This window comes from Stenella coeruleoalba (genome assembly GCF_951394435.1).
Source record: "Stenella coeruleoalba genome assembly, chromosome: 1".
In the NCBI taxonomy this organism is placed as follows: Eukaryota; Metazoa; Chordata; class Mammalia; order Artiodactyla; family Delphinidae; genus Stenella; species Stenella coeruleoalba.
This window is the reverse complement of record NC_137169.1, coordinates 83,006,161-83,251,569: the sequence shown is the minus strand read 5'-3', so window position 1 is coordinate 83,251,569 and position 245,409 is coordinate 83,006,161. Positions and strand designations below refer to the sequence as shown.

The 245,409-nt window shown below is 43.1% G+C and overlaps 2 protein-coding genes and 2 pseudogenes across 11 annotated transcripts; 3 read left to right on the top strand and 1 right to left on the bottom strand.

Annotated features, from left to right (window-relative positions):
- Positions 1-43,217: 43,217 nt before the first annotated feature.
- On the top strand, positions 43,218-75,171 carry CNN3 (calponin 3). Of its 2 annotated transcripts, none has more exons than XM_079925000.1 (7): positions 43,218-43,475; positions 68,721-68,842; positions 69,050-69,116; positions 69,937-70,074; positions 70,423-70,539; positions 72,589-72,735; positions 74,062-75,171. In XM_079925000.1, the coding sequence occupies exons 1-7, from the start codon at positions 43,473-43,475 to the stop codon at positions 74,401-74,403; spliced, it is 936 nt and encodes a 311-aa protein (XP_079781126.1). In that variant the 5' UTR covers positions 43,218-43,472; the 3' UTR covers positions 74,404-75,171. The 2 variants fall into 2 exon arrangements, with proteins under 2 accessions (XP_079781126.1, XP_079781125.1); XM_079924999.1 differs by lacking the exon at positions 43,218-43,475 and adding an exon at positions 48,061-48,350.
- A 1,089-nt stretch (positions 75,172-76,260) lies between these two features.
- On the bottom strand, positions 76,261-159,740 carry SLC44A3 (solute carrier family 44 member 3). Of its 7 annotated transcripts, none has more exons than XM_079942392.1 (15): positions 159,319-159,740; positions 158,733-158,840; positions 155,227-155,369; positions 152,900-153,036; positions 151,881-151,974; positions 133,661-133,821; positions 131,914-132,003; positions 130,354-130,478; positions 126,151-126,337; positions 115,273-115,438; positions 104,447-104,603; positions 101,919-102,005; positions 80,825-80,962; positions 78,062-78,298; positions 76,261-76,950 (listed from the first exon to the last, which is right to left on the bottom strand). In XM_079942392.1, the coding sequence occupies exons 1-15, from the start codon at positions 159,343-159,345 to the stop codon at positions 76,852-76,854; spliced, it is 1,956 nt and encodes a 651-aa protein (XP_079798518.1). In that variant the 5' UTR covers positions 159,346-159,740; the 3' UTR covers positions 76,261-76,851. The 7 variants fall into 7 exon arrangements, with proteins under 7 accessions (XP_079798518.1, XP_079798519.1, XP_079798516.1 ...); XM_079942393.1 differs by having other exon boundaries at positions 101,919-102,002; XM_079942390.1 differs by lacking the exon at positions 76,261-76,950 and having other exon boundaries at positions 77,760-78,298.
- Positions 159,741-207,466: 47,726 nt separating this feature from the next.
- On the top strand, positions 207,467-209,346 carry LOC307189612 (eukaryotic translation initiation factor 4E type 2-like; annotated as a pseudogene). Its single transcript has one exon. The product of its transcript is annotated as a eukaryotic translation initiation factor 4E type 2-like (transcript).
- A 32,575-nt stretch (positions 209,347-241,921) lies between these two features.
- On the top strand, positions 241,922-242,715 carry LOC307192833 (hypoxanthine-guanine phosphoribosyltransferase-like; annotated as a pseudogene). Its single transcript has one exon. The product of its transcript is annotated as a hypoxanthine-guanine phosphoribosyltransferase-like (transcript).
- Positions 242,716-245,409: the final 2,694 nt, after the last annotated feature.

Below are 245,409 nucleotides of genomic sequence, written 5' to 3'. Positions count from 1 at the left end.
ATGGACTATTTGTGCAGTCATTAAAAATCATATTCTTGGGCTTCCCTGGTGGCGCAGTGGTTGAGAGTCCGCCTGCCGATGCAGGGGACACGGGTTCGTGCCCCGGTCCGGGAAGATCCCACATGCCGTGGAGCGGCTGGGCCCGTGAGCCATGGCCGCTGAGCCTGCGTGTCCGGAGCCTGTGCTCCGCAACGGGAGAGGCCACAACAGTGAGAGGCCCGCGTACCGCCAAAAAAAAAAAAAAAAAAAGTCATATTCTTGAAGAATATTTAATGGTGTAAAAAATGCTTAAAATGCTATATTAAGTAAATTTTTTAAAATGATGCAAATAAGTGTATATTGCGAGCACAGTTTGAAAATCTACGTAAATATATGCAAAGTTTAAAAAGGGCTAAAAACATATAAAAGGTTTAAAATGGCTCTCTCTGAGTTAAGAACTTATGTATGAAGTTTGCTCTATAATTTTAAAAATCTATATTGATTATGTATTACATAATGAAAGAAAATAAGATTTTAAAAAATGACAATTCCTGTGAACCATTCGTTTAGGGAGTAGAAAAAAAGGAAACATAATGTCTTCTAAGAAATATTATACAGCAGTATAACAAATAATAATAGAAATAACTACTTAATAAACATGTGTCTAGGGAATTCCCTAGTGGTCCAGTGGTTAGGACTCTGCACTTTCACTGCCAAGGGCCCGGGTCCAGTCCCTGTTAGGGGAGCTAAGGTCACACAAGACTTGCAGCTCGGCCGTCCCCACCCAGAAAAAAAACACAGTAAACATGTGTCTAATACCGTCTTACATGCAGCTTTCACAGCATCTCACTTGATCCCTGCAAAGACACTGAGAGGAAAGTAGTCTTGGATTCCATTTTTCAAATGATGAAAATGAAGCTCAGAGAGGTTGTGACTCTTCCAAGGCTCCACAGATGGTACATGATCAAGCCAGGTCTGAAATCTTTGGACACTCAGTCACAGTGCAGCATCTGTGAACAGAGGCCCGGTTTGTGGGCAGAGCCAGAAATAGGTTGTACTGACCATGTTCTAACTTCTTCACAGTGAGGTTGAATAAGTATGGCAGCAGATGAAGAGAGCCTCACACCAGTTCATGGGAAGGCCCATGAGGTAGGAATCGGGAGATCTAAGTTCTGGTCTTGCCATTGATTAGGTCTGTGGGCAAATCCTTTGACCTCTCTGGACCCCTATTCATCTAGATCAGCGGTCCCCAACCTTTTAGGCACCAGGGACCAGTTTCCTGGAAAATAATTTTTCCACGGACCAGGGTGGGTGGGTGGGGATGGTTTGGGGATGATTCAAGCACATTACATTTAATGTGCACTTTATTTCTATTATTATTACATTGTAGTATATAATGAAATAATTATACAGCTTACCATAATGCAGAGTGGGAGCCCTGAGCTTGTTTTCCTGCAACTAGATGGTCCCATGTGGGGGTGATGGGAGACAGTGACACCCGAAGTGTGTTGCTTCTGTCCATTCTACTCTGTAATCTTGTTTTGGTTGCTGTCACTGCAGAAAACCCTGCTTCACAAAGATAGGATGTTGGAAATGGAAGCAGGCTTTTCAGTGTTTTCGTGGCAGTCTCAGGATATCCCGCCTTGAACATATGGAGATTTGAAGTTGTCTCAAACATACTTTTAAGGCCACCGTCATTTGCGATCTCAAGCAGTGGATCCTCTTCTAGCACGGACAAAGTCGATTCACCTGACTTATTCACAAATGGATTGCAGGTCCATTCCTTCCCAGTTCAGGGGCCTTTTGCGGTTGGGAAGTAATGCTCAAAGTCTTTTGAAAGCTGAGATAGGTGATCATGCCCCAGCTGGGAGAAAGAAGGCCCTGGCTCAGTTTCTTTCAAAATCTCTGCTAATGTTTGAAACATGTCAAAAATCCCAGTGTTCACTCATCGCCCCCATAATTCCAGTTTGGCTTTGAATGCAGCCACTTTATCCCCCGACTTGAACACAGTTGTCGTTCTCCTTTGAAGTGACAGATTGAGTTCGTTGAGCAGGCTGAATATGTCACACAAGCAAGCAATTTTGTGACCCACTGTGTGTCACTGAAATGTGCTGCCAGTGGTGACTTTTTCTAAAAGAAATCTCTGGAGCGGCTCTCAAAACTCAAAAACTCTGGCCAGTGGTCTACGTTTAGAAAGCCGTCTCACTTCTGTGTATAAGAGAAGATGTGTGTGCTCTGCGTCCATCTCCTCACAGAGCTGCATGAACAGACATGAATTAAGGGCATGTGCTTTAATGTGGTTGATAATTTTAAGCAGATCCTGTAAAACGTTAAATTCAGGTGACATTTTTCGGCTAGCCAGCACTTCCCCATGGATGACACAGTGCGTAGACTCACATTCAGAAGCGACCTCTTCGACCCGAGTAGTGAAACCAGAAAGCCGTCCAGTCGTGGCAGCCGCTCTGTCCTGTGCATATACCGACACAAAATGACCAGTTCAGTTTTCCTGATATGTAATTGTTCAAAGACTTGAATAGTTCTGCAGCTGTGGTGTTGGTTGGCAACAAAAATGCACATAACATATCCTCATGTGCATCTTCCTGAAAAATATATCGAACAAAAACAAACATTGTTGCCTGTTGTCAGCATCAGTAGACTTCCTCTCTAACAGTTGTGCCTCAGTATCCTGTGCCATTTCATCAGTTCATCTAATTATGGTGCTAGCCGAAAGAGGAACACATTCCATCTTTTGAACTGCAGCCTCTCCTAAAAGTTCACGACAGATGTCCTTAGCAGCAGGCAGGATCCACTCTTCACCAATAGTAAAGGGCTTCTTAGCTTTAGCAACGCGGTTAGCCACTAAGAATGATGCTCTCCGTGCAGACACGTTTGATGAAGTGGTGGCCTTCAATAATTGCTTATCTTCTTCGTGTTCACTTTTTTTTCTTTTGAAAAACTCCAAAGGCTTGTCTTTTAATTCAGGGTGCTTGGTCTCAATGTGGCAAAGCAGTTTTGAAGGTTTCATGGCTTCGTTGGATAGCCAATCATCACATATTATACAAAGCGGGCTTGGAGAATGTGAATCACCTGTCGCAATGAACCCGTAATTTAAGTAGGACTCTTGTTTTTTTCTTTTAAATGCAACTTTCTTTCTGTTGGCAGTCTTAGAGTCTTCTGCTCTCATCATTGGGTCTTTCCCCCTTTTCAAAGAAGCTCTCCAGCAACATTTGTTTTTTACTCATTTTGGCTAGGGTTAGCCTGTTGTCTTACCAAAACTGTGACTGAGACAAGTGCACAGTGCAGGAAAGAGGCGCAGACGGAAGTGGTAAATAAAACAATGGGCGGGCCATGTGTGGACTAAAATAAGTGTCGGATTCTGACTTAAAGCCTGCCACCAGATGCAGCTGTACAACTCACTTGCCACTATAAAGTCGGCCACCAGATGCACTTAATTGTCACTTGCCACTCACTGATAGGGTTTTGATATGAGTCTGCAAGCAATTGATTTATTATGGTCTCTGTGCAGTCAATCCTCTCTGCTAATGATAATCTGTATTTGCAGCCACTCCTCAGCGCTAGCATCACCGCCTCAGCTCCCCCTCAGATCCTCAGGCATTAGATCCTCATAGGGAGCGCGCAACCTAGATCCCTCGCGTGCCCATTCTTCCTCCAGTAGTGGTCCGTAGCCCAGGGGTTGGGGACCCCTGATCTAGATACAACACAAATGTAATAGAACTTCCTGGGCCCAGGGACTGTCTTGGAGGTCAGTGACTGCCTTGTCACCTGCCAAAATACCCTAAGTATGATTCCAAAGGCTTTGAATGACAATGTTGATTTCTGCTGAAGATGAAGGGGGAGGAGGGTTGCATCACACATCACCAGCAAAACATCCTTACTGTTTCCTTTAAATACTTCTTTTCTCTGCCAAATTCCCTCTTCCTCTACCAGCCTCTTTTTCTGTTTCCTTTTCCCTTTAAAACACACACACACGCGCACGCACACACACGCACGCACACACACGCACGCACACACACACGCGCGCACACACACACACACCTTTTTGCCCCTTTCTTTCTCGAGCCATCCTCTTCAAGATTTCTCCCTATTCCAAGTGCCTGCGACTTGCCAGGGCTATTCTTGGTGCTGGAGGGTGCGGCAGCAGACTTCATTGATACATTCTGTCCCTTTAGTAGATGGAGTAATCTAACCTGGTCTCAGCTTCTTAAATTTGCATCCAGCCAAAGGCAGCTGGTGGGGGACTAGGGAATATTTAATTACTAATAATTTATTTTAAAGTTAACATATAAAATGAGAAGTAAGCACTTGCTCTCAAAGGACTCCAAGCTCAGTTTTTATTTAAAAGAATTCTGTGATTCAATGAAATTAAATTCCTAATAGTGTCTGATAATTTTAACAAGCATGTTTTAGGTACTCACAGTGCCCCTAACACTTAGCACTTACATTGAACCCTCACAACCATGAGCAATAGGTACTATTATAATTCCCCTTTCCTTGATGAAGAAACTGAGGGACATTTGTTGACTTACCTGAAGTCAATGGGCAGCAGCTTGAGGATTCAGACCCAGATGTGCCTGACTTGAGATGCTGTACTTTTAGCCTCTGTGCTTACTGCACCATCTCGCCCCTTCTCATCGTCTCTTACCCAAAGTGTGGCATCGTTGAGAATATTGATGGGCATTAGAATCTATATGCCTGTTCCATTTTTGCCATGTTTTCTGTCCTAGTCCATTCGAGCGGCTATGAAAAAATATCATAGACTGGGTGGCTTATAGACAACATACACTTATTTCTCACATTCCAGGAGGCTAGGAAGTCCAAAATCAAGGTGCCTGAAGATTTGGTGTCTGGTGTGAGCTATTTCCTGGTTCATAGGCATTCGTGTTCTGGATATAACCTCACGTAGTGGAAGGGACAAGAGAGCTCTCTGGGTCTCTTTTACTAGGGCACTCATCCCATTCACAGGGCTCCAGCCTCATGACCTACTCACCTCTCAAAGGCCTTTTTTGGATGGAAAAAGGTTATTCAGGATGCTGGTTATGGAAGTAATTTGTCTGCTTCTCAACATGCTTCCAAGTCATGGGCTTTAATAAAGCTACTCCAGGCCCCTATATGGAGTCTCTTTTGTCTTTCTCTTTGGTTTCCTCTTTATGTACCCATGTTTCAAATTATTACTACAACTTCCCATATGTTACCATTTTTTTTTGAACGCAGTCTTCTTAGAAGACCGCCTCTCTGGAGATCAATAAGAACCCCTGGAGGAATTCATAAAGAACCAAGATAGGTTTTTATTTCTGTCCTAAAAACAATGGGGTAAGTGGCAACTCATCTTTGGTGGGCTGCCAACACATACTTCTTATCAACATAGACTAGAGCGATCTGGTTTGAGCAACAGAAGTCACTGAATTCTTACAAGCATCAGGGATTTTTGTGGAGATTCTAACTTGATGTTAATCAAGACAATTCCCATTCAGTGTCAGGGATTTTATGGATTTGTTGCTGCTTCTGTTGTCTAACGATAGTTTAGAGGTGAATGTCCACACAAAGTATCAAAGTGTCACCATGTGAGTCCTGGCTTACAGATACTGAATGTGTAGATTTAAGGCAACATGTGTTAAAAGGTGTATTCAAGTTTTGAGAAAGAAACAAGTTAGTACAATGGAAGAATTTCCTTACTTTTCCCTCTACTGTTCCAGAGAGGGGGTATAATGGTCTAAAACCCATATTTGTCTAACCAAACCTGTAAACATTATTTTTTTCATAAGTTTACTGGATAATAAATGGGAATTGATCTACACCATACACAAATTATGCACTAAATATTTTGGAAAACTAAGGATTTAGCTTACCACTGTTACCTATGTAATATATCTGATAATCATACATCCAATATTTTTTAATATTTATTTTATTCATTTTATTTATTTATTAGGTTGCGCCAGGTCTTAGTTGCGGCAGGTGGGCTCCTTAGTTGTGGTATGCGAACTCTTAGTTGCGGCATGCTTGTGGGATCTAGTTCCCTGACCAAGGATCAAACCTGAGACCCTTGCATTGGGAACGTGGAGTACTAACCACTGCGCCACCAGGGAAGTCCCATACATCCAATATTTTTCAATAATTTTTTCTTCAATGACTAAGCCAGGGATCTTTAAACTGGGGTCCATGGAAATGTTTGCAGATTTTGAGATTTATGCATTCTCTGGAAAGAGAGGCCATAGCTTTCTTTAGATTTTCTGTAACGCTTCTGTTACCCCCCCCCCCAAAAAAGGCAACAAAACTTATACGTAAGATTTTGAGGCTTTTTAAGGACTTATTTATTTATTTTAAAATCTTTTCTTCAATTTGAGGCTTGAAGAAACAGACAACCTATCTCCTTTCCCTCTGTGCCTATTCAATCATCCCACTCCTCTGAAAATGAATGGGGGGTGTGTGTGTGTGTAAAGCCTTCTCTGGAGGCAGCAGGATGCAAGAAAGAAGACAGAAAAAAAGAAGAGTAATGGAAAACTTTTAAAGAAAATAATTTTTTTCCAGAAATCTGCCTTGAGTTTTTAAATTTCTCTCCAGAGTCTTTTGGCTATTGGTATCGTTATTTAGTAGTCACTGTGAATTCTTTTGTGGATGACTGTAAATTACTAGATTCTATTTTAGCTAAAGGAGCCGACACAGCAAATTTATGTTCTGTTATAAATTAAGTGATGTGATGACATATGCTTAGTGGTTAGGCCGACATGCAAAATAAATCAGATATAATCATTTGAATATAAGTTTGAGATATAAAATAAACCATTTTGGGGTCAAAACAAAAGACCATAGGAGTAGCGGTTTGCCAAAGCACAAATTCTGCTTGCAGTCAGCAAAAGAAAACTTATTTCCATTGGATATTTTATTTGTCTTCTGTGAGTACCATACAGAGAAGTTAATAGCTCAGATGTGGAAACATGGAATTTAGAGATGGAAGGTTTATAAGTGGACACCTTCACTTTTCTTTTTTTTTAAACAAACAGGTGAGGACATAGGACCAAAGACACTCCAAAACACAGAGCCAGCCAGTCACAAAGTTAGTCCTGTGTCCTAACTCCTAGGCCTACTTTCCACAGCATCTCATCCAAAGAACTAAAGTGAGAACAATTGACTTGACTTAGCATACAATGCCATTAAAGAATATGCAGTAGAAACACAATTACATATCTGGAGCTCAGATAGGAACTCTGGTAGTGAAACCTAAAAAGACACTCCTGCCTATCACTGAATAACTGATAACAAGAACACAACAAAGGGCTAAGCGTGAACTTTGTCATTCTGGTTCTCAGGCCAGAAACCAATTTCTAAAACTGACTTCATTAAAATCAGTTTCTTCATTTAAAGTTATACTGTGGAGGAGATAAAATTAGGGAAGTGAAGGACAGTCACTTTTTAGAGTATAGATTTCTGTGTATTTGAATTTTCTCCCTGATCAGGTAATTATATGTTACTTGCATAATTTAAGTACCAAAAAAAAAAAAAAAAAAGAATTCTCTACCCTGAGGTTTTGCTTCCCAGTGGTCTTCTACGGCTCACACTGGGATATCCCAGAGGGAAGGCATCATTCGTTTTGTCTAGTGAGTCTCACCTCCCTCACAGGGTGTAAGGGTCTGAGCCAGAGCCTGGCTAGCGGTTGCTGCGTGCACGATGTATCAGGCACTCGGCTGGCACCCCGCACACCTCAGCGCATTTACTCTTTGGAGCAACCTCGTGAGAGAGCTGCTACTATCCCTGTTTTCTATGCGAGGAAATTGAACTCAAAGAGGTTGGGAAACTTGCCTAGACTCCCACAGCTCATAGGCAGCAGAACTGAGATTCAAACCTACATAGGTGTGATTCCAAAACTCACTCGAAACACTCTTGGGTGGGATTACACTTTATTCACCTTTGTTTTCCCGACAGGTGCTAGCACATTGCTCGACAGATAGTAGGGACTTGATAAATGCTGTCAAAAAGAATGAACAGGGAATACCCTGGTGGTCCAGTGGTTAGGACTCCACGCTTCTATTGCAGGGGGCACGGGTTTGATCCCTGGTCGGGGAAATAAGATCCCACAAGATGCGTGGTGTAGCCGAAAAAACAAAACAAACAAAAGACCCGAAAGGAATGAACAAATGATAGATTTAAGAATAGGAACTTTAAAAAATGTTACTGTCTACATTTCAGTTATGTTTTGTTCACGTTTTGGGGGGTAAAAACCACCTAAAACTTAGCAACGCAGTAATCGATCAAGTTTCTTTGTCATCTGACAGGCCCTCTAGCAGAGTGGGGTTGGCTTTTTTTCCCCCCTTTGGTCCCGCTAATCAATCAATCAATTAATTAATTTTTGGCTTGATAGGGTTTTTTTTTAATTGAAGTATAGTTGATTTACAATGTTGTGTTAGTTTCACGTGTACAGCAAAGCGATTCCGTTATACATACATGCGTATATATGTGTATATATTCTTTTTCAGGTTCCTTTCCTTTCTAGGTTATTACAAGATATTGAATCTAGTTCCCTGTAGCAGAGAGGTTTAATGCTGAGGTCTGGGGCCAGGCTGCCTGCATTTACCTCGTGTCTCTGCCTTTTCCCCTCACCCTGGGCAAGTTACAGAGCTTCTCTGTGCCTCATTTGTTTCATTTGTAAGGTGGGGGTTATAGTTGTGATTTCTTTAGAGGGTTGTTTTGAAGATGAAGTGAGGTAATAGATGTAAAGCACACTGCAGCACAATAAGCACTCAATGAAAAGTTTTACTAACTCAAATTCATTTCTTCATGGCCCTTGTAAAACCCATGCTACCCTTTTGCAGTCAGGCATTTTCACAAAGTGCTCTGTACCATAGACCCAGGGTTATCTCTGGGTTCTTCTCCCAGAAGTTCCTGAGTGTGGACTGTGTTGACATCCCATTATTAGTATCTCCTGCTGCCTGGGGTGCAGTCAAAGTTTTTCAAACGGCCTTGGGTACCCCCGGGGTTTGCTGCACCTCAGTGCACCTCGGAGCATGATACCGGAACTGAAATGGCAGAAACCGAAAGCAAAATTTTAAAATTCAGCGAAGAAACGGTTGGCTGTTTTTCCCTTTGCTGTGTATTTTTTAAAAAGTGGGGCGGGGGAGTTAAACGGAAAACCTATAAAACCTGTCCATGTTGTATTTCAAGGTTGTTTTGGTTTAATTTTCTAAATATCAGGACAGAGTTTTCACTCCTTTCATTCAGCAGACATCTGTTGAGCGCTTACTGTGGTGTGCCCTGATTCCCCATATACATCTGGTGGCCATCCACCCTGGATTTTCTAGAACAATCCCAATTTTAGATGTCTTTGGCATCTTTTCATGGAAATAAATTAACAAGGCAGGGGGGAAAAAGCCTTTGTCGGATCCGCTGGCCAGAGTTTTGTTTTGTATTTACTTTCAGCTGGGTTTTTGCTTGCCCCAAGCTTAGGAGCTGTCTAGAAACAAAGTCTCCACAAAGCCTGCAGGGCCGCTTGTGCCATAGGACGAGGTACCAGCCTGTATCCTCTGTTTCCCCTTTGGAGGAAGAGACTTAAATATGAAAGGTTTTCATCTGTAATTCTGGTTGTTTCTTTGGGTCTGGCAATACTGGAAACTAACTTTGTATATTTCATATTCTTGTAATGTTTGCTTTTTTCCCTTTTACAGTGAGGTGTATCACTGTGATAAGTAGAAAAGAAAGTTTTTTAAACTATTGACTTGTTGCCACAAATAAAATGGACGTTCTCTTTCTAAGCAACCCAGTACGGTGCACTCCAGGAAGCCAAAAGCTATATACTCTGTGGGGACAGGGACCCTCTGCTGTTCCCACCTTTGTATTCCCACAGAGCAACACTCGATAAATATCTGCAAAGGAATAACAAAGGCCTCTTTAGTGTACCTTGAAACATCTTTACTTTCCCAAATAGGATGACCAAACATTGTAGCTCACCTTAAACATGCCAAAAATTATGTATTATACACGTATGTATATGAAGTCTGGATTTACACACAGACTGTTGTTTACTTGATGAAAGGATTCCCCAGGTCCTATAGAGAGCAAATCTCAGTAGGTTTAAAGTGTAATTTGATTTACTTCATTTTTCCTATGAGATAGCGGAGTAGATGAAAAGAACTTTGGTAAAACGGAAGCCCTGACATTTGAATCCTGCTTCTACCTCTGACCTGTTGTATGTCTTGGGCAAGTTTTTGTTTGTTGACTTTACCTCTCCGTGCCTCAGTTATCTCTTCCGTACAAATGAGAATGCTTGGAGATGTTAAAGGTACCCGTTAAAGCAGCTGGTGCCCTGCCAGGAGCATAGTTATAAACGGTAGCTGCTATTATTGTTGTTGTTTTATTAAAGCTTTTCAGAACATCCAGTGCATGCGTTGAAGTATAATTACAGGGATAACCAGGAGTCCTGAAACACATCGTGGAGGCTCATGCTTAACTGATTTGAAAAAGTAAAGCCTTTCATGCTTAATCCCAGGTGAGTAATATAAATGCTCAGACTCACAGCATTTCATGCTTGGCGTTGTAAGGGTACAGAAGCTTCCTTCACTTCCTTGTTTATGTGGGGGGGGGGGCGGGAATCCCACCCTCCTCCAGGCCCTCCCGGCTGCCCTGCCCTTTTGAGGCTCGGCAGGGGTGAGGGCGGGGCTGGGCAGGGGGGCAGCACGTAAATGCGGGAGCAAGGACTGGTAAGCTGAGATGTTGGAATTGCAGCCTAGCCAGGGGAATTATTAAAGGTTCAATTCAACAAAAATAGCTAAACTTCAATATAAACCTTCAGTCTGATAAATAAACCAAGAGCTGCACCATATGGGGAGGTAGGAAGTCTCCTCCCAATGGCCCCCTCCTCTCTGAGGCATGAAAGACACCGGACGGGCTGACAGGCCTGCACACTGAAGGCCTGGGTATCCCTGCCACGGTGCCAAACAAGGAGGATCTGCTCCAGGTTCATGGTTCCAAGACCCCCTTGAGCTTCAAGAAGTAATGACAGGAAAATAAAAGGAAGAAGAGGGGAGGGAGGCAACGGACGGGTGGCTTCTTGCTCCAGCATCTGGTCTCCAGCAGTCAGGTTGTACAGGCACCAACCAAGCTGAGCCTGTGGGGTGGCCTTGCCTGTTGTCTGGGAGTGCAGTAGCTCTAGTTCTTTGCTAACACCCTTTGCAGGTCAGCAAGTGAACAGACTTTCTCCTCGTGCCACACCTGCCATGATGTCCTTCTAGAATCGAGGAGGGGCCACTGGGAAGTGGATAAGGGGCCATGGGCTGCTGGGCACTCCCACCCCGACCCCACAAAAGAATGGGTCTCCATGTCATGAGTGTGTAATTTCATTACAGTTCAAAGATCAGAGAGATAGAATGGCCTTCAAGGGAGGAGACCCAGAAAACAGGCCCCTTTTTCCAGAACACATGGTTAAAATAGAATAGCCTTATCCTTTACATGTATACACACACACACAAAGTTACCGTACATGGAGATTATATAGTAAGAGTTTACTGAGATGTGTGAGACTACAACTTGTACTTCTTTGAATCCTTTATAATTCCTGATACAGTGCTATAGCCATAGTAGATGCTCAATCAATATTTGTTAAATAAATGAATACATGCCTGTTGAAATAAGGAGCTCTGGGTTGATTAGGGTGGGCTTCAGGGAGAAGATCATTATGCGGCATTGACCAGAATGTTGGGTGTAGTAAACTTTTCAATGTTATGGTCAGAGCTACACAACCTGTAGTGTTGTGTAAACATTAAGAAGCAATACCAATTCCCTTCCAGCTCTTTCTTATAAGATATATGGGGGCAGTGAGACACTTAGCTTTTGAGTGATCTTTTTTTGCTATTGAAGGCAAGGAAGTTATTTCCTGCGATACGGATGTACAGCAATCCTCTTTTCAGTCCTGTTTTTCTCCTCTGCTTACAAGCTTCGTAATAAGAACCATGTCATGAAATCTGCAGTGGTGAACAACAGGGGTTGGGTGATCTCACTTGAAAGACCACGCATCACAAGAATAACACATCACTTAGTTCTGTTGAAGATGGACGCGTAAGGCAGGCTCCTTGGTGATCATCTTCACTGTGCCTGATTCTAGGAAGAGAGACACATTTTGTATTAAAACTCAGGTGACTGTATCTTTTCTGATGCAGACATGATGGCTTACGGTGTAATGATTACAGTGTATTCTCCAATGCTTTGGCAAATAATTTATTATGCCTTTGTAGAAAGTTTGATGTTTTCAGCATATTTTGAAAATAACGCGTCTTCCTCTACCAGAGCAGGAACAGCCTCTGAGTGAAGGCAGGGGCATGAGAAATATGCCATTTCTGCATGGGTGGCTCCCTATTCTCAGCACATCTTGGTGTAAATTCAGGCAATACTGGCTGCTTGTGATGGTTAATTCTGTGTGTCAACTTCGCTGGGCCATGGTGTCCAGATATGGAGTCAAACATTCTGGGTGTTTCTGCGAGGGCATTTTTGGATGAGATTAATATTTAAATTGGTTGCTTCCGTGTAAAGCAGATTGCCCTCTGTGATATGGACGAGCCTCATCTAATCCGTTGAAGCCCTGACTAGAACAAAGATCTGACCTTCCCCAAGCAAGAGTGAAGCCCTGAGCAGATGGTCTTTGGACTTGAACTGCAGCATTGGCTCTTCCTAGGTCTCAGCCTGCTGGCCCACCCAGCAGATTTTGAACTCGCCATCTACCACAATCACATGAGCCAGCTCCTTAAAATAAACCTCTCTGTAAATAGATAGATACACACATCCTACTGATTCTGTTTTTCTGGAGAACCCTGATGAATACAGTGCTATAACAAACAATCCTGCACATTTCAGTGGCTGCACACAGTAGAATTGATGTCTTGCTCAGGGAGCATCCCAATACCAGGGCTCCTTGTCAGGGGCCAGTTTTCCACTATGTGGTGATTCAGAGACCCAGGCTTCTTTCATCCTATGATCCACTTTCCTCCAGGCTTTGAGTCCTCTACGTACAGCCAGCAGAAAGGAAAGTGAGAGTAGAGAAGGCACATCTTTTAACCACCTTGGCCAGATGAGACATACATCATTTCCACTCATTTTCCACTGCTGGACATTAGTCACATGACTCCATCAAGAAGGATGATGGGGTTGAGAAATGTGGTCCTTGACCAGGAAGCTGCTTCCTGACAACAACTCTCTACTATAGAAAAGGAAGCAAGAATTTGGTAGCTACCACAGTCGTCTTCGTGAACACTCATCTTCTTATATGTATTTTTAAGAAGATTTACTACACCTCAACTCTAATTCCTTTTGTGTTTTCTTTGGTGAATTTGTTTCCTTCTGAGATGACACAGAGCCTCTTGTGTCAATTTCCTGAGTGATTGACCTCACATCATTAGACTTTTCACAGATTTAAAATCTCACAGGGAAAGCAAGGTTAAATAACAACAGAAAGCAGAACGTATTACATGTGCAATGAGCAGGATGGAAGGTAAATACAGTGGGTGTTCAGAGGAAGGAAAAACTCTTGGGCTGTTATGTTCAGAGAGAGCATTTATGGAAGATGTGTACTTGAACTGAGACATTAAGTGTGAGTGGGATTTCTTCTTTTTTTTTTGCTGCGATGGGTCTCCGTTGCTGCGTGCGGGTTTTCTCTAGTTGCAGCGAGCAGGGACTACTCTTCGTTGCGGTGCGTGGGCTTCTCATTGTGGTGGCTTCTCTTGTTGTGGAGCACGGGCTCCAGGGGTGCAGGCTTCAGTAGTTGTGGCTTGGGGGCTCTAGCTGAGGCACACGAGCTCAGTAGTTGTGGCACACGGGCTTAGTTGCTCCGCAGCATGTGGGAATCTTCCCAGACCAGGGATTGAACCTGTGTCCCCTGCATTGGCAGGCAGATTCTTAACCACTGCACCACCAGGGAAGTCCCAAATGGGCAGAGGGAATGGGGAGGACATTGCAAAGAGGATGAATAGGAGGCTTGAGTAAGAAAACAGAGACAGAAATGAGAAAGTAATTTTTTGAGGAATAGTCAGAAAAACAATTTGACTAGAGAGAATACCAGGGAGAATATTGACTTTTTCAAAAAAGCAAATTAAATCTGGATTGTGTTTGAATTGAATCAAAGTAGTATATAAATAATGGAGATCCTCAGAATATTTTTGCATACAAACAATAATATTTTAGAAGAACAATGTAGTGGAAGTGTGCAGGATGGCATGGAGAGGAGTGCACAGAAGTAACAGACCAGAATCTTCATGACCCCTGATTGTACAATCTGTGGTTATTTTTTATTAGTCAGAACATTTTTAGTTGCATGTGAAAGAAGTGCAACTTAAACTGGCTTAAGCAAAAAGAGGATTTCTCGGTTTGTGTAAAAGAGAAATCTTGGCTACATCTGTTTTAAGCATGGCTGGAATCCAGGAGCAAAAAGTGTACCATTAGAGTTCAGTCTTCCCATCCCTCATGAGCAACATGGCATTGGCAGCTCCAGCCTCATGTCCTCACGGCTTGGCAAGCCCAGCAGAAAGAGACAGTCTTACTAGACAGTGCCTGTGGGCCGTCCCGGGGCAGATGCTTCTCGTCCAGTTTTCGGACATATGTGCATCCCTGAACCAGTACTATGGCCAGGGTGGGGGACACTCTGGCCAGTGCTGGACCTTGTGCCCCCAGAGTGGGAAGATATGTGTATTTGGGGGAGGATGTAGACAGGCCAACCAGTCCCATCTGAAACATGCAAATGGATCTACCAGGAGAAAGCTTCTATTATCAAAAGGAGAAAAGAGGGGTACACTTCACTACCACCTCTAATTTTTTGCATTAGGTTTCTCCTTTTCCTAAATATGTGTTTCTTAGTTTTTTGTTTTTTCGGTACGCAGACCTCTCACTGTTGTGGCCTCTCCCATTGCGGAGCACAGGCTCCGGACGCGCAGGCCCAGCGGCCATGGCCCATGGGCCCAGCCGCTCCGCGGCATGTGGGATCTTCCCGGACCGGGGCACGAACCCGTGTCCCCCGCATCGGCAGGCGGACTCTCAACCACTGCGCCACCAGGGGAGCCCCCCTAAATATGTTTTAAGTTCCAACTTATACAAACATTTAAGTGCTTCTACATTGGCTGGATTCTGTTTTACTAGTATCTTCCATCTCATCTCTCTATATCACCTATGCTAGTACTGAGCCTATAGTAAATACTCAACTCTCTCTGAATTCTACTCCAGAAATTCTACACTCATCCTTCTATTCACACTCCCCATCCTTACCCCATGACCAATGCCCTCACATTTCTTCCCTGGCCTACTGCAACAAACTCCCTACTGGGCTTTCTACCTCTCATCTCTGGCCTTTCTAATTCATTATGTACAATCTACCAGAGTTATCTTCCTAAAATGCAGGTCAGATTGTGATAGATCTTGACATAGGACGAATTCCATCATCCTTAGTATGGTCATGTGGTCGCTTGTTTCAGGCCCACAAATTCCTCCCATCTCAGCATGTACGCTCCTTTGCAATGTGACTTGGCTGCTTCTGCCGCTGAGAAGTGGAGTCCATCTTTCCGCCTCCTTGAATCTGGGTCGGCCTTGGGATTTGGGTTGACAAATGAAATGCAGCAGATATGACATGAGAGTTCTGAAAATTAGGGCTCACCTGCATGGTAGCTGCTGCTTGTTTGGAGCGTTGCCCTGAGACTGCTATGAGGGAGCCAGTCTAGCCTGACGGAGAACGAGAAGCCAGGTGGGGAAAAGCCGAGGCTCTCTAGCCAGCAACCAGCCCCCGACACCAACTGCCAGACTCGTGAGTGAGGCCACTTGCACCTCCCAGCCGGCTCATTCTCTAGCTCTCTGCAGGCAGCGTAATGAGCCCAGGAGAAACAAAAGAGGATTTCCCAGCCAAACCATGCAATTATGAGAAATAGTAAATCGTTGTTGTTTTAGGCCACTAAGTTTGTGGGCATTGTGGTATGCAGCGGTGGATAACTGAAATAGGTAGAATCACTAGAATTTGTTGGCAGGTGAGGAATAAAATGACTAGAATGACTCCCATTAATTGAGGTTTAAAGAAATAGATAAAGGGTGTAGGTGAGGGTGTAATGAGCATTGGGAGCCTTTGGGGTATTCCAGTGTGTCCAGATGTCCAGCCGTTAGGTGAATACATGGGTCTGGGGCTGCCTGGATTGAATCATCCTTTTCAGTACTTGAGATTGGATTAAGTCACCGAGGAGCATCCAGCAAGTGAGGGGAGGCAGAAGCCAAAGTTCAGAAGAGACAACCTCGGGGAACACGAACTTCTAAGTTTGGGCAGAGGAAAGAAAGCCAGGGGAGGAGATGGAATTTTTTAACACAGTTAAAAAGGGGTAGAATATGTTTATGTACTTTGCTTTTGTTCTTCCTTTTTTTCTGGCTGATCAATGAGGAAAGAAAGAAAAGCAATAGAAGAAATCAAGACTCTACCTGGGATGGTAATGGAAGGGTATCCCAAGGACCTAATCAGTCATTCTCGGGATGCAAACTACCCCTAGAAACACAGCAGGTCAGTGGTGAGACGTTCCCCATTGCATTCCAGGGCACGGGGGAGATGCTCAGCAAAGTGGCATGGCAAACCCTGAGAAAAAATTATTAAACAACCTTGCTGCCTGTGCTCCTCTTTCACCCAAACAGAGATCTGAGGAAAACCCAAACAAATGCAGAGAAATATGGACAAACTAGCCACTTGTCAACATCAGAAGAGGCAAAGATGTGTGCAGAGGCAGCCGCAGGTGGACAGAAATCAAAATCTATAGAACATAGACAACACAGTGAGAAGAGACAAAGATACGTGAACATAGCAAAGGGGCATGTTTCTTGAACTGTGCGACCTCTTCCTCAAGTTCGTATCTCTCTCAGATACAACATCAGTGTCGCTTTATGGATAAGGTCCTGTGGGAAACTCAATTATTCCCTTGTATGTTTCAGGATATGTAAGTATACAATTACATATTTATGCCAGAGTCACAAGCTCCCCATCCAAAACCCACCATAACAGTTTAAATTAACAGAGCTACTGATACTCTTTACAATACGCAGGGTATGTGTGGATGTGTGTGTTTAGTAGTCATATCACATCCCTCAAACAAACTCAGCTATCTTGGATTTAGTCCCCTCGTTTTACAGCTTTTTTGACATTTTTGATAATAAGACTGCAGCACTGTTTGCAACTCTCTACCTCTTAACCAAAGACTCACTTTAACAAGCACATGCTGAGCACCCACTCTCTGAGGTTCTGCAGGGCCCACACAGATGTAGGTAGTAGTGCCCTGGTAAACCAGCACTCCAGAAAAGATGCCCTGATTTATAGCATTTGCCAATTTTTGTAGTTGAAACACTCCCACTGTGGCTGATTTCAAGCCACCGAAGGTCTTACAACTCGTTCACAAAAATCCTGACTATTTAGCTGTCCTGGGACAAACATTTAATAATGAGTTGCAGGACTTCCCTGGCAGTCCAGTGGTTAAGACTCCACACTTGCTTCCACTGCAGAGAGCACGGGTTCAATCCCTGGTCAGGGAACTAAGATCCCACATGCCACGTGGTACAGCTGGAAAAAAAAAAAAAGCAAAAAGAATGAGTTGCCACGTGGAGGAAATCTGAGGTACCCCAGATGACAACCAGTACCAGCCATCAGCTATGTGTGTGAAACCTTGTTGGTCCTTCCAGCCCACCTGACTCTCCAGCCAAAGTGTGCCCAGGTGAGACCAGCACAAGAACCTCCCAGCCAAACCAAAGAAGCATGAGAAATTATGCGTTATTGTTTTAAGCCACTAAGTTTTGAGATGCTTTGTTATACATCAATTGCTACCTAATACACATAAAGTACAGATTGCATGGGAAGGGTCAGTCTATAGAGAAGCAAGAGCCTTTTTTTTAGCCTTCCCATCCCTTTTTTTTCATCCTCAGCCCTATTCACAATTATCTGGGAAGTTTCGATCTCTGCTACACCAATACTTCCTGGACACCTAGTGCTGAACATAAGCATTGGCAGCTCCAATGCTCTAACCCCTTTGAATATGCTGCCAGTCCAATTTTTAATCAGACTAGGGGCTGCACAAAGCAAAGATTCGTATTTACAAACAGTGGTTTTAGGAAAATGTGTTTTACTGAAAATCAGGACTGATAATTCCATGAAGTGAGGGGAATTGGAACCCCCATGAGCAAGGCCACCCAAAGGCAGACAGAACATTTAATAACACCCTCCTCCTCTGTTTTATTGTCTTCTCTGGATACTGACATTTCTTATCTGTCCCACCATCGGTAACGGACTTTGACCAACTGTAACTGATGTGTTAAATATTGACTTGGTACAGTAGCAAGGATCCAGGATCCATTTCTTCCAGGACATTCCACTCCCATAGTGAGTATTTTGGGGGACGGGGTGCCACTGTTTCTGCACACTTTTGCATAGCGGGCTCCTCTAAGGGATCTTCTCCTACTAAAGATTTCCAAAGACAAGGTCTGTCACTTTGGCCTGTGTACTATCATCATGTGTGAAACACTGGTGACTCCAAAGTGTCAGGAACCAGGGATGAAAAAGCATCACCTCAAAAATTCAGTTTTCTAAAGAAAAGCAAGAAAATGACGATCACAAAAGTCAAGATAGGGTTTCCTATAGAAGGGAGTGGGTTAATGATCAGGGAGGGACACAGAGAGAAGGCTTCAGGTAATGCTCCATTTCTTACCTGAGTGCTTGGGTCACATGGCATTTGCTACATAGCAATTTTTTAAAGTATTCACGTAATTATTTTTATTGAAGTATAATTGACTTACAATATTGTGTTAATTTCAGGTGGATAGCAAAGTGATTCAATTTATATATATATGCATTCTTTTTCAGATTCTTTTCCATTGTAGGTTATTACAAGATATTGAATATAATTCCCTGTGCTATAGAGTAGGATCTTGTTTATCTATTTTATATATAGTAGTGTGTATCTGTTAATCCCAAACTCCTAATTTATCCCTCCCCCTCTTCCCCTTCGGTTGGTTTTCTTCTTTTTTTAATTTTTAAAATTTTATTTATTTTTTATACAGCAGGTTCTTATTAGTTATCTGTTTTATGCATATTAGTGTATATATGTCAATCCCAATCTCCCAATTCATCCCATCACCACCCCCGCCCCACTTTCCCCCCTTGGTGTCCATATGTTTGTTCTCTACATCTGTGTTTCTATTTCTGCCTTGCAAACCGGTTCTTCTGTACCATTTTTCTGGATTCCACATATATGCATTAATATACAATATTTGTTTTTCTCTTTCTGACTTACTTCATTCTGTATGACAGTCTCTAGGTCCATCCACGTCTCTACAAATGGCCCAATTTCATTCCTTTTTATGGCTGAGTAATATTCCATTGTATATATATATATACTATATCTTCTTTATCCATTCGTCTATCGATGGGTGTTTAGGTTGCTTCCATGACCTGGCTATTGTAAATAGTGCTACAATGAACATTCGGGTGCATGTGTCTTTTTGAATTATGGTTTTCTCTGGGTATATGCCCAGTAGTGGGATTGCTGGGTCATATGGTAGTTCTATTTTTAGCTTTTTTTTTTTAACGTCCTTATTGGAGTATAATTGCTTTACAGTGTTCTGTTAGTTTCTGCTGTATAACAAAGTGAATCAGCTATATGCATACGTATATCCCTATATCCCCTCCCTCTTGTGCATCCCTCCCACCCTCCTTATCTCATCCCTCTAAGTGGTCACAAAGCACTGAGCTGATCTCCCTGTGCCGTGCAGCCGCTTCCACTAGCTATCTGTTTTACATTTGGTAGTGTATATATGTCAGTGCAACTCTCTCACTTTGTCCCAGCTTACCCTTTCCCCTCCCCGGGTCCTCAAGTCCATTCTCTACATCTGTGTCTTTATTCCTGTCCTGCCCCTAGGTTCATCAGAACCTTTTTTTGTTTGTTTTTTTAGATTCCATATATATGTGTTAGCATATGGTATTTGTTTTTCTAATTCTGACTTACTTCACTCTGTATGACAGACTCTAGGTCCATCCACCTCACTACAGATAACTCAACTTCGTTTCTTTTTATGGCTGAGTAATATTTCATTGTATATATGTGCCACATTTTCTTTATCCATTCATCTGTCGATGGACACCTAGGTTGCTTCCATGTCCTGGCTATTGCAAATAGGGCTGCAATGAACATTGTGGTACATGACTCTTTTTGAATTATGGTTTTTTCAGGCTATATGCCCAGTAGTGGGATTGCTGGGTCATATGGTAGTTCTATTTTTAGTTTTTTAAGGAACCTCCACACTGTTCTCCATAGTGGCTGTATCAATTTACATTCCCACCAACAGTGCAGGAGGGTTCCATTTTCACCACACCCTTTCCAGCATTTATTGTTTGTAGATTTTTTGATGATGACCATTCTGACCGGTATGAGGTGATATCTCATTGTAGTTTTGATTTACATTTCTCTAATGATTAGTGATGTTGAGCATCCTTTCATGTGTTTGTTGGCAATCTGTATATCTTCTTTGGAGAAAAGTCTATTTAGGTCTTCTGCCCATTGTTGGATTGGGTTGTTTGTCTTTTTGATATCGAGCTGCATGAGCTGCTTGTATATTTTAGAAATTAATCCTTTGTCAGTTGCTTCGTTTGCAAATATTTTCTCCCATTCTGAGAGTTGCCTTTTCGTCTTATTTATGGTTTCCTTTGCTGTGCAAAAGCTTTTAAGTTTCATTAGGTCCTATTTGTTTATTTTTGTTTTTATTTCCATTTCTCCAGGAGGTGGGTCAAAAAGTATCTTGCTGTGTTTTATGTCATAGAGTGTTCTGCCTATGTTTTCCTCTAATAGTTCTATAGTGTCTGGCCTTACATTTAGGCCTTTAATCCATTTTGAGTTTATTTTTGTGTATTGTGTTAGGGAGTGTTCTAATTTCATTCTTTTACATGTAGCTGTCCAGTTTTCCCAGCACCACTTATTGAAGAGGCTGTCTTTTCTCCAGTGTATATTCTTGCCTCCTTTATCAAAGATAAGGTGACCATATGTGTGTGGGTTTATCTCTGGGATTTCTATCCTTTTCCATGGATCTATATTTCTGTTTTTGTGCCAGTACCATACTGTCTTGATCACTGTAGTATTTTTAGTTAAGGAACCTCCATACTGTTCTCCATAGTGGCTGTATCAATTTACATTTCCACCAACAGTGCAAGAGAGTTTCCTTTTCTCCACACCTTCTGCAGCATTTGTTGTTTGTAGATTTTCTGATGATGTTCATTCTAACCAGTGTGAGGTGATACCTCATTGTAGTTTTGATTTGCGTTTCTCTAATAATTAGTGATGTTGAGCAGCTTTTCATGTGCTTCTTGGCCATCTGTATGTCTTCTTTGGAGAGATGTCTATTTAGGTCTTCTGCCTATTTTTTGATTGGGTTGTTTGTTCTTTTAATATTGAGCTGCATGAGCTGCTTATATATTTGGAAGATTAACCCTTTGTCCCTTGATTCATTTGCAAATATTTTCTCCCATTCTGAGGTTGTCTTTTCATCTTGTTTATGGTTTCCTTTGCTGTGCAAAAGCTTTGAAGTTTCATTAGGTCCCATTTCTTTATTTTTGTTTTTATTTCCATTACTCTAGGAGGTGGGTCAAAAAAGATCTTGCTGTGATTTATGTCAAAGAGTGTTCTTCCTATGTTTTCCTCTAAGAGTTTTATAGTATCTGGCCTTACATTTAGGTCTTTAATCCATTTTGAGTTTATTTCTGTGTATGGTGTTAGGGAGTGTTCTGATTTCATTCTTTTACATGTAGCTGTCCAGTTTTCCCAGCACCACTTATTGAAGAGACTGCCTTTTCTCCATTGTATATCCTTGCCTCCTTTGTCATAGATTAGTTGACCATAGGTGTGTGGGCTTATCTCTGGGCTTTCTATCTTGTTCCATTGATCTATGTTTCTGTTTTTGTGCCAGTACCATATTGTCTTGATTCCTGTAGCTTTGTAGTATATTCTGAAGTCAAGCAGTCTGATTCCTCCAGCTCCATTTTTTTCCCTCAAAACTGCTTTGGATATTTGGGGTCTTTTGTGTCTCCATACAAATTGTAAGCTTTGTTGTTCTACTTCCATAAAAAATGCCATTGGTAATTTTTTTTTTTTTTTTTTTTTTTGCGGTACGCAGGCCTCTCACTGCTGCGGCCTCCCCTGTCGCAGAGCACAGGCTCCGGACACGCAGGCCCAGCAGCCATGGCACACGAGCCCAGCCGCTCCGCAGCATGTGGGATCCCCCTGGACCGGGGCATGAACCCACGTCCCCTGCATCGGCAGGCGGACACTCAACCACTGTGCCACCAGAGAAGCCAGCCATTCGTAATTTAATAGGGATTGCATTGAATCTGTAGATTGCTTTGGGTAGTGTAGTCATTTTCACATTATTGATTCTTCCAATCCAAGAACATGCTTTATCTCTCCATCTGTTTGTGTCATCTTTGATTACTTTCATCAGGGTCTTATAGTTTTCTGAGTACAAGGTATTCTTGAGTACAAGGTACAAGGTAATCCTAGGTATTTTATTCTTTTTGTTGCAGTGGTGAATGCGATTTTTTCCTTAATTTCCTTAATTTCTCTTTCTGATCTTCTATTGTTAGTGTATAGGAATGCAAGAGATTTCTGTACATTAATTTTGTATCCTGCAACCTTACTACATTCATTGATTAGCTCTAGTAGTTTTCTGGTGGCATCCTTAGGATTCTCTATGTATAGTATCATGTCATCTGCAAACAGTGACAGTTTTACGTCTTCTTTTCCAATTTGTATTCCTTTTATTTCTTTTTCTTCTTTGATTGCTGTGACTAAGACTTCCAAAACTATGTTGAATAATAGTGGTGAGAGTGAATATCCTTGTCTTGCTCCTCACCTTAGAGGAAATGCTTTCAGTTTTTCACCAATGAGAATGATGTTTGCTGTGGGTTTGCCGTGTATGTGGCCTTTGTTTTTGTTTTTGCGGTATGCGGACCTCTCACTATTGTGGCCTCTCCCGTTGCGGAGCACAGGCTCCAGACGTGCAGGCTCAGAGGCCATGGCTCACGGGCCCAGCCGCTCCGCAGCATGCGGGATCCTCCCGGACCGGGGCATGAACCCGCGTCCCCTCCATCGGCAGGCGGACTCTCAACCACTGCGCCACCAGGGAAACCCCAATGTGGCCTTTATTATGTTGAGGTAGGTTCCCTCTATGCCCACTTTCTAGAGACTTTTTATCATAAATGGGTGTTGAATTTTGTCAAAAGCTTTTTCTGCACCTACTGAGATGATCATATGGTGTTTATTCTTCAATTTGTTAATGTGGTGTATCACATTGATTAATTTTCATATATTGAAGAATCCTTGCATCCCTGGGATAAATCCCACTTGATCCTGGTGTATGATCCTTTTAATGTGTTGTTGGATTCTGTTTGCTAGTATTTTGTTGAGGACTTTTGCATCTATATTCATCAGTGATATTGTTCTGTAATTTTCTTTTTTTGTAGTATCTCTGTCTGGTTTTCGTATCAGGGTGATGGTGGACTCGTAGAATGAGTTTGGGAGTGTTCCATGCTCTACAAGTTTTTGGAAGAGTTTGAGAAGGATAGGTGTTAGCTCTTCTTTAAATGTTTGATAGAATTCACCTGTGAAACCATCTGGCCCTGGACTTTTGTTTGTTGGAAGATTTTTAATCACAGTTTTAATTTCATTACTTGTGATTGGTCTGTTCATATTTTCTACTTCTTCCTGGTTCAGTCTTGGAAGGTTATACCTTTCTAAGAATGTGTCCATTTCTTCCAGGTTGTCCATTTTATTGGCATAGAATTTCTTGTAGTAGTCACTCGTGATGCTTTTTATTTCTGTGTTGTCCATTGTAACTTCTACTTTTTCATTTTTAATTTTATTGATTTGAGTCCTCTCCTGCTTTTTCTTGATGAGTCTGGCTAAAGGTTTATCAATTTTGTTTATCTTCTCAAAGAACCAGGTTTTAGTTTTATTGATCTTTGCTATTGATTTCTTTGTTTCTATTTCATTTATTTCTGCTCGGATCTTTATGATTTCTTTCCTTCTACTACCTTTGGGTTTTGTTTGTTCTTATTCCTTTTTCTAGTTCCTTTAGGTGTAAGGTTAGTTTGTTTATTTGAGATTTTTCTTGTTTCTTGAGGTAAGATTGTGCTGCTCTAAACTTCCCTCTTAGAACTGCTTTTGCTGCATCGCATAGGTTTTCGATTGTCGTGTTTTCGTTGTCTTTTGTCTCTATGTAGTTTTTGATTTCCTCTTTGATTTCTTCAGTGATCTCTTGGTTATTTAGTAATGTTTAGACTCCATGTCTTTGTGGTTTTTACTTTTTTTCCCTGTAATTGATTTCTAATCTCATAGCATTGTGGTCGGAAAAGATGCTTGATATGATTTCAATTTTCTTAAATTTACCAAGGCTTGATTTGTGACCCGAAATTGTAATCTGTTTTTTCTGGACGGAATGTCCTATAAATATCAGTTAAATCTTTCTGGTCTATTGTGTCATTTAAAACTTGTGTTTCCTTATTAATTTTCTGTCTGAATGATCTGTCCATTGGTGTAAGTAAGGTGTTAAAGTCCCCCACTATTACTGTGTTACTGTCAATTTCCTCTTTTATAGCTGTTAGCAGTTGCCTTATGTATTGAGGTGCTCCTATGTTGGGTGCATATATATTTATAATTGTTATATCTTCTTCTTGGATTGATCCCTTGATCATTATGTAGTGTCCTTCCTTGTCTCTTGTAACATTCTTTATTTTAAAGTCTATTTTATCTGATATGAGTGTTGCTACTCCAGCTTTCTTCTGATTTCCATTTGCATGGAATATCTTTTTCCATCCCCTCACTTTCAGTCTGTATGTGTCTCTAGGTCTGAAGTGGATCTCTTATAGACAGCATATTTATGGGTCTTGTTTTGTATCAATTCAGCAAGCCTGTGTCTTTTGGTTGGAGCATTTAATCCATTCACGTTTAAGATAATTATCGATATGTATGTTCCTATTACCATTTTCTTAATTGTTATGGGTTTGTGTTTGTAGGTCCTTTTCTTCTCTTGTGTTTCCCACTTAGAGAAGCTCCTTTATCATTTGTTGTAGAGCTGGTTTAGTGGTGCTAAATTGTCTTAGCTTTTGCTTGTCTGTAAAGCTTTTGATTTGTCCATCGAATCTGAATGAGATCCTTGCGAGGTAGAGTAATCTTGGTTGTAGGTTCTTCCGTTTCATCACTTTAAATATATTGTGGTACTCCCTTCTGGCTTGTAGAGTTTCTGCTGAGAAATCAGCTGTTAACCTTATGGGAGTTGCCTTATATGTTATTTGTCATTTTCCCTTGTTGCTTTCAATAATTTTTCTTTTGTCTTTAATTTTTGTCAGTTTGATTACTATGTGTCTCAGCTTGTTTCTCCTTGGGTTTATCCTTCTTGGGACTCTCTGCACTTCCTGGACTTGGGTGGCTATTTCGTTTCCCATGTTAGGGAAGTTTTAGACTATAATCTCTTCAAATATTTTCTCGGGTCCTTTCTCTCTTTCTTCTTGTTCTGGGACCCCTGTAATGTGAATGTTGTTGCATTTAATGTTTTCCCAGAGGTCTCTTAAGCTGTCTTCATTTCTTTTCATTCTGTTTTCTTTATTTTTTTCCTCAGCAGTGAATTCTACCATTCTGTCTTCCAGATTACTTGTCCATTCTTCTGCGTCAGTCATTCTGCTATTGGTTCCTTCTAGTGTATTTTTTATTTCAGTTATTGTATTGTTCATCTCTGTTTGTTTGTTCTTTAATTCTTCTAGGTGTTTGTCCTTTAATTCTTCTAGGCCTTTGTTAAACATTTCTTGCATCTTCTCGATCTTTGCCTCCATCATTTTTCCGAGGTCCTGGATCCTCTTCACTGTCATTATTCTGAATTCTTTTTCTGGAAGGTTGCCCATCTCCACTTCATTTAGTTGTTTTTCTGGGGTTTTATCTTGTTCCTTCATCTGGTACAGAGTCCTCTGCCTTTTCATTTTATCTATCTTTCTGTGAATGTGGTTTTCGTTCCACAGGCTGCAGAATTGTAGTTCTTCTTGCTTCTGCTGCCTGCCCTCTGGTCTTGTTTGTTTTCTATGTCTGTGAGTCTGTTTCTGTTTTGTAAATAATTCATTTGTATCATTTTTTTAAATTCCACATATAAATGTTATCATATGATATTTGTCTTTCTCTGTCTGAATTACTTCACTTAGTATGATCATCTCTGGGTCCATCTGTGTTGCTGCAAATGGCATTATTTTATTCTTTTTTATGGCTGAGTAATATTTCATTATATATATATATATATATATATGTACACGTATATATATATACACCACATCTTCTTTATTCATTCATCTGTCGATGGACACTTAGGTTGCTTCCATGTCTTAAGTGTTACAAATAGTGCTGCTCTGAACATTGGGGTACATGTATCTTTTCAAATTAGAGTTTTCATCTTTTCCACATATATGTCCAAGAGTGGGATTGCTGGGTCATATGGCAATTCTATTTTTAGTTTTTTAAGGAACCTCCATACTGTTCTCTGTAGTGGCTGAACTAATTCACATTCCCACCAACAGTGTAGGAGGGTTCCCTTTTTTCCACACCCTCTCCAGCATTTATTATTTGTAGATGTTTGATGGTGGCCATTTTGACTGGTATGAGGTGATACCTCATTGTAGTTTTGATTTGCATTTCTCTAATAATTAGCGACCCTGAGCATTTTTTCATGAGCCTGTTGGCCATCTGTATGTCTTCTTTGGAGAAACATCCATTTAGGTGTTCTGCCCTTTTTTTTTTTTTTTTTTTTGCGGTACGCGGGCCTCTCACTGCTGTGGACTCTCCCGTTGCGGAGCACAGGCTCCGGACGCGCAGGCTCAGTGGCCATGGCTCACGGGCCCAGCCGCTCCGCGTGTTCTGCCCATTTTTTGACTGTGTTATTTGTTGTTTTGATATTGTTTTGATATGAGCTGTTTGTATATTTTGGAAATTAATCCCTTGTCAGTTGCATTGTTTGCAAATATTTTCTCCCATTCTGCACGTAATTTGTATACTTTTGTGAATGTAGGTTTTATTTTACCATAAAAAAATAATTTAAAAGTAGTGCCTTCTGCATTCTGATTTCTTATCATGTCACCTGGAAGCTTGTTAGAAATGAAGAATCTGGACCCTACCTCAGACCTACTAGACCTACTGAGCCCCAGTGGTTTGTCTGCACATTAAAGATTGAGAAGCACTGTCCAAGCTTAAAAGACCATAAATCACTAGTCCCAAGGTATTGGGAAAGTCACCTTATCCTTGAGTCTTAGTTTCTTATCAGCAAAATGGGCATAATAATATAGATGTGGCCTCCCTTCCAGGCTGCTGTGAGGAGGATGTGTGATGATGAATGTGAAAGTACTTTGAAAAAACAGTAAAGCACCATCTAAAAATTAGGTATTTTTATAACCTTGGGGTAGAGCCCTGAAAGAATCGATTACAAAGAAGCAAACAATGATCATTTCCTCAGTTTCATACTTTCTGGAATCTTTTCAACTCTAATTTCCTGGCAGCCTCACGCTTCTTGGTTCTTCTTCTTCAAACTTGCTTTCCTCCCTGCCCTAGGACCCAGATGCTGGGTCCTCCAGGCCCTTTACAACCTCTCTAGGACAGTTGGCCTCTTTCAAAAGGCACTGGGGTTGCCAACGTGACTTTCTCACAAATCAAATTGTGCTGTATAACAACAGTGTTCTGGCTTCACCTGGGCGGAAGCTGAGCTCCAGAGAAATCTGTGAACAGTGTATAGGCAGGCCTCCAATACACTTTCCATTGCTCATGGCTCTTGTTTTTTAGGGAAAAAAAGCAGAAATCCTGTGGTCTACACGTTGGAAAAACTCAAAAAGTGATGAAAAATACATGCATTATTTTGTAAGATATTAAGTCTTCTAAACTTTGAAAAATACACAGCAATTCACAAAATGTCCAAATGGACAGGTAAGGAAAGTACTTATGCGTGTGGCTGGCCCAGGTTTCTTGCATTGGGCTCCTTCTGCTGAGTTTCAAGAATCAACATGATGTTATTTTTAAGGATGAATTTCATAAACACTAGGCATTCAGTTGTTAAGGTTAATCATTTGTTCATTTAAGTACGTCTTTAAAGGCTGGCCCACACCAGGTTCTGTTCTTGGTTGTCCTTGTGACCTACTAGTACAACATGGAGAGATATAGATGTGTGTGTGTGTGTGTGTGTGTGTGTGTGTGTTTGTGTTTGTGTGTAGGTTTTTCAGTGACCACATTAAAGAAAGAGAAGATATCAAAGGGGTATAGTGAAATTTTTAAGAACTCCCCCCAGAGCACATGTTCTAGAGTCAGACCTTCCTGGCCAATCCTAGTACTACCAGTTATTAGTTGTAAGACTGGGTAAGTTACTTAATTGCACTGGATATAAATGTTTTCATCTGTACAATGGGGACAAAAACATGACCTGCTTTTTAGGTTTACTGTAAAAATTAAATGACTTAAACCATGTGCCTAGTATGTGATAAGGACTCCATAAATGTTAATTACATAACGATCAAAGAGAGGAACTAGACATCAACTTAGGAGAAAAAACTTCAAACTTATTAATGTCATTATCATGCTTATTGATGTTCTTCTGATGATATTTGTGCAGAAAAGAGTTAACATAGCAGGCTCTTTTATTTTCAGACAAATTATGCTCAGAGACTGAGAATGTGTTTGCCAATAATTTATCTAACATAGGTTCACTGTGGGAATTATAATAATTTCACAAGCCGATAACATACAGGATAAGTCTCTTAATAAGCCAGTAAAAAAATAACATAGTCCAAACCAATGATAGATTAATTACAGTATTGTTCCAGGTAAGGGGGGAGAGGAAACGAATAAAGTCCAAATTTAGTTGAGGTGTGCCTTTGCACGAGCTGGTTCAGAATAGTCAGCTTAGCCAGCCAAGAGCTGACTTCCAGCTGCTAGAGAAGTGGAAGTCCCTTGTTGCTAGGGATGCAAGCATTGGTGTTGGCAGGAAAGATGCTCCCCTTCATGAGGCTGCTGCAGTTTTCACCACTGCTGGCAAAGAGTCACCTTGCCGAGGCAGGGGCTAGTGCCCCAAGGTCTTCAGAGAGCTATTAAGATCAGCAAAGGGTAGCCTTGCCCAGACCGAATGGTCTTGGTAAGTCCTCACCAACTCTTGGTGTTTAAGGCTGAAATGTCCCCTAGCCAGAGTGGCTCCTCACGCGTTCTTATCCATAGGCCCCCAGCAGTGCCTGCCGACAGCTGAGCTACTGAGCGCTTAGAGACGACAATAGATGTTTATGACATCAGGACACAGCTTCCTCGATGTAAACAACTTCACTCTTGGATCAAAACTTCAGTCTTAGATCAAAAAAAAAAAAAGTGGGTTTGAAATCATGTGAAACCAATACACAGGCCTAAACTGCTATACACGGAGAGGTCTGCTTGCAAGGTTGGCCCTTGGTTGGTGTCTGGGAACATAGATTTTAAGAAGGTTCCCACCCTTAACTGATAAGACCGGCTTGCTGTGTCCAAACTGTTTATACAAACAACGTGGTTTATGCTCAACCCCCGCTTTCCTTCTGAGAGTCTGGAATTTGGGCTTGTTCTAGGCAGAGGCTGCCTGCGTGCACAATCAAAACCTTGGGCACCGAGTCTCCAAGGAGATCTGGTTGGCGTCTCTCTCACGTGCAGAATTCTTTGCTTAATCAAAGAACCAAGTGTGTCCTTTGGGACTCCATTGGGAGAGGACCCATAGATGCTTGTGCCTGGCTTTCCCCAGACTTCGCCTACCTGCTCTTCCCTTTGCTGACTGTGCTTGGTGTCCTTTCACTGTAATAAGTCAGAGCCATGAGCAGGACGGGATACTGAGTCCTGTGAGTCCCTCTCATAAATCATCAAACTTGGGAGTGGCCTTAGAGACCTCCGGATACAGTGGTAAACTAGTTGCCTCTGAAGGGAAAATATTTTTTTGGAAAATACTGGTACCAGGGCATTATCTAACTTAACGTCAATAAATGAACATATCATTTTCATAAAAAGACTCAGAAACATAGGACTTGAAAAAAATGTTCTTGAAAGAGTAAAGGATAAAAATGCTGCCAAGCAGCGTTCTGTCCTCAGTAACCCCTCTGTAAAATTGTAAAGATATAGGAATCTTTCAGCGCTGTAAAAGTTAACTGCAATGTGTAGAGGAAGGCAGAACATGGCAGTGCCGTAATTGATCATTTTTAAATCTTCACACTTTAAAAGTCCGCCTAGGGGCTTCCCTGGTGGCACAGTGGTTGAGAGTCCGCCTGCCTATGCAGGGTACATGGGTTCGTGCTCCGGTCCGGGAAGATCCCACATGCCGCGGAGCAGCTGGGCCCGTGAGCCATGGCCGCTGAGCCTGCGTGTCCGCAGCCTGTGCTCCGCAACGGGAGAGGCCGCAACAATGAGAGGCCCGCATACCGCAAAAAAAAAAAAAAAAAAAAAGTGCTCCTGCTCCCTTCACACAATTTACCCCCTAAGGGACTTGATTTCATTGTCAGTATAAATTAATTTTGATATTCACTCACAAGTCCTGTGTTTTAAGAGATAAATGTAAATGTATCGTGTTACAGATATTTCTAGACTAACTGCTTCAGCATCAGTTTTGAAATGTATTCATTCAACAAGAATTGATCGAATACCTTCTATGTGCCAGGCAGACATGTAAAATCTTTAGTTTAACTTCCGTCCTGCTGTTTTCATTATGATACCACGGAATGCAGCTTACTGGCCCTGGTTAGGCGAGCCTCTCAAAACCCCTTGCTTTATTTTCTCTTGAAGCTGATCATCAAACCATGTATTTGGGTATGTTGTTGTGCTGGGCTTTGTATCAAATGAATTAGTCAGAAGTATTGTTTTCCATCCTTTTGATGACAGCAGCTTTCCCAGTAAAAAAGCAAATCCTTCGTTTAAAAAAAAAAACAAAAAAACGTTTAATAGCATGGTACTCTTTCCAGCTGGTTAAATTTAGAACACTGAAAAAAAAAGTTTCATAAAAGACTCTTCTCCAAGACTGGGCTGGAGTATTTTCAATTTGAGGGTGAGCTGGATGAGTTTGTATTTAACTCACATATCTACAATCGTTTGTCCCTTCACACGAGGGGCCCAAGCCCTGCTGGTCCTCCCAGTTTGCATAACGGTGGGTGAACGCTGCTCTTGCATTATTGCCGCTGATGACGGCGCCTCCCTCTGAGTGGTGACAGATTTCAGGGAAAGGCCCGTGCCAAAGCTGTTAGTATTTCCACTTCAAGCCTCAAATTGAAACATTCCCGATCCCCTCGGAGGCCCACCCTTTCTGTTCTCTGAAGTAATTTGGAAGCCTACAGTCTGGAACTGGCAAAAATGATGGAGACAGACAGTCAATACATCCAGTTGCAAAAGGAAGCAATACATTAAGTCAAATCAATGTTTGTCTACTGAGCACGGAAGCTGTGGAAAGCCTGAGTCAGGAGTAAGAAAGTAAAATGTTGCATTCATGGAGCATATAATCTGGTTGACTGTCTAAGACAAGGCTTTTCGGTGTCAGGGAACAGAAAGCACCCTTGGGCTGGCTTATGCAAAACCAAGCCTTTATTATAAGTGAGAGAAAGAAAGTTGCTGGGTCTCACTAAGAGCCTGAAACCGAGGACTGAGTGCCAACAGGAACCAGTGTGGCTCTCCTTGTAGGTCTCAAGTCTCTCGCTGCCTCTTTTTCTCTGAGTTTCTATTTCGTGGTAACTCCATGCTGACCAGCTGTGTGAGCTTGAAACCAGCTGAGACTGCTTGTTGTATCTGCGAGGTCATTCCTCCCCTTCCATGGGAATAGCGTTTTAGCTGGACACAAAGCTACCAGCCAAAGGCTATGCTTCCACGCCTCCCTTGCTGCTAGTTGCAGCTGCTGACTAGGCTCTGGCCAAATGTGATACAGACAGGAGTGACGTATGTGTACAACTTCCAGGTTATGCTCTTACATAGAAAGGCGTGAGCTCCTCTCCTCATTTTCCCTCCTCACTGCCTAGGTGTGGCTGAAGATGGCAGATCTGAAGCTATGTCTTCGACCTGGAGATGGAAACTGCCAGTAGAAAGTGGCAGAGACACGAGGTAGAAGGAGGCTGGGTGTCCAACTCCGTGGAGTCATCAGGCTAGCCTTGGACAGCCTAGGTTCAGACACTTTTAGGAAAGAGAAACATGCTTCTATCTTGTTTAAGCTGGTGTTATTTTGGTCTTTATGAAAGAAGCTGGAGCCTGGAACCTAACATATAAACCTGCTTCCTCTGCTTTTCTACATATAAAATGGAAAATGACCACCTCATATCTTCTAAATTTATAAGACCTAAGTTGAAATGACCAACCAAGGATCAAACTCCCAAGCAAGAGAATTGATTGCCCCATCTTGGTTTTCTAGTCAGCTAAACTGAGAGGGGAGAGTTGAAGGATACAGGCCTAGGGGCTGGGCTCACCCTGTGGGTGGGGCGGATTTCAGGGGTCCTCAGAGACGCCCATCTACTTTATTGACCCAGGCTTCCGTACTGAGACTAACCATTCCTAGAGGCATATATGTACTGTTTTAGAAATAAATAATGTGTAATATGTAAACGTAAAGCATATGCATTAAGTGGATTAGTGAGTGAGAAGGAAAGCTCAGAAATTGGAAGGGGAACCAACATCTCTCTCCCAATTAATAAGGTCTCCTGTGGACCTGTCCTCCCACGTGGATCTTCCAAAGCTGCTGGTTCTGCCAAGGAGGAGAATGATCCCAAGTAGAGAAGAAAGACTCTTCAGTGAAGGGTATCCCAGGAGCTGTGTTCTCCTGCTAGACTCTCAAACCAGACAGAGTAACTATGAGGTATGTTTGGTAGGTAGGTGAGAGTTTGGGATGAAAGGAAAGGATGCCACAGTGGAGAGCAGCACTTTGGGTATATGGGTGTGTCACCCCCAGGGACTGAGATAACAGCAAGGAAGAATGAGGCAGGGGATTCTTTGTGTTCATCATCTTCTCTCTTCCCCTATTTTCCCTCTCAGCCAGCAGCCAGCAGCAGGGCGTAATAGTTAAGGGAATGGACTCTGGAGCTCCCCTGAGTAAGCTGGCAGGTCGCCCTCTCTGGGCCACAATTTCTTCACTTTCATCTGTAGAAGGAATACAGTAGCACCCACCTCACAGCATTATGTGAGGACTAAGGGAGGTAATAATATGGGGAAAGTGCTCAGAACAGTGCCTGGCACAAAGTAAGTGCTATGGATGTTAGCTATCATTATTAAGCCCGTAATAATCATTATTATCCTTTCATTAAGCAAATGCTTATTAAGCCCCTGCTTAGCGCTGAGAACAAGAGACCCAGCTGAGTTAAGTAACTTGCCCAAAGTTTCACAACTAAGAATTATTGATGCTGGGTTTAGACCAAGTGGGTTTGGACCAAATGGGCTCTGAGGGGAATTCTTATCAGTTTCGCCCCACATGTTCCCTTTCTTCTTTCTTTTTCTCTCTCTCTGTCTCTTTATTTAAAATACTTATTTATTTACTTATTTGGCTGCACCGGGTCTTTAGTTGTGGTATGCGGGATCTTCGTTGCAATGTGCAGGATCTTTAGTTGCTGCATGCGGGATCTAGTTCCCTGACCAGGGATCGAACCCAGGCCCCCCTGCATTGGGAGTGTGGAGCCTTAACCACTGGACCACCAGGGAAGTCCCTTTTTTCTCTTTCTTTTAATATGGTCATCAAAGATGTAAAAGAATTAATCTCTAAATTAAAGGAGCACACAGTCTAGTGAAAAGAGAGGCTAGACAATTATAATATGCAATAATTTCTATGACAGAGGTTAAAAACTAAAAGTCATAGGAGCCCAGAGGAGGTACTTAACCGGATTAGGGGGAGCCAGGGAGCCTTCCTGAAGAAAATGACTAGTGAGCTTAGGGAGAGAGAGAGAGCAGGTAAAGCAGAAGATGACATGGAAAAAGGCTTTCTGGACACAGATGGTTTACTAAATAACTAAAAGCAAGTCATTGCCTAGAACAAAGAATGTGAAGGTGAAATATATGAGGCTCAGAGAGTGTCCCCCTCCCTACCCCAGTAGTTATCAGTGAGACATTCCACGTGAGGAGGGCTTTGTAAACTCAAAGATGTGTGCATTCATCCTGGAAGCACAGGTGAGTCCCACGAGAGTAGGACAAGACTGGGTGTGCTGCTATCTTGGGGCACGTGTGTTTTTCGTTAAATCAAAGATATAAAAACAAACATCTTGACTTTTCATGAATCAGTTCAAATAGTAAAATCCAAGCAGGGAAAGCCATGACTTGGAAGGCATGTACTGTGTCTTGCACACTGCTGTCTCTCTAGAGTCTAAAACAGAACCTGGCACACAGTAACCACCCAACAGATATTTGTTGAGTGAATAAATGAACTGGATGAAAAGATGTGTGCATTTTAAGAGCACTGTTTGCCAACCTTCAGTTATCCTTTGTGGATTGATGCTGATTAGAACAGTATTTTTGGCTTACATCTGAAGGAGCTGATAAGTTACATATTAATCACTCTTTTGGATGGTTATATACATAACTCAGTAGTCTTCAGGAGGTAACACGGCATTTTTAAACTGAGGTGTATGCAGTATAATTGACTATACTGCAATTTGAACTCATAAATAAGAAGTGGGCACCTGCTTTGCACTCAGAACTCAACTAGGGATAAAACATGACCCCATCCCATGGATGTAAGATGTAATAGATGGGGATAACATGTGAAGAGGATCAGAATATGCCGCCCCCACCAAATATGTTGCTTTGGCATGAGGATTATTTTGAAGTGAAGGCAATTAAGAAACAACAGACACAGGAGGAACCTGCTGCCTTCCCGTTTTCTGACTAAAATCAGGGCATAAGTTTCCCTTTGTGAAGGTGTCACCCCCCTTCCCTCTCCTGTACTAAGAAGAGACCCTTAATCACAAGAGATTCTTATCACTGGAGTTTGCATAGCAAGCCTTACTAAAATAACCCTTATCTGCATTCATTTCCCCCATATACTTACCTTCCCCCAATTTTATGCCACTAGAAGCCAGAACCTCTTTACTTTTGTCATGTCACTCTTCCATATTCATGGCCCTATGTTAAAATGGTATATAAGCGGGCTTCCCTGGTGGCGCAGTGGTTAAGAGTCCGCCTGCCGATGCAGGGGACACAGGTTCGTGCCCCGGTCCGGGAAGATCCCACATGCCGCGGAGCGGCTGGGCCCGTGAGCCATGGCCAGTGAGCCTGCGCGTCCGGAGCCTGTGCTCCGCAACGGGAGAGGCCACAACAGTGAGAGGCCCGCGTACCGCAGAAAAAAAAAAAAAAAGAAATGAAATTGAGTTATTTGTAGTTAGGTGGATGGACCTAGAGTCTGTCATACAGAGTGAAGTAAGTCAGAAAGAGAAAAATAACATATGCCAACACATATATATGGAATCTAAAAAAAAAAAAAAAGGTTCTGAAGAACCTAGGGGCAGGACAGGAATAAAGATGCAGACGTAGAGAATGGACTTGAGGACACGGGGAGGGGGAAGGGTAGGCTGGGACGAAGTGAGAGAGTGGCATGGATTTATATACACTACCAAATGTAAGGTAGATAGCTAGTGGGAAGCAGCAGCATAGCACAGGGAGATCAGCTCCGTGCTTTGTGACCACCTAGAAGGGTGGGATAGGGAGGGTGGGAGGGAGACGTAAGAGGGAGGGGATATGGGGATATATGTATATGTATAGCTGATTCACTTTGTTATAAAGCAGAAACTAACACACCATTGTAAAGCAATTATACTCCAATAAAGATGTTAAAAAAAGAAAGGGTGATCATTATCAGTGCTAACTGTGTGATAATGACTAATGGTGGTTTAACTGATATGCAAAGATAAGAGTATGTGAATAAATGTAAATAACTGAGGGATAGTTTTTAATGAAGTACGTGCAATTTCACCTTGGGAACATATGCTTAAAAATAATAGTATATGATCATTTAAATCTCATGAAACCATTGGAGGAAAAATATCCTTTTTTTCTTGGATAACTTCTGGCAGGACAGTAGTAAAACCGAATAATTCAAAGGCAAATTACAACAGCTGAAATTGATTTTTGTTTTTGGATTTGGAATACAAGAATGCATTGTTTTATTGCACTTCATTTATTGTGCTTTGAAGATACTGCATTTTATATAAATTGATGGTTTGTGGCAACCCTGCATCGAGTAAATCTATGGTACCATTTTTCCAATAACATTTACTCCATGTCTCTGTGTCCCATTTGGGTAATTCTCCCAATATTTCAAACCATTTCGTTATTATTATATTTATGATGGTGATTCTTGATGTTACTGTTGTAATTGTATAACATAAGACACCCATATAAGGCGGTGAACTTAACTGATAAATGTTGTACGTGTTCTGACAGCTCCACTGACCAGCCACTCCCCAACACTCTCCCTTTCCTTGGGCCTCCCTATTCCCTGAAACACAGCAATATTGAAATTAGGCCAATTAATAACCCTGCAATGGCCTCTAAGTGTTCAAGTGAAAGGAAGAGCCCCACATCTTTCTTAAAGATGTGAGACTTTAAATCAGAAGCTGGAAATAATTAAGCTTAGTGAGGAAGGCATGTTGAAAACAGAGAACGGCTGAAAACTAGGCCTCTTGTGCCAGTTAGGCAAGTTGTGAAGGCAAAGGAAAAGTTCTTCAAGAAAATTAAAAGTGCTACTCAAGTGAACACACAAATGATAAGAAAGCGAAACAGGCTTATTGCTGATACATAGAAAGTTTTAGTGGTCTGGATAGAAAGAAAGTTTTAGTGGTCTGGATAGATCAGACCACCCATGACGTTCCCTTAAGCCAAAGGCTAATCCAGAGCAGGCCTTAACTCTCTTCAGTTCCGTGAAGGCTGAGAGAGGTGAGAAGCTGCAGAAGAAAAGCTTAAAGCTAGCAGAGGTTTAAGGAAAGAAGCCATATCCAATAACTTAAAAGTACAAGATGAACCAGCAAGTGCTGATGTCGAAGCTGCAGCAAGTTATCCAGAAGATCTAGCTAAGATCATGAATGAAGGTGCTACACTAAATGACAGGTTTTCAATGCCTGGCTTCAGAGCTTCAAAGGCAGGCTGACTCGGTTAGGGGCTAATGCAGCTGGTGACTTGAAGTTGAAACCAGTGCTCATTTACCAATCCCCAAATCCTAGGGTCCTTAAGAATTAGGCTAAATCTACTCTGCCTGTGCTCTATAAATGGAACAACAAAGCCTGGATGACAGCACATCTGTTTACAACATGGTTTACTGAATATTTTAAGCCCACTGTTGAGAGCTACTGCCCAGAAAAAAAGATTACTTTGGAAATGTTACTGCTCATTGACAATGCACCTGGTCACCAAGAGCTCTGATGGAGATGTAAAATGAGATTAATGTTGTTTTCAAGCCTGCTAACACAGCATTCATTCTGCAGCCCACAGATCAAGGAGTAATTTCAACTTTCAAGTCTTATTATTTAAGAAATACATTTCATAAGTCCATAGCTGCCATCGATAGGGATTCCTCTGCTGGATCTGGGCAAAGTGAATTGAAAACCTTCTGGAGAGGATTCACCATTCTAGATGCCATCAAGACTGTTGTGATTCATGGGAAGCGGTGAAAATATCAACCCTCACAGGAATTTGGGAGAGGTTGATTCCAACCCTCATGGATGCCTTTGAGAGGTTCAAGACTTCAGTGGAGGAAGTAACTGCAGTTGTGGTGGGAATAGCAAGAGAACTAGAATTAGAAGTGGAGCCTGAAGATGTGACTGAATTGATGTAATCTCAAGATAAAACTTGAATGGATAAAGAGTTGCTTCTTATGGATGAGCAAAGAAATTAATTTTTTGAGATGGAATCTACTCCTGGTGAAGCTGCTGTGAAGATTGTTGAAATGAAAGCCAAAGATTTAGAATATCACGTACACTGAGTTGATAAAGCAGCAGCAGGGCTTGAGAGGACTGACTCCCATTTTAAAAGTTCTACTGTGGGTAAAATGCTGTCAAACAGCACTGCCTGCTACAGAGAAACCGTTCATGAAAGGAAGAGTCCATCTGTGTGGCGAACTTCATTGCTTTATGTTAAGGAGCTGTCACGGCCACTTCAATGTTCAGCAATCACCACCCTGATCAGTCAGCAGCCACCAGCATCGAGACAGCATCCTCTACCAGCAAACAGATTACGGTTCGCTGAAGGCTCAGATGATGACCAGCATTTTTCAGCAATAAAGTATTTTTTAATTAAGGTGGGTACATTGTGTTTTTAGACATAATGCTGTTGCACACTTCATAGACTACAGTGCAGTGTAAACATAACTTTTCTATGCACGGGGAAACCAAAAGAATTGTGTGACTTGCTCTATTGCAACATTTGCTTTATTGTGGTGGTCTGGAACTGAACCCACAGTATCTTTGAGGTGTGCCTGTAAGGCCTATAAATCATACCTATACCTGCTTCAAGCTGAAAGTAAAGAGTGCTTCCATCACTTCACAAAGCAGTTTCTCTGAAAACTTTTTGAAACAAAGGCTGAGTGAGGTCAAAATATTGTTAAAATCTGTGATCATGATCCAAGCATTTTAAAATGCAAAATTGGAGAAAGAAATGGAAACTAGTAGAGTAGCCAATTCTAAACACACAAAAAAGAGTGGAAAAATGTTTTCCTGTTATGTTGACTACATTCTACCCTAAGTAATAAGGATTTTACTTGAACAAGCATTATAATATAATAGGTGGTTATTTATCTAGAATGGCTGGGAAATGGGCCCACCTACTTAATTTCATTTTTTGGATGAGTTATCAGATAACTCACTCAAGAATTTCTTTCTTTCTTTTTTTTTTTTTTTTTTTTTTTGTGGTACGCAGGCCTCTCACTGCTGTGGCCTCTCCCGTTGCGGAGCACAGGCTCCAGACGCGCAGGCTCAGCGGCCATGGCTCGCGGGCCCAGCCGCTCCGCGGCATGTGGGATCCTCTAGGACCGGGGCACAAACCCGTGTCCCCTGCATCGGCAGGCAGACTCTCAACCACTGCGCCACCAGGGAAGCCCAAGAATTTCTATTTTTAAGTCACCTCAATACTTCACTTCTCTGGGCTTATTTTAATCTTCCTTTAATTCAGAAAACAAGCACAAAAGAATTTTTAGGGCCTCAGATCACCATTGTTACTCTTTTAAGGCCAAATTCCTCACAGCCTTCAATACCTTGCTTGATCTGGCCCTCTGCCTACCTCTCCCACGTCATCCTTCTCCCTCTTGCTCCAGACCTCCAGCCACTTCTCTCTGTTTCTTGAATCCTCCAGCTCATCTCACCATTCAGATCTCAACTTAAATATCACCTGCTCCCTGACCACCCTCTCGGAAGCTGCACACAGACTCTCTAGCACAATATCGATTTGCTGTCTTCATGACTACAAGAAGTTATCTTCCCTATTGTATTTGCTTGATTAAGGCCTGTGTCATCGTCCCCCCGCCCCCGCCCCCTCCCAGGAGACTGAAAGCTCCTAAAGAAGGATTTTTGTTTTTGAGCAGGTTTTGGGGTGATTTTTATTTTATAAATTTTTTAAAATTTTACTTAAAAAATTTTTTTCTATTCTTTTTCAATTTCTTTTTCCATTGGGACTTCCCTGGCTGCCCAGTGGTTAAGACTCCATGCTTCCAATGCAGGGGGCACGGGTTTGATTCCTGATTGGGGAACTAAGATCCCACAGGCCGCACGACACGGCCTAAATAAATAAATACATAAATAAAAAGAAGGATCTTAACTGTCTCATTTACCATTGTATTTCCTGGGCCTAGAAGAGCCCCCAGTACAGGATGGGCACTCAACAAATAGCTAATGAATGGGGTGAAGGAAAGGTTGATCAAATGGCGTACCTTCAAAAATGCATTCTATAAAATACATTGTTATCAGCTTATTTTTCATTCATTTATTAGATATTTATTGAATAGCTACGGTGTACAAAGTGTGGGAGATACAATGTTGAACAGATTGGTTCCTGCCCTCCTGGAGTTTATAATCTAATGAGAGGTAAAAGAAAAACCAGTTAGTTTAGTTTACTATGTTAATGTTTTTAATACTATTGAATAAAATGCCTCTTTCCCAAATGCCTTCATTGCCAAAAGTAAACATGTTTATTTCAAGAAACAGGTGCTAAGCAACTTTCTGTGGAAATACTCTCCTTTGTTAGAATAGCTGTGTGCTGAAATTCAGACCATTGAGAAAATGATTCCTGCTGCCTCAAAGAGTGAAAAGGAATTGCATTTCAATAGGGAGCTCTGGTCTTTGCATTTCTGAGTGAACAAGTTTACAGAGGAATTAAACTGTATTAGTATTTTGATACCATCTTAAATTATCTAAGCTTTCCGAAAAGCAACAAAGATTGGAATGTGAGTCATTTTGCACTTCAAAATGGTTGCTTAGCTGCGATTCTTGATGTTTACCCTACTCGCTGCAAACCGAAGCTTTTAACTACATCCTTATCAAAATCAAGAACGCAATCATTATAAAGAATCTCAAAAGAAGCAACTGTATTTGATGAAGGTGAAAGGCAATGAGACTCTGAAACTTTATGATCCTCATTCCCTTTGAGAATCGACGAAAGCAGTAGGATCCTCTCCCAGAAAAGTGTCCCTGAGCACATACACAAAAATCACTTGCATAACAGTCTTGCGAAGGTTATGAATCCCTGATTGGGACCTCACTGCTCTTCCTAAACTCTTGCCACAGACTGCCAAGTTCTGGCAGCTGTTGAAGGATTGGTTTGATTTTGAACACCAAACTTCAACAGTCGGCAATTTCTTTGATCCTGAATGACAATAGATAAAATGACTGGGATTTAGCAGTGGCTTCAAGCAGGAATAAGGCAAGAATAAAGGCCAAAGGAGAGAGAAGGGCAGAGGAGACACAGGGAGAAAATGAATGAGGAGTGAATGAATGAGGAGTGAATGAATATGGGAGTGAAGAGAGGAAGGAGAGAGAGAAAGGGAGACAGAGGCAGGAGGTGGGGGATAGGGAGAGGGGGGCAGCCTTCCCGTCCAGACCTCCAGAGGAAGCACTTACTCCCTCAGCTCCTCCTGGCCCCTCTGGTCCATGACCAGTCAATCTGTCCAGCTCTCCCGGGCCCCTTCCATTGGAAGCCTAGGGTTTCTTTGCTCTGCTTCTCTCAGCCCACCTGCCTTATTATTAAGGACCGCTGCACTTCTCTGCTTCTTCCCGCGAGAGATGGGGTTTCTACTCCTGCTGCCTCCATTTCTTTACCAACCCTTCCCTGTCTTACCCAGTTATTTGATTTGTACCGTGGTCTTGGGGCTTCTCATCACGAAGGACCATAGTGAAAAATAAAATGTTTTTTCTTGTCTTCACTTATTTTATATATAGTTACTCACCTTTGCCCTTAAAACTCTCTTCTACCTTGTTTTCTGGGTTCATTTTAGTGACTTTTTTGCACTTCTTCGTGTTTCACTTGCTCCATCTCTCTTTTCCCCTCCAAAACTGAGCAATCCCAGAGTTTAGCTCTCACTTTTCTGTTTTCTTTACACTCCCTCCCTGAGGAAACTATGGATTATAATGATGTAGTATAGTGTGGTAAGAAAAACATGGGGTTCAGAAGCAGAAAAAAACCCTAAATTCTGGTTCTAATATCACTGCTGTGCAACCTTGAACAAGTCACTAACCTCTCTGAGCCTCTGCTTCTTCCATCTGAAAAAAACTGAGGACAATAATATATCTCTAAAATTCTTGTCGTGAAGATTCAATGGGTTAAGATTTGTAAGAAAGTGCTTGTCATAGTCTTTCACTGAGTAAGCATCTTGACCATCGAGTATATGCCAGCCTCAATATAAGATGGTGCAATCAACAATACACAATTTTCTGCCCTAAATCTACTCACAGTCTAGGAAGATCATTGGCATGTAAACAAGTAAATTAAATACACTGTGTCAGGAGCAACAATAGGAATATTTACAAAATATTTAGAAAGGACACACAGGAAAGGGAATAAATACATCTACGGAGGTTTGTGATACAAGGAAGGCTTCTGGGGAAAGGTGATATTGGAGTTGGATTTTGAAGGATAAATGTTAAACAATAGAAGCAGAAAAAATCAGGTCATGTAGAGGCACCTAACTGTGAAACAGCAGGGACTACTCAGGCTGGAAAAGTGTGGAGAGGCCAGAAAATACTGCGGTGATGATAATGGTGATAACACCCAATTATTGACAGATTGCTCTGTGCCAGGCACTGCCATGTAATTAAGCACTTGCACACGTGATTTCTTGCAATCCTCATTACAACAACCCTGTGAGCGGAAGAGCTTGGGGCTTGGCCCTGTGGCCAAATGAAGAGCCACTAGACTTTTAAGTAGGGCGGATACTATGATCATAGTGTATTTAGAAAAGTGATTAAGGCATCAGGGATTTTTTAATCATGGTGAAGTACACATAACATACATTTTATTTATTTATTTATTTTTTGGGGGGTACGCGGGCCTCTCACTGTTGTGGCCTCTCCCGTTGCGGAGCACAGGCTCCGGACGCGCAGGCTCAGCGGCCATGGCTCACGGGCCCAGCCGCTCCGCGGCATGTGGGATCCTCCCGGACCGGGGCACGAACTCCTGTCCCCTGCATCGGCAGGCGGACTCTCAACCACTGCGCCACCAGGGAAGCCCCATTTTAGTCATTTTTAAGTATACTGTTCAGTAGCATTAAGTATATTCACATTGTTGTGCTACCATCACACCATTCATCCACAGAACTCTTCATCTTGTAAAACTGAAACTCTGTACCCATTGAACAAGAACTCATTTCTCCCTCCCCGCAGCCCGTGGCAACCACCATCCTACTTTCTGTCTCTGTGAATTTGACTACTCTAGGTACCTAATATAAGTGGAATCATACAGTATTTTTCCTTTAGTGACTGACTTATTTCATTTAGCATAATGTCCTCAAGGGTTGTCCATGTTGTAGCATGTTTCAGAATTTCTTTTTATTTCTTTTTAAGCTGAGTGATATTCTATTGTATGTATATACCACATTTTGCTTTTCTATTCATCCATCGATAGACACCTGGGTTGCTTTCACCTCTTAACTATTGTGAATAATGCTGCTGTGAACTTGGGTGTACAAATATCTCTTCAAGGTCCTGCTTTCAAGTCTTTTGGGTATATACACAGAAGTGGAATTGCTGGATCATATAGTAATATTCTATTTTTATTTTTATTATTTTTTTGGCCGTGCTGCATGGCTTGCGGGATCTTAGTTCCCCCACCAGGGATTGAACCCGGGCCCTTGGCAGTGAGAGCATGGAGTCCTAACCACTGGATCGCCAGGGAATTCCTAGTAATATTCTTTTTTTTTTTTTTTTTTGAGGAAATCCATGCTGAAAGGCATCAGGTTTGAAGATAAATCTGGAAGAGGAAGCCTGTGGGCAGGATGCCATTCCCTGACTAGAGATGGTAAGAACCTCAACTTCAGGCTATTGGGAATGAAGAGAAGGGAATGTAGGTAAGCAATTGACAAGATCTTGGTGCCTAACTGGCGGGAAGAGAAGGGGATTCTGGATGACTCCCTTACAGGGTATCTCCAGACTTTTTGCCTGAAGTGTATATAAGTTTAGGGACCCCTTTGAGAAAAAGAATTTTTAAAATGAACTAAAAAATTAAGTGCAAGGTTCTGAAAGGGGTCCATGGAAGTGAGGGGGCCCTTCTAATGTACACCTGAGGGAGAAGAGCACGTGCAGATGACATGGGCATCATTTTATCTGGCCTGCCGACATCCTTTTCCTCTGGGGTTATGCATCTCCCCTTTCTCAGCTCCTGTGGTGATGGAGGAGCTGCCTACTCACCTTCCATACCATCTCAGGTCCAGACCTCCCAGTCAGGGCTTTTCTCCCTGTGGCTAAGACATTGCTGTGGAGAGGGGTAGGTGACCCAAAGTAGGTCAGTGAGACTCAGTTCTGGGACTTTTGTTGGAACTCTTGGGAAATGGTTCATTTTTCTATTATGCCTTTTTTTTCTTTTCTTTTCTTTGTGGCTACTGAGAGGTTAGGATGTAAGCCTGAACCTTTTGGTGGTAAATCTGACACCAAAAGGGAAGAGTCAGTGGAAGAGAAGAGGTATATGGGGATACACTGGCTTGTGATACACTTTGATTGAGTCCCTGGGTCCAGTCATGCCTAAAGTTAGAACGACTTCAGCCATTTTTGTCTATGTCACTTTGAGTTAGTCTTCTGTCTGCTCTAACCAAAATATGCAGCTTCTGTATCTGTTCACCAAAAAGAACAATGGTGGGCCCTGCTTGGATCACATGCCTCCTTGGACCCAGTAACTGTGCCTCGGGGGATAGGGCAAACACTTTGACAAGTCGGCCACGTGAAAGCCTCTGGTGGGGAAGGAGGTGGCTCTGAGATTGAGCGACTGACAGTATCCCATGAAGTGAGTGGTGGGTACTCCCGAGATGAAGCCAAAAATTTTTAAAAAGGAGTAGATGCGCCTTACAAAGGGTGATTTTAGATTCTTGAGGGATCTAGGAAGTTGGTTCTTCAGAAATCATCCTAAAGCAAGCCCAGTTTCAAATCCTAATTTTGCTCTCTATTAACCATCTGCTTTTGGCCAGGTTGTGCATCCTTTCTTACTGAGTCAGTTTCTGAGTGTAAAATGGGTATAGATAATATTTACCATTTTAGGATTGTTGTGAGGGATGCCTATAAATGAATGACCATTTTATTTATCATCTAAACAGGGACACTTTTGAGAGCAAAAAGGAACACTGTCAAGGAGCCTTATCAGGACTGCCTGAGACAAAAAATATTAGCAGTACCCCCTTTCACTCTCAAAAGTATCCCTATCTGGGTGCTAAATTGTATGATCTCTCTGCCCATCATGCACCTCTAATATTGTTTAGCACATAGTAGCTGCTGAAAAGTCGCTTAGCCTCCTCTGAGCCTTCTAATAGAACTGACTGTTTCCTACTTATTATACTTCTTTGTAATTCTCTGGCATTGTGTTTCTACAGGGGATATTCTCCAAAATATTTTTTACTATTGTCCTGGTGGGAAGGTACATGACAATACGATCTACAGACTTGTATCTGTGAAAGCACTTTCTTAAAGCTTCCCACCAACTGCTTTTAATTAATGGGCATTTGGAAAGGTAGCATTGACCTCTTTAAGAGCATTTATTTCAATTCAAAGCATTCTGCATATTAAAGACAGCTCCAGTTAAAATACTTGAGATTGTTGGGACATACCCTGGTAGCTATTTTGTAATGTGAAATTTTACTTAAACTCTAACATTTGCTGACACACTTGATTGTTAGACTTTGGTCAGGATTTTCTAAATCTGTCCTGGCAATGATAAGTTAAAGATGTATTCTATAATAGGAAAACACAAAAAATGGAGAAAAGATTGAACAGATACTCCATGAAAAAGATATACACATGAAAAAATAAGCACATGAAAAGATGCCTAACATCATTACTTATTTGAAAAATTAAAATTTAAGCCACAATGAGATACCACCTCACACCTATTAGAGTGGCTAAACTTAAAAATATTGACCATAATAAGTGTTGGTGAAGATGTAGAGAAGCTACAACTCTCATACACTGCTGGTGGGAATGTAAAATAGTACAATTATTTGGGGAAAAGTTGGCAATTTCTTAAAAAGTTAAATGTATAACTTTCATATGATCCAGCCATTCCACTCATAGGTATTTATCCAAGAAAAATGAAAGCATATATCCATAAAAAGACTTGTACATGAATGTTCATAGTTTTATTTGCAATAGCTAAAAATGGGAAGCAACACAAATGTTCATCAACAAGGGGATGGGTATATATATATATATATATATATATATATATATATATAGTGATATATCCTTACAATGGAATACTACTCAGTAGTAAAAAGGTATGAACTACTGATATATGCTACAATGTCAATGAATTTCAAAATAATTTTGCTGAAAGAAGCCATTTAAAATGGACACACTGTATGGTCCCATTTATGTAAAATCCTAGGAAACACAAACTGATATGTAGAGACAGAAAATGTATCCGTGGTTGCTTGACCAGGTTGGGTAGCAAGGAGGAGAAAGAGGGAGGGATTAAAAAAGACCCACTTTTAAGTAGGTAGTGGCATTCAGTACATTTTCATTGTTCTGCGACTATCAGCACTATCCATCTCTAAAATTTTTTATCATCCCAAACTAAACCTTTGTACCCGTTAAACAATAACTCCCGTTACACAAAACTCACATTTCTGTCAAGTTTTCATGACAAAATTGAATATGATTCTTGTACATTCTACAAGGAATGACCTTGAAGCAGATTAAAGTGATTTTGACCCTGTGTTCTCCGTCGCCACTGTAGTGAGACAGGCTTACATCATAGCAGGAACGGAATGTGATAGAACTGTGATTTGTACCTCAGATCTGGCCACCATTTCCCACACTCTTTACTCCCAAAGAAAAGTGGGTAAGGTCTTGTCCATGACACTTGGCCACTATCACACTACTGGAAAAACAGCCCAAACGGCTTGCCTCACTCATCCTGTGTCATATTTGTGTGGGAAGACTGAGCTAATTATCATTCCTACCTCCTTACTAAATTAGCAAATCACATATAAATCATTCACCTTCCTCCCTATTAGCCTCCTTCACCTTCTCCCCCCACCCCCCAGTCATTCAAAAGTCCTTGAAAAGCTAATAGCAGTCTTGTGCATTTTCTTTTAAAGTTGACTTATTCATTTCTGCTCCAGGATGGCTCAACTACGGTAAAATATTTGGTTCCTCTTCTCAAGCAGGTTGCCACACCTGGTTCCATGGTCTGTCCTGGCACAGTAGCTGGTGTTTGATAAACAAAACTCTTATACTAGGGTCTCAGGGATGGAAACATGTCCTAAGTGTGCAGGAGAAAGTGATGGCAGGAGGCACAGCTTTGGAAGCTGGCAGACCTGTGCCAGGATACTTAGGTCTCTGGGTTTCAGCTTTCTCACCTCTACAACGGACATGATGTCTACCTACCGGTTGTTTGGGGGTAGTAAATGAGAAAGTTTGGAAGGCATCTAGAACAGTGCCAGGCGCTCAGGCGAGTGACCAAAGTTCTGTTCCTTTCCTCCTCTCTATCAAATTACTTCGAGATCAGAGGGAAAGAAAGTGGTGGGTTGGAAGCAGGACCACTAAAGAATGGAGGCCACTTTTGGCCGAAAGGATACAAGGATATTTATCTCTACACAAAGATCTGGTTCAAAGAAGCCTACAGATTTTTTAAAAAAAACAGCCACCTGGGTTTTTGGATTAGCTGAACCCCGTATAAAGATGCTTGTAAAAAGGAGCTGGTGCGAATACAGAAAAGAACTTGAAATGCCCAGGCTCTGCCATGGCACATTCCCCAGTATTTTCCGCACGGCACACACAGAGTGAACTCGAATTTGGCCCAAAGCCTTGACTGTTCCCATGGTGGCAGCAGGGGAGAGGTCAGACCAACAGGCGTGGGAAGCTGCTAGGTATGGGAGGAAGAAGCAGGTGTCGGAGGACGGGCCCCTTTTCTCAGGCAGAGGGGCCCCAAGGCTGCTCCTGGTGCTTCCCGCAGCGGGTGGAAGGGTCCTGCCCGCCACCTGCGCCCGCTGGGCCTGGAGGCGGGGAGGAGACAGAAGGAGGTGGCGGGTCGGCGGCGGGCCAGCCGTCGTGGGCTTCCCTCCCCTCCGCCGGCCCCCGAGCGAATGCCTGGAAGTTGACGCGAACTCCGGGCCGCTGGGAAGCCCCCGGGCGCGGGGGCAGGGCCGGCTCCCATCGCGGGGCTGGCCTCCGCCTGCGCTGCCCCGTCGGCCGGGTCTGGAGGAGGGGCAGCCTCGCCGTGGGCCTGTATGGCGTGAGGGCGGGGACGGGGTCCAGGGACCCGCGCGGGGAGGGAGCGCCGCGCCCGCCGCCCTTCAATTGGCCGCGCCGCCCCTTCGCGGGAGAGGCGGGAGGAGGAGGCCCTCCATTGGTCGGGCTAGCCGGCCAATCCCTGAAGGTCCGGAGGAGGCGGTGGGGGGCAGTTCGTGCGGGACTCCGGAGCCGACCGGGAGGCTCTGCGGGACCTCGTCCGACTGAGTAGCGGAGGCACCGCCCGCGACCGGCCGCCGAGTCCGGGCGATTCCTGCGCCGCCCAGGGGAGCGAGCTCCGAGCATCTTGTGGTGCGGCCACTCCTCGGGGCCAGGAGCGGGGAAGCCGAGTGCGAGAAACCCCCGGACCAGAGCTCAGCCTCTTCCCGCCTACCGAATCATCATGACCCACTTCAACAAGGGCCCTTCCTATGGGCTCTCGGCCGAAGTCAAGAACAAGGTACGCCTGGGCAAGGGTGGGGCGGGACCCCGAGGCCAGAGGTGGGATGCAGGGCGCCGCCCAGGGGACCCTGGGACGGGGGTGGCGTGGGCACTTCGCCCAGTGCGTCTTGTCTCTGGCGGGCTTCGCGGAGAGGAGATGTCGGGGCGGCGCGAGAGTCGCCGCGCGTCCCCGACCTATCCCCGGCTCCAAGCGCCGCCTCCCGGGCTCTCTTCTGGCTTTGTTCCAGCGCCGCGGGCCGGGACTGGCGGCGGGCGGTGGGTTCCTGGGCTCCTGGAATCCCGCAGCGCCTGCCTTCGGCTCCAGGAGCGGGTCTGCGGCTGCAGGACGCACCCTTCCGGGAAGGGGGCGCTCCTGCGTGGTCATTCGCCCTTAGGTGGGGTCAGTCCGCGCGGCTGGGGACCCAGCAAGCAGCCTTCGCCACCCGCTCCGGCCCGGGCTCCTGGCGGACCCTGAACCTTTACGCTCTCCAAACCCCAGGCCGAATTCAAGTGCGCGAGTAAAGTTAGGCGGTTACGTGGCCAAACTGGGTCCCCCATTGTTCTTCGCCTCTTCCCGGGTGGCAGACCGCTGAGCATCCCACGCACAGACCTCAGGGACCACCGGAAGAACGGGAGCCGTCCAGAACCCTTCACGGTTGTCGAATACCGGTGCCAATTGCTGCTGCTTCTGCGGGAAGCGGAGACAAAGCCTGAGTGCGCCGCTTTGGGAATATCTGCTGTAGACTTGAGATTTATTTTTATAAAACACTGAGAAGTTTGTAGTACGTTAGACTTCAACGATATCAAGGAAGTCTTTGTGGGTTGCTTTTGTTTCGGGTTTATTTGCTGAGGCGGGCTGTAGTTTGGAGTGATTGGGCTTTGGTAACGCTCGGTTCTGCCACTTTGCCCAGCATAAGAATGCGTTGGGTTTATCTTTAGTACTTTCGGTCTGGGAAAGAGATGAGAGGCGTCCCCCTCCCCAAATCCTCTCCTTCCTTCCTCCCTCCCTGCATTCCAAGCCCATGACATCAGGGGTTTCTGGGGGGAGAGAGCAGCCAATCGGCGCGGAACTGCTCACAGAACGCTCATTGTCTCCTTTCTGCTGTTCTGGCCAAAGCGCCACAAAGGAGGGCTGCTGTGGTTTAATTCCCATTAACCTCCCGGGAGCCGAAGCATGTCAGGATTGCCACCGCACCGTCCTACCGCTTGTAGAATTCACTGGCATTGTCAGAGCTGTAACATCCCAGCGTTGGGGGTGTACGCGCTGTGGAGTGAATTATGTAGAGGCCAAGAAGCGCACCATTGTCACACCCCAAGGGAGAATTGCGGCTCTTCTCACCCCGTTATATAGTCTCCAGATCATATTATAATTCAGTTGTTAATAAGTTCTAAACAATCTCTGAAGCAAGGAGTTGATTTTAGTCTAGGTATCCAGAATTGAAATTTAGATCTTTTACCTTGTCAAGTGTGTTGCCCATTTTAGAAGACGATTTTCTGACCATTTTTGTTTGTAAAGAACAGAAAAGTGAGTGGTTTGTGTATGATTGATTACAAACCCCACCAATTGAAAACTTGCAGAATATTGTTCACTTCTTTCCAAGGTTTGCAAGCGGAGCTTTAGGAATCCTTTCAGAGTACTCAGCATGTCCAAACTGCTGGATGTGATACCCTGGCCTGGCTTGTGCACATTAATTTTAATTTGCCCTTGTGATTCTTGGCTGGCAACCGTTGAGTCTCTACCTTTTGCATTGTAAATGAGGTACTGATAACTTTGGCAGTCCTTTTAGAGACTTACTTTTCTTGGACGTTAATATCCATGTTAATTTCTTCTGGCTGACTAATGAAGCAACTTCTGCCCTTTGCCTGCTTATCATTGAGCAGACTGAAGGAAATGCGTGGACTGAGGCTAGATCATTGTAATTATTATACGTTTTTAAAAATAGCAAAACCTCAGCTTTCAGAACCTTTGGAAAGTTAGTTTTAACTTTAGGTTTATATAACTGTGGGTTTATCCCTTTAAGCATCAAACCATCCTTAATAACCCCTTTCATTTATATGGTTCTTTCATACAGTTCTTTCATAGGAAGTCTTTTTTATATATATATAAATTTATTTATTTATTTTTGGCTGCACTGGGTCTTCGTTGCTGCGCGTGCTTTCTCTAGTTGTGGCGAGCAGGGGCTACTCTTCGTTGCGGTGCGCGGGCTTCTCATTGCGGTGGCTTCTCTTGTTGCGAGCACGGCTCTAGACTCGCGGGCTTCAGTAATTGTGGCTTGCGGGCTCTAGAACGCAGGCTCAGTAGCTGTGGCGCACTGGCTTAGTTGCTCCGCGCATGTGGGATCTTCCCCGACCAGGGCTCGAACCCGTGTCCTCTGCTTTGGCAGGCGGATTCTCAACCACTGCGCCACCAGTGAAGCCCCATAGGAAGTCTTTTGATCTCAGCAGTAGAGCAGACCTCCGAGGATTCCTGGGATTATCCAACATTTACAGATCAGAATGCTGAAGCTCAGAAAGATGGGATTTGCTCAAGATCACAGAAAAATGTTGGAATATTCTAAGAATTTTAATTCTGTGAAATCTTAGTTTAGTGAGGTACTTAGGGATGTTCTGCTACATGTCACTATTGTGCACCCTCCTCCCTGCTATTTTTACTGTTCACCTGTCAGTTCCTGGCATCATGATTATTCATTTAATGCTGTTTTAATCTCTTCTGGGCTTGGAAATCAAATATCCATGTTTGCTAGTCCTTTGTATGAGATACTGCATTTCATTTGAGGGCTCAGAACCACCTGATTGAGTGGGTCTGTGGAACATGATCTTTGTCATTGCTTGGTTTGGACACCTTTTGATTTCTTCCTGCTTTTTCTTTATGTATTGCATAACTGATATGTTGCTTAAATATTAATTTTTTTTCTTAAAACCTCTTTAACAAAGTGGGGGGAGATAGTGTGGAATGGACCTTGGAGTGATGCAGATGTGGGTTCTAATCCCCCTTGTGCCACTTACTGCCTTGGATGATGTTGGGCAAATTATTTGGTATTTCTGTCCTAGTTTCCTAATCAGTAAAATGGGGGAAGCGATAGTTACCACCTCTAAACTCTGCATTGTTGAGATGTATCTGGCTTGCAGTAAGTACTCAATGACTATGTTGTGGCTATCAGTTCTTAGTAATAGAAAACTAGTATTGGTATTATATTTCTTAGACTTGTATGTCACTGCCTCTTTAAGTATTCCATTTCTATTAAAAAAGCCTTTGGTCTTTTTATATTTGAATTGAGGAAGTATTTGATCTTAGATAGTTTTAGTTAGTAAAATTTCAGGGAAAAGTCAGTAAATTTAAGATACTTGTTTGATAAGATAATAATGCCTGGTAGAACATACAAACTTACTTTTTTTTTAATAGGCAAGAAGATGTTTGAAAACAGCCTAAAAAAAGTAGAATCCTTCAGCCTGCGATATAATCAATATGTCTCTAATGACAAGTAAAGGATCATAACTTGCAATCTACAAAGACTATAATGGAGTAGAAGGTCAGGGAATACATAGAAGCTGGTGTAGATAGTTCAGTGAGGGATGGAAACACTCGTAAAGTAGTAAGGTCTTACATGTATCACACAGGTTACGCCAGGCCCTTGACTGCATCTTGGGGACCAAAGGTAAATACCTCTGTGCCTTATAAGCCATGGAAACATGACAGGTCCCAAAAGGAAGCACAGCATTTCCTGACACTTGGCTCTGAACAAGATGTTGGAGTCAGGTACTTTCCTGTAGAGCTGAGGATGCAGTGAAGCATACCCTCACCAATCTTAGAGCACATGCTGCCGGGAGCTTTCTTACAGGTCTCAGGGAACGTGGAGGAAATTAGTTGTGGGGTGGGAGTGGGTGGAGCTGAAATGATCTTACCTGGGCATGTTTCTTAGGAGGAGTCTAACTGAGATACTAAGAAGAATGGAATTGGAATGCACATTCTAACAGTTTCTGCTCCCAGGGAATGTCTGATTTGAGCAAAGTAGCTTCTCACAGAATCTTGGTTTCAAAATGGTATCCCTCAACAGATAAAAACCACTTTGGAAGGCTAATAAGCCTTTTGAAGTCTTTACCAAAATTGTAAGTCATTGAAGAGTAAGTTAAACAATCATATAGTAATAATTAAATAGGACCAAATGTCCCATGAGGCCATGCTGGCCTACCAGCCCAGTGCCACTTGGACAACCGGTATGCTCTGCGGATCAGAGTAACCCCAGGGTGTCTGTGGACTCCTGTTGTAAACTGTATCCGAAGATCGTCTGCCTTGTTTTCTGCTAGAGGAACAGAAGCATGGTAAAAATGTATTGATGGGTTTAGCTTTAGCTTTTTTTTTTTTAACTTTACAGTTCAGAAATAGGTTTTTTAAGATTTTTTTTCATGTGGACCGTTTTTAAAGTCTTTACTGAATTTGTTACAACATTGCTTTTTTAAAAATTAATTTATTTTTGGCTGCGTTGGGTCTTCTCTAGTTGTGGCGAGTGGGGGAGGGAGGCTACTCTTCATTGCAGTGCACGGGCTTCTCATTACAGTGGCTTCTCTTGTTGTGGAGCACCAGCTCTAGGCGTGCAGGCTCAGTAGTTGTAGCTCGTGGGCTGTAGAGCACAGGCTCAGTAGTTGTGGCGCATGGGCTTAGTTGCTCTGCGGCATGTGGGATCTTCTCGGACCAGGGCTTGAACCTGTGTCCCCTGCATTGGCAGGTGGATTCTTAACCACTGCGCCATCAGGTTTTGGTGTTTTGGCTGCAAGGCATTTGGTATCTTAGTTCCCCGACCAGGACCAGGGATCGAAACCTGACCTCCTGCATTGGAAGGTGAAGGAAGTCTTAACCACTGGACCGCCAGGGAAGTCAGTCCCCAGAAATAGGTTTTTAATTCAGAACTTTTTGTTTATTGTTTCTTTCCACCAGCAATAAGATCTCGGTCTTATTCACTGATGAGATATATCAAGATCTATATTTTAGAATATAACTTGGCACATAGTAGATGCCCAATAAATATTCGCTGATTTAATGAATTTACCCATCAGGAATACATTTTACCATCTCTAGAAACTGGAAAGTAACCATATTTGACAAGTCTGTGTAAAGGAATTCTGTGGTGCAAGTGTGATGCTTTTGAAGGACATGGTGATTTTTATAGTTTGCTTTTCTTGAGCAGTTTCTTTTATTAGTTAATATTACACTGAAAACTTATCAGTAAGATAATTCCTTCTTTGTTGCTGAAGTTCTTTCTTAGACTCCCAGATTAGGGAGGAACAGTAGAGGCCCCTTCTGCAAGGCTCTGTCAGATGCATCTCCCAAAAGACCTCCTTCGAAGTGGCCATTTAGCCTGCCAGGGTACTGTGCTCCTCCAGGTAGGGATGTGCCATTGTGGTTTGCCTGCTTTTTTGGTTTGTTTTCCTGTCTTGACCAAAACAGTTAAAGAAATAGACAGTTTGCTGAATTGAGAAGAGGTACCATGCTACCCCTTTAAAAATACTCAGACTTACTTACTCTGGAATAGTAAGTAATGGGGATCATCATCAAGCTCTCTGTCCTGTGGTCTACAGCTTTTTACACTCTTTCCTTTGCCTCTGTTCTTTAAGATTCCAAAAATAAGCTTGACGATGAAGACCTTGCTGCTACCATCATCAAGCAGAGGCATATCCTCTGTTTCCCTATGCCTTTTCCCCTTCCAGGTGGAATCATGAGGTTAGTGTCTTTTCACTTAACAGTATATCAGGAACCACAGTTAATATTATCTGTTACATTAAAAAAAATTTTTAAAAAGAAGAAGCAGCAGCACAATTGGTTTTTCAGCCAATTATGACCATTATATCTAAGAGAGAGAGGAAATGTTTATTTCTCCTCTCAATATGACTAGGTGGTGGAAAGGAGCTTGTTCTTAGAATTTTCTGCAAGTTTCATTTTCTTCTAGGCATTAGCCTTCTATAGCATATACCACGTGCACTGGCTTTCCTTAACTCTGAACTTGTAGCCATGGTGGGCTCTTAGCTATTATTCATATGTACTTGTGCTCAAGTTTTTGTTAAGGGTTTTTTGAGCCTGGGGTTGATCCACACTGTTTGTGGGGCCTGAAGCTTATGTAGTTTAGGGTTTATCATTACAAAAAGTACAAAAGAATTTTGCACGTTTTATAAAAACATGACCATGGGAATCTTTGTGAACTTGAAGATGTCGGGTAGGTCCCCTCTAGGTTCCTCTCAGTGAGAAAGTAGAACCTGGGGGCCTTGGAGACTGACTGGGTTGTAATCTTGGTTCTGCCTCTTACCCTGTGACTTTGGGCCAATAACCTGTCTGTGTCTCATCTGTAAAATGAGGATGTTCTAGTTCCTATCTTTATAGGGCTTTGGGGAGAAATAAGCAAGATAGACAATCCACGTAATGTGTTTCAAATAATGCCTAGAACCAAAAGTACACATTATGTAAATGTTAGCAATTGTTCCATTTTGCTCTGCTGGGTAGGTTCAGTCCCGTGTTCTCCTGATTAGTCTTCTAGATTTTGAGATTATCGCCAGGACTTGGACATTCAGGCACGAATCTGTTTGTATCTGAATGAGGCTTCTGGCAAATAGGGGACTAAGGAGCCAAGCAGTACCTCTCGATTTCACTTCTGTGTCAGGACTGTGATCTGCCCCCAGAGTCGTGATCCAAGCCTCCTACCCCGGCAGCCTGTGATGCATTCCTGCAGTGAAATCCTGGGGTCTCTCTCCCTGTTCTCACTCTGTCCACATTGCCCACAGGGCCACGGACTTCTTTGTAGAGCTAGAGGCCTTGTTTTCTGGGCGTGCCATTACTTGGGTTTTTCTTCCTAAGAAGTCGATTTCTGTTAGACAAGACACATCTTTCATTTCTTGGTTCAGACAGGGCTCGTATTCCTTCATCCACAGTGGACTGATAAACATATTTACCTTGTAGTGTTGTCATTGGAGGCCTCCAGTTTTAAATGGTCTTTGCAAGGATCTACCTAGACCTGTGTGGACCTGAAGGAAGTCCATGAGTAGAGAAGCCTAATTCCTAGCTTTCCCCCGGGTGGTAGGGAGAGGACCTCTTCAACATCTTCCTTCCTCCCAGGACCAGGAAGCTTCAGGGTGTGAGCACGGGCACTGTTGGGCAGGCACATCTGCAGTGGGAAGGCCAGGAATTAGGGATGTGAGTGCAGAGAAAAGAGAAGGCCCTCTGGGCTGGGAAGGACTCTTCTGGGCAAGTCATAAGCTAAGCATTTATGGCCCTTTTCCTCTCTTCCCCCACACATTTTCTAAGGGATCCTAGCTGCTGAGTGGTGGCTAGGCATGCTGGCTATGATATCACTGTTGTTTCTTCTCTCCCCTTCTCAAATGTTTGCACACTAATCTTTCTTCATTATCTCAAGCCTCTCTGGCTGCTTAGCACTGCAGAAGGCCCTACAAATGGATAGAGAGAGTGCTTTATCATTGCAGTTTTCCCTCCTTCCTTTCATTTCACGTGGGAGGAAATAGAGAAAATAATCAATACCATGTGTAGTGAGTCTCTCATCATTCAAACATGTGATTCTACTTTGGATGCAAAAATAGCAACAGCAATCATACTTATAATCGAGTATAGAAATTACACTTATATTAAATAGCATATTTTGAGCTTGTTGGAGTCCTTAGCCCTTAGCAGCTGAGCTGGAACCTTAGGGCTGCTCTTCAGAGTCCACACACAGCCAGATCTCTCCCCCTGAATGGACATGCATTTGTCTCTTCTTTTCCCTTTCCTCAGAGGCCTGGATGTTGAATAACCCCCCATCCCCCAACCTCACCTCGGCCACACACACACACACACACACACACACACACACACACACACACACACACACACACACAGGTGTGGGCTTTGCCAGTCAGGCTTTCGTTCCTAAATTTCTTCCTCTGTGGGCTTCATTTTTCCATTTTCTTTTCCTCCTTTCAGTGACAACTCTGCTATTGACATCCTCTTCTGCAGTCGGTTTTACAGCATTTTCTAAAACATGCGTGCGGTAGGAAGCTACTTTTTATAGGGGCCAGGGGAAGAATTAAAGTCTGAGGCATCTCTGCCAAATCTCTTACTGTGAACTTTTGAACCATGCTGGCAACGCCCTTTGAGACTACAGATTCCGGGGCTGGTTTGAATCAAAGCCGCAGCAAGTTCACGGTGTATCGGTCTGCTACAGTGATGGTGGTGGTGGTTACTTTTGGTTGCACTCTCATTTCTCCATGAGTTGGAAGGACTTTATGTTAAGCCACAGTGTCTAAGGCACCACCCTGTTCCTGGTTCTTGATCCTCTGTCTGCAAGCGGCGTAGTTGCCTGTGCTGTATTCTCTGTGTATAGCTTAGAGTTCCTATCTCAGTTTGGTTAGAGGGGTGGGGTGAGTGGGAGAACGTCCAGTGGTGGAAAAGCCTTAGACTTCGGAGCCAGACCTGGGTCCGAATCCCTGCTGAGCCCATGACCATGGACAGGTCATCTCTGCATGAAGATGATGCATCTACCTTGGGATGCCACCTTCCTTGCCTATGAGAACCTCTTCTCTTTTTTGATCCTTATTTTGTGAATGAAATATTTGTCAGGAAGAATGCAAACCGTACCAAAATACAAAAGTAAAGAAGTGAAAGCATCCTGCATCCCTTACCCCTACCCAACTGCTTGTACAACTTTAAATATCATTTGAACATTTTAGAAAGTGTATTAAGGTATACTATGTGGATTTCCACTACGTATTTATTCATTACTTCCCTACTGGTGGATATTGTCGTAAAACGTACTTGTGTGGAAAAGTGTGTAAGTTTTGACCTAACATTTAAATGTGTTTATAGGTATTACCAACTTGCTGTCTAAACAGTTGTATAGTTCCCACCAAAGGTTCAGAAGAGAAGGAAGATCTCCTCTTGATGTTAAGAACAAATAAAACTATCAAAGCAGCCTTGTCAAAATTCAAGTCACTTGCTTTAGTTCTTTATTTTCAAGTCTTGAGTCAGTGACATTTGTGACCCCTACGCCATCTGTCACCCCCACCAGACTCAAGTGGGAGTTGGCAATGAGATGAGGCCAAAGAATGGGGCGAGGGCAACTCTTACAAATTATATGATGAGATAATTTTTTAAATAGAAAGCTCAGACAGCATCACAATGACCTCTTATCAAAATAGCTATCAAATAGTAGTATCAAGTAAATGGTTTTTATAGTATATTGGATTTGAAAGAGGAAATCTTTCTAGTATCTGGACAGAAGTGGCCAGCAAAGTGTAGATAGAAGGTTAGGGGTGGACATTCATTGAGTTCTTAAGATTTATGTAAATTAAGTCATTGATTCTTCTCAGCAGCTTCTGATGGAAGCGCTATTAATGATCTCTGATTTACTGGTGAGGAAACTGAGGCATGGTGGAGATGGAATTCTAAACAGAGCATTCAGTTTCCAGAGCCCACGCCCCTAACCATTTTAATTTGAGGCCAGAACTCGGGGAATCGGCATCTTTCAGGGGAGGAGGAGAAGGCAGACCAGAGAGGGAAGCTCCAGGTCCTTTAACAAGAAGCCAGAGGGAAGAGAGACGGGAGGGGGCCCCAGGAGTGCTGCAGAGAGGCCAGGAAGAGGAAACAGGCCACTGGACTTGGCCACAGAGAGATCACTGGTGACCTTTTAAGAGATTGTTTTCAGTAGAGCAAATTTCCGGTGGGGGTTAGGAAGGAGTAATAAGTGAGGAAATGGAGAGGTTTGTCTTGAAATAAAAGAGAAACAGGACAGTGTTTGAGGCTGGCAGCAGGTTCAAAGATGTGCTTGTTTCAGACAAGATAGGGGGTAGTCTGTGCCCACTGACGGACCAAATAAAGGAAGGGCTCGATACGCATGGTGGGTGGGAGCAAAGCAGCAAAGAAGCTTCTTCGCCATGAAAAGTTGGGAAAGGAAAAGGAAAAGGAACAGGAAGACAGAACTGATGTGGATAAGACATCCCCTTTTCTGTTGCAAGTGCTGTGTTCCTCTTCTCATGGAACCACTGATGTATGATGGTGTATGCAGCCAGGGGTAGGATGAGAGGGTCCAGGCCAAGGCCTGCTCGTGGAATACACTGTTGATTCAGTTGCTTCTCTCTGCTGAGTCCTGCTGGGGCCCCTTTGCAGCCTGGGTACTGCTGTCTCCTCAGTCCCTCGGCCCTTGACCTGGAAAGGATGCGAAGCTGGGCTTATTTTGTTCTTTGTGCTTGGGTGTCCCCTAGCAAGCCTTCATGACATCATATCCAGGGGACCTTGGTGTTGCGGTGCAGCACCCTGATGGAGGGTGCAATGCTTCCAGAGACACTCACTTTCTCCCCACATTTCTGTGCTCTCAGATGACATTACAATCAGGTAAAATGTGGAGTTAGTTTTTACTGTTGAGATGTGGAGAGTAGCATGTGACCTCACTGAAATTTCACACCCTCTAGCTTTCATTGGGGAGAAAACAGCAGTGATATCTAGCACAGTTAATACCTCTGTAAAACTCCATTGAAATCTCTCTAGCCAGCATCTATCCTACATTTAAAAGGAGGTGTTTCAATTCTGTTCTTCACTGGTTGGATAAAGCCATCTCTCCTATGGGCCGACTCAGCTGTAGTAAGCAGAAGAGGGTCCCCAAGAGGAGCTCCAGATGTACTGAAAGCTGACTGAGATGCTGGGGTCTGTTCTTCCTTTGGCCCCCTTTCCACCCTCGTCTCATCAGTAGTTCAGAGTCAGGGGGCAATGTGTGTTTTGACTCTGTTCTGGGGTAGACAGCTGGGAGCACTTGGATGAATGTGGTCAGTGGTCTGGGAGCGGAAAGGGTTTCCCAGCTCCAGAGAGATGAGTTTACGGTTGACACTTGGGACAGTGGGGGTGGATTTCATGCCTTCTTCCTCAGGTCATAATGGACTCCGAGACTCATCCTATGAAGCAGACTTGCCAAGTAATCGCTGAGGAATGAATAGACATTCCCAAGCTACTGCCATGATTTTCCTTGTAATTATGGAAAAAGAAAGGAAGATTTTTCAGTGCTATTCACATGCCCAACTCAGATTATTTAGGAGGCATCTAGAGTCCTGCTGAGGAGACAAGTGTTGAAAACCTGGATAGCAGCAAAAAATCTGGTGGATACCTGCAAATACTGTGATGAGTGAGGTGTAGACCCTTAAATATTCTAGAGGTGAGGCAAAGCAAACAAAAACTTGAAGAGCATCTCTGTTTTCCTTTATCTCTGGGGGCTTTCATTAAGATCCCCTTTCTGCAAGATCTCTACAGTGACATAAAACTCAAGACCCAGCCGGCCTCCTTCCCGAGTGAGAGGATGTCCTCCAGCAAGCTTTCTCATGGGTCTCCTTCCCACCATTGCTGCATTGGCACACGTGCTCTCTCCTCTCCTGTCTGCCTCTCTGGTCGGCTCCCTAGGATTTCTGCGTTTTTATCCGTGGTCTGCCCTATGTGTGGCATTCAGAATTTCTGTGTGACTTCCATCTAAGTAGTTAGATGGTACTAAGCTGTTTCTCCTGCCCCCAAAGTCCCTTCTAGGCCATATGTAGCCATTCCTGGCTGACCAGTCTCTCATGATAGGCTGCGTATGATTCTCCTAATCTTTTCTGCACCCAGTTTGCTCCTTCTCAAAACTGATGCCAGTTTGTAAATGTCCCCTTTTAGAGTGTGGCCCACAGAATTGACTACTAGGTTGCAGTGGGATTATTAACTAGCTCCTTTGTTTGACTACAAAGCACTAACTCATTCTGTTTTGATCAATGCCATCACCTGGTGAGGTGGTTCGAAGGAGGATTCCAATCCTTGCTTTGGCAAGTTGATTTTCTGAGTCTAGAGGTGACTAATTGCCTAAGATTTTATAGTTCACATCCTCCTCTCACACCTGTTTCATTTAAATAATTCTTTCCTTGATTACCTCATGAGGCTGTTTCCATCAAACAAATAAGATGAGCAATAGTATTTTATAAATAATTGTAGACCTGTGCAGACCAAGATAGCATTCGCTTTTTTAGGCTCACTGAGTAAGCATTACTAGTTAGTTCTAGAACGTTGGACAGGATCTTACATGTGTCTTGAAGAATTTGTTTTATTAAGCTAGGATCTTTCTGAATCTTGTTTCTTTTTAACTATTCCCAATTTATTTTTTATAAGTTTATTAAGTATGCCCGATAGTTTCAAATTGTTAGCTACCAGAACAGAAGAGCACAGATCTAAATCTAAGCCTCCGGGTACACATCCCTAGGAGCTCCTCCCACCTTGACGTAGATCAGCACAGTGGGCATGGTTGTTCCTTCTGACCAGGCCCTACTTCTAGGGTTACGAAACTGGACTTCAGGAGTGCCATAGACATAAGGGACTTTTATCAGAAAGTAAAACAGATATGTCCCTAGTGATCCATCTAAGATGAGATCTAGGAGATGTGACGCCCATAAAAACCAAGCATTCAAATGCAGATGCCTTTCCGTAACAAGAGAGATCTTTAGATCTGTGGCATTTCCCTAGTCTGGTAATACTATCGGTAAATAAAAAATCATTTACTGAGTACCCGCTATGGGTCAGGCATGGGCTCTAGGGGTAGAAAGATGAATGAAGCCTGTTTTGCCCTCAAGAAGACATAGGCAGGTGTTCTTGGATATGCCTCACATACCTACCCGGGCTCCTGGTGATGACTACCCTGCCCCCCCCACCCCGAGTGCACACCCTCTCTCTGTAGTCCACTCGAATGTGACAGCCAGGTTCTTCAGCCTGTAGTGGAGACACCCTTGGCTTCGGGTGGGAGTGGGGAGGAGTGGGCCCCTCTCTAGGTTCCTGTTACTACTGTTTGCCAAGATTTCTCACATTGTGAGCTATTCAATGTGCACATCTTTATTAATCATTATTTCTGAGTCTAGATTTTTCTGGGAATCCAGCCTCTATGATTACTTCCTCATTGTTTAAGTTTCAACTTTCAAAATCCAACTTTAACTATGTATGTTCTAAGCTTTGTAGTCTGATGGTCATTTTCTAGATAGAGAAGACAAAGTTGACCTATTGTTTCTGCATTTTTCCTACCGTTTGTTACAGTATTTGCTTTAGACACTGGACCAACTCCTCTTACGTTATTTTAACATCTTTCATTTCTTGTTAGTTTCACAATATTCATACATTGAGTCATAGTATCGTTGTATTTATTTGACTATACATGTTTGGAGGGAAAAATTTGCTGATACCTTGATCTGAAGATGTGGCCGTACCTCTCAGAGAAGGGCCAACATTTAAAATGCCCTTAGACGTCACTCTGGTTTACCCCAGGCAGATGTGATTTTCTCTAGTTTTGGAATATATAGTCATTTCCTCTCAAATATTTAGTAAGTTCATGCCATAGAATGAGTCTCAGATTCTATAGTGAACTTGAAGAAGGCACGCAATCTACCTTGACATCAATGTAAAGTGATTTCTCTAGAATTCCTACCCCCTACTCCCCATAAAATACAAACCCACTTTTAATTTTTTTAATTAAAATTTTTTTTTCCAGTTTAAAGAAAAAATATATATTAAAAATACAATTGCTCTCTGATCCCATTCTTTCTTCCCTGTAGAAACTGCTGTCTTACATTTGGTATTTACTTTTCCCACAGGATCTGATTTTAATCCAGTGTTTAAAGTTGATGATAGTAGACTGAACATTTGTACTAGCTACTTCTTTTTTTTCTTTAATTTTATACTTTTTATTATTATTTATTTTAAAAGTTAAAAAAATTTTATACAGTTTTTAAATGTTCCTTTCCATTTACAGTTTTTACAAAATATTGGCTGTATTCCCCATGTTGTACAATACATCCTTGAGCCTATCTTACACCCAGTAGTTTGTACCTCCCAACCCCTAACTTGCCTCCCCCCCCCCATAACTACTAGTTCTCTTTGTCTGTGAGTCTGCTTCTTTTTTGACAAACTTACTTAAAAAAAAAAGTTACTTCATCTCTTTCACCAGCAGTAATCTGGAAGAGAATGAGAATTTGGGATGCAAACACAGGCAGGAAGGAGAGTGGAGATGTGTGGTGATGGGAACGGACAGTGGGGATGGGCAGTATCTGAGGTGAGCCTGTCTGTGGTGGAATGCTTTTTGAATTGTAGACAGTAAAGGGAACAGGTTGCGGTGGGGTTTGGTTCATACCAGTTCTGTACTCAAGCTGATATAAATGGCGAGTGTTAATTCTGAGGTGTGTCAGGCACTGAGATGGGCTTCCTCCTCACAATGGCCCTGGAAGGAAGGAGACAACTTGCAAGAAATGAGGTCACCAGGGTTAAGTTACTTACTTATGTCACTCTGGAACTGGGAACACAGTTTTTGGAAGTTTTTGAAATTTGACTTCAAAGCATGTGATCTTTGGTTTGTTGTATCCCCAACGTGAATACTTAAAACTTTGCAAAGGTATTTTACATGTTTGGAGGATCTGTTGGGGGAAGGGTTTAAGGTAGGTCAACCCTGTTAAAGCCTGTTCATTCTCTTGCATGAGATATCAACAAGGACAAGTGATAAAGCAAAGGAAGGGAAGCGGCATCTTGATATTTCAGATGGAAATTTACCATTCGTTTCTTGTTTGAGTCTGTTGTGGACCCAGTCTTTCTAGTCTCCCCTTATTTTAAATACCCTACTTTATTCTTTTTTTGACAGATAACACACCTTATTTAATATTTGTCTCTTTCCACTAGAATGTCAGCTTTTAGGACAGAGACTTTGCCTTTGAACCATGCTTGTTACAAAGTGGCCATTTGAATGAAGGACAAAAGGAAGGAGTAATGCAGAAAGAAGTTGAAGGAAGAAACCAAGACACACAAGGATCACTTGAAAGAGAGGGAAGCTGACACTGAATATGATTTTACTCAGAGAGTTTGGGGTAATGCTGGATTATTCTGGTGGCTCAGAATGGCATCTAGTGAGAGTTCAGGCACGACTGACATTTGGGGGACACTCTTGTAACCACCAGAGACAGTAACCTGTCTGTCTGCTTCAGGTTTTAACGACTGCTGGGATAAAAAATGTATCGTGGGAAGGAATATAGAGGGAAGACATGTCTTAATTCTTTAGCAGACTCTGCAATATCCTGGGTGTAAGCCAGCTGTCAGACAGTTCTCGTACATATGTGATCATCACTCAGCCTCATGCCAGGTACAGCCCCCTCTTTCTACTAAATCGCGTCTTGGCCAAACGCTCCATAGAACAGTGTGGAACAGCACACTGGGTCAGTCTGTGGAGATGTTTTTGAAGCTCGGTTTCCCTCATTACTCAGTATCCCCTCTTAGGGATTCTGCGAGGGAAGCTTCTCAGACCTCAGCGCCAGGCAGGGCTGGGCAATTCTTAACAGCCAGAAGGAGCGGGCTTTTATCTAATCTAGTGTCTCCCTTTACTGCTAGGAAGTTTAGGCCCTCAGGGCTTGTGTTGTTGAAGGGGATCTTTTTCTAGTGCTGTTTTGTACAGGATTCACTGTAAGACATGTGCATGTGGTCTGGAAGAAGACTTGGCAGACGGGAAGGAGCTTACTTCTGGGGAGGTGGGAAAGGGAGTAGGATTTGGAGGAGGGGTGAAGAGGGACCTGTGCTTTTTTGCTCTGTCTAGTGTTTCGCAACTTTGTTTTCCACATCTCTTTCCCAAAGAGCCTTTTTTTAGACGTTTTTCCTAATTGCCTCCCGACCTCCACCAAATTTAAAACAAAGGAACAGAGTTTGTTGGGGAGGGTCACAAATTATTGTAATATCTAAGGTGGTCTTCACTCCCTTGGGGGTCAGTATCGCCCCCACTGAGAACACGTGCTCTACATACTTATACCTGTTTAATCTTTTAAAAACAAGTGCTCTGGGACTTCCCTGGTGGCACAGTGGTTGAGAGTCCACCTGCCAATGCAGGGGACACGGGTTCGAGCCCTGGTCCAGGAAGACCCCACATGCTGCAGAGCAACTGAGCCCGTGTGCCACAACTACTGAGCCTGCGCTCTAGAGCCCATGAGCCACAGCTGCTGAAGCCCACGTGCCACAACTACTGAAGCCCACGTGCCTAAAGCCCGTGCTCCGCAATGAGAAGCCACCGCAGTGAGAAGCCCGCGCGCCGCAACAAAGAGTAGCCCCCGCTCGCTGCAACTAGAGAAAGCCCACGTGCAGCAACGAAGAGCCAACGCAGCCAAAAATAAATAAAATAAATAAATTTATTTTTTAAAAAAGAGGTCCTCAACAGGTGGCCTAAAAAAATAAATAAAAATAAACAAGTGCTATTTTAGAAATCCAGAAGAAAGGCCTTTGTACTGGAGGGTGACTCCAGACTGGTGCTCTTAGCTGCTCTGAGGAGAATGCAGGGACGAGCAGAGGCTGCAGCCCCTCTGGGCATGGGCCCTGGGCTCAGAAGCACTGGATGGCAGGAGATGGTCAATCCCATCAGATGCCCTAGAGGCTTTTTTCTTAGTCTTCATTTCTTTGCTTTTTTATTGTATTGGGGGGGGAGGCGTTTGGTGAGCTTTAGCGAAAAGCCTCTAGCAGGTGTTCTCAGCGACCATACAAAAATCATTTGCAAGTGTGTCTTGATGTGAGAAGAGTTGGGAGGCCCCGCTGCAGAGAATTCGTGGGTGATTAGGCAAGGAGGCAGGGCCATGTGAGGAAGAAGGGGCTGCTGTGGACTTGAACGCATCAGGCAGAAATTCTGAAATCCACTTAGGAGGGTCAAATAAAATAAATCTTAAAGAATAGTAAAGAAGTGAATGTTTATAAACAACTTGGAGGAGTGATTTTTAAACAGACTGGAGTGAAATTTCCATGCGGTGTTAATGAGATAAGATTAAGTAATTTTTGAAGCTAACTTTCTTGTTCTGAGGAGGAAATACCTGCATTTACTTCCTGCCTGATGTTCAGTAATTAAGGCTTTTTAGATGAAAATAGTAAATAAAGTTTATTGGCCAAAGCTTACATTTATTTTTAATTGCTCTCAGTCCCTTGATTTTAAAAGATGTGTATAACAAACAATTTAAAAATAACCTGTGTAGTTAAAGAATATAATTATGTTAGCTTGGGTTGTATTCTAGTATACATCTAAAGGAAACTTATGATTTCTGTATCCTATGGAGCAGAGCTGCAGGCCAGAAGCCAAGAGACAACTTGAAATAGATTTTTTTCCCTAGATGATTTTGAAGAATTTTTTTCTTTTTTAATTTTGAACTTAAAAAAAAAAAAAAAAAAGGACGGGCTTCCCGGGTGGCGCAGTGGTTGAGAGTCCGCCTGCCGATGCAGGGGACACGGGTTCGTGCCCTGGTCCGGGAAGATCCCACATGCCGTGGGGCGGCTAGGCCCGTGAGCCATGGCCGCTGAGCCTGCGCGTCCGGAGCCTGTGCTCCGCAACGGGAGAGGCCACAACAGTGAGAGGCCCGCGTACCGAAAAAAACAAATAAATAAATAAATTTTAAAAAAAGGACACATTCCTAAATCTTGAATTCTATTTAGCTGACGTGACTTCAGAAAACTCACTTATTAGCAGTATTTGGGTAGAAAAATCCTTGCTGCTCCTTCACTTAAAGGAAAACTCTAAGTCAAAACCAATACGATGTGGAAGCATACCTAGTTTTCATTTTTAGTTTACCACCTGGTCTCTTGGCTTTGCATGTACGTGCTTAAGAATTTTTTCTGTGCATGTGCTATTACATTAAGTCTCAGAGACGGAGTCAGTGAGCCACCCAGAGCCCCACGTTTAACTAGTCAGAGTCAGGGTTTGAACCTGGGTTCATCTGAGTCCAGCCCTTGATTTTTCTTTCATCATTCCCTTGATTAGAACAGTGAACAGAGAAGATGAAAATTCTCCCTGGCGTTCCTACTTGGATATTTCATGTTAGATCTGTAATCACTCCGTGGTTTGGGGCACGGCACCGAACCTGTCAGAAACATTTTGAACAAAGGAAACATAAATACGCTTTTATGCTTTTTTGGTTGAATAAAAATAAATAAAAATAATAAAAATAAAAAAATAAAAATGGTTGAGAATTACCACCACCACTAACCAACACCCCTCCAAGAAAGACAAAACTCCTCCAACATAACTTCCAACTCAACATTTGAAAAAATGAAGAGAAAGAATTTCTTTACAATTTCTGCTGATTGACCAAGTTATTTAACACACAGCTTAGAATGGGAGGAGACCTAGTACCCTTATTCAGCCAGCCTTCCTGTCGTACAGACAGGAACAGGTTCGGAAGTGAGACGAATGAACCGGTGTCCCATGGCAAGATGGGGGGAGCCAGGCTCTAGCCAAGGCAGAGCCCCTCCTACCCTAGCATATTGTGTTTCTTTAGATTTATTGAAATGCATCTCCTAGTTGAGAGTGCTTTGCTTTCGAAAAAAATTCAACTCACTCTTAGATATTGCTTTTCATAGCTGATGCTTAAGGAGTACTACTTCCTACTTTTCTTCCTTGCCTGTGCCTTTCTGTTTCCCCCTACCCCCACATTCATATAGAGAGAATTTCTTTTTCTAGCCACCTAGAACAAGACTCCAGTGTGAAAATATAGCCGTCTTAAAATTTTTCTAATGTATCATTTATCCGTTTTCTAAAGGTGCCGTATGTAAGTGGATGCATTTGATGTGTTGAGGAGGTACATTATCCAGGACTGTTGTCTGGGATGTAATAGGAACGATGGCTCCCTCCTGTGCACCAGAGGCTGTGAGTCCCTGTGGCAGAAGCTTCGCGCATCACTACCTCCTCCTTCCCTGTCCACACATCCAGATGCCAGTGTAACTCAGACTGGCAGGAAGTCAGAATAGATGTGCGATTTTTAGGGGTTGGGGGTCCCCGGAGCAGGAAATTAACACATTAACATTTTGCCTGATCTCTCTCATAAACTAACCTCCAAGCCAAAACTTGATCCGGGAAACATTGCACAGTGTTAGTGATCTTAACATGAAAATATAAACGCACTGAATTTCCATTTGTGATGCTGGTTGAGTAAATCTACAGCTTAAATAAATTATCCATTATTCTTCAGAGGTGTAGAGCCATTTCTCTAACTTGGAAAGCAGTGCACACGGTGAGGACTTGCTGTCTCCTTAAATGACACAGCACTTGGTGAAGTCATTTGCCCTCTGGTGAAGCGGAGGCCCCTCCTCCACACTTGGTGGGAGGCAGGGGGAAGGTTTCCTCTGTGACTGGGGTAGACTGGAACTTGGAGGGCCTCTCCATGACGAAAATGTCCTCATGCCATCTCATTTCTTTCGGTAATTAAACCTAATCATGTGTTACAGAAGCAAACATTTCTACTGATTATTTCCATTTCCAGCAACACTGCCACCCTGCAGCTGGCTCCTAAGCTCACCGTGATTACTGTCCCCCTGGGCATTGTCTGTGGCGTGTTGGCACTTTCACCTGTGCTAATGAGAAGAAAAATGACACATAATCTTTCCTTCTTCCCAGGCGTGTTCTTTTCCTTAATAACTCTGATTGATAAGGACTGACCCTGGGACGAGGAATAGCATAAGAACTTGAGCGTGTGATCTTTAACAGTACTTAAATTGATTTATTATTTTTTAATTGAGGTTTATGGTCTTATTATGAAGGGATCTTTCAAAACCTGTGTTTAGCAGGTAGTTTTAGCATGTATGATAGTAAAGCATCTGTGTTTGTAATGTTGCCTTTATCGTAGAATTCTGTAAGTAAAGCGTTAACAACTTTTAATTTTATTAAATGTTTGGGTGTTAGATGCAATGCTGGGTAGGTACTAAGGGTCCAAAAGCGAATCAAATGCTTTTCCTTCCTGTGAGGAGTCTAATATGACACAGACTATACATAAGCAGAATTTCAGTATTCTAGTGTAAGTACAGTAATTATTACAAGGAAAGCGTGTGTGTGTGTGTGTGTGTGTGTGTGTGTGTGTGTAGGGTGCAGTGTGTATTTGGCTGAATAGAAGGCATAGAAACACCAGAGCTTTCCAGGCAACAAAACTACTAGACTGGTAGGTATTGCAATACTGTGTAAAATAGTTGGATGTGTCAGAAAGCTGCCAGTCTCACTCCCTCTCACTCTTTTTTGGAATGTGGTAACTGATGGCTTAATCTTTAACGTTTCCTGTGGCTGCTGCCATATTGTAATGCACTATTAGCCCCTGTCACTTCCTGTCATGAATGGGAATCTGTTTTATCTTGATCCATATTTTCTCCCCCTTAGTCCCAGATTCCCTCCATGTGTTGCTCAAAATGTGTATGACACCTCCTCAACCAAAAACGTTTATTAGTTACTGAAGCTGTAATGGTTAGGTTCGCCAGTGAACTCCAATGAGTGTAATTTACTGCAGGTCACAGCTGTGGTCTTAATGGATCATTAAACCAGAAGAAGCCAGCAGTTCCGGGTGCTTTAGTGAAACTTCTAAAGTTAGTTAACTTGTATTTCAGATTGCTTCCAAGTATGATCATCAGGCAGAAGAAGATCTTCGCAATTGGATAGAAGAGGTGACCGGCATGAGCATTGGCACCAACTTTCAGCTGGGCCTAAAAGATGGCATAATCCTCTGCGAGTGAGTTTTGGTCCTGATGTGGCCACTCTTCCAGTCCTTTCCACAGGCCTCTGTCTTGCCCACCTTGCCAGTCCAGGGTGTCAGACCTTGATATTCTGCACATGTTTTTAATGCTTTCCTTTACTGATGTCAGAAGAACCAACTTTACATTCCAGTCCTTGTTTGTTGTTCCAATAAATATGGTATCACTTATGCTTTTCTTTTCAGACTCATAAACAAGCTACAGCCAGGCTCAGTGAAGAAGGTCAACGAGTCCTCATTAAACTGGCCTCAGGTAACAGCCAAACCAGCAACCCCTGATTCCAGTCGGTTACTCTTTATGCAGTGAGAACTTGATAACAATTTTAAAATAGACATTTTAGCAGAAATTTGTGCACATGACTATGTTGTTTTTTACAATGTTATTTTAAATGTTTCCGTAATTACTTACAATTAGTTCTGTGATTATTAGATGTTTAGCTTAGAAGTTTTCTTATTATGTATTTAGTCTGTGTACTTTCAGAGAGGATTTGACACAGCTTACACAGAGAAATACAACCTATGGTCTGGGTCCTAGAACATAAGATAAATGAAGGAAAAAGCAAGGAATTTAACATAACAACTAAGGGTTGACTGTAGAGCACTGTATTAAGCACAGTCTTAGTTCATGAATGTGTATGATAAGTAAAATTGGATATTTTGTCTTGAGCATATGCTTTGAGTTATGAGGATAAACATTTAGTAACCACACATTTTTTTAATTAAAATTTAAACATAATAAATTGTGCATTAATTTTGTACCTTTTGACAGAGAAAATTCCAGCCCTGGATAGGTCAGACACAGAATTCTTTAAAACATGCAAGGAAGATCTTGACTTTAAAGAACTGAAAAAACTTGACTGCTTAAAAATATTAAAAAGACCATTATGTGACCAACTATGAAAATACTCTTCCTTTTCCAGAGAGAGCTACACACACCGTGTATCTGGTTGAGAATCCTTGCCAAGGAGCTTTCTGCCTGGCATCTTGTACCCAGTCATAAAGCCTTAGAATTCTTAGATAATATGAATGTCAGTATTTAGCTCCAAAAGTTGTATGCTTTCTTTTCTTTATAGTTGGAGAATATTGGCAACTTTATCAAAGCTATTCAGGCTTATGGTATGAAGCCACATGACATATTTGAAGCAAATGATCTTTTTGAGAATGGAAACATGACCCAGGTTCAGACTACGCTGGTGGCCCTAGCAGGTCTGGTACGTATATGTCTTTAATGACTGGTTAAGAAATTCCCCACTGTGTTGGTGATTAATTGCATCTTTGCTCTCATAGGAGTTCAGACTAGGCAGGGAGGAGCCTGTCTCTTCCGTAATTATTAGCTTTGTGGAAAGGCTGCTGACATCTGCTGCCTAGTACTGGATAGCTTAATCAGAATACTCACATTTCAGAGGTCTGGGGTGTTTTTGAATGGCTTTAGATGTGTTTTTACCCCTAGCTTGGGTCTTAAATGAAACCTTCATCTATGGACAGTATCATTTCTTTGTTGTTCCTTCTGTAAAACTCTGTTGGCAGAATCACTAGTTAGTGTGTATATTTCCGTCTAGGCTAAAACAAAAGGATTCCATACAACCATTGACATTGGAGTTAAGTATGCAGAAAAACAAACAAGACGTTTTGATGAAGGAAAATTAAAAGCTGGCCAAAGTGTAATTGGTTTGCAGGTAAGTAATGTATTGCATATCAGTTACTTATTCAGTGTCATTAATTCTTACCATGCAAAGCATCTCTCATAAGTAAGGAACAGATAGATATACTATAGTGTATATTTTGGGATGGATCTGTGGTTTATACAATTTAGGTCCATTTAAAACCCATGAGACGATGATGGTTTTAGAAGCCTCAGGCGTGCCATCTGACTTAGTAATTGTTTCTCCAGGAAATGATTTTTTTTCCTAATTACATTGTCCTATTTTTTTAAGAAAATGTACTTTATAAATTCCTAAATGTTACTGACCAAATGAAGCAATTTTAGAAAACCTCAATACCATTTTTTTACCCTAGTAAAGCATGATTTATCAGTCCTGCGGAATACTTTGTTCAGTTATTTTTTTCCCTTCGTGTTGTTCCCCTGCAGAGTGTCACAAAAACACCACTGCTAAATGCCTAATATGCTAAGGGCTTTACTGTCTGATACCTGCTGGATACAATGCCTCACTGTTGACTGAGTCTATATGAGTTGGGTTTATTTATTTATTTCAGCTTTATCGGGGTATAATTGACATATGGATTTATTTTTATACAGTACAAAATCATGTCAGCGGCGAGAAATTGGAAACCGGAATTTCCAGACAGTAATCAGTTGTTTTTAAATTGTGAGAGCTCCATAAAAGGAACTAGTAATGAAGAAAATGATATACAAGAGTTCAAAGATTAAGGAAGACAAATCAGGTCATAAAATATTGGGTTGGCTAAGAAGTTTGTTTGGGGTTTTTCAGAAGATGTAACGAAAAACCCAAATGAACTTCTTGGCCAACCCAATACTATATAGTCAGTGTGATCCCAATTTTATTTTTTAAATGAACATGCATATTTTTGTATGTATATGTATGTGTATCTGGATATGTACACAGAAACATATGCTAAAAAAGCTAGATGGTTGGGCTTCCCTGGTGGCGCAGTGGTTGAGAGTCCGCCTGCTGATGCAGGGGATACGGGTTCGTGCCCTGGTCCGGGAAGATCCCACATGCCGCGGAGCGGCTGGGCCCGTGAGCCATGGCCGCTGAGCCTGCGCGTCCAGAGCCTGTGCTCCGCAACGGGAGAGGCCACGACAGTGAGAGGCCCATGTACCGCCAAAAAAAAAGCTAGATGGTTATACACAAATCTTTACAATGAATGTCTAAATGGTAGGATTTCAATGATTTTTTTTCCCCTCCCTTCCTTTTTGCTTATATGTGCTTTTTATATCTTCTCCAGTGACATGTTTGACTTGTCGTAATAAAGTTTTCCTTTAATCTTGTTTTTTAAGGAAAAAAGACCAGCAGTAGAAACGTGTCCCCAACCAGTAGAAGAACAAGGTGTACTGGTTGGTCCTGAAGCCATGTTATTCTCAGTGGGGAATAAAAGTTAATTATTATTCCTCTGAATATTGCTAAGTTCAGATTCGCCATTCTGCCCCTCTCTGACTCTGTCTAGTGACATGAGAATTACAGGAATAAAATGTGGTTCTTTTCCCATGAAAATGTTGGTGATTTTAATGAAACTTAAGCCCTTGCTAAGCTGCCAGAGAAGACACCTGGCATTTACTGTCACATTTTATGCAAAACATGTTTGGAGTAGAAAAGCATGTTGTTTAGCCAAAGATTGCTCTGTCCCTTTAAATGGCTGAAGCAGGTACCCATAAATTTGGTTATTTGTGCTAAAGAGGGTAGAGGAAAGAGTTGGAAAGGAAATTATTCATAATTCTGCCACCGTAATAACTTTTCGTGTCTGTCCTTCTCTTTCTATGTGCATGTTTGTATCTGATGAATTATGTTGTGAGGCTTTATATCCAGTGAAGCTTTTGAAATTTTTCTTTTTTTTTTAAGTGAGCACCTTGAAATTTATTTGTAAAAGCATAGATTTTGTATCTAGTTGACTGCAACCTCAGCATTGGAAGGGACTTGTCAATTGCGTCCCTTCTAAGAAATCTCTTCAGTAGAACAGAAAGTTTTGTTTGTGTCATATATATTGGTGACTTCTGATAATTAGTGATTTTATTTTTAACTTAAAAGATGGGAACCAACAAATGCGCCAGCCAAGCAGGTATGACAGCTTATGGGACTAGGAGGCATCTTTATGATCCCAAAATGCAAACTGACAAACCTTTTGATCAGACCACGATTAGTCTGCAGATGGGCACCAACAAAGGAGCCAGCCAGGTAAGCAATCCCTTTTTGTACTTGTTTCAAAGAGTACAAAAGGGCTATTTAAATTCACATTTACCTTATTCTTATTAACTGAGTCCAAAGCGGTTATTTTTTGTACGAGATATATATATATATATATATATGTGCCTTCAGGAAAGTAAGATTTGCTGAGAAAGCAAAAGAATCAAAGGGCCTTTTCTGTAGCCACACAAGTATGGTGTGGCCCATGGCTTTTATTGGCAGTTAGAACAGCTGGCCTTTCTACCTAACCAGAAGAAAAAGATATGTTTATTACAGTGTTCTTGTTCCAAATCCAAGTGAATTGCTCATTCTGATGCTTCTTTTATTTTTAAAGAAGACCTCAGCTAATTTGGTGGGTAAAATTATCTGGTGTTTTACAAAGAACTCTAGCTAGCATCATGGAAAATGTGTGAATCTAAGGAGATGGAAATACAGCATGGTGAGAATGCTAGTATTCTACCACGACACGAGATGGAAGTATTTCCTGTGAAGAATAAATAGATCACCAGCACCTCGCAAGGCGGTGTGCACATAACCATATCAGAGCGGGACATGTCTTACATCCAACAGGAGTGGGGGTAAAGTTTGAAAAAGCTTTTCATCATGACCTCATGAGGTGTGGTGGTGGTGCCCTTTATGGAATATGTCCTGCCACACGGGGCAGTGTCTCAGAGCTGCCACTCAGGTTTGCTTTTTTACCGATTAAATCTGAAAGCATGTGCTTGGCATAAGTGGAGAAATGAGGTGAGTTACAGTACCCTGAAAAGGAGGGGAGTGGGAGTAGTTGTTCTGAAGTAGCTGGCTCTTTGGTGTCTCAGAGCCTTCCGAAAGACTCAAGTCCTTAAGGACTGCTCAGCATAATTTTTGTTGAATGTATTACAGACTTTTGAAACTGGTAACCTGGATAGCGTGTATGGTCATACTAGGTACTCAGATGTAGCTTTCAGGTATGCCAGCATTAGGCTTTGTTTTTATATTCGTTATGTCCAATCTTCTTATTCCAAAGTAGGTAGTATTGTCTCCATTTTGCATATGAGAAACCTAAAACTAAAAGTAAGTTAACTTGTCTGAGGCCACATAGCAATTTTATAGCAGAGCAAGGATTTGAAGTAAGGGCTGACCTTAGCTCGAAAGCCAGTGAATATTGCTTTGTAAGAGAATCAGCATCAGGATATTTTGGTAAGCTAGCTTTACCCCTGAACCGAATGAAAGTTATTAGTGTTCACATTCGATGGGAATTTCATAATTTATAAAATACAAGGAACAAGAATAGATTTTAGCTGCTGTTTTAACTTTTATACTATGTTTTAATACCAGGCGGGGATGTTAGCACCGGGTACCCGAAGAGACATCTACGATCAGAAGCTAACATTACAACCCGTGGACAACTCGACAATTTCTCTACAGATGGGTACCAACAAAGTCGCTTCCCAGAAAGGAATGAGTGTGTATGGGCTTGGGCGGCAAGTATATGATCCCAAATACTGTGCTGCTCCCACAGAACCTGTCATTCACAATGGAAGCCAAGGAACCGGAACAAATGGGTCGGAAATCAGTGATAGTGATTATCAGGCAGAATACCCAGATGAATATCATGGCGAGTACCAAGATGACTACCCCAGAGATTACCAATATGGAGACCAAGGCATTGATTATTAGATTCACAGAGGAGCTCAGTATTTAGCCCGTTGTTTTTATTCAGTGAGAACCAAGCTAGCCTTGAGTAATTTTTATCTTGTCTTCCTAAAACACTATTATGCTTATTGTACCTAAAGGAAATACTGCCTTACATACATTCCTTTTTCCTTTTTCTGCCTCTTCCCTAAATAGTTGCCTTTTAGTGCTGTAACAGTTAAATCCTACAGCATAACCAATAACTCACATATGAAGTAAAAAGGAATACTGTGAAAGGGGAGTACTCTTGTACAGTCAATTCTTTTATTAAAGATCTATGCATTTTTACAATCCTCTACTTAAATTGGTATTTTCAGACGATAGGAAGCTTTTTTTTTTTTTTACAGTTTAGTGTCTGGTTTCTCCATGGAAGACTAAAGTCATGCTTATAGCTAAATGTGGTCTTTGCCAACTAAATTTAAGATGCAGCATTTTAGAAATTTATATATCAATGTTTCTACAGTATTGTTTGCTAATTTTTAAATAAAGTCCTGATCAGTGTGCATTTGTGATTATATGTGTACTCATTCTTACCTAAGCCGACAAGATCTTTTCCGAGTGGTGTTTCGAAAGGAGCATGTACAAAGCTGGCCTGCAGACATCGAGGTCTGGGGGGTGCGTTTGCTCTTCCTGTTTGTGCCAATGTATCGATGTAGAGTTGCTCTGTTTTCTTCCACTGTATTTATTGCTGCATTTCTCAGCATAAACTTATCCCATTGTATTTTTTATAAATAAATATTTTTTTTGAACATTCCTACGAGCCACAGGCTGATTATTTTCTGGCTAACTTCCAGATGGGTAGAGTCAGATTTTTTTTTTAAGTATTCTTTCCCAGGTACTGTTATAAGATACTTGAACGTTTCTTTACTGAATCTCTACACCAATGCACTGAGTACTTGAGAGGGAGGCTTAGAAAAACGAAGGGACCTGCCCATCGCACACAGGAAATGCCAGCCGGGATTCAGACTATCATCTGACCTTTGCTTATTCCATTGTGACTCATCTGCCTCCAGTTCATTCTAAATCCAACTTGGAATAATCTGAAAATCATCTTGGGGAACATTGGTGGGGATGGGGTGGAGCGATTTTATATTCATATTCTAGCGTGAATAAATATTAAGAAACATACTGGATCAGGAATAGGACACGCTGTTTGATAACGAACTAGGATTTATAGTAGGAAGTGTTAGCAAAACCTGACCTTCAGTTATGATCTAGAGGAGGTCAAACAGCTAAGTGTTGTAATGATAAAAAATTCAATCGCTAACACACTTTTTGACATTTTCTCAGCCAAGTGATTTCCTCTGATAGCACTGGTTCTATTAGGCCTTGGGGGTGAAATGTGCCTGCTTGTTTTTTGCTGAGGCAGATAATGAGGACATAGGGGTGTTTGATGAACCCACAAAAGCACAGTTGACTTGCTCATCGTGCTGCAGTGACTAAGGTTAATGCCTCGGAGAAGCTGCTCTGTCGTAAATCCTTTTCCTAAAGGAGACTGTCAGAGCTCAACTAATAGTCTTGTTTAAGAGGAAAGTTGTAATTTGCATTGTTAAAGGAGACCTGAGCTAGCATGCTGTTTCCTGCCCTCCAGGAAGAGGGGTTTAGGGAAACCTTATATTGCACTGCTTGCCCTGCCAAATAAGCCAGATTGGGCGTCCTGTTAGGAGAGTTAGTAATTCAGTTTACCTGTTATCTAGTTGAAACGAGGCTGCCAATCAACACGTTAGATGTTCCTATTTGTTTAAAGCTTTAAAAAGGAAAAGCCGCCAGTGCACGCCCACCGTGGCCCTTTCCTCTGACCCACCACTGAATCTAAATCTGGGAATGGGGTCCAGGCAGAAGGACTTTAAACCTTCCTCCGGGCAATGTCAGGTGGGGCTGTGGTTGAAAACCCGCTTCTGCAGAACGTTTGCTAATTTGTAAGACTTAGCCTTGTACTTTTAACAAAATTTAACTCCTCACATCTGGTTAATCTTCTGCCCGTTCTATACCACGCCCATCAGGTGGTAGTTCCTTTTACACTTTCGGTTTTAACTGTCCCTAAATCTAAGAATTGTACTTTGAAAAGCTATAACATATTTAGCACATTTCCAGGAGTGGAAGAGTAGGGAAAAGTCCTCTGTACTAGGGCAACATTCCAGAGATTTTTGCTAAGGTTTACTGGTTGTGAGTGAGGAACTGTCCTTCAAATTAGTTTTTACATAATGTGCTTTTTAATTGACCACATAAACATGTTGTTAAAAGGTTTTTCAGTCCCTGTTGGTACAAAAAAGGTTGTATACTTTTATGGTTCTAGTATTGTAATGTGGTCAAATAGTGGGGACAAAAACAGGAAGAATAGGGTCCACGTTGGGCCCTATCGTTTATTCTGCGCACGGCTCTTAGGAGAAGGAAACTTTTTCCAGGTACAAATACCTGATGGGCGCGCTTATCTTACAGAGGCCGGAGTTCTGTTCCCTCTTCATTCGTTAATGAGTTCTTGTCTCTCTGTGCCCTTGCATTATTTGATTTGTTGATCCTTTTTATAAAACTCTGAAAAACAAAAGAATGAGTTAGACCAGTGTTCTGTATCTGCACGGATTGGCAATCATATACTTGGCCATATCATTTCGGGGAATTTAATCCTTAAAGTTTTCCCTGTTGAACTAAATATCTTAGGGGAGGTGGGTAGATTTCAAAGTCAGTTTTTAATCAGAAAAGTGTAAATTGGAGAAAGAAGACCTAGTTAGCTTCCTACCACCATCAGAAGTATTTTCTTTGGAGTACATACCAAATATGTTAAAGTGCTACTGTATTTTTATGTTTTATTTGGAGAAGAATGAGGATACACTTAATTATAAAACTGTAGAAGTGCTTGTTAAACTTCAGTGCCTGGCCGGACTAAGGAGTGCTTTGCATGCTCTGTTTAAAAGCAAAAGGGCCTATGTTTTAGGGTAATAGAATGAAAGAAAATTGTTAAAATGTCACTTGACCCAGACAACAGAAAGAGACGAGAGACTTCATTCAGCTGTTAAAATATGCCTGTCTACACAGGATAAGGCAAATCAGCAACAACTGTGTTGCAAAAGCTGTTGGAAACAGCTGCCTGCTATTTCCAGATAGCAGTATGGGGGCTCTAATGAGGGTGTGACATTTCTCAACATTGTGTGCTGTGGTTAATAAAGGGCCTCAGAATCGCAGATCTGTCATACTGGCGCTGAAGGTGATTGGTCTACACTGGAGTGGGTGTTCCCTAAAATACACCCACTGGAGTGGGTGTTCCCTAAAATACAACGATGCTTGGGGATGCAAAAATGCCTTAGAAAAAGATCAACTGTGAAACCTCCAGACCATCCAAAAGGCCAGACCAAGCCATTAGACCAAAGGAGACTTGCACTGCTACTCCACCCAGACCCTCCTACCCTGGGTCATTTGCTTAGTGATAATGGCTCAGTTTCACTTCTTTCCAGGGAGAAGGTTTCAATAAGGGAGGTGGGGTCAACCTCAGAAAATACGGCCCAAATCTCACTCTCAGGACATTGGGGTCATGTGGGCCTCCGGAAGAGAAAATAAGCTGGGAACCAGCCTCCTTTATGTGTGAGTCTTCAACGCTTTTGAGATTGTGAGGATGGAGTCTAAAACAGGAAATGAGATGTTTACTTACCAAAAACTCTTGGTCCATAAAGTAGGGCTTTTCTGATGATCCATCATTTGTTTCCAGATCAACAGCAAAACACAGGAAAAGTGCATCCAGCACAGTTTCAAACATAGATAAAAAACTATGGGCTACTAAGTAGGCAAAAAAAGCAACCAATAGTAGTGGGATTGCCCACACCTGGAGCACACGGTGGTAGTTAAATGCCATCAGTCCTCCAAAAACTGTGAAACACACCACTAGCACCTGTCCAGAACAAGAGTTTGTTGAAAATGTTTATAAGTTGGTTGGTTAGGATATTTTAGAAAAGACATTTGTCAGGTATAAGCAATAGTTTTCACGTATGTGCATGTGTGGGAGTGTATGTGCCTTACTGTAAAGAGTGCTTGTCAGAAAATTGGGTACAATGAAATAGGAAGAAGAAAAATGAAAAGCTATGATACCAAAAGAAAACCCAGCTAATTTGGAGGATGAGAAGAGTATAAATACTTTCATTTTATCTGTGCCCAGTTTTTGTATTTATGCAGATGTAATGGTACCTCACAAAATTTTTAGTGTTTTTTTCACTAAATGCTACAAAAAGCATCTTCATTAAAAAAAATTTTTTTTATAAATGCTATTTTTTTATTAATTTTTATTTATTTTTGTGGTACGCGGGCCTCTCACTGCTGTGGCCTCTCCCGTTGCGGAGCACAGGCTCCGGACGCGCAGGCTCAGCGGCCATGCCTCACGGGCCCAGCCGCTCCGCGGCATATGGGATCTTCCCGGACCAGGGCACGAACCCGCGTCCCCTGCATCGGCAGGTGGACTCTCAACCACTGCGCCACCAGGGAAGCCCTATAAATGCTATTTTTAAAAACAACAGCACAACAACCCACTGAGTGGATATACCGTAGTTTAATATGTGAGTACTTTTACCCTGGGGATTAAAGTGGATGGGCTTTCCAATGCTGGTGTAGGGAGCTAATAGGATAATAGGCTTTTGCTATATGTAATTACTATATTTCCAGGAATATGATTACAGGCCATGATGTACCTAACTGTTTAACAGACAAATTGGAGCCCCTCTGGAGCCCGCACTGCACTTGGATATCCATAAAGATGGACGCGAATGTCTGCATGCCACTTCATTCAAAAAAAAAAAAAATCAGCAATTATGCGTTCCTTTTGGGAAATATAGGAAAATGAATTACTGCCTAAAATAAAATACAAGTCTGTTATAGAAGAGTAGCTCCCGCTCACCGCAACTAGAGAAAGCCCGCACGCAGCAAGGAAGACCCACTGCAGCCATAAATAAATAAATAACTTTATAAAAAAAGAAAAAATGAAACCTCCTTCCAAAAATTCTGGGAAGTAGTTATTACAAAATATATCATCCACAATCCTACCAAGCTAACGTAAACAATACCACTTAGATACAACTACAACTTAGATTATTAGGCTGTTTTGAAAGGCGTAATCAGTTTGTTCTTCTAGAGCTACTGTCCCATGAGAAGTCTCTGGGGCCCAGCTGTGCCTTAAAATATATGTGCAATTAACACACACCTGTGAAGTCCATGCATGTTCTAACTTGTTACTGACAGCTAACCATGACAGTAACGCACCAGAGATATACACCAAATGCCACAGAAACACAAAATGCTAACAAGGAGCCCAGGGTCCCCATATTTGGCACTGGCACAACTGGAGCCTGATATCTTGTTCATTTTAGGGCACCACGAATGTCCCTGGCATTCGTGTCCTATGTGGAGGACTGGCTGGAAGAAGCAAGGATGTCTAGCTTAGAAGAGGGAAGATGTGGAGGGAGGGTCAGGACATCTGTGGTCAAGAATTTGAAGGGCAGTCAACTGGAAATAGGACCAAACAGGTGCGTAGAATTAAGCCCAGTGGGTGACATGGAAAGAGACACGCTAGTACAGTATAAAGAATCTTCAACTTGAGGCATGGTCAAGTAGGGGCTGCAGCACCACTTTCATCACTCTTTTAGGGATTCTTCCCTGTAACCCAGAAAGGGGATGTGTTATCTTTAGTTCACAGATAGGAAAAATGAGGTTTTCACAAGACTACATACAACTCCTCGGAAAAAGATGACAGCAGAAATGTAACTGGCTCCATTTGGGACATTAACCATTCTATCTTTATATTTATGGATTCAATGCTCTTAAAATCATCAGGTTGCAATACTATTTCCATATATTGTTATGACAAACAACCCCTATTAAACATCCACTTTCTGAGGTTAGTAGCATTTTCATTTTAGATATGAGAAAGCAGGATTCAGAATGGTAGAAAGAAATGATCATAGCTAAGAGTAAGACTAGGATTCGAATCCTAGCTCTACCTATCGTGGGATCCTGGACAAGTTATTAAACCTTAGTTTCCTCATCTGCGAAACGGGGTTACTTCACAGGATTGAGGATTAAATGAGAGGATGAGGCATAGCATCTACCACAGAGTAAGCACTTAGGAAAGAGTAGTTCTCCTTCACGGTCTTGTTGTATGGCTTAATTTTTTTTTTTTTTTTTTGCGGTATACGGGCCTCTCACTGTTGTGGCCTCTCCCGTTGCGGAGCACAGGCTCCGGACGCGCAGGCTCAGTGGCCATGGCTCACGGGCCCAGCCGCTCCGCGGCATGTGGGATCTTCCCGGACCGGGGCACGAACCCATGTCCCCTGCATCGGCAGGCGGACTCTCAACCACTGTGCCACCAGGGAAACCCTGGCTTAATTTTTGAATCCCAAGTTCCTTTATTATTTTAGTGAAGACATCTCACCTTTCCTAGAAAAATTACGAAGTCTCCAAAGCAGTTAACAGATGTAAAATGACTTGAATTCTTGGATAAGAGTTTGAGTGCATCTTTTGCTGATGTACAAAAATCTGTCCCATTAATGGCAGTTGTAGTGTATGCATTCTGAAACAAAAGACAATAGTGAGAAAGATGATGAGTCTTACTGTTGTAAAGACAATATAATGCCAATGCAGAATATTTTCAAAATAGAGAAAAATAGTTACTATTAACCCACTATCTCTACCCGTAACAGGTCATTTCATTTTCAAAGTCCCTTCCAGTCTCTGGAATATATACACATATATTTTCATATAATTGTAATAAATGGAAAAGATAAATAAGTATTTCTGGTCAGTACGGTGGATTGAGCATCACCGCTACAAACACATGGAAATGATGCGTAAAGCATAACTATCTTAATGCACAGCAGAGTTTGAGGGGAGGAAAAGAAGTTTAGGCGCTAGAAACAAAGCAGACCCTAGCTAATGGTGAGCGCTGAACCCAAAGACTCAATGGGCAGGGAATCAGTAAAGGCTTTAGGAGTGAGGGGCTGGGGATTTAACACCTTGGGGCTAAGAAGCAATGCTCAGGCCCATGCCAGGCAACTGAGCTGTCTGCATAAATACAGAATTTATATTCAAACTCAATCAGCCATTCCAGGAAAGTGGTATAGAAATGCAACATCTGCCTAGGACCATTGAAATTACTAGGGTCTGGCCATAGGCAGAGCAAAACCACATCCGCCCAGGCCAGGGAATGGTGGAGGCCCACAGACAACCATCCTTGAGGAAGATGAAGAAGCCTTCACAGGAAAAATGTACAGGTGACTCAAGGAAATGAACAGCACGTCAAACAAAAGAATCTGCACCTTGAGAACAATCTGAAATAAAGCATTCAAGGAAGTATGTTTAAGATGTTAAGGAGATAATAGAAGGAAGAGTGACCATAAAGAATGAACAGCATGGTGTAAAAAATGAAGAGGCAGTGTAGAAAACAAACGGAATAGAAATTCTAGAAATGAAAAGATATACAATTTGAATGGTTCAGTGTCATTGTTATATATCTGACTTATTTTCCTTTATATAGAAAATAAGCATTTTCATGTTGCTCCATGGCTTATTTATAATTTTAATTTTTAATAAATACATATTTTATCAGGGGTGTGTGTGTGTGTGTGTGTAGCTAGGGCATATTTAGACTATTTCAAATATTTTGCTATTATAAATAACTATGCAATGAACATCTTAATTTCCTCATTTTGGATAATTTCTTAAGGATAAATTTCCAGAAATGAGATTACTAAGTCAAAGAGGACAAGTGGGTATATGTGTTCATATAAGAAGATTTCTTTGGTAATTTTTCCAATATACCTTTTCCTTATAACTATACGATAATTTCAAAACCATCTATTTCTTACATTTCCCTTGAAATCTTTAAAATGCTACTTGCACTGCAGTTTACAATTTATAACTTCCCTGGGAAAATACACTGGAATGCTACCTGCTTGGGTTTTGCCTTGCCTTTTGGCTTAAAGGATGAAAGTTTTATCTCATGATATAAAAGTAATCCTTTCATACACTCATTCAAAAACATTGTAAAGAAACCAATTTGGAGTCTACTGCAGTAATTTAGCCCCAGTGATGCAGGTCTTAAGCAAGGTGAGTTACAGAGAAGAAGGAGACTAAGGCCGTGGAATTAACTGACCCTCTCTTGGTAACCCCCTCTTCCCCAAGGCCAACTAGAGAGGAATATTTGACTCTTAAAGATGAAAGGCTGGTATTCACCTCCCCACACAGGGTACCCTGCTTGCCTCAGAGGGGATATTCTCAGTCAGATGTCAGATGAGGTCCCTGCGGAAATGCCTTAATGGGGCTTCCCTGGTGGTGCAGTGGTTGAGAGTCCGCCTGCTGATGTCAGGGGACACGGGTTCGTGCCCCGGTCCGGGAGGATCCCACATGCCGTAGAGCAGCTGAGCCCGTGAGCCATGGCCGCTGAGCCTGCGCGTCCGGAGCCTGTACTCCGCAACAGGAGAGGCCACAGCAGTGAGAGGCCCACGTACCGCAAAAAAGAAGAAAAAAAAAAAAAAAAAAGAAATGCCTTAATGGTATTCCACAAGAAGTTTTGATTTCTGACTTATGTAGAATGCATGTGAAATTGCTTTTAATATCCCAAACTGGCTGTTGGTGGACTTAAGTCTTGAGTGGGGACGTGGAAACTCATTGCTCATAATTTGATCAAGCATCTTTGATCATCTAAGGTTCTCAGAGCCCTGACTACCAGCTCATCATCCTGAAGACGCATGTGCAGGGTGGGTAGGTACAGACTGGAAACCAAGGTCAAAGGCATTGTCCCAGGTGCTCTGGAAAATCAGGGAACTTTTGTTTTTTCATTCTAACTTTATGGACATGACACTAGCAACTTTAATTAGAACAAAAGGCTATTTAAAAGCATGGTGGTTAAGGTAAGCACAGGCCCTGTAGCCAGTCTCTGGGTTCCAATCCTAGTTCTTTTTTTTTTTTTTTTTGGCTGCGTTGGGTCTTTGTTGCTGTGCGCAGGCTTTCTCTAGTTGCGGTGAGCAGGGGCTCTTCGTTGTGATACGTGGGCTTCTTATTGTCGTGGCTTCTCGTTGTGGAGCACGGGCTCTAGGTGCATGGGCTTCAGTAGTTGCAGCACGTGGGCTCAGTAGTTGTGGCTCGCAGGCTCTAAAGCGCAGGCTCAGTATTTGTGGCGCACAGGCTTAGTTGCTCTGGCATGTGGGATCTTCCTGGACCAGGGCTCGAACCCATGTCCCCTGCATTGGCAGGCGGATTCTTAACCACTGCGCCACCAGGGAAGTCCCTCAAATCCTAGTTCTTACCACCAACTGACTGTCGGTCTTGGGCAAATGATTTAACCCCTCTCAGACTTCAATGTCCTGATCTGTAAAGTGAGTTATAGCACCTACTGCAAAGGGTTGTTGGGAGGATTAAAGAACAGATTCCCTATAAAGCAGTTAGCAAAGCGCAGGCACATAGAAAGCATGTAATAAAGGGTGGCTATTTTCCTCCAGACCTCACCAATGATGAACTCATTTACTACTGGGAAACACAGAGGCCATTCTTTAAGTGCGGACGAGGTGCGGAAAGGACCCGTGGTTTCTTCATCTGTAGACTTTAATCCCTCACATTCTCAGGGACCCAGGAGGGGCAGGACCTGCTTCCCAGACCACGTCCCAGGCCCCCACGTGGTCTTGCTCCACAGCAATACCCCATGCCGCTCAGCCTCTTTCTTTGCATTCGGGCTCTGTCCCCAGCCCCCCACGGCCCCACTTCTGCCCTCTGAACTGAGGTTCTTGGTGTTCTTCCTGATTCAGGCTGGGAACAGAGTTTCTGCGGGACTTCCTTTACCTACAGATCGTAACCTCATAGTCAGTTTAGCACAACTGCTTATAAGCAATAAAAATAGATTTTGCTCCCTGGCTAAAATGATTAAAGGTTAAAATAGTACTTTCCCATGCATGTGTTGACTCCACAGATCTTGGGGGCCCATAATCATTTATCTTTTCTTTAATGTATCATGCCCAGTGAAAGATGGCATTAAAACCACTCTGACAGGGAAATTATATATACGCCTTCCTGCAGCTACTACACCACTAGTATTTGACCACAGGTTCAACTCTGATTGCCGCAGAGAGACCTAGAATTAATGTCTGAATGAAGAACTGGAGGAGGGAAGAATTGCTCATGACACAGGATATGGAGTGCGAATTTCTGCAGTTTCAGCATTAGCTAATTTATACTTATTCTGAGGAGAAGTGCTTCCTTGCCAGGCAGCTGGAAGATGGACTGCAGTAAATGTTCAGTGTTGTAAGTCCTGGATTGGAGCATTTGCATTTGCCTGGCATGACAGAACGCTAAGGCAATCTGCAGACCCTCACAATATGTGGAAAGGATAGATATAAGGAAGAGGGAACACGTTTTGTTGGTTGTGCAGGTTAATCAGGAGATCCTGAAGCAAGAGAAAAGGAGGTAGAGGTACCAGGCTTTTATTACCAGACAAAATTCAGTGTGTCTGTTTAGCATCACCAAGCAAGTGGACACATCTATGCCTGAGACTGAACCCGTGAAAACACAAAATCGATACAGGGAAGGATTCCCCGCTTGACTATGGAAGCACCTCAACACCAGGTTGCATTCTCATTCCTTTGCCTGGGACTGAGGACTCCCTGCACGTACAGGTAGCTTTGCTTTCAGATTCGCATGCACTGTCCACCAAGGTCTGTCACAAGCTGCAGGGGAGGGTGGGTGGAGGTCTTGTGTGGCTGGGAGGATTCGTGAACAATGAACTACAACTCAAGCTCAGGTGAGACAGCAATGTGGAGTGGAAGCCCAGCCTGGGGTGAGGGAGAGGAGAGCGCATGGGGGAGGGGAGGGGGTAGAAGACGTCACATTAGTGGCATTAGGCCGGGCCCCTGCAGGGAACGTGGGGCAGATGGGGCCAAGGCAGCAGCAGAATGCAGTGGACTGAGACTCAGGGGTCAAGCAGAGAATTGTGGTGGGACTCCTCCAGACCCAGATCTCGGCGGGGCTGAAACGCCATGCTGTGGAGCAAGGGGAGTGACAGGAAGGTTCAGCCTGTGCTTCTGGAAGCTCTCCCAGGCTGCCCTGTGAAGGTTCAGGGCAGATCTCGCATTACTGTCTAACGCTGAGCTACAAAGCCCTGCACCTCCCAAAGCTCATTCTCACCAAAGCCCTTGGGGAGCCCCCAAGGCACTTCCACTGTGCCTCCTGGGCTCTGCCTGAGTTGCACATAAATGCCCTGTGACCACTCAAACATTGAGTGCATTGGAGTCATTAGCAGTCATAAGCCAGGGGCCAGGCCCAAAGAAAATGAGCTCTTCTGTGGGGAGAAAATAAGAGTACTAGGAATTGTGGGACTTCCCTGGTGGCGCAGTGGTTAAGAATCCACCTGCCAATGCAGGGAACACAGGTTCGATCGCTGGTCCGGGAAGATCCCATATGTCACGGAGCAACTAAGCCTGTGCGCCACAACTACTGAGCCTGTGCTCTAGAGCCCACGAGCCACAGGTACTGAGCCACGTGCCACAACTACTGAAGCCCACACACCTAGAGCCCGTGCTCCACAAGAGAAGCCACCACAATGAGAAGCCCGCGCACCACAACGAAGAGTAGCCCCCACTCACCATAACTAGAGAAAACCCGCTTGCAGCAACAAAGACCCAACGCAGCCAAAAATAAAATAGTAAATTTTTTAAAAAAAGAGTACTAGGAATTGTAACTCTTTCCAGGTGCTCTGCTCCCTTCCACCCCACTTCAAGAGATGCCTTAGTGATATGTCCCGAATGGCTTGCCACAGACCTGGCAGTAGCTTCCTAATTTGTCCCTGTGGCCTTTTTTTCACTTTCACTATCAGTAGGCAGGTGTGCAACTTCTGTGTGTAAATAAATAATAATAGTAACTAATAATGGCAAGAAACACGGAGTGCAGACTACGTGCCAGGCCCTATTCTATATCCCCCTGAATGCATTTAGTCCTGTTAACAACCACAACTGGATGATGAGGTAGCTGCAGAAACTGGGGTGCAGAGAGGTTGGGTAGCACACCCCCGGCACACGCATGCGACGGAAGTTGCATCACTTACAAGAAATGGACCTCTGACTCATTCAGGCCCATCAGGAAAACATTTACTTTGAGCTGCACTCTGTGCTTTTCCTTCCAAAAGGTTCAAAATAATAAAGTGGTGTTCTTAGGAGACGTGTCATTAAAAAGAGCCAAGGATGCGGCAGGATGGTTTAGTAGAAAGAGGCTGGGTTCCAATCACATTGCCTCCAAAGACTGGCTGAATGGCTTCCACTAGGTAATGTCACTTCGCACTTACACGAGCCCTCAGGTTCTAGCTAAAGATGCTACACGTCTGTGCGGTACTTCAAAGTGGACTGGGCACCCTCCTGCTATTGTCTTACTTAATCTGCTCCTCACCACGACTCAGTGAAATAACCACCATGGGTATATTATTCCTATTTGACAGAAAATTCTAATCTTTGAAGAGAAATGAAAGAGATTTAAGTGTACTTTTAGGTAACAGAAAAGTTGGATTACCTCTTTACTTTGAGAGTTGTCCAAGAATGTTAATTGCAGCTTTTACACAGAAAGAACATTTTTCCTCCTTAACTCAAGCCGGAAGCCAGCCCAGTCTACCCTGTATCCTTCATCAGCGAAGGGCAGCCATTCGTCCTCCCACGAAACTGAAGCGGGCCCTTCTTTTGGTGGCAGAACTGTGAACCCGAGCTTCTGCTGACTCTTCAAAAAGGTAAACAGTTTCCCTCCGTACAGGAGAGAAGGCATTTGCCAAAAGCCATGCCGTGAAGAGCCAGCTTTATTTCTGGAATGGCTTCCTAACAAAATTCTGATATTTATTAACTCAAAATAAAACAGGAACTACGTAAACAAACCTGAGAAACTGGATGATGAATAAATAACACTGGTATTCAGCCTTTCCTCAGAACCAAAAGTAATACAGTGAAATCTGAGGCCAGAGTGATCCCCGTACATCCAAGGGTCTTTTCTGGTGAAACCTGCAGGAACCGTCACAAGCTAGTTTCATCTCAGCCCTGTTTTTATCACAAACACATGCTGAGGGAGGTGGGACACAGCCTCCAGACCTGGCGCTCGCTGCTTGGATCAGTCCAAGAGCTCACCGCTCACCAGTTGCAAAAGTCCGGCGAGACGGCGAGTGGGGGAATCTGCCGGCCCCTCGGGGTTGGAACCAGGTGGGGTGGAGGCACTGTAAAGCCGGGTGCTCGGCAGTGCTGTCCTGTTTGCGCCTTTTAAATGTATTTCCTTTTTGCTTATTTTTTAGAATAATGGCTTTAGCATTTTCATGCTCATCATTAAAGAAAATCAAGCAACATGGAGACAAAGAAGAAAGCAAGAAAATCGCTCTGATCCCACCCCTCACATCACATGGACCTCACCCCAATGTTTCCCTGCAAAGATACACAGAAGGGAGACAGACAGAGGGAGGAAGTATGGGCAGGCAAGCAACAGTTATAAAAATGGAAACAAAAAGTACAGTTTAAGTAAAAGCACGAATGTGAATTTGACTTCAGCAAAGGAAACTGAAACTGAAGGAATATTTGAATGTCAGACACATGTATCTTCACACACAAGACCTAGGTTTCTAAAGAAAACTTTATAAAATTATTATGAAAAACATTAAGAGGTTAGAGTGCTTATTTTGTTTTTTTTTTTAACACTGTGGCTTAAGTTTCAGCAGCATGGATGGTGAAAGATGAGTTGTCTTACGCTTTCTCCCGCGTCCCGAACTTAGTGCGTTTCGTTATTATTCTGACTTTGTCAGTCTTTGAACATCTACAGCCTCTTCTGTGGTGACGGCTTTAGTTACTTAATGGAGTGTACCCAGCACAGCTACTGTGCCTGCCGCCTTACATTCCTGCTCTGTGCCAGCTGCTCTGACACTCTCCTGCAGGACGTGGTGGCGGGGTGGGATTCCTTGGCCAAGACGCCCTCCCTGTGAGGCTCGTGCTCATTGAATGGCTACAGGAAGATGCTGTGGCAAACCAAGAATGGCCTCCAAATAATACTTCTTCATGCAAAGCCAAATTCAATTCACTGGTACATTTGTTCCTTCCGTAGAATGTTAGGATTAAAAGGCTACCCCAGACGTCACCCAGGAAAACCCTCTCATTTTACTGATGAGGAAACGGAAGTCTCAACAGGCTAAGTGACCAGACAGAGGTAACCAAGATGGACATGAATCAGATATTCACAGCCACGCCCCTTCCTCCCCCAAATCCAGAAAAAGCCAAGGAGGCCACTGCATTTTGCTGAACTTGGCCATCATTGATGTGCTAGCAGAGTTCTGCCCTCCCAGTGAAAACCCACCGGGACAAGGATGCGATGCTTAGTGATGAGCAGATCCTGGATACGGGGCTGCGCAGCAAGTGCCGCCTGCCTCCCCACAGGCCCACAGAGGGCTCTCCCTGCGTCAACCTCATCCGACCTGGGTATAATCAGCGGAGGAAATGAGAGAGGCGAAGGGAGGCCTGGGCGTCCACAAGGCAAAATTAAAGTTGCAGCCTGTGAAACAGAAAGCGCAGGGGATGGGAAATGTGCGTACTGTATTTTTTCTTCTTCTTTTTTTTAATTTTATTTTTATTTTTTTTTTCGTACTGTATTTTGATCTTAGGCTTTATTAGAAAGAAGACTAAATGGACGGGCTGTCCCCTGTGAGTGAAGACCATCGGCTTCCTCTCCTCCTTACTCTTACTCTTGACAAGGAACTGCGGGCAGCACAATGAAGCCATTAAGGCTACAGACCTGGCGTCATACGGATCCCCACAGAGCAGCTAGCGTTCTAGATAAGCTCTTCAGCCTCTGGGCCTCAGCTTCCTCATTTGTACAGCGGGGGTAATACCCACTTAACACACAGAGTCCTTGAGAGGACGAACTTAGACCGCATGTGTAAAATGTGTACCAGGGTTCCTGGCAGACCCGCAAAACTCAATAAATGGCTATGTTATTTACAGACCTGAGGAGGTTGGTTCTTTAGTTGAGAGAATGCCAAATAGCTCTCATTTGAAGCTCAGCCCGCAGAAACGGCAAGAGGGAGATGGAGGGCAGACGCGGGCATGTTTACATGTTTTCCTGTATTGCACATCCGGGGGAATAACTTTTGAAGTCAGGTATGTGTCCCTCCGTGAACACACTGTTGATGGGTGTGGGGCTGGTGAAGCAACGGCCGACCTGTTAGGCTGCACGAGAAAGGCCTGCTGACAGAGAGCCTGGTAGTCGACTAAAGGTCGCAGGCTGCTGGGAGTAATTACTGCTTTGTGCATGGCTTAGCTCAGCATGCAGTGAAAACTCTTATAAGAAAAAAGCATGTATTTAAAGACACTGGCTGTAACAACAGAACTCTTCTTTCTGAAGCTCCGTAGACTATCAGCCCTTCCACTCTGGCCTTCTCTAACCACCGGCACTTCTGCCTGGAAAGCAGCTTTTCTTGCAGTCCGTCTTAGGTGTTGTTAGGGCAGCTCCAACAAGAAAGGGCAGCTCTTTGAGCTTGTATTTCCTTTTTCTTTATTGTCTCCCTGCTACTCTTAGCAGATGCTCCAGGCTCTGTGAAGGCCGCACGAAGCAGGGCTGGGCTGAGAAAGTAGGGGCTCATCCTTCCATCCACAGACGCATATGGAGGGTGTGCCTCTGCTAAGCTCGGGGCTGGGCACGGGCCACTGAGCCAGACCGACAGGCTCGTGTTCTTGCATCTCAGGAAGTTCTTTTGTTGCTGCCTTGATGGAGGCAAGACGTGGGCATGGCCAGCAGGCCCAGAGGGCCCTTCTCACCCCCACTGAGATTCATCCTCATGAAGTCATCTGGCCTCAGCTGTCTCACTGCTTGGATGAATGCAAGTCTAGCAAATGCTTCTCTCTGCCTCACCCCTATGCCAGCTGAGGCCTTCTATAAAAGGCAAAAGGAGGGGGAAGATGAAACCATTTGAAGAGCGTCAAAGACTGGATCCACTTGCTGAAACTTTTAGGAACTTTCTAGTCCTGCCTAGATAAGAATGCTAACTGAGCCAAAATTCTTAGTCACTTCCTCTCCTATTTGTCACAGACCTTGTTTCTGAAATGTCTATAGAGATGAGACTCTAAACGGAAGGTGGACTGTCCAGCTATCCCCAGTGTGTGTGTGATCGTTCACTTTGCTATCCTGACTTCTGTTTCGCTTCCCTCATGTATTTCCTCCTTTCTTGCCTCTCTGCCCACCTCATTCCCGAAGGACTGGGAGGGCTCATTCCCCCAGGTGAGGGGAGGGAGCTGGGGGGGTGTGCAGGAGAAGACACCCAGTCTGCAATTCTTACTGGCTTTTGATTTCTAAAATTTTAAGCTCTTCAGGCCCTTCCTACCAGTGGAGAAGGTGAAGGAAGGGGTTTCCCAATATGATCCGAGTCTGGGAGCAACAGGTGGGTGTGCAGGTCTTCCTCCACCCCCGGATTAGAAAATGAGACTCCCCTGCACTGGGGAAAGAAGCGGGGGAAGAGATCTGTGGGTCCTGACCAGGCGTCCAGCTCTGCTTTTTTTCAAGCAGAGCACGGAACAGTGGCAAGACTCTAAAGGCGAGTGCCCACGCCTAGGGTCTGAGTTTGCCAGGAAGTGAGGGGGTTCCAGAGACATGGGGGGCTTTCATTGCTAAAACCAGAACAGTCCCAGACAAAGCAGGAGGGTTGGTTACCCTACCACTAGCACATCTAGGCAGACAGGGCCATAGGTGGCCTTCCAAAAGACTCCTGCTTCCCAAGCAGAGCTTGAAGGAGCCATGAAGATGGGAAGATGGATGTCTCAAGGGCAACCTGTGTGTACTGACGCCTGGGGCTACCTGACACCTCATATAACCCCATGGGGGGACAGCCCGAGAATAATGGATTAAACTTTCTGCCAATCCAGTGGAATGGGAGTTCACAGACAGAAATTAGGTTGAGAGACATGATACAGTATTTCTTGCACATCTGAGATTGTGGATGAGGCGCACATCTGGGTGGAAGTCGGGCAGAGATGAGACTCAGGCAGTGGCAGCTGACAGGCAGAGCACTGTCAGACTCTAGCTTTGAGCAGAACATGGAATCCGCAGCCGCTGCATCAAAGTGGCTTTTATTCCCTTGACCACTGTGACTCACACCGCCTTCCTTTTTTTTTAAAAACATTTTTATGAATGCATTCTCTAGTCTCTGGCCAACAATCACTACCTTCTCCCAACAAGTCTAATGTCTAAGACAAAGACAATTGGGGAGCGACAGCTGAGGACCGTATTCAGAGTGTCTTGCTTAGAAGGGGATGGAAGGGGATGAAGCATGGGCTTCAGAGGTGGCCACTCTGACAATGACTCTGTTCCAGAAGCAGATGCAGATAAAGAGAAGTGACATGAAGAAACCTGCTCTCCATGATAAGGAAGATCAGATTTGGGGTAGGAGCTATTTAATGGTTTAATTTCATTTCCCACACTAAATGAATTTGGGAAATGTCGAAACTAATCTACAGTCTTTCCATTTCTTAAGCACTTAGGGTAATGTTGAGAACTTGGATTGTGAAAGTTCTACCTTCCATTTGAACCAGCCCCCCACCCGGCCCCCACCCTGGCTGCCATCACAGATGATGGGCCAGCGTCGGTGGTAAGCATGGCGTCCACAGCGGACACTAGGCTGTGGATGAGAAGAACACAGGAGAAGCCAATGGGCAGCTGCCTCAGCCCCACGTGGAACACTGTCCATCAGAGCACAGTGTTTTCATGGGTCACCTGCTTCCTTACTTCTGGGGCAATTGCTGACCCCAAAGATAGTTTTCATAGAAAGTTAAACACACAGGCAATCTCCCTCAGCATATTTGCAGCATACCTAGAGCATGTCATGACAGGAAGGGAAGGACAAAGAAAATTAGGGTTTGCTTGATGTCCTGCATGGAGCTCAGACTTATGAGAGGAGTCTTACAGGTAAGCAAATGGCGATTCCTTGGATCAGATGACCTTTTGAACCAATGTTGTTGGAAACAGTCTCAGTCATCCTCCCTAGGCTGTGGCACAACTACCCTTGAAAATGGGAGTGAAGAGGAAGAAAATGAATGCTAGATGCAGAAAAGAGGGGGCCAAACCGATGTGCTATGCAGGGGATGTTTCCTTAACCTCGGGCCACAGTCATTTTCTGGTCATGGGTTTGGATTTGAGTACTGGCTTTCCCTCACCATCATCCTTTGTGAGGGGAAACTTAGTCATTAAGTTTCCTGGACTGCAAGGACCAGAAGGGCTGCTCTTAGCAATTCAACTCCCCTCAACAAGTCATGAGTGTGGTGACTCTGGCTGAGGGCAGTGGGGAAGGAAAGGTGTTCTTGGAGAAGTTCCCTGTGGATGCTGATATCCCCCTAGCTGAATAATAACCCCAGGAACCCAGCATTGCTCTAAGTGCACAGGATAGAATCAGAGCTTGTACACTTAGTGGGTTGGTAATGATAATGACTCCCATTTATTCAGCGCATACCTCAACATGCTAGGCATAAAACCAAGAGTCTTGCAAACATTATCTCTTTAATTATTTATAATAATCTTGGGAGACAGGCATTGTTATACCCAATTTGTCTGGTACATGGTAGACTTCCAGTATGTGGTGAATAACTAAGCCTCTCCTTCCCCTCACAGAAGAAACAAACATTTATGGAGCAATACTAAGAGCCAGACACCACACCATGTTTATGTGCATTAGTTTAATTAACCCTCTCAGCTGCCTATGAGGTAGGTGTTAAGAACTTTGCTGTATATATGGGGAAACCAAGGCTAAGTAAGAGAGGTGAAGTGACCTGCCCAATGTCACACAGTAAGTGGAGAAGCTATGATCCAAACCCCGACCTGTCTGCCTTCTTCCCATTCCATCACACTGCTGGGAAATGAACAGAGGGTCCAGGTCCAGAGAGGGAGGAGGGGGAGGAAGGAAGAGCTCTCATAAGAGGTGGACAAACATCTTCCAGAAGAAGGGGAGCGCTATGGTGTAAGAAGGGAGGATGCTTGGAGAAGGAAGCTGGAGGAGTGGTACCATTAATAAGAGGTGCGATCCCATCCTTCCCAGATCCAAGCATTCCCCACCCTCTGCCCTGTGAGCATGGGCCCTGACTTCCATGTTGCCCAAGGGAGTGGGGTGATCTACGTATAGTTCTTTTTATGAGGTGAGCCGGGGCAGCTCTCATCGACATTCTGTGTACTGTGACATACTTGTTTGTCCCCAGTGTCTCAGTGAAGCTCGGGAGGGTGGGAGGAGAGAAGATGCGAGGTAGAGAAGAGGAGAATCAGAAAGAGCCCCGCCCACTGTGTAAGCCTGGTTGAAGCACTCAAGCCCTCTGGACCCCAGATTCTGCTGTAATGAGGGGCAGGGCTTCCATGATCTCTTAAGTTCTGGGGTCTGAGTTCCTCCCTGGGGAAGGGGTACCCTGGTGGACTGGTAAAGACCTGGTTTTAAATCCTGGTGGAGGTAACCCTGTGTTTGTATTTCCATGGCCATTCATTCCCAGAGGAGGTAGATGACTTGAGGGACTTAAGGGTGAGTTTGGAGGGAAGAGCAGAGCACAGGCTGGCTCAGCCCTTTGTCATTGTCTTTGGGATCTACCTAGCACTGAGGACACACCTCCTCAGCTTCTCAGCTGAGTTTGCAGGGGAGACCCCAGGGGCAGGTCTACATTGTTGGCTGGGCCTGGGACAGGGTGAGTTGGTCTCTCCATTTCAAGGTTGAAACTTTAATAAGCTGCTCCTACACTGTATTTTCCAACCCGGCCATTAGGTGCTCAAGGTGATATTTTTAATCTTCATCTGCTGTCTCTTGGGTCTCTCAGTTGTTCAGAACTTTACGAGGAATAGGGGATGACTTATTATGGCTCCCAAACCTTAACACTCAACTCTGTTACTTTCCTCCTGTCTAACCTGGAGCAGGTTGCTACTTAACCTCTCTGAACCTAAGTGTCAACATCTATCAAAAAAAGAAAAAGGATAACGATTGTACCTTTCTCACAGGATTATTTGTGAGGATGAAGGGAGTTAATACATGTAAAGCAGTTAGCCTGGTGCTTGCTGCACAGAAGTGCCCAATAAGTGGTAGGAATTCCTGTCTTGAGGAGCTGCACACCTTGGAGGGAGCCTAACAGTTGCCTCCCAAGAGGTTTTCTGATTAGCTGAGGGCCCCTTGCAAAACTCACCCTCCCTTCCCTATAGTGAGGCAATCATTCATTCGACAAACATTAACTGTTTCTCCGAGAAGGTAGAAGAATTTCAAGTCAGAAAGGACAGATGGCAGCTGCACACTGGGCCTTTCCCCAGGAAGAGGAGAGGCTGCTGAGGCCCATTTAGGGCAGAGGGCTTTAGGGTATAGGAAGTGAGCTTGAGCTCACCCTCTTGAGCCCCAAGCCTTGCAGCACAAACAGCAGGTGGGAGCCGGGCTCCAGAGAGGCTGCTCCCCAGGAAGCCACATAAAGCCACAGCACTACGCCCAGTAGCTCCTGAGCCACGCACCAGGAAACATGAGGATACAGTTGGTTTTCTCCCAGACAGCCTGGGGTCTCTGACAAATAGGCGTCTCAATTCCTTTCTATCTAAAGTCAGGACAGGAGCATTTGCCACAAAGCAGCTGGGCTGTGAGGATTACCATCATCTAGAAATGGGCTCTAATGTAAACTATCATATTGACACACATGCGAGCTTCTTCTACAACATGCACACACGGAGGCATCTCTCCGGGGCTCTCAGCATCAGCTGGCTGCCCCAGAATAGCTCTAAGCCAGTCGCTGGGGGCAGGAGAATTCGGAACCGCTGCTGTCATGGAAAGAACAGCTGTCTGCATGCTCTGTGATGAGGCAATGTCAACTACCCCAAGAACTCTGTCCTCTTAAGAACCTTTATATCATTTTCATAATCGAGTTCGAGAAATTGCACAATATTCATGACTTTTCTTTTCTGAGCTGCACACATTTTTCTGGGGAGAGGAGAGGAGTCCCTGGAGGTCTGCCAGCTGGCTGACGATGAACCAAAATCAGACACGGAAAAGTTACCCAGTGCCTTTGCTCCTGATGGACTGTGAGAAAGAGAAGCATTGAAGTCGAGCTAACTGCAAAGGAAGTGGAGGGGGGAGAGAAGGCTTTGGGATATTACAGAGTCAAGTCTGCCACAAAGGCTTAGAAGACAGAGACCGACTTTACGTGCCCTGAAAAACAAGCACTGGCAGGCAGTGTGGGCTGGGGTGTCGGGGTGGGCTATGAAGCAGGGAGGGGAGAGATGTGTATATTTTCCTAGTAGCGGCAAGTTTTTCTCTGCACTGGACTCGACAAGATTATCTGGAGCCTTTCTGACCAGTATATTTGTTAGTCAGGAAGCCAGGAAGCTATGGGCATTTCAAATCAAATGCCAAGAGGCAATAATCTATGCATTTCTTGGTATCTCATATCTAGACGGACGCCACAATAGAGCAGGCTGGAAGCCTGATGGGCTGTATGAAGGCAGATCTGACCAGGAGACACAGCAGCGATCCACTGGGCACCCAGCTACCCTGCATAATGGCCCACGGCAGAAATGGGAGGTGAAAGCTGCGGCACATTACCCTCCGCTGTTGAGAATGACCGAGCTGACTGGCATTTTACCAGCATCTCATCACCAGTTCAATGTACTTGTTGCTGTCACTACAGCAGCAGTGTTGGGAGAATCGCTGTAAGGGGGTGCAGATAGCGGTCCACTCATATTCTCAGTCCACTCAACAAAGATTCTGGAGGCTTGAGATCCGGGCAACATAAAGCATCATTAACCTTTGTGATCCCCGGGTAAGTCCTCAACATGGATAAGAAAACCAACATTAAAAAAAAAATAGATCCTGCCATTCAGGACACAGTGGGAGGACACATCCTGCCCCACGTCCCGCACCAAGCGTGTCACGGATATGATGCGGCAACATGGTACCCGTGTGCCCCAGCTCTCGGCCGGCACCACGGCAAGGCTGAGCACGCCCCACGAGGACCTCAGATCATTTAAGCTGATCCTCTTCTGCAGAAGCTCAGTAAGGTGGAGGGAATCACCCAAGTTCCACAAAGACGGCAGAAGCCAACTGCTGCCACACCTGACTAGGGGTTGCCTTTACCTAAGAGCTCCTCCCAGAAGACGGAATGGAAATCGTCGTTCTCAAACTTGTGTGACCTCAGCCCACAGCTCACTTCCTATACCCATTCCCACTTCTGCTGGAAGAACGAAGAATTGAAAAGGAACGCAATGCTCACCATGATAAAAGTACAACACATTAAACAAGAGCCAAATACGCACCAGAAGTAAGGTGGTAAACAAGGCAAGTATAACTGCAGTTGAATAACACAGCCAATCCAAGGCGACTCTGGTGGCACTCATAGCAAAGGGTTCCTTCCCCAGTCTGCAAAATCCCAGCTCTGCCTGGGCTCATTCACAAGCACTGCATGGTCACCAGGCATGGCCCTGGCAGTCAGAGACATCTTAACAGAATTACGAATTTGAGTCCTCAGGAAACCAAGTAAAACATCAATGTGGGTTCATAAATGACACATTTCAGTAAGCTTTAAGTAACACACTATGCACTTTATTGATTGGTAAAAAGCCTTTAGTTGTATGCGAAAATGAAAATCCATGAATTGAAGAAGAATGAATTTGCCTGTAAGAATTGAAGAAAGAACACTCTGGAACATTCAGTCAGTTTGGAATCATCAGGAAGAGTCCTGTGGCCCACCAGTGGGTTTCAAACCTAGAGGAACATTGACCTAAAGCCACCATCAGCTCTGGGACAGACATCTGTGTCCTCCATGAACAAGACATGCACTCAGGGAGACATTTCCACGAGGAACCGTGCGTGGACCGAAAGAATAAGGGGCAGGCGGTTCCTGCCGAAGGGTTAGCCGCCAGAGTCCCATGACGGGACTTCTCAGTCGGGCTCCTGGGAAGTGCTGGGAGGGAGGGGGAGGCTGCAGGATCTCCTCGTCTGAAAATCTCTGAGAACACCCAGGCCAGTTGGCCTCCCAGAAGCTTTGACACTGACTTGCCTGAGGGGAGGAGGTGGGCTCAGACCGCCCTGACTAGCCTTTTCTGCACGATGCAGCCTTCAACGCCTTCACTGTCCCCACACCTTTCCTGTCCTCCTCTACAAAAGTCTGTCTGAAGCCAGGCTTGCTCAACAGCCAGCAACTGACTTGTCTGGACTCTGGCTTGGGCAGGCGCTCAAGCGATCCACCCCAGACAGTGGTTGTGACTCCCTCTCTGACTGCTTCAAAATGCACAGTAAGTATGGGCTTGGGTCCCAGAGGCAAGGCAGATATGGATTCAGACGCTAGTTATGCCACTAACTAACTATGCGCCCTCTCTAAGCCTCGGCTTCCTCACCTACAAATTGGAGATAACTATCTCAGGGGGCTGCAGTTAAAACTCAAAACTGATCCAATGCAGGGGAAGTGCTGAGCACACAACTGGCCATACAGTCAGTGCCAGGAGGCCATGTCTGTTGTTGTCGCTATCAGCCGGTGACCTCCGGTGGTGCTCTATGCTCACGCCTGACAAATCCAACCTCTTCTGTGCAAGCTCTCCTAATCATCAAGTCAAAGTACCTCTCCATACCGACTCCCCTCTTCTGAACTTGGCAGTCCTCATTCCAGAACATATTGCTCTTTAAACGTCTCATGCAAGCGCCTCATGATCTTCCTCATTCCCCACGCTAGCTTGTCAGCTCCTTGAAGGCCTGGCTTGCTTTATATTGACTCTGTTTCACCACGGTCCCCTCCCCCATTAACCTGGTTCAAATGGCTTGAATACAGCGTAAACAAATAGATGTTGGATAAATAAACGTGTGAGGTGTACACACATAATATTTTCAGCTATCTACACATTTGGTATTTATGATGTAGAGAGACAAGTAATGAAAAATGATGGGATGTGGGATTTCATCCCCCACCCCGCAAGTGAATTACCGCGTAGCCTTAGGCTGGGTGTCGACAAATGTGGCAACTGCCACCAGCCTCCCTCCCTCCCAGGACCGGTGAAGACGGATTAGGCTTTTAAGCAGCAATGCTGAAACACAGCGGGCTACTTGATCTTAAGTAAAGAAGAGCATCTGGGTTCTGTTGGTAACAAATGGATCTCATTCTCTTCTAGCATTTCCCAGCTCCTTCTGCACAAAACTAGCAAAATAAAAAATAAGCCTCAACTCTTATAAATCTGATTTCCAGAGCAAACCTTTTCCTAGCAACTCATTCCCGTGCCAGGACATTTTTCAAGAGGCTAATCTAAATTCCTTCCCTCACTTTGAGCTCACTTTCCTTTGTCTACTGCCAAATGAGATCAACAATAGCTTTGACTACCATTATACAACAACTATCTTTATTCTTACAAATCTTTAGTTCACGCTGCTTTCCAGTAGTTGATTTAGACTAGAGGTGACCTTTCCCTCCCCACCAATAGTCACGGCATTCTTTCTTTCTTCTCCATCCTTCCTTCTCTTCTTTCTCAATCTCCTAAGCCTTAGGCCTCCCAGTGGTGTCCACATCAGCTGGCAGTGCCTAGTCCTGTAGGAGTCACCCCACATTAAAGCTGCCCCGACAGCTGGTTTAGGCCCAGGCCTAGTGCACGGGCACCATGAACAGAATCCGGAAGACCTATCCCTGTTTGCAGCCCTGATTCACTATGAGCTGGATCCTCCAGGCTCGCTGAGCCTTCCTGTGATTCAGGGACAACCATTCCCACTGTAAATCTGTTATAAGGATTCCTCCCCTTTATAATGGTAATTATAGTGTGATTAAATCTAACACTACTTAGGATCTTGGAAACATTTTGAACTCCCCAAAGAAAAGGTACTGGGCTAATGTAAGGTGCTGAAACTTCAGAATGCAGCAAACACATCCCTTAGGATAAGAGGGCAGCGAAAACAAACATGAACATGGTATGAGACAGTGACTTTCAAACATGTTCAAGCAGCAGAGCCTGTCTTTAAATGAAACCTTCAGTGGAATCCCACTCCTAAACCAGATAAAAGTGGAGCTGCTCTGGTTGCAAGGCAGGGGTGGGTGCTGGTGGTGGTGCTGGTGATGGTGCTGGTGATGGTGTTGCTGGTGCTGGTGGTGGTGCTGGTACTGGCTGTGGTGGTGGTGGTGGTGGTGGTGGTGCTGGTGGTGGTGGCAGTGCTGGTGGTGGCGGTGCTGGTGCTGGTGGTGCTGGTGGTGCTGATGGTGTTGCTGGTGGTGGTACTGGTGCTGGTGAGGCTGGTTGTGGTGGTCTTGGTGATGGTGGTGGTGGTGCTGGTGATGGTGCTGGTGTTGCTGGTGGTGTTGCTCGTGCTGGTGGTGGTGCTGGTACTGGCTGTGGTGGTGGTGGTGGTGGTGGTGCTGGTGGTGGTGGCAGTGCTGGTGGTGGTGGTGCTGGTGCTGGTAGTGCTGGTGGTGCTGATGGTGTTGCTGGTGGTGGTACTGGTGCTGGTGAGGCTGGTTGTGGTGGTCTTGGTGATGGTGGTGGTGGTGCTGGTGATGGTGCTGGTGTTGCTGGTGGTGTTGCTCGTGCTGGTGCTGGTGAGGCTGGTGGTGGTGGTGCTGGTGGTGGTGGTGCTGGTGATGGTGCTGGTGCTGGTGTTGCTGCTGGTGGTGGTTGTGGTGATGGTGTGGTGGTGGTGGTGGTAATGGTGCTGGTGATGGTGTTGGTGGTTTTGCTGGTGGTGGTGGTGCTGGTGCTGGTGTTGTTGGTGGTTTTGCTGGTGGTGGTGGTGCTAGTGATGGTGTTGCTGGTGGTGTTGCTGGTGCTGGTGGTGTTGCTGGCGCTGGTGGTGGTGGTGGTATTGGTGGTGGTGGTGGTGGTGGTGGTGGTGGTGGTGGTGGTGGTGGTGATGGTGTTGCTGTTGTTGCTGTTGGTGGTGCTGGTGCTGGTGCTGGTGCTGGTGGTGGTGCTGGTGCTGGTGGTGCTGGTGGTGTTGCTGGTGGTGGTGATGGTGGTGGTGGTGGTGGTGGTGCTATGGGCCCAGAACCCACCTTTCCTCCTCCTCACCCATTTCTTCCCCCTCCTGAGTGGTGGTCCCTGCCGCACCCACAGGGAGCCCCTAGGCTTCCATGGGGCAGTGAATGAGGGACATGGAAAGAACCTGAATTTACATAATACAATGAGGGCACTGCAACTCAACCTTCAGTTCTTAAAGGGCTATGTGGCCAACATATTAGTATATCAACGGTCCCACTGCTTTTGTCTTTCTCATCTGTCTATATGTTTCTTAGCTTGATTTTCATGTAAGTATATTTTATCACAGTACTTTTTTGTAATGCATCTCAAAATCTTTGTGGAATAAGTTGGTATCTGGATATGTGCACAGAGTTCTAGGAGAGAGAGGCTGGCATATTACACTGCGGCAAGACACTCATAGGGTTTGGCCTGACTTTGCTACAGGATCCACCATTCTGAAGGTGCTGTGGTATTTTACTGTGTTTTATACATAATGGCTTGAAGTGATCCAAGTGAAAACTAAATACACTCTAAAATGTATTCCAGGATTCTTAAGAAGAGCCTTAAATATAGGGTTTTACAACAAGACGACTACAGTCTCCCCAGAACAATGAAAGATATTCTTAATGCCACTTACAAGACATTAAACATAGATGGCCTCATTAGTCCCTTTACTGCTACTGGCATATTTATTGGGAAGAGGGGCAATAATAAGAAGTACTTTTCTAAGTGAGACAAAGTATAAAACAGCCTGCTGACTTATAAAAATAATGCTTTGTGTAAATTTTACTAAGGGTTATTAAAATTTCCTAAATTATCTGCAGAAAAATAAAACATATATTTAAATTTCCATCAGTTTGAAAGACTCAGGAGAAAAAAAATCCGAAATTCAAACAATCACAGTATGCAAGTTTTCTGATTTTCAAAGGAGTATTTATAGCTTGAAAGGGAAAGGCTGGCAAAATATGTAAAAATTAGGGAGGCAATTCTTTTCCTATTTCAGGAAAATTATAGTTCTTGGAGAAGACATTGAAAATTAGCTCTCAGTTGATACACACGCCTTGTGTTAGAGTTTCTAAAGCCCCCTCCTCTTTTTATTTCTGAAAAGAGAGACACTTTTCTTTCAGAATTTGAAGAATGGCATTAATGACCTAAAGTTCTAAGGTAAAGGTCTGCAAACTACAGCTGAGGAACTAGATCCATCAGACACAGAGTGCTTCCCTCTGGCCGGAGCTAAGAATAATTTTCACATTTTAAAAATAGCTGGAAAAATTCAAAAGAAGACTATTTCTTGATACACGAAAAATACAAAATTCAGATTTCAGTGCCCATAGGTAAAGGTTTACTGGAACCCAGTCAGGCCCGTCCAGTTACCCCTTGCCCGTGGCTGTTTCTTGCTGCCGCGGCGGAGCTGAGTAGTCGTGACCCAAACTGAATGACCCCAAAGCTGAAAACTTTTACACAATCTGGCCCTTACAGAAAAACTGGCCAACCCCTGACCTAAGAGATGATGCCCACTGGCAGGCCCCTCCGTGTGTCCCTGGGGCACGTGGCAGGAGACATACCTGGTTGAAATGGCCCAGGCATTTGTCAAGACACCGGAAGCAGCAGTAGCAGCATCGGGACACACAACTCGACCAGGCACCGTGCTGCTGGGGTCAGGTTAAGAACGAAAGGATCAGTGTCAGAAACAACACAGGAAAGAGATAAGCAGGCAGTTTCTGTGAACATACCGTGTTCCTACTTGGAGACCCACGTACCTGGGGAAGCACTGCGGCAGTTCTCACTCGGTAGAGAAGTTCTTCTATTCTGTATATGCTACTCCTGCTACTAATTATTATCATTTCTACTGCTAGGGAGCATGATTTCTCTCCTGTGGGCTTACCTGTTAGGACTGCTGTTAACTTCAGCAGAAAGGGAAGTGGGTTAGTCCATATTTACTAGCAAAGGTGAAGTAGACCTCCTGGTTCTAGTAAAAAAAAAAAGAATCAATCTCTCTTCCCTCTTCACCTTCCCCTAAGTGTCTTCAATTATAAACTCTGCTTTTTCAAACCAAAGTCTGTATTCATGAAAAATTCACATCCCTGAGACAATAAAGCGAATGCACTGTAGATACTAGTTACGTGTTCACGTAAAAAGAGTCAGGTTTAATTTTTTTGGAAATACATCCTATAAGTGAGCCTTTCAGGGCTAAATTTTAAGGGATAAATCAGTCCTTCGAAATGTAACTTGAACTTGTGTATAACTCAGGAATGAATAATTTAACGAAACTTGTTGCGGGGAGGGGTGATTGAATGTGCCCAGACCCAGAGTGGAGGATCCCTGAAAACAATCCTGAAATAGCTCTCTTTGAGGACCCCAGGAATAACTCAGCCTTACCTGGACATTTTCTTGTCTCAATGTTAATTCAATTGGATGAAATTTGACCTGGATACTTTTCAGCCTGGCCATGGTTGTAAATAAGACACTTAATGTAAGAAGGGTCTCACAGTGGCCGTGTGAAATGTTTCACTTGTAGGTACAGTATGGGGCTGTAAGGCTGCTTAGGAAGACCATTTTTTTTTAACCTAAGAAAGGACACATTTCTCCAACAGTGACACCACTAAAAGGGAGTTTGGCCCCTTAGTCCTTATGGGATCTGGCGAGTAATAAATAACCTTTTAGACCTCTGCCGGAGAGGATGAACCAGTAACTTCTCTTTCAGATTTATGGAGGCTGTTTCCCCAAAGAATTTAAGGTGTCTAGCTCTAGGGGAGATAGTTAGTCCCCTGCTGCTCATTAATTTGTATCTATTACTAATGCATACATATACCTAAATATGAATATATTTAATATATATAAACTATATGAATATATTTAAAATAAAAAAGCTGCTCTGTTCTTCAAGAAATCCTTCTCCCAAGTTTCCTAAGATTGAAGGATCAATTTCAAAATGCAAGAGCCGGAGTAGCTTGATTTGTCCTGGATGTGCAAATGCTTCTTCAAGTCACAGCAGTGCTTCAACAGAAATACAAGAAAATACTCTCTGATCAGGGGCAACGGTTTAGCATGCATTTCAAGATGAGGAAGCTAGATAATTTTATGTGAAATTCAATCAATTGTTCCTAATTAATATACTAATCTTAAATCTTGATTACAGACTTAAATATCAACAATTCAGATTTCTGCTTAAAAGAGCAAACAGAAACAATTCTAAAGTATAATTATGAACCCACATGTAAAACTTCCCCAATTAACTAAGAGCACACACGTATACTCAAAAGGTTGGACTCATGTACGTTTGAGAAACTCTGACCAAGTCACCAACGCTGAGGTGGGGATGGGGTCGAGATTAACATTGTGTGAGAACAGAAAAGTTGGGGAAAATCCAACCTTCCCTTGTTTGGCAGGCCAGAAATACCATGAGAACAGCTGTTTTCCTGGTGTTTTGGTTTCCACTGCCATTCATAACCAAATGTGCATGGAAATAAAAACCAGGGAGGAGAAAAAACCCCAGGCACAAAAGCTCCACAGTTTTCTGTCTTTGGAGCTGAGATTGAGGTCAGCTTGCCCATTTCTAACTATCAAGCACGTGCGTGTGTGCGCGCACGCGCACGCGCACGCACACACACACACACACACACACACCAGCAACTTCCCAGGTCACCGTCCAGGAAACACAAAAGGTGGGGAATATTTTAGCATTAAAACAGAAACAAACAAACATTATTCTTATAGTGTATTTTTCTTTCTTTAAAAAATAAAGCATGATAAATGTCCGTAAAAACTTGCTTAAATTGCATGTTAAGAATTCCTCCCATTTGTTCAGCATTTAAATAAGAAGGAAAACCAGCAAACTCAGAGCTATGCCCTCTCCACCCCACCTCTGCCACCACATTGGAGAAAATCCAACAAACAAAGCTATGAACAAAACAGGGACCGGGACAAAAAGATTGCTGGGGGTGGGGGGATGGGACCTGAAGAACACTGGAGCTTTCTGAACGGCCACTGGCACAGGTCACATTCCTGTCCCAGGACCCAGTGTAGTTTTCCAGCGATTAACTTTTCTGTAACCCAAACACGGAGCGCACTCTGTTTTAGGGTGCTGCCTTACCTTCTCTTTCAGAGTGTTATAGATGTACATGAGAACGGCTCTTGGCATCCTCACCACAGTGATTAAAAATGACCCTTTGACAACTGTTCCCTGATGGTAGCAGAAAAGAATGGAGAGAGATGAAAGGATCGGGCGATCAGGAGGGTCATTTTTATTTCTGAGAACAGGAGAAAAAAAGACAGCATTTAAAAAACACTATTTAGAAAGAAACGAGAAACTTCTCTCTGGTTCAAATCATCTGTGGTACTAACAATTTAGAAAGCAGGGATGCCATCCGCATTTGGCAAGTTTTTTACACTCCTTGGTAGCTAAGGTTAAATGATTTCTTGGACGAAGTTAATTCCATTTGGTGGCGCTCAATGTTACAAACATGGAACAGAAAATTAAAAAAAAAATACTGATGAGTTAAACAAGTTTTCCTCTTTACCACGCCTACCACCTCCACCAATCCATTAAATTGCGTATTGATTTCATTTTCAGAAGTTTAATTATATAATAATCCCCAAGGTTTAAATTACACACGTGCATGTGTAAATATTGCCAGTATTAGCTCGGTGATTAAAATCACCACCAAATCACATGACCAGGATTGGCAGCCAGAGAGGAACCAGCTTACAGCGAAGGGAGGAAACGTTCTGGCTTTCACACAGCTCCAAGCTCCTGAAACCCAGCTGATTTCTGCTCTGCTCTGTAAAGGTCACTTCACTATGAATCATTTACCGGACTTCATGACACAGCTCTCAAGAATGCAAAAGTCAGTTTCACAGGCAGGAAAAAAAGTGAAAAAGAACAGAATGGGCATATCCCCTACCCAAGCCTGAAAGATAAAACAAAGGAGGGAGGGCTGATGCAACCCCTCCCCCGACACTCTGATGCCAGTTCTAGAAAATGAGGCCCTTTCCGAAAAGCCACTTCACTGATTCCAAGTGAAGCTTGCTTTCTTCATAATGGATTATTCTACAACTTGCTCTGGTTGCTAATAAGTCACTATGAATTAAGGTTTTGACAAGAATCTAGGTTTTGAGGGAAGAAAAGGAAATTGTTCAGAAATGTTTCAAGAGTTGGCAACAGCCGTATTTTGCTGTTACTTAAATCATCCAGGAAGGAATAGAGAATATGAAAGTAATATTGCGAGCAGAATAACTGCAATCCAGTTGTGCCACAAAAAGGGCGATGTGTGTTTCAACTCAATATTGTTGAAAATAGGAAATACCAGGGAAGCTATTGCTGATATGAATTCATTTAGATCTGATAAACTAGAAAAGTAGCACAGCCAGGAAAATCTGACACATTTTTTTTCCTTTTCCTCATTCTTTTTTTTAAAAGGAAGAATGTTTACTTTCCCATTTAGGAGATTTATGTGCCTTAGAACATATTATGGTGCTCAAGAGGGGATGCAGAGAGAAGAAGGCAGCACCTGCTTTCCATCTGGTAGGGAAACAAAGGATTCACAGGCCACTGTGAACTGGGCCTTGGGGGCTGGTCCTCCGGGTACTGAAGTTTGGGGTTAGGCACCTGATTGCCAAGGCTTTGCTGGGATGGGATTAACCATTTCAGGCAGAGGAGTGTCTGCACTGTCTGGACTGCCCTTATCCATGTTGCATCCCAGTGATGGCTCCAGCCGCTCCAGGGCTTGGCTGGAAGAAGATGTAGACATTCCAGAAGCTGAGTTACCACGTGAGAGAGAAAACCTGAAAAGAAGGCTAGCTTATGGAGCCAGGAGTCACTCGATACCCACCCTGAGAACTATAATGCCACCCCACAGGGAAAGGTCAATCAGTGGAGGGTCTTGGAGTCCCCACTTTCTCTCCCTAGACCTTTTTTCCATGTTCAAAGGTAACATCACCTTATCAGCCCTCCTCCGCTATGCATGTGGCTGGGGCCTTCACCTCTGTTACCTTCACAACCAGCAAAAACTGCCTTCAGGAAGAGGCTCTGATTACACCTGGTGAAGCTTAAACTGAGACTTCACCATATTTTGAGAATTGGCGTTCGGGACTGCAGTGCAGCGAGGGGTGTATTGGGCAGCTCAGTGATGGGCTTGTGAGGATGCTAGGGCCTCCCGTCAGGCCTGTGCCTCTGTCTCTAGGGAGTACTGCACGCTGAGCCTCTTCCACTGGGTTCTGTGGGTGGTGGCAGTAGGAAGACCCCGGGCAGTGTGAGAGAGCAGGAGATTCGAGGATGCGCCCCACACGCCTAGCTCCCCTACTTTTAAACTTGTGGCTGCTGAGTGCTAAAGGTGCCTGACCCTGTGCAGTGGAGCCAGGGCCCCAGGACACTGCATCAGCTCAAGTCACTGGACAAAGCATTTAATGGTTCCATTCATCCAAGTCTGTAGCTCCTCTGGGTCATGGTACGTAAGTGCTGTTTTGCAACTACTATTTGCTGGGACCGTAGAGCATAAGTCGAATCCAGCAACTTCGGGGTCCTAGAGGCACGTTTTAGCTCCAGTTAGATCCAGCCTAGTGCTCATTGAGAACTCTTCAACAGTATGGAAAATTCATTTTGTGCTATGGCTCCTGGACAAGGACTGGGCTGCACAGGATGGATGGATGGCCTCCAGTGCCAACCTGGTCCTGAGCAAAGGAGCATGGTGTGTCCCTGCAGAGACCTTGTCCTTTCCTGATATTTCTTTCAGCAAAACTACTGCAAGATGGGATTGTGATGACTGTGGGGAAGCTGTGAGATTCATCTTTCCAGTCTCAAAGAAAATGGAAGCTCTTTGCTATGAAGAACAGGTCCTCGGCGGCTCTTCTCAGGGTTAGGAAACTCATCTGTCTCCTACCTACATTCCTTAGGCTCCGCTGTGATTCCACTTCCTCACTTCCTCCTCAGCAAATCCAAAGCAGCTGGAAACCATCTTTTGTATAGCTGCAAACGATGAAGTCATGCCTCATGCGCCCCTTCTCCAAACTGAGCGGTGCTGGTTCCTTCCTATCACATCTCAGCCACATCTTTATGGCTCTCAGTTGACCCCTCTTCAAGCAAATGGTCGTAAGAGGGAAATGACATAGGTTGCCCATGTCCTGGTACTTGATGGTCTTTGTATGAACTCTTCAGCCCTCTTACTGCTTAAATGAATGACAGAGATGAATGCACTCTGGCTATATTTAATTCTCACCCTGAGTGCAGGCTAGAACATGAGATTAAAGAATGGTGAGCCCTGAGATAAGAAAAACCTTGAGGTTTCAAAATTAGCACACAGTCAAGAAGAATGCAGAACTCTTTAATAAATGAAATAGTAGTGCTAAAAATAAATCAGCATGCATTTTACTTTGAATTAGTTTGTTTATTTTTATCAAATATATGAAATATCTTAAAAAGTCAAATAGTACTGCTAGGCGTAACAGGAAAAACAACAGTTTTCTTTCCCCACCACTAATTTTCTCTCCCTGGAGGTAATATTTTAGCTGTTTCTTCTGGAACTCACCCTCACACTTCTAAATTACTTGTTCTTACTGCTATTTCTTGATTTTTTTTTCAGCCTCAGAGACTGTCAACTGACTTCCCACCATGGAAGATGCAGGTTTTATTCTCCTACACAGCCTAAACTCCCCAACACACTCATTTTCCCACCCCTCTTCTTCTCAACATAATTACACTGAAGTTTTTAATGTTTTTTTCCCAGCTTTATTGAGATATAATTGACATATAACATTATGTAAGTCCAAGGTACACAATGTGTTGATTTGATCCACTTATATATTGAAAAGTGATTACCACCATAGCGTTAGCTAACACCTCCATCACCTCATATATTTAACCATTTCTTTTTTGTGGTGTGAACATTTAAGATCTACTCTTTTAGCAACTTTCAAGTATATAATACAGTCTTATTAAGCATAATCACCATGCTGTACATTAGATCCCCAGAACTTATTCATCTTCTATCTAGAAGTTTGTACCCTTTAACCAGTTATCTCCCCTTTCCCCTACCCCCAGCCCCTGGTAACCACCATTCTACTCTGTTTCTGTGAGTTCAGCTTTTTTAGATTCCATATATAAGTGATATCATCCAGTAACTGTTTTTCTGTGAATTATATCACTTAGCATAATGCCCTCAAGGTCCATCCATGTTGCTGCAAATGGCAGAATTTCCTTCCCACGGCTGAATAATATTCCATTATATATATCACATCTTCTTTACCCATTCACCTTTCGATGGACACTTAGGTTGTTCCCATACCTTGGCTACTGTGACTAGTGCTGCAGTGAACATGGGAGTGAAGATATTTCTTCAAGATAATTTTTTTATTTCCTTTGGATATACACACAAGAAGTGGGATTGCTGGACTGTATAGCGGTTCTGATTTTAATTTCTTGAGGAACCTCCATACTGTTATACTGTTTCCGTAATTGCTGCACCAATTTACATGCCCACCAACAGCGCACAAGGGCTCCCTCTTTTCTACATCCTTGCCAACAGTTATCTCTTGTCTTTTTTTTTTTAAATGCTTGGCTTTATTTATTTATTTATTTTTGGCTGTGTTGGGTCTTCATTTCTGTGCGAGGGCTCTCTCTAGTTGTGGCAAACGGGGGCCACTCTTCATCGCGGTGCACAGGCCTCTCACTATCGCAGCCTCTCTTGTTGCGGAGCACAGGCTCCAGATGCGCAGGCTCAGTAGTTGTGGCTCATGGGCCTAGTTGCTCCGCGGCATGTGGGATCCTCCCAGACCAGGGCTCGAACCCGTGTCCCTTGCATTAGCAGGCAGATTCTCAACCACTGCGCCACCAGGGAAGCCCTCTTGTCTTTTTGATGATAGACATTCTGACAGGTATAAGGTGATATCTCATTGTGGTTTTGATTTGCATTCCCTGATGATTAGTGATGTTGAGCACATTTTCATGTGCCTGTTGGTTATTTGTATGTCTTCTTTGGAAAAGAAGTTCAGTTCCTCTGCTGATTTTTTAACTGGATTTTTTTTTTTTTTTTTTTTTTTACTATTGATTTGTGTGAGTTCTTTATATATTTTGGTTTTTAACAGCTTATCAGACATGCAATTTGCAAATATTTTCTCCCACTCCATAGGTTGCCCTTTCATTTTGTTGACTGGTTCTTTTACTGTGTAGAGATTTTTAGTCTGATGTAGTCTCACTAATTTTTGCTGTTGTCACTTGTGCTTTTGGTGTCATATTCAAAAAATCATTTCTAAGACTGATGTCAAGGAGCTTTTCCCTTACGTTTTCTTCTAGGAGTTTTATGGTTTTAGTTCTTATGTTTTAAGTCTTTAAACCATTTTGAATTAACTTCTGTGAACAGTATAATAAAGAGGTTTAATTTTATTCTTCTTCATGGGGTTATCCAGTTTTTCCAGAACCATTTACTGAAGATATTATCCTTTCCCCTTTCTGGGATCTCAGTTCTCTTCTATTGATCTATGGGTCTATTTTTATGCCAGTACCATACTGTTCATATAGTACCATACAACACTATAGCTCTGTTGTATAGTCTGAAATCAGGAAGTATGATGCCTCCAGGTGTGTTCTTCTTTCTCAGGATGGTTTTGGCCATTTGGGATCTTTTGTGATTCCCTACAAATTTTAGGATTCTTTTTCTATTTCTGCGGAAAATATAATTGAAATTTTGACAGGGAATGTATTAAATCTATAGATGGCTTTGGGTAATATGGATATTTTAACAATATTAATTCTTCTGATCCATGAACACAGGATATATTTCCATTTGTTTGTGTCTTTCTTTCATCAGAGTCTTGTACTTTTCAGTAAACACATATTTCACCTCCTTAGTTAAATTCACTCCTAAATATTTTATTGTTTTTGATGCTATCGTGAATGGGATTGTTTTCTTTATTTCTTTTTTAGATATTTTGTTGTTAGAGTATAGAAATGCACCCATTTTCTGTATGCTGATTTTGTATCCTGAAACTTTACTGAATTCATTGATTTAGTCTAACAGTTTTCTGATGAAATCTTTAGGATTTTCTATATATAAGATCATATCATCTGCAAACAAAGGCAATTTTACTTCTTCTTTTCTGATTTAGATGCATTTTCCCCCCCTTTTTCTTGCCTGATTGCTCTGGCTAGGTCTCCCTGTACTATGTTGAATAGAAATGGTAAGAGTGGGCACTCTTGTCTTGTTTCTGATCTTAGAGAAAAAACTTTCAATCTTTCACCACTGTGTTTTAGTTAATGTTTAGGGTTTACATTATCAGTACATAAATAAACTAAAATCAGTACATAAAAAAAAATACAACTGATCCAAACAGTGTATTCTGATTATATTTCCTTTTCTGTACAACTTTTGGTTTTTCCTTAAGTTGATAATGTTTCACATTTTTTATTTGCTTGGTTTTCCATGGACTTCACCAAATGCTTCACCAAAGTATAAATTTTTTCTCTACATATTCAAACAACACATCTGATATTCTCTCAGTTTGCTTTTTATTTTTTCTTAGAGACATCCCTCCTGGAGCCCACTGCTCTCCAGCTCCTTCTCGGACTGGTTGTGCTCTATACCTGCTGACTAGCTACCCTCCTGGTGATTCCCTTCTTTTCTTCACTGTGTTGGAGCCCATTTCCTGAAGCTCATGTTTTCCTCCCTGGCTTACTCATTAGTTTCAGTGGAGAAAGGATGTGGGGAGGAAATCTTTTGGGATGTTGTATGCCTGAACAGGACTTTATCCTCCTTTACCCTTGACTGATAGTATGAGTAGGTCTAGAACTTTAGGTTGGAAATAATCTTTCCTTCGAATTTTGACAGCCTTGTCCTACTGTCTCCCTGCTTCAGAGTTGCTGTTGAACATCAGATCTCATTCTAGTTTTTTTTAAATTTAATTTTACTTTTTATTGAAGTACAGTTGATTTACAATATTAGTTTCAGGTGTACAACACAGTGATTCAATATTTTTAAAAATTATACTCCATTAAGGTTATTATAAAATATTGGCTGTATTCCCTGTGTTGTACAATATATCTTGTAACTTATTTATCTTATACATAGTAGTGTGTACCTCTTAATTCCCTATCCCTACCTTAACCCTCTCCACTTCCCTCTCCCAAATGGAAACCACTAGTTTGTTCTCTAAATCTGTAGGTCTGTTTCTGTTTTGTTATAGTCATTCACTTGTTTTATGTTTTAGATTCCACATATAAGTGATAACATATAGTATTTGTCTTTCTCTAATTTATTTCACTAAGTATAATCCCCTCCAGGTCCACCCATGTTGTTTCAAAATAGCAAAATCTCATTCTTTTTTATGGCTAATATTCCATTGTATAAATATGCCACCTCTTCTTTATCCATTCATCTACTGATGGACACTTAGGTAGCTTCAATATCTTGGCTGTTGTAAATAATGCTGCCTGAACACTGGGGTGCATATATCTTTTGGAATCAGTGTTTTCATTTTCTTTGGATGTATACCCAGCAGTGGAATTGTGGGATCATATGGTACTTCTATTTTTAGTTTTTTAAGGAACCTCCATACTGTTCTCCATAGTGGCTGCACCAATTTACATTCCCACCAACAGTTACTTGGGTTCCATTTTCTCCATGTCCTTGCCAACATTGGATATTTGTGGTCCTTTTGACTACAGCCATTCTGACAGGTGTGAGGTGATCTCTCATGGTCTTGATTTGTATTTCTCTGATGATTAGCAATGTTGGGCATCTTTTCATGTGCCTGTTGGCCATCTCTATGACTTCTTTGGAAGAATATCTATTCAGGTCTTCTGCCCATTTTTAAATTGGGTTATTTTTTTTGATATTGAGTTTTATGACTTCTTTATATATTTTGGATATTAACTCCTTATTGGTCATATCATTTACAAATATCTTTCCCATTCAGTAGGTTGTCTTTTCATTTTGCTGATGGTTTCCTTTGTTGTGCAAAAGCTTTTAAGTTTAATTTGTTTATTTTTGCTTTTGTTTCCTTTGCTTGAGGCAATAGATCCAAAAACTATTACTATGGCTTATGTCAAAGAGTGTTCTGCCTGTTTTCTTCTGGGAGTTTTATGGTTTCCAGTCTTACATTTAGGTCTGTAATCCTTTTTAGTTTATTTTGGTATACAGTATGCAAAAATGTTCTAATTTCATTCTTTTACATGTAGCTGTCCATTTTCTGGCATCACTTATTAAAGAGACTTTCTTTTCCCCACTGTATATTTTTGCCTCCTTTGTCATAAATTAATTGAACATAAGTGCATAAGTTTATTTCTGGGCTCTCTATTCTGTTCCATTGATCTATGTGTCTGTTTTTATGCCACTGTAGCTTTGTAGTTTCGATTACTGTAGCTTTGCAGTACAGTCTGAAGTCACGGAGTGTGAAACCTCCACCTTTGTTCTTTTTTTCAAGATTGCTCTGGCTATTTGGGGTCTTCTGTGGTTCCATATAAATTTTAGGATTATTTGTTTTACTTCTGTGAAAAATGTCATGGGTATTTTGATCAGGATTGCATTAAATCTGTAGATTGCTTTGGGTAGTACGGACATTTTTACAATATTAATTCTTTCAATCCATGAACACAGGATATCTTTCCATTTATTTGTTTCATTTTCAATTTCCTTCATCAAAGTTTTATAGTTTTCAGTATATAGGTCTTTTACCCATTCTAGTTCTTGATACTTTGCCTGTGATCTGTTATTCTCTGTAAAGCTTCTGGGATCTTCTCTTTACTCATGTCCTCCAGATCTGGGAAATTTTGATAATTTCTTCCCTTCTTTTTTCTTCGTTCTCTATTTCTGGAACTCATATTAGTCAGATGTTGGGTGTCCTAAATTAGCCTCTGATTTTTTATCCTTTTTCTCCCATTTTGCATCTCTTTATCTTTTTGTTCTACCTTCTGAAAGAGTTCTTCAACTTTATATTTTAATCCCTCAATAGAAAAATATCACTCTGCAATCATATTTTTAACTACAAAGAGGTCTTTCTTGTTGTCTCAATATTCTTTTTTTTTAATTCTTATTTTATGGAAGCAACATTTCTTGGTTCTTTCTGAGGATATTATAGTTGTCGTTGTTGTAGTTTTCTTCTGCTGCCTGCATTGTCCCTATTTTCCCTAAGTTCTTTTTGTTTGTTTGTTTTGTTCATTTTGATCTTTTTCTTTCACTAGAGGCGCCTTCTAATGTTTAACAATCACTGGTTATCAGTTCACATTTAAGAGTGGGGCACTGAAAAGTGAATTAGAGGTTCTATATGAGCGTGACTGCTGACCGGTGAGTTCCACGACCTGGTTCAGAGTCAGGGAAACAGGCCATTTCATTGGGGGACCCCCACATGGCACCATCTGTAGGTCCTTTCTTTGGGTTAGACAATTTCTCCAAAGAAGAATCCGATAATCTCCTGCCAAGGAAATATCAACCTGGCTGTCAACATCCTGGAGGCTAAGCTGTGGAGTGTGGGTTGGTAGTAGGTAGAACACTATTCAGTATTTAGACTTTCACTTGCTCCCCCTTCTTTCAGTGCAGAGCCTTGCCCCAGCCTCAGCTGTGCCAGATGCCCCACGTCCAGACCCTCTCTGATGACTTCTCCAGAGAGCAAAGCTCCCGTCTTGTCTTCTGCTGGTGTGAAGGAGGGGCCCTGGGGCCCAACTGCTCCTTAGGAAGACCTTTTTAAACTAATCTTTGGAAGCACATTTTACACTTGAATTCCTGAGCCTCTCTAGTTTTTGTGGCTCAAACCAGCCTCCTCTCCCACCGAATGCACAGAGATAGGGAGATATTCATTTCACTGGAATTTAAATAAAAAGCTCTCATTGAAAATGCTTTGATTTTGTGGTACTAAAATAGCACAAAATCACTGCTGTCAGAGAGATATGACCTGCTGGCCAATTTGGTTAGAATAATCTCTGCTCCTCTACTCAGGAGTAAGCAGCACACATCACCCCCTCCAACGGCTCAAAGGTTCTCAATGCCAAGGTCTACAGCCCTATGTGCGTTCTATGGGCTCTCTAATGACGGAGGCTCCCAACAGCACCTCTGTAATAAAACCCACAGTACCCCTTACCATCAGGAGGTAATTGCTCAGTGGCATGAATCATCCCTGGTTGACTTTCTTACCCCCACGAACCCTCATGTTTTTCTGCTCATTTAGGCTGAGAGATTAGAGGAGGATCAGCCCCATAGGAGTAAACTTCCTGTTCTGAGTCCAACCCTGTCATTCTACTGGCCGTGTTCTTCTTGCCTGTGGCTTTCTCTTTGCCTCATGGAGAGTAGCATACACAAAAGAGGTAAAGGGTTGAGATTGTGTGTGTGTGTGTGTGTGTGTGTGTGTGTGTGTGTGTGTGTGTATGTCCTCAATTATTTTGATGAGGTAAAGGAGGATGAACACTTAAATAAGTATCATAGTGAACAGAGAAGCAAGTAATTAATTCACTAGCACTTAACTATATGAACATGAATTATATTTTATAGTCATGTACAATTCCCTTAGGATTTAAAATTGTTTTTCAAGAAAACATTCTCCTCATTTTGCATAGGATGAAATGAAGCTCGCAGAATTTACTGAAGTGTGCTCCAAATAGATCAGTAATGTTTTTAAAGTTTGAAGCCCGTAATAATGGATATTTACAGGAGAAGTCAACCCCTTCTTTTGGATATCTTTCAATTCTAAGCGGTACAAATACTTCCCTGTTGGGCTTCCTTCTGGATTTTCTAGCTTAAAGTAAAAGAGGTTGGAAATGTGACAGATTTAAGATACAACATTTCTTTTTACTACCAAATGAATATCCCTCCTAATTTTGAGCTTGGTCTTTTACTCTTGCCAATCCTTTTTGAGAGGTCATGTCAAAATTTCAAAATATCTTTTGAGATACACAACATGAAGCACACAGACAAATCAATAGGAATAACATGCTAGACCTACCTGTTGAAATAACATGTAACCACTGCCCCAGCTATAGTCATTTGCTGGCATGCAAGGATGAATTCACTAGTCCAGATGAGGCCAATTAAATGGTACCACCACATATACCGAATGCCCAAAAGAGGCTTATATTCCACTTGGCCGCCTTCGATGACCTGTGCAGCTCCTAAAGTTTAAAACACAAACATGCTTTATACCTATGTTTTCCTAAGTATGGAAGAAGGTTCAACAGGCCATGCTTCCTCATACCTGGGCTTTGGCATTACACAAAACACAGATGCCAAAGTAAATTTTGAAATACCCACCATGATATAAGATCTCCATAGCAAAACTAAAAATTGAGCACACACATTTAACTTATGAATAATATTAACAGGGATAATTATGATGACTGATTGGCAGGCAATCTGCAAGACACTTGACCTATACTCTAACACTCGCCCCACTTTACAGATATGAAAACTGAGGTTTGGAAGAGTCAAGTGACTTTTGCAAAGTCTCATTGCTCATGACTGGTGGAGGGAGAATATAAACCTGGACACACTGGACTCTAAAACCCATGGTTTTTCTACCACAACACTTAGTGATGCAAATAAAAATTACGTTCATGGAAGCACACAAAGCCATTAGGACTCTGTTATAGAACCCCACTTCACCAGAAGTTTAGACTTAATAAAAGAGACAAGGATCTTCATTTTTTCAAAGGGATTCATTTCAGATTTCATTTCAAGAGCAAACTCTTCTAGGACATTTAAAATATCTACTGGGCCTCAGTGTTAAGCTTCTAGGTTCAAATCTCAGCTTCACCCCTTTTTGGGTAGCTTGGGGCAAGTTATTCGGCCTCTTGGAGTTTTAGTATCCTTATCTGTAATACCCATATGCTGGTGGTAGTTCAAGAGAGAGTAGAGTGGGATTACCTGGTCAGTGCTGGCCCAAAGAAATATCACTACGTAAGTGATAACGATTTTTATTATTATTATTAAATTTCAGGAGCACAACACTGTATTAAAGCGAGGCCAGTGATGCAACCCCAGCAATGCTCTGCCATTCACTGGTTATACCCTGCTTTATTTGCTCTCATCTAAAGAAGCCTTTGAATTAGCTTTGAAATTCAATTCAATTCCATTTGGATCTAGTAAAACCAAATCCCAGCTCTGCAGCTGCATTTGACCTCTAGACGTCCTCCGCTGTGTGTCTTAAATAAACTACTGTGAGAAAGAAGACGGCACTTTGCTCTTTGGCAAAACCTACAACTGGAAGAAAATTTAAAGATAGTTTCATATTTCCTTTCACAGCTATCAATTGCTTTTAGGTTCATAATTCATGCGTCTTTAGACATTCACAATAGGGTCTGTGCAAAGGAAGTGGGAGAAGATAATCATGCCGTAGAGCAAACTAATTCCACAGACTAAGGCTGGTCTTAGTAACTCACGCTCTGTGTTCTGCTGAACAAGAGTCACATTGTGAGACATAGTGCAGCAGCTTGGTTTACAGAGAGAAGTTAATATTTTATTGAACAGTGGGCTCATTCTGGCTTGGAAGCAACCTCTGATTCAGGTAAGGCGCTGGTAAATGCTTATGCTTTTCCAAAATGGGTGTGTTTCAGAAAAGCATTCCCAATCCCAAACGAGGTGACCCCTCCCAACTAACAAGCAAGTGTAGGTAGATCAGGTGAGTGGAGACTTGGAGAGCCACTCCTGGAATAGCAGAAGTGATGGGGCCAGTCAACATGCACGCTGATGCCCCCACAAGGTCACCAGTGATGGGGACAGACTACAGTTTGCAAGAACAGGTCTACGACATCACACATGGTTCGGGGGGTGGACGACGTTTCCAAAGAACAGGAGGGATGATTTCCTTGACAGACAAAAGGCAAGTAAGTACAAAGGCCCTGGGTGCTAAGGGGGGATCGTCTCTCCTTGGGGCTGCCCTGTGCTGCCAGGGGCACATTCACATACATCCCAGCTTGGCACACAGATGGCGACAGTCAGCAAGTAGAGAATGGCTAAAGGGATAAATCACGATCCACGCAGGCCTTCACACCCTTGGCATTCTGCACAGAAGCAGAATTCATAAATTATTCTTGACTGCCTACTTGCTTTTGAACACCTTTACTGAAGCCATCATCTACTTATTTTTCTGGTTCCATTACACCAGACTATTTAAAGGTTTTCCTTTAGGACAGGGATTTTCAACCTCTCAACGTAGCAACTGGCATTTCGGGTCAGATAATTCTTTGTTAGGGGCAGGAGGGATGGAGGCCTGTCCTGTGCATCGTAGGATGTTTAGCAGCTTCCTTGGCCTCTACCCATTAGATGCCAGGAGCTTCTTCCCTCCCCTCCTCCAGTTATGACAACCCAAAATGTCTCCAAACATTGCCAAATGCCAGGTGGGGGACAGAACTGCTGCTTCAGAACCACTGCTTTAGGCAAACATTCTCCGAAGAATCAGGCACTCTGGCTTCAGGAAGAAGCTTAGGGTGGGGCAGGCGTGTTTATGCGCACAGGACTGCCCTCTCCTGGATGGCTGGGTCGGTGCAGGTAGAGCCTCTCATCAAAATACCAGTCGCTTGGTTACTAAGGACCATTACCATATAGCTACCACTAAGTGTAGCTAACGCGCGTGGGAACTGGATCCCAAGATGAGATTGATCTAGGGGGATGGCGGTGGAAAGGACACTGAACTGGAAGAGGGCTTGGTTCCAATCTCAGCTTTGACGTTTGTGATAAGCAACCTGGGCCTCGGTTCTCTTATTTTAAAGATGAAGTGGGAAGATGAGATGAACTCCAGGGCCGTAGTTATACAGTGTGAGAGTCACGCAGGCTGAGATTCACATCTCTGTTCTGTCTCCTAATGGCTGACCAACCTCAGGCAAGTTATGAGGTTGTGGGACATTTTAAAATCTCTGTTTCATCATCTGTAATCTGAAGACACTAATACCACTCCCTTGTTGATTCCATCTAGTCTCACGGCTCTATAAGCCATACACATAGCTGTTACGAGGATTAAACAGGTAGGTGCTTAGAACAGCGAATACTATATAAGGTCAGCTATAGTTGAGGTACAAGTAGGTATGATTCCAGTTCTGAAATGAGCAAATATTTATTTAGCATATACTGCATACTAGAATTATGCTGGACATGAGCTATCAGGGGAAAAGATGAAAAAGGCAAACACAAAAATCAGATATCATCAGAGTGAATATCACATTTGCTACATTAGTTTATTCATCTCCCCTTCTTCTGGACTGTTTATAGTTCCTCCTCCAACCTCTAAGAGTTTTTCCCATCCTCGCGCTCAGTCAGTGGCCTCACTTCCGGTTTCTCTGAGAAAACTGAAGCAATCGGAAAATCTCTGCTAGCACCTACCCCCATCTCTACCCCTTATCGTCATGTGTCCATAACCGGACCCCCCCTTAATATGATAAACTGTCTGTGATCCTAAGGCCAACCCCTGCACTAGACCCCCCTTTCTCACCTAGTTGAAGATATCACTCCAGAAATTTTCCCTCTCTTTCTTGCTTCATCAGAATATTCCTCTCTACTGAATCATTTTTAATCACCTCACATCTTTAGAAAACAACCCTACTTTTTTGTGTGTGTGTGTGGTACACGGGCCTCTTACTGTTGTGGCCTCTCCCGTTGCGGAGCACAGGCTCCGGACGCGCAGGCTCAGCGGCCATGGCTCACGAGCCCAGCCACTCCGTGGCATGTGGGATCCTCCCGGACCGGGGCATGAACCCGTGTCCCCTGCATTGGCAGGCGGACTCTAACCATTGAGCCACCAGGGAAGCCCCCAAACCCTACTTTTTGACTCCCTTTCCTCCTCCAGCTTCCTTTCTATTTCTCTGTTCCTATTTACAGCCGAACTTCTAAGACTGTCTCTTATTGTTTCCAATTCTTTTTTCTCCACCTTTCTCTTAAACTGCTCTAATCCTGATCCAGCCCCCACGCTTCTCTGAAACTGCTTTGTTTCACTTCCATGTCGCTAACTGCAATGGTCAATACTTAGTTCTTACCTGATTTGTCAGCAGCACTTGACACATTGAACCCTTCACCCCAATTCCAGGACAGCACATTTTTCTCCTCCTGCCCACTGGCTGCTCCCTTTCAGTTTCCTTTCTTTATTCTTCCTCATCTCCAAGACCTCTTAACATTGACATGCTCCAACGCACAGTCCTTGAATTTCTTTTCTATCTACACTCATTCAAATCTCATGGTTTTAAATACTATTCATGTGTTCCCCAATTCCCAAATGAGGTCTATAGCTGGCCCTCTCCAGAAACTTCAGACTCAAACAGCTAACTCCCTACTTGACATCTCCATCCAGCCGTCTAAAAAGCATCTCAATCAACACAACTAAAAAAGAACTTCTGCTCTTCCCCGAAAACACTCCAAAGTCTTGTCCCATCTCAGCTGATGGCCATCCCATCTTCCAGTTGCTCAAGCTAAAAAAACCTCAGTTTTATCCCCAACTCCTCTTTCTTTCACACCCTTCATCTAATATCCGGAAATCCTTCAGAATATGATATGTCACACCATGTCCACCATTACAACCCTGTTCTAAGCCACCATCACCTCCTCCCTGGAGCACTGCCATGAAAATGTAAGTCAGATCATGTCACTATGCTGCTTAAAATGCTGTAATGACTTCCCATTTCAGAAACAAAGTACCTATAATGGCCTACAATGCCCCAGGATCTGACCCTGTGCTCTGACACTCACCTGAACCATTCTCTCCCTCGATCAGGTCACTCTCACTGAATGGGCCTCCTTGCTGTGTCCCCAGCACCTCTCCCTCTTGCTGTTCCCTTTGCCTAGAACATTTTCCCTTCCTTTGCTTAGTCTCATGGCTCTGCCCTCACTCCCTTCAAATGTTTGCTCACAAATTATCTTCTCAACAAGGTCCTCCCCAGTCACTCAATTCAAAATTGGACCCCCCTCCTTAAGCATTTCCTATTACTCTTCTCTGCTTTATTTTTCTCCTCACCACTTATCAACTTTTAATATACTATAAAATTCACGTACTCATTTAATGCCAATCTCCCTCTAGCTTCCAAACTAGAAGGAGAGCTGTATCTCCAGCATCTGTAACAGGGTCTGATATAATAAATGTTCAATAAATATTTGTTGAATGAATGACTGTATGAATGAATGAACCAACCTTCCTCAAGTAATACATCCTATCATAGAGATTTGAGACAACTTTCTAGACGTCTTCCTAGAGATCATCATTATATCCCGGAGGAAAGGCATCATGCAGCTAGCTATAAGTCTGGGTATTACAAGCAAGCTTTAAAGCATTTTGAAAGACTGAGGTGATACTGATATCATATTAATGATCAATGTAAATGGCAGTTTCTCAAGGGAGGCAGTCCAGTTGGTTGGGATAATTTCCCAAAGGATGCAGGCCCGACTTAAAAGGGTTCTGTATTCTGGCACATTCTGTGCACTTGGCCTTGTCCAGCAAACGGGCTTAGTGTTCTGCTGACACCCATCCTGCCTGTGCCTCCTGCTGGTTCAGCTTCTGCTCTGACAGCACGAGGATTAGGGAAAAAGAGAAGAAAATCTCACTGACAGCGCACCTGTGGTTCACCTAGTTCCTTCTGTGTATACATGTCATTTAACACAACATTGATGTGAATTCACTTCCTGACTCAGCACACACGTAACTGAACTCACTCAAGGGCTGTGCACTGACCGCAGAGACAGAAAGAAAGAGACACAGTCCAGGCCCTCCAGATGTTCATTCTCTTGAGGGAAGACAACACACACGTCATTATCTTGCATTATTGTTTTTTATAGACCTTATCACTACCTGACATCATCTATCTACTTATTTATGCTCTCTTTCTCCACTCACTAGTACCTTTATCTGGTTCACCGCTGTATCTCAGTACCCAAGCCGCATAGCAGGCATTTGAGGAATATCCGTTGAAAGAATGAAGAATATAAAAAACGCAGGGAAAAACGAAGAAGAAATATCTAAGTATGCCTGGGCAATTTATAGGAGATTTTCCAAGAAATATATTACTCAAAACAAATCTTGGATAATGACTAGTTTTCCATGAAGTTTGGGGGAAAAAGTTGGGGTGAAAGTTAGGAAGAGGAGCAGATTCTAGACAAAGACCACAGCAGGTGCAAGGGCACCGGGATGTTCACAGAGATTGTTTCCCCTCACATTTCCCCACAGGGACCATAAACTTCTGAAAAGCAGGGGCTGTTTTAAATTTCTCCTGAGCAATCTCCCTTCCCCCTGTTCCTAGGACAGGACTGGGCCACTAGGAAACTTTTGTGAAATAACTTTAATCATCTTCTAGATCTCTGATAACTTAAAAAAGGACAATTTTCTTTGAGACTGTGTTCTCAAATATAACATGCAGAGCAGAGAATAAACCACAAAGCTGAAGCGAGTGCTAGACATTGTCTAGTTGACATTAGTTCCTACTATAAGGAACACATACTGTCCCTTATCTGCAGAGCAAAGCTCTGGTCCCATCTCAGCCTCCTAACATCATTATGAGGCAGCCTGGGGAAAGCACCATTTTTCCACTGTATAAAAGGAAAACGTGAAGCCCAGAGGATTAACATGCAAGGAAGGCCGGAGCCATCCTGGATCCCAGGTCCCTTGACTGGAGACCCTCTGTCTGACCTGCTGCCTCCTTTCCAAGCATGGTCCTTTGCCTTTAAACACGCTGAGCACATCCCTGCGATGACCTCTTCTAACTGCAGTACCACTGGGAGAGAAAGCCCCCCCTTCCCCAAATGGGCCTCTTTCTTCTACTGTTCCGACTGTGGGGCATCCTGACCACCTTACGGTAACTGGGGGTCATCAGATCAACTGGGCTCTTTCCAACCTGCCAACTGCACCTACTGGATTCCCAAGGTTATTTCTGTTTTCCTGTAACTGCTATTTTCACTGGATTTAGTAGTCACTGTCACATGGCTGGTGGCAGACAAGTCCCAACTGACTCGTTACCATCATTACTGAGGGCCTGGTTATGCTCCACTGAAACAATCCTCAAACAAGCCAGAGTTTGTCAACTAGTTAAGAGACTGATTGACAGTCACTAGAGAAATAGTTCATCAAAAAAATGGCAAAAAGTGATCAACCTAAAGTTCACTTTTTCTGCATTTTCTTTTCTTTTTTACCCATTAAAATATTAACTCATTCAATCATCTGACGCAATAAAAGTCTTACAGTATTTACCCACTGAGGACACCCCACAGCATTGGGAACATTGGGTGGAGACTGAAGAGAGAGCCCGAGGGTCCTGGGACTTCCTGAGGGACATGAAATGAGAGAGTCAGGTGCTGTGCAGGCACCTCTCACCACCCGGATCACCTGGGCACCTGCTGAAGATCAAAACAAGCAGCAGATGACCTGCCCAGGCGCAGAGCCCATCGTCCGGGCCCTGCATGAAAAGGCCTTTGAAGTCAAAGGGAGTTCTGTGCACCTGGGTCAGCCCACAGGTGAGTGGAGAGAAGAGGCAGGTGGCCTAAGGGGACGGCGGGTCTGGTCTCTATGACGCCCAGCCCCGGGGAAGGGGGAAGGCAGTCGCTCTGTGCGACACCCTCTCCTGTGAAGCCGAACGTCACCTGCCCACAGACCCCTACAGTAGGTCCTGGGCACCCGGTTTCCTCTTCTTGCCCTTCAACTCCTCTCACTTTTGCTCATTTTGCTCCTTCCACAGATAGAGAAGGGCTGCGCTTTAATATGTGACCTCTGATGTGTTGCCTTCGGCCCTACAGAGCAGCCCATCCTCTCCCGGCCCCTCCTCTCAGTCCTGTGGCCCAGGCCCTGGGCCCAGCTGGGGCCGAAGTGGGGGAACTGAAGGACAGCCCTACTAGCAGCTCACCCCCAAGCTGGCCCTGGGGCGTGTTCCTCTCCAGCTATATCCCCAACTCCCAGGACCAGCTCTCGCCTTGTCCCCTGCGAGCAGGCTCCCTCCTGAGCTTGGACATGACCCCACTAAATCCCCTTTGCCTTTTTCTGTACTTTCCGATCTTCTGGTAATTTCCAGCCCATCCTCCGAGAAGCCTTCCCTGACTCGCAAAGGGGGTTGGAGCCTCACTGTGGTACTCCACAGCTCCCCAAATGTCTCCTCTTGCGATGCTCATCCGCCTTTGCCATCCACACCGTGGGGAGAAGTCACCACTCTTCCCAGCGCCTTGCCAGGGCCTCGTCCCCCCAGTGCTCACCTAACGTCTGTGCATTAAAGAACGAAAGAACGTGTCCTGCTCCAAATCATTGAGGGTTTAACCACAGAGACAATTCCCTTCACTCAGACTTAGAGCCCATAACGACAGCGGGGCGGGCAGCTGTACCCTGGAGGCTGGAGTAGGAAGGTCCCTCCCTGGTCCTGAGCTGTACTTCCCAGGGCCTCACCTCTCCTCTGTGATTCTTTTTTTTTTTTTTGTGGTACGCGGGCCTCTCACTGCTGTGGTCTCTCCCGTTGCGGAGCACAGGCTCCAGACACGCAGGCTTAGCGTCCATGGCTCACGGGCCCAGCTGCTCCGCGGCATGTGGGATCCTCCCGTACCGGGGCACGAACCCGTGTCCCCTGCATCGGCAGGAGGACTCTCAACCACTGCGCCACCAGGGAAGCCCTCCTCTGTGATTCTTTAGGGCGAGGGCCCAGCACCACAGTCCACCACCAGGGCGTCAAGCCCTGCCACCTCCTGCCACACCTCACTCCCAGCCTGATCTGGCTTTAGCTTCTGGCCCTGTCATGTTGCCCTCTGGCCGCAGGTCCCAAACACCACATTACAGGCACAGCTTGCATTCACCAGCCAGCTGCTGTGGTCACAATACTGCTTCAACTTGAACAGACAAACCTGAGGAGGTCTAATTTGATCTCCTAGCTTTGTATCCCAGACACAGGGGACATGCGACGTAGTGGAAAGAGCACAGGCTCTGTTCTAGAGCTCTGGCGTCAGTGAGAGCCATCACACTTTCTAGCTGGACCTTCAGCAAATTGCTTTCTCAGAACCTCAGTTTTCTTGCCCGTAACTTGAACATAACAACACAGGCATCGAAAGGGGGTTGCGACACTTAAAGGAGAGAACATAAGACAGCACCTAGTGCAGAGCTTAGAATTTGGGAAATTTTCAATAAATGCTTGCTTTCCTGGAGGCACTGAAGCCATTGCTTCCCTTTCCGCCAGGACTAAGACCACATCAAGGGAACGAGCTGGAAGATGCTTGTTCAGTGTTGCCCTAGTTAAGACTTCCAACTGTCCTGCAATTTCTGTTCTTTCATCTTTTCTTGGTAACAGAACCTCTTATTTTTAGGCTGTGCATGGCCGCCACCAACGAAATGACATTTCCTGTCCCCCCTTGCACAGAGGAGTTGCCATGTAACTGGGATTTGGCCAATGGGTGTAGGTGGAAGTGTTGTCATGACTTCCCTGCTACCTTCCTCACAGCCCAATAAGACGGGGTGGTTGGAACTCGAGTGTCTATTTCAGCTCTGAGGTGGAAGCAAGTGGTAGGCTGTGCAACAAGAAAAAAGGTGCGTGGGTCTGTGACCCCTGGCAGCCCATGCTGGCATGGGGTCTCCTCCCGTGGGCTTCATTTACATGAGAGAGGAATTGCCCGTCATTTTGTTTAAGCCACTGTTTTGAGGTTTCTGTCACTCTCACACAAAACTCATCCTGATTGATTACTCTCCTGTAATCAATTTGAACAAGGTTCCCTGCTGGATAATTTTCGGAAGTGCATTGCAGGCCTTCAGCAAGCTTCCAGAGACCCCCGACAGAAGAGACTGCCCCTAGAGCATCTCTAAGCTGGAAACATGGGCTTTCAAGGGCTTGGACCTCCCGAGAGCTGGCTGCCCATCTTGAAGTAATCTCCATGGGGTCAGTTGACTCCAGAAGAGAGGTAAGAGAACCTAGTTTACTAAGAATCTACTACATGTAGTTATTCCTACATATACAACTGGAGCCTACAGGGAACAGAATAGACTTGCTAAACATTAAGAAATTATGTTAGCCTGTTGCTTTGACATCTGTTGTGGTTCTTATCTGCCTGGTGAAAGTCTCCAAAAGCAACTTGCTCTTTTGTACTCACATCAGAGTATGAGTTTGGGCCTTAACTAAATCAAATGGAGGAGTGAGTGAGAGAAGATCTAGAGCAGTATCACTCAAAGTGGGGGCCACAGACTAGTGGCCTGGGCTCACCCTGTATGTGATTAGTCCACAGTGAGATAAGGAGCTCGTGCCAGAAGTTAGGTCAGCTGCATCATGAGGCCTATCGTCTCATTCTGCTGACTTTTTTTTTTTTTCACAGCAAGACTTTCTTGATGGAGGAAGTGATGGAGGGACAGACATTCTGGCATAAGCTCCTTATCCGGTGTCAGACACCCCTTTGAATAGCACTGTTCTAGAATGTGGTTGCTCTCTTACAGGGATCCAAAAAAACATAACCCTACCACAGACCAAGTGAATCAGAGTCTCCGAGGATGGGGCCCAGGCATCTGTATTTTAGTAAAGCACCTTAGCTGATTCTGAGGAATATCTCTGGTGGAAAACCACTGTATAGATATGACAGCAGAATGGAGGGTCGTATTGTCTTCTCAGGAGCAAAGCAATGTGAACATCTGTGCACACTTGCTTTAAACTTAAGCTTGTTCTTCTGAGCACAACGTTTTAACAGGGTCTTTCCCGGGTTCTTTTTTTCACATACTGATACAAAAGAGGAAAAAGAATTTCCTGCTTTTTCTCTCATGACAGAGACCCAGGCACCGTCACTGTTGGCATCAGATGCCTTTAGCTGCTTGGGAAATTCGGTCCTTACAAAAACAGGCCAATGGTTCCAGAATGGTGAGGCCTTCCGTGCACGACTCCAGGGTGACGGACCCCACTCCCACTGCCCTTACCTGCTGTTCCCAGGCTCAGGAGCACGGCCACCCAGGAGACCCAGAAGAAAATGAGGATGGCAAACGTCCACAGTGGCTGGAACAGCAGGAAAGGAGAGTTGCTGATGGCTTTATTTGTGACTCGGAGAAGTTCAACTGTCAATTTTATTCTCTTTCTGAGGACAAAAATCAAGACGAGCAGAACTGCCTGGTGAGAAAGGGGTTAAATTATTCAAAATAATGAAGAACTGAGATGAGCTGAAAACAAACCCTAATATTTTATTGACATCTCAGCAAACAACTCTTTTAAGATAGTTACTCCCTATTTTTATTATAATAGAAGAGCCATATTCTCAAATACTAACTGAGCATCTACTATGTGCTGATACTTATGCTAGATCCTGCTGCTACAACAGTGGACAAGACACAGCCCCTGCTCTAAAGGAGCTTGCAATCTGGTCAGAGAATGAGAGAAAACGAGAATAAGGTCCTCTGGGGTCAGGGAACCGTCTATTTCTTTTTCCCTCCACAGCACCCAATATGCTCAGAGAATGCGGAAGGACTGCAGAAGGTCAAGGGGACACAAGTATGAGGGAAGAGGACAGTGATCGTGCCTCAAAGCAACCTTCTGTGCCTCCTCCTCTGCCGGCTTTGGCCTCCCTGTATATAAATATCATATTAAAGAAACAAACCTCCCTCTGCCCTCACACCGCGGCCCAGCCACCGTCATCTCTCATCTCCTTCACAGGCGAGCTTCTTCAAGTTCTAGTGCACACTAGCCATCTGCACGTCCATACCTGCACTCATCCTTCAGCTGCCTGTAAACCTCCGGACCCCAAGACTCTCCTGAAACTGCTCTCCCCAAGGTCACCTCATCTGACCTCCTGAATGTCAAATCCCACAAACATTCCAGATCTTGTTTGACCTCAGCATGGCGTGTGAATCTCTTGTCCCCTCCTCTTTTCCTAAAACTTTCTCCTTCGACTTCTGTGACTGCTGTTTCCTCTGGCTCTCCTTCTACTTCTTCAGTTGCTATTTCTTGGGATCCTTTGGGTGGTCTCTCCTACTCCTCTGTGGTTTTAGAATCCTTCTTAGATGCTGATAACCTTTAAATAAAAATCTCCAGGGTCCAGTGGTTAGAACTCCACGCTTCCACTGCGAGGGGCATGGGTTTGATCCCTGGTTGGGGAACTAAGATCCTGCAGCCAATTAAAAAAAAAATCTCCAGCCTCACCTTTCTCTAGGTGCTGGATGAGTAAGCACTTCAGTTACTGACCAGGTGTTGGGTGTCCTACAGTGTGTCAAACTCAACTTGTCCTGAACTGAATTCATTATCTTCATACAAACACTTATTTCCCCTGGATTCCCTACTCCAGTGGCCCTAATTTTCCTGGACTCTCCAAGAAAAAATCAGGCTCCTCTCTTGCATGCTTCCATCTTATCCCATACTTACCCTACTGTAGCACTCAACATATTCTACTGTAGATGTTTATTGCCTGCATTTCACATTACATCAAGCTCCTTGAGGGCAGGGCCGTCTGTTACTGCCAAGGACTGGCACAGTCCCAGCGCACAGCACAATCTCAATCACCTTGGACTCAGTTTCCCGATAGAGCTCTCAATCTATCCTCTCCTCTCTATTCCCAGGTTGATGCCACAGCTCAAGTCTCAACATCTTTCACCCAGACCCCAGTAGCCTCTGCACTACCTTCTGCTTTTAATCCCCTTAGCCCCCTACCCTTGCCTCAATCCCTCCTCCAACCCAAGCTAAAGGGATCTTTGTAAAAGGTAGAGTCAAGGATATCATCTCAAAATCCTGCTCAAAATCCTTCAACATCTCCCCAAAGCTCCTGGATAAAGATCGAAATCATCATCACTGTAAATCAGGATCTTCCTGGCATGGTCCCTTCCTGTCGAGGGAACTTTCTGCAGGCTCCTCTCTTGTCTCTGTGACCCCTCCCATGCTACTCCCTTGGCCTAAGATGCCCTTCCTCTTCCAGCTGGGCTTGGGCATTGCTGCCCTCAGGGACCTCATAATCAAGTGGAGGAAAGTCAGAGGGCAGTGGGATAAAACTGTGCAAAACTGCTCCAGGGGTTGGGAACAGGGCCTCCTGCTGTAGCTGTGGGGACTGGCCTGAGGAGCCAGGGAAGATGCCCGGAGGAGACGGTAGGAATTTCCATCTCTGTGTCCTCAATGCCTAGCACAACCAACAAGGAAGAGGGACATTTTTTGTTGTTGTCGTTTTTTACTAAAAATTTTAATGAGGCAAAATGATACAATCTTTAGGCAAATAAACTTGGCTTCTAGCTCCTGAGTGGAATGGTAAAATGTGTGTGTTTAAATGTGTGTGTTTTTCAACTATATTATATATATATATACATAAAATGCTCCCCTCACGTTCAAAGTACACCAGGATATTGACCACAAGTGATGAGTTAACTCTAACCAGTCACTTCCCCAGTCTCAAGGGAGATCCGCATTACCCACTGGGGATGGTGCTAGGGGTGCTGGCTGGGTGGGGTGGACAGCAGAGCTGACTCACCACAGGGGTCAAGCCTCAACTTCACCCTTCTGGGCTCTAAGATGCACCCCTAGGCTGACACACTGAGGCAAGCATTCGATGCCATTCATCCCATTTTCTTCATCGCTGCTAGTGGTTTTACTGAAACCACTGAAATAATATTCCCAGGCAGCCCCCCTCATAGGCCGCCATCTCTCCCCGTGTACCACGTCACGGCGTTGCTAGCCCTGTAATTCATCTCATCGTGGGGCCTGTGCTACCTTCGTGTTGTGTCTTGCCAGGTCCATTGCTTAGTGCAGGGCCCTGGGCGTAACAGGCGCTCAGTAAACGGTGATGGTGACGAAGAAGCTAGGGCTCTTATGAGAGCAGCTCCTCAGCAGCAGTCCTTGGTAGAGACTGAGCGGCAGTGACACGTGTGTTAAATGAACGGTGTGCGAGCCGTGGTGCGCTTCCTCACTCTGCTCTCACAGTCTGCCCCTTCCCTAGCCTTTCGCTTGGTGAAGAGCATTCCCCCGACCCTGGCATCGGCGGCCATTAATGGCTCAGTGTGTGAAGACAAAGGGAGCCCTGTGGAGGGCTGGGGGTGGGGGAAGGGGAGAAGCAAGCTCTCCCGGCTCCCAGCCCTTCTCCTCCCTGCCCCTAGTGCCAACAGCCCAGCACGCGGCCTGGGGTGCAGGGGGGCCTTTCTTCTCCAGCCTCCTGCACACGCCCTGGCTCAGCTCCGGGCCTGGTCCCGGGACGAACCAGGAGCTTTGCTTTATCGGATACTTGCTCACTGAGATGCAGTTCACGTGACAAACGCAAACCTGACGCCTCACTAGAAAGGAGAAAACGGGAAGCCTGTACCAAACATGAGAACCGAAGGATCCCCTTAGAGGAGAGAGCTGAGCTGGTGGGAGAATCTGCCCTTGCTGAAAGATTTAATGGGCGTGTGGAAACCCCGGCTGCCATGCCTGCGTGAAACAGTTAGCAAGCAACACACCTAAGGATGCCCGTGGGCCGCCTGAAATCAGTTCCCGGCCCTTTCCGGGGCCCTATGATTCCAGAACTGCTATCAGCACCCGGGGAGGGACCAGAATGATTTTCAGTTGCCAACCACCCTCCCCCAACAACCAGGATCTCCAGGCTCAATGCTCTCTGTTTGCCTGCTCTCAACTAGGGAATTCACCAAGGAGGCGGCGGTTCTCTCAAACCAACTTAGCCTAGCAGCCGCACGTCTGAAAACAAAGGGCTCTCTGTGTTCAAGGGCAGTGCGAGTTGTCACAGCCTTGAGAGCAGAGCATCCACTGGCTAGAGGGGTGGCGACTCTCCGCAAACCAGGAAATGGGAACTGCTGTATGTCTGGCTCCCTCTCCGCGCTGCGGCATCCCCCCTACAGCCGCCTGTGGGTGCAAGCGGTTCTCCTGTGTTCAAGGGTAATGAGTCAGCAAGGGTAACGAACCAACCTCTGAGATGGCGGACGTGATGGAACGAAGTCAGAGCGTTTACTCATCTTTTTTAAGGCTGCAATGCATTCCTATGTAGGTATCTCAAATAAAACACAAAGGCACTAGACATGTGTCTACACTCACTACACTAACATGTATATACATTCTGCAGTGAAAGAAAACAAGTGCTCGTTGCTTTTTGGTTAAAATCTAATTATTTGGATTTCAGAGTTCTGCCCGGCTACTTGATCTACTGCTGGAAGGGTGCTTCTTACCGTGATAACTGTAGACACAACAGCAAACCCCAGCAAACACTTCATGTTCTCCCTTTCTGTGTCCAATTCTGTGCTGAGGTCATTAGTGTAGTCATAATACAGCCACCATAAGACACCACAGACAACTGGAAAGCAAAACACCAGCAGAACTCAGCGCGCATGCCATGAGGTAAGCACCCGCCCCTCCCTTCACACCAGGCGGCCCTGCTCAGGCAGTGGGTCCCAAACCCCTGGGGCTTTGCAGGCACTGACCGGCCCTCTGAAGCAGCTGGATGGGGCCAGCTGAGGACCTGCCAGACCTGGGGTGGCTGCCTGTCTCTGGGAGACGCAGGGAGGTAACTCCGGAACACAGATGTGTCCTGTCAGCCTAGCCCATGGGTGGGGCTGGGTGTGAGCAGGGAGGAAACCACACTGACGGGATGGTGAGAGGAACAATATTAGAGTCTAAAGTCTAAAATTTCCAAGTGAGCTCTGCGGGTGACAACTCCAGGGGCAGCCTGGATATTGGCTTGGCACCTACAAAACTGGGCAGACGCCTCGACATTGCACATGCTCTGCATTTAGGTACTCAGTACCACCTGCAGCGCATCCACAGTGACGACAGGGAGGTCACAGTCGTCTTTCCTAGCCGTAGGTGGGGAAGGCACCCTCACAAGCCAATAGTGCGTGTCCTCCAGCACCTGCACGCTGGGCACCTGTGATCTGCAGAACTGACTGTTTAGGGGATGAAACTCCTACGGTCATGCCAATTATTAAAAATTAAAATATCCTATACTAGTTCGGAAACAGCTGCTGCCTTGAGCTCCCTGCATGCCTCTGCCCCTCGGAACTTCTTCCCCGACAACTTCTGGATGGATCCAGGATCCAGCACTGAAAAGGAAAACAGTGGGCACCGGGCAGGGTCTCCGGGACCCTGCCCCAGCTCAGGGCCTGCGTCTCTTCAGATTGGCCGGAGCCTTTGCATGACAATGTGGGTACCCACGGGTGATGTGAAAATTCAGAAGACATCCTTTAAAGCAACGGTCCCCAACCTTTTTGGCACCAGGGACCGGTTTTGTGGAAGACACTTTTTCCACGCACAGGGTGGGAGGTGGGGGGATGGTTCAGGCCATAATGCGAGCGATGCGGGGTGGGGGGGGATGGAGAGCGGCAGATGAAGCTTCGCTCCATCGCCTCCTGCTGTGCAGCCCGGTTCCTAACAGGCCTCGGACCGGGGGTTGGGGACCTCTGCTTTAAAGGGCTTCCAACAGGCATTGGAACTGACTTTTAATGGTGTGGAAACCAGTACCACTCACCTGGCCAGCTCATCTGAGAGGCGGCACAGTGCAGAAGAGACAGAAGGCTGAGCAGGAACTCTGCTGTGATCTGTGAGACAGAAGCAATCCTGTGGTCCTCCCTGACCTCTCTGGGCCTGGGTCTCCTCATATGTAACATGAGGGAGTTGGACGAGAGACTCTCTAAGACCCCATGTAGCTCAGCAATGCCAGCTTTTAAGTTCTACACTTAATGGAAAGGCTTTTCATTTAATCAAGAAGAAATCAATCAAGTGGAAATACTTACACAGCAATCCCAAAACAATCAGTGCAATGAAAATGTGAACCAGAAGGGAGGTGATGAATCGGAAGGTGAACATCATGGCCAAAGACAAGGCTAGAAAATTAAGCAAAACATATAAATTCTAACAAGCACCAAGGCATGAGGGGGATGATGATGGGGCTGGAACGCCTAAACCTTCCAAAAGAGTGAGGGCTGAGGACTTCCTTCAATCTCTAGATATCTTGGACATCTACCAAACAAAAAAACAAGACACACCAGGCCCCTCTCTGAAGCATACACAAGTTAGGTCTGTGACAGTGCCACTTCCTGAAAGTGCTAGCATTCTTCTTGACTTAAAAAAAATTTCTTTTAAAGCAGGCATTATTCCCAAAAAACCCTAAACTTTCTTTTTTTCTTTTAAGTCCAAATGAACCATCTAAAATTTTTTATCAAACTTAACTCTTTTGATTTCATAACTTATCTAAAGTTCTAATTTTGTGTTCTCAGATACTCTCATTAAATATGAAAGATGAATGCCTTTAAAAATGAAAAATTTAAGATTATAAGATGTATGTATAAAAATCTGCACATCAGTTTCCAATTCGGGGGTTTTTAAGCCTATGAATTTATTCTAAGTACTTCAGTGAGTTTATAAATACTATATTACTTTTTTTTCTAAACAAGAATTCAAGATTACATATAGATATTTGGGTGTAGTGGTTAAGAACATGGGTTTAGAATCAGATAGGTCTGGGCTGAGTCTCAGCTCTGCACCTCTGCTTGGCCAAGCCTCAGACCTCTCTAAGCCTCTGCTTCCTCTCCTGCAAACAGTGATAGGGTTCTGATGAGGTTTAATGTGTTAACAGCGAACAGGATGTCTGGCCCATCTGGGTCATAAGAAGTCTGGAAGTTACATAACGGTGGCTAGTTAAGCATCCCCAAGCATTCAGGAATTAGTAACCTTTAGGTAATGAAATTATGGAAAACTCAATCTGTAAACTGGCAAAATTATGTTAATGGCTGATCAAAGAGTTTCTTTCAACCTTCCAAGGTTGGGAGGCAGCCGCTGTAAATAACGGGGTAAATAAGAGGCCACTACTATTGCCTACAGCAGCAGAGAGAACTAATTCGTTCAAAGAGAAGGTCGACTCTTAAAGGAGCTCATCGAGCTGAAATAGCAAATGGGAAGTCAAATGGTGACGAGCGCCTGGGGGGCTGCTTCCAGAAAGGCCGGGAAAAGGCATGATCTGGCTCAAGACCTTGACCCTCCTACAACCCAGCAGGCCTGTTCCTAGGAGGAGCTGGATACATCAGGCCAATGCCCTCTGATGCTATACCCTCTATGTTATATGCAATGATGCACACACCTCCTTCCCTCGCTCACCAAGCAGCCTTGTGATCGGGCTTGCCTAGGGGAAGAGGGCACACGGGCCAGAGGACGTGCGTTCCTGGTACTTATCATGGCCAGTTCACAAAGTGGCAATCTGCTCTGCACATCCATCCTTATGCAGAGCTGAGGGGCAGGCCCTGGAACGCGGTCACTCTCTAAGGCAGCCCCACCTAGTGAGGCCTCGGGGGAGAGAGCCAGCTGGCCTCTCCCCAGTCTTACTGCCCCCTGCTCCACTTGAACCTGAAACACTGAAAATAACTACAAAGAAAATATATGAAGTTTTATATTTAAGTCAAGAGGCTAATTTCCATTGTACAACATACATAAGTGCTAGAAACTTTGGTATAAATAGTCACTGAAATAAAATTAATTGAAAATTACCGAAGGCGAGGACACAGAGACCGAGGATTGTGTCTCTTCCTGACATTATTCCACTTAGAATTCGATGGAGGGCGTCAACATCATTGATCAAAACAGATGCAAACAGGGAATAACACTCAGGAGTTTGAGGGATGCATCGATTAAACAAGGGAAAAGACTTGCTAAAAAATAAAAGAATAAGTGGCAAAGATGTTTACTTAATTACTTATCTTAAAAAAAGATGTTTACTTAAAATTCTCAGCAACCAAAATGTATAAGATCTACAATAATAAAAAGAAGTTTAACATCTTGTTTGCAGTCTACACCTTACAAAGCCAGGCATCTGTGCGGCCACAGTGTTCAGCTGATGCCCGGATGGGAAACTGATTATGGAGACCCATAGACACCAGGAACCTCATCTTGGGGAGTGACATTGCTGACTCTCATGTCTGGAACCTCATCTTGGGGAGTGACATTGCTGACTCTCATGTCTGGAACCTCATCTTGGGGAGTGACGTTGCTGACTCTCTTGTCTTGGCCCTTCCTGGATAACAAACTACCAACTCCAACGCAAGAATCACATTTCTTTTAGGAACTATTAGAGATAAGGACTGGCTCAATCAAAAGCTGTACTAATGAAACCACCAGCTTTATTTCTATCCTCTTTAAGAAGACGTAAAAGCCTTGAGAGTTTTGTTACAAACAGAGTGAGTGCTTAATAAATGAGTGATAAATGTATGAATGAAGCTGTGGTTGATAACTGCCTTGGGTAGATGAAAAAGCTGACCTCTTTTGGGGCCCTTCCTGAAATGGAAAAATGCCCAGGAATGTTCATCCTAATGAATCCTAATGAGGCCACACATACCTTCACAGCATCCTGCTCTTCTTTCCTTCTGTGGGCCCCAAACAGTGGAAATAATCCTGATCCAAGAAGTGCTAAATTACCTGACAAGTTGCTAAAACATTAGGCGGTCGCCAACGTCGCATTGCCATGAAGGCAAAATGCCTTCTGAAACCCCAGGGAAGCTCAACACAGAACATACAGCAGGATCTTTCTCAGGAGTCACAACAGTATGTGAGAGTTCCCGAGTCGCTGAATGGTGATTTAAGAGAACAGTAATACAACCGAGCCGTTGTTTTTTTTACATTAAAAATTTTGCAAGGGTGATACATTCCCACAGCTCAGATTCCAAAAGGTGCAATAGGATAAACTGTGAGTAACTGCACTTTCTTCTCCTTGGGCCACGGAAATACATTTCCTCACAGGCGACCGTTGTTTTGGTTTCTTGTATATCATTCTAGAGACGTTTTTAGCATACACGAACGTAACAGGAAATTTAAATAGGAGTCTGCTGCTGGGGCTCAAAGAAAATAAAAATTATATCCCCAAACGAGATGCCAGACCCCACCAAGCAGGGCTTGTCAAAAGACAGGTAGGAGAAAACTGGTTATTCTCTTAAACCTTCACCCACACTGAATATAAGAGTGTTGGAAGTTGGAGATTAGAAGAGCATTTTATAAAATAAACTTTTAATTTTGGAATAACTTTAGTGTTACTGAAAAATTGCAAACATGGTACAGAGAGTTTCCATGGACCTTCACTCACCTCCACCTAATGTTAACATCTGACATAGCCACAGTACATTTGTGAAAATTAAGAAATCAACATTGGTGGGCTTCCCTGGTGGCGCAGTGGTTGAGAGTCCGCCTGCCGATGCAGGGGACGCGGGTTCGTGCCCCTGTCCGGGAGGATCCCACATGCCGCGGAGCGGCTGGGCCCGTGAGCCATGGCCGCTGGGCCTGCACGTCCGGAGCCTGTGCTCCGCAGTGGGAGATGCCACAACAGTGAGAGGCCCGCGTACCGCAAAAAACAAAACAAAACAAAAACCAAAAAAAAATTGGTGCTACACTATTAACTAAACCACAGTCTTTATTTGGAAGTCACCATTTTCCACCAATTCCTTTTTCTGTTCCGGGATACCACACTGCATTTATTTGTTGTGTCTCTCTTGGTTTGTGACAGTTTCTTAGTTCTTCCCTATTTCTCATAACTTTGACACTTTTGAAGATTCATGGTCAGGTATTTTATAAAATGTCCTTCAAGCTATAGAATGACCCTCACATTTTCTCATGATTAGGCTGCAGTTATGGGTTTATAGGAAGAAAACCACAGAGGCGAAGAGCTATTCTCAGAGGATCACATCAGGGGACACGACAGCAACATGACCCCACTGCTGAAGTTGCCCGAAATCACTTGGTTAAGGTGGCTGGTACCTGCCAGTTTTCTCCACTGGAATGTGACTATTTTTCTCTTTCTACACTCTGTTCTTTAGAAGTGATTCACTAAATCCAGCCTGCTCTCAAGAAGAGGGAAATTAAGTTCCACCTCCTGGAGGAGGAATATCTACACACATTATCTGAGATCCTCTGTAAAGATTTATCCCCTTTCTCCCATTTATTTATTTACTTAATCAGTCATTTATTTATATAAGTATGGACTCATGGATATTTACTTTATCATCAACCCTAGTACGTAGCTTCAAAATTGCTAAATAGTACCCCGTGAGAAACAAATTTACCAACTAGAGCACAGTGTTTATGTACAGTATTTAAAATTTTTTGGTGTTTTTTTTTTTTTTTGGCTTTAGCTTACAGTATGTAGTCACAGGGTTATTTCTCAAAGTTACCTAGGCCAGCTCCTTTTCTCTCTACCTCCTTCAGTTAGGTTATGTCACACATTTATAATAAGTTGAATTCATTTGTTGTAGTCTACATTTTAGCCTGAGATCTCCTGATACCTTGGTTGATTGTATTTTTTATTTGGATACAGTTGACTGTGTACAGGTGTTGGCAAGTGCATAGACTCACGTACAAGAGCAATTCTAAAGAGATGTTTTTGTTTTTGTTTTGAGAGAGAGAACTGCCATGTGAGTCTATCGCTGTCCCTTAGGGTGAGGGATACTACTCCTAAGTCAGATGAGAAGTGTTTCCTGGAAAACTCAGAGGCTTTACAGACCTTAACCCATGGGTTAAGGTCTGAGCCCTGAGAACGGGGTGGGGCTGGTGTCCAGGACGGCTACATGGATGACTGTGGGGACCTCAGCGGAAAGAAGCTGTGCGTAGCTGCTCAGTGCCTCGGGAAAGGGGAAGGAAGGCCCGACCAGAGGAATAGGGAAACGATCAGCCAGGGCAGAGATGCACTCGACCATGTAAGGGGCACTGCTGGTGAGAAAGCCCATTGGTGGAACTTTCCAAATAACCCGAAAAGTGCTTCATGGAGAAAGCTGGCTGGAACATCTCCCAAGCCCAGAAGACTCATCCTAGAATCAGTACTAGTCAAGTAAAAATGCTCCTGGCTCCTTCTGTCTTCTCTTCACTTTTGGTGTGCCAGCCCCAAGAGTCAGAAGCCCGTTTTAGCAAAGCTGGGAAAGGAAGGGGTGAGGAAGTAGGAGAGGAGAGAGAAGCAGAGGATTGCACCTCCCCTGACCCAAGCCGTCCCCCTGCTCCTGACCCAACCTGGGGGACGGAGAAGCTTCAACTTCCGGTCAAGTTTGAAGTCTGTCACACTGCGCTGAACATTTTAATTCCTGAGTTGAAAGTGTCTTTTACCACTTAAAGTGACTGAGTCCTTACTACCTAAAAGTAACCAGAGAAGTCTTGCGAACTGTGTTTTCATTCAGGGGCAGAGAAAAAACTAGTCTGGCTGAATAAATTTAAAGGGACAGAGAAACAAAACTAGAGTAGCTTTCTAACTACATCCTATAGGTTATGTTTGATGTAATGATTATACAGGCAAATATACACACACACACGTATACATACTTATATGTATATAAACACATAAGTCACACTTATGATATTTCCTTTTTATGGAAAAGGTGGTACACTGCACACTGCTTTATAGTTTGCTTTTTTTTTAACTTAATACATCTTGTAGCTCTGCTCATATTAGAATATAAGAGATTCCTCTTATTTTTACTGAGGTAAAATTTACATATAGTGAAATGTACAGATCTTAAACATACAGTTAGTGGCTTTTGACAAATACATATGTCAATGTAACCACCAGCCCTTTCAAGGTGCAGAACAGCTTTTTTACCCCAGAAAGTTCCCTCATGCCCCCTTCCAATCAATTTCCATGCCTTTACAGGCACTATTAATCTGATTTCTATAACTAAACATTCGTTTGGGCTCTTGTCTAATCCCATTTAAATGGAATCACATAGTATGCACTTTTCTGTGTCCAGCTTCTTACACTCAGCTGTCACATGTATCAGCAGATCATTCCTTTAACTGCTGAGTACTCTTCCACTGTATGAATATACTACCACTTGTTTGTCTAGTCTCCTGTTGATTGCCATTTGAGTTGTTTACAGTTTTGAGCTATTAAAAATAAAGTTGCTATCCAGGACCTACTGTATAGCACAGGGAACTATATTCAATATCTTGTCATAACCTATCATGGACACCTGAAAAAAAATATTTATATACATACATATATATGTGTGTATAACTGAATCACTTTGCTGTATACCTGAAACACTGTAAATCAGCTATACTTCAGTTAAAAAAAGATGCATCATCATCAGTTTTAAAAAGCTGCTAGCAACATTCGTATATGTCTTTTTAGGGACCTACATTTTCATTTCTCCAAGTAACTACCTAAAAGTGGAATTGTTGGGTCATATGGAAAGCGTATGCTTAGCTTTATAAGAAGCACCAAACTTTTTCCAAAGTGGCTGCAGCATTTATATCCCACCAGCAATGGCTGAGACTTCTAGCTGTTCTACCTCCTCACCAGCACTTGATATGGTTCACCTTTACAATGGGAGCCCTTCTAGTAAGCATGTAGTGATATCTCACGGTATTTTCGATTTGCATTCTCCTGATGGCTAACAATGGTAAGCATCTTTTTATGTACCTATTGGCTCTTTGTTTATCTTCTTTTGAAAAGTGTCTGTTCAAGTCTTTGGCCTGGTTTTATTGGGTTGTTTGACTTTTTGTTATTGATTTAAAGTAGGGATCAGTCAAATTCAGCCCACCATCTGTTTTTGTACATGAAGCCTTATTGGAGCACAGCACAATGCATTTCTTTATGTATTTTCTATGACTGCCCTTGCCCTGCACTGGCAGAGTTAAGTACTAGTGGCTCCTGAGATGATAATGCCCGCAAAGCCTAAAATATCTACTATATGGCCCTTTAAAGAAAAGGATTGCAGATGCTGATTTAAAGAAATTCTTTATATACATATTCTGGATTTAAGCATTTGTCATATAGACATACTGTGAATATTTTCTCCAAGACTGTTGCTTCTTTCTTTTTTTTGTTTTGCATTTTCTTCACAGTATCTTTAGATGAATAGAAGTTTTTAATTTTGATGAAGTTCAATGTATCATTTTTTTTTCTTTTATGTATAGTGCTTTGTGTGCCCTCTCAAATTTTTGCCTACTTCAAGGCGGCAAAGATATTCTTCTATTTTTCTTCTAGAAGCTTTATAGTTTTAGCTTCTTAGGTTTAGGTCTAGGATCTATCTAAAATTAGTTTTTGTGTGTGGTATAAGGTAAGAGTCCTCAATCAAAATGACCAAGTCATTTTCCCCCATGTCTTCCCACTTATTTTAGCACCATTTGTTGAAAAGGCTTCTTCTCCCCATGAAATTGCCTTGCCACTTTCACTAAAAATCAATTGGCCATGTATATGTTACTCTATTTCCGGGTTCTCTATTCTGATCCACTTATCTGTCTATCCTCATTCCAATACCGCACTGTCTTAATCACTGTAATTTTATAATAACTTTTGAAATCAGGTGTTATGAGCTCTCTAACTTGGTTCTTCTTCAAGTTTTTTTTTCTTGTGTGTGTGTGTGTGTGTGTGTGAACCTATGTCTTTATCATTTTCTATAATTTTTAGAATAAACTTGTCAATTTCTACAAAAATTATATTGGGGCACTGTGTTGAATCTATAGAACAATTTAGGGAGAAGAGACATCCTAACAATATGAAAACTTCCAATTCATGAATTAGGTATATTTCTCTACTTATTTAGGTGTTCTTTAATTTCTCTCAGCAATGTCTTATCAAAGTTTTCAGTTGAGGGCTCAAATGTCTTCTGTTAAATATATTTCTAGTTATTCTATACATTTTTGATAGTGCTGAAGATGGACTTCAAAATTATTTCCTAATTGTTTGCTGCTAATACATAGAAATGTAACTTGACTTTGTAGTTTGCAGATTTGCTAAATTCACTAAGTAATTATTTTGTAGATTCCTTTGGATTTTCTATGCAAACAATTAGGTCATCTATTAATAAAGATGGTTTCACCTCTTCCAATCTATTTTTTTCCCTTACTTTATTGCAATTCCTAGGACCTCTACTACAGTGGTGAGTAGAAGTGGTAAGAGCATATATCCTTGCCTTGTTTCTAATTTTAGGTAGAAAGCATTTTATAGTTCACCATTATGTATAATATTAACTACAGACTTCTCATAGATGCCCTTTATCAGACTGAGAAAGTTCTCAGCTATTCCCAGCTAGTCTCTTATTAAAAAAAAAGAGCTAAATAGTGTTACATTAAGTGATATACCATTATTTATTTAAGCAGCCCTCTATTGAAAGCCATTTAGATTGCTTTAATTATTTTGCTATTATAAACGCTGCAGTGAATAACCTTATACAAATGTCATTTCACACTGGTACATGTATACCTGAAGATTAAATTTCTAGAAGTAGAAATGCTTGATTAAAAAGTGATGAATGTAGGGAGGGGGATCAAGATGGCAGGGCAGGAGAATGCGGAGCTCACCTCCCCCCACAAACACATCAAAAATATATCTACATGTGGAGCAATTCTCATGGAAAACTAACTGGAAACCAGCAGAAGAACTCCTATACCACCAAGGTTGCAAGAAAGATTTCTACATAACCAGTTGGGACAGAAAAGGCACTGGGTTGGGACCTGTGCCCCTGAGAAGCAAGCAGGTCAAGCCACAATCTGGGCATCCGAGTCCTGGGCTCCTGTGTGGAGAAGACAAGCCCCCTTTCCTGCTGGAAAATCTGCTGCGACAGACAGAAGGGCTAGAGAAGCCTAGACTCTGCTTGCAAGGAGTGTGCGACTGCTGTCTTGCTGACAATCAGGGTGGAGAGAGCCATGCACGGGTGGCTGCTGCCTCGTCGCACTTCTTAAACAGAAGGGGCAAACACCCTGGCCCTGCTCATTCCACACCACAGTCTGCTGCGAGATTAGGGCAAAGATTCAGGTTAGCTATGCAGAACCAGACCAGGTCACCTGGGGGGTGATCCAGGGGAAGCCACAGAGGCCATTGCACATGGATGGGGCGAGTGGAGCCATAGTGGCCACTGTCAGGGTGAGCACAGGGAGGTGCCACAAGAGCACACAGAGGCTAAGGGCTGAATCTCGGGCAGACAGGCCCTGGGAATTCATCTAGCTACACAGAGACAGCCCAGAGGGCCTGGAATGCAGTCCAGGTGGGGCGGTGATGGCCACCGTCAGTGCATTCAGGAGTAGCAGATTATCTCCCAGTGAGAGCACCCCAGCTAAGCCCACTTCAGACCACAGCTTAGCCTAGACCTGGGGCAGACAAGTCCTGGTAGAAAACTGGCACCGAAGCAGCATAGATGGCAGGCAGGAGCATAGCCACCTAAACTCCTGCAGCCACAACGTCCTGACCTGCAGCCCCAGCCCACTCCACACCACAGCCTTGCACTAGATATGGGATGAACACAACAGAGAAAGGGATGCGATCTTGGGCTGCTTCTAAGCAGAGCCATGGGGGCCCACAGGTCCTCTGTGACCGCACGGGCCTCACTTGCTTTAGTATTCACCTCCCTAGGGGTGGGGCACGCACTCAAGAGCAATAGAGCCTGACTGAACCTGACCTTCAGGGCTTCTAATCCAACAACTGGGGAGCAGACCCTGCCCCTGACAGGGTGACAACAGCCACAGAACAGAAGGGAAGCCCCACCTCATATCCTGCACAGGGTCTAGAAACAACAACACGAACTACACCTCCTATCAAGGGGATAATGGCCAGCAAACTCTGAGGAAAGACCTGGCTGGCGGCCATACCCAAGCCAGCAACTTGCACCAAAGACATTGGACATGGACAGTCTACACAGAGATGCTCCCACATAAAAACACCCCTTCAAGACCACAGTAGATAATTTTGTCTCCTAGATTTATAAAGACAGAGAAAGTTAAATAAAATGAAAAGGCAAAGGAACTACTCCCAATTAAATGAAAAAGAAAAATCCCCTGAAAGAAGAAACAATGAAACAGACCTCTCCAATCCACTACACCCCAAGTTAAAAAAGTTGGCAATAAAAATGATAACTGAATTAAGAAAGATTATTGATAGAAATGCAAATCACTGTAACAAGGAGCTAGAAACTATAAAGCTGAACCAATCAAAAAGAGACAATTCAACTGCCAAGATAAAAACCAATCTAGAAGCAATTCATAGCAGAATAAATGACACAGAAGAATGAATAAGTGACTGGAAGATAGAATAATGGAAATCACCCAAGCAGAACAGCAGATAGAAAGTTAAAGGGAGGCAAAAGTTAAAGGGAGGATTCTAACGGCAGCAAGAGAAAAACAAAGAGTCAGTTACAAGGGAACCCCCATAAGGCTATCAGCTGATTTCTCTGCAGAAACTTTGCAGGACCTGAAGGGAGTGGCAAGATGCATTCAAAGTCCTGAAAGGGAAAAACCTAGGATGCTCCACCCAGCATGATTATCATTTAGAATAGAAGGAGAGATAAAGATTTCCCAGAGAGGCAAAAACAAAAATCATCCAGCAATACTAAACCTACCCTAAAAGAAACATCAAAGAGTCTTCTCTAAATAGAAAACCCGCAAGAATTTATAGGAAAAGGAAAATCATAATAGAAAAGGCAAATATATAAAAGGATTGACGATTACTTAAATAAGCCAGTACATAGATTAAACAACAATAAAAAATTGTAAAAGCAATTGTACTTACAATAAATAGGAAAAGGATAAGCATGAAGATGTAAAATATGACATCAAAAGCACAAAATGTGAGGGAGAGGAGTATAAAAATGTAGATCTTTTAGAATGTCTTTGACCTTGAATGACTATTAGTTTAAAGCAAGTAAATAGATATAGTTGTGGGTCAACATGCTTGAACTTCATGGTAACTACAAATCAAAAGCAGAACAGATCCACAAAAAACAAAAAGAAAGGAACTCAAGCATACTACAAAAGAAAGTCATCAAATCACAAAAGAAAATACAAAAAGAAGAAGAAATGAATGAAGAAGAACTACAGAACAACTGGAAAACAAGGATTAAAATGGCAATAAATACATACCTATCAATTATTACTTTAAACGTCAATGGACCAAATGCTCCACTCAAAAGACATAGCATGGCAGATTGAATAAAAGAAACAAGAAACTACAATATGCTGCCTGCAAGAGATTCACTTCAGGGCAAAAGACACTCACAGACTAAAAATGAGGGTATAGAAAAAAATATTTAATGTAACTAGAAACAAGAAGAAAGCAGGGGTAGCAATACTCATATCAGACAAAATAGGCTTTAAAACAAAGGCCATAAAGAAAGACAAAGAAGGACATTAAATAATGATAAAGGGTTCAATACAAGAAGAGGATATTACACTCTTTAATATTATGCACCCAGTATGGGACCTCCTAAATACATAAAACAAATACTAACAAGCATAAAGGGAGAAATGGACAAGAATACAATAATAGTAGGAGACTTCAACCCTCCACTGACATCAATAGACAGATCATCCAGACAGAAAATCAATAAGGCAACAGAGGTCCTAAATGACACAATAAACCAGTTGTAACTAACTGATATCTACAGGACACTACATCCAAAAAAACCATAATACACGTTCTTTTCAAGCGCACATGGAATGTTCTCCAGGATACACCACGTACTAGGTCACAAAGCAAGCCTCAACAAATTCAAGAGGACAGAAATTATTTCAAGCATCTTTTCTGACCACAAGAGTATGAAACTAGAAATCCACCACAGAAAGAAAAAGAGGAAAATACTAAACAACATCCTACTAAAAAAAAAAAACCCCAAAAAACAAACAAAAATGGGCCATGATGAAATCAAAGAAGAAATTGGAAATTACCTTGAGACAAATGAAAATATAACCTTACAAAATCTATGGGATGCAGTAAAAGCAGTTCTAAGGGGGAAGTTCATAGTGATACAGGCCTTCTTCAAGAAACAAGAAAAATCTCAAATAAACAACCTAACCGGTCACTTAAAGAATTAGAAAAAGAACAAACAAAACCCAAAGTCAGCAGAAGGAAGGAAACAATAAAGATCAGAGAGGAAATACATAAAATAGAGATAAAAGAATTGAAAAGATCAATAAAACCAAGAGGTAGTTTTTTTAAAGATAAACAAAATCAACAAACCTCTAGCCAGGCTCACCAATAGGAAAAGAGAGAGGATCCAAATAAACAAAACAAGAAATGAAAGAGAAGAAATAACTTAATAACACAGAAATATTAAAACATTAGAAAATATTATGAGCAGTTATACGCCAACAAATTGGACAACCTAGAAGAAATGGTAAAGTTTCTAGAAACATACAGCCTGCCAAGGCTGAGTCAAGAAGAAACAGAAAATTTGAACAGACATTACTAGAAGTGAAATAGAATATGTAATAATAATAAAAAAAAAACTCCCTGCAAACAAAAGTCTAGGACCAGACAGCTTCACTGGGGAATCTTACCAAACATGTAAAGATGAACTTATATCTATCCTTCTCAAACAATTCCAAAAAGTTGAAGAGAGAGGAACACTCACAAATTCATTCTATGAGGCTACCATCACGCTGATGCCAAAACCAGACAAAGACACTACCAAAAAAGAAAATTACAGGCCAGTATCTTTGATGACTATAGATGCAAAAATCTCAACAAAATATTAGCAAACCAAATCCATACATAAAAAGGATCATACACCATGATCAAGTTGGATTAATTGCAGGGTTGCAAGAAAGGTTCAACATATACAAATCAATCAGTGTGATTCACCACATTAACAAAAGACAAAAATCACATAATCATTTCAATAGATGCAAAAAAATTTGACAAAATTCAACATTCATTCATGATAAAAACACTCACCAAAGTGGGTATAAAGGCGACATATCTCAATATAATAAAAGCCATTTATGACAAATCCACAGCCAACACAATACTCAACAGTGAAAAACAAATGCCTTCCCACTAAATTCAGGAAAAAGACAAGGATGCCCGCTCTCACCACTTCTATTCAACATAGTATTGGAAGTCTTAGTCACAGCAATCAGACAAGAAAAAGAAATAAAAGGTATCCAAATTGGAAGGGAAGAGGTAAAACTGTCACTATTTGCAGATGACATGATACTCTATGTAGAGAACTCTCAAGTTTCCACACAAAAACTACTAGAACTAATAAATGAATTCAGCAAGGTAGCAGGATACAAAATTAGTATACAGAAATCTGTTGTATTTCTTTACACTAATAACAAAATATCAAAAATTTTAAAAAGTCCCATTTAAAATCTCATTAAAAAAACACATAGGAATAAAATTAACCAAAGAGGTGAAAGACTATATGCTGAAAACTATAAAACATTGAAAAAGAAACTGAAGAAGATTCAAAGAAATGGAAAGACACCCCATGCTTTTGGATTGGGAGAAGTAATATTGTTAAAATGGCCATATTACCCAAGGCAACCTACAGACTTAATGTGATCCCTATCAAAATATCCATAACATTTTTCACAGAACTAGAACAAATAATCCTAAAATTTATATGGAACCACAAAAGACCCCATACTGCCAAAGCAATACTGAGAAAAAAGAACAAAGCTAGAGGTACAACCCTTCCAGACTTCAGACAATGCTACAAAGCAACGGTAATCAAAACAGCATGGTACTGGCACAAAAGCAGACATATAGATTGATGGAACAGGATACAGAGCCCAGAAATAAATCCACACACCTATGGTCAATTAATCTACGATGAAGGATGCAAGAACATGCAATGGAGAAAAGACAGTCTCTTCAATAAGTGGTGCTGGGAAAACTGGAGTTACTTGTAAAAGAATAAAATTAGAACATTCCATAACACCATATACAAAAATAAACTCAAAATGGATTAAAAACCTAAATGTAAGACCAGATACTAAAAAACTCCCAGAGGAAAACATAGACAGAACACTCTTTGACATAAATTTTAGCAATTTTTTTTGCATCTGTCTCCTAGAGCAAAGGAAACAAAAGCAAAAATAAACAAATGGGACCTAATTAAACTTAAATGCTTTTGCACAGCAAAGGAAACCATCAACAAAATGAAAAGACAACCTATGGATTCGGAGAAAATATTTGCAAATGATGAGACTGACAAGGGGTCAATATCCAAAATATACCAATAGCTCATATAACTTAATACTGAAAAGATAAACAATTCAATTAAAAAATGGGCAGAGAACTCAATAGACATTTTTCCAATGAGGAAATGTAGATGGCCAAGAAGCACGTGAAAAGATGCTCAACATCACTAATTATTAGAGAAATGCAAATCAAAACCATAGTGAGGTATCACCTTGCACCAGTTGGAAGTGCCGTCATCAAAAGTCTACAAATAATAAATGCTGGAAAGGGTGTGGAGAAAAGAGAACACTTGTACACTGTTGGTGGGAATGTAAATTGGTGTAGCCACTAGGGAAAACAGTATGTAGGTTCCTTTAAAAAACTAGAATTAGAGCTACCATATGATCCAGCAATCCCACTCCTGTGCATATACCAGAAAAAATGAAAACTCTAATTCAAAAAGATACATGCACACCAGTGTACATAGCAGCACTATTTATAATAACCAGGACAGGGAAGCAACCTAAAATGTCCATCAACAGATGAATGGATAAAGAAGATGTGGTATATACATACAATGGAATATTACTCAGCCATAAAGAAGAGTGAAATACTGTCATTTGCAGCAACATGGAGGGACCTAGAGAATATTATACTTAGTGAAGTAAGCCAGACAAAGACAAATACTATATGATATCACTTATAATGTGGAATCTAAAAAAATATTATAATACAGATGAATCTATATACAAAACAGAAACAGACTCATAGACATAGAAAACAAACTTGAGGTTGCCAAAGGGGAGAGAAAGGGAGTATGGGATTAACAGATACAAGCTACTATACATAAAATAGATAAGCAACAAGGATTTACTGTATAGCACAGGGAATTATATTCAATATCTTATAAGATATAATCAATATAATCAGAAAAAAAATAACTGAATCACTATGCTGTACACCCGAAACTAACACAATATTGTTTTTTTAAGAGTTCTTTTAAATATTTATTTATTTTTGGCTGCATCGGGCCTTCCTTGCTGCACGCGGGCTTTCTCTAGCTGCGGTGAGCGGGCTTCTCATTGCGGTGGCTTCTCTTGTTGCGGAGCACGGGCTCTAGGCTCGCAGGCTTCATTACTTGTGGTTCGCAGGCTCTAGAGCGCAGGCTCAGTGTTGTGGTGCGCGGGCTTAGTTGCTCCGCGGCACGTGGGATCTTCCCAGGCCAGGGCTCGAACCCGTGTCCCCTGCATTGGCAGGCGGATTCTTAACCACTGTGCCACCAGGGAAGTCCCCTAACACAATATTGTAAATCAACCATACTTCAGTAAAAAAATTAATGAATGTATGTACCTTCATGACTGATGAATATTGATGAATTACCCTCAGGATCCTGCCTCAGCACTGTATGGAAGTGCCTATTTCCCTACACTCTTGCCAAAGGTGTTTTTTTAAACATGTTGCCAGGCTATGGGGTGAAAACATTAGAGTCTTAAATGGAATTTACCCTATCATGAGGGAGGTTCATTCTTTTTTAGTATCTTTAAAAAATATTGTGCTTTTTCTCTGCAGCATCTATTCACATTCTTTTTTCATTTTTATATTGAGATATTGGTCTTTTAAAAGTTGACTAGTAAGGCCTTTCATAAATTAGAGATTAATCTTTTTTATATGAATAGCAATTTATTTGCCTGTTAATTTTACTTCTAGTGTTTTGTCATGCAGAAATATTTGTTTTTAATGTAGTCAATGCATTTTTAATTTTATGCCTCCTGAGTTTTAAGTCATGGTTAGAAGCCTTCCTTACTTCCAGGCTATAAGAGAATTCTCCCATGCCTTCTAGTACTTCCTGGTTTCACTTTATAAGTTAAAATCTTTAACCCATTTGCAATTTATCCATATAAGCCACGAGGTGTAGATCCAGCTCTTCCCTCTGGATGCCTACCCAGCTGTCCCAACCTACATGTTGAACAGTCCAACTTTTTGTCACTGATTTGAGGTGCCTTTTTTTTTTATCATTTACTAAATTCTTGTAAGAATTTGGGTCTATTCCTGGATTATATAATATCTTTCACTGATCTTTCTACATATGAACTAGTACCCAGCATTTTAATTATTAAAGATTGTTTTAAAAACTGGAAGGGCTGGTTTTCCTTCATTGTTTTTCTTTTTCAGATTTTTCTTGGCCATTTAAGAAACTTTTTTCCTTGCAAACTTATATCAGCTTATCTAGCTACTGAAAAAATCCTGCTATTATTTTTATTTTAATCATGATAAACCTATTGCTCAACTTAGACAGACATAACATCTTAATAATGTAGGGAGAAGTAACATTTTTATAAGGTTGAGTCATACTGTCAAGAACAATTTCTGTCTTCTGATTTGTTCAAGCTTTCTTTGTAGCTCAGGAATATATGAAAGTTTTCTTCCTGTGGCTCTTGTATATTTCTTGTTAAATTTATTTCTAGGCACTTTTGTGTTTTTGTAGGTGTTTTTTCTTGCTGTCGTAAAAGGAGTCTTTTCAAAAAACATATGAATACTACAGATTTCAGTATATTTATCTTGTTCCCTGCCACCAAAGTTTCTTGTCATTTGTAGCTTTTCAGTTAATTTTCTTACCACCTACAGAGTAATAATTTTACCTCCTGCTTTCCAACTTCTAAACCTCTATTTTCTTTTTCTTTGCTTTTACTAAACAGTCTTAATACCAAAGAATCTGAATTGTTTTGAAAGAAAATGTTTTCTGAACTTTCATTTAGTGTTTCTGAAAAATAAGGTCAGATGTATAGATTCAATGTCATTTTATACTCCCCCAAACATAATTTTCCCTAAGAGCTTAATTTTGTCAACATAGTTTGTTAAACATGGTGCTTTTTAGGCATTTAACTTCCCTGTACTGGTAAAGAATGACCCATCTTACCCCAGAGAGTGATGGAGAGAGGCATGTAAAGTGTGGGTCACCCCTAGTGACCAGCTAGCTGGTAGGTGGCTGACCAGGTAGCTGCCTACGGAGTACCTCATGAGCTGGGGCAGGGGATGTGTCTCTTGGCCACAAACTGTGATTTCTTCCCCACTTCTGCTTTTCCTCTCCCCACCAGCAAAGCCACTCAGATATGCTGGAAGTAATTTGGAGAGCTGACTGTATATTTAGGTGACTCTCTATATGGAATTTATTCAAGCAAACAATGCAGTGACATGCACAGGCACCAAGGTGAGAGGCTAGAATTTACTGGAGGGAAAAGCCCAAGCCTTTTACATTTTAAATATATGGGGGACTCAAAATACAAATATTACGCTGAACACCAAAAGGAAAAAGATATGCTTGCTTGTTATCTTCTGCAGTATTTTTTCACTGCTCTTAGAAGCTCATTCCTAGGTACACAAATCTTCTTGATACTCAGTCATTGCTCTAAAAGGGTATGTTATACCTCACGTGACCAACCCAGAGAGAAGAAACAATTGGCTTAGTCAAAAAGAGGTATTTAGAAAATGTGCTTTGGCCGTATAGCCACACTTCTCATGTTCTCAAGCTTTTCACTCTTGGCACTGCTCTTCCATGATAAATATGATAATTTCCATCTTAAAACAACCACTTGCTTGTGTAGGAAAAGGAAATGGAGCCCTCGAGCCTATTTCTATCTCCCTAACTCCATCCAAGAAAAGCCAATCAGCAGTTTTGTCTTCACTTGAAAAGTTAGTGTTGGAAAGGTCTGCATTTAAGGGGTGAAAGGCGTAGGATCGGCTGGAGCGGTAGAAAAGATGGTGCCCCGAGGACACAGTGTACAGGACCAACCTCCCGGCCCCCCCGCCCCCCCCCCCCAAGCTTGGTGTGAGCCTAAGGAGGCCATTTGCCAGGCAAAAGAAAACCAACGAAGTCTCGACTGTTTGTTTTGGGTTATAGGAACAAATATGGACGCTGTTTGGGTTTGAAGGCCAGCTCTTCCACTTGTGCAACCTTAACCTACCTCTGCATCAGCTTTCTCAGCTGTAAAATAGGGTTGAAACAATATCCACAACACAGAGGTTTTATGAGGTCCAAGTAAATTAATACAGGTAAAGAGCTTAGAAAAGTACCTGGCAAGTATCAGAGCTCAATAGATGTTTGTTGTTATCATCATCAATATCAAGATATAAGCTTCCCATGGAATTACAGTTACCATCCCATTTACAGTAAGAGGAGAGTTTATCCAACTCTGGTTAAATTACAGCCTTAAAAATTCTATTCTCTTTCAATTCCTTCTGCAGGTCCAGTTACAAATAGTGTTCTTTAAAAAATCCTTCTCAAAAGACAAACACTGCACTACATTACTTATATGTGGAATCTAAAACAGTTAATCTCACAGAGGCAGAGAACAGAATGGTAGTCACCACAGGGGAGGGAGGGAAAAGGGGAGATGTTGGTCAAAGGGTATAAAGTTAAAAAAAAACTTCTCTCCGCCTGTTAAATAATTTTCTTTCAAGTTACTACAACATTTTTGGGTTTTTTCCCCTGGATTTAGTTATGTTTCATTGAGACATGTTTATGACATCTAACAAAAATTAGAATTAAAAAAATAAGATATTATAGAAAAACGATATGGTATTCTCCTCTGGAAATAATTCTCCCCTCTTTCAATTACTTATAACACAAAGTATTTATTTTAGAAAAGAAGGGCAAAAGGATGGTTAACTATATTCTTCCTCCTATTCTGTTAAAATCTCATTTTTTAGCACCTGCTATCTCAGCATTTTTCAAGCTGCATTTGCAATCCTGTTAGAAGATTATGAAATAGATTACTTTTTAAAAAAGTGAAAAGAATAGAAACTATTAGTGTGAATCATATGCAGTAAGGGGAAGTCTTGTTTTGTGAGACTTTTATTTCTGTTCCATATACAGAAGTATGCATGAAGCTATGTATACTGGGGTTGTGATGTAATACATGTCTTACTGTGAATCCCAGTCACGAGTTTGCTGAACACTATAGCAGGGGGCTGGCATGATGCCTTGGTTCTACTTAAACTGTCATTATCTTGAAGGGATTGTGCACAGAGGTCTCATTCACTGTAAACATATGTACAATTTTCAAAAGAATGGCAATGCAAAATAAACCCAAGTCCTCCTTCAGTACATCTCAGCATCCTGATGGTGGCAATGATTATTAACTGCATTTTTCCCTTTAGTCTTCTCAATGGCTCACACATGAGGCATTTACCATGACAGTGCAACTACTGCTTCACCATTACAACTTTAATTATAGGGGACCTCCTCTGTGCCAAGTACTGCCCTAGTTGATTGGGATGAATAAGATGCTGAAAGCAGTTCACTGAGTGGTGTTCTTGAGAAGGACCTGTTTTCTATTCTCATTGAGAAGAAAGGTATGGACTCATTTGGCCTTGCCCACCAAGGCCTGTTTCTTATGGAGAAATCTAGAGCTAAAAAAAACTAACAATGTCTGGTTGCAATAAAAAAGCAAAAGTAAATGATTTCTACTTTGTGATAAACAGCCGGAGTAGAAAAAAACACACCAACTACTTTATAAAATCATTCATTTGGTAATAATTCATATAGTACTTTTTGCTAGCTCCAGGGTTGTCATTTGAAGACTACGTGTATTTTTACTGTTTGAGTTTTTTCCTTATTTAGCCTGGTTTCTAATCCATTGTCCTAAACCAATACATATATTGCAAATAGCCCCTCCTTGTTTATCCCTGGCCTTCTGTAAACCGTAAGCTCCCTGCAGGCAGGGGCTCTACTGGATATCTCCTTTGCAGCTGCTTTCTGTGATACCCAGAGGAGTAACAGCCTCCCACCAAGTACCCAATAACTTTTGTTAATGGATAAGGAAAATGTATGGAAGCTTTTACCTTGGAGGAACTGGTAGCCTGGGGCACAGCGAGTCTGCATTTGGATTCTGGGTGTAGTTGAAGGAATTCAAACTATAAACACACAGGAAGGACCCTGGAAGCAGAAGACACACAGACTGTACCACCTTTCTATGTTGTGCTTATCTTTCTAGGGGAGCCAGTAAGGAAACCATAGTCATTTTACCAAACCGGGGAAAAAAAACCAAAACAATAAATCACTCAGGTTTAGAAAACAGGTCTCTGGGTGACCTAAGACAAAAAGAATCAGCATCACAACTGAGACTGAGCTAGGTCCTCTCTTTTTCTCTCTCCAAAATGCCAAATTCAAAACTGAAAGTTATACGATAGGTACTAAAACGATAGGAAGATGAATTATTATATAGGCTTCATATTTTTAACCCAGCCTTGCAAACAGTTTTTAAAACTCTGGCACCCCATTTCACAAGCAGATGAAATTTGCAGTGGGTTGTCTCGAATTTCTTTTTACTTTCCTTTGCTTGTTTAATGCTTAAAATATAAATCTGAAAAGCAGGCTCAGAGCAAGTTACACAAATGCTTTTGGAACAGCTTAAGGCTATCCCACTGGTCAGTGAAACTATCCATGGCCCGAACATCTTAATGAAAGAACATACCTGTCGGCAATTCAACCCAAAGCCTGTGGGTGCCTCTCTAGGACTGGATGTGCCAAGTGCACAGAGCTCTCTGACCTCCATCTGACCTTGCCTTTGGGCCCTAAATGTCTGCTGCCTCCTCCCGCTCTCTACGGCAGACCAGTCCCTGGCAGTTAGCAGAGAACAGCTAGGGTTTCAGATGAATTCCAGATAAACCTGAATGAAACTGAACAGCTCAGGAGAAAATGTTTATGGCCCTTTCTACACAAGGAGAGGCACCCACAGGAAGGACAATTTCCAGTTTTGCAGAGAAAGCCAGGGCAGGGCAAGTTATCTAGGTCTGCACAGGTTACCCTGCTGTGGTCCCCAGCCTCAGAAGGAAGAGCGACCCCATCCCTCGGTACCTACCAGTAGTGTTTGCAAAGAGCTGGACCTCTTCCAGGGTATTAAGCTGCTCTTCAGGACAGCTGGACACACAGAGAACGGTGGAACTGAACCTCACATCCTTGACTTCCAGGTTGCAGGAATTCATAAAAAACACGTGTCTAGGAGACAAATGAAACAGGAGAAGAATGTCGTAGAGCATTTCCTGTCATTGAGTTTGATTGGGGGACTTAAAAATATCCACACGCTATCAAATGTGGGAATAATTAAGGCAAATTTTCATCATCAAATACTTCCACATAATTTAACATGTATTATGCCTACCTGGGTTCATCTATGGAGTTGTGCAGCTTGGCAACCATATTCAAATGTTAACAAAACTTCCCTTTTCCAGATTCAGCATTTTCTGGGATGTTGATTAACCCTAGGGAGTTCTCTGAACAAGTCACTGAGGAAGGGAAAGGACTGATTAAACGGTCCCTGGTTTGCTAGGTGAGGCCAGTGCAGGAACTACTCATGAAGTCCACAGAAAGCATATTTGCACCCAGAGTGTTCAATTATACCTCAGAGAATAGCTGAATTCAGGGAAGAGAGACGTGGAGAGGAGGAGACCGGGGCTGTGAATTAAAGGCTTACCCCTCCCCCTGCCTCCCAGCTTGAGATAGGAAACTCATGAGACCCTTCCTGCTGCAGCTGCCCAGCCACTGGGCACGAGAACAAAACTGGTTGTTGACATTAACAGGGTCACATGCTGGTTGGCAGTGGCAGCTCTCAGGCCCATGCCCTACACTTAACCGGGTTGCTGAGATCAGAGGAATGTCAGACCAAGAGCCCTGTAGGCAGTCCTCCAGGGGAGGGACTGGAGAAGGGGTGCCAGACGCTTCTTTTTCCTCCAACTGGGGTTGGGAGAACGGTGGGTGGTGTAACAGGAGATGGGGGAACAGATTTCCTTGGTGTAGGATAAATACGTATTTTATTCTACTTATTAATTTTAAAAAATTGTAGTAAAATCCACATAAAATTTTACCATCTTAAAGCTTTTATGTGTGCAGTGGCATTAAGAACATTCACATTGCTGTGCAGCCATCCCTACCACCCAGAACTCTTTTCATCCTGCAAAACTGAAACTCTGTACCCATTTAACAATAATTCATCACTCCCAAACCCTGGCAACCACCATTCTACTTTCTGTCTCTATGAATGTGATTACTCTAGATATCTCATATAAGTGGAATCATAAAATATCTTTTCGTGACTTATTTCCCTTAGCATAATATCCTCAAGATTCATCTATGTTGTTACATGTGTCATAATTGCTTTCCTTTATAAGGCTGAACAGTATCCCAGTATATATATAGATACACATTTTGTTCATTTATTCATCTGCTGATGGACACTTGGTTGCTTCTACCTTTTGGCTATTGAGAATAATAAAATACGTACTTTTCATTTCAAAGAGGATGACTGTTTCCCAGCATTGCATTATGAAGACAATGTCTAAACAGGAGCACAGGTGCATCTGGGGAGCCCCTTCCTCTCCTGTCTTCTTTGTGAGTGACACCCACAGTGCAGGGAGAAATGCCCCTCAGGCAGTACATGTTCAGCAGTGCAAAGCCCCCCTCCTCAAGAGCAAATTCAGGGGTAGAGGAGGCCTGGTCGGAGATTGGTATTTGGTGATTCCAAACTTATACTCAGGACCTATCTAGACCTTTAAGATTTCTAGGAGCTGCTTTTGATTATCAAGTCTTGAAATTATCACGAAGCTGTATCCATCTTAGAAAATCATGGCCAGGGATTCCTCTCCCCTCAGGGATTCCTGTCTCTTCTCTCCCCTTTTTGTTTCTGTGTTGGAGTTGGTGGGAGAAAAGTGAGACACCAAAGCTGAGAGTGCCGTAGCTGAGAGTGTAGGCTGGGGAGGGAGTGGGATACAGGTTCCCAGCATTCCCAGGTGGGATTCAGGTATTTCCACACAGAAACAATACTGTAGATGGTGTATAATTAGTAACATGATTCTGATACATTATGGATAATAATAGTGACAACTAACATTTATTAAGCCTTAGCTCATGCAGTGTCTCAGTGGATCCTTAAAACAATCTTGTGAGGTGGGTCTAATAACCAGTTTAAAAAGATGAAAACTCAGCTCAGAGAGGTTAAGTACTCTGACCAATTTCAATTTAGGACTGGCTGACTCTAAAACCTGTGTCCTTACTACCACACACGTCTCCCTCTCATGAGTTGGGCGGACAGAGTTTTGAGTGGGAAAACAGTTTCCAGGCTCAAACGACTAACTTATACAAAGTTTTGAAATCTAGCCCCTCTGTAGGTTGGGGACTTACTTGAAAACTTACTTTTTTAGGGTCATGTCCTGCCCCGAAAGAGGGGCCCCTTCTACTGGGGAGTTCTTCTTGCCACACACGTTGCCAAAGCTGTCGTAGCCGAAGAGGAGTCTTCCTGTGGCCCCAGCCGTCACTGAGTAGCCCATGATGAACACCTGGCAAAACCCAAGTAGCCGCCATGAGAGCCTGGCCAAGGGCTGGAAACTGGTCCCCCACATCCTTGGATGTTGATATAAAATGGAACCGGGTGGAAACGAATCTCCCCAGCATCACTGCACTTTCCTCCTTCATCAGTAATACCAGAGAATCAGAGCAGTTAGCGCGCTGCTCCTCTAGTACGTGCTTTACCAGGTTAGGGAGGGAGAACATTCTAAAACACTGAAGCAGATTCCTCTGTTTTCTCACCAGTTTGTGCTTCTCACCTTCTTCTCCAAGAGTCTGTCATTTTTTTCTTCTTGGCCTAAGTTCACCAGGATAATTCAATTTTTTTCCACTTGAGGTTCTTGTTTTACCTAAGGTCATAAGCAAGGCTATGCTGCCTTCCCTGAGGTTCTATCCATCCATCCAACCCTTCCTTCCTTCCACCTCCCTCAACTTTTCTTTTTGTCTTGTATTTAGGGGATTCTAACCCTCTGTCCATAACAAGTGAGAAAATGGTGTTTTGGAGTAAGTCCTTAAAAATACACAAGATAAAGAATCTCAGGAATTCTGCTGGACAAGAACATCACGCGATCTATAGTCACTTTTGTCCAATTCCGGAATGAATGTGGACTATTTAAAATATTCAGCTCAAACGACTGTTCCCTTAATATGCATTGATGGGCCCTCTACTCGGATTGAGTCTGTATCTTCCCATAACATAAGCTTAGTGTTGTAAGTTTCTCAATCTACAATGAGTAGAATACCATTTAATACTTGGAATCTGTAGCACTGGTACCATATGTTCCAAAGGTATGTTGTCCCAAAGTCAAATATGTTTCAGATACTCTACATTCATTACTAATTTAGGAATCAAAATAACAGTCTTAAAGTGCCCAGTGTGTGCTAGAGACTCTGTTGCTGAGGGACATAGAAACAAACACAACCGAGCCCCTGCCCCCAAGGAACTCGGCCTAGAAGACAGGCAGGGTTCAGGGCTTATAAACAGCTGGCTTCCTGGGGAAGGAGGCTCTCTGTCCCTCCTACTCTGCCAGCACCTCCTCAGTCTTGAGGTCAAACTGCAGGACAAGTGGGTCACCCTTGCCGGCGGACAGACCCCTTACCCTTTACTCTGAGGCTGTGGTTCTGCGTGTGACCGTGGGCCCATGTGGCTGACGTGATAGGCTGACCCAGCCCCCGGGTGTTCTCTTCCTGCCCTTCCTTCTGGAGTGTGGTCAGATCCTGATTGGTTTTGGACTTAGAGGGAGGAAAGGAGTCCTGGGCTTTTGCCCGGCTCACCAGAGATCTAATAATGAAGTGATATTTCCCATTTATCAGCATTCTTTATGTTAATGTCTCCCTTGGGAAGCTTGTGGGGAGGAGTAGAAGGTTTTTTTTTGGGGGGGGTTTCTGGGGGGAACATATTTGGGTAATCCTGAGTCCCTGTTATACTACTACTACTTTAAACCATCAAAAGTTTTTTCCAATTTCAAACACACAATTGCAATTCCAAAGAGTAGGCGTGTATAGCAGTTATAGTGGGTTATCAAGGAGGTCACTGTCAACTGTACTGGGGGAGATCTGGAAAAAGGAGTGTTGAAAGATGAGTAAGAAAAGGCAAGGTGGGAGAGGACACTGGAGAGGTAGAGGCAGAGATGGTCCAGGATTTGAGCCGTTCTGTTCTGTGTCTTACGCACATATAAAGAAAGGCTGGCACTCTTTCTGTTTATAATAGACTGTCCCTGCTTGTAATTCTGGCCCCTCACCCCAAACCTCCTTCGTCTAGCCCTAACTCAGGGCAGCACCATCAATAATCCCATCCCGCATGTGCCTTGTCACTGGTCAGGATGTCACAAGACCGACCAGAAAGCCGAACAGCAGAGAGGCAGAAAAAACACTCCTTGCTATCTTGGCTGTGGTTAAAAAAATGTTGCAAAGATACTAAAAGCTAGTCACCTAAGGAAGAACTATCATTATTCAAATTTAATATAGTAAAGAGAATGTGGGCATTTCAGATTTATTTTGCAAAGGACATATAAATTTAAAGCAGCTTCTAGCTTTGTACCACCTCTCAGATGGTTCTTAATTCTTCAGGCTGTGATGGGCCATCTACAAATCCTCTCCTCAGAAAGCCGTTGGTTGAAGGTTTGGTAGTGCTGCACTAGGTTTGAATTGTAGAGGGGCCAGGGAAGATCATTAACAGCCCAGGTTCAAAGCTGCCAGGTACTGGCAGAACAGCTGCTTCCTGCATTTATATAATAGCAGATCCAGAGAGAAATACCAGCCTCTGTGGGCAAGTATAGGTGGAGGTGTTGTAGGCACAGTTTCTCGCAGCTCCTAGAGAAGAGCCCCAAGGGTCATAATAGAAGCAACACAGAACATTCAATTATGCCTTTAAGGACCAACCTTCCATTGTGCCTGTTACCCATCTGCCTGTGAGAAACCAGTCGGTAAGTCAACAACTGAATAAATGCCTTTCTTACTTGGAAAGAAGAACAAATATATTTTAGGGTTTATTCAAATTTGTTTCCTTTCAACAGAGGTAATTATGTGATAGCTACTGTTCAGCTTTATAGATTGATCATTTACCATGCAGCAAATAGCACGGCTCGGTCTGGAATGGATGCTTTCATGAACATACTCTTTGAAGAAGTTGAGTGAGCTTTTTTCTGCTGTTAACTACAACTCTAAAGTAAGTACAAAGGCTACAAGATTCAGCTTCCAAGAGACCCTCCCAGGACAAAAATGGCACAGCATGATGAGGTCTACCATCAATCAGACGCACCTGGAAACTAGAGTAGGAAGGGGGCATCCCATTACCTATCAAACTAGAGGGTTTATAGCAAAGGCTTGTTTACCTATTAGCTGCTAAACACAACATATGGAGAGGGCATTACACTCAGCTAAAGTAAGAAGAATGTATTGATATTTCTAGGCTTGCACTGGATTTCCCTTTGTTAGAGGAACATTTTATCAATATTTGGGGGGGCTGAGATGAGATGGTAAAAGAACTTCCCCTCAAGTGAGCTGGGATAATAAGAGACCACATATTGGCCTATTAAATAACAATGCCACTGCAAACGGTGGTTCTCATTTCCTAATGGAGTCTCGCATTAGAACGTGACTGACGGCAACAAGCCAGCCTCTCCAATTCACCGAGCCTAGGAGGTTGAGACACCTGACAGGAATTTCGGAGAACTGCTGTTTACCCTGCGGTACTGGCAGATAGATCGCTCCCTGAAGCACAAACTTTAACCTCGTACCACCCGGAGCCTTCTCCCCAGGAAAGGCCCTGGGGACGCTATTTACATTTGGGGCACAGCTATCTCAGGACACACACACATACTCTGGTCTCTTCCCTACCAGGCGCTCACACTTACCAAACCAGCCCAAAAGAGAAAGAACAGGAACAACCAGGCCTTATCTGTGCATTTCCTATAAATCTGAGGTCGCCACTGTCTTTGCCTGGGGGTTGTCTCCGTGGAAACCTTCCAGAAAAAGAAGGAAGAGTATTGAGGAAAAGAGGATAATCGTATAGGTCCCAACCTGGAAAATGAATCGAAACTTACTTGAAGACTGCTCAGAATAACCCATTCCTTTTTTTTTTTTTTTTAAACGTGGCCGCCTGAAGCTCTCATGGAGCCTTTGAAACACCTGTCCTGTGCAGAGTGGATGTTAAAGTCCCAGTCGCCGAGTTCTTACCTGGAGGTGCCCCTAGAGGCGGCCCCAAGTTGGTGCTGGGCGGCCAGCCTCTCCCGCGCCTCCGCCCCAGCACTGGGGTCCGAGGTCCTCCCCGCCAGGTGCCCCCAGGACGCGGCGCCGCCGGGGGGAGGGGGGCGGGGTATTGATCCGAGGGGATCCTGGGAGGCGGAAGCGTCCGGGCGGGCAGGTGCTTGGAGGGGCCCGAGCCTTCCCCCGCGGTCCTTCCCCCGCGGTCCCTCCCCCGGGGCCAGGTGCAGGCCTTACCAGGTGCTCGGTGCGGAGGCACTGCATCCTGCGCTCCGCCCCAGGGTCCGCGCACTGGGAGCCCACGCAGAGCCCACGGCGGGCCGGCCCGGGGCCCGGCAGTCAAGCGGGGGGAAGGGGCGCAGCGCCGCCCCGCGGCCGCCTTCGAGCGCCACGGACTTCGCCCCTGGCGCTGCCCCGAGGGCCCCCCGGCCCCCGCGAGCACCCGAGCCGCCCGCCTCAACCTCCGCGCGGTGGGGCGCCCGGGAAGCCCGTGTCGCCCGCTGAAGCGCGAGGCCCCCGCTGGCCCCGCCACGACCCTGGGCGCGTCCTCTCTGGGGCGTAATGAGCCGGCGGCCACCGCAGTGAGCAGGAAGCCGAAAGTCTCAACAAACCCTTCCAGAGGGCGGGCCTGGGTGGGGTGCTGAATTACATCTACATAGCTAACAGGTGAGTGCCCTTACCCTGCCCCTGATACTGTTTTAACTGATTTAAGACATTATTAAACAATCAAAAAGGCAGAAACTACCGTTATCCCCAGTCTACAGATGAGGGAAACTGAGGCACGGACAGCAGCCATGTAACTTGCTTGGGGACACATAGCGAGAAAACCGTAGAGCTAGGAGTTGAACCCCGCCACGACACTCGAGGAGTTTTCGCAGTGGTCCTCTTTCCATCAGGATGGCGGCCAGGGGCTGCTGGCTCTCTCCCATAACGCGTGACCTGGAGAAACTAAAGCAGCTGGAGGAACCACGGGTTCCAGGTAGTAAAACAAGAATAAAAAGCCTGGGGAGTCTGAGGACTGCCGTAATCTGTGAGCATGTGGGCAGTGGGTGGCGGGAGGAGAGGCCAAAAAGTTAGTTGGGATGAAGGAATTTCAGGTTCTGTTCTCACCTCTCTGTCCCAATAACGGGACAATCATTGTCAGGCTGTTTACAATTGAAATGATAGCCACTGCAGAAGCCACTGGTGGAGGAGTCCTTCGGGTAATAGCTGACCGGTGCAAAAGTGCTATCGGGGTGAGACATTAAAACAACTGAAAATGGGCCCCCTACCCCCTTTCACTCTCTACTCCTCCCATCCACACCCCCACGGCTGCTAGGTTACTGTTTCTTTTTAGCACTGCTTCTCCCTGAGGGGAGAAACCTGGCTGAGGAATGATCTGATGTAGTGTCAGAGAGTGGGATGGACAGACCGTGGTTCTCTGGTGCCTGAGACTTAAGTTCTGGGCTCATCACCGCCCTCCCACCCCTAACTCACTGGGCCTTCTGGTTGTATATTTATCAGAGTAGCTGAAACTCCAAGCAAACATGGATTCACAGGCCAAATAACTAGACCTGTGAGGAGTACAACTACTATAAAACAACCACAATTGAACAATGCATACCGTCTGAAACGGAATTGTTAGAACTGATGGATCAAGATTTTTAAATAAGCATGATAAATCTATTCAAGAAGGTGAGGAATGACAATAGCAACATGAATCAGGAAAAAAAATCATAAAACTAAAATGAATAGAAACATTAAACATGAAAAGTATGATAACTGGAATGAATATTCATTGATGCTATTTATTAACATGGGATAAATAGTAGAATAGATGCAGCTGAAGAGGAATCAGTGCTTGGAAAGAGTAGTTTCAGCAGCTCTCCAGAAGCAACAGGAAAAGGTTAAAACAAATAAGGCAGCTTATTTTACAATTTTCTAATTAATATCAAGAATAGAACTAGAACAGAAAGGGAATTATATAAAAATGGAGAGGAGGAAATATTTGAAGACACTGTGGAGATAAATTTCAAGGTTGAAAGAAAGACATAAACCTCAGATTGAAAGGGCAAGTCTCAAGCCAAATATCTTTATTGTTTTAGGAATTTCTTAAAAATCCATTCATTGGAGCAATAGACTGACTATCCAACTAATTCTCATCAGAATTACAGCTTCTCCTCAGAACCATAGATCAGTCAACTGGGTGATCCCATGACTGTGCCCTTCAAGGTTCACTTCAAACCTGCCCCTTGCTGTGACCACCAATCCTCAACTGTTGAATGACAAACTTGCCCAATCTAATCAGCCTCCTTGCATTGAAAGACCCATCTTATACCAGACCCTAAAAATCTTATAAATATCCTATTCTTGAAACACATCAAATATATTTATGTTCATGAATTTACAGTAATATGAAATAGAAATAAAGCCACATTGACTGCCCTTAGAAGGTTCTAGGGGACAAACTTATTATTTCAAAAACTGGTAAATAAAGGGAAAGAATCAACACATATTCTGTCTCTTCTACCTGAACCATACATCAGGGTAATCACATAACTGATAAAGGAGGCTTCTCTTTACAGAAGTATTCTGGCTTCTAAGTGCAGAAGGAATGATAGAATTTAGGACCTCACAGTTTTCCAAACATCACAAAACAATGTTTGGAAGGCTGACAATCAGACATCAGCCTCCTCTCAGTGAAGAACACACTGTCACCTGTGAAAGAACTGTGCCAGAAAAGTTCACATGAATCTGACTATCGATTTATAAGAAATATAGGAAATAGAGGAAACAAGTCAAATGACACCACAGGGATGCCATCAGCAAAACCAAGAATGGGAACATCTTCAGACACACGACCTAGGGTTTTAACATCAACAACAAAAACAACAGTAGCAACAGCAGCAAAAAGATTATAAGAAAAAAGACAGGGAGGGGAAACCTGTAAATTAAAAGAGACTTGGGGGATATTTTAACGAATGACGATGTATGACCATTGTTTAGATCCAGATTAAACCAACTGGGAAAATAAAGGGAAAGAAGACCATTCAGAGGACCGTCTAGGAAATGTGAATCCCGATTGGATATTTGATAACTTTAAGTAACTTCTATTAAGGAATTTGGGGATCTGATGATGTCATTGGGGTCAAGTTTAAAAAGGAAAGTCCTTATCTCTTAGATTTACATACTGAAACTTTTACAAGATGATACAATATCTGGGATTTGCTTTTAAAAATTCAGGGCAAAGGGCAATGGGTGGAGGTGTGGGGGAAACAAGATGGACCATCAATTGATACTTGCTGAAGTTGGGAGCAGTATACATGGGGGTCCATTAAATTTTTTTTTCTACTTTTATATGTTACACACACACACACACACACACACACAAAATAACAACGCGTGCCACCTCCTAGTCTCCACATAGGAAGCTTCTAACTTGTATGCATGTACCTGTTGTTGAACATACTTGCCTTCTCTCCTTTTTTACTCCCTACTCCCTCAACCTGAGCCCATCCGTTCCTCAGGAGCAACACTCCCTGCTGGGCCTTAGGATGGTTGTGTCTGGCTCTTAGCATAGCCAAGGTGCCAGCTCTCATGGTTTCCCTCCCCCTCAGTCTCCTCTCCGACCCCATCTGGGCCCCCAGTCCTTCTGCAGTACTTTGGTCGTAACATTTTCTCCTCTTCTACGTGAATCTCTTCATCCTCTTCCTCACGCTGCCTCTTTTGCCAATCTATCCCTAGGTTTCTCATGATTCTCGCACTTGTCTTTCCTGATATTCTAATCCAACGCTTTGGCACCTTCCCTAACTTCTAGCCAAAGATCCTGGACCCTTGCTCCTGTCCCAGTCCAGCCAGGGATGCAACTAGAACCACTCAAGTTGCCTGCTTTGCTTTCAAGTGTCTGACCATTACCCTTTGGGTCAGGTACTCCAGGTGCAGATTAAGGCTTGAGCTAAGCTTCAGCTGGTGTGTCTTATTGATGCTGTGCTTTGGGACCAGCACCTGGGAAAGGTCTGGTTTCCCAGCCTTCATTCCATGTTTCTCAAGCTTCCTTCCCTTCCTCACCAGCTCCTGTGGCTGAGTTCCCAGCCTGCTTTGAACCATAGCCTGACACCCTATGGTTAAAATACTGTGATGTTGGACTGTGATAAAGCAATTTCCCTTCCAGGAATTACGGCTCACCTTAGAGAGGCAATTAGTAGAGGCTCCAGAGGGGCCAGGACTGTCAACCCAGGCCTGTGGGATCTTTCATCATTCTTGCCTTTCCTGTCAGTTGTGAAGACTCATCTCTCAGATTGGAAGCCAGAAGTAAGTTGGATACAAGCGGTCTTGGGTTTGAACTTTGGTCTTTGTAGTTGGTCCAGGAATGGTTCAAGATGCACTTGACAGATAAGGGGGCTGCAAGAGGCCATTTGGCTATGAGATAGGGAAGGGGGTGGGAGAAGGGAGCCACGAAAGGTATGTGTAAAGGAGTCTCAGCCCTTTGGAGCTGGGTTGAGGTAATTTCAGGATGAAAGAGTTGGAGGCTCAGAAAAGTCTTTCTTTTCTCCTTTAAATCTTTGGACAGAAATCTGGTCTCTGGGACTCTGATTCTTTTTAGCCCATCTCTGTTCAGCAAGGATGGACTAAGCATTTACTTTGTACCAGGACTTGGCCAACCCTAGGGGCACAAACACCAAGCAGGAAGATTTGGCCCTTCAAGGTCACGCTTACTTGAGGGTTGGTGATGAGATATGAGACACGTGATGAGGGTTCTTTGCCCAGCGTGATGTTTCTTGAAACCTTCCTGGGAAAGGCTGCCTGAGTGGAGGGTCAAAGGATGAGTAAGAGATGGCGAGACACAGAAAGGTAGGGAGGGCATTCCAGGCAGGGGACACAGCAGGGATAGAGGCCTGGCTGCATGGAACCACACAGAGAACCCCAAGCAGTGTAGCATGATTGGAGGAGTGTGAAGTGAGGGAAGGAGGGTGTGGTGAGTCTAACGGCAGAGAGTGTCAGGTCCGGCCTGCCACAACAAGGAGCTGCTTGTCCTGTGGTTATGTCTTTCCCATTCACCCTCACTTTGTAGGACGGCTTTTAGAGAATGCTGCCCTGCCCTGGTTGTGCTCAGAGGACTTGAAGGAGGGGGGCTTGTGTTCTCCTTGTACCTCAGCAGAGCCGGAAGCAAGAGTGACAACCTTGGGACTGGGCTTGGTGAGGGCAGCAATAATCAAGTGAGAAAACTCTCATGGGGAAGTGAGACAGTACAGCCTCCAGGCTCCCAACGAAATGTGGTCCTTGGAACACAGCTGTCCTCAAGCCCGAAGGGCTTTCAGTTTGGTAATTTTTTTTATTACAAAATATTCTATATATTAAATTACATTGTGTTAATGTATTCCTTTGTGTGCATCAAGTGTTGAATAGCATTGTATGTAACATATATGTTACATATTTCACATGTGCGAGTTCTAAGGCATGTTAACATGAACACTCAGAGTCCACCAGCCAATCTCAGAGCTGGAATATTACCATGATGTTCCTCCTTGAACACACCCCTGCCAAACCTTCAATCTCAGAGGTAAACAGTGTTCTGAATTTTGTTTATCAATCTCTTGCTGGAGCCTACTTATCTCACATTATCCTGTTCCTTATAATAATTTAGTTTGCTTTTCAGGGGATGTTATAAAAATGGTGGTATATGGTATAGAGTTATTTGGAACTTTTTCACTCATAATTGGGTTTTTTTTTTTTTCATGCTTGGTTTTAAAAGTGAGGCTGGTTCTTCACAGGCTTAATCAATTTAAGCACAGACTTTCTGACTAATGTGGAAGAGCAGGACCATCAGATTCCCGAGTTCTCAAATTCTGTTGAAGATAAAATGCTTGTGCTGTGAGGGGCTGACTGCTGGGTCTCATTTGCTGGCTTTCCTTTGTCCCACCACTTTCACTTAGTCTGATTGTAATGTTGTGTAGTAATCAGATCTCTTACCTCCCAGGTTTCTGTATTTGTGCGGTGCAGAGCCATCCTATGAATGACTTTGAGACACTTCCTGCTTCCCCTCACCAAGCGTTTGTACCTGTCTCTAGGACACCACTTGCCAAAGCCTTTTATGTCCATGCAGGTCTTCAGAAACCATTTCCTTCTTTCTGTGTCTTATGATGGTTACTGAGAGTTCTAAGGGCAAAGCCATAGGAAAGCCTTCAGAATGGTTCTTTGATGGGGCTGGAGACTGAGCGGAAGGAAGTTTATGACCTGATTCCTCTTGCCTTGTATTACTTTCCCAGGGCCGTTGCAATTAATTACCACACATTTGGTAGCTTAAAACAACAGAAATTTATTTTCTCCCAGTTCTGGAGCCTAGAAGCCTGAAATCAAGGTGCCAGCAGGACCATGCTCACTCCGAAGGCTCTAGAAGGCGAGGAGTCTTCCTTTCAGATTCTAGTGGCTTTAGTGTCCCTTGGCTTGTGGTTGTATCTCTCCAATCTCTGCCTCTCTTCCCGTGGCCTTCTTTTCTGGGTCGCCATGTGTCTTTTTTCTGTCTTTTGTAAGAACACCCATCATTGGATTCAGGGCCCACCCTAGTCAATTCAGAATGACCTTATCTCCAGATTCTTACCTTAATTATCTTCATTCCAAGTAAAGTCACATTCTGAGGTTCCAGGTAGATGCGTCTTTATTTTGGGGGGAGGGGGTGACATTATTTACCCACTGCAGACTTGCAGATGCTACTTGAAGGAGATGTCCTGTGGTTGGATACGTTTTGGAAGTATTCTCTATACCCTTCTCAGAGCATCACACTGTGCACCAGTGTATCTGGACCACAATGTGTGTGTGTGTGTGTGTCAACAGCTATAACACTGCTTTGGGAAGTGCTGTTAGGGACTATACATTTTTGGAGAACATGGCAAACTTAACTTGTGTTGAAATATTCAGGGTCTTAGAATGGATGGAATTATTTTCAAGCACCTGGAAAGCCCTCCTTCCCCATACCTACCTACCTGATCAATGCTCCCTCACATTTCTTAGACAAGAAAGCCTTTAGCTTACACTGAAGGAAAACTTCGAATACAAATGGCCCTGGAGAGGGCATTTGAGCAACATCTCCTTACTAATGCGAATGACTAACATCAGAGCCTTTCTTATCCAAGGTCTTGGTAGAGGGAGGAAGAGACCCGGACCTCGAAGCCACCAGGGCTTCTGAAGTCCCAGGGGTGGCAGGACAGGAGCCCAGAAGTCAAACTTCAGCTTCCTTCCTTTTAACCCGTTCAGGGCCAGTGCTTTTTATGCACAGTGCAATACATTTTACGGCTAGAAGTCCTCACCTGTTTAACCTGAAATATAAGACTACCTTTGCATTCTGACACCAATACCCAATTCATTAAGATCCTGTCTATTTTTGCTTTTTGCCAAATATCTGATATAAATATCAGAATTTTTAATCGATACAAGCATACACTTCTAGAAGGCAGATTGAATTTTGTTTTATAAAATTGTACTGTATATGATTACCTGTGACACTTCTGTCTTCTCATTCAACAGGTAACCTGTCCCTTTGCATTAAACGGGCCACGTTGTGTTGTTGGTTGGAAAAATCCACCAACACAAATGTGCTCTGATTTTTAAGTTCTTACGTGCAACTCTTCTGAGAGAGACATTTGCCTATTTCTTCTGAATTTTATCAATCTAAAAATCTTATCTTTTTCTCTTCTGGGCTGGGGAAAGAGGAACAGGAAAGGAGAGAGAGAAGGGAGTGGGAGAGTGGTGGTGTGAGGGGAGAAGCAGCGGATGGAGAATGTGGAAGCTCTGTTACCAGCTGTAGGTTTTAGGCAAGTGCTCTTTCCCTCTGGGCCTCTTTGTAAAATGAGAGAGGAGGGCCATGTTCTGTCTCCTTCCAGCTCTGAAATTCTGTGATTTAAAATTACATGGTAGAGGTATGGAAAGTAAGAACCCAAAGTAAGTAGAAGGAAGCAAATGACGAAGATGAGCAGAAATAAGTGAAGTAGAAATGAAAATATCATAGAGATGGTCAATAAAAACAAAAACTTATTCTTTTTTTAATAGATGAAGAAATTTTATTTTATTTTTATTTTTTAAAATACTTATTTAATTAATTTATTTATTTTGGCTGTACCAGGTCTTCATTGTAGCATACAGGATCTTTTAATTGCGACATGTGTGCTTCTTAATTGTGGCATATGGACTTCTTAGTTACAGCACACGGACTTTTAGTTGCGGCATGCGAACTCTTAGTTGTGGCATGTGGTATCTAGTTCCCTGACCAGGGATTGAACACGGGCCCCCCCTGCTTTGGGAGTGTGGAGTCTTACCCACTGGACCACCAGGGAAGTCCCCAAAGCTTATTCTTTGAAAGACTGAAAAAAGAAAAAAAGACAAGTCTGTATCAGACAGATCATAGCTACAATAGTTTGGAGATAAAATATACAAAATACCCGGTGCTTAATAAGAGATAGATACTAACGACACGATGATTGGTGATGTGACACCTCCCTATGTTGCTATCCTTTTTCTTCCATAGTCTTTAGTTTTCCTCCTTTAAAAATTTATATTTATTCTTAATTTCACTTTTATTCCATAGCCACATATCATATCTGATACTGGCACTCACTCTGTTAGAAACTTGGGGTAATAAAGAGATTATAACCTCAAAGCCCTGGTATTGAGGGCTGATGCCGTTTCCACTTTCTTACAACAGGTGGCACTGTAAGCCAATGGCTGCGTAGTCAAACAAGCCGTAAGTTGTAGCATGTTTTTTTCCCCACTAATTCTAAGATCTCTTCCCCGTCTTCCTTCCTTCCTTCCTCCCTCCCTCCCTCCCTTCCTTTCACATTTCCAAAATTGTCATGCATCTTTCACTCAACATATGGATACTGTAGAGTTTTATGCCCCCTGAAAGCTGTTATCAAAACGATGTTAAATCTCATTAAATCTTAATATTGTCTTAGAATGGAAGACATTCAATATGTTATGAACTTATGAATCTGAAATGAATTGATTACCTGTAGAGAATGTTCAAAATCACTGGACACAAGTGAATTGAAAGTGGTGCATTATTTAGTTATCTAGGAATCACTTTTGCTTTGGGGTTGGACAGACTCAGTAGTTTGAAATGCAGCTTGGACACTTACTTGCTGTGTGATCTTGGACAAATTTCTTACCCTCTGTAAGCCTGTTTCCTCATCTTTAAAATGGAGATAACAATGGCTAATTTGGAAAATTGTTATTCTGTGCCTGCCGTATATCTTGGCTCAAGACAGTTTCAATAACCTCTAGCTAGGGTTATGTAATTTTTAAAAGCTGAGGTTAACAATGAAATGTGAAACAGACCTCTGTTGATTTATCAATATAACAAACAGGGAGAGGGCACCTGTGCTATTCCATGAATTAGCTAATTGACTTGGGGACTGTGGATATCGGGCCCTTGTTTGGCACTCAACCCAGATGGCATTTTTTATCATCTCCAATGGTTCCCAGAACAGAATCTCCTGGATGTTTGTTAAACAAGTGGTGGGTTCCTGGGCCCACCCAGACCTACTAAATTAAAAATCTCTGGAGGTGGGTCACAGAATGTGTCTTTAAAATGAGTTCTCCATATTGTTTGTAGGGAATAAAAATGTGATAACTCTGACCTAGAGTATGATTTCCAGACTAGTGTTGGGATCGTATTAACTTAATTTCTGTAGTACTTGAATGATATGTGATTTTAATTTGTTTATTGGTATCGGAAAAACAAAACTAAAGGACAGCTCTGGTTCTTTCTGTTCTGTTTCCCAGCATGTCACTCATCTTTCACAAGTCAACTGCAGCTGAATGGGTCTTGAACTTGCAACTAGAAGGTAAATAAATTCTGGAGATTTAATGCACAGCAGAGTGATTATAGCCAACAATAATGTATTATATATTTCAAAGTTGCTAAGGGACTAGATCTTAAATGTTCTTATCACCAAAAAAATAATTTTATGACTCGATAGAGGTGTTGGCTAACGTAATCATACTGTAATATATAAATGTATCAATCAGCATGTTGTACACCTTAACTTACACTGTGTTATACGTCAATTAGTTCTCAATAAAAACCTACAACCTATGTTAAAAAAATGAATGGGTCTGCCATGACAGTGATAAGGTGTCATCTCTATTGTGTGAAATAGTCAGAAAAGGATAATTCTAGATTGGTGAGTGTCAGTTCTAGATAACTGAAGTTTAACCTTTTTTTTCTTTTGCGGTACCCGGGCCTCTCGCTGCCGCGGCCTCTCCCGTTGCGGAGCACAGGCTCCGGACGCACAGGCTCAGCGGTCATGGCTCACGGGCCCAGCCGCTCCGCGGCATGTGGGATCTTCCTGGACCGGGGCACGAACCCGTGTCCCCTGGCATCGGCAGGCGGACTCTCAACCACTGCGCCACCAGGGAAGCCCCTAGATAACTGAAGTTTAACCTTTTTAAATATCTACACTATTTTAACATTTTTGATGGAAATTATTTATTCGACAAATACTTGTTGATGGCTTCCTAGGTCCCAGGTTCAGGTTCTCTTGTCAGTATGCTGAACACAAGGAATAGAGCGCACGGTGTGTAGAGCTGGGAGACCCAGCTGGACCAGCTCTCCACACACAGCAAGGTTCCCAAGAAGAGGGCCATCAGTCCCCTCAGTCAGGACCTGTCTGGACAGGCGTTCTTCCCGCTGCCCTTCACACAGTTGTCATCAGACTTTCAAGTCTCCCATGACTTTTATGATGCCCCTCAAAATATCAAGTTGGCTGTTTCTTCCTCCTCAAACGTTCCTTCTTTCCTTCCTTCCTTCTTTCCTTCCTTCCTTCTTTCTTTCTTTCCTTCCTTTCCTCCCTCCCTCCCCCCTCCCTTCCTTTCCTTTTTTCTTCCTTCCTTCCTTCCTTCCTTCCTTCCTTCCTTCCTTCCTTCCTTTCTTTCTTTCTTTCTTTCTTTCTTTCTTTCTTTCTCTCTCTCTCTCTCTCTCTCTCTCTCTCTCTCCTTCCTTCCTTCCTTCCTTCCTCCCTTCCTTCCTTCCTTCCTTCCTTCCTACCTTTCATTGTGCTGGGTCTTAGTTGTGGCAGGTGGGCTCCTTAGTTGTGGCTCATGGGCTCCTTATTTGTGGCATGCGAACTCTTAGTTGTGGCATGCATTCAAATGTTTTCATTGAAGGCAACTTAAGGTGCCAAAACCCATGAATATACAGCTATCTATATATCTACAAACGTGTATACACACATACATACATAGGTATGTGTATTTGGGTGGAAGGTCCAGCACACTCTCGCTTCTGCACACTTGATCTACTTCTTGATCTACTTCTTTAGGTCAAAGTGGGTTTCTAGGATACAAGTAACATGACAGGAGACAAGGTCATAGTGAAATGAGCCACACACAGTGTTGGATGTCAGCGTGGGATGAGGCAGCAGAGGGCTCCTGGCTGAGAGCATTTGCAGATGCAAGTCAACACTCACTGCCAGTGAGCACAGCTGTCATTGTCACAGAGCTTAGGACAGCGCTCAGAGCGTGGGAGAATATAGATTGCCATCTGCTGTATGGGTTGGCATCTCTATTTACTTTGATAGCTTACTATTTCAGAGACAAATGGCATTATAATGAAACAGTAGTATGGCTGCTTCAAATGGGCGCATGTGTGTCTCAACTTTCTTAATGACAGAGGGCCATTATTAGGAACATAAATCTTGTACTGTGAGATCATCTTGGGACTTATTGTGAGTAATTTGTGTGGCTGGTGGTGGGCAGGTGCATTTGCCCCCCGCTGAGTGGCTCAGCCCTCTCGGTGCTGTGACCGTCTCTGCGTCCCAGGGTCTTCTTGTCACTGTGTGAGCCTCTTGCCCCTCCTGGCACCTTTCTGCTCTCTGATGCCCTCTTCCATCTTCTCTCTTCTCCTTCCTTTCCTCTCTCATTCTGAATTTTATTATCTTAGATGCTTTGTTTTTAGAGCCTTTTCTAACCAATGAGAATGTGTCCTGCATTGCTAACTAAGACCGTTAAATAAATTTGTCCTTGCCCCAAACCAAAGCATTTTGCTGTATGTTTTTGAACAGCATACAAAGACTATTGAATCAGGCCTCACATATATGTAGCCTCCAGATGCCAGTTTTACAGTGCATTTTATTATACTTGCTTTCGTCTGCTTATCTCTAGTTCTTAGATTTTTAACAGGCTCTTGTTCTTGTGTTCAAGGCTTTTCTGGGTGCTTCTGGGTCAGTGGTTGTTCTGGACAGTTAAGGGTGCCAAAGGCCAGAGTGCAGGTTGTGACTCTATTGACCAGTAAAGCAGTCCAGACAAAGTGTTTCTCAGATTGAAATCAATGGGCTTCAGGGAGGCTGTAAGAGCACTCCAGTAGGTGTCAGGCTCTCACACTGTTCTAGGTTTTTTTTTTTTTTTCACTATCAAAATGCAAAAGTGACCTGGATAAGCACATATGGGGCCCATCTCCCAAATGCGTGTGGTCACTACCTGGCACCCCACAGCCAGCCCCCTGGGGTGCGGCCAGGACAAGGGTGAGGAGAGTGAAGCACCCAGGGGCTCTAGGAGCTCGTGCCTCCGGAAATTTTGCACCATGGGCACTGCACCTGCCTCACTCTTGTCCTGTTTGTCTCTGGGAACTTCCAAATGTCTTCACTCCAAATACTCGGAATTCCACCCTGAGGATGGAGCCAAATAACTTTAAAAAGAATATATGCCTCTCGTGTTCTAAGTGGTTATTAACCAGATAAAACGAACAGCTTAGAAAACGCTACCCTTCTAGTTACAGCTTGGGCCTCTTAGGGAGCACTTTGTTAGCTTATTGTTTAAGTAAATGAGAACTGATCCAGGATTTCTCATCTGCAGTAAATAAAAGTCCTATTGTGTTATATTTGGATGTATGCAAGGAAACAGGAGGATACAGAGTGAAACTGAAGTGGGCCAGAAGAAAGGGGACCAAATGTGACAAACAGAAATAAAAGCACCGGTTTTACTAAGCAATGCAAAGGAGGCTGGAAGAAAGAGAAGGCCCCCGCATGTTGAGAAAAGGAACCATCGTGAAAGTGAGACTGTTTTCAAAATTAATTCAGAGGCTTGATGCAATTTCAAACTGAAGCCAATAGGATTATTTGTGAGGGAGAAGTCTTGGCAAATTTAAAGTCTCAAAATTTATCTAAATGTATCTTCAGACAAGATCACATCAAATTCTAAAGAAAAGGAGGAGGATGAGACTGCACCATTAAGGGAGCGCTGGTGTCATCAGAGAGTAGCACAAAAATAGTAATGGGATGGAAGGATACAGTTCTTGGAGCAGAATCGATGGCCTAACGATGGTACATGTTATATGTACGTGAATTCAACATGTATTACAAAGAGAAAGACTAAATAAATAATAAAAAATCAAATTAATCCTTGTTGGAACAAGGCTGCACATAAATAAATATATGAAATAAACAAATAAATAATAGTCATAAATAAAGAGAAGGAATCAGTATAAGTTCTCATCTCACACCATGGCCCCAAATACATTCTTCTTTTTTTTTTTTTTGCGGTACGCGGGCCTCTCACTGCTGTGGCGTCTCCCGTTGCGGAGCACAGGTTCTCGACACACAGGCTCCGGACGCGCAGACTCAGCGGCCATGGCTCACGGGCCTAGCCGCTCCACAGCATGTGGGATCTTCCCAGACCGGGTCACGAACCTGTGTCCCCTGCATCGGCAGGCGGACTCTCAACCACTGCGCCACCAGAGAAGCCCCCCAAATACATTCTTGATGAATTCGAGTTAAACAGATAGTACATCACAGAACAACTTCATGGATGTAAGTTTTAATATTTGTCAAACTTCTAGAAGATGAAAGACTGAGTTTCCAAGTGGTAGAAAGAAAATCATAATGGAAAATACTTGAGTACAGAACATAAAGTAAAATTTCTGAATTCAGGACTTCCCTGGTGGTGCAGTGGTTAAGAATCCACCTGCCATTGCAGGGGACATGGGCTCTCTCCCTGGTCTGGGAAGATCCCACATGCCGCTGAGCAACTAAGCCTGTGCATCACAACTACTGAGCCTGAGCTCTAGAGCCCGTGAGCCACACTATTGAGCCGGCGTGACACAACTACTAAAGCCCTCATGGCTGGAACCCGTGCTTCTTAACAAGAGAAGCCACCGCAATGAGAAGCCTGCGCACCGCAACGAAGAGTAGCCCCCGCTCGCCGCAACTAGAGAAAGCCTGTGCACAGCAACAAAGACCCAACTCAGCCATAAATAAATAAATAAATATTGACTAACATTGTAAAAAAAAAACTTCTGAATTCAAAATTAAATAAGAGATTGTCATATTTGCTGCAGAGAGTTTCTAAAGACCTTGGTATACTTATTCTAAGGTATGATCATAAAGACTACAGAGAAAAATGGGCAAATGAAATAATTGGCCAGTTCACAGCAGAAGACACACAAGCACAGGTATAAACACACATATGGAAAAATGACAACTCCTGATATTAAAATGAAACTGCAGGTATAGAACATTCATTGATGTAAACATTTTAAATACATGCATTTAAAAATAAAATGATCCGTTGCTGGAGAGAGGGTGATCTAACAGGTATGCTCGCACTTAGAAGAAATTGGTTTGTGTTTACCTTTTTTTTTTAACATCTTTATTGGAGTATAATTGCTTTACAATGGTGTGTTAGTTTCTGCTTTTTAACAAAGTGAATCAGTTATACATATACATATATCCCCATATCTCTTCCCTCTTGCGTCTCCCTGCCTCCCACCCTCCCTATCCCACTCCTCTAGGTGGTCACAAAGCACCGAGCTGATCTCCCTGTGCTATGCAGCTGCTTCCCACTAGCTATCTATTTTACATTTGGTAGTGTATATATGTCCACGCCACTCGCTCACTTTCTCGCAGCTTCCCCTTCCCCGTCCCCGTATCCTCAAGTCCATTCTGTAGTAGGTCTGTATCTTTATTCCCTCTTGCCCCTAGGTTCTTCATGACGATTTTTGTTTGTTTGTTTTTAAGATTCCATACATATGTGTTAGCATATGGTATTTGTTTTTCTCTTTCTGACTGACTTCACTCTGTATGACAGTCTCTAGGTCCATCCACCTCACTACAAATAACTCAATTTCATTTTTTATGGCTGAGTAATATTCCATTGTATATATGTGCCACATCTTCTTTATCCATTCATTTGTTGATGGACACTTAGGTTGCTTCCATGTCCTGGCTATTGTAAATAGAGCTGCAATGAACATTGTGGTCCATGACACTTTTTTAAATTATGCTTTTCTCAGGGTATATGCCCAGTAGGGGGATTGCTGGGTCATATGGTAGTTCTATTTAGTTTTTTAAGGAACCTCCATACTGTTTTTTAAGGAACCTCCATACTGTTCTCCACAGTGGCTGTACCAATTTACATTCCCACCGACAGTGCAAGAGGGTTCCCTTTTCTCTGAACCCTCTCCAGCATTTATCGTTTGTAGATTTTTTGATGATGGCCTTTCTGACCGATGTGAGATGCTATCTCACTGTAGTTTTGATTTGCATTTCTCTAATGATTAATGATGTTGAGCATTCTTTCATGTGTTTGTTGGCAGTCTGTATATCTTCTTTGGAGAAATGTGTATTTAGGTCTTCTGCCCATTTTTGGATTGGGCTGTTTGTTTTTTTGATATTGAGCTGCATGAGCTGCTTATATATTTTGGAGATTAATCCTTTGTCAGTTGCTTGATTTGAAAATATTTTCTCCCATTCTGAGCGTTGTCTTTTCACCCTGTTTATGGTTTCCTTTGCTGTGCAAAAGCTTTGAAGTTTTATTAGGTCCCATTTGTTTATTTTTGTTTTTATTTCCATTTCTCTAGGAGGTGGGTCAAAAATGATCTTGCTGTGATTTATATCATAGAGTGTTCTGCCTATGTTTTCCTCTAAGAGTTTTATAGTGTCTGGCCTTACATTTAGGTCTTTAATCCATTTTGAGTTTATTTTTGTGTAATTAGGGAGTGTTCTAATTTCATTCTTTTACATGTAGCTGTCCAGTTTTCCCAGCACCACTTATTGAAGAGGCTGTCTTTTCTCCAATGTAAATTCGTAGCTCCTTTATTAAAGATAAGGTGACTATATGTGCGTGGGTTTATCTCTGGCCTTTCTATCCTGTTCCATTGATCTGTCTTTCTGTTTTTGTGCCAGTACCATAGTGTCTTGCTTACTGTAGCTTTGTAGTATAATCTGAAGTCAGGGAGCCTGATTCCTCCAGCTTCGTTTTTCTTTCTTAAGATTGCTTTGGCTATTCGGGGTCTTTGCGTTTCCATACAAATTGTGATTTTTTTTGTTCTAGTTCTGTGAAAAATGCCAGTGGTAGTTTGAGAGGGATTGCATTGAATCTGTCGATTGCTTTGGGTAGTAGAGTCATTTTCACAATGTTGATTCTTCCAATCCAAGAACATGGTATATCTCTCCATCTGTTAGTATCATCTTTAATTTCTTTCATGAGTTTCTTATAGTTTTCTGCATACAGGTCTTTTGTCTCCTTAGGTAGGTTTATTCCTAGATATTTTATTCTTTTTGTTGCTTTACAATGTTGTGTTAGTTTCTGTTAGTTAGTAAATGGGAGTGTTTTCTGAATTTCAGTTTCAGATTTTTCATCATTAGTGTATAGGAATGCAAGAGATTTCTGTGCATTAATTTTGTATCCTGCTACTTTACCAAATTCATTGATTAGCTCTAGTAGTTTTCTGGTAGCATCTTTAGGGTACTCTATATATAGTATCATGTCATTTGCAAACAGTGACAGCTTTACTTCTTCTTTTCCGATTTGGATTCCTTTTATTTCTTTTTCTTCTCTGATTGCTGTGGCTAAAACTTCCAAAACTATGTTGAATAAGAGTGGTGAGAGTGGGCAACCTTGTCTTGTTCCTGATCTTAGTGGAAATGGTTTCAGTTTTTCACCATCGAGGACAATGTTGGCTGTGGGTTTGTCATATATGGCCTTTATTATGTTGAGGTAAGTTCCCTCTATGCCTACTTTTTGGAGGGTTTTTATCATAAATGGGTGTTGAATTTTGTCAAAAGCTTTCTCTGCATCTACTGAAATGATCATATGGTTTTTTTTCTCCTTCAATTTGTAATATGGTGTATCACATTGATTTGCGTATACTGAAGAATCTTTGCATTCCTGGGATAAACCTCACTTGATCATGGTGTATGATCCTTTTAATGTGCTGTTGGATTCTGTTTGCTAGTATTTTGTTGAGGATTTTTGAACCTGTGTTCATCAGTGATATTGGCCTGTAGTTTTCTTTCTTTGTGACATCCTTGTCTGGTTTTGGTATCAGGGTGATGGTGGCCTTGTAGAATGAGTTTGGGAGTGTTCCTTCCGCTGCTATATTTTGGAAGAGTTTGAGAAGGATAGGTGTTAGCTCTTCTCTAAATGTTTAATAGAATTCACCTGTGAAGCCACTTGGTCCTGGGCTTTTGTTTGTTGGAAGATTTTTAATCACAGTTTCAATTTCAGTGCTTGTGATTGGTCTGTTCATATTTTCTATTTCTTCCTGGTTCAGTCTCGGAAGGTTGTGCATTTCTAAGAATTTGTCTATTTCTTCCAGGTTGTCCATTTTATTGGCATAGAGTTGCTTGTAGTAATCTCTCATGATCCTTTGTATTTCTGCAGTGTCAGTTGTTACTTCTCCTTTTTGATTTCTAATTCTATTGATTTGAGTCTTCTCCCTTTTTTTCTTGATGAGTCTGGCTAATGGTTTATCAATTTTGTTTATCTTCTCAAAGAACCAGATTTTAGTTTTACTGATCTTTTCTATCGTTTCCTTCATTTCTTTTTCATTTATTTCTGATCTGATCTTTAGATTTCTTTCCTTCTGCTAACTTTGGGGATTTTTTGTTCTTCTTTCTCTAATTGCTTTCGGTGTAAGGTTAGGTTGTTTATTTGAGATGTTTCTTGTTTCTTAAGGTGGGAATATATTGCTATATACTTCCCTCTTAGAACTGCTTTTGCTGCTCCCATAGGTTTTGGGTCATCGTGTTTTCATTGTCATTTGTTTCTAGGTATTTTTTGATTTCCTCTTTGATTTCTTCATTGATCTCTTGGTTATTAAGTAGTGTACTGTTTAGCCTCCGTGTGTTTGTATTTTGTACAGAATTTTTTTCCTGTAATTGATATCTATCTCATAGCGTTGTGGTTGGAAAAGGCATTTGATATGATTTCAATTTTCTTAAATTTACCAAGGCTTGATTTGTGACCCAAGATATGATCTATCCTGGAGAATGTTCCATGAACACTTGAGAAGAAAGTGTATTCTGTTGTTTTTGGATGGAATGTCCTATAAATATCAGTTAAGTCCATCTTGTTTAATGTATCATTTAAAGCTTGTGTTTCCTTATTTATTTCATTTTGGATGATCTGTCCATTGGTGAAATTGGGGTGTTAAAGTCCCCTACTATGATTGTGTTACTGTTGATTTCCTCTTTTATGGCTGTTAGTATTTGCCTTATTATGTATTGAGGTGCTCCTATATTGGGTGCATAAATGTTTACAATTGTTATATCTTCGTCTTGGATTGATCCCTTGATCATTATGTAGTGTCCTTTGTCTCTTGTAATAGTCTTCGTTTTAAACTTTATTTTGTCTGATATGAGAATTGCTACTCCAGCTTTCTTTTTTTGTTTGTTTGTTTTTTGTTTTTTGTTTTTGCGGCACGCGGGCCTCTCACTGTTGTGGCCTCTTCTGTGTTGCGGAGCACAGGCTCCAGACACGCAGGCTCAGCGGCCATGGCTCACGGGCCCAGCCGCTCCGCGGCACGTGGGATCTTCCCGGACTGGGGCACGAACCCGTGTCCCCTGCATCGGCAGGCGCACTCTCAACCACTGCGCCACCAGGGAAGCCCTCCAGCTTTCTTTTGATTTCCATTTGCATGGAATATCTTTTTTCATCCCCTCACTTTCAGTCTGTATGTGTCCTTAGGTCTGAAGTGGGTCTCTTGTAGACAGCATATATATGGGTCTTGTTTTTGTATCCATTCAGCCAGTCTATGTCTTTCGGTTGGAGCATTTAATCCATTTACATTTAAGGTAATTATCAATATGTATGTTCCTATTACCATTTTCTTAATTGTTTTGGGTTTGTTATTGTAGGTCTTTTCCTTCTCTTGTGTTTCCTGCCTGGAGAAGTTCCTTTAGGAATTTCGTTGTTCCTTTGTTGTACGGCTGGTTTGGTGGTGCTGAATTCTCTTAGCTTTTGCTTGTCTGTAAAGCTTTCAATTTCTCTGTCAAATCTGAATGAGATCCTTGCTGTGTAGAGTGATCTTGGTTTTAGGCTTTCCCCCTTCATCACTTTAAATATGTCCTGGCACTCCCTTCTGGCTTGCAGAGTTTCTGCTGAAAGATCAGCTGTTAACCTTATGGGGATTCCCTTGTATATTATTTGTTGTTTTTCACTTGCTGCTTTTAATATTTGTTCTTTGTATTTAATTTTTGATAGTTTGATTAATATGTGTCTTGGCGTGTTTCTCCTTGGATTTATCCTGTATGGGACTCTCTGTGCTTCCTGGACTTGATTAACTATTTCCTTTCCCATATTAGGGAAGTTTTCAAGTATAATCTCTTCAAATATTTTCTCAGTCCCTTTCTTTTTCTCTTCTTCTTCTGGGACCCCTATAATTCGAATGTTGGTGTGTTTAATGTTGTCCCAGGGTTCTCTGAGAGTGTCCTCAATTCTTTTCATTCTTTTTTCTTTGTTCTGCTCTGCAGTAGTTATTTCCACTATTTTATCTTCCAAGTCACTTATCCGTTCTTCTGCCTCAGTTATTCTGCTATTGATCCCTTCTAGAGAATTTTTAATTTCATTTATTGTGTTGTTCATCACTGTTTGGTTGCTCTTTCGTTCTTCTAGGTCCTTGTTAAACGTTTCTTGTACTTTCTCCATTCTATTTCCAAGATTTTGGATCATCTTTACTATCATTATTTTGAACTCTTTTCAGGTAGACTGCCTATTTCCTCTTCATTTGTTAGGTCGGGTGGGTTTTTACCTTGCTCCTTCATCTGCTGTGTGTTTCTCTGTCTTCTCATTTTGCTTAACTTACTGTGTTTAGGGTCTCCTTTTCACAGGCTGCAGGTTCGTAGTTCCCATTGATTTTGGTGTCTGCCTCCAGTGGCTAAGGTTGGTTCAGTGGGTTGTGTAGGCTTCCTGGTGGAGGGGACTAGTGCCTGTGTTCTGGTGGATGAGGCTGGATCTTGTCTTTCTGGTGGGCAGGTCCACGTCTGGTGGTGTGTTTTGGCGTGTCTGTGGCCTTATTATGATTTTAGGCAGCCTCTGTGCTAATGGACGGTGTTGTGTTCCTGTCTTGCCAGTTGTTTGGCATATGGTGTCCAGCACTGTAGCTTGCTGGTCGTTGAGTGGAGCTGGGTCTTGGCATTGAGATGGAGATCTCTGGGAGATTTTCACCATTTGATATTATGCGGAGCTGGGAGGTGTCTTGTGGACCAGTGTCCTGAACTTGGGTCTCCCAAGGCACAGCTCTGAGGCACAGCCCTGATGCCTGGCTGGAGCACCAAGAGTCTGTCATCCACATGGCTCAGAATAAAAGGGAGAAGAAGGAAAGAAAGAAAGAAAGAAAGAAAGAAAGAAAGAAAGAAAGAAAGGGAGGAAGGAAGGAAGGAAGAAAGGGAAAGAAAGAAAGAAAAGATAAAGTAAAATAAAATAAAACAAAATAAAATAAAAAGTAATTATTAAAAAAAGTAATAAAAAAAAGAAAGAGAGCAAGGAAACCAAAACACAAATCCAGCAATGATAACAAGTGCTAAAAACTATACTAAAAAAAAAAAAAAAATTGGATGGACAGAACCCTAGTATAAATGGTGAAAGGAAAGCTATACAGACAAAATCACACACAGAGAAGGACACACACTCACAAAAAGAGGAAAAGGGAAAAAAAAAAAAATATATATATATATATATATATAGTTTCTCCCAAAGTCCACCTCCTCAATTTGGGATGATTCCTTGTCGTTCAGGTATTCCACAGATGCAGGGTACATCAAGTTGATTGTGGAGCTTTAATCGGGTGCGCCTGAGGCTGCTGGGAGAGATTTCCCTTTCTCTTCTTTGTTTGCACAGCTCCTGGCCATCTGCTTTGGATTTGGCCCCACCTTCGTGTACGTTGCCTGAGGGCATCTGTTCTTCGCTCAGACAGGACGGGGTTAAAGGAGCAGCTGATTCGGGGGCTCTGGCTCACTCAGGCCGGGGGGAAGGAGGGGTACGGAATGACAGGCGAGCCTGCGGCAGCAGAGGCCGGCATGACGTTGCACCAGCCTGAGGTGCGCCGTGCGTTCTTCGGGGAAGTTGTCCCTGGATCCCGGGACCCTGGCAGTGGCGGGCTGCACAGGCTCCCCGGAAGGGGGGTGTGGATAGTGACCTATGCTTGCACACAGGCTTCTTGGTGGCGGCAGCAGTAGCAGCCTTAGCGTCCCATGCCTGTCTCTGGGGTCCGCGTTGATAGCTGCGGCTCGCGCCTGTCTCTGGAGCTCCTTTAGGCGGTGCTCTTAATCCCTTCTCACGCACCATGAAACGAAGAGGGAAGAAAAAGTCTCTTGCCTCTTTGGCAGTTCCAGACTTTTCCCAGACTCCCTCCCGGCTCGCTGTGGCGCACTAGACCTCTCAGGCTGTGTTCACGCAGCCAACCCCAGTCCTCTCCCTGCGATCCGACCAAAGCCCGAGCCTCAGCTCCCAGCCCCGCCCGCCACGGCGGGTGAGCAGACAAGCCTTTTGGCTGGTGAGTGCCGGTCGGCACCGATCCTCTGTGCGGGAATCTCTCCGCTTTGCCCTCTGCACCCCTGTTGCTGTGCTCTCCTCCGTGGCTCTGAAGCATCCCCCATCCGCAGTCTCTGCCCGCGAAGGGGCTTCCTGGTGTGTGGAAACCTTTCCTCCTTCACAGCTCCCTCCCACTGGTGCAGGTCCCGTCCCTATTCTTTTGTCTCTGTTTTTTCTTTTTTCTTTTGCCCTACCCAGGTACGTGGGGAGTTTCTTGCCTTTTGGGAGGTCTGAGGTCTTCTGCCAGTGTTCAGTAGGAGTTGATCCACATGTAGATGTATTTCTGATGTATTTGTGGGGAGGAAGGTGATCTCCACGTGTTACTCTTCCACCATCTTGAAGCTCTGTGTTTATTTTTTGAACACTGTGAATCTTCTAATGTCTCCTGTCTCCCTGTCTGCATAGACCACTGGAAAGCAGACTTCTATTTTGGCTCACATCTAATAAAAATACCTCTGTGAAGCCCCAAATGAAGTACAGCATAAGAGCTCAAATTCTGAAATTTAAATAGCTACTCTGTGCCTTACTGATTTTGTAAAATTGGTCAAGTTACTAACTTTCCAGGCCTCCGTTTTCTTATCTGTAGAATGGGTATATTAATACCTCCCTCTTTGCTATGGGAATTAAATGGGATTATATATGATGGACTTAATACAGTGCCTGATACACAATAAGTATTCAATAAATGCTGGTTGTTACTTTTCTTATTTTCACCCCTCACCTTAGCTGTCCCACTTTTAAAAAATATTTGTTTAGTTGTGTTTGCTTTTGTAAATTGCTTCAAATCCTTTTTGGAACAAGGCTGCATGTAAATTAGTAATCTGTATTGCCGGTGCCTTCTTTAAGAATTGTATAAATTTATTCTGCCACCTCCAATATAAGAGTAATTAGACACAAGGTGAGTTGCAATTTGTCAGCATCTATCCTAAGACTTAAAATACTCGTTAACTTTGACACAGTAATTTCATTTTTTGACTCCACAAGTGAAAAAAAGCTGAAACACTTTTATATACATAAAAAGCTCATTCACAAAATTCTTTCATAGTTTTATCTATAATAGCTAAAACTTGAAAATAATCTGAATGCCCTTTAAAAGAGAAATGGTTAATATTCGCTCAAGCAAACTTTATGCAGTCCTTGTTTTTGAAAACTATGTGATAGCATGGTAAATACCTATGATATAAAACCAAGGGAAAAAAGTAGTTTACTTAATGGTGTCTAATATGACTACAGCAACCTATGAAAATTTATAAAGAAAAAGACCAGAAGGAAATATACTAACATGTTAATAAGGGAGTTTGAGTGGAGAAACAATGGATGCTTTTTAAATCCTTTTTTCCGGACTTCCCTGGTGGTGCAGTGGTTAAGAATCCGCCTGCCAATACTGGGGACACGGGTTCGAGCCCTGGCCGGGAAGATTCCACATGCCGTGGAGCAACTAAGCCTGTGTGCCACAACTACTGAGCCTGTGCTCTGGAGCCCGTGAACCACAACTACTGAGCACACACGCCGCAACTACTGAAGCCCGCGCACATAGATCCCGTGGTCCGCAGCAGGAGAAGCCACTGCAATGAGAAGCCCGTGCACTGCCATGAAGAGTAGCCCCTGCTCACCACAACTATAAAAAACCCGCATGCAGCAACGAAGACCCAACACAGCCAAAAATAAAATATAAATAAATAAATTTATTTATTAAAAAAAGTCCTTTTTTCCATGTGTTTCTGTAATTCCCGGCTTTCTCTCATAATGAGTCTCCCCACCTACACACAATGCCATCTAAAGTCCCTGTTCATAACTCTTGGATTAATGCAAAGGACAGCTCAGTTTGAACTGTTTTCTTTGGACATGATGTCATCTTTATTTCATTAAAAATGCAATTGCCTAAGGTATGCTATTGGGTCAGGGGAGCAGCTTTGGGGGCTGTATAAGGGGATAATTTAGTGTAGATTCCTGTCAGTGGCCTTGCTTGGACTGATAAAGTGAGAGAAAGCAGAACACCTTTAGAGAAGGGAGTGAGGAAGCAGATATTTTGTACCAGTCACAGACGTTACAGAAATTCCAAAATCAGGAAAATGGAATTCCAGAGCAGAATACTTTGCCTGATTGGACAAAGAAATCGCTCAAACCTTATCTTTTTAAGAAGGAAGAAAAATCCAATTGAAACATGTTGTTACTGTCATTTTACTGTCATTTAGTAATAATTATTTTTTAGCCTAAAGTCATCAAATTAAAGACATTTTAGAATCCGAAGATACAATTATATACTTTTAATTTTTATGCAGTGTATTGTCTTTTCTGGTTATAACTTTTAAATATATAAAATGTGTAAATTAACGAATGAAGTTCATTAGTAATCCCAGCACCCAGAGAATCACCACTGTTAGTTAGGATGTACAATGTGAGATTTCTTATTCTCCCTCTGATATAGCTAGAGCTAACATTTCTTGAGTGATTAGCAAGTGCTTGGCGCTGCTTGGAGACGTCTACGTGTATTAACTAAGTTCAGTCTTAGAGAATGAGAATTATCTAATTATCTACAATAATTACTTTGCATTGGTGAAGTTCAGTTTCTTATCGAAGACCATGCAGCTGGGATGTGGCGGAGCCAGGATGTGGAACAGGCATCCCGACTCTGAGTCTGTGCACTTAACCTCTCTCTCTCCATAGCTTCAATATCTTTATAAGTACATATTTTACCACAGTGGGGTTATACTGCACCTAACCTTGTAACCTGCTTTTTCTTTTTAATGTATCTGAACATCATTCCAAATCAGTAGAGATAAATCTACATCAGTATTTTTAATAGCTGCATTGTATTTTATTGCATGGATGTCTCATAATGTATTTAACCATAATCCATATGGTTGGATATTTAAACATTTTTCCTATTGTAAACAGCAAAAGAATGCACATTCCCACGTGCAAGTGTACACTTAAGAGAGTATTTTATTAGGGTAAATTCTTAGATAAGAGATTTCTGGGTCAAAGTGAAGATTTTCAAGGTTTTAAATACCTGTTGCCAAAAGGCCTACAAGAATGTTGTGTCCATTTACATTTCCCCCTGATAGGACAGGAGAGTATATTTTTCTCTACATTCTAGAGTGTTTCTCGAACTTTTGCACCTTGACTTACTGTAAGATATGCATTTTATATAGTGATTCAGTACATACACATTAAATAAACACATTCCTATTTTCTTCACTAGATGCAATGACCTCTTTTTCTCTCCTCTCTCTCCTTTCCTTTTCAAAATTCTCTTAAATGCCAGATATGATTCACTAAGTTAATTACATAATCCACGAATGAGTAGTAACTCACAGTTTGAAAAAACACTATTCAATGCTTGGATATTAACATTCTTTTTAGTATTTGTCTATCTGATAATCTGAGATAATGGCATGCTATTGTTTCTATTTTGACCTCTTCAATTACTCGAGGCTGAACATTTTGGAAAATCATGTTTTTGAAGAGAGTAATCTATAATTCATTGTTTCTTAACTTCCAGTGCATATTAGAACTAAAAAAAAAAATCACATTCTTGAATTAATTGCTGGACCAAGTAATCTCTAGAGATTGGGCTCAGGTATCAAAATTTGTGGCCAAGGCTAAGAATAAATGCTGTAGATGGTTAGAGTAAATTAGAGATTTGTGTGATGGTATTGTTCATGACATAACTAGATTGTCACTTTATAAAACTGCATTTGGGTTGATATCCCTTTGAATTTGATATTTATTTCAAAATTTACTCCGCAGGCATTTAAACAAATAAATAGGATTAACTTTCTAAAATGTTTTGTTCAGTTGTAAGAGTTCTGACTGTTAAGCACATGTCATTTCCAAGGGTCACTCTTTATTTAAATTTAAGTCCCCTATATTTTTTTCAGGCCTACTGTGTGCAAAGCGTAGCCCCAGATGTGTGGAGTTAGAAGGTGAGCCGGCAGCTCACCATGTAATAGGTACCCTAACCTAGGCATACAAGTAACTGTAATGCCAGGGAGAGAGTGGTAATTTCATGATCATAGGAATTTAGAAATAATACCATTAAAAACCTATGTTTCCAATAGCCTCATAGTATAGCTCATTTATGACAATTATGTTATTTACACCAAAAGCAACAGGAAAATTCGGAAACTCTTTTAGCCGGATTCAAATAGAGTATGATTGCCCTTTAAACATTACATATTTTAAAAATCTCATGGTCATCTGAAGGTATGGTTTCACTCCATCTTAAGTATGGAGTTAAAGAAAGGGTTCTAATTTTGGCTTATGAGCTGTTAGCTGCGCAAATCACAGTTATGCTTGTTTAAGTCTAATTTAGTGGTGAATTAAGGAAGCTCATGCGAGGTGGTTTAGATTCTCATGAATAAAATCATGTTGTGGGAGAACTATGGTGCTATTTAGTATTTCAGAGTTCCATCACAGAGTTCCAGTTGCCTCCTGGACAGTCCACCTACATGGTCCTCTGGAACCCCAAATTTAATGTATCTCCCCAAAAGAGTTCTTAGCTCCTTCTTGCCTCTTCCCCAAACCCATCTTCCCTCCTCTAACTGTGGCACAGTGGACAATCATGTGCTTTGCAGTAGGACAGAGGTTACCTTACATTTCTCAAGCTGTCTCCTCAGTTAGAGAGGGGGAAACCAGGCTGGGGTATTGTGGGTGGTCTGTGGGCCTCAGTGCTGGCTGCAGGCCTGACTACTGAGATTCCAGCTCTGAAAGCCCAAGAAGTCCAGCCTGAGACAACTTCCCCTCACCCTTCCCCCTCCTGCTTCGGGCTTTTGCTTCTCTGTTGTACATGGAGGGGGCTTCAGGAGAGGAGGGATGCTCACAGGAGGCTCTCAGAGGGCCACCAGGACCAGCCTCTGGTCACAGGACTGTCCTGGAGAAGCGAAGCCAGCAGAGTAGCACGTCTACACTGGGTGTCACTCTGAGGGCTGGCACAGGTGAGAGATACAGACGAATTCCAGATGTGTTCCACAGATTGGTGAATGGCAGGTGGCTAAGAGGAGCTGGGGGGTTGAAGTCGAGAGGAGTCATTCATGCCCTCCCATGGCATTGGTCTTGAGTCTGCTATTGGTCATACTTGGCAATTCCCATCTCCAGGTTCCTCTATTGCTGCTCCCTTAGAAGTGTGCTGTGGTAGAAAAAGCTTTGTCCTTGAGCAAGGTACTTAACCTTTCTATGCCTCAGTTATATCATCTATAAAAACTGGATGAATGACAGCTCTTTAGAAGGAGCCAGCTCTGAAGACGAGGATCAGACCCCCTCCACACATGCAGCTGATCGCAGATGATCAAATGGAGTGTCCAGTAAGGGAGCTGGGGTGCACTGGGTGGGTTGTGAGTTCACGTGTGGTCCCTGCCATCTTCCCCTGCAGTGTAAAATGATCACCCTTCGGTACAGCACAGCCTTGGCAGAGTTGTAGCAGAACAGGTATAGACCCAGTCAGATGATGGATCAGCTGTTCAGTTTTTACCTGCTCTTCACCTGTTTCTGGAGAGGAGACTACCGGTCACCTAGGAAAAGAACAGGAAGTCTAACAGTCTTCGAGGCTCAGATTATTGGAGTGTGGATTTTCCCCTTGTTGGCCGTGGTCACTAGAGGTCGGTGATCAAGTCATCAAACCCAGACATCAGGCTTTCAGAGCTGGAAAATGGAAAACGGGACAGCTACATCCTGTTGGGTCACATCCTGTTCACGAAGGCAGGAAGTGTGGCAGCAGACCAAGATGGTTAGAAAAACATGACGCTTACGAGGTGTTTGCACGCTATGTGTGTGTATTGATATGTAATTTTTTTTTAAGACACTGCAAATCAAAGTCCATATATCATGATTTTGGAAGACCTCAAGCTTCTTGTGAAATAATAGTGGCTAAAAGCCAACTTTTTATTCTATGACTGTGCTCAGTCTGTAGCCATACCCATCTAAGAAGTAGAAGAATATCCTATTTGCCGTCTGAAAACTGGTTACAAGGGCACTGGGTGTTTCCTCTAGGAATAGGAATGTAATGTTGGGAATTCCTCAGTGGCAGTCCTAGTGAGTATGAGATTGTGGATCATGTCCAGAAATAGAAATGTTGCTGCCTCTCTCAAAGGGAAGGATGGATTTTCCCAGTTGTGGGAAGCCCATAGTCATTGCGTGAGAGGCCTGTGGCTCATGCGGAATTGCTGGTGCACAGCGCTCCTCGCTCAAAGCACAGCTTGTCATTCCTTCACGCAGCTGCCTCAGAAGGGCTTCCTGGACGCAGGAATGTCAGAAGTCCCTTCTGCTTCTTTCTTTTTACCTTCACTGCTCCGATTCATCTTCTCTTTCTTGTTCCCTTTTCTTACATGTGTTTCAGTCAGGATAATGATCACACAATGGTTCCATGCTGCTTTGCGTGGGGGTGGGGTTAAGCAGAAAGCAATTGCCGTCTCTCGGGTTTTATGTTGATGATTAGTGTCCTTCAGGAAGTGAGAGGCCTCTTCCAGCTCTGGGCTATCCAGTAGCTCAAGACTGCAGTGTGTCTAAGATAAATCAAGCATTCAAGATGGTGGTGCTAAAACTTTTGGGCTGCTGGTCCCAAGAATCTGCCTTTAAGATTTAAAAACCATGTGCTTTGCAATTAGTACTCAGTGGTTTGCTGAATTTCTTCTTGAATATCCTTTACTCTATGGTAAGTAATTGTGCTAGGAATGGGCCACAATTACTAGGCAATTATCTCTTAAGAATATCCATGCATCATGGAACTAGATGCGAGGGAACGTTCCAGGTAGGTAAGACTGCTAAAGGCTTCATCCATCACCTAGTGATTTCAGATTTTAGTATTTAGAGAAAGAGATAGAAAGAAAGCAAAAGAAAAGAATAATATTGACTACTAAGATCTATGCATGGGTAGTGTAGGTTTTATTATAAAAATTTTCAATAATGGAAATCCAACACAAATATTGCATATAATTTTAGCCCAAAATAAAATTGTGTTTTTATTTGTCCATGTGCTCTTCTAGTTCTTGTGATATGTAATTTTTAACCTGTTTATGTATCATCATAAGTATTTTATGTCTTCGCCTAAATTCATGTATAAGAGATGTTCTTTAGAAAAGAAATGACATTTAGACCCACTTTTGGTGCTCATGGACAGAGCAACAGAAGTAAGTTACAGACCACAGTAAGCTGTGGATTTCCTTTTGGCTTTGCCCATGGGGACTTCATCGTTTTTGTATTTCAGCTTGACCTATGAAAAATGGGAGTGGGTGACTAGTCACCTTACAAACATATTGAGTGGAAAGATAACTGGTGCGTGATTTCAGCTTCACCAAGATGGAAAGATGTGGTATCAAATGCTGCAGTACTTAAAGGACCTCAGTACTGGGCAGGTCACCAGGACTGTTATTGTCCTTTCACTTCTTTCTTTTCATTTTATTTCTTACTGTTCCCAGCCACTCCTTACTCAAAATCCCGTGTAAATCTAAGAGCGAGGCTCCTACTTGATAATCCCTGGGTGCTGGCTGTGTGACAGGAAAGGTGCTGAGGTCTTTGCTCACATACCTCATTTAATCCTACTCTCTGATACAGGAGGTACCATTATCCCCACTTTACAGATGAGGAGGCTGAGATACTACTGATTAATTATCTTGCTAAAGATCAGTTGGTAAATGATGGAGCTACTGTTCCCACAGAGATCTGGCAATTACGTAGATGTTTCTAAGAACAGATTAGGCTCTTTTGCAACACTGCACTGCCTCAATGCAGAGCCTGGGACAGAAATGATAGAAAAAGAAGTCATATTTTAGAGTCGGCTGCTAATTCTTTGAATGATATGATCTCTCTTTACTTTCTTTCATTTTTGCAGCTTGGATTTACTGTCACCACCTTCTACAAGCTGGGGACATTCATTAACACACGTAATTGTTTAGAGAGTATGGTTTTATGTAATAGGAAGAGGTATTTCAGAAATGTAAACTGGAGGAAAAGAAAAAAATATTGAGTTTCCGGATATGTCGGTTCCTTTTTTTTTTTCTTTTTCTTCTTTTGTGAACTGGTTGATTCCATTCAGAATGTAACGTGAACCTCCTGGAGGATAAAAATAACTTCTTTTGTAATTTTACTTCATACAGCAACAACATATTGTGCTTCTTCATGGAAAGATCTATTTTGAAAAAGAATGCAAGGCACCCTCAGCCCCATGAGTAATAACTGGCGAGATGATGCTTATGGCAGATAATCACTCTAAGTCTTTTTTTGGAAGGCTTAGGAATTGTTTTTTACACAAATCGCGCATGTTATTTTGTGATATGTGAAACCTCATTTAATAATAATAAAAAAACCCAAAGGATATATGTATATAGTTTGGGGAATTCCTTGATACTTCCCGCACAGTGACTCACAGTTTAGATGTACTGAGTTAGGTAGAGGAAGCATCTCTCTATCGCTGTCTCATAAAAATACAAGCTGTGAACCAGAAACAGAAACTGCAGACCTCTGCATGCTCCTCTGTCCTGCCATAGGCAGGAGGTGGCATCTGGAGATAGTATTTGAGGTCTAGCAAATGAAGCAACTGGGGGACCATGAATAGGATGATCCTGGGAAGAGGGAAGGAACAGTTTTCTTTCTGATACTTAAATTCATGACCTTTACTTTTTATTTTTGGTATAAGTCTCCCCAGATTCAGAAGTCCAGTCACCTAATCAAACACAGCCACACAGCCAGAACTGATTCCTTATCCTGAAGTATATAAGTGGCTAAACAAAACAGAATATGGATGACTAGAATATGGATTTCCAAACTTTGAGAGTCACTAGAATTACACAGAGGAACCCCAGGGAAATTTTAGGGATGATTCCTGAGGAGGTGGCTGGTCTCCTTCACCTCTGAGATTATATCATTCTATAACCATGCTGCTAGGTCTGATATGTTTCTTCTAGGAGACAAATTTTCCTCTTCCCAGAATCTCAGAGAGATTTGACCAAAATAATCTTCTGAATAAAAACTCAATGACATACACTTTCTTTTCTTGGGAAGCAGTGCTGACAATAGCTGGGAAGAGCTGGTGACCTCTAAAGGAAAAACAAATTTAAAGATACAACTATCATTATTCCCATTGGAGAAATATTTATAAATAGAGCCATGGGTTTTCTGCTACTGAATTTGAGCAACTCTCCTCAGAATTGTGTGTGTATTTTGCTTGGAATTTCATTGCACAAACTGGTAGGTATAGTTTGGTTCAGTTTTTAGGTATAGTTTGGTTCAGTTTCTAGCCAGCTGAATTTTTTGGAGTGATAATTTCATCAGTAGTTCAATTAAGTTGAAATTTATAGATTTAGAAAGAGATTCTAAACATGATTTGATTTGGGTTTTATGTTTTGTGAAAATTTTTGAAATCTTCTAAGTCGCTCACAGAACTTTCCAAGTATAAAAGATTTGCAAAGTGTGGCCAAAGGGGCCAGGGAGGTTTACCTAGCGTTTCCAAGATCCCAGAACTCAGATCCCGGGTGGCACTGGGTCTGGAAGGCTTATATTTAGAACAGGCTCCAGATAGGGGCTTCCCAATAATTTCATCTCTATGTTAACGGGAGGAAGATTCAAAACAGTTAGAAATTAGAAGTCTTCTTATTGGTTTTTCAGCCTTTAAAATGCAGTAATCTTGGCTTCAAGTAATCATTGCTATAGATTTGGAAGAAAGATGGTACATAAGGGGATGGAAACTTACCTGGACCTTATGATTACTGTGGATTCTTGTGTTCTGACCCAATAGCTGAGCCCTTCTCAAGTGGAATAATTGCAAAGCAGCATAAGTTTTGAAGGAGAAGGAATCAAAGGCATGTAACAAAACCTTTTGCATTTTCAAAATAAATTACAGGATGATGAAGGTAGGTGACCATCTTTTGTCCAAACTGATTCTCGTAGTAAAAAGGATGATATCTTCTTGGGGAAAACTAAAACTGATGGAATAGGTATGAATTTAAATCTGCAAACTCAATACCAGAATTAGTCCAGTTTTTAAAAACAACTTTATTGAAGTGTAACTTACAGTTCATCCACTGTAACTGTATGGTTTGATGAATTTTAGTAAATTTATGTAGATTTGCCACCATCACTACAATTCAGTTTTAGAATACTTCCATCATCCCCCAAAATTCCTTTTTGTGTATTTGCAGTCAATCCCCACTCCCAGCCTCAGCCCCAGGCAACCACTAATCTGCTTCCTGTCTCCATAGTTTTGCCTTTTCTAGGAATTTCATGTAAATAGAATTGTGCAGTACGTAATCTTTGGTGTCTGGCGTCATTCACTTACATGAAGTTTCGAGTTTCATCCATGTTGTTGCATGTGTCAGCAGTTTGTTCCTTACCATTGCTGAGCAGTATGCCAGTGTATGGACAAATCACATACGTTTACTCATTCACTATTTGATGGACATGTAGGTTGTTTCCAGTTTAGGGTTATTGCTGATAATGTTGCTGTGATTATTTGCTTACAAGTTTTTGTGTGGACGTATGTTTTCGTTTCTCGTAGATAGATAATTAAGAGTGGAATTGCTTGGTCATGTGGGAAGTGTATGTTTAACATTTTGAGAAACTGAAAATGTTTTCCAAATTTGCTGTACCATTTTATTTTCCCACCAACACTATATGACTTGATATAATCAGTCTTTTGTATTATAGTCATCCTAGTGGGTTAAGTATCTTATTGTGGTATTAATTTGCATTTCCCTAATGAAAGTTTGAGAATCTTTTCATGTGTATATTAGCCATGTGTATATCTTTTTTTGGTAAAGTATCTGTTCAAATTATTTGCCTGTTTTCTATTAGGTTGTTTATCTTATTGTTGAATTGCAAGAGTTCTTTATATGTTCTGCATACAAGTCCTTTTTCAGATATATGACTTGCAGTTATTTTCTCCCAATTTGTGACTTGCCTTTTAATTTTCTTAATGGTTTCTTTTTAAGAGTAAAGGCTTTCAGTTTGGTGAGGTCTGGTTGACATTTTTTTTCTTTTATGGATCATGCTTTTGGTATCATATCTAATAAATGTCTGTCTAACCCAAGGTCACAAAGATTTTCTCCTATGTTTTCTTCCAGAAATTTTATAGATTTAGAATTTACATTTACATCTGTGATCCAGTGTGAACTATGTATGGTGTGTATGGTGGGAGGCAAAGGTCTAAGTTCTTTTTTTTTTTTGGCGTATGGATATCTAGTTGTTCCATCCATTTTTTGAAAAGACTATCCTTTCCCCTATTGAATTGCCTTGGCGCTTTTGTCAAAATCAAGTGACCGTAAATATGAAGGTTTATTTCTGGACTCTCTACTCTGCTCCACTGACTATATGTTGTTCCTCACCCCAGCAGCACACTGTCTTGATTACTGTACATTTATGTACGTTTTGTATAAGTCCTCCAGTGTTGTTCTTCTTGTGCAGTTTTTTTTTTTTTTTTTTTGCGGTACACGGGCCTCTCACTGTTGTGGCCTCTCCCGTTGTGGAGCACAGGCTCCGGACGCGCAGGCTCAACGGCCATGGCTCACGGGCCCAGCCGCTCCGCGGCATGTGGGATCTTCCCGGACCGGGGCACGAGCCCGTGTCCCCTGCATCGGCAGGCGGACTCTCAACCACTGCGCCACCAGGGAAGCCCTTGTGCAGTTTTTTATTGTTGTTGAAGTATAGTTGATTTACAATGATTCAGGTGTACAGAAAACATATATATGTAATATATATATATATATATTCTTTTCCATTATATGTTATTACAAGATATTGAATATAGTTCCCTGTGCTATACAGTAGGTCCTTGTTGTTTATCTATATTATATATAGTAGTGTGTGTCTGTTAATCCCAAATTCCCAATTTATCCCTCCCCCCTCTTTCCCCTTTGGTAACCATAAGTTTGTTTTCTCTGTCTGTGAATCTATTTCTGTTTTGTAAATAAGTTCATTTGTATCATTTTTTTAGATTCCATATATGAGTGATATCATATGATATTTGACTTTGTCTGACTTACTGCACTTAATATGGTAATCTCTATGTCCATCCATGTTGCTGCAAATGGCATTATTTCATTCTTTTTTATGGTGGAGTAATATTCCATTGTGCATATATACCACATCTTCTTTATCCATTCATCTGTCGATGGACATTTAGGTTGCTTCCATGTCTTGGTCATTGTAAATAGTGCTGCAGTGAACATTGGGGTGCGTGTATCTTTTCGAATTAGTTTTCGTCTTTTCCAGATATGTGCCCAGGAGTGAGACTGCTGGATCATATGGTAACTCTATTTTTAGTTTTTTAAGGAATTTTCATACTGTTCTGCATAGTGGCTGCACCAATTTACATTCCCACCAACAGTGTAGGAGGGTTCCCTTTTCTCCACACCCTCTCCAGCGTTTATTATTAAACGTTTTGATGATGGCCATTCTGACTGATGTAAGGTGGTACCTCATTGGAGTTTTGATTTGCATTTCTCTAGTAATTCTTATGCAGTTTTTTGTTGTTGTCTTAAGTCCTTTGAATTTTCATATAAATTTTATAAAATTTAGAATCAGCTTGTCAATTACTGCAGAACAAGATCTTTTATCCTGTGACTTTATCAAATTTGCTTATTAGTTCTAGTACATTGTTTGTAGATTTTATAAAATTTTCTTGTCTACGAGATTATATCATCTGCACATAAAGACAATTTTGCTTCTTCCTTTTAATCTGTATGCCCTTAATATTTTTCAGCTGCCTACTGTGTTGGCTAGAACGTCCAGTACAATGTTGAATAGAAATGGTCAGAACAAACATCCTTGCCTTATTCCCAGTCTTAAGGGGAAAGCATTCAGTCTTTCACCATTAAATATGATGTTAACAAAGGTTTTTCATAGATGCTCTTTATCAGGTGGAGAAAGTTCACTTTTATTTCTGGTTTGTTGAGTTTTTCAGATATCATGAATAAATATTAAAATTTGCCAAATATTTTTCTGCATCTGTTAAGATGATCATGTGGGTTTGTCTTTTATTCTTTTGATATGGTGTGTTATATTTATTGATTTTTGGATATTAGGACAACGTTGTACCCCTGAGGTAAATCCCATTTGGTCATGGTGATTATTTTTAATGTTGCTAGATTTGGTTTGCTATTTTTTGTGAAGGGTTTTGCATCTATATTCTGAGGGATATTGATTTATAGTTTCCTTTTCATGTGACTTCTTTGTCTGGCTTTACTATCAGGCTAATACTGAGCTACTAAAATGAGTTTGAGAGTGTTCCCTCATCTTCTATTTTCTGAAAGAATTTGTGTAGGATTGGTATTGTTTTTTCATTAAATGTTTCATAGAAGTCAACATCAGGACCTAGGCTCTTCTTTGTGGGAAAATTTTAAATTATTAATTCAATGTTCTTTGTTGATGTAGGTCTACTCAGATTTTCCGTATTTTTTTCACGAGTCAATTTTGATAATGTGTGTGTGTTTTAGGAGTTTGTCCATTTCATCTAGAGTGTCTATTTTGTTGGAATAAGTTGTTCATAATAATCCTTTAAACTTCTATAGGGTAGTCCTGCTTGAATTGGGTGGTTATAGTTTTCCATTGACTTTAATCACAAGGGCATGGTACTGCTAAGAGATGCCGTAAGGAATCTCCTGTATTCCAGAAATATTCTTCCTCACTTCCATTGTGTAGTAGCAGTCCAGATTCCCATTGGTAATCAGGATTAATCACCCTCACCATCTGTGGGCATACAGAATACCTTATCTACCTTTCTTTGTCTGTTGATTCAGAGTTATGAGGAGACCAAAGTGGCTGGGTCACAGTCTTAACTTCCAGTTCAGTGGAATCCTTGCTGTGTCTCCGGTAAATGCATTTTCTACCTTGGAACCAAGACCTCTAGACCAGGAGAGAATTAGGTTGTGGGGTCAGGAAGCAACAATTTTGCTGGTGGATCACGAGGAGTAATAGTAAATGGTGCCACTCTTATTTCCACTTTTTCAGTGCTGGACCTTGAGTCCTGGATATGGGAGAAATAGCACCTTGTATCAGATGCTGATTCAGAGCATACACAGCCTTCTGGAAAACCTTGCCCCAGCCACCTAGCTGGTGCTGTAACAGTCTTTAAAAGGCTGAGCCAACAGCTTCAAGACGGTGCGGAACATTGTAAGATCGGTTAATTCCACAAGCATGGGCCCATTTCTGCATTTCATTTGCTGGTTAGAAACAGTGCTGTGTGGAATACCATGGTGGTGGATAAGGTATGCTATAAGCCCGCAGATGGTAGTTTGGGCTGAAGCACTGTGGGCAGGGACTGCAAATCCCACTCCAGAGTGTCTATTTCAGTAAGAACAAAGTGCTATCCCTTCCACGATGGAGTGGGTCCAGTGTAACCAACCTGCCATCAGGTAGCTGGCTGATCACCTGGGGAATAGTGCCCAGTCTGCCACTGTTGGTGGTCTCTGCTGCGTTGGTCTCTGCTGCTGGCAGATTGGGCACTCAGCAGTGGCTGTAGCCAGATTGTTGCCCTTGGTGAATAGAAGTCCTTGTTCCTCAGCCCATGTATAACCTCCATCCCTGCCACCATGGCCACTTTGTTCATGAGCCTATTGGCTGCGGAAGGAGTCTGACTGGTATCCACAAAATAGGTCATCCTATCCATTTGATTATTAAAAGCTTCTTCCACTGAGGTTGCCCTTGGTAAGTATTAACATGGAACATAAGTATCTTCTTTTTCAGTGTCTTGCAAGGCAACTACTTCAGGAGAGGTCATTATAATTTCCTTGGGCAAAGCAGGACTAATATGCTCAGATGGGGGTGGAAGGGATGCTTCTACTGGCAAAGAAGACTCATGTGAGTCCCCATTTCACTTGACTAGGAGGAAATTACAACCCTATTATTTTGAGGAATCAGCTTTGTCCCAGGGTTTGGTGCATTAAGGCATTACGGAGGCCCCTCCAGTTCTAGGTCCTCTCTAGTTACCACCTGTTTGTCCATTCTCTGTTTTCCCCTCAGGGCCAAGCCTGGGCTCCAGGAATCTTTGGTGAGTCTGTAACCAGTTAGCAATTCCTCTCTGAAGTCTCGTCATCTCCTTTCCAGTTCCAGGAATCTCTATTTCCTACCTTACTTCTCCTCAGAGACATTCTTCCTGCCCCGACCTCTAGAAGAATAGAGACTTCAGTTGCTCTAGAATTGATGTCTGCTTTCTGCTCTGCCGAAATCCTCTTTCAAGAAATTACAAAGCTTGGCTTCCTGCCTGAAATGAGGGTAGGGGAAAATACAGGGATCAGGAACACAGTTTACACTTTATTATATTACCCGTGGTGGGGGTGAGATACCAAAGTTGATGAAAATGGAGGCAAAGACTTCCTGACTTCTCTCTTTCTAGAGAACTTAATTTCTCTATCTGCATAAGGCATAATAGACTTTCCCAAGAACCAGACGCTGTTCCTCCCTTTACATCCTCCACCCCTAGCCTCGGAGGGTTATGTTTGAGAGTTTGTTAGTGTTCAGTCTGTGTGACTAGCTTCTGGTGATAAATCTTATGTGTGAATTGTGGGGACGGCCAGCAACCAAAGTCAATAGTGCTTGTTGTGGGAGGGCTGCTTGGCTGGCCTGCTGGCTGCACTTCGGCTGCCTGACTGGCCCCTCGAAGTCACTGCTGATTGTGGATTCCCCAGGGCTCTGCTGCAAGGGTGGCTCAGGTCTCTGCGGAGCCCTCTGGTTCCTCATCTCCCTCAATTAGGACCTGAGCAACTCTGCCCTTCCCACGGGGGATCAGGCCTCCTCTCCCCACATCAGGGTGATGGCAAAAAGAGTGCCAGGGTTCTGTACATCCCTTCCTTTGGAATCGCCCTCTCAGCCCAGCACCACAGGCTGTGTTTCCTGGGCAGAAGAAGTCAGAAGAAGATGGTTCTCTGCAATGCACTAGACAAGAGGAAGGCCTCGGCTGTCGTGCACGCAGCTGCCCAAACTCACCTTGTTCATTCATTCCTCCATACCTTTGCTTCTGACATGTCCTCTGCCTGGAGTGTCTTACCTTACTCTCTCCTTTTCTCCTGGTGAAATTCCTACTTATTCTTTAAGGCTCAGTGAAAACACCATCTCTTCTGAGAAGCCACCACTTCTCTCCCCTAACACTTGGTCCCCAGAGCTTTTTGTTCCTAGCTCTGTCATAACACTTACCGTATCGGATTATGGTGAGTTACTTACCTGCCCAGGTGCAAGAACTTTTTTTAAAAAAAATTCTTTATTCTTAGGGTCTAGGTTGATGCCTGATGCACATCAACGATGATGATGATTAGGATCATAATAACAGCTATTATTCATTATATGCTTAGCAGTTGCAAGGCACAGTGCTAAGAGCTCCACACGCATATCGTTTATGCCCATCACACTTCTAAGGGTAGCTACTGATGTTATCCTAGTTTTGGGTGAATTTTTTGAAATTCCTTAGATGGAGAGGGAGAAGAAAATTTCAGTTTAAAAGAAGGAGCAAGGGTGGGGAAGCATGGCCTGTTGAGGGCAGGAAAATGGTCCTGGAAGGGGGTACAAAAGAGAAGAATGAGGCTTGAAAGGTGAGCTGGTACCATATTATAAACGCTTTTGGATGCCCCCAAGGCATTGTAGTTTCTTGATAGGCAATAGGGAGCCGTCAAGGAGGGGCCAATGTGATCTGAGCCAGAGGCTAGAAACTGGTGGCAAGCTGTGGCAATGACCTAGGTGAGGCCCAAGTGTTTATCACACATCTCCTGGGGGCCATGCTTGGGGCTGGATTTCAGAGCCCAGGCCTGACGTGTGCTTACAATCAGGCGATAAGGCAACGCAGAGTTGTAGGCACCAAATTTGGTGGGCGTACAAGGAAGGAGCGTGGTGGGGGGCGCCTGCAGCTGGGGAGGGTAGGCATCAGGAAAGATTTCAGTGGAGATGATGCTTGACCTGAGACTCTATTTACCTGGTCAAGAAGGTGGGGAGGAGGAGAGGAGAGGGAGAGGGAGGCACCAGCAAGAAGAAAGCACTGAGGAATCAACAACACAACCAGTTAGTGGGAATTTCTGGGTTTTGTTCATTCGTTATTTTGTTTTATAAAACTTCTTTTGCTTACTTAAGTAATGCTTGTTTATTGTAGAAAATGTGTCAAATATAGAAAAACAAAAAGAATAAAGCTATAATCCCACTACCTCGAGATAAATATTTAAAAATTAGGTATATATTCTGCCATTTTTATGTGAGTGTGTGTGTTTGAATAAAAATAAATGTGCATTTATGTGTGTGTATATATATATACACATACATATATTAATGTATCAATAAGTAACAAAATGTAAGTGTACATGCTTAAACCTCTCCATCTTATGTCTATACTGTATATATCAAATATCCTGCTTCACCAGCCTTAGGTATAACATAAGATCACATTTCTTTAATGTACAAACTTGACAGGCAGGCTAGTTTTCCTCTGGAGTTGATTCTCAAGTAGTTTCTAGGAATATTCAAAAAACTCTTACATATTCCTCAACCTGTCTTAATAACTGCTCTCCATCTTCCCCCAGACGTATGTCTAAGATTTAAATAGGAAAAAGCTGTATGGGTAGACTATTCATTCCAACTAACCCTAGAATGAAAACACTTCCTGGGCCAGGAACCATGTCTTTCTTGTCAATTGCTAAACCCCCAGTGCTTAAATAACACCCACCACATGATAGATGTTCAGTAAATATGCTGAATAAATAAATGAATTCAAACGTCTACTTGTTCATACAATGAACATTTATTGAACATTTTTGATGTGACGAGTTCTGTGCTGGGGAATAAAACTTTCACCTATGATGGATATAACTTAAAGATAAGCAGCTTTTAAAAACAAACTAGGCTTCCATGGGAGGCAGTGAGCTTCCTAGCATAAGAGGTATTCAAGCAGACTACTGACCAAGATTGTAGAAGGGATTCCTGCTTTGGGAGGAATGTTGGACTAAATGACCACTAATGACCCTTTCAAATGTAAAATTCTATGATTGAATAAATTTTAGATAATAATTTCTAACTTATGAGTCATAACAACCAAATAGGTGACAGAGGTCTCCAAAGGAGATATATTTGCAAATGAAAAGCAAATGTTCTGATGGGATCTAAATATTTGTTGATAATAAATGAGATTTCTTGAGAAGACAACAGGCTGTTGCTCTTGATTAGAGATAGATCATTTTAAAATAATGGAATTAGAGAAGTATTGTATTTCAGAATGTGTTTAAACATTTGTTCTTTAATCCATTTACCATATTAACAAACAAAATTGCCAAGACCTGAATAAGACAACTAAAACAAGCTTTGGATGAATCTTTTTTGAGAAAGCCTAAAGATCTGGACTTTGTTCATTGTTTGGGAAATCTGACTTCAACACTTTAAGACAAAAATTTCAATATGTTGGTCTTAAAGACGTGGGATTCAAAATTTATTCATTTATTCCTTCATTCAAGAAGTACATAGCTGGAAAAAAAAAAGAAATATATAGCTGGGAAAAAAAAAGACATAGTTAACATCCACTAAAACACTACAGACTGAGCAATATGAATAATTCCAAAAGGAAAATGAGATAATCTATGATATATTTTAACAGGCTTTTAAAACATTTATTCTATTACAAAGTCATAATCATCCATTAAATAAAAATTTTTTAAAAAATGGAAACAGTAAAAAGATCACCCATAATCATATGATTTAATAAATAACTACTGTTATTATTTTTTTATTTCTTTTGAGTGTTTTTACACATGTAATTTTTATATAATATCACTGTAGAAGTTATTTTGCACTTTAAAATACTAATCTTTGGATAGGTTGGTGGAAATTTCTTAGTTTGTTGGAACTTAAACCTAACTCCCTAGAGCTTTAGTTTATGTGCCTTGGCTTTCCTTTGTGGACCTTAAATATAAATCTTTTGAATTAAAAAAAAATTATAACATAGGTTTGTGTTTAAACAACATTAAAGTGGCTTTAAAAAAACTAGAATCAATAAAAAACAAAAGCAAAACTAGAATTTTATAAATTGAATGGCCAGATTGTAAAATTAGATTACAGATTAGTATCTGGATACCTAAATGGGCAGAACTGACAGTTGTTGCCATCAGCCTTAATAGCACATAGTGTCAACCATAGATCATTTGGCCACTGTTTGTTTAATGGCAATCTCCTTTGTTAGACTCTAGGCTATGTCTGTCTAGTCCACAGCAGTATCCCTAGTGCTTGCTTATTGCCTGGTGTAGGCTTGGTTCTTAGTCAAATTTGAATAAGTCAGTGAGTGATTCATTTACTGGGAGGTTTGGGGGTGGCCATCCATCCATCCATTCATTCATCCATCATCAGATACCTTATGGAGAACCTGCCATGCACCAGGCACTTTGCTGGGCACCACAGACACAGGGTTGAGCAGATGTAGCCCACCCACCCTGGGAGGAGGAGCTTGCCACCTGGTGGAAAAGGAGTAAAGTCCTTCACCATGGGCCCTCCAACACCTCTTCCATGGATCTCTTGCCTGATGGTCTACTATGGAAGCTATTCCTTTGTATCAAGGCACTGTTCCTTTAAATCACAGATATGCTGGGAGATGGGCTTGTCAGTCATTCACAATTCAGGGTTTTTGAGAACTAGTTTCTCAAATTTTGGAGGGGAAAGGGAGAAGGCAGGTCATACAGCCATGGAAGGAGCATTCAGGGAATCATTTTCTCCCTTCTCTGCAGCAGGAGGCCCCAGGCCGTGGGGAGGCAGCGGTGTAACAGCAAACATGCTCAATTGGCTGAGTCCATCACCACCTGTGAGGTGACAGGCAGCTCGGGTGCCCTATCTGCCTATAGACGATGCAGATCAAATGCGGCTGCAGGTATGTTGGGGCCCTGGGAGTCACACTGGCCACGCTCTCCCCGCCATCAGGGAGGAGGCCAGCCTCCCAGGCCTGCTGCTCTACAGACGCCTCTCCTGTGCAGCTTCTTCTCTAGAGGAAGCCCTTTTGGTCTCCTGCCACAAGAACACTAGCTGGGTCTCCTTGTCCCTCTGTCTTGTGGGCAGAGGCTGGAGCTGAGCTCCCAGCTGCCCCAAGTAGGAAGGAGGCTGTGCTGGAGAAAAGTCAGACCTCGGGGGAGAGGCAGAGCTTGAACCAAACTCTACTTTATTGCCACACAGTCCCAGCCATCAGGGCAGCCCTCCTAGCCCCCTGCAGCTCCTGGCCTTGGGGCACTGAGCCTCCTGAGAGGCGGCCCACAGAGGCCTGCCATGCTCTGTCCTGTCCAGCAGGACCTCATTTCAGTCACATGAGCATGAGGACAAGGCAACTCCCCCCTCCTTTCCTGACTCACATGGAGGTGATTGTGCAGGGCTGCAGTCAGGGTGGAGGTGGGGAGGGGGCTGGAGTGGAGGCCTCACTTTGCCTCTCCCTCAGCTCCGGTGGATTCCCAGTTTCTAGCTCATTCTCTGTGTAGTTCTCACACTCTCTCCTCTCCCCGTGAGGTGGACCCGAGAGGAGGAGAGACGCTCAAATAAACACAAGGCCAATGGCTCCCTCAGCTGGTCTCAGACAGGAAGCTCTGTCTCTTAGGCCTCAGAGAAGGCTTGGGGAAGGGAGGAAAGGTGGCCTTCCTATGCTGCATTCCTGAGGGAAGCATGCATCGTGTCCACGTGGTTTTACCGGTTAGCAGTGCCATAGTTTTAAAAAGTTACAGTATAAAAATTAGAGTTGGGATGGTTGAGGAAATGAGGTCTGTTTTGTTGAGTATAAATATGAATGCAAGGAAATAACTGCTCATTTCTGTAAAAGATTTTATTCAAGTATTAATTTCACCCTGTATTTTAAAAAGACAAGTGCGGGCTTCCCTGGTGGCGCAGTGCTTGGGAGTCTGCCTGCCGATGCAGGGGACACGGTTTCGTGCCCCTGTCCGGGGAGATCCCACATGCCGCGGAGCGGCTGGGCTCGTGCGCCATGGCCGCTGAGCCTGCGTGTCCGCAGCCTGTGCTCCGCAACGGGAGTGAGAGACCCGCGTACCGCAAAAAATAAATAAATAAATAAAATAAATAAAAATAAAAAGACAAGTGCTTGAGCATTGATTTTTCACATTCAGATGTGAAGCAGTTAGTAAAGGTGTTATTATTTCTATTTCTGACAGGTGGGGAAACTGGGGCTGCAGAGGAGCCATAGGACCTTCCCTGTGGGAGAACCTTGAGTCTGTGCCCTGAGCTGGTTCTTGAGGACTATGGTCACACGAGCCAAGTCTGAACATTGCAGAATCCTGACACACAGTGAGTTCTTAATAAATGCCAGCCAATCAGAGCCCCCGCCCTTCACATAACTTCTCTGGTATGCTATGCTTTTCCTCTTAGCATGCCATGCACCAGGCAGTTGACCCTTGAACTACATGGTTTGAACTGCGCAGGTCCACTTATACACGGATCTTTTTCAATAGTAAATACTATAGTACCATACGATCTGCAGTTGGTTGAATCCGAGGATGTGGAACGGTGGATAAGTAGGAATCATGCATATGGAGGGCTGACTATAAGTTATACACAGAGTTTTGACTTCGTGGTGGGTCAGCGTCCCTAACCCCTGTGTTGTTCATGGGTTCAATGTATATACCTATTTGTTCAACGTCAATCCTTCCACACCCATTTCTTTTTTTTTTTTTTTTTGAGTATAGTTTTTTCAGTTTCAGGTGTATAGCAAAGTGAATCAGTTATACATACACATATATCCACTCTTTGTTAGATTCTTTTCCCACGTAGGCCACTACAGAGTGTTGAGTAGAGTTCCCTGTGCTATACAGTAGTCCTTATTAGTTATCTATTATATGTATAGTAGTGTGTATATGTCAATCCCAATACCCCAATTTATCCCTCTTCCACCCTCCATTTCTTCTTTTCTTTTTTTTCTTTTTTAGATTTTCTTTTTTGATGTGGACCATTTTTAAAGTCTATATTGAATTTGTGACAATATTGCTTCTGTTTTATGTTTTGGTGTTTTGGCCCAGAAGCATGTGGGATCTTAGCTCCCCGACCAGGGATTGAACCCACACTCCCTGCATTGGAAGGTGAAGTCTTAACCACTGGACCACCAGGGAAGTCCCATCCCACCCTCCATGTCTTGATGACAGATACCAAACCTGTTTTGTTCAACACCTGTGTGCTAGCAAATTGCCTGGCACAGTGGAGGCCCTCGCCAAATAGGTTCTAAAGTAATGAATGAAAAACAGTCTTTCTCATAGCAATTCTGCACAGTTGTGACACTTGGCCACTTTTTGCCTCAATTGCTAATTAATTAAATGGGAGTAATATATCCTTTCTCAAGGATCAGTTGCCCTTCTAAAAGTTGGGAAATGCTGAGGCTTGGGAAATGCTGCTGTCCCCATGGAGGTTCCAGGCTGGTGTGCTGGAGAGCACTCTCCCAGAGGCTCCACAATGCCACGGCCAATTTCTTCTCTTTCCCCACCCATGTATTAATTGGAAGGAGATGTTACCTTTCACAAGACCCAATAATATTCTTAATTTATACCCCAAACAGAAGTTTGTCCATTGCCATATTATGAAGGGAAATCAGATCAGAAACTATCTCAAGGAACTCCTGAAGTAGAGGCCCTTTGAAGGCCGCCATTGGTCATGGATCATTTGTCTAAAATCTTCTGTTGTGTTCTCTTTTCCATGCCCCAGGCCAGGCACTGGGAGTCCATTCAGAAGCTACCCAGTGTGCAGACACTGAGGCATGTGTTAATGACACCGTGTGTGTGTGTGTGTGTGTGTGTGTGTGTGTGTGTGTATGTGTGTCCTGGAAGCAGGCCAGGTGCTCAGGGAGAGGCCTAAGGATCTCTAGTAAGTCTTGAAGGACAAATGCAAATTAGGAAGCAAAAGAAGATGTTCAAGGTCAGGGGTCCCCAACCCTCGGGCCATGGACCAGTACCAGTCGGTGGCCTGTTAGGAACCGGGCCGCACAGCAGGAGGTGACCTGCGGGTAAGCGAGTGAAGCTTCCTCTGTATTTAAAGCCACTCCCCGTCGCTCGCATTACCACCTGAGCTCCCTCTCCTGTCAGATCAGCAGCGTCATTCTCATAGGAGCGCAAACCCTACTGTGAACTGCGCATGCGAGGGATCTAGGTTGCGCGCTCCTTATGAGAATCTAATGCCTGATGATCTGAGGTGGAGCTGAGGCGGTGATGCTAGTGCTGGGGAGTGGCTGCAAATACCAATTATCATTAGCAGAGAGGTTTGACTGCACAGAGACCATAATAAATCAATGCACTCGAATCATCCCGAAACCATCCCCCCAACCCCATCGGTGGAAAAATTGTCTTCCACGAAACTGGTCCCTGGTGCTGAAAAGGTTGGGGACCACTGTTCTAGGTGAAGAGGACAGGACGATGAAAGCCACAAAGGTGTGAGAACTCCCAGCAAGTCTGGAATCCATCTCTGCATGTTTTCTTAGGGTGTGTATATGGCTTAGTGGTTTCTGTTTGTTCCAGGTGACAATGCTTTCTCACCTTGGAGTGTCTGCAAGAGTGGTTACCCAGTGTGATTCTGAGAAACCACACTCCTGGCCAGCTGATGCCAGTGGGGGGATGAGAAGGCACCCCATTTCCAGCTACTTCCTTAACAGGAATCCCAAAAGAGCACTGTATTGCTATATTTATGATTCAGTTTTTGGCAATGGAAAGACCTCTTGCCAAATCTCTGCCAACAGAGGTGGGAACGAGGATGGGGCGCCCAGGGCCTGGGAGAGGTGGATGGGCTAAACCTTGGGGTTTCCCAGAATTTCAGAATCAGAAGGGGCTGAAATGGGTAGGTTGGCTGGCCTCCCCTGGACGCTGACGTCTGAGACCTCTGTGGAAAAGTCCAGTGGGTTGCACGCTTGCCCTCTGGCTGGCTTGGGAAGGAACACGGCCTGAGCCAGTTTGGGCCAGTTTACCTTTAGGGTGGACCACTGGGCAGTAGGCCTGGGAGAGGCACCCCCTCAGATCAGCCTGTTCCTCAGCACAGGAGGTTGCTGTGTTTCCCTCAAGGCTGGTCTGCTTATGTTGACACTCATTCTTGTAAAGTGATGCATGGGCAGGGTTTTACTCACAGGTGAAAAGATCTCCATGGGGTCATTTTGCTCCTACCTGGGAGGTAAAGCCTTCTTTCTAACTCAGGCTGATACAGGGTTTTGTACCACCATCGTCACCATAAACTAATGAGTAGCCCATTTTCTTATTGAGGCTCCTACAAGTTACCACGTTTCTGGGGTGTCCAACTCTCACCAGCAGCTCAGGTTTCTGTGCCAGTGAAGTAATGTTCTCATCAGTAGTTCCCTCTGATAAGCTGAGGAAAATGGAGAATTCAAGGACTGAAAACTAATTGGGGAAAGTGGGCACTTAAACTTCCTACCCGATCAATGATCCCTTTGCTCTAGTCTAGCCTTCTCAGGATTTGGGGTGCAGTGACAAGTGGATCTGCTATTTATCTCACATATTTTCATGTCTCCGGGCTCCTCCTTCACTGGAACCACAGACCGGAAGGGACCTTCGGGATGATTTAGCCCACCCTGCATCGCGCGTTGCGCTCAAAGGCCCAGAGACATTATGCCTGAGAGCACACAGTTATCAGTGAAGGGATGGACCCAGAACCCAGGCTTTTTGACATCCAGCTCAGTGCTCAGTCCACCAGCCCATGCTGCCTCCATGCTTATGTTCAGCCCTGGGTATTTTATTACCTTCTTTCCCCCAACCCTTTGTGGCTTTGTAACCAGAGCACAGTGGGCTTTATGCAGATGATACTTAGGAAAAGTGTAGCCTAACTTTTGGTTTGCTGGGGGTTGTCATGTCAGCTTGCAGGAAATGCACTAGAAGTGTGTGGGGAAACACTGCAAGGCATCCTCCATGACTTCCACGTTCGGTTTTCAAGGAGTGGGGCAGTGATATCATTCATTCTTGAACAGAAAAAACAAACCAAGCTCGTTTTCAGGGTCTAGCACAGCACTTCACACAGAGGCTGGAATTCCCCTACTGGCCATCATGCTGAGTACAGGGCATCACCAGTACTGTAAAGTCTCTGGATCTTTTGGGCTTAAATGGAAAAACATCATCTCTAAGGTGGGGAAGAAAGTACAGGCTTTGTAGTTTCACATAAGTAAAATCCAAGTAATATCCCTTGAAATATTAGCTACCGCTGTGGCCTGTTTTCTATGTGTCAGTTATGGTGCTCCTAGTAACTCATTCAGTGCTCAGCCCTAAGTGGTGCAATTATATTATTCCCAATTTTATGAATGAGAAGAGTGAGACTCAGTTGCTTGTCCAAAGTCATAAGGTAGAATGTTGCAGAACGTGGAGTCAAGTTGGCTGACTGTAAGGCCTCCAATCCAGAAATGTCTGAAGACATGGCGGGAGGGCTCCCAGGGATAAAGGCCATTGAGCTGCCATCTCCTGCCAGATGCTGGGCTTCTGTTCTCCACGCTCAGACTCCTAACGGGGACAGCAGAACACTTGTTCACGTTCTCACCTCCACATCCTATGCCCATGGAAGGGTGAAAAAGAAGCAGAGGAGATCCAGCCACCTCCACTCGCCCTCTCAATGTTTGTCACCATGAGCTGCAGCAATGAGGATGGACTGCACTCTGGTGTGATGGGTTGGCACATGGTCTCAAGTTTCTGGTCCAGGGGTTTGGAACACAGCTGCACTTGCTCTGGGGAGGAAGAGGGATGCTGTTTACCAGCACCAAGTCTCTGAACTCATTCTAGTGACCTTTGAGAATTCACTCTCTATGGGAATAAAAGTTATGGAGAAGGAATTTTTTTATCCTCTGCACACGTCTAGGTCAAATTATTATTGCCAAATAAAACAAGTATAAATTTCCCCTCCCATAATCTTAAACAGACATATTCTAGAAACATTTCGTCCCTGTCTTCAGAAGATTGCTTTGCTTTTTCTGGTGTCAGGTCAACAGAAAAATGTGACACCCTGGTCGTGAAAGCCTGGGTCAGTTTTTGAGCAGTATCTGTATAACTGGTAGATTTTATTCTCTTATTGCTTTTTGTTTGCCCTTCATCATACACTCCTCAATAGAACTAAAGACACTCTCTGTTCTAAGGAAGCTCATGATCTAATGATGCCATTGGGAAGTCACTGGTCTTTATTTTGGATATTTTGCAAATCAAAAAAACAAAAATGGCCAATGCAAGTCGTAATCCATATAAATAAGCCCATTAAGAAGGAAATGGAGAAGCTATGAAGTATCACTGGAGATTTGTTATTCTTGGAGTTTGTTTTTCTCTCTGTAAGGAAATGGGTTGTTTTTTGTTTTTTTGGTTTTGTTTTTAAAACCAATTGCAAAAAAACCCCATTAAACATGGTGGGAGGATGTACCCATAGGACCACTTTACAAGGAGCAATGAGCACTTGAAAATTATCAATATTCCTTTACATTTAGGAACATTTTGAGTGCTCTGAGTGAATTAACGAGAGGGAGTAAAGAGCTAGGTAAATATGTAAAGTCCTTTCTGCAGTTAGTTTTCCAGAGGGATGCTCAGTTATATAAGGAAGGGAGCAAAGGTTAGAGAGCTAGAGTCCAGGTGGTTCTACCCGGAAGGTTTTCCCAGAGCAGTGGGGAAGAAGAAGAATGCCTCACTCTCTGGACTGGCTGGAAATGCCCTGGCCTGGCGCTTCCCTGGCGTGAGGAGTGTCACCATCCCTCCCTGCTGTTCCCCTTCCCACCCTTGCCCTTTCATAATTCCCAAGGAACCTGAAGCCCTCAAGCCAGTCAGGCTCACTGAGGCTCCGTGTATCTCCCACGATCTTCTCTGACACATGGAAGAAGAAGGAATATTTCTGAGTTCGATGATTTGCTTCTAGTTCATTTAAGAGTCAACAGCCAAAGGTGGAAAAGGGATGTAAAGACTAGATCCAGGTGAGGCAGTGGCGACGGCGGCGGCGAGAGGATGAGCAACAAGTTCGACGCATTGAAAGATGAGGACAGTGGGGACCACGATCAGAATGAAGAAAACAGCACACAGAAAGATGGTGAGAAGGAAAAAACGGAACGAGACTAGGCTCAGAGCAGCAGCAAGAGGAAGGCTGTTGTCCCTGGGCCAGCAGAGCACCCCCTGCAGTATAACTACACTTTCTGGTACTCCAGGAGAACCCTTGGCCGTCCCACCAGCTCACAGAGCTACGAACAGAATATCAAACAGATTGGCATCTTTGCCTCTGTGGAGCAGTTCTGGAGGTTTTACAGCCACATGGTACGGTCCGGGGACCTGACAGGCCACAGTGACATCCATCTCTTCAAAGAAGGAATTAAACCCATGTGGGAGGATGATGCAAATAAAAATGGTGGCAGTGGATTATTCGGCCATGGAAGGGCTTGGCATCCCGTTGCTGGGAGACTCTCATCCTGGCCATGTTGGGGGAACAGTCCATGGTTGGGGAGGAGATCTGTGGGGCTGTGGTCTCTGTCCGGTTTCAGCAGGACATTATTTCAATATGGAATAAGAATGACAGCGACCAAGCCACCACAGCCCGCATCCGGGATACGCTTCGGCGAGTGTTCAACCTACCTCCCAACACCATTATGGAATACAAAACCCACACCGACAGCATCAAGGGTAATTCAAGCTTTCGAAATACAAAAATCACATTGTGAAAGTGCACAAGCTGGCAATAATCCTTTTCTGTATGTGTGTGTTTGTCCGAAACGGATGGGAGGTCTCCGGCTGGCCCTTCCATCTGCTCACTGAAGGGACGTCCCTGAGCCTCGTGCTCCCCTTTTGCACTCATTCTGGGAGAACGGATTCCACTAGATACCCTTCAGCATCGCTGACTTTATAAAGCAGAAAAAATGGAAAACGTGACTTTGTAATAGACAAACTTTTTTTTTAATGGGGTTCTGTGCGGGGAGCTCAGCCTTTCCTTTTGCTGTGTGCCGTCCAGGTGCCTCCCGGGCACCCTGTCGTGCTCTCCTCTGCTGTACGAAGGGCGTCGTGACCACGTGTACAAGCCAGAGCTGTCGACTGAGCGTGACCAGTATTATTAATGTCTGTGCATCCAGGAAAAGCTTTTCGTTGGAGAGTCCCGGAATAGCTATAAATACTGTCTTCTAGATCTGCCATTAAATTATTGGGACATTTTGTTTAAATAAAAAAAAAAGACTAGATCTAAACATTGTTAAGGTAGAAAACTGGTACTTTGAGAGCCTGCATTTCTGCATTCAAGGGTAGAAATGGAAATTTACCTTTGGGGCACCCTAGTCATTTTTGAAGAAACGGTTAGGTGGCCCTTCCTCCATGATGCCGGCCAGTATAGCGGCAGGTGACCTTGTTTTCCCATTTTGGAATACCTGGGAGGTGCATTTTGTTCATTGCTGTATCTGTAGCACCAAGAGCTGTGCCTGGTGCAAAACGGGTAACTATCTGTAGGAATGAATGCATGTTTGATCAGTGGAGGTAATTCTCTTAGGCTGCCAAGATGTGAGGGCTGGGAAGCACGTCTGAGAACCCTGCACGGGAACTTGACACGCACTTTTTAAGAAGTTATATAATTAATAGTGACCGGAAGGAGTTGAAGTAGCACTCTTGGCACCACAGTTACCGTAGGCACTTATGGCTTGACCTGAGGCCCTTGCACAGTCTGTCACACTGTTTCCATTGAAAATGCATCTGAGTCCCAAGAATTGGCTTATAAGCGACCTTGGGAAATACAAACCAATCTTAGTTGAAACCTGCCTGAAACTCTGGTTCAGCTGTAGCTGTTTAGTAATATGTCCACACATAAGGCATTGCTGGGAAACCCACTGGCCTTTATTCTTGTGCTTTGTTCCTAGCAGGAAGCGTTGGTGTAGTATCAGGAATGTAGACCACTTTGCAGCTGTGACATTTTCCTAAGTGTCCCAAGAAGACCAGAGGATCTTAAATGGGCCAGGGAGTGGTCCTTCCTGGTATGTTAATACTTTAGATGCTCTGGCTGAGCAGAGCGTGACTCAGAAACACCCGAGTGGCCACGAGCAGTCACGAGTTTCAGTGAGATGCAGATGAACCAGAGGAAATCAGGGTAACATCACAGAAGATCATAAGGTTTGACATGAGGCTGGCTGATCAGCTCTGAGAGATGGCTGGGCTATCACACACAGCAAATAGCATTGCTGCATAATGATGCGGGTTTGAAGGGATATTCTCTATGTAGGCTCATTCAGGCACCCCAACTTGTTCTCCTGGAGGTTGGGGTTTGTAAGAAGCAGGCAGTCTCAGATGGCATCTGTGCTGAGGCCACAGATATGCAGGCAGAAGCCTGGCACCTTGTTCTTCTGCATGAGGACCCTGGGGCCTCAGGGGAAGGTGGAGAGTCTAAGGCCTTCTGGCCATAAGACAGTGCCACCCTGCTGATGGAGGGGCTGATATCAGCTCAGAGAGAATTCCAGACTGACTGCTTCCTGGAACATGAAGAAGGGGCTAGCAGGTCTTGGCAGGACATAAGGACAGTGTTGTAATATACTAAGCAAGAGAGAGATTTTTAAGTAGTAGGAGAGGTTATGCAATCTCCACTAGGATGTGGGGAATCAAGGTAGGGTGAGGGGCAGCACTGACCTCTTCCATAAAGGCAGTATCAGTGGTCACTGTGTCCCCTGTCAGGGGCTCCTCTGCTAGTGTCCGGTTGCAGTGACACTTGTAGCCTCTTGTGTGGGGAGGGAGAAAGCCATGAAGGGCATTAACCAGCCTGAGCAGAAAGATGACACTGGGTTAGCTTCATTTTCAGGTTGGCTCTGCTCAAGCGGTGACAAAGATAAGCACTGGTAATGCCAAGTTCATATCCCACCAGCTTGTTACCAAAGTGGGAAGAATTTTTCCCTTTCCCAGGAGGACCAGTGACAGTTCCAAGGCTGTCGGTGCTCACTGGCTCAGCATGAGTCAGGTAGTATGACTGTGACCTCGATCAGCTAGGCCAGGGGCAGGTAACTACTCTCAAGCCCTCGGCCTGAGACTGGGGGAGAAGTGGTTCTCTAAGAAAAACTGAGTTCCCTTCATCTAAGGAAAGGGGATGAGTGCTGAGCAGCAAAAAAGTCACATTTCCACACATTCTGACTTGGAATGTGTGACTGGGTGTAAGTCAAAGCCAGAATTTCAATGAAGAACCGGTTACCTAAGGTCTTCACGTAGCTGCAGTGTGCCTAGAAAGTGAAGGGGTTTCCCTGACCGTCTCTAGAATGTTTCTTAAGAAGTAAAGTATGCTCAAGCACTTAGCACTGGAAACTAATCACGTGACTAACAAACAAATGGACTGGAAACGGGGGGAAGGGCAGGCAGGAACGTAAGAGAGAAGGCTCATATCCTTTCAACAAATAAGCAGCATTACTTAGAATAAAGGAGGAAATGAGGCAAGAATTGAAATAATGAAGTGGTTATTTTTTTTGGCAAAAAAAATGGTGCAACGTCTGTGTTAATATTTAGCCTAAAGAAAACCCCAGTAATTTCCGTTATTGTGATGTTATTAGATGACAGCGACATTTTTTTTATTTCTTCCTTATCATTTTCTAAGTTATGAGTTAATCTAATCTGGCACTCAGGTCCTTCTCCATCAGGTAAAGTCCCTCTCATTCTTCAGTGGTCCCTCTTCGCAGGTACCATTCGTGTACCTTCTTTCCAGATTCACGCAGGGGGAGATCCTTTTTCTCTCTTTCTTGTCAGCTTTTCTGCTTTTGTACATACCACTAAGATAGCACTTGTCATGTTGCACTGTGGTTTTTCATTTGTTCAAAAAGTTCTTTCGGGCAAGACAGACTTGAGGTACATCATTTGACTTCTCTGAAAGTCAAAGGGGGAAAAACAGTTCCTTCCACAGAGAGGTGCTGTGAGAATTCAATTAAAGAAGCTGATGCATGAAAAGCACGTAGCATGATATCTGGCACATGGTGAGAGCTCAGTAAATATTAGTGCATTTTAGTATTAATTCTCATTGAAATAATAGTTATTATTATTGATATGTATTTTACCAGATGATGAGTTCCTAGAGGACAGCAGCTGTTCTGAGGTCATAGTAGATACTCTATATATGTGGAAAGAAAAAAAGACAGGGAAAGGAGGGGAAGATAGGAGAAGAGAGGGAGAGATGGAGGGGAAAGAGGGAGGAAATAATAATGGGAACAACTAAGAAGGGAGCACTGCCAGGTTTGTCCAGTGAAAAAGGATCTTGAGAACGTTTGTTTTATAGATGAGGAAATGTAGGGGCCAAGAAAAGTTAAGGAGCAGGTCTAAGACCACGAAGTGGGGCTGGAATACAGGCTGTCTCCCGGGGTTACTCGTCACAGCCCCTGCTGTTACCGGATCAGCTTTTTGTCCTCTCCATTTTCCTTAGCAATGCCACGGCATCCACACGGCTTGATAAACCTCAGCTGACCTCTGCCACTGGGAGAACAGGGCATTTCCTATCCATGCCCAGATGCAGACTGAGGAAAACGTAGGTACTTGGTGGGAATTTTTCAATGTCTCCTGTGAAAACCAGAAGACAGCCATTAAGGAGTAACACGGTCCTGGCCTTAATGTGGTTGGCTCCAAGGGATCAAATCCTACCTGCACCCATACTGAGGATCACTGACTCTGATTGCAAGTGATGAGGCAGTTAAAGAAATACAGTGTATGTCCTTCTTGAATATAGGTTTGGACTGAACTGCCTACAAGGATTACTGCCTTCCTTGGGAAATGGGCTTGCATTTAGCTGATGTAAGAGCCTAGACAGGGTATCTGCAGCTCCTTCTAGAGGGAGTATCAGAAAAGAAACCCATTCCTGTGTTTGGGTGGATCCGGTTCCTTAGAAGTGAGTGAAAACTAATATAGAGACTTGCAGGGGATGCTTAAGAGGGGATGTAGGAATGAACTTGAGAAAAAAGAGCCACACTGGGTGTTGTAAGGTCTGTAATACATTTTAAAATATTTCATCACAGGCAGTGTGCTCTCATGCATGTAGTTTACATTACACTCTAGGTACAATCATTTGCCCTAATCGGGAATTCACACCCTAAGGTGGCAATCCAGCATTCTAATTAGGAGGGCTGTATTCCAGAAGCAGCTACTATAAGAGCTTCCACGATCTTTATCTCTGGTCAATAGCAGTTGCTTTACCAGTTGACATAGAAATAGGTTTCCATTGATGAAAGCAGTGGCTTTTTAATTGGCATAATGGATGCTACCAGTGGGGTTTCAATAGTGAGATTGCTAGTTGTAAAGATATGTGGATTGTCTAAAATATTTTAGAATAGCCCTTGCTTGAAAAGAGTATAAAAAACCAGATAGTTTGGTAGCTCTTGGTGAGCTTCCTGTGTCCAAATTTGAATTTAGAAGATTCTGGTTGCTCGTTAATTATTGTAAGATTAATTGAATTCTGCTCCTAGAATATTGTCACATTTTCTGACATCATGATGTGATGTCAGGAGCTATAGCAGCTTTGCCTTGACTATGAAGGACGAAAGCCAACATGTTGAATGTTATTAGTTATGTAATGCTACCTAACAAATTACCCCGAAATTTAGTGGCTTAAAACAACAACAATCATTTATTACTTTCCAGTGGGTTCTGTGAGCCAGGAATTTGGGAGAGGTCCCGGCTTTGGTGTTTCTCATGAGGTTGCAATTAATGTTGGCTAGAGCTGTAATTATCCAAAGGCTTGCCTGGGGCTGGAGGACCCACTTCCAAGATGCCTCACTCATATGGCTGGGATAGTGCTGTCTGCTGGAGGGGAGGCTCAGTTCCTCCCCATGTCAGCTCCTCCGTGTGGCCTGAGCTTCCTCACAACATGGTTCCCAGACAAGCATCCTGAAAGAGAGAGCACCAAGGGGAAGCTGAATCCTTTCTGTGACCTAGCCTCATACAGCATCACTTCTGCCTTACTCTGTGGATTGGGATGGTCATAATCCCCTGCCTAGATCTGGAGAAATATGTAGGTGTGGCCATCTTTGTGAAATACAATCTTCTGCACTGTCTTAGTCTACTTTGGCTGCCATAACAAATACCATAGGCTGGGTGACTTAAACACTTAAGAAATATTTATTTCTTCCAGTTCTGGAGGCTGGAAGTCCAAGATCAGGGTGCTACCATGGTCACGTCCTTGGTGAGGGCCCTATTCCTGGTTATGCCCTCAAATGGTCTTTCCTTGGTAGGTACACAAAGAGAGAAAGATCCCATGCCTCCCCCAGTTTCTTTTTTTTTTTTTTTTGTGGTACACGGGCCTCTCACTGTTGTGGCCTCTCCCGCTGTGGAGCACAGACTCCGGACGCGCAGGCTCAGCGGCCATGGCTCACGGGCCCAGCCGCTCCACGGCGTGTGGGATTTTCCTGGACCGGGGCATGAACCCGTGTCCCCTGCATCAGCAGGCGGACTCTCAACCACTGTGCCACCAGGGAAGCCCTCCCCCTCTTTTTATAAGGGCATTAATCCCATCACGAGAGCCCCACATTGGGGGTTATGGTTTCAACTTATGAATTTTAGCGGAACACAAACATTCAGTCCATAACATACATTAAAGATAATGTAAAGAGGAAAGATAGAAAAAACCTAGGTCCTTGATACCATAATTGTGCTGCTGAAATAATAAACCTTAGAAACATTTCTGAATGTCTTGTTTCATAAGATAGTACATTTTCTCTATTGATTTATTCTATTATTGTAGCTGAAACTATATTACTTGGTATAAAAGCCAGAGCAAAAGAATTGGGTTCAGATTCTCCCAAAGCTGCTTAGATGATATGGCTTCAACCAAAGCATTTAATCCAATTCATTTATTCAACAGATGTTTATCAATGGCCTTCAATGTGCCAACCAGGTACCAGGTACTGTTTAAGACACTAGGGATGCAATATAGTGAGTAAATAGAAATTCCTGTCACCGTGGAGCTAACAGTCTCCTCTGTGTTCTGTGGGTCTCTGTGTGTGAGGGTGGTGGTGGAATGTGGTGGCAAGTGAGAAACCAGATGAATAATTAAACTGATGTGAGTGGCGAGGAGTACGATGGAGAAAAATAAAGCAGGGAAGGAGGATAGAGTGGCGGGGGAAGTCCTCCCCTCTAAAAGTGACATTTGAGTAAAGACTTGAAGGAGGTGAGGAAGTGAAGCAAGTGCAAAGGCCCATGTGGGAACAGACGTGTGTGTGTTAGGAGCATGGAGGAGCCAGTGGGACCCGGGGACTGAGGACCGTAGGAAATGAGGACGGAAAGGTTATGGAGGGGGCAGCAAATTGTATAGTGATATGGGAAGCCATCTGAGCTTTTGATTAGAGAGTTAATGTGATCTGACACACTTTAACAGGATCACTTTAGCTGCTGTGTCAAGGATTAGATGGAAGAGGGGCAGGCGTGGAAGCAGGGTGACTAGTTGGGAAGCCCTTGAAATAACTCATATGAGGAACGATGGTGAAAATTTGATAGCAATGGAGGTGGTAAGAAGAGGTCAGATTCTGGACATGCTTTGTTAGAATTTTTTGACAGATTGGAAGTGGGCTACAAGAGACAGAGAGGTGGCAAGGGTGACTCCAAGGTTTCGGGACTGGGCAGCGTGAAGAGCAGTGTTTTAGGTTTCTATTGCTGCATAACAAGCCAATCTTAGTGGAATAAACAATAGCGACATTAATTTTGCTCCCAAATCTGCAATTTGACCTGGGCTCTGAGGCAACAGTTTGTCTCTGCTCACTTGAGGCAGCTTGAAGTTGGGGGCTGAAATCATCTGAAAGTTTGCTTGGTCACATGTGCAGTCATTGATGCTGGCTGTGAGCTGAGGTTGGGTCATCCCTGTGTGGCCTTTCCATGTGGCTGCTTGGCTTCCTCACAACATAGTGGCTGGGTTGCAAAGGTCCAAGGGTGAGTGTCCCCCAAAAAGAGAGCAAGCCAGGTAGAAGCTGTATCAACTTTTATGACGTCGCCATGGAAGTCTGTGTCACTTCTGCCACATTTATTGCATCAAGGCGGTTACAAAGTTCTGCCAAGAGTCAGACAGAGGGAACAGACTCCCTCTCTCGATGGGGGAGTAGCAAGAGCATGCAGGAGTAGATATATTGTCGCAGGATCTGGTTTTGGAAAATAAATTTCGCCACGGATGGAGTGGCCATTTATTTGACATAAAGAAAACTATAGAAGTAGCAGGTTGGGGTGCTTTGAGATCAGGAGCTGATATCAGGAGTTTGAGATAAGTTTGTTTGACATGCCCCTTGGACTTCCAAATGGAGAAGTCAGGCAGGTAGGTGGCTATGTGAATTTAGAGGTCAGGGGGTGTCACCAATGTATAGTTAATATTTAAAATCAGAAAGCCAGATAATATGACCAAAGAAGTGAGTGTAGACAGAAAAGAATGTGATCCAACAATCGAGTTCTAGGACACCCGACATTTAGCAGTGAAGGAAAAGTGGGGCAAATGAGACTGATAGGGATAGGCCAGAGATATAGTGTGGCGTCCTGGAAGCCGGGTGAGAAAAGCGCTGAAGGAGGGGGCCATGAACCAGATTTTTCAGTTTTGAAGATTGTGATTCCATGATGGGAAGCACCTGAAAAGGTGTTTGTATTCCTAACTCAGGCTGTTAGGCTCCATCAATCCAAATTCTTCTCTCTTCTGCTCGATCAGAATCTTCTGGAGGGCAGAGATGTTAGCTTCGGTAATCTCTGGACCCTCTAAGGTCCTGTCATGATGTTCTCCACACAGTAGATACCTAATAAGTGAGGGTGAACAGACATTAGCAACAAAGGGATACTATATAAGTTAAATTCCCTTAAAAGGGCAGTTATAAGCTCGAGGAATTAGTCGATTCTCATTATTCGTGGCAGTTATGTTCTATAAAGTTGTTGTGAACATCGAATTAGTGAATACTGAAACATCACTCCTGGTAGAAATACAGGGTTAGATTCCTGTGAGCCTCTGATCACAAGTTTCGTCATCCAAGCAATATATAACCATCTATTCTGTGTTTCTGTTTAAAGACACCTTATTTATGATATACTGCTGATTCATTAATATTAAGCTCATGGTCAACAACAGCACTATACCTCATGCCTGAACAAAGCTTATCTAACACATATTTTCTCCATCACAGCCTGTCTTCTGATTAGGAACACTAGACGGCACTTCAGCACGGGCTTGGGAGTTACCTTAAACAATGGAATCACCAAAAAAAGGCACGAAAACGTGAAAAACATGACACTAAATAGACTGTGAAAAGAAGGCTTGTTTACAGTAAGAGAGGGTAGAGCAGCCCCCTGTTCTGTACCCCTCTCCTTGCTCAGACCTTAGCTAGAGATACGTGCATTGGGTGACTCAGCTTTTCTTCTCCTCTGCGCGTGTCTGCTAATGACCGCGGAAGGACAGAGCGTATTCATTTTGCGATTACAAATAAATTTTAGCGAGTACGCAAATTTGAGAATACGGAATCTGAATGATGAGCATAACTGTACCTAACTTGCCTTAAACTGAACGTAAAGGCCAAAGAAGAAGGGTTTTATAGCTTTTTCTCTGTACATGCATTTGGAAGGGGCCATAACTTCAGTATTTTTTTTTTTAATTTCAAGATGTCATCAATACTTTGGGGCTTAACACCTTGCACAAATAACTGAAATTATAGCTTACTCTGATCTCATTAGTTTGAAATCAGATTTTATTACTTTGAAAACGCCTTACCATTTCTGAATCTATCCTCTTTGGTTAGCATGTTCTTCCTATAGTCCCATAAATCAGATGGTCTGAGCAGGTTTTTCTGTTTGGACACTGAGGTCATTGAACAGAACATAAGTTGGGGCACTCTTGGGGAAGACAGACTTCTGCAGTGTGTTTCAGGGTCTAATTTTTTGCTCTGGGCCATAGCTGAGTCCACCTAGAATCCCGCCACAGTACAAAGGTGTTTGTACAGGCTCTCAACATTGTGTCAGTGGCAATTTACAGAAATTTCCTGGAAGATTTAAAAGCCCATAAGTGGGCCAGGTAGGTGGAAGTTGGGAAAAGCACAAACTAAATAACAGTATTTATGGAGATTGAGCCAAAGCAGCACTAGATCACCGAGGAGAGGTGACCACGTCCCTCCTGAAGATGCTATGAAAGAAAACTTCTTCCCGTGAAGGAAAACAGACCACATTTGGCTGTAAGGGAGAAAAACATCTTGATCTTTTGGTTTTAATAAGCAATTTCCTAAATAGCTAAATTAAGTTAAATTTAAGAAGAAAATTTAAAATAAAATGAACAGAAATATGAACCCTAATGTCCTTTAAAAATGCCTTTATAATTTTCCAAGGAACAGTTTTCTGTTTCGTTAAGGAAAAGCAAATTTGTCATCTTTTCTGGCAGCCTCAAACTATTTGGTTTCTAATTCCTAAAGGAGTCATTTAGTTCATTGAAGAGTAAACCCAGCTCCCCCACCAAACACCCACTGCCTGCTTGGAGCCTGGGAATCCCTTGGAGAGGCCCAAGGGCATGGCTCTGTGTCCAGTCCCTGCTGGACACTGCTGCATAGCAAGTTCAAGACAAGCCGAGGGGCTCCAGGAGAGAGGGCAGCACCAATCTTGCCATTAGGGTGGTCAGCTTTCCTCTGCCTCTTCTCTTTCCCTAAAATATTAAGTCTGCCTGCCAAGATAATGTCCCGGCTTGTGCAGATGCAAGAAACAGGGCAGAAAGCTACTCCACTTTGTTTTGCCTGGAAGTTAACCTCGGACTCTCAAAGGAGCACTTAGAATTCTGTGGAGGCAACACCCTCCAAATACAGCAACCCCAGCATTCTGGAGGGCAGATTGCTGTTGACCTCAGCTTTCCCAGCCACAAAATATTGGGAAAGGGCCTTTGAGGAAAAGGTGGTCACAAAGCCTATCCACTTTTCTCAGGCCGGTGGACCAGGCAGATTAAGGAGGAGGCCCCAGGAGCGGTAGGGACATTGCCTAGGATACTGGTTTTGAAGGAGTACTAAAACCCAAGTGGAATAAACTAGAAATGTGAAGTCAGTTACCTCGGGCTTTCACTTACAGCTTTTCAGTGGAAGTGAGAGGTTCCTTGTTGCAAGGAAGGGTCTTCTCAATGAAGCATTCAGTTTTGTGATGCCCCCACGCAGGCAGCGGGGCACAACTGCAGGCCGGCCTCAGCCTCCCCCTGCTTGGGTCCACAGGTCAAGACTGGAGTCACATTTCCATCAGCTGACCTGTGAAGCTAAATAATTCATGGCTTCTAAGATGCTGTTTCCTGGAAATGAGGGTTTTAAAAAAGCTTTTATTGCCTAAACGATAAGCTCTTTAACATACCTCATAAACAGTCTAGCTTAGAGAATTGCCCACAATAAGTGTAAGTAGCCATTCTCTTGTTTTGAATGTGAAGAAAGAACTATATGATTTTTATTCATAGAATTTTCTAACCTTCACTGTGTTGAACAAAATCTGCTTTCAAGGAGAGTGACGTTATTACTGTCTTGGGAGCCGCTGTGTCTGTCTGGCCCTAGTGGTTTGACTTCCTTGGTTAATGGTTCTTTCCATGCCCTCAGCAGCTAGGGATGGACCACTGACAGGAGAACATCCGGTCTCCAAGAGCCAAGTGTTATGGTGAGTGTTTTCTTGCTCTCAAGTGAGGGTGACCAACTATTGTGGTCTTTCCCGGATGGAGGGTTTTCAGTTCTAAAACCAGGAGAGCCCCAGACAAGTCAGTCACGTTATTTCTGGCCAACTCGTGTCGAGGGAAGCAGCAGAGTAAGGGTTTGCCACGTGCGGGCTCTGGAGCCGACCACCTGGATTAGGGCCTGTCTCCATCATGTCACTCGCCATGTAACCATGGGTAAGTGACTTAACCTCCCTGCTCTTCAGTTTTTCACACCTAAAAATAACATCTACCTCTTAGGGCTGTAGTGGAGTGCCTCTCAGTGTGCTGTGCACGTAGGAAGTGCTCATAAATGGTCGCTGCTGCTGCTGTTGTATGTATTATTATCTGATGGTATAATGGCAGTAGTTGGTGGGGCAATCATGTGGGGAAAATAGTAACTGATAGATCTGATGTCAACCCAGAGCTAGCCAGAAGTGATCAAATAACATTCATGAAAGCTTAAGAAGGGGGGAAAGTGGGATTATGCTCTTCCTTTTGGAAACTCTTTATCAAAATGAATTTTAATTTGAAAAGTTTGGGTGTCTGTAGGGACAAATTTCCACGATCTGGAAAATCCAGGCAGATGGATTTTTTGGATAAGGGAGGCACAACTCTGTGTGCAGGCTCAAAGCTCTGCAGGGAGGGAGCCTGTTGTTCATCAGCCCCTCTGGGGCACAGTATCAGGCTGCAGACCCTTGGCATGTGTTATGGAAAACCTGAGCTGGGGCTCCAGACACATGTGTTTCAGATCAGTATTAATAGAGTCTGCTTCTGAAACTCTTATTTCCTGTCAGTAAATTTTTGCTGAGTCATTTGAGCTCATGCATCTTCTGAGACAGTGGTCACATGACCAGACGAAACTTGTGGGCCCACTGCTTGCCTGTGGGCACATATTTTTGCAAACTTGATCGACTTATATTCCTTCACAGATCACACACTGCATGCCCTGCATTGACTTAGGGGCCTGGAGCTTACTGGAAGGGGTAAGATCCAGCTTTGTCCACAAAGAGATTGCTTTCTAGCTGGAGGACAGGTCCATATTCAAGAACTACAAGTTGAATCTTAAAGAGTTTTCTAAACCATAAACAGAAGTATAAACCGTGTGACCGTTAAGCACAGAGTAATACCTTCTGACTGGGGAGGATCGCAAAGGAAGGCACATTGAGTTAGGCTTTGGAAGAAAAATAGAATAAGTAGGACTTTGAAAAGCTGAGAAAGGGAAAGAAAGTTTGGGCAGGGGGCGTGAGGAAGCTATAAAATGTATACAGGTTCAGGGCATCATGTCAGGCAATCGGCATGCTTTATTGGACCATAGGAAGCCCAAAGGCAGTTTCATGGGAGATCAGTTGGGCCAGCTAGTGGAAGATGTGGACTGGGTGTGAGACTACAGAGTTTGTGCTTTCTTTCATATGCAAGGAGGGAGGGAAGGCAGTCAAGAAAAAGAGCGGTATGATCATGGCTAGGTCTTAGAAAAAGGAATTGGTCAAGGAGGGAGTCTGTCGGCCGTTCTATGCAGGATGCAGGAAGACAGGAGAGAGCAGAGGTATTAGCTACAAAATGCAGGTCAGAGTCGTTGAGGCCCTGAACTTTGGAAGTGCCAGAGAGAATGGAAGGGAGAGAAGAAAAGAGACTAAGGAAACACTTGCGAGGTGGAAAGAGAAGATTTATCTACACTTATCTACATCCAACTCCAGTGTGGGAATTGGGCAGGGTGGGAACAACTGGGAATGGAAGAGGGGATAGGATAACAACCTGGATGACAGGTGGTGAAGATGAGGGAAATGGGGTTGTTTAGCTCAGAAAGAAGGTTGACCAGCACCTTAATGAGAGTGTGAAAGAGACCAATGACAACTGTTCTCTGATCTCTTCAGAAAATGGGTCAAGTTAAGGTCTGAAGAATGTGGAGGAGAGGTAAGAAAGAATTTTCAAGTGGGGACCCAACAGCAGGAGACGTTTTACTGTGAGCTCCAATCTTGCATCACTGCCTGGAGATGGGGAGATATGCCTCCTTCCATCCCCCTTACTAAAAACCCAGCTCAGTCCCTCCTTGGTCAGTTGTTTCCTCCTAACCCAGAAACGTCAGCATCACTGTTGCACAAAGCATGGACATGGATTCACCACTGGAAATAGCTGTGCTAAATTCCTTTGTTAATTTAAAATAAGCATACTGAATGTAGCAGGAATAAGTGGGTTTGGGTTGTAGAACTATCAAGGACAAATCTCTAGAGATGATTGGTAACAGAATGCCACTTAAAACAGCTTTGCCAGAAAAAAGGGTGTATTGGTAGGTTACGGGGGCATCTCGGGTCACCCAAGACAGAAAGTGACTGAGACTTACTGAGTCCTGAGAGCCCTGCTTTGTTCCCTGCTTCTGCCTCTCTCTCAGTCAGCTGCCATTTCTCTCTGCAGGCTGACCTTGACTGTTTCAGCCACCCCACAGCACCCAAATGGTCTGTGCTCAGTGCAGGGGGCCAGAGACAGCCAGATCTTGTCTTTCTATCCCAGTTTCAACTGCCTGTGGTTTCTGGCCCAGCCTGATGAGCAAGGTCCTACAGCACAAGCATAGCTGCTGAAAAGTGTGCATTGCTGTGGACAGGGTGGCAGTTCTCAGGGAAGGGGTCATGGACCAGACAGTCACCTCCTAACATCTCTTTAAAAATCATGACAGGATAAAACCTCAAATCTTCTCTGCGTATGTGGCAGAATATTTGAAATGTAGAGACCAGGAATATATTAACCAACATAAAGAACATCTAACAAAATTATTTAGAAAAGTCACCATTCAGAGTTATTGAATCATATTATGCAAATAAATTATCTATTAAGGTGACAAAGAAAACATTGACCAGCCAGCCTTTGGCATTCTTGAAACTCACAAAGGGTCAACCAGTCATCACTGTTCTGTGAACACGCAGGAACCACCACTTCCGAACCTTCTTCAAGCTTCAAGTTTATGGCAGCTTTGTTTTGATTATGTCACTTCCCTTCTCAGAAATCATACGTATTTGTGTTGCAAGTCACCGTCAAACTTTTTAGCAGGGATTTCAAGGCCTGTACCATCACGTCTCATTACGCTCTAGTCCCTCCTATTTGTTTCAATTCTGTTTGCTTACCTCCTATGGTATCCAATCTCAGTGGTTTCAAATCCATGTCGTATATTAGATTCCTGTGTCTCACCCCTGAAGATTCTGATTCTGGGTCTTGGGAGTGTGTATATTTTTTAAAAGGGTTTTTTAAAAAAATATAATTGGCATACAATAAACTATATATATTTACAGTATACAATTTGACAAGTTTTAACGTGTATATGCCTGTGAAACTACCACCAAAATCAAGACAATGAACGTATCCATCGTGCCCCAAACTTTTTCCATGCCCCTTTGTCACCTCTCCCTCCTGCCCTGCCCTTCCTTCTGCTCTGTCCCCAGGAAACAACCAGTCTGCTCTCAGTTACTATAGATTAGTTGTATTTCCAAGAATTTAATACAAATTCCAGCTCTTTCTCGTCTAGCTTCTTTTACTTTCTTTTTATAATGATTTTGAGATTCATCGTGCTGTTGCACTTATCAATAGTTCATTCCTTTTTATTGCTGAGTAGTATTTAGTTGTGTGGATACACCACAGTATGCTTATGCATTCACCTGCTGACGGACTCAGATTGTTCCCAGGTTTTGGCTATTAAAAATAAAACTGCTGTGTATGTTTGTGCACAAGTCTCTTACGGGCATATACTTTCATTTATCTCGGGTAAACATCTAGGAAGAGAATGACTGGAGAATATGGTAGTTATACATTTAACTTTATAAGAAACTTCCAAACTATTTTCCAAAATGGTTGTACCATTTTACATTTCACCAGCAGTATATGAGAGTTCTAGCTCTTCTACATTCTTGCCAACATTTGATCAGTCCTTTTTTTTTTTTTTTTTTTTTTTTTGCGGTACGCGGGCCTTTCACTGCTGTGGCCTCTCCCGTTGCAGAGCGCAGGCTCCGGACGCGCAGGCTCAGCGGCCATGGCTCATCGGGCCCAGCCGCTCCACGGCATGTGGGATCTTCCCGGACCGGGACACGAACCTGCATCCCCTGCATCGGCAAGCTGACTCTCAACCACTGCGCCACCAGGGAAGCCCCGGGAAGCCCCTGATCAGTTCTTTTAACCGTAAACATGCTAGTAGGTTTATAGTGATATCTCATTGTGGTTTTACTTTGCATTTCCCTAATGACTAATTACGTTGAGTGTCTTTTCATATGTTTGTCATCTGTGTTGTTGTTGGGTTTTTTTTTTTGGTGAAGTTCCTGTTAAAATCTTTTGCTGATTTTTAAAAATTGTGTTGTCTTCCTTTAATTGAGTTTTGAGAATTCCTTATATAGTGTAGATACAAGTCCTTTATCAGATATGGGATTGGCAAATATTTTCTTCCAGCCTGTGGCTTATCTTTTCATTTTCTTAACAGTATCTTTTGAAGAGCTCCTAATTTTGTCTTTTAAGAGTTCTAAGTTTTAAGTTTCGATTATTTGGTTTTTCTTTCATGGATCACACTTTTGATGTTATAAGAAACTTCTGCCCAACCAAAGGTCACAAAGGTTTTCTCCCCTAATTTTTTTTCTAGAAGTTTTACAGTTTCAGGTTTTTCATTTAGACTTATGATCCGCTTTAAGTTAATTTTGGTTAGTTGTAAAAGTTATGTATTGAAGTTCAGTTTTTTTGGTGTGTATGTATAATCAATTTGTTCTGGCACCATTTGTAGAAAAGACTATCTTTTCTCCATGAATTGTCTTTATGTTACACTTTTGTTGAAAATCAACTGACCATTACATGTGAGTCCATTTCTGAACTTTCTGTGCTGCTCCATTGATCGAGTTGGCTATCTTTACACCAATACCACACTGTCTTGGATACCGCAGCTTTGTAATGTCTTAAAGTCAGGTAGTGTAAGTTCTCCAACTTTGATTTTCTTCTTCAGAGTTGAGCTGTTTTAGTTTATTTAGGTCTGTCATGGGCTGAGTGTTTAGAGGATTATGTCCCCAACAAAACTCATATGTTGAAATCCTAACCCCAAGTATCTCAGAATATGAGTGTATTTGGAAGTAGGGCCTTTAAAGAAGTGATTAAGGTAAAATGAGGTCATATGGGTTGGCCCTAATCCACTGTGACTGATGTTCTTATAAGAAGAGAAGAACACAGGTATAAATAGAGGGAAGACCCTGTGAACACATAGGGGGAACATGGCCATCTTCTACAGGCCAAGGAGAGAGACCCCAGAAGAAACAACCCTGCCTCCAGAACTGTGAAAAAATAAATTTCTCTTATTTAAGCCACCTAGTCTGTGGTATTTATTATGGCAGCCCTAGCAAACTAATATAAGGACCATCACATTTCCACATGGATTTTTAAATCAGTCCGTGATTTTCTAAAAAGTGCCTGCTGAGATTTTGATTAGGATTGCATTGAATCTATAGATAAATTTGAGGAAGATTAATGAATTAACAACACTGAGTCTACCAATCTATGAACACAGTTTATCTGTCTTTATTTAGATCTTCTTTAATTTTTATAAGCAGTGTTTTATAGTTTTCTTTGTGTGTCTTACCCAGCTTTTGTCAGGTCTATCTCAAAGTGTTTAACATTTTTAATGTTATTATAAATAATATTGATTTTCATTTTAATACCTAATTCTTCATTGTACATAAACAGATTTTTAAATGTTTTGTTTCCTTTTTTTTTTGCGGCACGCGGGCCTCTTACTGTTGTGGCCTCTCCCACTGCGGAGCACAGGCTCTGGACACACAGGCCCAGCGGCCATGGCTCACGGGCCCAGCCGCTCCACGGCATGTGGGATCTTCCCGGACCGGGGCACGAACCCATGTCCCCTGCATTGGCAGGCGGACTCTCAACAACTGCGCCACCAGGGAAGCCCAAATGTTTTGTTTCTTAATCAAACTTTTCATTTTGAGATAGTTGTAGGTTCACCTGCAGTTGTAAGAAATAATACAGAGAAACCCAGTGTATCCTTTATCCAGTTTCTCCCAATGGTAACATCTGTAGTACAATATCACAGTCAGGATATTGACCTCAACACAGTCAGGATATAGAATCATTCCATCACCATTCCATCACCGTAAGGATCTCTCTGTTGCCCTTTTATAGGCACATCTACCTCCTGTCTCACAACTCATCTCTGATCCCTGGCAACCACTAATTTGTTCTTCATTTCTATAGTTTTCTCATTTCAAGAATATCATATGTATGGAATCACACAGTATATAATCTTTGAGACTGGCTTTTTTTTTCACACGGCATAATTTCTTGGAGATTTATATAAGCTGAGTATATCAATAGTTCATTCTGTTTTATTACTAAGTAGTATTCTACCCTATGGATACACCATAGTTTGTTTAACCATTCACTCTGTTGTTCCTTTTTATCCTTTTTGTTACAGTTTTATTGAGGTAAAGTTGACAAATAAAATTGTAAGCTATTTAAAGTGTACATTGTAATGATTTGCTATATGTATACATTGTGAAAGGATTCTTGCATTAAGCTAATTAACACATCCATCACCTCACATATTTATCTTTTTATAATTTATCTTTTTTTTGTTGTTGGCATTGGTGAGAACATTTAAGTTCTAAGCAAATTTCAATTATACAATACAGTGTTATCAACTATAGTCACCATGTTATACATTAGATCCTCAGACATTGTTTATCTTATTACTGAGAAGTTATTGAGTTGATCATAATTTTTCTTTTGGAGTCTGTTAATATGAAGAATTACACTAATTAGTATTCAAATAGTAAACCATCCTGTATTCCTGAGGTAAACTCCATTTGGTCATGGTAGATTTTTTTCCAATATATTCTAGGTTTTGACTTGTTAAATACTTGTTACTAATTTTTGCATCTATGACTATGAGGGTTATTGATTTGTAGTTTTCTTTTAAAATCTGTTTAGTTTTTATAACAAAGTAGTGGTGGCCTAATAGAATGAGTTGGGAAGATTTCCCTCTTCAATTTTCTGGAAGAGTTTGTGTAGAATTGGTATTATTTCTTCCTTAACTATTTGGTAGAATTTCCAGTAAAACCATCTCTTCCTGAAGGGTTTTTGTTTTTTTGGGTTTTTTTGGTTGTGTTTTGTTTTTTATGGCAAGGTTTTTGAGTATAAATTTTATTTCTTTAATAGATATAGCAGTTATCTATATTTTCTTGAGTGAGACTTAGTAGTGTGTGTCTTTCAAAGTATTTGTCTATTTCATAGACGTTGTTGAATTTATTGGCATACTGTTCATGTGCTCTTATTTTTTTAAATATCTATAGAATCTGTAGTTATACTACTCTCTCATTTGTACCATTGACAATCTGTGTCTTCTTTTATCCTTATCAGTCTGGTTAGAGTTTTTTCGATTTTATTGATCTTCTCAATGAACCAGCTTTGGGTTTCAGTGGTTTTCTTCCCATTGTTTTTCCTTTTGTTCTATTAATTTAAAAATATTATTAACTAAAGTCTATACTTTATTGAAATTTCTTTAGTTTTTACCAGTCTGATCTGCATGATAGCAGACCCAGGTGTTCAGACAGTCAAACATCTGCCACTTGGAACAGGCAGGAACATATTCTGTGTGACTGCCAGAGGGTCACCTCACACCCATTAGCTAAAGTTAGGGAGGCGCTTAGACTCAGTGGTAGCAAAACTGCCACTCCAGCATGAACTGTCCAAAGATAAAGTGGCCTTCCTATGAAATATACCCATGGTGATCTAGCTCCCAGCTTTCTCCCTGCTTCCTCTCCTGCTCATACTCCTGCCCCTTCCTCAATAATCTGCCAAGTTGCTTGAAATTCTTGCCTTTAATAATGCTACTTACATGTCTCCAGAAATTCTGGTTAAAAGGAGCGAGTACCATGGGATGGATATCTCACTAACCTATTAGTACCCGTCTTAGCAAGAATGGCTTGATCACATAGGCTAGCTGAGAACCTAGATTCTAGGGTGGAGACAGAATGGGATCTAAGACAAGCAAATTTTGATGGAGAAGGAAGGAGAAGCAAAGGACCTGATGGGGCAGAGTCTAGGGAAGGAGACAGGGCAGACAGGGGCCCTATAGGGCAGATGTAAGAATCAAATGAGAGTGTGAACATAATGACTAATGTGTGCATTTTCTGCCTTACCGTATACAAGAGTATTAATGGGACGAGGATTTGGACTAGCTTCCCAGTCTCCTGAAAGCAGCATCGCGAAGACTTCTCCCACCTGGGGCTGCTGCTTAGGGCTGCTTCCTACTGATGAAGCAGGAAAACCACAGAAGTAAAACCTGCCGGCCCCAGGGGCAGCCTGTGCTCATTTCCAGGCCTCCCTCAGAGGCTTTGGAGTGGCAGGAAGCGTGCTGAGCCTGGAGTCAAAAGACTTGGCTGCAGGCCCAGCGATACCATGTACCCACTGAGAGATCTTGGGCCAACCTCAGTTTCCTCATTTGTCAGACTGTTACCAAATTAAGTCTTATGGACCCTACTCAGGCCCTAGCCTGGCCAAGGCTCTCTGCCTGGGTAGGGGAGGCTTCTTTTTCCTTTCGGGTTCGAGCAGCCGAATAACGACCTAAGCTGAGATCAAGACAGCACAAACTTCATTCAGTGGCCAAAGAATGGAGAAGCGGGACCTAAGTACCCAGATCAACTTCTCACCCGTGTGGTGAGAGGGATTTAATTTTACAGAGAGGAGGAGTGAGGCTAATGTTGGGGAGGCCTGTGCATTAGTCTACCGGGGAAGGGACAGGGCTTTTTCCCAGGAAGCAGGGTGCCACCCCCTTTTATTCTTTTCTTAATGTCTGGTCTTGGCCACCGGCAGGTGTGTCATTTAATATGCTAATGTAGTAACTCAGTGTGCAATAAGACTCAAGGTCTGTTGGAGGTCAGATTTGTCGCCATCTTGGTCCCAGCTGGTGCCGTCTCTTTTCTTTTTGTTTGTTTGTTTTGTAGCTTTCTTTTCCTTACATCTCTAGACCCTTTAACTTAAAGACTTATGTTAACTCCTGCTAAAGGTGGGGCTTGGTGGGTTTTGAGCAAAACCTGGAGCAGCTCTGGCGAAAAACTGACAGCAGGCTTCTGCATCCACCCCCTGGGTGACCTCACGTACTCCTGTTATAGCAGCTACTGCTAATATGCCAATATCTCCCAAATCCAGATCTCCAAGCCAGACCCCTCCTCTGAATTCATGAGGCCTGAATCCAAACTTCCCTGAACGTCTCTATTTGGGATTCACAGGCCCCTGGAGTTTAGCATCAATCTATCTGCTCACCTTTCGTTCCACACCTGCACCGCCCTCCTAGCCACACTTAGGTGAAGGGCAGTGTCTCCCACCGATAGGCCCCCAGAGAAGGCTGGATGTTTGCCTTAGCTTCTCCCAGACCTCCCACATTCATCCAGTCACAAGTCCTGTATAGTCCTCTTAAATCTCTCTCTCTTTTTTCTTTTAAACATCTTTATTGGAGTATAATTGCTTTACAATGGTGTGTTAGTTTCTGCTGTATAACAAAGTGAATCAGCTACACGTATACATATATCCCCATATCCCCTCCCTCTTGCATCTCCCTCCTACCCTCCCTATCCCATATCCTTAAATATCTCTTGAATCCGTCCCTCCTCCCCAGCCCCACTGCCACTGCTCTGAATTGAAATCTCAGCGTCTGTCTCTCCCAGACCATGTCAGTAACCTCCTGCCTCACCCTCAGTCTGGCCACTGCCCAATTACTTTTTCTAAACTGCAAATCTCATCATGTGCCTCTTTTACTTCACACCCTTAGTGATTACCTGTTTATTCCCCTTAGGGTAAAAATCCAAACTCCTTAACATGTCCTGAAATATAGTCCCCTGTGATCTGGCCCCTGAGTTCCTCTCTTGATTCCTTCCCTGCCCACCTTCCCTACCCCATTTTACATTCTATCTCAAACTACATTCAACTACTCAGAATGCCACAAATGGGCCAGACTTGCTCTTTGATAACTTGAATGTCCTGCTCCCTTGCCTGGCATTCCTTTGGCCCCCTTCTTTTCCTGCCCAAGCCCTATCCGCTCCCCCTCAATCAGGAGTGAGATCCGTATTCTCCCTCAGGAAGCCTCCCTGGTCCACCTGAGTTAGCATGCACTGTCTTGAGGCACCTCCTCCCAGACAGCTAGCATACTGAGTGGTGCTGCCTATTTCCCCCAGGGGTCTGTGAGCTCCTCTTGTGTGGGCAGTATGCCTCAGCCACCCCAGTCTCCCCAGTGCCTGGCATGGTGTCGAACCCTCCGTCAGTGCTTGTTGAATGAATGAGTGACTGAGTCTCCGTCACCTCACAGAGTATCTGTGAGAATTAAATGATGACATGTGAAAAGACTTTGCAAACTGTAAATGTGTTTTTTAGGGATATTCTGGACAGTCAAAAGATTTAGGGAGGAAATGAACAAGCTAGATAGGTCCCCTGGACAGTGAACATAGAAAGATGTTGAGCTGCGATGTCCTAGGGAGTCAGGAGAATGCGAGCACAGCCCTGAATACAACACATGACCTGGGACTACTCGAGAAGGGAAATGACATCTTGGGGAATCACTCTAGGTCACGTATGCTCGGGGGGATCATTCTTGTACAGCTCTGGTCTGTTCATGTAGCACAGTCATTCCGATACATGCTCGGGCGGTGAGCAAATATATTTATAGCTTGAAACCAGAGCTTCCTTGTGTTTTTTTTTTTTTTTTTTTTTTTTTTTTTTTTTTTGTGTTACGCGGGCCTCTCACTGTTGTGGCCTCTCCCGTTGCGGAGCACAGGCTCCGGACGCGCAGGCTCAGCGGCCATGGCTCACGGGGCCCAGCCGCTCCGCGGCATGTGGGATCTTCCCGGACCGGGGCACGAACCTGTGTCCCCTGCATCGGCAGGCGGACTCTCAACCACTGCGCCACCAGGGAAGCCCCCTTGTGTTTATATGATGGAACACGCAGACTTTTAGAACAACAAACACATGGTCCTCATTAAAGATGTAGATTAGATTTTGATGACATTTTGGCAGAGGTCCTGGGACTGTCCATGTTCTCCTTGTCAGTGATGCCTTTCTTGGTGTGTGTGTGTGTGTGTGTGTGTGTGTGTGTGTGATAGAGGGGTGGGGGGGATGATAGCAAATGGGAAAGAAAGTACTGCTAGTTTTTGTGGGCACTGCACAAGACTCACTCTACTCTCTCCCACCCGCACTCCCCTCCCCTCAGAGCAGAGGTCTAAAGCTAGACTGAAGTGGGGTCTCCTATTTCCCCCTAATAGTGAATACAGGTCTCAGGCTCTCACACTCCATGGGCTACAGAGAGAGTGTCAGAGGGACAGAAATAGAGAGAAGGGGCCAGGAGAACCCAGTGTGCAGGCAGGGTGGGGATGGAGGTGTCTGGTCGTGGACATGTGGGTGTTTGTTGATTAATGGATGAACGAGGCCCTGTCACCTCATAGGGACATTGTAAAAACTACACCCTTGATGACCTGGGTAGTGCCAGCATATTGGCAATGGCATTTGCTTTGAGGAAGACTAAGAAGGATGTGGGTAAAAGGAGGCGCTCCACATATCTGAGAAGGCAGGCAGATAGATCATTAGTTAATTAATTAACCATAGGTGTTTGTTCAATATGGTTGTGAATTAAATTGTGGTCCTTGCCCAAATTTGTATGTTAAATAACCCCCAATGTGACTGTATTTGGAGATAAGAGCTTATAAGGAAATAATTAAGGTTAAAAGAGGTCATAAAGGTGGGACCTTAATCAGATAGGACTGGTATTCTTTTTTTAAAAAATAAATTTATTTATTTTTGGTTGTGTTGGGTCTTTGTTGCTTCGTGCAGGCTTTCTCTGGTTGTGGTGAGCGGAGGGCTACTCTTCATTGCAGTGCGTGGGCTTCTCATTGCGGTGGCTTCTCTTGCTGCGGAGCACGGGCTGTAGAGCACAGGCTCAGTAGTTGTGGCGCACGGGCTTTGTTGCTCCGCGGCATGTGAGATCTTCCCGGACCAGGGCTCGAACCTGTGTCTCCCGCATTGGCAGGCGGATTCTTAGCCACTGCGCCACCAGGGAAGCCCAGGACTGGTATTCTTATAAGAAAAGGAAGAGACACGAGAGATTTCTTTTTCTCCACATATACATACAGAGAAAAGGTCGTATGAAGACACACGAAGAAGTTCTGCAAGCCAGGAAGAGAGCCCTCACCAAAAACAAATCGTGCTAGCACCTTCATTTTGGATTTCGAACCTCCAGAACTGGGACAAATAAATGTCTGCTGTTAAGCCTCCCAGCCTGTGTGTTCTGTTCTGTCGGCCCCAGCAGACAAACAAATATCCATTGTGTGCAGAGTCCTTTGCCTTTGGGGCTTGCAAAAAGGATCCCTTGCAGGGACCCATGGTTTCATAGGGATTTTCCTGTTTGAGTCCCATTCTTTGAGTCTCGTTAGGTAGCATTTCTTTCTGTTACACTATGGTTTAAGATACAATGTGGCTCTCCAGAAGCTTTGAGGGAAGGCACCCTTCATCCTTCATTAAAAGCCACTCCCTCCTGTTGCTCTTTCTTCCTTCTAAATTCAGAAGTTCGTGTACCTCTGCAGTAAATGGGAGAAGAGTCATTCTCAAACTCTTGCTGCACATATGGCTTTCTGCCACAAATAGACTCACATCTCCAGTGGCCCCTGCCAGGCTGGGGGTGGGGGAACATGAGCTCTGAATTCCCCAGATCTTCCCAGTTTGCTGCATGAATGTACTAAAACTCCTTGTCTTACTTAAAATAAAATTCCTAAGAGGCACATATATGACTTCAAGTTTTCTCAGCATCATTGTGACTTTTCAAGGATTAATTTTCAGGAAGGGTTTGATGCATGCCCCCAAGTGAAATACTCTGTTCAAAGCGTGCTCAAGTTATTGAGATAAGCTGCCATGCGTATGGTTCTGAGCTGCAGGGGATGGAGAGAGTTCAGCTTATAGAAGCCAAGGTGAGAGCCCCTGGACTGCTGACAGAGTGGGCACTGGTACCTGCCGGTGTGTCCACCAGCTGCCACTCAAAGAACCTTCCATCTCACATTTATGTCCTGCTGGGAAGTGGAATATCGGGCAGGGCTGCCAACCCGCCATGTTCCAGAGGATTGTTCTGGGCAAACAGAGGTGGCTCCAACCACAGGTCTCATGTGGGTCAACTATGAGAGCAGAGAAATTGTGAGGGTCACAATTCAAGTAGGTGGCAGGATGGAGCCTGACTCAAGGAGAGAATACGCAGTGTGGTGCAGCCTTTCCTCTTCGCCCTGAATTTCTCAATGAAGTGAGGAAGGAGGAGCAGAAGGGAAAGTTGGAGAAAGAAGATTATCAAGACTTTTAAACAGACAGTTCTATCGTTGTGGATTAATAATTCATAAAGAGTTATGAGTGGCAGTCCAATGGTTAAGACTTTGCCTTCCAATGCACAGGGCGTGGGTTCAATCCCTGGATGGGGAACTAAGATCCCATTAGGATTTCAGCATATGAATTTGAGCAGACACAAACATTCAGACCACAGCATTGAAAGATTACTTGTGTGTACACTCCAATAAGATGAAAGAGGAATACAACAGAGAGGAAGTCATGGGATTAAAACATATTAGAAATAAATGTGCAATTAAAATCAAAAAAACATGGCAGCAGCTGTGGTGCATACCTGGAAGACAATGAGGCAACATTAAACCATTCAAAAATGATATGTTTTAAGAAATTGGATGATCATCATATGGTAATGAGCATATATATTTCTACTGTCAATTAGTTAAAAAAGAAAAGCAAATAGAAACCCCAGGAAAACCAAAGATCAGAGGGAAACTCTTAATTCAAATAAGAAGCAACCTATATTAAGGGATAGTTGTGAGAAACTGATTAGGTTAAGGAAAGGGAATTCATTTGATTTTGACTTTTGAACATTCTCTTCAGTGGTTCAGGATTATTTTCTTCCTTACTTGATTCTTCAGTAAATAATTTTAATATATTTACAGAATTATAAAAGCTGCCTATTGATCTTCAATTTTTAGAATAAATTTTTAGACAAAGTATGAAAGGCTTAATTTTGGTTTCAGAATAGAATATAACTATTGCAAACCCAATAAATGTAAAAAGGAATGGGGCAGTGATGGCAGAAGACAGAAGGTGAAGGATGTGGGGAGAAAGGGTGGGGGAAAGAGTAGAGGGACTGTTTCTTCAGTTGCATAGTGACAAATCAAGGGGAACACTGTCTAAAATTATGAAGGTGAGAAGAGACTGTGAGAGGATAAGTTAGCACAAATCTCTGTTCAGGAGTCAGTAGATACTGTAGAGAGTTGATAAATCAAGAAACTGAGGCATAAGCATATTATTTAGTATTTTGTGGCGACCACCAGAATAACTAAAATCAGAATTGGCTAAAGTTGGTTAGCATAGGGAGTGGAACAGTGTAAGGAGGGGGAGAAGGAGATTTTTCACAGTGTTATATACTATTTAAATGTAATTTTCATCATGTGTCAGTATTACTTTAAAAGTAGAAATAATAATACTATTACCAAGTGTTGAAATTGGTGAAGAAAATAGACCCTCTTATACTCTGCAAGAGTGAAAATGAATTGGTCCAAACTTTTGAAAGAGCAATTTTGTAATATTAAAAAGAACCAGACTGTCCCTCAAGTAATAATATTGTGTAAGTCTCCAATCCACAAGGATACTGTTGAGTGGCAGCTGGCAAACCAAGAGGAGGCAGAAGGACACACAGAGGCTCTCCTTCATTGAACACGAGTGTGAACAGGTACACACACATGCTCACGTCCTGCCACGTCTCACATATTGACTCACTAAGACGGAAACATCAGCTGCCCGGGTTCTTAGAGTTCTCCCGTCTCCAGCTTTAATTCTTTATAGTGATCCTCACATGGAAAGCTGTCTCTAGAGGTTTCTCCATCCTCACATGACTCATCTTGGTTTACTGTTGTGGAAGCGACTACCTTGGGAGCTGGGACTTGTCCCTTCTGACAGAGTCTGAGGCTAACCACAGTGTTCTAAAGCCCGTGGACACTGGCCAGCCACTTGGAGGCATGCCCTTGAGTCTGCTTGGCTTCTCCTTGTGGTTGCTCAGAAGAGGCTCTGTTTGTGTTCCAAATGTGGTCAGCCTATTAGAGAGGCAGTCCCCGTGGCCTGACATGCTCACTCTCCCTGTGTCATCACTGATGTTATGGGAAAGAGGACACCATCGCCTTTGGACAGCCTTGGCAATGGCCGTCCAACTTGAGTAGGGAAGCCAGGTTCTTCCCGTGATTTGGTGATGAGGCTCCTGGGAAATACCTATGGGCAAAATACATTTTTGTAGAGCATAAGAGTTAATACATAATTACCCACAGAAACCCTTAATCTCTGTTTTTTTTTTTTTTTTTTTTTTTTTTTTTTTTTGCGTTATGCGTGCCTCTCACTGTTGTGGCCTCTCCCATTGCGGAGCACAGGCTCCGGACACGCAGGCTCAGCGGCCACGGCTTACGGGCCTAGCCGCTCCGCGGCACGTGGGATCTTCCCGGACTGGGGCACGAACCTGCGTCCCCTGCATCGGCAGGCGGACTCTCAACCTGTGCCACCAGGGAAGCCCCTAATCTCTGTTTTTGATGAGGAAACTGATGCTCAGCAATGATAAGGCAATTGTCCATGATGATTCCACTAGAAAGTAGGAAGGTATGGATTAAGATCCAGATCTGATTCCTAATCTTTGTTTCTTCATACTACTCTGTGAGATGTTTTTAGGACTTCTTAGTGTGATACTTGTTGGGATTAGACAAGAAGCTCTTTACTCTGCTTCAGAGTTTTGTAGAAAACCCTATACTGAATAGTGATATCCAACATCTCACTTTGTTGGGCTTTGGATTGGATCCTAAGTTCGCTACTTAATGACTGTGTGCCTTTGGTCATGTTCACACGACATCTCTGAGTTTTAGTTTCCTAACCTGTGAGATGGGGATAGCTATCTCCAAGAAAACCTCACCAGGTTGTTGTGAGGTTTAAATGACATAACGTACACCAGGCACTAAGTAGGAGCTCAAAGCAGTGGTGTTGATGGTGGTTTTCAACGTGTAGAGAATTATTTTGAGACATATTGGATACAATAAACAGCCTTTCAAAATTTCCGCTTCAGATAAGTTCCTAATTAGCTACTCTCCTGTCTTCTAAGATGTCAACTCATCTTCACAAATTAACTTTAAAACTAGCTGGTTATACTACTTTGTAAAGATAATTTTGAGTTAGCAAACTCTCTTGCCAAAAACAACTGTAAAAGTCTTGTTATGTGCCAGATACTGAGCATCCAACACAGGCATAATGCAATCAGATGACAGCATCTCATTCTTTTTTGTCCACAAGAACGTGGTTTCTCAAGGAGGAATGAAAACTGTGTGCATGGTACGCAGGGTCATTTTCAATTCATGAGACAGCATCCTTTCTGTGTGGGAGAGAGGCATTTGTTAAGTGACTGCCAGCATCACAGGTGATCAGAGCATTTGTACTTGGTAAATTCATGCTTATCAGGTTCATAGGCAAACAGGTGGAGACTATTAATGACAGCTTTTGCACTTTGGAGAAAATGAATGTCAGATAAAACCATAGGCTGTGCTCTTCAAAGGAGGGTAGACAGGAGATGGGGAGGAAAGCAAGCATCTTGTCTGCAATGCGAGGACTGTGACAGTGGCCCCAGCCATCGGGGGGATGGAAAAGTTACGTCATTGCCTGTGAATTGGGGTAAGTCCACAAGGACACCAAATGCAGAGGAAGGGAGGGAGGTGAGGAGCAAAGGTACATGTGTAAAAAGGAAGATAGGTGCAGATCACTTAGGAGAGACTTGTGCTTGGTGGTAATATAAAGTGTCCACACCTAAATGTATACATGCTCTAGACCTAGGGTCCCTCTAGTGCAGTGAGGCTCACAGAGGGGCCTTGATTATGTGTCTGCTTGGGGGAACTCTGAGAAGTCAGGCCATCACAGGCCCTAGGGGTAAGAAGCTTACTTGCTTCTTAGAAGAAATGGTGATGGAATTGTAGGATTGGTCTTCAAAGTCTTGGTGTAAGGGATAGATATTAAGGCTGTACCAACCCCGAGTATGGAAGAAGAATAAGGGAGAAAGAGGGAATTTCTCTGGCAAGCTAGGAAATTCTCTCTGACTAATCGAATGTGTTGAAGGACATGAGTACTTTCAAATCCAAGTCAGTGAAAAATGCTTTGAGTAGGACTCACACTGGTCTTATTTTGCAGCACTTAAGAGACATGAGTTCATACATTTCAAATATTGAGAAAGTTAATACTTAAAGATGCAAGAGAAAAAAAGCATGAGTCAAAACTTCAGAGCAATAGAAGGGATGGGGGCAATTTTGCCCCCTCTCTCCTTCCAGGGGACATTTGACTTTTTTGGGTGTTACCTTGGTGGGGGGGAGGGTGATACTGGCATCTGGTAGGTTGAGGGGAGCTGCAGTGCTGCTAAATATCCTACAATGCACAGAACAGCTCCCAACCCCCAACAAAGAATTATTTGGCCCAAAATGTCAATAGTGCAGAGGTTGAGAAACCCTGGGTTAGAGTTATCATCCTTTATACCAAATGTGTCAACCATTAAACAACATAACTCACTGAATGAAAACAAAAGAAAACAAAACAAAAAACACCACATGTGAGAACAGAGGCTTATGCTAGAGACAGAATAAGTCATGTGATTAATAAAGTCACTGTAAATGAGAAATCTTAGCTTTTCCTCATCAATCCTTTACCCTAAGCTTTTCAAATACGAAATAAGACGAATTTGATAGAAGCATATTTTTAAAAGCTGTACAAATTTTATAATGGCTTTGTTATAACTTTTAGACATATGTATTATTATTCTTTATCGTTTATAAATCACATGAATTGCCTCATTTAATGTTTATCATTTGGTATAATTATCTCAATTTTATAGACTTCTAGAGGTTACATTTGAGTTTTTCTGGACATCTGCTATGTGTCAGGCACTGTACTAGTTATTGTGGTTGTTACCCAGACAGATAAAAGCTTAGTCTTGAGAAGTTCAGAATCTCCTAGGGAGCACAGAGAAGTGATACATATAATAATAGACGTATAAACATAGCCATGGGAGAATGGGGGAGGGAACTGAAGTCATCTGCCAGAGGTTACAAAACTAGTAATTAGCAGATCTGGGGCTTGTCTTAAGGCCTGCTGAGTCTCAAGCAAGTCCTCTGTCTTGGCATAAAAATATAACCCCCTTAGCTTTTCCAGAGATGTAAAATGAAACCTGAAGAAAATCACTCAAACACATCCATAAATTACGGAGTTGGCAGAAGTGTAGAAACACGGTTGAAAAGTCAAGAGTAGGATATTGAAAGGCAAGATAAGACCTTGCAGGACCGAAAAACAGAGGCTACTGGCTTCAAACCCACCCGTGCGTGGGCTGGTCTTGAGGTTTGTAAGTATTTTAGGACCCACGCCCCCGGGGAGGAGTGTGACTTTGAGTTGGAGGAGCAGGAAACAGAAATCACTTGCGGTTGGGCTAAGAAGTTCCCTCACACGCCACCAAGTGCCCCTTCCTCCCAGGAAGGGGGAAGCGGGGGTGAGGAGTCCTCCATTCAGGGAGAAGGCTTGAGGGGTGGGAGGAGCGGCCTGACGACGCAGGTAAATAGCGGGGAAGGCGCAGCCTGCTGCCTGCTGCCAGCTCGAGAGGCTTGCCTCCCACTGGTCAGCTCTTTCCCGGCTCGGAGGGAAATATGAAGCCACAGTCTACCTACAGTTATTCATCCTAATGACAAGCAAGAAGCTGATTGCAATGAAGCATCATTTCACAGCTGTTTGCTTCCGCTTCTACTTCCGGGGAGACGTACTTTGTGCCACCAGGCCTTGCTCAGCCGGCCCTGAGCCCCGAGCAGTCAGGCCGCGCTGCTCCTGGGAGGAGGGCGGCCCGGCAGCCCCAGCGGCGGAAGCCGAGGGACTAAGTTATTCCCTTTGTCCTTTCAGGCAGAGACGGCGTAATGGCACCCGTGCCAGTGACACAAAATACTCTGTCCACTCAGGCAAAGGCTTTGTCCCCAGGGGAAGGAGCGAGAGGTAAACGTGAAATCTGATTTGCCTGTGTCGTGTGGAACCACAAAATCTGGAAGTCATGGGCTCTCCTGCCTCCCCCTCCACTTCCTTGTCCCTGACTGACTTAACCTGGTTATTCTGACCTGTGCTCCACCATGAACACAGTTGATTGGACCAAAGCAAACACCTGACCTGGCTGGGCCAATCACAACCTTTCCTGGGAATTTGGAATGGGCCTCAGAGACACGGAACAAGTCCCACTACTATGGGTTATTCACCTTTGCTCTGTGTTGATATTGCCCAGGGAATTCTAAAAGCACACACACACGGGCGTGCGCGCACACACACACACACACACACACACACCCCTGATCTGTCTGTAGTACAGTGTGCTCTGCAGACCCTCCTAAGTGCAGCTAGGCACAAGTGCACGGAGAAGCAGACACAAAGGATGATGAGGTGGACCTTCAGAGAGAAACTGGAATGAGAAACCCTCGCTCTAGAAAGAGTAGACAGTGATCTCGACCCATGATAGTTTTCTATTTCTGGATTCCAAGCCCCCTCAGGCCTGGTTGTAGCTCTTGCCCTTGAATCCTCCTTTTAAAATGTTTCTTCTGAAGCTACTTCTAGTAGCTTCTATTATGTATAACAAAATGAAACTTCACCAAGGCTTTCTCACAACCCAGCCGACACTGGTCACTGCAACCTGCCTATTTTACCTCAGAAACCTCTCTTACATCTCATCTTTGTGCCCTTTTCAGTGGGGTTCTCATCCTTACCCTTCCTGAGTGGGCTTCCTGGCCTCTTCTCTCTCATCCAGCCTCCACATAAAACAGATCTGACCCACTCACCCCCAAACTTAGAGTCCTTCACTGGTTCCTCATTGCCTATTAAAAACAACAAAATAGTTCTATATAAATTGATCCGTAAACATATCTCCTATGTTACTAACTGGGGGAAAAATGCAGGTCAATACGTATAGGATCTTTTAAAATGTGATTTAAATTTGTATACATAAAAATACCTGCATAAATTTAGGAAAAAGGGAGGACATTTATTAAACTATTAGCAGAGGTTTCCTTGGTATGGTGATTTTGGATGGGCAAAGAGGAAATTTCCATTGTGTCATACTTTCTATAACATTAATAAAGGATGGGGAGTATAGGTAATTTTTAATCTTTTCTATTTTCCTCCAATATTTTTTTAAAGCTTTCCAAGGTCCTTCACATTCTGCCCCCACCTACTTCCCAGTATCCCTCCCACTACTCTGTGTCCAGCTATTCTAAGCTTTTCATTCTTGCCCAAACTTAGGATCCCCTTTCATGTAACTGTGGCATTGCCTGTTCTGTGCCTTCTTCCTGAAATGCTGGTACTTCATTCTTCATCTGAAGTGCTTCTACTTTTTCTTTTGACCCAGCTCAAATATCACCTCCTCTGAGAAGGCTTCTTAGACTGATCCATCTCTATCCCACGTCAGAGTTAGCTGTTCTGTCCCAGTGACCCTTTGGTTCCTGCTTCTCTGTCTGCCGTTACACCACCAAACTGTGTTATGATTGATGAGGTCGCCTGATTGTCTCCCCAGTTTGAGGTGTGCTCCTTAGGTGAAGGTTGAGACTTATTCGTCTCTCTCTTCTGTATGTAGCACAGAGCTGGACTAGTAATGGCTGCACAGAAAAATCTTGGTTGGTTGAATAAATGAATGAGTGAATGAATGAATGGGTGAACAGGCTCTGCCACACAAGGTAGAGCCATGATGCAGTTGCAGCCTTCCCTACCTCTACCAGATAAAACTGACCAACTAGAACTCATCAGAATCCTGTTCCTGAGCCAGTCTTAAGCACAGAGCTATTGCTTTTCACCAGCCAGCTGGCTCAGTTACCAAGCTGGGATGGTAATCGTTAACATGACACTTTAAACATCATAAGATCAGTAGGAACGTGTTTCTAGTGGTTAGTGACTAAGAATAAAATCATGAGGCTATGCCTATTCTGAAAACTACGTGATGGACCAGAGCTGATTTCTGTGTAAGTACTCACTACTCCCTCTCTCCCAACATACAAAAAGAATTCTTTAATTGTATACTCCTGACTTCTCCCCCACTTCCAAAGAGGAAGGATCCTTGTTGCTGGGAGAGAAGCTAAGTCAAGCTATATAACCCAGTTCTGGGGGAGGAGGAGAATGGAGGTGGAGGCAGAGAGTAGAGGAGTTTTCTTCAGGGATAGGAGGAGAGCCTCTCAGAGCACCTCTGAGCAAAGGAGACGGAAACGAAAATGTAGTAAATGTTTATGAGTTCCAATCTTTGTCTAGCTTCCATAATGACTTGCATGAGGGATGAGCAAAGACATTCCTTTTAATCTATTTTGGCTATTGTCCTGTGCTTCTGAAATGTGACACTGTCCCAAGGCCCACCCACAAGAGTTCAAGTTTTGTAAAAGGTATACCTATAAGTGGAGGAGAAGGGACTGCAAAAAGATCAAGCGTGTCTTTCACTCAGGGCTTTGCTAGCTCCACAGCTGGCTCTGCCAGAGAGAACACAGCCAGGGCAAGCAGAGGCAACCGAAGTCCCAGAGCTGGTAGTTATGGCTGTGGGCGAGGAGACATCCTGGACAGTGAGGCACTGCATCGTGGGGGAGGCGCGGAGGGCGGCCCAAACAAGACACTGTCCTCACCATTCCCTGGGACCCTTAATCCAGGGATGTCCAGGAGTCCGTGGGGATGACTGGAGGGAAAAACTGAAGGGAAACTCAGTCTGGAGCCAGGTTACAGCTTGATGTGGGTACCCTGGGGCAGCCTGAAACTAGACAGGCTTCCGCCCCGACCAGGGATGCCCCAGGAGCTGCCAGACCACCACTGGGTCGTGGAGCTCACTACTGGCAGGTGGTGGCTCTGGGGGCAGACAGGGTTTCTAATACAGTAAGTACCCCACATACGAACGAGTTCCATGCCGAGAACGTGTTCCTAAGTCCAATTTGTTCGTAAGTCCAGCAAAGTTAGCCTAGGTACCCAGCTAACACAATCGGCTACATAGTACTGTACTACAACAGGTTTATAATACTTTTCACACAAATAATACATAAAAAACGAACACACACAAAAAATAAAGAAAACATTTTTAATCTTACAGTACAGTACCTTGAAAAGTACAGTAGTGTAGCACAACAGCTGGCATACAGGGGCTGGCATCGAGTGAACAGGCAAGAAGAGTTACTGACTGGAGGAGGGAGAGGAGGTGGGAGATGGTAGAGCTGAAGGATCGTCAGCAATAGGAGACCGAGGGCAAGCTGTATTTCACTCACGCCTGACACTGATGGCACAGGTTCTGGTTCCTTGCTGGATCAACTCTATCTACCCTCTTGAAAAAACGATCCAGTGATGTCTGGGTAGTAGCTCTTTTTTTCTTGTCATAGATGACAGTAAAGTGCACAAAAGCACAACCCCTTGTGGAGGATGCACGCACGTGACAATGTATGCCAGACACGTGAACTAGCTTACCTGATCGGACATGCAAATGCATGTTCGCATCTTTGAAAGTTTACAACTTGAATGTTCCCATGTGGGGGACTTACTGTATCTCAACGATAGTTTACTCAAAGAGAAACCACTGGAGACTGCCCTCAGCCCACACGCAGCCGGCTCCGTTATGGCGACCACAGACCCAGCATCGTGATTAGTGGTGATGAACCAGGTTATGACCTAGATTTATTTTGTATACCTAATCATTATGCTGAGGATTTGGAAAAGGTATTTATTCCTCATGGACTAATTATAGACAGGACCGAATGGCTAGCTCGAGATGTGATGAAGGAGATGGGAGGCCGTCACATCCTGGCCCTTTGTGTGCTCAAGGAGAGCTATAAATTCTTTGCTGACCTGCTGGATTGCATCAAAGCACTGAACAGAAATAGTGATAGATCTATACCTATGACGGTAGATTTTATCAGACTGAAAAGCTACTGTCATGACCAGTCAACAGGTGACATAAAAGTAATTGGTGGAGGTGATCTCTCAACTTTAACTGGAAAGAATGTCTTGACTGTTGAAGATATAACTGACACTGGCAAAACAACGCAAACCTTGCTTTCCTTGGCCACGCAGCGTAATCCAAAGATGGTCAAGGTTGCAAGTGTGCTGGTGAAAAGGACTCCTCAAAGTGTTGGATATAGACCAGACTTTGTTGGATTTGAAATTCCAGACAAGTTTGTTGTAGGATATGCCCTTGACTATAATAAATACTTCAGGGATTTGAATCGTGTTTGTGTCATTAGTGAAACTGGAAAAGCAACATACAAAGCCTAAGATAAGAGTTCAAGTTGAATTTGGAAACATCTGGAGTCCCGTTGAAATCACCAGGAAAATTGTCAGATGTTCTAGTCCTGTGGCCAGCTGCTTAGTAGAGCTTATTGCAAGTATCTTCTAAGAATTTCATCCGTTTTGTATTTTAGAAATGTCAGCTGCTGCATTCCCGAACTCTTTATCTGTACTATGAGCCTACAGACTGTCAGTTCCCTTTGGGCGGATTGTTGTTTGATTTGTGAATGAAAAGTCTCTTAAACCACACCACCACTGAATGAAAATATTGAAATTGTATCTATAAGAAACATTTAAAGAAAAGAATATATTAGTTTTTTAATTGGTATTTGAATTTTTATATATTCAGGAAAGAACAGAAGTGATTGAATATTGTTAATTATACCACTGTGTATTTAGAAAAGTAAGAAGCAGTCAGTTTCATATCAGTGACAGTATTTAGAGGTAACGTTATGTCAGATAAACCATCTATCCTGGAGTTATTTTAGTCGGTTTCAGCAGTATTAACTATTTTCCCGCTTGTTCAGATTATTTCTGGCGAATCTTTGTCAACGGTTCCTTTTAAATACAGGTCAATAAGTTCCCAAAACCTACCACTTTTTGAAGTTTTCAGTGTAAAAATCCTTAAAATAAAGGCTGTCTCTTTAAAAGAAAAAAAAAGAAAAAAAGAGAGAAACCTCTGGGATAGACACAGAATCTCCCCCAAAGTGGCTGCAGATCCTAAGATCAGAAGGGGAAGATTCTGGGTCAAGGCAAACATTGAAGAGACAGTAACACATATGGGTTAATTAGCTGTGGGGAGAGGAGCTCTTGATCATGGCAGCCGCTGGGGTCCAGGCTTATTACTGAAAAGCTGAGCTTGGGCTAGGGAATAGCAAAGGTAAAGCAAAGTGGCTTGTTTGAAGGGAGGCATCTTGGATGGGAAGCAGTGGGGTGCATTTGACTACAAAAGCCAGAAGGTCTGTGGTTGAGGCCTTGCCCACTGCTGACATGAGAGTGTTCGGCACACAGTGTGCATTCATTCATGTATTCATTCTATAAATACAGTAGGCACTTGCTATGTGCCAGGCAGCAGGCTAGGCACTGGGGACACCGGTAAGCAGGTAGACGTGGCCCCTGTCTTCATGGGGCTTACATTCCACTGGAGGAATCAGAATGTTGGTTGAGTCTGGATCCCTCACTGCTTGCCCCTTCTGGGGACCTCTTTCCTGTGGAATGGGCTTCAGCCAGTACTTTTATTTTATTTTTTAACATCTTTATTGGCGTATCATTGCTTTACAATGGTGTGTTCGTTGCTGCTGTATAGCAAAGTGAATCAGCTATACATATACATATATCCCCATATCCCCTCCCTCTTGCATCTCCCTCCCACCCTCCCTATCCCACCCGTCTAGGTGGTCACAAAGCACCGAGCTGATCTCCCTGTGCTATGTGGCTGCTTCCCACTAGCTATCTTACATTTGGTAGTGTATATATGTCCTTGCCACTCTCACTTTGTCCCAGCTTACCCTTCCCCCTCCCCATGTCCTCAAGTCCATTCTCTACGTCTGCATCTTTATTCCTGTCCTGCCCCTAGGTTCTTCAGAGCCATTTTTTTTTTTTTAGATTCCATATATATGTGTTAGCATATGGTATTTGTTTTTCTCTTTCTGACTTAGTTCACTCTGTATGACAGACTCTAGGTCCAACCACCTCACTACAAATAACTCAATGTCATTTCTTTTCATGTCAGCCAGTACTTTTAGAAAGTGTTAGCTGGGAAGGGAAGACTCAGAACACCAAATTTTAGGACAGATAGGGAAGTAGAATTGGTCTGGCCACAACCATTTTCTCCAGAATAAGGGACTTGTGGAGAAGCTGAAGAGGCCCCACAATAAAGCCAGGAGATGGTTACAGCCTCCCTCCAGGCCTTCCCAGGAAAATCATCCAGGCCTACAACAGCAGCAAAGATAATCACAATCGGCATTTTAACAGTTCTTCTGATATCAGCAGGATACTCAACAGGTCATTCCTACAGACCCACTAGAAAGTCGGAAAAGAGGACCATAGGAGAAAAATGAAAAGAGCTGTGATGATCAATTGTAAAGGTAAAAACACTATAGTGGTGATTTAATTAAGGCTATCTATTTATCCATCTACATACCAGTTCTTTCCCCTCTCTACAGAGAACTGTTTAAAATACAATATATTTCTGTCGTGGTGGGAATATTTTAAGTAAGACATAGGAATGGACTTCCTGACTCTAAGAATTGTTAGGTGCCAACCAAGTAGAGGACTACAGAATGAAATCAGCTTTCTTACATTTGAGAGAACACACTTGTAGATAAAGGAACCAAAATTGGCCCATATGAATGCTTGCTATCTGATTCTATCCTTCAAGGCCCAGTCTCAATGATTATTATCTGTGATATGTAAGCAAGTCTTGACACCTGCAGGCTGAAGGAGGCTCAATCCCACTTGAAGTCTCTGCTCTGAGTCTCCCTTTGGGCCTCCAGCCCATCTTCCATCTTCCCCATCAGCTCACTGCCCGAGAGGCTGACCTTCAGGAGCTGTGTGAGTACCGCTTGCCCTGGACTTCACTTGGATTCAGCCAGTGGGAAGCACCGGCAGGGCGTCCTCCAAATAAGCTGGAGAAAATCGAGGTGGAGTACCCCTTCAACCCCCATCCTGATGGTTTGACAC

Excerpts from the sequence above, each read along its gene's own strand:
- CNN3 (XM_079924999.1), top strand. The coding sequence starts at position 48,294 with ATGACCCACTTCAACAAGGGCCCTTCCTATGGGCTCTCGGCCGAAGTC. Across the intron at positions 48,351-68,720 it reads CGGCCGAAGTCAAGAACAAG|ATTGCTTCCAAGTATGATCA; the intron begins GTACGCCTGGGC and ends CTTGTATTTCAG. Across the intron at positions 69,117-69,936 it reads CCTCATTAAACTGGCCTCAG|TTGGAGAATATTGGCAACTT; the intron begins GTAACAGCCAAA and ends TTTTCTTTATAG.
- SLC44A3 (XM_079942390.1), bottom strand. The coding sequence starts at position 159,345 with ATGCAGTGCCTCCGCACCGAGCACCTG. Across the intron at positions 155,370-158,732 it reads TTCTCTTTTGGGCTGGTTTG|GTGTTCATCATGGGCTACTC; the intron begins GTAAGTGTGAGC and ends GGGTTTTGCCAG. Across the intron at positions 126,338-130,353 it reads TTGTGTCTACAGTTATCACG|GCAGTTCTGCTCGTCTTGAT; the intron begins GTAAGAAGCACC and ends CTTTCTCACCAG.